Genomic DNA, 288,358 nt, shown 5'->3' with positions numbered 1-288,358 from the left:
AGCCTTCTCTTGCTTTGGACCCTTGTACTTTTAATCTGGAAAATTTTCTGGGTCACTCAAAAATGGTTTGGAACAGGATATCCCTCATGGTTCCTGCTGCCTCCAAAATGGAAAGAGACCAAATTTTGCTGTGCTTCATTCTCAATGTTAGGAATGCAGAGTTCAGTAACTGAGTATATCCATCCTAGTTATGCACTCAGGTATTGGGACAGTGACCACAAGATGACCTGCAGGCCCACTGGAGATGCCTTGTAGCAGGACTCCATATATCCCCTGGCTTCCTCAAACTCCCACTTTACTGATGGGGCCATGATGGCATTTAGGTTCCCTGTTATCGGTGTCACCCTAGATTCTGTATCTAACAGCCTTTGAAAGATCTGAGTGAATGGTCATAGGTTTTTCGGGGAGAAGAATTGAAGAGTTAATATGTACATAGATACAATGGAATCACAGGGACTTTCCTCAAGAGGGATGAGGCTTTCCCCTCAGGCAGTGGGCTCAAGGTCTGAGAGCTCTTTCAGATATGGAAACTTAACAAAGGATTATGATTTTCTACTATGCCTGCTGATCCCAGCTTGCTGCTCACCTGCTTTTTTTTTTTTTCTGAATATGAAAGTCAAGTCAAACTTTTGCAGACTGCCTATCTATCTTATCCCTAGGAACACAAAGAGCATCCAGCAATTATTCCAAATCCCTGGGTCCAGGCACCCTGGTTACCCATCTAATCTTATTGCCTATTACAATAATTATGCCTTTGATGTTTAAGTAAGCTACTTGGCCTCTGATATCAAGGAATTTTTTCATTCTCATTGACTCTAGAGAATCCGTTTCTGTGGCAGCATTTTATTCTAGGAACCCTGGTTCATAGACAACAATGACACTGAGCTTTAAAAAATTCTAGTGCATTTCCTTTTGTCCTAGTGAAGGGAGTATTCTGAGAAACATAGTCAAATAGTGGTCTCACGCAAAAATCTTATTCTAATATGCCTATCTTGTTCTAATATGCCTATCTCCTTGAGCCTTCTGATCTTTTCCTTTATGCTCTGATGGCGGTTCTGGCATCTCTGCATTGTCTTATCCAGGCTTCAAGCTACCATCTTGGCAGTGTTGGGACAAGCTCCAGGTACAACAAAAAGGATGTTAAGCCTTGTGTCATGCTGTATATTCCAATACACTCTCCCCTATTCATCCTTCTATCCCACTCACTATTCAGTTTAACACACTTTTAAAAATTCTTTTTATTCATTTAATTTATGTGGCTGTACCAGGTCTTAGTTGCGGTATGCGGGATCTAGTACCCTGATCAGGGATTGAACCCGGGCCCCCTGCATTGGAAGCGTGGCGTCTTAGCCCCTGGACCACCAGGGGAGTCCCACTTTAACATTTTCTAATCTGTTCCCACAGACCTTTCCCTCATTCCCATGAGTACCTACTAACCAGACACTGTAACACTTAGTTATTTCTTCCCATAGTAGATACTGTACTTCCCTCTTGCGGTATTCTAGCTCCTGACTCACATTATCCGTCTGAAAGCAACTGGAGGAGTCAGAGGAGGGTACCCCAAGGAGGGTAGCATCATCTGGCAAGGCCTTTATCTCGGGGAGGTGTCTATCCTCTCAAGGCAAGACGAAGCCTGCTGTTCTAGCGAGGAGGAAGAGACTGGCTTCCACAGCCTCCATGACTCAAGAGCATCCAGGGTTCAAAGTGCACACACATTTTCTTACAATTGCTTTCCTTCCAAGTGTTGAGGTCCTGGTCTTTCTCTGTCAAAACTGTCACTTAAGCAGGGACCTGTAACCTAGGAGAACCTCACGCGCAGACAGAAACCCCCACTCTGTCACTCTGAAGATTAAACTCTGAACCTGGCTTTTACTGCTGTCTGCCCTTTTGCCACAGGGTCTCTTAACTGTCTGTCATGGGGGACTCTGATTTTCATGAAATGCCATGAGTCCATGGTTGGCTGAAATGAACTTCCCTCTCTTCCTGTAAAGCTTTCTTTACGGCTTCTAAAGCAGTTTGGGTTTCCCAGGTGGCGCCAGTGGTAAAAAAAATCCGCCTGCCAATGCAGGAGACTTAAGAGAGCCGGGTTTGATCCTTGGGTCAGGAAGACCCTGGGGAGGAGGAAATGGCAAGGCATTCCAGTATTCTTGCCTGGAGAATCCCATGGACAGAGGATCCTGGCGGGCTACAGTCCGCAGGATCACAAAGAGTAGGACACAACTGAAGTGAATTGGCACGCACAAGGCAATTTGGGCTTCCCAGGTGGCACTAGTCGTAAAGAATCTACCCACCAACACCGGAGACTTAAGAGACACAGGTTCAGTCCCAGGGTCAGGAAGATCCCCTGGAAGAGGAAATGGCAATCCACTCCAGTATTCTTTCCTAGAAAATCCCAAGGACAGAGGAGCCTGGTGGGCTATGGTTCATAGGGCCGCAGAGTTGGACATGACTGAAGAGATTTAGCAAGGCAGTTTATGAAAGCCAGCCAATTTCACTCCATGTTTGATTACCATTGCCCCTTTTCGTTCCAGTATTAGAGATACTGGATGAGCAAAGCTCCCTATTCTGTATCCTATCCACCACACTTGAGAGTTTGGTACTTATGCCAGAGGTATGGTGAGGTGATTTAGTCGCTAAGTTGTGTCCAACTCTTGCGACCCCATGGACTGTAGCCTGCCAGGCTCCTCTGTCCTTGGGATCCTCCAGGCAAGAATACTGGAGTGGGTTGTCATTTCCTTCTCCAGGGGATGTTCCCAACCCAGGGATCGGACCTGGGTCTCCTGCATTGCAGGCAGACTCTACCGACTAAGCTACAAGGGAAGATGATGCCAGAGGTATGGACATTACAATTACCACCAGCATGGAGTTTTTGTTTCCATTTAACTGGTGAATAAATCATTTTCAGAATACTATCTTGAGGCTTGCTTTCTAGGGTTTCATCTGGTGTTAATGTCAGCTTGGGGTCCCCCAAGAGCAGAGCCTGAAGTAAGGACTTGAGTTTAGGTAATTAATTTTCTGGATGACTCCAGAAAATAGGAGTGTGAACATATTGAGAGAAGGAAAATGAAGAAATCAGTGAATGAGAGAAAATATTTACAAACCATCTGTCTGATAAGAAGTTAATATCCAAAATACATAAAAACTCTTATGACTAATTTTTTTTAAAAAAAGCAAAAACAAACCAATTCAATTTTAAACATGGCTGAGGTTGTGAATAGACATGTTTACAGATAAGACATATAGGTGGACAACAGGCACATGAAGAATTACTCAACATCACTAATCATCAGGGAAATATAAATCAAAACCACAATGAGGTATCACCCGACACCTCTTAGGTTCATTATTTTCAGAAAAACAAGAGATAATAGATGGTCCAGGATGTGGAGAAAAGGGAACCCCTCCTGCTGCAACCACTGTGGAAAACAGTACAGAGTTCCCTCAAGAAATTTTATATATATATATATATATAAATTAAATATGGAACTACCATGTTGTTGCTGTTTAGTCACTCAGTTGTGTCCGACTCTTGTGACCTCATGGACTGCAGCCCACCAGGCTCCTCTGTCCATGGGATTCTCCAGGCAAGAATACTGGAGTGGGTTGCCATCTCCTTCTCCCAAACTTTTTTTGGGTGTTAGTACTAAAAGGTCTTGTAGGTCTTCATAGAACCATTCAACTTCAGCTTCTTCAGTGTTACTGGTTGGGGCATAGACTTGGATTACTGTGATACTGAATGGTTTGCCTTGGAAATGAACAGAGATCATTCTGTCATTTTTGAGATTGCAACCAAGTACTGCATTTCGGACACTTTTGTTGACCATGATGGCTACTCCATTTCTTCTAAGGGATTCCTGCCCGCAGTAGTAGATATAATGATCATCTGAGTTGAATTCACCCATTCCAGTTCATTTTAGTTCGCTGATTCCTAGAATGTCGACGTTCACCCTTGCCATCTCCTGTTTGACCACTTCCAATTTGCCCTGATTCATGGACCTGACATTTCAGGTTCCTATACAATATTGCTCTTTACAGCATTGGACCTTGCTTCTCTCACCAGTCATATCCACAACTGGGTATTGTTTTTGCTTTGGCTCCATCCCTTCATTCTTTCTGGAGTTATTTCTCCACTGATCTCCAGTAGCATATTGGGCACCTACTGACCTGGGGAGTTCCTCTTTCAGTATCCTATCATTTTGCCTTTTCATACTGTTCATGGGGTTCTCAAGACAAGAATACTGAAGTGGTTTGCCATTCCCTTCTCCGGTGGACCGCATTCTGTCAGACCTCTCCACCATTACCCCCCCATCTTGGGTTGCCCCGTGGGCATGGCTTAGTTTCATTGAGTTAGACAAGGCCGTGGTCCTAGTGTGATTAGATTGACTAGTTTTCTGTGAGAATGGTTTCAGTGTCTCTGCCCTCTGATCCTTCTTGCAACACCTAACATCTTACTTGGGTTTCTCTTACCTTGGGCGTGGGGTATCTCTTCACGGCTGCTCCAGCAAAGCACAGCCGCTGCTCCTTACCTTGGATGAGGGGTATCTCCTCCTGCCACCCTTCCTGACCTTCAACGTGGGATGGCTCCTTTTAGAACTAAAACCCAAAAAAGATGTCATTTTTATTATAGCGGACTGGAATGCAAAAGCAGGAAGTCAAGAAACACCTAGAGTAAGAGGCAAATTTAGCCTTGGAATGGGGAATGAAGCAGGGCAAAGACTAATAGAGTTCTGCCAAGAAAATGCACTGGTCATAGCAAACACCCTCTTCCAACAACACAAGAGAAGACTCTACACATGGACATCACCAGATGGTCAACACCAAAATCAGATTGATTATATTCTTTGCAGCAAAAGATGGAGAAGCTCTATACAGTCAGCAAAAACAAGACCGGGAGCTGACTGTGGCTCAGATCATGAACTCCTGATTACCAAATTCAGACTTAAATTGAAGAAAGTAGGGAAAACCGCTAGACCATTCAGGTATGACCTAAATCAAATCCCTTATGATTATACAGTGGAAGTGAGAAATAGATTTAAGGGCCTAGATCTGATAGATAGAGTGCCTGATGAACTATGGACAGATGTTCGTGACATTGTACAGGAGACAGGGATCAAGATCATCCCCATGGAAAAGAAATGCAAAAAAGCAAAATGGCTGTCTGGGGAGGCCTTACAAATAGCTGTGAAAAGAAGAGAAGCGAAAAGCCAAGGAGAAAAGGAAAGATATAAGCATCTGAATGCAGAGTTCCAAAGAATAGCAAGAAGAGATAAGAAAGCCTTCTTCAGCAATCAATGCAAAGAAATAGAGGAAAAGAACAGAATGGGAAAGACTCGAGATCTCTTCAAGAAAATTAGAGATACCAAGGGAATATTTCATGCAAAGATGGGCTCAATAAAGTACAGTAATGGTATGGACCTAACAGAAGCTGAATATATTAAGAAGTGGCAAGAATACACAGAAGAACTGTACAAAAAAGATATTCACGACCCAGATAATCACGATGGTGTGATCACTCATCTAAAGCCAGATATCCTGGAATGTGAAGTCAAGTGGGCCTTAGAAAGCATCACTACAAACAAAGCTAGTGAAGGTGATGGAATTCCAGTAGAGCTATTTCAAATCCTGAAAGATGATGCTGTGAAAGTGCTGCACTCAATATGCCAGCAAATTTGGAAAACTCAGCAGTGGCCACAGGACTGGAAAAGGTCAGTTTTCATTCCAATCCCAAAGAAAGGCAATGCCAAAGAATGGTCAAACTACTGCACAATTGCACTCATCTCACATGCTAGTAAAGTAATGCTCAAAATTCTCCAAGCCAGGCTTCAACAATACATGAACCGTGAACTTCCTGATGTTCAAGCTGGTTTTAGAAAAGGCAGAGGAACCAGAGATCAAATTGCCAACATCCACTGGATCATGGAAAAAGCAGGAGAGTTCCATATAAACATCTATTTCTGCTTTATTGGCTATGCCAAAGCCTTTGACTGTGTGGATCACAAGAAACTGTGGAAAATCCTGAAAGAAATGGGAATACCAGACCACCTGATCTGCCTCTTGAGAAACTTGTATGCAGGTCAGGAAGCAACTGTTAGAACTAGACATGGAACAACAGACTGGTTCCAAATAGGAAAAGGAGTACGTCAAGGCTGCATATTGTCATCCTGCTATTTAACTTATATGCAGAGTACATCATGAGAAACACTGGACTGGAAGAAACACAAGCTGGAATCAAGATTGCCAGGAGAAATATCAATAACCTCAGATATGCAGATGACACCATCCTTATGGCAGAAAGTGAAGAGGAACTAAAAAGCCTCTTGATGAAAGTGAAAGAGGAGAGTGAAAAAGTTGGCTTAAAGCTCAATGTTCAGAAAACGAAGATCGTGGCATCTGGTCCCATCACTTCATGGGAAATAGACGGGGAAACAGTGGACAGTGTCAGACTTTATTTTTTAGGGCTCCAAAATCACTGCAGATGGTGACTGCAGCCATGAAATTAAAAGATGCTTACTCCTTGGAAGAAAAGTTATGACTAACCTAGACAGTATATTGAAAAGCAGAGACATTTCTTTGCCGACTAAGGTCCGTCTAGTCAAGGCTATGGTTTTTCCAGTGGTCAGGTATGGATGTGAGAGTTGGACTGTGAGGAAGGCTGAGCAATGAAGAATTGATGCTTTTGAACTGTGGTGTTGGAGAAGACTCTTGAGAGTCCCTTGGACTGCAAGGAGATCCAACCAGTCTATTCTAAATGAGATCAGCCCTGGGATTTCTTTGGAAGGAATGATGCTAAAGCTGAAACTCCAGTACTTTGGCCCCCTCATGCGAACAGTTGACTCATTGGAAAAGACTTTGATGCTGGGAGGGATTCGGGGCAGGAGGAGAAGGGGACGACCGAGGATGAGATGGCTGGATGGTATCACTGACCCAATGGTCACGAGTCTGAGTGAACTCCAGGAGTTGGTGATGGACAGGGAGGCCTGGCGTGCTGCGATTCATGCGTTAGCAGAGTCGGACAGAACTGAGCGACTGAACTGAACTGAACTCTGATCCAACAATTCTACTTCTGGGAATTTATCCAAAGAAAACAAAAACACAAACTTTAAAAGCTATTTTCACCCCCACATTCACTGCAGGATTATTTACAATAGCCAAGACATGGAAACAATCTAAGCGTGCATTAAAGGAGAAACAGATAAAGAAAATGTGACATAATACTATTTCATCTTAAAAAAGAAATGAAATCTTGCCATTTGTAACAACATGGATGGACCTTGCTGCTGCTGTTGCTGCTGCTGTTGCTGCTGCTAAGTTGCTTCAATTGTGTCTGACTCTGTGGAACCCCAGCTCCCCTGTCCCTGGGATCCTCCAGGCAAGAGTACTGGAGTGGAGTGCCATTCCCTTCTCTGGGATGGACCTTCAGCACATTATATTAAGTAAAATAAGTGAGGCATAGGAAGCCAAATGTATGATCTCACATACACTTAAATTCAAACAACCAAGCCAAAAAATCCAGAAAACAGACTGGTGATTTCCAGAGGTGCGGGATGGAGGCGGGCAAAATGGGTGAAGGGGATGAAAAGTACAAGCTTCCAGTTATAAAATAAATAAGTCGTGAAAATGTAATGTGCAACTTAGTGACTACAGTTATTAATATTATTTGTATTACATTTTTGAAAGTTGCTGAGAGAAATAAAATGGAATAAATTATTGATCCATGATACAACATGGGTGAAATCACAAAATAATTATGCTGAGTGAAAGAAGCCAAACAGTGTGTTTTTTATGACTCCATTTACATAAAATTATGGCAGATGCCCAGCAACAGAGACAGAAAATAGATCAATGGCAGCCTTTGCAGGGGGTAGGGGATGTGATACAGAGAAGCCGAAGGAGGGAGGGTATTATAAAGGAGCGAGAGGTAACTTTTGTGGGTAATGGATATGTTCATTATCTTGACTGAGGGGATGGTTTCGTACAAGGTTGGCCAAAAAGTTCGTTTGTATTTTTCTGTACCATCAGCGTGTATGCACCTTCTGATTAAGTGTTCTTAGCAAATACAATTGGCTTCTTAAGTCCATATTTCTCTAAGACCTCTGACACGCTATTAGGTGAGAGAATTTTTTTAGGTCTTGTTACCAAACAAAAAACCTCTAAGAATCTTAACATACTAGTAGCACTTAGGTGTTAAAAGGCACATAGAATAACTCAATTTTATATATTACATTAATTCTCAGCAGAAAAAGCTAAAGTTATATATCAAATGTTATATCCCCTAGTAACTTTTATTGTAATATACTTGGAATAAGTTAATATAGTTTTAAAAAGCACAGCATGTTCTTTATCTCAAAGTCTTTTTTTATAATTTTCCTGTACTCTAAAATCAAGTCAGTAAAATAAGCCAAATCTGTAATTTCATACTCAGCTTTAACTATTAATAACCCCAGTGAGTACTTTGTCATAGACAAGGGTTCTATAAAAGCAATAATGTGAATAATGTGAATGTGAATTGGAGGACTATAGAAAACATCAAAAGGTCAATCTCCCATTCTGTAAGCATACAAGACATGTCATAAGTTTTCTTGAATCATCTTAAGATACCCCATTCCATAATCATCAGTAATGTATATACACTTGGTCAGTTGAGTTGCTCAGTCATGTTCAACTATTTGCCACCCCATGAATCGCAGCATGCCAGGCCTCCCTGTCCATCACCAGCCCTTGGAGTTCACCCAAACTCATGCGCATCAAGTCAGTGATGCCATCCAGTCATCTCATCCTCTGTCGTCCCCTTCTCCTCCTGCCCCCAATCCCTCCCAGCATCAGAGTCCTTTCCAATGAGTCAACTCTTTGCATGAGGTGGCCAAAGTATTGGAGTTTCAGCCTCAACATCAGTCCTTCCAAAGAACACCCACGACTGGTCTGTTTAGGATAGACTGGTTGGATCTCCTTGCAGTCCAAGGGACTCTCAAGAGTCTTCTCTGACACCACAGTTCAAAAGCATCAATTTTTCGGTGCTCAGCTTTCTTCACAGTCCAACTCTCACATCCATATATGACCACTGGAAAAACCATAGCCTTGACTAGACGGACCTTTGTTGGCAAAGTAATATCTCTGCCTTTGAATATGTTATCTAGGTTGATCATAACTTTTCTTCCAAGGAGTAAGCGTCTTTTAATTTCATGGCTGCAGTCACCATCTGCAGTGATTTTGGAGCCCAACAAAATAAAGTCTGACACTGTTTCCACTGTTACCCCTTCTATTTGCCATAAAGTGATGGGACTGGATGCCATAATCTTCGTTTTCTGAATGTTGAGCTTTAAGCCAACATTTTCACTCTCCACTTTCACTTTCATCAAGAGGCTTTAGTTCCTCTTCACTTTCTGCCATAAGGATGGTGTCATCTGCATATCTGAGCTTATTGATATTTCTCCCGGCAATCTTGATTCTAGCCTGTGCTTCCTCCAGCCCAGAGTTTCTCATGATGTATTCTGCATATAAGTTAAATAAGTAGGGTGACATTATACAGCCTTGATGTACTCCTTTTCCTATTTGGAACCAGTCTGTTGTTTCATGTCCAGTTCCCAATGTTGCTTCCTGACCTGTATACATGTTTCTGAGGAGACAGGTCAGGTGGCCTGGTATTCCCATCTCTTAAAGAATTCTCCACAGTTTCTTGTGATCCACACAGTCAAAGGCTTTGGCATAGTCAATAAAGTATGTTTTTCTGGAACTCTCTTGCCTTTTCGATGATCCAGCAGATGTTGGCAATTTGATCTCTGGTTCCTCTGCCTTTTCTAAAACCAGCTTGAACATCTGGAAGTTCACGGTTCACGGATTGCTGAAGCTTGGCTTGGAGAATTTTGAGCATTACTTTACTCTCATATGAGATGAGTGCAATTGTGTGGTAGTTTGAGCATTCTTTGGCATTGCCTTTCTTTGGGACTGGAATGAAAACTGACCTTTTCCAGTCCTGTGGCCACTGCTGAGTTTTCCAAATTTGCTGGCATATTGAGTACAGCACTTTCACAGCATCATCTTTCAGGATTTGAAATAGCTCTACTGGAATTCCATCACCTCCTCTAGCTTTGTCATAGTGATGGTTTCTAAGCCCCCCTTGACTTCACATTCCAGGAAGTCTGGCTCTAGGTGAGTGATCACACCATCATAATTATCTACATTGTGAAGACCTTTTTCGTACACTTCTTCTGTGTATTCTTGCCATCTCTTCTTAATATCTTCTGCTTCTGTTAGGTCCAGACCATTTCTGTCCTTTATCGAGCCTATCTTTGCATGAAATGTTCCCTTGGTATCTCTAACTTTCTTGAAGAGATCTCGAGTCTTTCCCATTCTGTTGTTTTCCTCTATTTCTTTGCATTGATCGCTGAGGAAGGCTTTCTTATCTCTCCTTGCTATTCTTTGGAACTCTGTATTCAGATGCTTATATCTTTCTTTTTCTCCTTGGCTTTTCGCTTCTCTTCTTTTCACAGCTATTTTTACGGCCTCCTTAGACAGCCATTTTGCTTTTTTGCCTTTCTTTTTCATGGGGATGGTCTTGATCCCTGTCTCCTGTACAGTGTCATGAACCTCATTCCATAGTTCATCAGGCACTCTGTCTATCAGATCTAGTCCCTTAAATCTATTTCTCACTTCCACTGTATAATCATAAGGGATTTGAGTTAGGCTATACCTGAATGGTCTAGCGGTTTTCCCTACTTTCTTCAATTTAAGTCTGAATTTGGCAATAAGGAGTTCCTGATCTGAGGCACAGTCAGCTCCCAGTCTTGTTTATGCTGACTGTATAGAGCTTCTCCATCTTTTGCTGCAAAGAATATAATCAATCTGATTTCGGTGTTGACCATCTGGTAATGTCCATGTGTAGAGTCTTCTCTTGTGTTGTTGGAAGAGGGTGTTTGCTATGACCAGTGTGTTCTCTTGGCAAAACTCTATCAGTCTTTGCCCTGCTTCATTCCGCATTCCAAGGCCAAATTTGCCTGTTACTCCAGGTGTTTCTTGACTTCCTACTTTTGCATTCCAGTCCCCTATAATGAAAAGGACATCTTTTTTGGGTGTTAGTTCTAAAAGGTCTTGTAGGTCTTCATAGAACCGTTCAACTTCAGCTTCTTCAGCTTTACTGGTTGGGGCATAGACTTGGATTACTGTGATATTGAATGGTTTGCCTTGGAAATGAACAGAGATCATTCTGTCATTTTTGAGATTGCATCCAAGTACTGTATTTTAGACTCTTTTGTTGACCATGATGGTTACTCCATTTCTTCTAAGGGATTCCTGCCCGCAGTAGTAGATATAATGGTCATCTGAGTTAAATTCACCCATTCCAGTCCATTTTAGTCCTCTGATTCCTAGAATGTCGATGTTCACTCTTGCCACCTCCTGTTTGACCACTTCCAATTTGTGTTGATTCATGGACCTAACATTCCAGGTTCCTACACAATATTGCTCTTTACAGCATTGGACTTTACTTCCATCACCAGTCACACCCGCAACTGGGTATTGTTTTTGCTTTGGCTCCATCTCTTCATTCTTTCTGGAGTTACTTCTCCACTGATCTCCTGTAGCATATTGGACACCTACCGGCCTGGGGAGTTCCTCTTTCAGTATCCTATCATTTTGCCTTTTCATACTGTTCATGGGGTTCTCAAGGCAAGAATACACCTGGCATATCTCAGCAAATATTACATTGGTGAATTAACTGCTACTGGGCTTAAAGAGAGACTAGGTAGAATTCAGTAACTCTTCATAAAGGTAAGTTTGATGGATCATATCACCTGACATTGTGTATACTAAAAGACTTGTCAACTATTAATGTCTATAAGGTGGAACAAGTGTAAAAAGTTCTCATTGTGAAAGGTCAGTAAGTTAAGCAGTGAAAGGCCTGGGTATCATCCAGAAACCTACAGTGTGTTATTGTTTCCTAGTGGTGTTAAGAGCCTAATTCAACTATCAGGACAACATGGTTTTACTCAGGAACATATGGTGAAATAAATGATGTTTACTCTGAAATAGTAATTCTTAATGAAATAAATTATGCTTATTACACTGTTGCCCAGGTGGTACTAGTGATAAAGAATCTGTCTGCCTGTGCTGGAGGTGTAAGAGACATAGGTTCTATCCATGGGTCAGAAAGATGCCCTGGAAGAGGGCATGGCAACGCCCAGAATACTCCAGTATTCTTGCCTAGACAATCCCATGGACAGAGGAGCCTGGTGGGCTATGGTCCACAGGGTCGCAAAGAGTCAGACATGACTGAGTGACTTAGCACAAGCACAACACTGTTTATAAAAAGAAAGTTGCTAAGAGAGTAATTCTTAGCAGTTTCAAGATAAATAAATAAATAACATCTGAGAACAAGTGTTAACCAGACTTACTATGTTGATAATGTTACAGTATATACAAACAGGGAATGATTTTACACACCTGAAACTAACATAGCTTATGTCAACTATACCTCAGTAGAAAGAAAGAAAGAAAGAGAGAGAGGGAGGGAGAAAGGAAGAAAGGATAAGGGGCTGGGTAAAGTCAGTGAAAGGTGTATTATTGAGCTAATCACCACTGAGCAAAACAGAGCTCTAGTCTCTGCGGAGCCTCTAGTCAATGAGAGGTTGAAACACTTACCCCCCCTCCCCTGCCCCGGCTTCCAGGCCCCTTTGGTTGAAGTATGCCTGAGGCGCATTCCTTCCTTACATCTTGAGCTTATCCTGCTCACAGCTATATAAGCTCTTACTGCTTCAGAGAAAGACTTGAAAAAGGAAGTCAGAGAGATAAAGCGCGCACTTGGGATGGGGCTCTGTCAGCGCGCTTGAAAACATCCACTACTCCTGTTATGAAAATCAAAGGTGGGCTGAGCGGGGGTGGCGCAGTTTCCTAAAAGCTTCTACTTCGGCACCAAAGCCAGCCCCATACACCAATAGGTGGTCTCCTTGAATTAATATTTCCATTTTATGGCCCTATTTAATCTTACCAGAGTAACCCTTGTCTCCTCAAGGGCACTGAGTGAGAGAAGAAACGATCTATGTACATTTTATAAAGTTAGTGCTGAAGTTAGGAAAGATCCTTGCTCCTAGGAGTTGAGTGATTGTGTGACTTCCTGTCAAGTGTGTGTGTGTGTGTGTGTGTGTGTGTGTGTGTTAGCCTGTGTTAAGATGTCCCTCCTCCCCACTTGCTCCTCTCGGGTCGTGGCCTGTCCTTGGCATTGGTCGATGTGGGCTGGTCTCCAGGCAGTGCATTGAAGTTCAGAACTTAGAGACAAAGCTGTACCTATTGGCACATACTGCTTGAAGCTCTCCCCACCCCCCCACCCCCACCCCATCTCATTTGAAGATTGAATGTGTCACCCTGAGGGGATGAGGAATGGGGTTAAGAAGAAGGAATGAGGGGGCTACAAAGAGTAGGGGCCAGAAGAGGCCATAATGAGAAGAGTCCAGATTTAGAAATTGTATATTTAAAGGAATATTTGGGTCAGAACAGCGACATTATCTTCCATCCTTTCCAGCCAGTGGTTCACGCTGCTCTGTCTCACCTCTGCCCCATGACGGATTTTATTCACAACTTGAAACGTGCTACTTCCTTTTTCAAAAATGCTTCCTAAGGAAAGGAGCTTAGTTTTCAGTTCTCCACCTCTTTTCTTCTTTCTTTTTCCTGTCCTACTCTCCAGTGTCTCAGACCAGCTTTATAAAAAGAGCAGTTAAAAGCAAGGACAGAACAAAACGAGAGGCATCACCAAGGAACGCCTGTAAAACAAGTTTCACTCGTCTACACCAAACTTAGAAAATGGAAAACCGAGAGGTCTTCCTTTTAGTTTCACCCCGAAGCAGATTCTGCAATAAGGATTTGGGGACAAGGAGTTTGGAGAAGGCAATGGCACCCCACTCCAGTACTCTTGCCTGGAAAATTCCATGGATGATGGAGCCGGGTGGGCTGCCGTCCATGGGGTCACACAGAGTTGGACATGACTGAAGTAACTTAGCTAGCTAGCTAGCTACAAGGAGTTTATTTGAGGGGTGATCGCAGGCAGCAGGGTGACGGAGGCAGGCAGTGAAACAGCAAATGGAAGGAGGTAGGGCAGAACGGTGGATGCTTCCGCAAAGGCTACTGGGGTGAGCAAATGGCCTTCACTGCCACTGTGGCCTCTCTGGGGGATTCTGTAAAACACAGCTGAAATAGTCCCACAAAGGACAAGGAAGTAGAAGTATTTTCTCCTCAAGATCCACTCAGTAATGGTTGAAGACCTGGGAGCCCTCAGGAATCGCTGGAGGTAAGCAAATTGTCTGCCTGAACACAGCTGGCCTCCTGGTGGGCTGAGGGGATGTGAGCAGGGCACTGATGTCAGAGTTGTATATTTTTATTTTTTGACTGAGTCTTTAGGGTTTTCTATACATAAGACTGTGTCATGTGCAGAAAGAAACAATTTTATATATTCTTTATCTCTGATTTGGATAATTTCATTTCTTTTCTCACCTGATTGCTCTGGTTAGAACATTCAGTATTATGTTGAATAGGAGTCATGAGAATAGGCAAAGTAAAGTGAAAGTGAATTCACTCAGTCGTGTCCGACTCTTTGCAACCCCATGGATTGTAGCCTACGATGTTCCTCCATCCATGGAATTTTCCAGGCAAGAGAACTGGAGTGGGTTGCCATTTCCTTCTCCAGGGCATCTTCCTGACCCAGGGATTGAACCCGGGTCTCCAGCATTGCAAGCAGACTACTTTACCATCTGAGCCCCCAGGGAAGCTTGAGAATAGGTAAACCTCTGAATTTTAGAGGTAGCTTTCAAGCTTTCACCACTTGGTGTGTTAGCTGTGGGTGTAAGTATCGTTAGTTTTAAAAGATTAATTTGAGTTAGCAAATATTCTAGATGCCATAGAAAGAGAAATGAGGAAAGGATTGGCTCTCAGGATGTGGAATCTTTATGATAAGACTTAAACCTCTTGAGGGCAAGGATGATGTCTTAGATTTGTATTCCCATAGTTCAGCATAGTTCCTGATAAACAAAAGGTTTTCAAGTAAATGATCTAAAAAACTGGAAACATTTAATAACACACAGTAAGTATCCAAATGGTATCTCACAGAGAGTATTCCTACAAAGATTCCAAGAATGGGATCTAAACTTTTCAAAGTTTCAAGATGCTAAAATTCACCAGGACTTTCATTATTTTGTTATTTAAATTGTCCATACTTTCAAAATTGTGAACTCCATTTTATTCACATGTAAAAAGTATATAGCTCTCCACTCAATTGTGAAGTGCACACTTCTTCCAAAAGAGCACTATGGAAAAAAGGGAAAAGAATAACTTCAGGGTGCAGAAACTGACAAACACTGCCTTAGCCAGACGATCAAAATGAATGTCAATGGTAATAAATCATTTTAATAGCACACACCCTTGATTATAGGGCTTCCCTGGTGGCTTAGACAGTAAAGAATTTGCCTGCAATGCAGGAGACTCAGGTTCAATCCTTGGGTCTAGAAGATCCCCTGGAGAAGGGAATGGCAACCCACTCCAGTATTCTTGCCTGGAGAATTCCATGGACAGAGGAGTCCATGGGGTCACAAAGAGTCAGACACTACTGAGCAACTAACACACACCCTTGACATAATGTGATGAAGTGGCACTTTAGTTCTGTGATATTTCTCCTTAAAATTTATAAGCCCAGGCTGATTGTAAGAAAAGCATAAGGTGAATCTCAATAGAGAGATGTTCTTCAAAATATTTACAAGCATACCTCAAAACTGTCAAGGTCATAAAAAACAAGGGAAGTCTGAGAAATTGTCACAGCCAAGAAGAGCCTAAGGAGACACAGCTATTAAATGTAACTTGGTATCCTGAATGAAATCCTGGAATGGAATACTGACAGTGGGTAAAAAAAAACAAGGAAAACTGAATAAAGAATAGACTTTAGTTGATTATGGATGTGCATGTTCAGTCATGTCCGACTCTTTGCAACCCTATGGACTGTAGCCCACCAGGCTCCTCTGTCCATGGGATTGTCCAGGCAAGAATACTGGAGTGGGTTGCCATTTCCTTCTCCAGGGGATCTTCCCAACCAAGGGATCGACCTCTTGTCTCCTATACATTAATTTAAAATGTTAATAACAGAGGAAACTGGGCGGGGAATATTGGGGACTCTCTGTACTGTCTTCAAATTTTTCAGGTATATCTGAAATAGTTCAAAAAATAAAATTAATTTTAAAAATATATGGACTACATTTAAAATAGATAACCAATAAGGACCTATTGTATATCACAGGGAACTCTAATCAATGTTATGTGCCAGCCTGGATGGGAGGGAAGCCTGGGGGAGAATGGATACATATGTATGTGTGGCTGTGTCACTCTGCTGTCAACCTAAAACTACAAAAACATTGTTAATTGGCTATACTCCAATATACACTAAAAACTTTAAAAATAAATGATCTTTTAAATATATATATATATGCTACAAATAGTCGAAACAGAAATATTAACTTTCTAGTTTCCTGTTTTTTACATCTCATACAAAACTGTTGTTGCCCTTCCAAAAATAGAAATACGCATAGAAGCATATTCACATCACAGAAATTCATAATAATCTGTACTTTGACAGTAAGTAGCAAATATATTTACTGCCAAGATGTAAAGTAAGTTAGTCAGCAAACATTAGTTTTAATTAACTATGTGTAAGGAGATCCGGGTTCAATTCCTGGGTCTGGAAGATCCCCTGGAGAAGAAAATGTAACCCACTCCAGTATTCTTGCCTGGAGAATCCCCTGCACAGAGGAGCCTGGAAGGCTACAATCTATGGGGTCGCACGAGTTGGATACGACTTAACGACTTAACTACTGCTAACTAACCTAAAGACATCATGAACAGCCAAGTGTTAGTAAGTTACCAGTTTTATGTTTAAAGAAATTGTATCACCATCCATGGTTAGAGAATTGTCTTGGCATGCTTTTTATAAACTGTCATTTGTGAACTGGATATTACCATGAAGACAGATGCTATTAAAAAATCAAACTGATTTATTTTATAAAAGAATATGTTATACAATAATTTGTATAGCAATTACCCAGAATGTTACCTTTTTCTTCTCATCTGTTTCAGTCTTATGGTTTTTAAAGTAGGAAGCCAAGTACTGACAATGCTATTAGGTTATTTTCTTATTTCAACTTTTATAATTAGAGGCCATATGAACTATTCAGAGTAAAGTCAGTATATCTACTTAATTGCTTGGCTCCCACCTTAGCTTTAAAACTAATTAACTGGATGAACTTTGGCAAATTATTTACACTTTTTGTGTCTCAGTTTCCTCATCTCTAAAATTGTTGGCTAGTATAATTTCATATGACACAAAGTTGTCATGATAATAAGTAAAGTAATAGGCATGAAAACTATATGGTATGTAAGTTATCTTTCAGAGTACTAAAAGTTCTTTGTAAATAGAAACACTCAGTGAAAAAAAATTCTCTGAAGTTATGGGAATGGGAAAGATTCTGTAAGGAGAAAGATTGGTAACTGGGAGTAACTTGTTTCAAAAATGGGGGGAAAGCCTCATATATATTTGTTATACTAATTTATTCAGGTTACTCACTTATATTCCTCTCACAGCTCTCAAGGGAATATCAAACTTTGGGGCTAAATCCATTATCTTAAACTTGTAATAAAAGATAATTAATAAAAATAATTAATTGAAAGTGCTACTTAATGTATAATAAACATTAAATGTATAAACTGCATATGAAAAAGAATTTCTGCATGATCTCAACTTGCTAAAGCCCTTAACTTCTCTCACGGATACTCATGTTCAAACTACTTTCCTAGGTTGTCATGGTTTATTAATATTAACCTGAATATGAACTCAAGGTTTCTGAAGCAGAACAGACTAATATTTGCTTACAGCAAAAAACTGTACCAGTTCCCTTTTGTCCCAGTTCTTAGCCATACAACAATGTGATGAGAGATGGACCTGGTATCATCACACACATATCAGAGTTTGTAATATGGTTAAGAACTCAGAGAATACAAATCTGGGTGTTTACCTAGAGAGGGACAGCTCTTTCCCCTCCTCTTCTGAAAGGTAAGGACAAAAACCTTTTTTCCCTTGAGAAGGATCCTAGGTTGCTGCTCTTACCCTTTGAAATAGAAATAAATCTCACCAGGAGAAGATAAGACTAGCATCTCTGTGGAGGGTTTTATAGCAGTTTTATAGCTTCCCCAAAAGGGTTGTCCTGAAATATGAAATGATAAGTATCCCATTCGTGCAGGCTATAAGGATAAAGTTGATGGGCATATTTTTAAAAAGAAAACCAGAGGTGGAATTTCTGTAGTAAGAAGGATGATTGACTAGAGAATCTTCAAGTTTTTCTTGTTTTTGAGTTTATGGTAAAAGTAAAAAAGGCATTGATTCTTTCCTGCCATTCATAGTCTGAGGAAATTGAAGATGTTCAGTAAGTAGCAATATTCTTCATAAATATCAACTGAACTGGGAGAAAAACGTCAGTCAGGTTAGGGTCTCCAGAGAGCAGAATCAGGAGAGAGTGAGGTCCAGAATCTGTTTCAATGAGCTCTTCATATCATTCTATATTCTAAAGTTTGAGAAGCACTAGCAATAATGATACGACAGTCACGATGATTTTTCATGCAGAATTTTGCATGATTACCATAATATTCCTTTTCTTATTTGTGGTTAATATAGGTGACGGACTTCAATTTATTGGGCTCCCAAATCACTGCAGACGGTGACTGCAGCGTTGCATTTAAAAGATGCTTGCTCCTTGAAAGAAAATCTATGACCAACCTAGACAGTGTATTAAAAAGCAGAGACACTACTTTGCCAACAAAGATCTATCCAGTCAAAGCTATGGTTTTTCCAGTAGTCATGTATGGATGTGAGAGTTGGACCATAAAGAAAGCTGAGCGCTGAAGAATTGATGCTTTTGAACTGTGGTGTTGGAAAAGACTCTTGAGAGTCCCTTGGACTGCAAGGAGACCAAATCAGTCAATCTTAAAGGAAATCAGTCCTGAATATTCATTGGAAGGGCTGATACTGAAGCTCCAATATTTTGAGTCAGTTCTTGGCCTGATGCGAAGAACTGACTCATTTGAAAAGAACCTGATGCTGGGAAAGATTGAGGGCAGGAGGAGGAGGGGACTGCAGAGGATGAGATGGTTGGATGGCATCTCCCACTCAATGGACATGATTTTGAGCACGCTCTGGGAGTTGGTGATGGACAGGGAAGTCTGGTGTGCTGCAGTCCATGGGATCACACAGAGTCAGACTCGAATGAGCAACTGAACTGAACTGATAGGTAGCTCATCCAGATCTTTTGATGCCTTGGTATAGGATGGGTGAATTTGCCTTGATACCCTTACTAGTTACTTTTGTGTCAAATAAGGATGTGGAAGTGGGAGGAACTGAAGGACTTGCCTAGAGCAGAGTAGAACCATTTATAGCCAGGGACCGAAGGTCTCTACTGTCTACTGAAATGCTGTACTCTTGAGATTGTTTCCTTGGATTTTTGTTAGGACTCTATTTGCCTTTTCAAATGGTATGAAAGAAAGGCTCTCAGTCGTGCCTGACTCTTTTCGACCCCATGGTTTGTAGCCTGCCAGACTCCTCTATCCATGGAATTCTCCAGACAAGATTCGCCAGGCAAGAACTCTGGAGTGGGTTGCCATGCACTCCTCCAGGGGATCTTCCTGACCCAGGGACTGAACCCAGGTCTCCTACATTGCAGGCAGATTCTTTATTGTCTGAGCCACTGCTTCTCTTCAAATTGCAAAAACTAGCTAGTTTTCCAGCCCCTCACCATGGATTGGAAAGGACAATGTCCTCTGTTGGTTAGGTTGGCTTCTATTTTGGAAGGAATCAACCAGGACTTCATGGATGGTTTGATGGAGAATGAAGAGAGCTGCTGGTCCATGAGCTGAGGTTCAGCACAAACTTGGGCACCTTGGGATGCTGCTAGGTTATCCAGTGATCAAGGGTTTGAATGGAGCTGGGAATGATAGAACCGATAATCTCTGCTTTTCAGGAAATAGGATTGCATCCTCCTAGTCCCCTTCAAAGCTTTTGAGGGCACCCATGAATTGATGCAACACTACAAATCTAAATCTATTTTCACCAGTTTTCCTCTCCATCCCACAGAGAAGTTGACTGTGTTCATACCACTTTGCCTTTCCTTCCCTTTTATTTGGGAAGTTCTTTTTTTTTTTTTCCCTAACCGCTCCTTTCACAGTTTCTCCCCCTTTCCCAACCCTTCCATAAAACCTTGAATATTGTTGGTCTTATATTCTCAATTTCGGTAGCACTTATCCCCTGAACCATGTAATTTAACCATTAATTACATGTTGCACCAGATTGTTTGCTCTCGCATTAACATGTCTCAGATTTCTTTTTCTCCAACTAAATTATAAGTATCATGAGACTTTTCACATCTCTCACTTTACAAGTGCAAAACCCTGCTCTTAGCATAGAAAAGAAATTCAGGTCCCAGATTTAGATCTGGTTTTAGCACGTGAGCCTCCACCAGTTCTCCTATTTAATTCTACCACATGCTCTGATTCTGGAATATTTTCTCTAAACTCTCTTATCTTGCTTTGTAAATGACTCCTTCTCTTTCTCTCTCTTGGATGTTGATAAATGTTCATTTCACAGGATGGATGTGTTAGCTACATACATAGACCACCACATGTTCTTATAAAATGGAATAGAATATTGATGGGAACAACATTATCTTGGCCTTATGGCATTTCACAAATGAGTTGTTATAGCATGTGGTAAAATCCGGTAAGTTGAACTCTTTAATGAATAGGGACTCCCACATTCATGAGGATTTTTACGAGAAATATTAAGAAACTCAACTCTACATTTATTGTTTAAAAATGTCATTCTCTTCTGCTATTTCCACAGCTAAATGCCACTCCTTCATTTATCTACAGTTCTCCTAACTTGTTACTTTTAATGCTGCACAATGTTGGCCTTAGCCAATTATTTCTAGAGGTGTATCTGCTAAGTCACTTCAGTCGTGTCCGACTCTGTGTGACCCCATAGACGGCAGCCCACCAGGCTCCTCCGTCCCTGGGATTCTCTAGGCAAGAACACTGGAGTGGGTTGCCATTTCCTTCTCCAGTGCATGAAAGTGAAAAGTGAAAGTGAAGTCACTCAGTCGTGTCTGATCCTCAGTGACCCCATGGACTGCAGCCTTCCAGGCTCCTTCATCCATGGGATTTTCCAGGCAAGAGTACTGGAGTGGGGTGCCATTAACTCATCTACCCATCTCAGAATGTCTATCCATCTGACTAAGAGGTTGGGTCTGCTTCACTGGCATAAACTTGACGATGATGATCAAAACAAATAGGGAAATATTTTTCTCACATAACAGGAAGTAGGAAGTCCTCCTGGAAAGCAAGAATCCAGCTAGGGTAGCCCAGGGATGGTTACCACCTCACTTGGGTCATCATCTCCAGGCGCCTTTTCCTACTTTGAAATATCGAGCATGTGCCTTTTGTTTCCCTAACAGTCTCATGGTTACAGTACACCTGCCCCACATTTTGTTCCCATCCAACTCTGAGGTAGGAAGCCAACAAATCAAGCAAAAATAAAACAATAAAGGAAACAAGGAAAACAATCAGAAAGGAGGAAGAGCCTGTATCAAGAAAATAAAACTTTTGATCTGCAGTAGATCTGAGGCTACATGTCAAGGATAGAACTATGTCATGTGGCCTCCTCTGGCTGTGGTGGAGATAAGGAATTATAGGTTTTTTTAGTTGGGTACACTGTCAGCTGGGGTTTTTATTATTAGGGAAGAAGGTGAGAAGGATATTGGATAAGCAACAAGCACTGTTTATCACAGAAAAGCCAGAGGCAATCACTCATGAACGATTTAACCTACTTTCAAAGTTCCAAGACACTGTGGCAAGGAGATTATCATGTGTGTGTGGTTGGCTGAGACATTTCAGGCAAGATTGTTGAAAGCTCTGAGCAGAATCTCAGCCCTTCAGATACTGCTTGCACTGATTCATTAGTCTTCGACATTTCTCAGTTAAAGGATGCCTTATTAGTTAAACCCAAATAAATGCCTCAAGAGTTCCTTATATTGAATGCAGGAGACTAGAGAAAAATATTCATTCTACTCTGAAGGGTCAAAAATAAACAGGAAAAAACCAGCTATCCTTTTGGCAAGCATTGTGCTTAGTTTATTGATGTTTGCTGCCACCTGCAGTTTAAACTTGATATTCACGCTGCAGCATATTGACCCAGGAAGTAAAAAGAAAGAATTAGACTAAGAGTATCTGCCACTGCGGCAGGGGTGTGTGTGTGTGTGTGTGTGTGTGGGTGTGTGTTTTGATTCGACTGTTTGCCTTTAGTTGAGTGATTATTTGATATTTAACTGTAAATTAATTCATCAGCTTTATCACTTACACCTGGCTTCATGCTCAACAGATTAGAAGCCTAAATGGATTAAGTGAAGTCGCTCAGCCATGTCCGACTCTTTGCAACCCCATGGACTGTAGCCTACCAGGCTCCTCCATCCATGGGATTTTCCAGGCAAGAATACTGGAGTGGGTTGTCATTTCCTTCTCCAGGAGATCTTCCCAACCCAGGGGCTGAACTCGGGTCTCCCACATTGTAGGCAGGCGTTACCATCTGAGCCACCGGGGAAGTCAAGTGGATTAAGGCAAAGTGATTTCTCAAAAAGGCACAAAGATCTGAAATGTCAATGAAGCTGAATGGTGGTATACTCTGCTTTGCTAAGAAAATGATGCAGTCCCTAACAGAATTTAGCTCTATTTATTATCCTTTCTAAGTAGACTGTCACTTTTTACTGTGACTTTTTTTCTTTGACAGTTAATTGACCATTCTCTAGTAGGACTATTGTTTTTCTGTATTGGGTTGTGGATCATTAAAGAAACACCAGATGGGCAGCCCTCCTATATGGAAACACCCAGGCTCAGTGGTCAGAGAAGCGGGGGAAGTCTCCTAAGGGCACGTCCTGCATAAAGAGGGCTTCCGGGGGAATTCAGGTATTGCTGGAAGATATAGTTCCTTTGTTAAACCTATGCTATTTACATTGATAAGTTGATTACTGTTCACCCTGTTTGCCAGATGCATAGCTGTTTTGGCCACATAATCTTTGGTAAGACAGACTGGTATTTAGGAAATAAATCTAGGCAGTTATTTTTTTAAACTGTAGAGAAATATATCTGGAAACATTGTTCCTCCCTATTCTAGTTTTAATTCTGAGTCACCCATTTTTTGTGGGTTTTCACTATAGTTGTAATATGCAGGTGTAGATGTTCTGAAAAACATTTACAAAGCACACCCCAAAGCATGAGGTTGAGGTGAAGTGAAGATTGCTCAGTCGTGTCTGACTCTTTGCAACCCCATGGACTATAGCCTGCCAGGCTCTTCTGTCCACGGAATTCTCCAGGCCAGAGTACTGGAATGGGTTGCCATTTCCTTCTCCAGGGCTTCTTCCCAAACCAGGTATCGAACCCAAGTCTCCGGCACTGCAGGCAGGTTCTTTACCATCTCAGCCACCAGGGAACCCCAAGGCATGTTCACTATCAATTGCTGTTTATGGAACCCCATGTCACTGACAAGTAAAATTGGTCTTGAAATTTTTCGTTTTATTTCTTTTATAAATTGAAAATGTTCTTGGCTATTCATAGCCTTAGCTATTCAGTGTTTATGGAATTAAAGATGACAGTCAAAGAAAATTTTAATTAAAAAGATTCTTGCCTTTTCATTCGTTTGGTTTAATTGCCTGGCCAATGAACAAGTTAGCAGTCATGTACAGAAGTGAGAGCTGGACTGTAAAGAAGGCTGAGTGCTGAAGAATTGATGCTTTTGAACTGTGGTGCTGGAGAAGACTCATGAGAATCCCTTGGACAGCAAAGAGATCAAATCAGTCAATCCTAAAAGAAATCAACCCTGAATATTCATTGGAAGGACTGATGCTGAAGCTCCAATATTTGACCATCTGATGCAAGGAGCCAATTCATTGAAAAAGCCCCTGATGCTGGTAAAGATTGAGGGCAGGAGGAGAAGAGGGTGACAGAGGATAAGATGGTTGGATAGCATTACTGACTCAATGGACATGAGTTTGAGCAAACTCTGGGAGATAGTGAAGAATAGGGAAGCCTGCTGTGCTGCAGTCCATGGGGTCGCAAAGAGTTGGACACGACTTAGCAACTGAACAACAATAAAAATGGACGAGTTAAATTCTGGCAGAGTTTCTATTACTCCCGTGCTTAGCCACTTCCTTAAAGACTTTTTAATCTATGTGTATTAATGATGCAAAGAACTTTACAGTATCAAAATTCATAAGTTCAACAACTTTTATTGACTGGCAAAATTTTATGAAATTTTTGGATTAAGTTATGCTGGAACTTATGATAACAACTCTTGAATTTTAAAAGCAAGACAAAAATGGTTATAACTAGCCGATTGGCTTCAACTTTGTGCTAGTGATTGCAATTATAATAAAAAACCCTACATTTACTTATGAAATTTTACCTGGGGGTGTAAAAACACCTCATAGTCTATTAGAAAGACGATAGTTTTATATGCTATTAAAATGAGTCATGCTGAAATTATTGCTTACAAGGGGTCCATCTAAATGATAATGGGTACAAAATGTAGGTTACGCTCTGACAGTAGAGGTCTTATTTCCATCTGGCAAATCTAATGATACTTGAAAGATGTTAAGTCATGAACAAACTAATAGCCCAATTAGAACATCAAATAATCCATGACCCTAATGGTTTATTTTATCTTACACCTTTAAAGTACTTTCGGTAACAATTACTAATCTCTATGTTCCAAAAAGATATAACCTCAGAACCTCTATAATACTGAAGTTGTTTTTAGCTCTCTTGGTGTTATGTATCTGAGGAATATTCATACCTAATTTTGCATAAAAATTCCTGGGATTCATAGCTCTCTAGAAATCCTATTCTGTTAGGCATAGAAAAGAGTATTAAATGAAATGGAGTTAATTTTACTAATGCTTTGAAAGGTATGATTTATAAATGATTCTTTATAAACATTGCTGTAACTTGATATTCAGAAATTTTAATTCATACCCAGGCCATAACATTTATTAATATTTTCTTAGGATAAACCTTCAGAAAATTTGCATACATACCTGGTCTAAGACTTGAGCCAGCTTTATCCTATCATTCATTCAGTCAGAAAATGTATGGTTAACAATTACTGTTGTGGCCATCTATAAGGAAGTCACAATACAGGAAATATTTCCTTCAGGTTTATTCTCTTACATTCATTGAAGAGCTAGTTATAATCTTAGATGGACACACCAATTTGCTCATCAGTGTTGGGGATTTTTGTGTTTTCCGGCATGACAAATACATGTCTACAACTTTGCACCCACAATTGGCAAGCTACTTTTGAATTCTCAGAGTTGGGTCTAATTCTACAGGGTGTCCATTAGTCAATATTCTGTGATGAGGAATTTTCAGTCTTGTTCATAGCACGTGCCACAGGGAAAAAGCAAACATCAAGCCAACAAGTGGGAGATTTTCCCCAGGAGCATGTAGCCAGTGGGAAGTTTGACAGTGGAAGTCAGGATGCTATCTTGAAGAGTTTCTGAGTGGTGAGAGAACCATTCAGGGTCCCAACAAGAAATGGATGGCACACTCAAATTAGGGTAATTTGAGAGAGGTCCACTTACAAAGAGATGGTTCCAGAAATAGAGGTGGAGTAGGGAAATTATTACAATAGTGCGGGAACCTGGGACTGCTAACTGGGACTGTCCCCAGCCCTAGGTCTGAGGGCCCATGATGAGGAAGAGGTTACTAGGAGCTGGAAGGGAAAGCGTGATGGAGTTCAGGTCACCTCTATCTGGGGATACATCAGCCCAGAGTGGCCTCCTGGGATGGAGACAGGGAAGGAACTATCTCTGTGTCACTCTCCTCCCACCTCTGATCTCTTGTTGGGCTCTCTTTTAGCAAGAACCAATAAAACCCCCTGGGTTTCCCAGGTGGCTCAATGGTAAAGAACCTGCCTGCTAAGCAGGAGACACCGGTTTGATCCCTGGGTCGGGAAGATCGCTTGGAGAAGGAAATGGCAACCCACTCCAGTATTCTTGCCTGGGAAATCCCATGGACAGAGCATCCTAGGGGACTACTATCCATGGGGTCACCAAAGAGTCGGACAAGACTCAGTGACTAAATGACAACAATAAAAATCCCTATTGGTCCGCCTCCTGGGGCAGAGAGTGATAACAGATAACAGGGGGAGAGTGACTTTTTGGGCAAAGTGAATGTTCTTCCACCCAGAAGCAAGACGTCTGAAAGCCCTCCTTTTTCAATCACTGATGGTATATAAAAACTTATGAAAATACCATAGGGGTAGAAAATTTTTCTGTTCTGACCTTTCTCTCTGAACCTCAACCTGCTTTTTCCTCTCCTGAACAGAGTAAAACCAGTTGCTTTAAAATCAGACCCTCTGAGGATACAAAGCATAAACCCCTCATTTTCTATGCTCCCCAGACTGAACCTGAACTATTAGCCATATTCAAACATTTTCCCAAAGTCACTGAGGATCCCCACGGATTTGCTGAGGAATCTAGTATAGTCATTTAAACTTATCAACCTGGTTTCTCTGACTTTTATCAGCTAGTTCGTGTGCTTCTCTGTGAAGGCCAGGCCCAGTGGTGGATGAAAGCTGCTAACTGGGATGATCTTGAGAAGTCTTTAGAATTACATCTTGGATACAAAGGAATCCCTGCTGTTCACTGTTTGATGTAATCATATTATCTATGATCAGGTATGGAGAACAGCAGGTGACTGCATCTGACAGTTTCTAAGGCTTTCCCAAATCCAGTTGATTGGAATAATATTCAGGCTTTTATTAAAAGCCCCAGTGAGCTCATGCATGATCATTAAAGCCAGCTCCAAACTGTCTTTAAAGAAAACTCTTTTTTGTATGTTGAATCCACTTGAGATCATTAGCAGGCTGAACCGAGATCTTTTTCTTCTAGTTAAAAAGGCCAGGATGGAATAGAAAACTATGTCCTGTCCAGATTTAATTTAGCAGACCAGCTCACCTACACCCTAGAAGATTAGACCAAAAGGAAGATCACTAAAGTCTTTAATTTTCAACTGCAAAAAATGGAGGTCCCTAAACCAAACCAAAACTCTCTTAGTCTCTGCCATTATTGCAGAAATCCAGGGCACTGGAGGAAAGATGGTTATAGGCTTAAGTGCTCCAGATGCCTTCAGACTTTTCAATGTCCTCCTGACTCCCCAGTGAGGAGACTCTGAAGAACTATAGGGGTTTTTCCCAATCCTTCCCCTTAAACAACTTGGAGAAACCACTCTCCAGATTGGGAATGAATCTTTCTCTGCCTTTATTGGCACTGGAGCTATACCTTTGGTGCTCAACCCCACTGTTATGAAAGTCCCTGCCTCCGAGTGCTAAATAAAATGGTTCAAATAGTACGGGGTCTCAAACTTGGACAAGTTATTGTTTCTAAACCCATCCCCTTTGGTTTAGGCCCTTTAAGACGTTCTTACCCCTTTCTCTTTAGTTCTTCCACCTCTTATTTATGTATTGGGGAGAAATTTCTTAGAAAAACGTCATGCTGAGATATCTTTCTCCCAAAATGGGGAAATAATTCTAGGATTTGATAGTAGCAACCAAAACAGCCAAACAGGCAAAGCAAATAACCCTTCAACATCCCCTGTTTCCTCTGCCTCTGAGCACACTAGAGCTAATTTTAGGAACACTAATCATTTGTCCCCATTGGATCAGCTACCACATTCCTTATCAACAAAATCTGTAACTGATATTGATAGAGTGTACCTTCTTCTGAAGTCCAAATCGATCCCTCAAAGCCTCTCCCCAGAATTAATCAATACCTTATTAATAAAGGCTTCCCTGGTGGCTCGGATGGTTAAGAATCTGCCTGCAGTGCAGGAGATCTGGGTTCAATACCTGGGTTGGGAAGATTCCCTGGAGAAGGAAATGGCAACCCACTCCAGTATTCTTGCCTGAAGAATCCCATGGACAGAGGAGCCTGGCAGGCTACAGTCCATGGGGTCCTAAAGAGTCAACTAACACTTTTGCTTTCACTTCACTATAAATAAAGAAGTCCTGCAAGGCATTAATCTGATAATGAAAGACTCTAAGACCCAGGACTTCCTTATCCTCTTCACTAGTCCCTCCCATAACTCTATTTTACCAGTAAAGAAACCTAACATCTAAGGATGGATATTTGTCCAGGACCTCTGAACCATAAACAATATTGCTATCCCTCATCAACCTTTTGTTCTCAGTCTCAGTTTATTAGCCTTCATCACACTGAAAGCAAATTGTTCACTGTGACTGATTTATGTAGCTCTTTCTTTAGTATCCCTGTGATAAAGCTGGTCAGTATCTCCTCGCCTTTACTTGGGAAAGAAAATAGACCTGGAAGTGATATCCCAGAGTTTTACCAAAGGCTGTTCTTAACTCTCACCTTGAAAGCAGATTTAGATAATATCATCCGTGTGACCTGTTGCCATTTCAGTGTAGAGAGTAGACTAGTTTTCTGTTGCCGTGTAACAAGTTGCTGTTAACTTAAAGGCTTACAAGAACAATCTCTGATAGGCTCACAGTTCTACAGATCAGAAATTGGCATGCCATGGTTATGTTCTCTGCTCAGCGTCTTCCTAGACTGAAATTAATGTGTCAGCCAGGGCTGTGATGCTTATCTAAGGCTTGGAGTCATCTTCCAAACTTGTTCAGGTTATTGGCAGAATACAGTGGCTTGTGGTTGTCTGTCTGAGGTTGCCACCTTTTGCTGGTGGCATTGCTCAGCTGCCAGGGACTGCCTATTTGAAAGTCACTTATTTGGGACCCTTGGAGATTATCCTTAGTGAGCTTGACCTAGTCAGAGAAGTTACTAAAGGTATTTGACTTTTTCTGGAAAGAGATCCAAAGCGTGAGGGAGATGTGATGGAAGGGAGAGTCTCCGCTGCTGAGTGTGTCAATAGGAGGAGCCACGTGGCGTCTCCACTGCTGAGTGTGTCAATAGGAGGAGTCACGTGGTGTCTCCGCTGCTGAGTGTGTCAATAGGAGGAGTCACGTGGCAGGGAACAGTGGGCAGATGTAGTCGCAGTTCTGAGAGGTGGAAGGGAAAGGCTGACGAGGAGGGGAGATGAGCATGCAGTGTGGAATTTTTCCTTACCTCATCCATCCATCCATCCATTCCACAGAGAGTCATGTAAGACCACCTACTTTGTGCCAAACACACAGAAGGGCAGCTGGAGAGAATCAAGTGGACAGTCTCTCTGCTTCCTGTCCAGCCAGAGAGACAGAGGTAAGTGGATGCAGGACGGTGAATGTTACTGAGCGGGGACCACAAGATGCCAAGAGGGGGAGAGCAGGAGTCCTCTTTCGGAACTAATGCTTGAGGAGTCGGTATTAGCTAAGAGAAGAGGGTGGAAGAGCAACAGAGTGGGAAAGGTGGGGGCCTTCCTTCCTTCAGGAAAGGAAAAGAGCGCCGATGAAAGGTGGAAGCTTTAATGACGAAAGGCGCATTTAAGGAACTATACTTAGCCCACTATGATCTGAATTGTCTCAGCCCACCATACAAATCATGCTAATGAGTTTGAATTTTTTCTCCTAAGCACAATGGGAAGACACTGCAAGGACTTAAGCAAGAGTAACTTGAAGAGAGTGGCACTTAAGTGATATTAATATCAGCCAGGCTGTAGTGTGAAAGATTTATTGAAGAGGGTGGCCGTAGCAGAGTCATTGAGATGACTGCAGATGGGTGGGACCAGGAGAGGGAGGAGAGAAGAAGGCAGATTTGAAAGAGATGCATAGTGCTTGGTTGGACTTGTGTGATGATTTGTATGTTATCAAGTAGAGGAGTTGTAGGATTAAATGTGACTGCATGAACTTGAATTCACAGTTGCCCCTTTATACTACTCAAGATGTGTCTTTTCTGTTATCAAGATCTTTAGGTTGCAACAAGACAGCATGTCTTCCATCCACGTTTGGAATACTTGTTCCATCGGTTTGGAATGTTGCACTGGGAATACGTTTTTAAGCAGGACAGAGAAGATCTGGATTCCTGTGCCTTTTATTTCCTTGTCTGCTCAATGAGAGGACTGAATTGTAAACCTCAAAGGCTGACTCTAGGACGGACACCCCTGAACTGGGCTCACTCTCATTTCCACCTAGGCTAGCCAGAGTTTCTGGCTGTAGTAATAGCAGAATTGGCAGTACCCCGAGAACAGTGCATATTTGGATCAAAGGCTGCTTTTGAACTTTTGTACTCCTCCAGTCCCAGGAGTAACGTAAAGAGAGTAGCCAGAAACAGTCAGGTCTACAGATTTAGCTTCATAGCCTGATACCTCTGAAAGTTGCCCAATGTGTCACACAGCAGGGTCATCCATCTGAGCACATGGGAGTATTTAATCACTGTCAATTTCCCTTTAATTTCTCCTCTCTCAGTAGGAGAAGATGCATTGAGTACAGTGAATGACATAAATTCCGCATAAAATTTATATTTTATGCCTATATATATGTAGAATTCCATACTGCATTTATAAACTTCACTTTGCTCTGTCCTCAGAGATTCCAATCAGCAGTGGAGTTCTATGCCTGGGCAGAAATGCCTGAATACACACTGCTGAAGATGGCAAGGGGAAAATTCTGTCTGCAGCTAAAACTACCAGTGCCAACCTGGGCTCTCCCAGCAAAACCTGCTGTGAGGCAGAGATGATGGAGATTTCCACTCTTTTAAGACCCAGACTCATTTCACTGGATACACATTGCCTTTTTGTGAATGTATCTCATACTTTGTCTTTCTGTGTATTTTAATCTAATTTAACTCTCCTAATGGCTTAGATGGAGAAGGAAATGGCAACCCACTCCATTATTCTTGCCTGGAGAATCCCAGGGACGGAGGGGCCTGGTGGGCTGCTGTCTATGGGGTCTCACAGAGTCAGACAGGACTGAAGCGACTTAGCAGCAAGGGCTTAGATGAATTGTAGAAAGTGCATTTTATTTTAATCCACTAGAGGGAGCCAGAGGGATTTAGACAATGGCACAAAGGAGACAATCAAGCTGCTTAAGGTCTAAGAAATTTAGACGTTTAAACATCTAGAGAAATACCCAGGATGCTTTACGTTTTTGCTTCTTAACTTGTTTGCATTAAAAAATAGACTAAGAATTTTAGATTTACAGCAAAGCTGAGCTAAAGGGGAGTTTTAAAAATATGTAGATTTCCAGACCCAGTCTGAGATCTATAACATCAGAAGCTTTGGGGTGAGGAATCGCTACTGTAAGGGTTGGTAGAATGTCTGGCTTATAAAAAAAATGTATGCAAACTTAAAACCAAGCACAGGGGCAGAAGCACACTGAACTGTATGTAGCATACACAGCAGGATATAGGAACAAAGACTCACAAAGATTTAAATATCAAAAAAATAGAGAGAGATTGAAAACTTAGACGCTCTCAATATTTAAACTATGGGTTGTATATTTTTCTAATTTCAACTGTTATTAATAAATATAATCTATGTGATTTCATAGAATCAAAGGAAAATCTGAGAACTACCATTAGGATAAGTTTTCCAAGCTCCAAGATGAGATTTTTAGGGACCCCCAAATCAGTAAAGAGTATACTGTTTCGAAAATAAGCATTTCATGAAAGACTGCCCGATTCCTGAGGCTCTTACCCAGGGAGTAGAAATAACTGCTCTAGATCCGATTGCTACCAGACCCAGATGTCCCCACAGTGTCCAGCGCAATCTGTCACACTGGCCCCGACACAAGCAGCTTAAAAAATTAAAGAAAGAAAAGAGGGCACGTGGATTAACAGAGAGAAGTTAACAGATTCTGTCCCTATAAAAAGAAATTTAAAATAAAATGAAAGTAATTGGATTGATGTATAGAAAAGTGTGTTAGAAAACCCAAGCGGTATGATGAAAATTAGCAATCCAGCCCCTTTGGATGCTGCTGGCCCTGTGGATATTTATAGATTCGTTTAAATCAACATCAAATAGCCAGAATCCTTGTGATAAGAATTGGTCTTTATAACCGGTGTCTGAAACCTAACTTGAATATCAAATAAAAACTCAGAGCAATGCTTTAACCAACCCCACCAAGGTCCAGCTAACTAGGTTTTCTTTCTTCTTATCTCAATTTATTTATTTGGCCACACCACCTGGCATACGGGATCTTAGTTCCCAAACCAGAGATTGAATCCGCACCCCCTGCAGGGGAAGGGCAGTCTTCACCGCTGGACCTCCAGGTCATCCCCCTAACTGGGTGTCTACTACAATCTCAGGGTCAGAAGCGTCCTCCTGATGATGAAGCCTTTCCAATGTCAAGAAGTAAAAGGGCACACCTCTTTTTGCCTCTATGTAAAAACAGAGATTCTGAGCACAGTCAAACTTGAAATATTTTTCCTCAAAGATTAAATATAACAGTAATTTTAAAAGGAAAAATGGCAAGGCTCAGTTGGCCCAACAGACCCTGATAAGTGTGGAAACAAGATTCTTCCCGAGAAACCTGGGCAGGTTGGCTACTATCTTAAGAGGGCTTCGTTATTTTTTCTTCAAAGGTTTCTTTCCTCTGTAAGGAGGGCCCTCATACTTTTATAACCGAATCTACTCAATCATAAAGTGTAACAGAATTGTATTTTATGTTATTGATGCATTTCAACACAGAAATAAAGGGAAGTTATGTGATGGAGAAGGAGGTTATGTGTTGGAGAACAATTTAGTAATGTACAGTCAACTCTGAGTAAATCATGCAAATGAATAAAACTCTTTTTAGCTAACTTGAATGTATATCCTTCCTCTATATAATCATGTTCCATTTTGAAAATAAAATTTTAAAGGAATATTTTTGTGGATAAAAAAATTTTTTTGGAAAAATCTTTTGTTTTAAAATAGTGAATAACAGGGAATTCAGGGAACTATGATCCTGCATGCTCCGAGGTATGACTAAAAAACAAGAACAAAAAATGAATGAAAAGTTCCTTCTGGATTTTAATGATATTGAATATAAGACTATGTGCCATTTTCCTCATAATAAAATATAAATACATTTATACTGTTATTCACTCCCTTGATTGCTGAATCATTTTCAGTCCCCAGTCTGCCCTTACCAGCTAAATATTGTTCTCCTATCAGCCTTTGGTTAAAAATGAAATATATCTTACAATAAGTTAGTTGGCTGCAAAACTTGGCAATTCCTACTAGGCTGGCTTGGCTAGAGAACGAGCTCTTGTTTGAGGTTCTGATATAGAGTCTGGCCTTCAAGATCATTAAAATTGTCAGCTGGTCTGTAACAGCTGCCTAGGTCCCAGGTTCAACACCCACACACCAAATCCACATTGTTGAAGAGACAGGTAATTTTAATAGTAAATACCATTATTCTTTTCATTTGCAAATTTCTTATTCAATCTCTGATTTTTTAAAAAATGTCAACCACTTTCCATTCCTACCTTAGTTATGCCGCCCCTGAGAGGCATATTTAATGGATCACAGTTGTTTTTCCCTCAGAATGGGGATGTAGACTTGTAACCCATCTAGCACAGTGATCCATAGTTTCCTTTACTGGAAGTTGGCACTTGCGGTGAAATCTATTTACTACCCTGGCTTTAAGTTACATCTTTCAGAAACATTAGGTTCCAATTAGCTTTTCCCTTGGTGGTAAGGATCTTAGAGGAGGAGTTCAACTGGGACGCAGATGCTCATACAATGTTCCTTTCATTTTAATCAACACAGTGTTGAAAATATCAGGGGACCAAAAGTCAAACCTGGCAAGACAGACTTTGTTCATAAGTATTACTGGCCTGGAACTTCTCACTGGGTTGAGAAACTGGGTGACATGTATCTTGTTTGATTATGCTTGTTTCTGCTCAATTGTGGATATTTTTGATCCACAATTATCTTGAATGAGTGGAGATCAGAAGATCAGAAACTCATCAGAAGTTTGCAAATTAATAAAGTCTCAGGAGGGAACCTGTATTCAAGGGAGAAATCTTGGCAAGTATTTGGCACAAAAGTCAACTCTGATTGGTTGTTGCCAACTGCATTCTAAAACTCAGTTCCTATACAGGCTTTTTCACATGAGTTTTAACTGATTCCAAATTGTTTTAGTAATTTATTCTGAATTATCTTAATTGATTAAAAGTGTTAGATAATGCTGTAAATGTTAGATAATGTGGTAGATTAGCTATAACTTTCATATATGAAACAGTCAAATCTTAGTTTTTCAAAGTCTCTCTTCCTTCCTACCTGCATTGGTAAACTGACATTAAAGAAAGAAAACCCCAAACCTCCCAAACAGAAGAGAAAAGAAGAATTCTGAAAGCTAAGGAAGTTCAAAACAATCTTCACTCTGAGACTGCCAGACCTTTGAGACTTTGAGATCTGTTTGATCAGGGCAGAGAGTAGAGGGCAGTAAATGAAACCTAGCATCTGCTCCAAGTGGAAAACTTGATATGAGGCACTCACATACAGCTGAGTCCCCAGAGAGCTTCACCCTCAGTCTCAGAGTGAATGAGTGAAACTCCTTGCATCGAAGGGGGAGGTGAGAAAATACATGCCTCTTGACTTTGGCACCAAGGGAAGGGCAAGGAATAACTGGAGAATTCATAACCCTACACTGTTCTTGAGTGGCTGTGTGTTTTTAATTCATTCTGCTCATGTGGCCACAGAAAGCCTTATGTGTAGGATGTAATCTAATGTGGTTTCAGGCTGGTGGTGCCCCTGGATAACTGGCAGAAACAAATGGCCTCTGGAGAGACTCAGGCTACGAACAAATACAAATGGAAAGTTGCCATGAAATGATCCTCATTAGAGCCCCAACAAATTGATGCTTTCAAACTGTGCTGCTAGAGAAGACTCTTGAGAGTCCTTTATATAGTAAGGAGATCAAACCAGTCAATCCTAAAGGAAATCAGTCCTGAATATTCATCGGAAGGCTAACGCTGAAGCTGAAGCTTCATATGGCCACCTGATGCAAAGAGCTTACTTATTGGAAAATACTCTGATGCTGGGAAAGGTTGAAGGCAGGAGGAAAGGGGACGACAGAGGATGAGATGGTTGGATGGGATCACTGACTCAATGGACATAAGTCTGGGTAAACTCCAGGGGTTGGCGATGGACAGGGAGGCCTGGAGTGCTGTGGTTCATGGGGTCGAAAAGAGTCAGACACGGCTGAGCGACTGAACTGAACTGTATAAAACAATGTTTTTTCCCACAAATAAAACATTAAGATTAACTAAAAGACTAGATAAACAGCAATAAACTTATAAGGTTGGGTCAGGATAGAAGGGTAGGAGAGTTAAAAGTTTTTTAAGGTTCTTTTGTCTTTCAGGAAGGGAATAAGGATATTAACTATAATTTTTAGGTATGTGAATTAAAATAGCTTGAATTGCTTTTAAAAGGCTAGAAATAATATAACTCTTAAAGAAACAGAGAAGGAAAAATGGGATGGTAAAGATAGAGCAATTTTAATCAGTTTAAAAGAAGGCAAGAAAGCTAGGAAGGAAAAAAGAAACAGAAATTTAAGACAAAGAGAAAGTACATGATTCAGCGCTAGAAATAAATGCAAATATGTAAAAGTCCCTGATGCTGGGAAAGAGAAGGCAAAAGAAGAAGGGCGTAGCAGAGAATGAGATGGTTAGATATCACCATTACCCAATGGACATGAATTTGAGCAAACTCTGTGGTACAGTGAAGGACAGGGAGCCTGGAGTGCTGCACCTCATAGGGTCACAAAGAGTCAGACATTACTTAGTGACTGAACAACAACAACACTGTAAATAATTACAACCACTCTCTAGTGAAAGGCAAGGTTTTTCAAAATAAATAAAATTCTGCTGTATGGTCTCTATAAGAGCTATACATAAACATAAAAAAACACAGAAAGATTGGAAGTCAAAGGATTGAAAAGATACTCAGGAAACAGCTAAATGAAAACTGGCATAGCAAAATTATTACTAGACGAAGTATAATTAAGGGTTAAAGTCACTTTATGATGGGAAAAGTTAAATTGCTCAGGATGATGCAAGTCAAAACTTGTATGTACTTAATGAAGTCTCAAATTATATAAACCAAATATAGAACTGTGAAGATAAATTGGTAAGTCCACAAGCATACTTGGAAATATTAAATCTCTCTCATAGTAATAAATCTCTCTCGTGTGTATATACTCAGTCATGTCCAACTCTTTGTGACCCCATGGGCTGTAACCCACCAGGCTCCTCTGTCCATGGAATTTTCCATGCAAAAATACTGGAGTGGGTTGCCATTTCCTACTCCAAGGAATCTTCACGACCTAGAGATCGAACACAGGTTTCCTGCATTGCAGGTGGATTCTTTACCACTGGGCGACAGGGAATCTCCAATATCTCTCATGGTAAATAATAAGGCTGACAATATCTGTGAAGATAAAAGATGATTCGAAGAGAAAAATAAAACTTAACCCCCAAATTGGAGTATGCACATCTTTTTGAAGCACAGATGAAACATTATGAAAACTGACACTTTGAAAACTGGTATTAAGTTTCCACACCCATCAATGTAAAACCTCAAGTCAAAGGACTGGTGTCATACCGATCACTTCTCTAACACAAGGCAACTAAATTAGTGATAAGAAAATCCTACATATTTAGCTCTTCAAAAAACCACTCATGTCTAAGGGTCGAAGAAAAGATCATAGAAATTAGAAAATGTTAAGCTCTGAACAATGATAAAAGTACTCCCCATCAAATTTGGGGGGATTCAAATAAAGTGGTACTTAGGGGAAATTTATATTAAGAAGAATCTGGGTTCAAAATTAGTAAGTTAAATATCTATCTTAGGAAGTTAAAAAAAGAACAAGAGAATAAAGTGAAAGAAAAAAGTAATGCAATTTGAGAAGAAAACGATGAAATAGAAAAATAAACAAACATACAACAGAGAAATCGACATAGTCTCAAAATTGATTTTTTGAAAAAGAATACAAAAACAAACCTCGGGGAAATTAAGGAAAAAAGGGAGAGTAGTCTCAAAATAAATGTCATGAACAAAAAAAATGCTATGACTAAAGATGTCAAAGTTATGAGAAGAGTAAATTATTTTACAAACTGGATGAAAATATTTCTTATAGAAATACAAATTGTAAAATCTATTTCAAGAAGAATTAGAGAACCTGAACAGTCTTATAACCATTAAAGAAACGAAATAGTTAAAAACCTTTGCAAAGAGCAATTTTGATCTTCAGATAATTCCAGTCTTCTCCAACCCTTTGAGAGACCAGAAACGGAGGGAAATACTCCCCAACTTATTTTATGAAGCCAACATTATCTTGATGTCAAATCTAGACAAAAACATTACAAGCAAAATGGAAACCCAGAAAACCCTGAAATGAGCCAATCTCAATCACGACCACAAATAAAAATTCTGAACAAAATGTATATTAGCAAATTGGATCTGAAAATGCACAAAGATAGCACATTATGATCAATTTGCCTTCATCCCACAAATGTAATAATCAGCTTACTTTTAAATTGTCTATGGCCTTATAAACAATAGAGAAAAATCAGATGATTACTCCAATTGATGCAGAAGAAACGTTAGAAAAACTTGATATTCACTTAGATTAGAAAAATTGGAAAACTGAAAATAGTCACTGTCATAGCTTGAGTTTCTCAGGAAGAAGTGTCTGAGATGGAGGTTAACATGGAGGAAACTGATTTGGGAGTGTTCCCAAGGTTAGGATCTTTGGAAGAGAAAGCAGGAAGTAAGACGGGGCAGAGAAGGGAGAAGTCAGGCTGCAGTATAGACTCAGGGAAAGCTTCACCCAACCCTAAAGAGAGTGCTGAAATGAGGGTAGCCCTTTGGAGTTGGTTTGACTTGGGGTGATAGGTGGGCCTGTCAACCAGCCACCTGAGGTGAGCTACCCCAGGAAGTGGGTGTGATGTGGGCAGGTTGACTCTCTTTAGCCGAAGAAGGCTGACAGTCAAGGGCTATTTGCCAGTAGCACCGCCAGCTGCTGGAAGAATTACTTCCGCTCAGAAAAGAGGGACCACAGGGGCACATCACAGAGTCTGTATCAGGCATGTACAAAAAGCCTATATCAGATGCCACAGTTAATGTTAAAATGTGGAAAGCATTCCCTTCAAGATGAGAAACAAGACAAGGAAGTCTATTATTACCACTTCTGTTTAGCACTGTGTGGTGAGACAGGATAAACAGAAGGTTTAAGGATTAAAATGGAAATAAAATGAATATTGTTGTAGCCACATATTCCGGGAAACAAACTCACTCAGAAGGACAATGCAGATGGAGTGCAGTTTATTACACTGGCGGGCCCAAGACAGAGTCTCCTCTTAGCCAAGGACCCTGACCAGTTTTTGTGAAAACCTTATGTACCCTAAGTGTAGTTGCTCAAACCCACCTCCCCAGATTCCTTGAAACTAGTCTGGACAAGGTAAAAGAGAGATATGATCAAAGTTAGCCCGTGGTTCATGGGTCACAAGACTAGACAAACAGTGGACATTTATCAACAGGCCTGTGGTCATATCCCGATAAACAAAATGGAATTTACCACTTTGTTTGGTTAGAGAGATAATTAGCATATTCTTTTAGGTGAGTCCAAGTCCTGAGGCTCTTTTATCGGAGGGTCTGGTTTTCCATTGGTATGCCACTTCTATAGACACCGGGAGCAAAGTTCAGAGTCCATTGGGAGGGTGACCCTGCACGTAGCCTGATGTTCACAGCCTGGCCTAAGACGGAGTCCAGCTCTGTCTGTTTCCTCCTTCAATATGATTTGCAGGTGATATGATTGTCTATGAAGAAAACAACCTACAAATGAATTATAACAATAAAAAGCTCGTCAGCACTGCTGGATGCAAAGCAAATGATATAAATGTGTATACATATGTGTGTTGATGCCATTTTTATAGATAATTATTTAGAAAACCTTATTCATAAATGGCATTTATAATGGCATAGAAATAGAGTAACTTGAAATAAATCTAACAAAAATGTGTGATACTGAAGAATATGTTAAATAAATATATGATGTTTATGGCTAGTACTCTATTCTATAAAGATTTCAAATCTTCCCCAATTGATCTATAGATATGAAACTCCAATAAGCAAAAATACTACCATGTTGTTTGTGGAATTTGACAAGCTGATTTGAAAATTTACCGGGAAGCATAAAAGACCAAGGAAAATGAAAAGTGAAAAGACTTGCATTACTAGATAAAGTGACTTGTTATCAGATTACATTATTAAGAATAGGATGTTGATGCAGGGATAAATTGACAAGTGAAACCGAGTAGAACAGAGACCAGAAGGAAACCCCCATATATGCACAAATAGAAAAGGGATTTTCACAGATCATTGGGAAAGAGTAGACCATTTTGTTAATGGCTTAAGGATGATTTGGTTCCCATATACTTTTAAAAACCTGAAAATTGATTCTAATCTTATATCATAAGGTCAACTTAGGTGTTAAAGACAATGTAAAAGGCACAACCATACAGTTTTAGAAATAGTGTATAGGGATTATCTTAAAAATCTTTAGTAAGTAAAGTTTCTTAAAGAAGACGCAAAAGTACAAATTATGCAGGAAAAGATGAATACACTCAAGTACATTAAAAATGAGAGTTCAGATAGTCAAAAGATACAATAAACAACCCCAAAATTAGAAAATTAAAAAAACCCAAAACTAGGACATGATATTTGCAACCTTTATTATTAACAAAAAATTAGTATCTGAAACATACATATAAACTTTGAAAAAAATAAGGAAAGACAAACCAACACAAAAATGGAGAAAACACATGAGCCAGATACTTAAACAGAAAAGGAATACAAAAAGTTCAGAACCATAGAAAATGTGTTAAACTCATTAGTAACAGCATATTGAAAAGCAGAGACATTAGTTTGTCAACAAAGGTCAATCTAGTCAAGGCTATGGTTTTTCCAGTAGTCATGTATGGATGTGAGAGTTGGACTATAAGGTAAACTGAGTGCTGAAGAATTGATGCTTTTGAACTGTGGTGTCAGAGAAGACTCTTGAGAGTCCCTTGGACTGCAAGAAGATCCAACCAGTCCATCCTAAAGGAGATTAGTCCTGGATGTTCATTGGTAGGACTGATGTTGAAGCTGAAACTACAATACTTTGGCCACTGATGCGAAGAGCTGACTCATTTGAAAAGACCCTGATGCTGGGAAAGATTGAGGGCAGGAGGAGAAGGGGATGGCAGAGGATGAGATGGCTGGATGGCATCACTAACTCAATGGACGTGAGTTTGGAGGGACTCTGGGAGTTGGTGATGGACAGGGAGGCCTGGCATGCTGCAGTTCATGGGGTTGCAAAGAGTCGGATGTGACTGAGTGAATGAACTGAGCTGAATAGGGAAATACAAATCAAAACCAAAATAAGCCATGTGAGTTACATTTTCCTTTGCCTCTAAACTTAGTAAACACTTATTATCTCAAAGTTTCTGTGGGTGAGGAATTTGAGAGTGGCTTAGCTAGGTGATACTTGCTTAGGATGTGTCATGAGGTCAGACTCAAGAAGTTAATGAGACAAGGATATCATACAGCCAGGGAATATAGCCAATATTTTATTATAACTATGAATGGAGTACAACCTTAAAAAGTTATGAATCACTGTGTTGTACATCCAAAACTTACATAACATTGTAGATTAACCATATGTCAATTTTAAAAAAAGAGGATCATTTAAAAAAGATTTAAATGATCCTCATAAAATTGCCAAACATGACTGTTTGTTGGCAAAAAAAAAAAAAAAAGAGTAACTTTTAGATGGATTGATATCTACCTAGGACTTGTTCATTAAACCCACCTGTCTGAGTATTGTGACTTGACTGGGGTTTTCTTTAAGTCACTCCTGAAGCATTGTGATGGCTTTGTCTAACATTAATAGGTTTTTAAAAATGATATGTCTTGAGGTATGGCTATGAATAAAGGGGAGAATCTGTTGCTATTGCAAACCAATTACGGAAGTAACTTGAAAATCTGAATTGTAACTATGTTTCTATTTATGTAAAATACTGTCCTTGCCTTTCAGTCTGTAGTTGATGTGCACAGACACAACAGTGGCTCTCGGGCTGCTGTTCTGCTATCTTCCTGTCTCCTTTAGTCCCTCCATGTGTATATGAACTTCAATGATATAATGGGGCATTTAACAGAGATTGCTATGTGCAATGCTGTATTTAGTGTTTCTATTTTAGTTTTTCTAGGATGTTAATTTATATGAAAATAAAATGCATAATAAAAGAAAAAAAAAAGAAAGTAGCTGAGCTGTAGTCTTCTAAAGGCTCGACTGGGACTAGAAGGTCTACTTCCAAGATGGCTCACACACATGGCTAGCAACCTCATGTTGGCTGTTGCCGTGGGTAGAAACTGCTTGAGCATCCTTACAATATGGCAGCTGGCTTCTCTCAGAGAAAATGATCTAAAAGAAAGGAAAGCCAAACTGTGATTTCCTTTGTGATCTTTCCTCAGAAATCATAATCCCCCATTTTTTTGCAATATCTTAGTGTTTACAGAGATCAGCTGTATTTATTGTGGGAGTACAGTGTATCAGGAGGAGAATATTGAGAGTCAAGATTCATTGAGAACCATCTTAGGTACAAGTAACTATGGTTACCATTGCACATTTAACAGACTGACAAAATTTTAAGTCTACCACTCCCTGTCATGAAAAAGGCACAGTTATGCTCACTAGGATCACATGGGGAAAATTCAAGACTGAAAAGTTAATCATGTCCTGTGTGTCCCCCATCCTCTTATCCTACGGGTGAGAGAGAAGAACTAGGGCCATAGAGCCATGCTGTCTCTCTCAGTCCAAGGGTTTAGAGCATCAAAGACTGTCACCTGCTCGCACATGGGAATATAAACTGGCACAAACATGTCAAAAATATTTGGATTTCCTAGGAGAGTTGAACTTTTGTGCAACCTGTGATCTAGCAATTCCATTCCCAGTATGTACTTTAAAGACAGTTTTGCACATATGCAATAGAAAAACGTGTTCACAGAAGTCTACTTTTAAGACCAGAGATTTATAAATAATCCATAAAAGGATAAACAAATTATGGTTACTTATCAAGCAGAAAATGATATAGTAATAAGTGAAGAGGAACTAAAGACCCTCTTGATGAAAGTGAAAGAGGAGAGTGAAAAAGTTGGCCTAGAGCTCAACATTCAGAAAACTAAGATCATGGCATCACTTCATGGGAAATAGATGGGGAAACAGTGGAAACAGTGTCAGACTTTATTTTTGGGGGCTCCAAAATCACTGCAGATGGTGATTGCAGCCATGAAATTAAAAGATGCTTACTCCTTGGACTCAAAGTTATGACCAACCTAGATAGCATACTCAAAAGTAATGACAATACTTTGTCAACAAAGTTCCGTCTAGTCAAGGCTATGGTTTTTCCAGTGGTCATGTATGGATGTGAGAGTTGGACTGTGAAGAAAGATGAGCACTGAAGAATTGATGCTTTTGAACTGTGGTGTTGGAGAAGACTCTTGAGAGTCTCTTGGACTGCAAGAAGATCCAACCAGTCCATTCTAACGGAGATCAGTCCTGGGTGTTCATTGGAAGGACTGATGCTAAAGCTGAAACTCCAATACTTTGGCCACCTCATGTGAAGAGTTGACTCATTGGAAAAGACCCTGATGCAGGGAGGGATTGAGGGCAGGAGGAGAAGAGGATGACAGAGGATGAGATGGCTGGATGGCATCACCGACTTGTTGGACATGAGTCTGAGTGAACTCCGGGAGTTGGTGATGGACAGGGAGGCCTGGCGTGCTGTGATTCATGGGGTTGCAAAGAGTCAGACACGACTGAGCGACTGAACTGAACTGAATTTAAAATGAATGAACTAAGGTACATGCTTCAACTTTAAGTAATCTAAAAACAATATTGAACAAAAGATGCAAGTCACAAGGAATATGCTCAATATATTCTTTGGAGACCGTACATATGAGATGAAACTATCAAGAGAACAAGAGAATGAATGAACAATATGAAATATAGACTGGTGGCTACTTCTGTGGGAAGGGGATCAGGAGTAATTCAAAAGGGGGTTTTGGTATTGTCCCATCTCTCAAAGGCCATGGTTCTTTAAATTCTACTGATACATTTTATACAGTCCTTTTGTAAAAAGGACATGTTTCACAATAAAAATGCAAATTAAAGTGTTCTTAAAAAATAATTTTAAATGTCAGGGCTATTTCAGTGAGCAAACAAATTGTTCTTAAATATTCATCATTACACATCAAGCATCTCCCCATCCTCCATGCCTCTTTATCAGAAGAGAAAAGTATAAATGCATCAAGCCCTTCAAGGAGGACCAAGTTTCCTCAATTCGCAAATGTTACCACGAAAGTCATGGTAATTTGCCCCCAGAGCTCCCTCTGATTCATTGTCTGGCTCCACATCTTTGATGTGGGTTTTCAGGAGAACACTAAAATAGACTGAGAATAATAAGCCCAAATTCAACTTCATGCAAAAGAAAAATTAGAATTTGACTAAAATTGATGTCCTAGGTGGATTCTTTTATTCCTCAGGTCTGTGACATCATGGCATTTTAATTTTAAAATGTACATACATATGTGACTTGGACTTCCCTGGTGGCATAGTGGGTAAGAATCTGCCTACCAGTGCAGGGGATGAGTTCAGTCCTTGGTCTGAGAAGATTCCACGTGCCTCGGAGCAACTAAGTCCACGTGCGACACCTACTGAGCCGAAGTGCTGCAGCTACTGAAATCCAAGTGCCTAGATCCTGTACTCTGCAACAAGAGAACCCACCACAGTGAGAAGCCCAAGCAGAGCAACGAAGAGTAGCCCCCACTCACTGCAACTAGAGAAAGCCCACGCACAGCAGCGAAGACCCAGCACAGCCAGAGATAAGAGGAAAAAAAGAAAAAAAAAAAAAACCCAAGCATATATGACCCTCTTTATTCTCACTGTTTTGTAAATACTTCAGAATAGACATTTCATCAACTCCAGCTGAGTTACCCAGATGGCCCTAAATATTAGGGTGCTCTTGTTGATTAAAAAAAAATCAGAAGAATATTTCCAGAAACATAGTACATTTTCCTATAGTATGTTAATCACTAAACTCTTTTTTCAAATAACATTCTTTCCAAACCATGAGTAGCTTTCAAAGTGTATGCATTTTAGTTGCATAATTATACAAAAATAATTCACTGGCATTAAGATAAGATCAACAGCACAGATTTGACAGACCCACATATCTGTCAGAGTTTCATGGTTGCAAGCAACCAAAACCAATGCTGACTGGTTAAAACTAGAAAGTAATTTATTGTGAGGATATGGGGTGTCACCAAAGTGAAGGCATAATTGACCAAGCAGACTTTGGAAATGGCAGGATTTAGTGTAGCTCCAAGAATCTAGACAGTAGAAACTATTAGGCAGCATTTTTCCCTAGGTACTGTCATCAAAATAAATTAGCTCCAGGTCTTCTCTGGTGGTTCAGTGGTGAAGAATCTGCCTGTCAATGCAGGAGACACAGGTTCAATTCCTGATCTGGGAAGATCTCACATGCAGCGGGGCAACGAAGCCCGTGCACCACAACTCTGAAGCTGTGCTCTAGAGCCCACCTGCCTCAGCTACTGAAGCCCACGCACCCTGCAGCCTGTGCTCTGCAACGAGAAGGCACCACAGTGAGAAGCTCGTGCATGGCAGTTAGAGAGTAGCCCAGGGAGCAACGAAGACCCAGCACCGCCAAAAATAAATAAGATAATACAATTTTAAAAAATTTAGCTCCAATATATTTCAGTCCTTATGTCACTGTGCTCAATTTTCCCATTTCTGTGATAATCTGGTCTGGGCCACGTCTTGGCAGTAGAAAGTATGGCATAATTGACAATTCCACTCAGGCTGCTGCAGTCAAAAGGTAGTGGGAAAAGATTCAGTAGTTCCCAAAGTAAAATCAGGTGCTGTTACTAAAAGAACGGGGTGGGGGGTACTGATGCTGAGCTGGCAAACAGCAGATATCCACTATAACCCTCTTAACAGAAATTAATTTTGCTGTAATCTTCTTATCCGGAACCACTGCACAATTTAAATTAATGCTATAAACATTTGTGCGTTGTCTTAGTCTGCTTGGACTGCCACAAAAAATAAATAAATAAGTCCAATAGATAGGGTGGCTCACACAACAGAATTACATTTTCTCACAGTTTTGGAGGTGAGAAGTCTGAGATCAGGGTGCCAGCATGGTTGGCTTCTGCGGAGAGAGCTCTTCCTGCTTGCAGATGGCCACCTGTCCTCACATGGTCCTTCCTGTCTCTTTATCTTAAGGCCACCAATCCTATCAGGTTAGAACCCCACCCTGATGACTTCATGCAACCTTGTCTTTTTTTTTCCATTGACCTGGAAAGTTTCAGTTCATTTTAGCAGTTACTATTTAGGAGTGTTTGCGAAATGATTCTGTTATTAAAAAGTTGTGAACCTACGATATGATGGGTACCATGGGGTTGTGCAAATAAGTAGAAAGTAGATAATTATGTCTTAATAGTCCTATCTCCAAATACAGTCATACTGAGGGTTGGGGCTTCAACATATAAATTTAATGGAGACACAGTAGTTTTTTTTTGGCAGATACCACTATGGGATTCACGGTTTGCTAACTCACTTTGATAGTCTTCTTGTCCTCATGCACAAATTTGATTGTAAATTCTGGTGAACTCGTGCTGTTTTCTAAGTAATCTGTCAGAGGTTTGTGGGAAACCCTGCTTCTGCTCTTCCTAGACCAGGAAACACTGTGCTCAAAGCCAGAGGCTCGTGTCTACCGTCCATATGCCAGACTGACTTGTCTGAGTCCTTTTCCGCACTTCCGCTCGGGAGCACTCTCTGCTCTGGTCTGGGTATCGCTTTCCTGTTTTTTTTTTGCGAGGCCATGTGGAGTCGTGGAAAGGTGTGGAAGTCGGAACACCTGTGTCTGTTCCTAGCTCCAGCACTTCAAGCTGTGTGACTTTAGGGAAATCACTTACCTTCAGGAAATTCATCTGTGCCACAAATATGCCTTGCTTTCCTGCTTGCAAATCTGCAGCTAGGTGTTGAGAAGTCAGAGATACATGCTATGAAGGAAATGTGGGATGCTGTGAGAGCGTGTGGGCGGGGTGAGGCGCGAACAACGAATCTGGTGGTGTAGGTTGCAGAAGGTTTCCTGGAAATGATAACGAAAATGCAGGATGAAAAGGAGTTACCTAGGAGCAGGCTGGGGGCAGTGTCAGGGAGGGAACACTCAAGACCCAGGGACCAGCATGGGTACAGCCCCTGAGGCCGGAGGGACTGGGCACGCTGAACTTCTGACTGGCCAGAGAGAGACTCGGCAAGGAGTGATGTCTGGTGAGCCTGGGCAGGCATGCAGGGGCAAGAGTAGGGGGCTGCCAGGCTGCTGGAGATTCTGTTCTCTATTCCAGGGCCTGGTGGGAAGTGGGGAGAGTAAAGGACACTCCAGCGTGTGTTTTCAAAAGATCCCTTAGTCTAGAATATGGCCAAGTATTGAGAGAGGAGCATGGACGTCCCTGGTGGATCAGACGGTAAAGAATCCGCCTGCAAAGCAAGAGACCAGGCTCTATCCCTGAGTTGGGAAGATCCCTTGGAGAAGGGAATGGCAACCCACTCCAGTACTCTTGCTTGGAGAATCCCATAGACAGAGGAGCTTGGCAGGCTTCAGTCCATGCAGTCGCAAAGAGCTGGATGTGACTGGGTGGCTAACGCTAAGAGGTGGCTGAGGCAAGATTAGTGAAGCAGCTGGGGAGGATGGTGGTTTGGAAAAGAATGGGGAGAGTAGAGATAAACATACTAGTCAATTCTTTCCATGTTCAATATATACATGTTTAGCTGCACCGGGTCTTAGCTGAAGCATGTGGGATCTAGTTCCCTGACTAGGGATTGAACTGTGACCCCCTGCATTGGAAGCTTGGAATCTTGACCACTGGGAAGTCTCAACCTGTGAAGTCATTTCTAAACAAGGTCACTGTTTAAGTTACCTGCGGATTACATAATTCTACCTGATTGGCCTAGAGTGATGTTTACTGAGTAATACATTCAGCATATATTGAACTAGACACTTCTCTAGGTGCTGAGGACATAGCAGTGAACAAAACACAGAATTTGACCTCTTACCGCTTTTTTGCTAGTAAAATGGCTTGCATTCTACTGAGGTTGTTATAGAGTCCAAACAAGATATGTAAACTACCCAAATGTGAATGGTTACCTTGGGATCTCCAGTTCACAGATTTCTAGAGAATACTGGTTTTCAGCTTTTTCCCAGTATTAGTTTACTATGGTTGCTGTAACAAATTACCACAAACTCAGAGGCTTAAACCACCATGCATTCGTTACCTTCAGTTCTGGAGGTCAGAAACCTGAAATGCATCTCAGTGGCTCCATCTGAAGATCCTTCACTTAATTACACTTGAGAAGTCCCTTCTATCACATAAGGTGCTGGGGGTCAGCACGTGGACACCTTTGGCAGTGATCATTATTCTGCTGACCCCACTCCCCAGTGTAGTTACAGTCTGCCCAAGTCATGACATGGAATCACATTTTCTCATCTCTCTTTTTGGTGACGTCCCCAGGGTGTTATGGAACAGTAAAAGGAATCACAGGGACAACCACGTTGGTTCAGTCCCTTTTTCCTGTGTCTGAGAGGTTTAGAGAATCGTGGAGGTTCCCTCTTTACAAGAGGATCTAGTGTCAAAACCCCCGGCCTCGCCCGTGCAGCTGGGGAGGAGGGCTGAGCGGATGGTTCCTAGTTATCTCAGCTGCCTTGCTGCTCTCAGACTATTCCTGACAGTATCTGGAAATCTTTAACTGTGAGTGGTCTCTCAAGCACAATGTCCTTCCTACAGGGTTACTAGTGGGGGAAAAAACAACACTCTCGAGAATGTACCCTGATGGTGGCTCAGGTGGTAAAGAATCTGCGTGCAAGGCAGAAGACCCAGGTTCAATCCCTAGGTTGGGAAGATCCCCTGGAGAAGGAAATGGCAATTCTAGTATTCTTGCCTGGAGAATCCCATGGACAGAGGAGCCTGGAGGGCTACAGTCCATAGGGTCACAAAGAGTCAGACCCAACTGAGCGACTAACACACACAAAAAATATGCCCTGACACATTTTACAGCACAGAGGTAGGAAAAGATTCAGTTGATTAAGAAAAGTTCTGGAACTTGTTTCCTTAAGGGGGAAGCAATTCTAACCAATTCCTTAAAGAATTACACTTTCCCACAATGCTGCTATTAAGGGATGAGAAAAACACCCCGGGAGATTTATTGGCATTTCTTCATCAGGGACCAGGCTGTAATTTTATAAATCTTTCCCATGGCTGTGTTAGAAGAGCAGCTCTGAAAAAGAAGTAGAAGGTTAAGTTAAAAAAAGGTTAAGTTCAAGTTCTCTTTTTTTCTCCCTTCAAGAAAATGACTAGGGTTTCCTGATTCCAAGTAAGAAACTGCCAACTCAGTAACAGCAAGTGAAAAGTTACCCGCTTCAAATGCACACGTTGTAAGTGGTGGGAGTGAGGTCTGGGTCTGCCGCAGTGCCCGGCAGGGTCCTTGGCTGCACTTTGCAGGCAAGTTTGATTTGGATCCTCAGCTCCTGTGAGTGAGAGGGTATAAGGGCCAGCAGTAGAGAGTGGTTTCAAGTATGTGGATGAAAAGGGCTTGAGATGGAGGATGGGTACTAGAGTGGTGCCAGAAGTCAAGGCTGTTATCCAATGGAAAACAGGTCCATTTGCCCTCATGAGTTGTTCCCGGTGTGACAAGGGATGGGAGCTGACAGTGGAAAGGTACACTGAGATAGAGGGCAGGAAAATAAACTTTCTGGGCCCGTGTCTATTTTTTTTTTTGGCCGTCATGGGTCTTAGTTGTGGCATGTGGGATCTAGTTCCCTGACCAGGGATTGAACCCAGGTTTCCTGCATCAGGAGGGTGGAGTCTTAGCCACTGGACCACCAGGGAAGTCCCCCAGCCCCATGTCTTTATTGCTTGCCATACACCACACTCATGGGTCCTCTGGTCAGATTTGCTTCTCCAGTAAACAAGATTCTTCATTTTCCCCGGCCTCTGGGAAGGCCCCTGGGAGAAGCAGACAAATGAATTTCAGGAGGGACGTCTTTGAAAGACAAAACCACGAGAGGCCCGCAATCCGCACTGTCCACTCTCCTGGACTCACAGTGCACATCTTTCTTCCTTTCTCAGCCCCTGTCTGAACCCTACTCTCTGCTTTCTTTCAGTCCTTGTAATTGCATCATCTTGTCTGCGCCTTTCAGCGGCTGGCTGGCCTCTGTTCCCTGAGCGGGTGATATCGGTTCTCAGGGGCACCAGCCGGAGAACAGACGCTGCCTCTGCTGGGAGCTGAGTCTCCTTTCCCACACTCCAAGCAGGGAAATGGGTGAAAGGGAGGTGAGGAAGGGCCTCTCTTTCTTTTTCAAAACCCTGGCATCAAACCCTGCTAGGATTTCCATGCGGTACTTCCTTGCGCATTGCGGACTGCAGCCCATGTTCTTTCTATTAAAGCTAGAATTGATTCACTAGGTAATGAATGGAAAACTCCTCCCCAGGCTTCCCAGAGAAATTACATATGCTATTAGTAGCATTCAGCAAGCTTTTACAACTGGAGATAAGCTACCCCGAAGTTCTGTCTGTCTCAATGTGCAAAAGCCAGGGCTTCACCTGACTTCAGGTGGGTGACAGGGTCAGAGGAAAATGTGGCTGTTTGTGGCTCTGATTCCCAGCATGGTTTGTTCCTGTGGGGTATTGCTCTCATTCTTTCACTAGAAAGCATGGCATGTTAAAGCCAACTAGACCCAGAGAGCATGAAAAACACACTTTAAAATTCTGACTTTGCTTTAGGGCTTCCCATGTGACGCTAGTGGAAAGAACTTGTCTGCCAATACAGGAGACGTAAGAGATGTGGGTTTGATTCCTGGTTTGGGAAGGTCCTCTGGAGGAAGGCATGGCAACCCACTCCAGTATTCTTCCCTGAGAATCCCATGGACAGAGAAACCTGGCGGGCTACAGCCCATAGGGTTGCAAAGAGTCGGACATGACTGAAGTGACTCAGTATGCTTGTTGCCTTAGGATTTAGCAACCTGCCTAGTCAGATTGCACTGGTGTTGATCTTAAAGCAAAACTGCCTCTGTAAGTAAATTGCCAGGTGGACCTGTCCAGGCAGCTGAGGAGTTTGTGTCACCGTGTCGGTCGAAATTGCTCTCTGCTGCAGTTTCGACAGTCAGGTGTGGGGTGGGCCCTGATTGTAGGGCAGCTGAGCTGTTGAATGAGGGAGATCAGCTGAACTCCTTTAGAAGTCTGGCTCAGGACCCCAGACTTGCATATCTGGAAGAGTCTATGTGATAGATATATCAGTAGCCCCTTTTTTCAGTAGATGAGCTCAGAAAAATTTTAAGTGAAATCTTTTATTATTATTATGGCTGGTTGTTCAGTTGCTCAGTCGTGTCTGACTCTTTGCGAGCCCATGGACTGCACAACACGCCAGGCTCTTTGCCCTTTACCATCTCCCAGAGTTTGCTCAAACTCATGTCCATTGAGTCGTTGAGGCCATCCAACCATCTCATCCTCTGTCACCCTCTTCTCCTGCCCTCAGTCTTTCCCAGCATCAGGGTTTTTTCCAATGATTTGGCTCTTCACATCAGGTGGCCAAAGTACTGGAGCTTCAGCTTCAGTGTCAGTCCTTCCAGTGAATATTCAGGGTTGATTTCCTTTAGAGTTACCTGGTTTGATCTCTTTGCCATCCAAGGGATTCTCAAGAGTCTTCTTCAGTTTGAAAGCATCAATTCTTTGGCGCTTGGCCGTTATTATGGCTAGTATAGTTTCATTTAAGGAATTACTTTCATAGTCTCATTTGAGGAATCACATAACAAATCCTTTATAAACACAAATAATCATCCCTTAATTGTACTTCTAGAATTGCTGATTTTCATATGTTGGAAAATGGTTATTCCTCTAGAGAACAAGTTTCAGGGGTAAGTAAGCTGTTTAGCAGCAATATAGTTATTTAAAGTACCGAGAGTGAATAATTTCTGTTCCCTCTCTCAGTAAATCTGTTTTGTGTGTCTCAGCTTGAAGAACATTGCAGAGGACACAGACAAACATCTGAAGATAATATTTCAGCTAGGCAGCCTAAGCTCCTCTGGTGTGCAGTATTTAAGGAGGTGGTGACAATTAGATAAGCCAGGGAAGGACATGATGACCTTGCAGTCCCTATAGTCTTGCTTCCCAAGAGCGCCCAGGCACAACATTTTTGCCTGTCCTTTGGGACAAGGTGGGTAATGCAAAGCAGCAGAGAATGTATTCTTCAGAGATCCAAAGATACAAAAAATACAAAGTGTGAAGACAAGATTTGATCTCCTGAAGTCCACCCTTAATGTTCTTCCTTCTCCTAGGGATGAAAATGACATTGAACATTTAACAACACATAGCGAAGGCAGTCCCAGTTAGAACCAGAGGGGCACTCAATAAGCAAGAATGAACTCAGCAGTCCAGACCAAGAGGCAAAGGGAGAAGGAGCTCCTTACAGTCAGAAGGCACACAAGCTAAATCTCAGCTTAGACATGATACTCCCACCCAGTATGATTCTTCAGCATTTGCAAAATGTACTGAATGCTCACAGAGATCCTGGAGGCTAGCTGTTGAGGGTTGAATTGTCTTCCTGAAGGTAATGTTGAAGTCCTGGCCCTAGTACCTGTGTATGTGTGTATGTGTATATGTATGTGAAAGTCGCTCAGTTGTGTTCAGCTCTTTGCAATCCCATGGACTGTACCCTGCCAGGCAACTCCATCCATGGGATTTTCTAGGCAAGAATATTTGAGTGGGTTGCCATTTTCCTTCCCAGGGGATCTTCCTGCCCAGGGATCAGACCCAGGTCTCCCACATTGCAGGCAGACTCTTTACTGTCTGACCCACCAGGGAAGTCCTAGTATCTGTGAAGTGAAGTCGCTCAGTCGTGTCTGACTCTTTGTGACCCCATGGACTGTAGCCTACTAGGCTCCTCTGTCCATGGGATTTTCCAGGCAAGAGTACTGGAGTGGGTTGCCATTTCCTTCTCCAGAGGATCTTCCTGACCCAGGGATCGAACCCAGGTCTCCCGCACTGTAGGCAGATGCTTTACCGTCTGAGCCACCAGGGAAGTAGGGTCTTTGCAGATATAATCAATTTAAGATGATGTCATACTGGATTAGAATGGGCTCTAATCCAGTGACTGGTATCCTTGTAAAATGGGGGAAATTTAGACACACAGAGAGGAGAAAATGTCGTGTAAAGACACAGACACACGAGGCAAGACAGCCATGTGATAAAGGAGCCATGTGACAATGGACGCAGCCAGAAGTCAGGGAGGCCAGGACTTCGAGCAACCACAGGAGCTAGGGGACAGACATGGAACACACTCTCCCTCTGAGCTACCAGGAAGGAACCAGCTTTGCTGACACCTTGCTTTGGACTTTATAGCATCCAGAATGAAGAAAGAATACATGCTTATGGTTTTAAGGCATCTAGTTTACAGTACTTGGTTATGGTATCCATGAGAAACTAATACTGTGGGTGATATATTTCCAGTTGTATGAAAAAAAAAAAACCCACAGGTTTCAGAGATGTTAAGAAACATACCCAAGATTATATAGTCAGTAGGAGGTTAGTATGGGCTTTCCTGGCGGCTCATTTGGTAAAGAATCCACCCACAATGCGGGAGACCTGGGTTCGATCCCTGGGTTGGGAAGATCCCCTGGAGGAGGGCATAGCAACTCACTCCAGTATTCTCACCTGAAGAATCCCATGGACAGAGGGACCTAGTAGGCCACAGTCCATGTGGTCCCAGAGTCTGACATGACTGAGCAACTAAGCACAGCATAGTACACGGAGTTAGAATGGAAACTGAAAACCCAGATTTATGACTTTCAATCCTCAGCCCGTCCCTCAACACAGCCTCTGAAACAATTGACATGAAGGTGAATAAAAAAGAGATGTGTAGATAGCTCATTTCTGGCTATATACTCAAAAGTATTGAAAGCAAAGTCTCAAAGTGATATTCATACACCTGTACTTATAGCCGCATTACAATGGCTAAAAGGTGAAAGCAGCCATAATGTTCACTGATGGATGAATAGATAAGTAAAATGTGGACTGTATATATATAAACAATGGGCTGTTATTCAGCCTTAGAACACAAGGAAATTCTGACTTACAGTACAACACAGATGAGGCTTCCCAGGTGGCTCAGTGGTCAAGAATCTACCTTCCAATGCAGGAGATGTAGATGTGGATTTGACCCCTGGGTAGGGAAGATCCCCTGGAGAATGGAATGGTACCCCACTCTAGTATTCTTGCCTGGAAAATCCCATGGACAGTGGAGCCTAGCAGGCTATAGTCCATGGGATCTCAAAAGAATCAGACACGATTTTGCATGCACGCACATACTATAACATGGATGAACCTGGGGACATTTTGCTAACAGAAATACGTGGATCACATAAGGACAAACACTGTATGATCCCACTTATATGAGGGATCTAGAGCAGTCAAATCCCTCGAGACAGGAAGTAGAAGCCTGGCTGCCAGAGGCTGAGGGAAGGGGGCAGAGGGGAGTTGTTTAATGGGTATAGAGTTCAGTTTTACAAGATAGATGGAGTTCTGGAGATTATTACAACAAGTAAAGGTACTTAACACTCATGCACTATACACTTAAAATGATTATATGATAAATTTTATGTGCATTTTACCACAATTTAAAAAGAGGGAGGGAGCATATTTTGATAACAGGATTGTTCGATTGGATTTGCCGTGAGCAGACAGCTGGATTGAAAGGGCTGGTTTCTTCCCTCAAGAAAATATTGCTTCCACCTAGGTAGCTCAGCTGGTAAAGAATCTGCCTGCAATGCAGGAGACTTTGGTTCGATTTCTGGGTTGGGCAGATCCCCTGAAGAAGGGATAGGCTACTCACTCCAATATTCTTGGGCTTCCCTGGTGGCTCAGAGGGTAAAGAATCCACCTGCAATGCAGGAGACCTGGGTTCGATTCCTGGGTTGGGAAGATCCCTTGGAGGAGGGCTTGGCAACCCACTCCAGTATTCTTGCCTGGAGGATCTCCATGCACAGAAGAGCCTGGTGGGCTACAGTCCATTGGGTTGCAAAGAGTCGGACACTACTGAGCAACTAAGCATGCACTGCCTAGGCCGTCCACCTTAAGAGAGGCTTCAAATAAGGGGGAGTCACCTGCCTCCCTCCAGGGGGCCTGGAAGCCCACCCTCTGAGGGTGCCAGCCTCGCCCTGCAGGTCTGTGCAGGTGCTGGTTATCCGCTCCCAAGACTTCCAGGGTTACGTTCTTCTCTCAGAAGACTTGCACATCCTCAATTTGTTAGTAGGATGGGGATTTTCATTGCTCTGCTTCCTGATTTTGCTGGTTTGTGGTGTAGAAGGGAGGCGTGGGGGTCCTTTGCATGGTTTGTTTCCTTTGTGGTCCTCGCTAACAGAGCTGTGGCCAGGGCTGGGAGATGGCCTCCGTTCCGATTCCTGGATGGGAGCCAAGGGCTGAGCTGCTGAGTTCCTGGGTGGTGGCCCTTGGCCTGTCGGGGGCGCTCTAGATGGGTAGTACATGCCTCTATTTTGTCTGTGCCTTCTCTTGTGTTTGTGTCGTTGACATACACATTTACAGTCTGATTCACTTAGCATTTCTTCTGAGAATTTAAGGGGCAGGATTTAAGGACTATCACATGCAGACAGATAAGCATCACAATATTAGTAAACGTGTTGGTCCCTCTGCATCCAGTCCTCAGCATATTTTTTCCACACCCCTCTGCTGACGTCTAAGGATGACCTGTCCAGTTCTCCCCTTGCCCTCTGGCTTCCAGTTGGGTTTAGCCTCCAGGAAGCACTGGCAGGGGATGACAGGCAGGAGGAGAGTCCATGCACGCTAGGTATTTATTCTGTCTGCGTCCTCACTGCTGGCCCATGGCTGAATTCCTCCACTAAGGCCACAGCTCCCACTGGGGGCAGAGTGGGGTGACCCTTCTTGGCTTTGGAGTGCCCAGAGATCCAGGAACAGCCTCCTCCTAACAACAAAACTAAAACATTCTAGTCGTGAGTTTGATGTCCTGTATTCAAGAGAAAGCAGTCCGTGGGCTAGGGGGAATGCAATGCCTCCAAAACAGTGGCACACTCTTCTTGAGGGAATTTAAACAAGAGCCAGTTTTACAGAGTGTTAGAAAAAGCAACTTGGAAACAGGGCATGATTGGCTGGAATTACATATCTGACCTTATTCAGAAAGGTCAAGGGAATAGGACATAAGGGAAAAGGCAATGGCATCCCACTCCAGTACTTTTGCCTGGAAAATCCCATGGACGGAGGAGCCTGATAGGCTGCAGTCCGTGGGGTCACTAGGAGTCGGACACGACTGAGCGACTTCACTTTCACTTTTCACTTTCATGCACTGGAGAAGGAAGTGGCAACTCACTCCAGTGTTCTTGTCTGGAGAATCTCAGGGACGGGGGAGCCTGGTAGGCTGCCGTCTCTGGGGTCACACAGAGTCGGACACGACTGAAGTGACTTAGCAGCAGCAGCAGCAGTAGAGTCCAGATTGGCTTGGTGTTTGGGGATTGGATGACGGCTACACTGCGTTATGGGTACATGGAAGTCCAGGCACATCTCCATCAACAGCTCTATTACTGGTCTCTTACATGACTCCTTTGGGTACCATCTAATTCCTGCTGAGACTCTGCCTGATACAGTGAGTGTCAGGAGAAAACAAGAATATTATCACTGAGAACCAAGGGGCTGGGAAAGGGCAGGTAATATAAAAAGCTCAAATCAAAAGTTGATTGATCTACTTCGGTTCTCTGACTCACCCACTGGAATTTTTAACATGAAAGGCCCAGCAGCTGCATTGACGAGGTCAACTGCATTTCTAGGAAATCAAATATAGTTTCTCACCAAGATAGAGCAAGGACCCCAAACTCTCATAGAGGAACCAAGTTACCCTATGAAACCGTGGCAGGCTCTGTTTCACGTCTCTTGCCTCCCTCAGCTGCCCACAGGATGGGCCGCCCTACCGCTATCAGCCCCACTGCCATCAACACCACCGCCACTTCCTCCTCTTGAAGCTTAAGTTTCTTTCAAGTTCCTCATCCGATCCTGACTAAGACAGCAAGTATCCTGACTCTGGGTACATTTCCTCTCTGCTGCTGCCTGCCTACGTGGCCGTCCAGCAGCCCACCCCTGCTCTGCCTCCAGGGATCTTCTCCGTCCTGACTTTCCCTTCCCCAGCACACACGCTCTTGCTGCATCTATCAGACAGAGGACCAGCCAGCCCTGCTCTCACAAGCCCCCCAACGCGACTATAAGTCAGTCTCCCTGCCCGGCTTGGCTCTCGCCGAATTCTGGAAGACACTCAGTGGCCACATGATGGCACTAGAAAGTTGCCAATGCTCTTACAGAGTTGGCGACTGCAAAGCTCCAGGGAGTCGGGATCTGGGCTTTTCTGTTTTTGTGAAAGTCACAAAACTGAAAACTGGTCATGGTCAACAGCCTCCGGAAAATCTTAATATTGTTTCGTCAAGCACTCTTCCTAATCAATGGTTATTGGTGTTTGACACTTGCCAAACGTCAACTCTCCTTCCTCAGCATGCAGCCACACTGCCCAGGGCTCTCTTCTCTTTGCACTCAATACATTTCCGTCCTAAATAGTCTCCCAGTTGCCATGAACCCAAAATTACACACACAGAGATGTAAGAAAGATTAAAATGTCTCACCCAAGCATGACTGAACTGTTCTCTCCTTTTGTTTTGGTCATGATTATGCTACATAGTTAGATGTCTTTTCCCTTTACACAAACGGAGCTGGGCAAACATGCGCAAATGAAGACTGCCCACATTGAGAAAAATCCCTCGGCTGCCCCTGGCTGATTAGTCATTACATATTTACATAACACAGGCAAGGTTACCGGAGTAATCATACAAACATTTGCTATTTTCCTGTACCTTCCCTGGCTGATTCAGATTCTTAGGAATCGAGATTTGCTTTGTGCATGCTTTTAAAAACAGCAATGGTGAGATTTACTTGGATGGCTTCCGTTTTAATGCGACTGACTGACAGCCTAACGTTCTCTGAGCTCTGTATCAAAGACAGCGAAACAGAGTGGGGTGGGGGGAGCGGAGTACATCTCCAGGATCTAGAAGGGGGAAGGGAACCTGCTGAATCCTGGCTCAGTTCTTTGCCACCTTTGCCAAATATTCTCAGTTTCTTTGACCTTTAATTTGCTTATCTGCGAACTGGGGTAAAGAATATTTGACTTCTGGAGTTGTTTGGGGGATTAAATCAGATAAGGCAAATATGCACAGAAGGTACTCGGTCATTTGGAGCTATTAATAGCATTCCTGTGATTAGGCTGGATGATCACAGATCCTAACCCACGGTCAAGCGGCTGAAAGGTCAGGAGACGGCCTTGTGCTTCTCCTGAAACGCCACATGGTGAGGAAGAGCATGATCTTTTGAGTCAAAAGGTCTGGATTTAAACCGTGGTTCTGCCATTTGTACAGCAGATGAGTTCGGCAAAGGTAAAATAAAAACTTTCCAAGCCTCAGTGTCACAGTTTGTAATCATAACATTCATAGCTGTTATAGCACTGAACAAGATAATCCCTGTATTGTGGATTGAGTTGTGTTCCCCAAAAAGATGCTGAAGTCCTAACTCTCAGGACCTGCCACAGTAACCTCATTTAGTGATAGTGTCTTTGCAGACGGTCAGCTTAAGATGAGGTCATTCAGTTCATTTCACTTCAGTTCAGTCGCTCAGTTGTGTCTGACTCTTCGTGACCCCATGGACTGCAGCACACCAGGCCTCCCTGTCCATCACCAACTCCCAGAGCTTACTCAAACTCATGTCCATTGAGTTGGTGATGCCATCCAACCATCTCGTCCTCTGTCGTCCCCTTCTCCTCCCGCCTTCAATATTTCCCAGCATCAGGTCTTTTCCAATGAGTCAGTTCTTCTAATCAGGTGGCCAAAGTATTGGAGTTTCAGCTTCAGCATCAGTCCTTCCAATGAATATTCAGGACTGATTTCCTTTAGGATGGACTAGTTGGATCTCCTTGCAGTCCAAGGGACTCTCAAGAGTCTTCTTTAACACCATGGTTCAAAAGCATCAGTTCTTCTGTGCTCAGCTTTCTCTATAACCCAGCTCTCACATCCATACATGACTCCTGGAAAAACCATAGTTTTGACTACACGTTAGGGTCATTAGGACGGGCCGTAATCCAATACAACTGGTGTTCTTACAGAAAGCGGACATTGGAATCCAGAAAAAAGCTCACCCGGGGAGAGCACCATGTGAGCATGAAGGAAGAGATCAGGATGATGTGCCTACAAGTCAAGGAGCACCAAAGGTTGCCAGCAAACACCGGAGCTAGGAGAGAGGCGTGGACAGAGTCTCCTTCACAGCCCTGGGAAGGAACCAACGCTGCTGAAACCTTCATTTCACACTTCCAGCCTCCAGGGCTGTGAGATGCTAAATTTCTGTTAAGCCAGCCTGTTTGTGGCACTTCGTTACAAGAGCCTCTCCCCCCTACAGACTAACACAGTGCGTATGCACTAACCCAGTGGTTGGTACCTTGTAAGCATTCAATAAATCTTAGATATGATTGCTGTGGTTGTTGGCTAATGACATGTCTTACCTTTTCTAACATTAGTTCCTTTGCACACAAATATTCCCAGCTGCTCTCCCCTGCTTGGTTTCTAGAACATGCATTTTATTGTGATGTTTAAACACGTACAGAAAGGGATATACAAATGCAGATTTCAATCAAGCTGTTGTTTGGATTTTTAAAACATGCAAGCACCATGAACAGAGCTTCATTAAATAGAAAGCCCAGGGTATAAAGAATGATTTTATACAGGGTGAGGGTGGAACCAGAAAACATCCCTGATTAAATCGTGAGGCATTTTGGCAGGTGTCAGGCCCACGGCCAGCAGGGGACAAATCAGTGGCTCAGAGAGTGAGGATGAGACATCTCGACTTGCAATTCACACGTTTCCAGGGAGTGGAAGTTCATCTCATGAAAAATACAAGACTCCTAGCGGGGCTCCTCAGTGGCTGTTTTATTTTACACTTGTCCTGTGACGGCACAATAGAAGCAGTTTTATTCTCTCAGCTCTTGGTATGACCTGTCTTGCTGATGACAACTACTCAGGAGTCTTGACCGATCTGACCTGTGACTTGGTTTTGTATCTTGGCATTTAAACTGTATCGAAAACCACGTAAATAGCACAGAAGCTCACACAGTTTCTTACTCTCTGTTCAACAATATGTGTGTGCTGGAAAGAATATGAACTGCAAAAATAAATATGTATTTTACTAATACTTGATCCTTGACCTTAAAGATCATTAGGATGGTCTCACTGGAAACACACTATTAGAGTTTCAGGTGGAAAGCATCGATGGTCTGTCTTTCCAGAGAAATTAAAATTACAAGTGTTCTCTTCCTCTCATACATACAATATACAAACAATCCCTAGAAATGAACTGTCTGGAGTATTTTATTTCTTAATTAATCCAGTTTTGCTATTTGGTATAAATAGGATGATGTTCAGGCTGAATGAAAGAATAGGAAAGTTTAGGGAATACAATCCAAGGAGGAGTTCTAACTCCCTCCACATCTGCTGCTGTATTTTGCTTTAAATTAGATTTTAAAATTAATTTAATTTTTCATTTGAAATGGCTCAGCTTTCCCTCACCCCTTTCTTTTTCAATTCTATAGCTGGTCCTCCTGTCTGTGTCCCCTTGGAAGACAAATACTACTTTCTCCAACACCTGATAGTTCTTTTCCCATCTATTTTTTTTTTTATCATTTAGCTATATTTCTGGAGAAGGCGATAGCACCCCACTCCAGTACTCTTGCCTGGAAAATCTCATGGACGGAAGAGCCTGGTAGGCTGCAGTCCATGGGGTCGCTAAGAGTTAGAGATGACTGAGCGACTTCACTTTTGCTTTTCACTTTCATGCACTGGAGAAGGAAATGGCAACCCACTCCAGTGTTCTTGCCTGGAGAATCCCAGTGACGGGGGAGCCTGGTGGGCTGCCGTCTATGGGGTAGCACAGAGTTGGACACGACTGAAGTGACTTAGCTGCAGCAGCAGTAGCAGCTATATTTCAGTAAGAAGAGCATGACATCAGAAATAGGCTTATTGGCATATAAAAAGATAAAATTCTCCCCCATGATGTTAGAAATTCCACTTCATAACTCACCTGTTTCTGAAAGCACTGCCCTCTTTCCACATGCAAATACTCAAGGTAACACAATATTATACAACTTGACACACCTTCACCTTAGTTTGCTCATGTGGGAAACTGAGACTCACCATGAGGATAACTATGTCCCAGAACTATTGCTGAAGATCGTATTTTCATGCATCTATTGATACAGACTCAGTTTTCCAGCAAGCAAGATTTTATCTGCTGACCACACATATAATACAAGAAAATAATGGTAAAATAAAATTAAGGAACCAGAAACAAGGATGAAATAAGGATATTACATGTGATAGTAGAAAGTCAAGATTGAGTCAGGAAAAATATGTTGGGGGGGGTGGGCTGGGCCACCTAGTTTCTGTAATTAAGCTTTATTTATTTAATTAATTAATTATATATATATTTTTGCTGTACAGCATGTAAGACCTTAATTTCCCTACCAAAGATGAAACCCCTGTGCCCAGCAGTGGAAGCACACAGTCTAAACTGCTGGACTGCTAGGGAAATCCCTGAAATTAAGCTTTAAATGCAACTTAGATTCTTGAGAATTCATGGGTTAAGGGTCAGTTATATGATCTTTATGATCACAGAGAAGATTAGGGTTTTAAGAGAGGACATGTGGAACTTGAATGTCCTTACCCCAACAGCATGTGATGCAATGAGGTCGTGTTTTCATGAATAATTCACAACCCATAACTTCTGGTTGTTGATATTAGCCCCTTATCTTCTACCTACTGCTCTCCTCTACTTCCTGCATCTCTATGCTTCCTCCAGTCACCCTTGCAAACAGTAACAACAGCACAAAAAATAGGAACCACAAAACACAGCTCGTCACATGGTGGAAGGGATGAGGGACCTCTCTGGGGTCTCTTTCATAAGGGATGCTAATCTCATTATTTTATAAAGGATGCTAATTTCAGCTCATTCAGTTGGATGTGGATGTGACTGGTGATAGAAGCAAGGTCCGATGCTGTAAAGAGCAATATTGCATAGGAACCTGGAATGTTAGGTCCATCAGTTCAGTGGCTCAGTCGTGTCTGACTCTGCGACCCCATGAATCGCAGCACGCCAGGCCTCCCTGTCCATCACCAACTCCCGGAGTTCACTCAGACTCACGTCCATCGAGTTGGTGATGCCATCCAGCCATCTCATCCTCTGTTGTCCCCTTCTCCTCCTGCCCCTAATCCCTCCCAGCATCAGAGTCTTTTCCAATGAGTCAACACTTCGCATGAGGTGGCCAAGTTTCAGCTTCAGCATCAGTCCAATGAACACCCCAGGGACCTGATCTCCCGTTAGGATGGACGGGTTGGCTTTTGGCTAACTTCCCTAACTGGTCCAGCTCCCATAGTAGGACCAGATATCTGCCTGCCATCACATGAGTTGGCAAGATGTCTTCTTCTGAATTGCTACACTTTCATCACTTTCCTTCATAAGAGTAGTTCTTTACTTTCTGCAATCATCGCATATCTGAGGTATTGATTTTTCCTGCAATCTTGATTCAGTTGTGCTTCTTCAGATTTCTCAGGATGTAAAGCAGAAATAGATGTTTTTCTGGAACTCTCTTTTTTTTTTGATCAGGCAATTTGATCTCTGGTTCCTCTGCTTTCTAAAACCCTGCTTGAACATCTGGAAGTTCACAGTTCACGTATTGTTGAAGCCTGGCTTGGAAATTTTGAGACATTACTTTACTAGCGTGTGAGATGAGTGCAATTGTGTGGTACTTTGGACATTCTCTGGCACTGGAATGAAAACTGACTTTTTCCAGTCCTGTGGCCTCTGCTGAGTTTTCCAAATTTGCTGGCATATTGAGTGCAGCACTTTCATAGCATCATCTTGCAGGATTTGAAATAGCTCTACTGGAATTCCATCACCTCCACTAGCTTTGTTCGTAGTGATGCTTTCTAAGGCCAACTTAACTTCACATTCCAGGAGGTCTGGCTCTAGGTGAATGATCACACCATCGTGATTATCTTGGCCATGAAGATCTTTTTTGTACAGTTCTTCTGTGTATTCTTGCCACTCCTTAATATCTTCTGCTTCTGTTAGGTCCATACCATTTCTGTCCTTTATTGAGCCCATCTTTACATGAAATGTTCGCTTGGTGTCTCTAATTTTCTTGAAGAGATCTCTAGTCTTTCCATTCTGTTGTTTTCCTCTATTTCTTTGCATTGATTGCCGAGGAAGGCTTTCTTATCTCTCCTTGCTATTCTTTGGAACTCTGCAATCAGATCTTTTCTTTTCTTTCCTATCTTTCCTTTTCTCCTTTGCTTTTCGCCTCTCTTCTTTTCACAGCTATTTGTAAGGCCTCCTCAGACAGCCATTTTGCTTTTCTGCATTTCTTTTCCCTGGGGATGGTCTTGATCCCTGTCTCATGTACAATGTCACGAACCTCTGTCCATAGTTCATCAGGCACTCTATCAGATCTAGTCCCATAAATCTACTTCTCACTTCCACTGTATAATCATAAGGAATTTGATTTAGGTCATACCTGAATGGTCTAGTGGTTTTCCCTACTTTCTTCAATTTAAGTCTGAATTTGGTAATAAGGAGTTCATGATCTGAGCCACAGTCAGCTCCCAGTCTTGTTTTTGCTGACTGTATAGACCTTCTCCATCTTTGCCTGAAAAGAATATATCAATCTGATTTCAGCACTGACCATCTGGTGACGTCCATGTGTAGAGTCTTCTCCTGTGTTGTTGGAAGAGGGTGTTTGCTATGACTAGTATGTTCTCTTGGCAAAACTCTTTTAGCCTTTGCCCTGCTTCATTCTGTATTCCAAGGCCAAATTTCCCTGTTACCCCACGCGTTTCTTGACTTCCTACTTTTGCATTCCATTCCCCTATAATGAAAAGGACATCTTTTGGGTGTTCGTTCTAAAAGGTCTTGTAAGTTTTCATAGAACCGTTCAACTTCAGCTACTTCAGCATTACTGATTGGGGCATATACTTGGATTACTGTGATATTGAATGGTTTGCCTTGGAAACAAACAGAGATCACTCTGTCATTTTTGAGATTGCATCTAAGTACTGCATTGCAGACTCTTTTGTTGACCATAATGGCTACTCCATTTCTTCTAAGGGATTCCTGCCCGCAGTAGTAGATATAAAGGTCATCTGAGTTAAATTCACCCATTCCAGTCCATTTTAGTTCGCTGATTCCTGGAATGTCGACGTTCACTCTTGCCATCTCCTGTTTGACCACTTCCAATTTGTGTTGATTCATGGACCTAACATTCCCGGTTCCTATACAATATTGCTCTTTACAGCATCAGACCTTGCTTCTCTCACCAGTCATATCTACAACTGGGTATTGTTTTTGCTTTGGCTCCATCCCTTCATTCTTTCTGGAGTTATTTCTCCACTGATCTCCAGTAGCAATATGGGCACCTACTGACTTGGGGAGTTCCTCTTTCAGTATCCTATCATTTTGCCTTTTCATACTGTTCATGGGGTTAGGTCCATGAATCAACACAAATTGGAAGTGATCAAACAGGAGATGGCAAGAATGAACGTCGACTGGAATCAGACTGGAATGGGTGAATTTAACTCAGATGACCATTATATCTACTACTGTGGGCAAGAATCCCTTAGAAGAAACAGAATGGCTGTCATGGTCAACAAAGGAGTCTGAAATGCAGTACTTGGATGCAGTCTCAAAAACGACAGAATGATCTCTGTTCATCTCCAAGGCAAACCATTCAATATCATGGTAACACAAGTCTATGCCCCGATGAGTAATGCTGAAGAAGCTGAAGTTGATTGGTTCTGTGAAGACCTACAAACCTTCTAAAATGAACACCCCAAAAAGATGTCCTGTTCACTATACGGGACTGGAATGCAAAAGTAGGAAGGCAAGAAATACCTGGGGTAACAGGCAAATTTGGCCTTGGAGTACAGAATGAAGCAGGGCAAAGGCTAATAGACTTCTGCCAAGAGAATGCACTGGTCATAGCAAACACCCTTTTCCAACAACACAAGAGCAGACTCTACAAGTGGACATCACCAGATGGTCAACACTGAAATCAGGTTGATTATATTCTTTGCAGGCAAAGATGGAGAAGGTCTATACAGTCAGCAAAAACAAGACTGGGAGCTGACTGTGGCTCAGATCAGGAACTCCTTATTGCCAAATTCAGACTTAAATTGAAGAAAGTAGGGAAAACCACTAGACCATTCAGGTCTAGATCAAATGACCTAGATCAAATCCCTAATGATAATACAGTGGAAGTGAGAAATAGATTCAAGGGACTAGATCTGTTAGAGTATCTGATGAACTATGGATGGAGGTTTGTGCCATTGTACAGGAGACAGGGAGCAAGACCACCCCCCAAAAAAGAAATGCAATAAAAGCAAAATGGCTGTGTGAGGAGGCCTTACAAATAGCTGTGAAAAGAAGAGAAGCCAAAAGCAAAGGAGAAAAGGAAAGATATACCCATTTGAATGCAGAGTTCCAAACAATAGCAGCGAGAGATAAGAAAGCCTTCCTCAGCAATCAGTGCAAAGAAATAGAGGAAAACAATAAAATGGGAAAGAGTAGAGATCTCTTCAAGAAAAGTAGAGATATGAAGGGAAGATTTCATGCAAAGATGGGCTCAATAAAGGACAGAAATCATAGGGACATAACAGAAGCAGAAGGTATTAAGAAGAGGTGGCAAGAATACACAGAAAATTTCTTCATGACCCAGATAATCGCAATAGTGTGATCACTCACCTAGAGCCAGACCTCCTGGAATGTGAAGTCAAGCGGGCCTTAGGAAGCATCACTATGAACAAAGCTAGTGGAGGTGATGGAATGCCAGTTGAGCTATTTCAAATCCTGAAAGATGATGCTGGGAAAGTGCTGCACTCAATATGCCAGCAAATTTGGAAAACTCGGCACTGGCCACAGGACTGGAAAAGGTCAGTTTTCATTCCAGTCCCAAAGAATGTCCAAAGTACCACACAATTGCACTCATCTCACACGCTAGTAAAGTAATGCTCAAAATTTTCCAAGCCAGGCTTCAGCAATACGTGAACCGTGAACTTCCAGATGTTCAAGCAGGTTTTAGAAAAGGCAGAGGAACCAGAGATCAAATTGGCAACGCCTGCTGGATCATGAAAAAAGCAAGAGAGTTCCAGAAAAACATCTATTTCTGCTTTATTGACTATGCCAAAGCCTTTGACTGTGTGGACCACAAGAAACTGTGGAAAATTCTGGAAGAGATGGGAATACCAGACCACCTGACCTGCCTCTTGAGAAATCTGTATGCAGGTCAGGAAGCAACAGCTAGAACTGGACATGGAACAACAGACTGGTTCCAAATAGGAAAAGGAGTACGTCAAGGCTGTATAGTGTCACCCTGCTTATTTAACTTCTATGCAGAGTACATCATGAGAAATGCTGGGCTGGAAGAAGCACAAGCTGGAATCAAGATTGCCGGGAGGAATATCAATCACCTCAGATATGCAGATGCCACCACCCTTATGGCAGAAAGTGAAGAGGAACTAAAAAGCCTCTTGATGAAAGTGAAAGAGGAGAGTGAAAAAGTTGGCTTAAAGCTCAGCATTCAGAAAATGAAGATCATGGCATCTGATCCCATCACTTCATGGCAAATAGATGGAGAAACAGTGGAAACAGTGGCAGATTTCATTTTTGGGTGCTCCCAAATCACTGCAGATGGTGACTGCAACCATGAAATAAAAAGACGCTTATTCTTTGGAAGAAAAGTTATGACCAACCTAGACATCATATTAAAAACACATTACTCTGCCAAGAAAGTCCGTCTAGTCAAGGCTATGTTTTTTCCAGTAATCATGTATGGATGTGAGAGTTGGACTATAAAGAAAGCTGCGTGCCCTAGAATTGATGCTTTTGAACTGTGGTGTTTGAGAAGACTCTTGAGAGTCCCTTGGACTGCAAGGAGATCCAACCAGTCCATCCTAAAGGAAATCAGTCTTGGCTATTCATTGGAAGGACTGACGTTGAAGCTGAAACTCCAATACTTTGGCCACCTGATGCGAAGAGCTGACACATTTGAAAAGACCTTGATGCTGGGAAAGATTGAAGGCGAGAGGAGAAGGGTACAACAGAGGATGAGATTGCTGGATGGCATCACCACTCAATGGACATGAGTTTGAGTAAACTCTGGGAGTTTTGATGGACAGAGAGGCCTGGCTTACTGCAGTCCATGGGGTCGCTAAGAGTCAGACACAACTGAGCGACTGAACTGAAACTGAATCTCATTGATGAATGCTCCATCCTCATGATTCAAGCACCTCTCAGAGACCCTACCTACTAATACCATGACAGGATTTCAACACTTGAATTTTGGGGGAACAAAAATATTCCATCCATGGCAGTGGCAGACTCCTCCATTGGCAGTGAGGTGGGTACAGACATGGAGACCTCAGATCTCTTTTTTCGTTTTGTTTTCAATTAAAAATGGACTCTAAGTTGCCTTTTGAACACAGTTGAAACCGCTAGCATAGGAGGGATAACAAGACAGTGAGGGAAGTAACATAAGCCAAAATGGGGTGCGTGGGGGGAACCATCAGGAGTTAACCTGCTTTTGGGCTGAAGACTGGGTTCCTGACCAAGAGTCAGTTAGGCTTTCTTTCCTTTTTCCTTGGGAGATCTCACACTGCACCCTCTGCATCCTCAGAAGAGCATTAGTCCTATGCTAGTATCTTCATCTTCTATTGACCTGTCTCTCTCTGGATTCTGGCGTTGCCTGAGAGGAGACTTTTGTTTTTGTATTGTCTTTACCTGAGTATTGCTAATTCCTAGTAGATTCTTAGCTACAAGAGGGCAGGGAATATATTTTGCTATCTTCTCTATCCCCTGCTCAGTCTCTAATAAATATTTATTGCATGAATAAATAAATTACTCAGCAAATTTTAGGGATTAAGAAATATTTATTCAGTTAATGAATCGTAGATGGAAATTAAATCATGCTCTGCTGTGCTAAGTCACTTCAGTCATGTCTGACTTTTTGCGATCCTTTGGACTGTAGCCTCCCAGGCTTCTCTGTCTATGAGGTTCTCCAAGCAAGAATACTGGAGTGGGTTGCCATGCCCTCCTTCAGGGGATCTTCCTGGCCCAGGTATTGAACCCACGTCTCCTGCGACTCCTGCATTTACCACTGAGCCACTGGGGAACCCCAATTAAATCATATTTTCATGCAATAAGGGAGTTAACTGCTTTGAGACACATTAAATATATCGTGTGTTAATTGATTCTTTTGTCCACTTAAAATCTCTAGTCTTGTCTTTAGGTTTTCCTGATTGTACAAGCAATATGTATCCTGGACTGAAAACCTAGGAAACACAGAAAATATAAATGACACAGAATCCTCCCACATAAAATTAAGAACTGTTAATATAGCCTTATTCATACAGCACACAGATTTTTATTCTGCTCTTTACTTAATATTTTCCTTCACTGTCAAGTCTTTTGGGTTAACATCCTTTTTAATGGCTATGCGATATTCTGACTAATTGATGTGCCTTATTTTATTTAGCTATTTCTCTTATTCTAATGTAGGTCAGTTTTGATTTTTCACTATTATAAATAACATTGCAAAGAAGACTGAATATAAATTCCAGTCTGCATTTCTGATTGTGTGCTTAGAATTGATTTCTAAAAATCTTTTTTTCTCCCAAGCTGTTCAGGGCAGTATATCTGAGTAAACACTAGGACTTTCTGCCTTTTATTAGTGACCTTGGGTAAGCGGAAACATTGTTACCAGCTATTAGTCTGCAGATGGTTCTTTCTTCAGGATAGAGACCCAATAATTCCTACTCCTCTAGCCTGTGACTACCTACTGAATTGTATCATTATCTCAGCCATGTTTACAATGCTCTGGCACCCCACCTCTGCCCCTTCCAGGGCTGTCTGAATGCCCTGGACATTTCCTTAACATCCACAAAAGGGTTTTGAAAACCCTGAGATTGATGGGGTCATTCAGGAGTATCCTCTTCAGGACAGAAAGGATGAAGGTAAGGACATTTTTATGACAGTGTTCAGTCACCCTGAGTACCTACTAACCTCACCAATCCCCTGCATTCATGCCCCTTGTCACCCTCTGAAGACTACTTTGGACTCTAGCGCAAACTCAAGGACATGGTGATTCTGTCAACAGTGTGTGGCAGTAGCTCTCATTAGAAGAACAGATGGGTTCCCCTTAGCCCCAAACATTACATAAAGAATGCCAGTCTCCATAGTCGCAGAGGCAGCTACCTGGACTGTCCCTAGGTAGCCTTGTTGTGGCTAAAACCTGAGTAGCTACAGTAGATTTTTAAACTGGACTGAACAGAAATTGCCATGAGGCTGAAGACACGGAGCTGGTTCTGGTCCTCAGCTCCACACTGGGGCAGCTCCTGTGTAAATCCCTAGGACTGGCCTGTGATCTCCAGCTGCCACGGGGCTAGAGGCTTAGTGGACTGCATAAGAGGCCTCAGCTATTGGCACATGATAGTCCTCAAGATGGTCATGGGTCAGGAGAGGGTCAAGAAGGTTAGAAGGCTGAGTGCCCACCTCTGCTTTTAGACATTTTCTGGGTTACCATTCCCTGGTGGCTCAGTGAGAAAAGACTCTGCCTGCAATGCTGGAGACCTAGGTTTGATCCCTGAGTCAGGAAGATTCCCCTGGAGAAGGAAATGGCAACTCACTCTGGTATTCTTGCCCAGAGAACCCCATGGACAGAGGAGTCTGGTGGGCTATGGTCCATAGAGTTACAGAGAGTCAGATATAACTTAGCCACTAAACCACCATCACCGATACCTGAGAGACTGGCTGGTCCAGAAGAAAGGAAATCCTTAGAAAGTCAGGCAGGGGATCTGTGGTCATGTGTTGGAAAGCTGCATGTCCCAGGCATGAGAGAGGCAGAGAGGCAAGGACAGCGTAGGAAGCATGGTCAAGGGAGGGTGCAGGTAAGTGTCAGCACGCCCAAGTCCATAGCCAATTTCTGGTTTTAGAACAAAAGAAACATTCGATCTGGAAATAGATGACAGGCAGGATTAAAGCAGACACTTATGAATTAACAGTATGAACTTTTAAACCGATGATACACACACTTAACTGGTAGCCCAAACACTGTGGTTTAAAAAAAATATCACGTGGCCAACAACCCCTGCCAATATATTTTTACAAGGTGGTTAATACTGCCAACACTCTGTGATGCTGAGCCAAGTTACTCTGGGGTATTGTGGTGCAGAGCATGATGCTGTGTTTTTGTGACAGACTGGATAGCTGGGGAGCAATCCCTATAACTCAGGAATGTGTACATGGGGCCAGAAGGCACTGGTGGGATCCAGGCCCTCGTGTAGAGCATCTCAGCTCCCTACCTTTGATGGTGGGGCGGGTGGAGAGTTAGGCTGAGTGAGACATCTTCCTCGGAGACAGGGAAACTAAGACCTGGTGTTGGTTTATTAAAACCCCAAGCATGTATCTCATAACTAGAATTGGGAACTTCTCCCGGCCTAATGTTTGCCTTAGCGTGTGATACCCGGTAAGGAGCCAGTGATGTTTTCCAATAATCAGCATGAGCGCTGGCTGGAGCTCCACTTGCAGGAGCCTGGAGCAGGTCTCCTCGAGGTCATCGACCTGCAAACAGGCCCAGCATCCACCAAATGCTCACCGCATCCATGGCCAGGCCAGGCCTGCTGCTGCCTTAATGGGTACCTTCCTCACCAGTGCCGCTTCCCCCACCTCCAACAGGACCGACTTCCTGCCTGTCTGACCAGAGCTCCTCTGGATTCTCTGACGTTCAGTCCAGCTGCCTAATGAAGAAGCCACGGTTCAGTCTGTATTTCAGTACAGGAGATGCCAAGGCCTGCGAGTTTGGCTAAGATTCTCCTGGTAACCAAACCAGATAAGAGCTGAGAGGCTGCTAAGTGGGCAGGTGGATTGTTTACACCTGGCTCTTTTCAGAGGTTCTCTGCAGAGCTGACTGTTGCCTTATTGTGCAGTACACGGTCTCCCAGGGCTGGCGGCGATGGGCAGACCAGAGCTGGGTGAAGGCAACGAGAGTTCTTGGGGTTTAGCAACCACACAGACCATTAACACAAGCATCTAGCACTTGCCTTGGAGCATGGAGGATGTGCACTCTAGCTATTCATTGCAAGAAGACAGCAATGTTCTCAACAGCGGGTGACATTGAGGGAGAGGGAGAGGGGATGTATTTTTCATACAAACAGTAGTTCTTTTCCCTGCAGCAACCACTCTCCCTACCCAGACCTTCACCCTCTGCAAGAAGAATAATATGGAATATGTAATGGGAAAACATGTCCCTTTCCTTTCTTCTCCAGTAGTTTTTCTAGACTAAGCTGTGATAGGGACTTCCCTGGTGGTCCACTGGTTAAGACTCTGCACTCCCAGTGCAGGGGGCTGGGGTGCGATCCCTGGTCAGGGAGCTAGATCCTACTTGCTGGGACTGAGAGCAGGAGTGCTGCGACTAAAGGTGCTGTGTGCAGCAACGAAAACCTGGTGCAGCCAAACGAATGAATGAAAAAAAAATTTGGAAAATAAAGATAGACTGAGCTGGGATGCAAAATGGCTGTCTGGGGAGGCCTTACAGATAGCTGTGAAAAGAAGAGAAGCCAAAAGCAAAGGAGAAAAGGAAAGATATAAGCATCTGAATGCAGAGCTCCAATAATAGCAAGGAGAGATAAGAAAGCCTTCCTCAGCAATCAATGCAAAGAAATAGAGGAAAACAACAGAATGGGAAAGACTAGAGATCTCTTCAAGAAAATTAGAGATACCAAGGGAACATTTCATGCAAAGATGGGCTCGATAAAGACAGAAATGGTCTGGACCTAACAGAAGCAGAAGATATTAAGAAGAGGTGGCAAGAATACACAGAAAAACTGTACAAAGAAGATCTTCAAGACCCAGATAATCACAATGGTGTGATCACTCACCTAGAGCCAGACTTCCTGGAATGTGAAGTCAAGTAGGCCTTAGGAAGCATCACTATGAACAAAGCTAGTGGAGGTGATGGAATTCCAGTTGAGCTATTTCAAATCGTGGAAGATGATGCTGTGAAAGTGCTGCACTCAATATGCCAGCAAATTTGGAAAACTCGGCACTGGCCACAGGACTGGAAAAGGTCCGTTTTCATTCCAATCCCAAAGAAAGGCAATGCCAAAGAATGCTCAAACTACGGCACAATTGCACTCATCTCACACGCTAGTAAAGAAAAGCTCAAAATTCTCCAAACCAGGCTTCAACAATACATGAACCGTGAACTTCCAGCTGTTCAAGCTGGTTTTAGAAAAGGCAGAGGAACCAGAGATCAAATGGTCAACATCTGCTGGATCATCGAAAAAGCAAGAGAGTTCCAGAAAAACATCTATTTTGCTTTATTGACTATGCCAAAGCCTTTGACTGTGTGGATCACAAGAAACTGTGGAAAATTCTGAGAGAGATGGGAATACCAGACCACCTGACCTGCCTCTTGAGAAATCTGTATGCAGGTCAGGAAGCAACAGTTAGAACTGGACATGGAATAACAGACTGGTTCCAAATAGGAAAAGGAGTACGTCAAGGCTGTATATTGTCACCCTGCTTGTTTAACTTCTATGCAGAGTACATCATGAGAAACGCTGGGCTGGAAGAAACACAAGCTGCAACCAAGATTGCTGGGAGAGATATCAATAACCTCAGATATGCAGATGCCACCACCCTTATGGCAGAAAGTGAAGAGGAACTAAAAAGTCTCTTGATGAAAGTGAAAGAGGAGAGTGAAAAGTTGGCTTAAAGCTCAACATTCAGAAAACAAAGATCATGGCATCTGGTCCCATCGCTTCATGGCAGATAGATGGGGAAACAGTGGAAACAGTGGCTGACTTCACTTTTTTGGGCTCCAAATTCACTGCAGATGGTGATTGCAGCCATGAAATTAAAAGACGCTTACTCCTTGGAAGAAAAGTTATGACCAACCTAGATAGCATATTGAAAAGCAGAGACATTACTTTGCCAACAAAAGTCCGTCTAGTCAAGGCTATGGTTTTTCTAGTGGTCATGTATGGATGTGAGAGTTGGACTGTGAAGAAGGCTGAGCGCTGAAATATTGATGCTTTTGAACTGCGGTGTTGAAGAAGACTCTTGAGAATCCCTTGGACTGCAAGGAAATCCAACCAGTCCATTCTGAAGGAGATCAGCCCTGGGATTTCTTTGGAGGGAATGATGCTGAAGCTGAAATTCCAGTACTTTGGCCACCTCATGTGAAGAGTTGACTCACTGGAAAAGACTCTGATGCTGGGAGGGATTGGGGGCAGGAGGAGAAGGGGACGACAGAGGATGAGATGGCTGGATGGCATCACCGACCTGATGAACATGAGTTTGGGTGAACTCCGGGAGTTGGTGATAGACAGGAAGGCTTGGCATGCTGCAATTCATAGGGTTGCAGAGCGGACACAACTGAGCGACTGAAATGAACTGAACTGAAGCTGGGATGATCTAACTGAGGAAAAAGCCCTGACCTGGAGGAAGTCATTGCCAGATGGAAATAGGAGAGGAGAGAGCTCCTTCCTCTGTGGGTGGGTTTGGAAGTGACAGAGGACATGATGGGGAGGGCGAAGGTCAGCTACGACTGTCTGGCCACCATCTGCTGCTGGTGGGTGAGGCTTTGGCAGCATTTCTCAAGTAGTAACAGACCCAGAACCTGCCTCAGTGTCCCCCCAACCCCGCCCAGCTCTCTGTGATGAAATGTTCCCCCGGCCACTCTGGTTGGAAGCTGGAAACGCAAAATAAAAGAACAAAAATGGAGGGTGCCAGAGCCCTGAGGCCTGTGCTTGCCATCTGTGAATTTTCTGAGTGATTCTGCTTCCAGCCTCCCCTCCAGAGGCAACTGATATTATTTTCATAGGCATAGCTTCTCATATCCTGGCAGCCTTCTTTGGCTGCCAGAAATAAGTCTCAGGGTCGAGAAGCTTCCCCAGATATCTGATCCACTCAAGAAGGACGTTGTCTGTGGCTGCCTACTCACGGGTGCTGGGGCAGAAATTGTTCCCAGTGAGGAGCTGAGCATGTGATGTGCTGTCTGGTGGGTGGGGTGCAGTGGGGCGGGGGCAGGGGGCGGCCTTATGTGTGATGTGGAGCTGGTCTTTTTCCTTGGCCACATCAGCCCAACACATGAAACCTTCAGTGACCCCGCAGTTCTCAATGGGGAATGTTAGACTCTTTCTCTCACTTTCATCATCCTGCTTAGTCTGGCCCCACCCTGCTTACGCAACTTGTTTTGTACTCATTCACCCTTAACACCTCATCCTCTGTCCAGTCGCCCTGTTGGCCCTGTTCTTAGATGCCTCATCTTCTGTAGACTCTACCAGGTCTCCTCCTTTCTGATCACTGCTTGGCACACACTTACTGTACACTCTTCCAAAGCTCACTCTGGTCTCTGGTGTCAGTTTTGTCTCCCTCAGTTCATTCAAAAATGCATCGAGGCCAGTTCAGTTCAGTTCAGTTGCTTAGTCGTGTCTGACTCTGCGACCCTATGAATCGCAGCATGCCAAGCCTCCCTGTCCATCACCAACTCCCGGCGTTCACTCAGACTCACGTCCATTGAGTCAGTGATGCCATCCAGCCATCTCATCCTCTGTCGTCCCCTTCTCCTCCTGCCCCCAATCCTTCCCAGCATCAGAGTCTTTTCCAATGAGTCAACTCTTCACATGAGGTGGCCAAAGTACTGGAGTTTCAGCTTTAGCATCATTCCTTCCAAAGAACACCCAGGACTGATATCCTTTAGGATGGACTGGTTGGATCTCCTTGCAGTCCAAGGGACTCTCAAGAGTCTTCTCCAACACCACAGTTCAAAAGCATCAATTCTAGGGCACTCAGCTTTCTTCACAGTCCAACTCTCACATCCATACATGACCACTGGAAAAACCATAGCCTTGACTAGATGGACCTTTGTTGACAAAGTAATGTCTCTACTTTTGAATATGCTATCTAGGTTGGTCATAACTTTTCTTCCAAGGAGTAAGCGTCTTTTAATTTCATGGCTACAGTCACCATCTGCAGTGAATTTGGAGCCCAAAAAAGTAAAGTCAGCCACTGTTTCCACTGTTTCCCCATCTATTTCCCATGAAGTGATGGGACCAGATGCCATGATCTTTGTTTTCTGAATGTTGAGCTTTAAGCCAACTTTTCACTCTCCTCTTTCACTTTCATCAAGAGACTTTTTAGTTCCTCTTCACTTTCTGCCATAAGGGTGGTGTCATCTGCATATCTGAGGTTATTGATATTTCTCCCAGCAATCTTGATTCCAGCCTGTGCTTCCTCCAGCCCAGCATTTCTCATGATGTACCCTGCATAGAAGTTAAATAAGCAGGGTGACACTATACAGCCTTGACGTACTCCTTTTCCTATTTGGAAGCAGTCTGTTGTTCCATGTCCAGTTCTAACTGTTGTTTCCTGACCTGCATACAGATTTCTCAAGAGGCAGGTCAGGTGGTCTGGTATTCCCATCTCTTTCAGAATTTTCCACAGTTTCTTGTGATCCACACAGTCAAAGGCTTTGGCATAGTCAATAAAGCAGAAATAGATGTTTTTCTGGAACTCTCTTGCTTTTTCAATGATCCAGCAGATGTTGGCCATTTTAATCTCTGGTTCCTCTGCCTTTTCTAAAACCAGCTTGAACATCTGGAAGTTCATGGTTCACGTATTGCTGAAGCCTGGTTTGGAGAATTTTGAGCATTACTTACTAGAGTCCCTGCCTAATTGCTCTCTCTGAAGCCCCATATTAGTCAAAACAGACAAGGGCGAGCTTTCGCTGGGGTTCAGGTCTTGTGTCTCTGAGCTAAGACCCAACTCTTAAGAGTTGTGACCTGCGTGGGGCAGGGAGCACAGCGCGTTCTGGGAAGAGGAAGAGGAACAAGGCTGTGCTGGCCGCTCAGTGGGATGAACAATTCCTGGAAGTCAGTAACATGCCCGTGGAACAGGACCTGGGGTGGCCACTCCTGCCCCTCCGGTCGTTGGTAGTCTCTTCTCCCTCCAGGCGGTAAAGTGGGGCTGGAGAGGAAATCCAGGCCTTCGGTCCTGCTGGGAAGGAATCCCCAGCACTTCACTGTGTTGGCTCCTCCCTGAAGGCGGAGGTCCGTGTGAAGGGGGCACTTACTGCAAGAGACGGTGCTGTTGGAACCTGGCTTCGGTGGACTCCCATCCAAGCAGTGCACCTCCGTGGTGGGAAGCGGGTGTTGCTCTCTCTTCACATCAGCATCTCACCTCCTCTCATTGGCAGCGAGACGTCAGCCAGAGGAATGACGACTAGTTCTCCCTCCCCCAGGAAGCGCCAGGGAGGGGCAGCCAAGCATGTCCTTCTGGGGAAGGCCCCCACCTACCTGCTTGCTGCCCCTTCTTCAGTCTGCCCCCTCCTTCTCAGGGACCTGCTGGTCCACACCTACCTCACTCTTCAGTGTACCCAGTGACACCCAATCGAGGATCAGGCCCCCTGACCCTGAGCTGCAGGATAGAACCCCATGTCCCAGTTCAGGGCCTGGTCAGGCATGCGAGTGGACCGCGGAGGGAGACCCGGCCAGGGAAGGGGACCCTCCCTGTGAACAAAAGTGCCTGCATTTCTGACCCTCTCCCTCCACCCTGGGCCTCCAGGGGGCCTGTGGTGGGCCTGAGCTTGGACTGCTGGCTGCAGGGTGGGTATGGGGGGTGGTGATGGTGAAAATGTTCAAATTTGTTGCAAAAAAGACACCTTGTTTTAAGAAGTTTGCCCTCTGCTACTCTGCTCTGGGGCACAGCTTCCATTTCCCAGCCCAGCTTTTGGGCTCATTTGCACAAGCTTTGCACCTGAGGTGAAAGAGGTGGAAGGGAATTCTTCTGATCTTAATGGAGCTCCACTTTGTGCTCTGCGGAGCCCTTCAGCCTTATCGCGTTCTCACAGCCCTTCACAGAAGGCGTTTCATATCCATCACACTCAGGAGGAGAAGAGCGCTGCGGGGAGGGGCTTGCTCCCACAGTGGTCTCCAAGCCCCGCCTGCAGCCTCTCCTCTCGCTCGTGCCCTCACCCACTCCCCTCCTGGCCTGTCCCCTCACTGTTCCTTGACCTTCATGCCCTGTTGTATCTTTTTTTTTCATTGTATATTTTTTTAAAAATAATTTTTATTGTAGTAAAAGTCACATAAATAAAACATACTATTTTCACCGTATTTCACTGTACAGTTCAGTGGCGCTAAGTACATTCACATCGTGTAGCTCTCACCGCTTCCATCCTCCTAAACTGAAACTCTGTCCCCTTTAAACACTAATCCCCATTCCCCCATCCTCTCCCCCTCAGCCCCTGGCACTTACCAGTGTACTTTCTGACTATGAACTGGACTATTCTATTCTAGGTACCTCGTATAATGGAGTCCAGTAGTATTTATCTGCACCTACTGTATGCTGGGAATGCATTTTTAAGGTTAACTTGTCCTACAAACAGATTGCTTTTTCCTCCTTTCCTTGTTATACAGTGGATTCTCATTGGTTATCTGTTTTGTACATACTAGTGTATATGTGTCAATCCCAGTCTCCCAAGTTATCTCCTCCCTCCTCCATTGTATCTTAAATCCTTTGCTCTAGCCAGTTGCTCTTCCTGGAACACTCTTCTCCAGGATGACCCAAAAAACTCCCTGCCTAATTCTTCGTATCCTTCACGCTTTTCCACCAGTCTCCCATTCTCCATGGTGGTCCACCCTGACCACCCGATCTTCATACTGCAACATGTACAGAAGGTATCATCCCCGGCTCTTGTGATGTCTTAATCTTGTCCCATTTCCTATCCTCATCTTCTTTATGTTTTCCTATCCTCCCATCCATCAGTTGCTAACTAGTGTCTGACTCTTTGTGACCCCATGAACTTCAGCACACTAGGCTTCCCTGTGTCCTTCACTATCTCCTGGAGTTCGCTCAAATTCATCATTGAGTCAATGATGCCAACCAACCACCTCATCCTGTGTTGTCTCCTTCTCCTCCTGCCCTCAGTCTTTCCCAGCAGCAGGGTTTTTTTTCAGAGTCAGCTCTTTGCCTCAGGTAGCCAAAGTATTCGAGCTTCAACTTTAGCATCAGTCCTTCCATTGAATATTCACAGATGATTTCTTTTAGGACCGACTGCTTTGATCTCCTTGTTGTCCAAGGAACTCTCAAGAGTCTTCTCCAGCACCACAGTTTAAAAGCGTCAATTCTTCAGCATTCAACCTTCTTTATGGTCCAACTCTCACATCTGTACATGACCACTGGAAAAATCATAGCTTTGACTAGACGGACCTCTGTTGGCAAAATGATATCTCTGCTTTTTAATATGCTGTCTAGGTTTATCATAATTTCTGTATTTATGAAATTTATCATTTTCTGCTAGTGGCCTGTTTGTCCACTGCTGTCTCTGAAGTGCCTGGCATTGTGACTGGCAGGTGGCAGGCATTCAGTCCATGGCTGAGGAATCAGTTTAATGAAAGGTCACCCTCGCCTGGATCTAGACAGAGACAGAGCTGGATTTGAACTCTAAAGGTGTCATCTTGCTCTTCCATCTCAGAACCCAAAGCCTGTCCAGGTGGAAAGCAGGCTATTGGCTGCTCAAGAGATGCCTGTTAACTGGATTTTCCCATCAGACTGCTACTCCTCCACAGCAGGGATATCAGAGGCTGTGAACACAAGGCCTGGCCTTGTTTTTCCTGGTTGACAGGTTTGCTGGCATCCAGAGATGGTGGCACACTCCTGGTCACAGGGCACCAAGCTCTGTGGTCCTCAGGAATGTGCTGAATGAGCTCTTCCAAACAACACTAGCCGCTGGGCCCGCGCTGCGTGCTCAAGACACAAGCTTGCAATCTCTCCAAGTCAGACACCTGTCAAATCCAGAATTGGCTCCCGGCCTTGCTCGAAGGATTTGCTCTTTAGGAAATGATGGAGGGAAACAGCTGGGGCTTGCAAGGCATGAGCTGGAGGTATCAGGGCAGCACAGAGCTAGAGAGGATGCGAGGAGAAGCCGGTGGAGCAGGGGCACCAGGTATCTCCCGAGAGGCTGCTCTCTGGGCAGAAAGGCAGCTGAGCCTAGAGGGCTGAGATGAGACAGTGGTTTTGTCGTTTTTGTTTTTAATGAGGGTCTGGGGATGGAGACCATGAAGAAACTCTATAACATGAGGGTAGACTTGGGTCAGTCGGGGTCCACTGGCTTAAAGGATGAAGACATCTTCCTGCTCATTTCATAATCAGTTTCCTCAGAACAGATTCTCCCCTGAACTCCATTTACCTGGTCCTTTTACTTGTTATGCTGTGGTTCTGGCTTCTATTTTCTTTTTTCTTGTTTTTGTTCCTGTTATTAGCTGACCTTGTTTATGTTGGCATTAAGGACAGTTTTCTTCCTAATCTCAGTGGCTTGGTAATAGAAAGTTACACATGGTTTGGATTCTGGGTGAAAGGGAACATTTGTATTTATTCTCATACTTATTGGCTATGTTAGTGTTTCTAGGATAGCCCCAGAATTAATGTTTTAATGAACACTCTAACTGCTAGGAACACCATTCTGGAACATATTAACCCAGTTAGAGAACTGCCAGTTAGGCTGGTATTTGGTCAACAACAAACATTTTCTTCCCCACAAAAGAGAGTAATGGAATTAATTTACCATTTCCTCGCTTATGGCATCTATCTCAACATAAATCTCTATATAGAGATCGATTGCACATATAACTATAAAACAGAGTATTGGGAGAAATATTATGATGAGGAAAATCAGAACAGAAGCACAAATCAGGCCTGGCTGATGACATACAGGCAACTAATACATGTTCTCAGGAACAGCATTTAGAAAATGGACTTAGGAACTTCCCTGGCGGTCTAGTGGTTAAGACTTTGCCTTTCAATGCAGGGGATGTAGGTTCAATCCCTGGTCAGGGAGCTAAAATCCCGTATGCCTGCAGCCAAAGGACCAAAACACAGAACAGAAGCAATATTGTAACAAATCAACAGATTTTAAAAATGGCCCACATAAAAAAAATCTTAAAAAAAAAAAAGAAAATGGACTATAATGAAAATAAATCACCTCTCTATGATTTTTCATTGCAGATAATCTCAGTATTTGGAATGAGTGTGTCATTGTTTCAGTCAGTTCTGGGTAATTCTGGGTGATTTAGTCTTGCTCCCAGTGGATATACATTTTCTGTTCACGAGTTACTTTGTAACAGAAGTGCATCTTCGGATTGAGACTGTCACTTTTTGATGACTTAACAAGAAAGTAGTTTTTAAAAATAGCATCTTGGTGACCTGAGAAAATCTGCTTGGCTTCCTAAAGTGTATAGCTCACCTGGATGCAGTTTGCCCCTGGCCCCAGACTGCCTGGTCTAGCAGAAAGCACCCAGGGTGTCGACATGGTAGCAATATCCTTCTTCATTTGAGCATCTCTTCCTTGGTATTCTCACAAAAGCTCCCAGATGAATAAAAAAGAGACTCAACTTCTTCACCATATGTTAACTGGGATCACAGATGAAAACTGAATAATTTTAGCAGAATTCTCCAGATCCAAATAGTGCAATGAACCTACAATTGAGAGTGCCTCGGTTAACCGAACTGCTTGTTTTTAACTTAACTATAGCATCTATCTGCAATGGTGGTTTCTAGTCTTTTTCAGTTCACAGACTCTCTTTCTGCCACTTTGGGAATCTGGTTAAAGTTTTAGATTCTCATTTCTGAAAAATGCACATAGAGGTATACCCTCATGTTTGAAAGTTCACTTTAGGCCATTTTAACGAAGACTTACATCAGTTCTTGTTTTCACTAACCAGAAGAAATCCACAGAGGATTTCTGATTTTACAAAAAAGACAGAAAGTGAAAATAGCATTCAGCACGTGTCTTGCAGTGTGCTGTTACAGATGCAGCTTACACCTTGAGCAGCAACAATGTCACCCCCAAGCTCCTTTCCATGCTCAGCATCTCAGCATCCAGGCACCATAGCTTTGAACTGTGTCTGTGAGCATCTGGGCTTTATCTCAGTTTGTGTATCCATTAGCAAGATGCCTCCTAAGGTAATTGCTTCTTTGCTTACACCATTTTGGCATACAGAAGGTTTTTCAGATAACAGGAAATCCTATACACTAACAGGCCCCATTCATAGACTCCTAGGCCAACAATTGCCCATCTGACACCATGCCAAAAATCTCTTGTGTTTATGTTCTTTGGTGTGCTCTCTAGAAATGTGCAAAAATTTGCTGTTTATATTGAAACATGTACACATACTAAATGTATATATACATGAAGACACTTGAGAGTCCCTTGGATAGCAAGGAAATCAAACCAATCAATCCTAAAGGATATCAATCCTGAATATTCATTGGAAGCACTGATAGTGAAGCTGAAGCTCCAATGCTTTGGCCACCTGATGCAAAGAGCCAACTCATTGGAAAAGACCCTGATGCTGGGAAAGAGGGAAGGCAGGAAAAGAAGGGGGCAACAGAGGATGAGATGGTTGTATGGCCTCAGCGACTCAAAGGACATGAGTTTGAGCAAATTCTGGGAGATAGTGAAGGACAGGGAAGCCTAGTGTGTTGCAGTCCATGAGGTCACAAAGAGTTGGATATGACTTAGTGACTGAACTAAGTGACTGTAAATATAATTTTGTTTTTTTTCCTTCTAAATTCAATCCATATCTACAGATGGCGCCCACTCTTTCATGTATTCAACAAATATGTATATTGAGAGGTCTTTCTTTAACAAACTTTTCATGAGTCCATTAGTTCAAATTTGATTCTACTGATTCTATAATTTGATTCTATATATATATCTGACATTTTCTCTATTAGAATGAATAAATGAAATAATATATGAAAAGATATATCATAAAAAGCCAAATTGAGAATGTTGATATTATTGTTATTATTATTTGAATTGGCCATTTAAAATTCAGCATCAAAACTTTAGCTTCATATTGCAGCAGGTAGTATCTTTTATGGAAACTGCTCTAACATATGACCTTTTACATTCTAATAATTCAGACTGCCTCTTTATTTTTATTTCACTCTAATCAATTATTTAAAAAGTCATGACACACCTGCTCACCAATCTTGGTGGAACAGGTACTTTTGGGGGTGTGTACTGTATATGAAGTCTTTTTCATTTTGTGAAAAAAAAAAAAAAACAAAAAACAAAAACCACTTCTCCACATTACTCTGATTGGAGTTACTGTAACTCCAATACAGGTCCTGACAAAAGCAATTACATTCTGACCTGAGTTAGAAATCTTATTAATTACACGTAATCGATCAATTGCTTGTTTGTTTCACTGATTTCTTGTTATAAACTGATTATAGACCATTAGTGTTCATTAATATACCAAATTAGATTTCACATCTTCTTCATTATACACTGGAAATAACACCAGTTCACACTTTGACAAGGTCTGTTAAAAAGAATGCCTGTTGTAACCATACTCTCCTATGTGATTCTGGAAGTAGATAAACCACTCAAGAACAATTTATGAGCTTGCTAATTTTTTTTTCTGCTCCTTGCCTTTAGCAGTAATATATAGCTTTGATATGGAGAGCCCTCAAGAGTGCTGTCTCAATGAAATTCTTAGAGCAGGGAGGAAAATAACTTACGAGAAGGATAACTTTATTCCAGCATATGTTTTATGGAGAGTGAGACTTTTCTTAATATTTGGGGAGGAGGGATACTGAATAGGGGGAGCTGGTAGTTGGAGAAATACACAGAGAAGAGTAGGGAGAGAAACAATATTTCCTATTTTGAAAAATAGCATCACAGTTCAGTAGAATCAAATTTGAACTAACGGACTCATGAAAAGTTTTTGTTAAAGAAAGACCTCTCAATATACATATTTGTCGAATACATGAAAGAGTGGGCGCCATCTGTAGATATGGATTGAATTTAGAAGGAAAAAACACAAAATTATATTTACAGTTAGTCCATTGGGGCTGCTATAATACAATACCATGGACATTCGTTTCTCACAGTTCTGGGCTGTTCGAGATTCTGAAGATTCGATGTCTTAGGAAGGCCCTCGTCCTGGTTCACAGATGACCTTACTGCTGTGTCTTCCATTGGTAGGAGAGATGAGAAAGCTCTCTGAGGCTTGGGATCTCTTCTTATAAGGACACTTGCCCTTATAAGAGGTCATGAGGGGCTCTACCCTTATGACCTCATAACTTCTCAAAGCCCCACCTCCAAGTACTATTGTATTGGGAATTAGGTTTCAACATATGAATTTGAGGGACACATATTCAGTCTATAGCACATACTCATTTATTAGGTACTTATTATATACTATGAGCTAGAGTCAAGGATGAATATGCATCATTATAGTATTTTCTATAAAAAGGAAAACATGTCTCAAATATTGTTTTCTAGAAATCAATTTTGGACTTCAAAGTTGTTTCAATTTGTTGCCTAGTGCCAGATACTTGTCTTACTCAATCTCCTAAACTGGTATTTTGGTTGTTTCAATTTTTATAAATAACACAGAATAGCAACTAACAGAGAAAATAATTTAGCAAAATGAGAAAAACTCCACTCCCAATTCTGGGAGGAAAAAAAAAAAAGAACAAAAGAACCTCCCAAAAAACCAAAACACTGTTCTACAAGAAAATGATCAAACTTGGCAACAGTGACTGAGGATATTATTTTTTTGACCAAATTATAATGCAGACTGGCCTTAATTGCTTTTGATAAATTGTTTTGGTCTAAATCACTAGTAGAGAGAGAGAGACTGGCACAAATAACTGCAGTATAATGTAATAAGTACACCCCTTTAGGCTTATCCAGGATGCTAATACATCAAAAAGAAAGAAGACAGGGTTAGAGAGGGTCACAGGTAACATTTGAACTGGACTTAGCAAAGTAGGCATTTCCATCTAAACCCAGCCAAGAATGCAGAGAAAAATACTCCAAAATGTCTCTAAATAATTTTTTTAATCACAGGATTCTATGATGCTAAGTATTATTAATTTCTGTCCTTTATCTCTAATTTCTTGAAGAGATCTCTAGACTTTCCCATTCTGTTGCTGGTTTTAGAAAAGGCAGGGGAACCAGAGATCAAATTGCCAACATCCGCTGGATCATGGAAAAAGCAAGAGTTCCAGAAAAGCATCTATTTCTGCTTTATTGACTATGCCAAAGGCTTTGACTGTGTGGATCACAAGAAACTGGAAAATTCTGAAAGAGACGGGAATACCAGACCACCTGACCTGCCTCTTGAGAAACTTAGATACAGGTCAGGAAGCAACAGTTAGAACTGGACATGGAACAACAGACTGGTTCCAAATAGGAAAAGTGGTTCCAAATAGGAAAAGGAGTACGTCAAGGCTGTATAGTGTCACCCTGCTTATTTAACTTCTATGCAGAGTACATCATGAGAAACGCTGGGCTGGAAGAAACACAAGCTGGAATCAAGATTGCCAGGAGAAATATCAATAACCTCAGTTATGCAGATGCCACCACCCTTATGGCAGAAAGTGAAGAGGAACTAAAAAGTCTCTTGATGAAAGTGAAAGAGGAGAGTGAAAATGTTGGCTTAAAGCTCAACATTCAGAAAACGAAGATCATGGCATCTGGTCCCATCACTTCATGGGAAATAGATGGGGAAACAGTAGAAACAGTGTCAGACTTTATTTTTTTGGGCTCCAAAATCACTGCAGATGGTGACTGTAGCCATGAAATTAAAAGACACTTACTCCTTGGAAGGAAAGTTATGACCAACCTAGATAGCATATTAAAAAGCAGAGACATTACTTTGTCAACAAAGGTCCATCTAGTCAAGGCTATGGTTTTTCCAGTGGTCATGTATGTATGTGGGAGTTGGACTGTGAAGAAGGCTTGAGGACCAAAGAATTGATGCTTTTGAACTGTGGTGCTGAAGAAGACTATTGCGAGTCCCTTGGACTGCAAGGAGATCCAACCAGTCCATCCTAAAGGAGACCAGTCCTGGGTGTTCATTGGAAGGACTGATGCTAAGGCTGAAACTCCAATACTTTGGCCACCTCATGCGAAGATTTGACTCATTGGAAAAGACCCTGATGTGGGAGGGACTGGGGGCAGAGGCAAAGGGGATGACAGAGAATGAGATGGCTAGATGGCATCACTGACTTGATGGACATTAGTTTGGGTGAACTCCAGGAGTTGGTGATGGACAGGGAGGCCTGGCATGCTGCGATTCATGGGGGGTCACAAAGAGTTGGACATGACTGAGCAACTGAACTGAAGTATTATTAAACTAATAGAGTCAGTGTTGTGAAAAAAATCTAAGTTCTCTCTCTTGGAAGATCATTTAGCTTTCATCATTTTTATGTTCCACTAAGTAGGATATAAAACTAAGCTGATATATATGGGTTGGCATATAAAGGCTTAGAAAAGTGCTACTATTAGTCATGTGAAAATCTGGAGTTAAGATCAATTGTGATCCAAAGCAGGGTAGCCAAAGTTTAATCACTGACATCTGAAACAATCATTTTGATGGCCAAGCTTTTTTCAGGTTTTATTTCAGGTTCATCTGTCCCTCTGTTCTCTGAGAACAGGTGCTTCATGGACTCACATATTTCCTTCTCTGAAGCCTAGTCTCTGACTGAAAGCACATGCTAAACTTTTTGGATCTTTCATGGATGGGTAAATGTGACTTCTCACCAGCAAGTTCATCACTGAGATATGAAGGCTCAAAAATACATTCAATGTTTTTGCTCTGCAGCTCAGGGAGGACTCATGGATTGTTGCAATCAAGGCTCTCAATCTATTAGTTTCTAGCAGCTGGTAGTCTTCAGGCTTATTTTTTTTCAGTGAGGATCTCTCAAGCTAAGCGGAGGTTCCAAATGGTGAGTCTAGCTATAGCTAATTTGGTGACATTTACCTGTTTCCTCTCCTATCTCTTCCTTGAGCTTCTTAAGGTTAACTCTGCATTTCAGGGAACTACAGTTCTGACTCCCTTGTTCTGTTTTCCTGGTAGTCTTGGCCGTCTTGGCCAATGGGAAGCATTGGTAATAGACTGTGAGGTAGGAGAAAGGAAGAAGCTGGGGCATTTTCCTGCTCATTGTGCTTCCAGCGCTGCCTAGCCATTGCTGTGCCACCTTCATGATTCCAGCCTGTCCTGGACCATTCCTTCCCGCTGTGGTCTCGGCCTCCGCTGAGTCCCCCATTGTTGATCTAGCTCACGCTCTGGCCCTTTCTGCTCTCTTGCAGCAATGCCTTCACCTTGTGTCTTTCCTCCTCCTGCCCAGAGAGTGCCATATTGCAGCTGCTAATTTCTGAACTGCCATCAGAGTTCACCATCCACCGTTTGATGGCTCAGCTCTTCCATCAGCAATGTAACGCATTCTTCATGTTAAATTTCTTCTTGTTGAGACTGAGTGGTTTCTGGTTCCCTGGCTGACCCCACTTGTAATAATTACAAAGATAATGACCATAGAAGAATCTGGAGGATTTCTCACTTTAAAGAAATCTCTTCACAACGTGATGCCTGCTTCTGAGAATCTAGGGATCTTGTATTATAACCATGAGAATCACAGAAAAAAGAAGGTTTTGCCAACTTCCTTTGAGATGTGGGGCATATCAGCAGTTTCACCAAAGGTCTCAGGGAAGCTCCTGAAATGTACTGAGGAACCACCAAGTAACCTCTGTACAGTGGAGCAATAATTGACACTTGGTCTTGGATTTTTATCTCACGAGGTAAAATACAATCTCATTGCCAAATAGATTTTTTTTTCTTGCTTCCAGCTTTTTATAAAAATATCATGGGCAAAAATGTAATACAGCGTATATTTGTAGGGTAAGGGAGGAGTATGTACGTCTCATTTTTCCCTTCACACCTTTTATTCCAAAATAGAATAAAACGATTTATTTTACAGCGTATTCAAGACTCATTTTAAACAGAATAGCTTCTACAGTTAATCAATAGATAAAGACTCTGGAGAAGTCTTTGCTCTTGCTCAGACGTGCTGAATCTCCTATTTAAAGAATGAGCTGTGTATATGAGCCAAGAATGCTTTTTGGTTTGGCAGTCTTTATCTGATCTTTGGGAGAGGTTAAAAGCCCAGATACACAATGTGGAAATTTTGAAACTTCTCCTTAATGCACTCATCATTGTATGAGGAGACAGAAAGAAAACTAAATCTATTCTATACTGTTTTTACAACAGAAAAATAAATCCAAGATCTTGTGAACATTCATTATATTTATTTACCTTTTAATCATGTTTTTGATGTATTAGATGCTTTTATCTAGTGTTTAAAAGAAATTGTGTCTATTGATTGATAATAACGACAAAAGTCGCTTTCAGATTTTCAGGGACTGATTAATCTCTCTGAGATCTCTTGTTTATTCTCCCTCTCGATATTTGCTCATTTATATTAGCACTTCCACCAGAAATAAAGAAGACAAGAAGATAAGGTTGATGACACTGAAAATTCTAGCTAGCCATTTTGCCACCTGTTATTGTCGCTGAAGAAAGGCCAGCTTGGGAAAAGGAAGATGAACTTATTAGGAAGAATATAACAGTATAATTATTAAGGGATTTGCTTGACTCCTAAAATCCTTGATCCTATTTCTAGAGAGGATTACAAAAAGGCTGCAGTAGCTAAGAGGTGTTCTTTACCTCACGGACAGTGTCTCCCATGTGTTTCACTGACCAAAAGAAGCCAGTTTCAGATGTGTGAGCAGCCTTTAACGATGATGGCTCAAACGAAAAACCCCCCATCCCCTCTAAAACAAAATCAGCAAGCCTAATCCTAATGATGAGAACGTATCTGGTATGTCTGCTGATCTTACCAGCAGTGTGCAGTCCAGATCAATTAAAATGGAGGAATACAGCTCAGGCTCCTGTGGGTTTTCCCTGAGACAACGGATATATTTTGAACATGCTGCTGCTGCTGCTAAGTCGCTTCAGTCGTGTCCAACTCTGTGTGACCCCATAGACGGCAGCCCGCCAGGCTCCGCCATCCCTGGGATTCTCCAGGCAAGAACACTGGAGTGGGTTGCCATTTCCTTCTCCAATGTGTGAAAGTGAAGTCGCTCAGTCGTGTCCGACTCTTAGCGACCGCATGGACCGCAGCCTACCAGGCTCCTCCATCCATGGGATTTCTTGCCTGGAAACAGGCAAGAGTACTGGAGTGGGTTGCCATTGCCTTCTCCGTTTGAACATGCTAAGAGATGAGAAAACTGTTCTATCTTTGGTGAGTTTACTGTTGCAAGTACAGTGATGAGAATTTTCTAATGACAGCTTATAATTAAGTATCTCACAGTTAAGGTAAACATGAGATAACCCACTAAAAATAGAATCCTCATTCAATCTTGCAGATAGAAGTACCACTTTGCGTTAGTAGGGCCTAGCAGAGGCTGTGTTCTGTTGCAGGCAAACTTAAGATGAAAATTCTGTTTTTATTTTTTCAACAAGAGTTTGAGACTTTTCTTTCATAATATTTTGTATGTGCTAAGTTACTTCAGTTGTGCCTGACTCTTCGCTACCCTTTGGACTGTAGTTCTCCAGGCTTCTCTGTCCGTGGGATTCTCCAAGCAAGAATATTGGAGTGGGTTGCTGTGCCCTCCTCCAGGGGATCTTCCCAACCCAGGGATCGAACCCCGGTCTCTATGTCTCCTGCCCTGGCAGGCGGGCTCTTTACCACTAGCGCCACCAGGGAAGCCCTTAACACTTGGTTCAGTCTTTACTGTATGTTCTCTGAGTGCCTTCTAGTGCAGGATGGAAGGACGTAACCAGATTGAAGACAAATACATGCCAGAGGCCACATTAAGCCTTGTATTTTTATTCACTAATAAGCCATGGCAATTTCCTTTTAAAATTTTATATATTTTTGCATATTTGCCCCATTTTCTAGCTCTGTTCAAGCAAGAAGCAAGTCTAACTTGCTCTCTGCTGAATCCCTAGGAACCTGGGACAGTGCCTGAAACACTCTGGGAGCTTAATAAATGTCTGTGGAATGAATGAGTAAAAACTAATGACCCAAGAATGTGATGCATGTGAATAGGAGTTTGTATAAAGTCCTTTGGCGACTCATAAGAAGCAAGAACAAATTGGGGGAAGAGAGAGGCAGATAGGTCACAAACATGTAAATTGAGACTTAAAAGGTGAATAGACATTTTTCTAAGAAGAGTAGAATACAGACAGGAAGGGCCATTTCAGGTGGAGTGCAGAAGAGTAAAAGTCAGCAGGGGTGTGGCAGGGGAGGAGAGGGGAACTGTGTATACTTTGTTAGGCAGAATCTAGGGCAGAAATGCAAGCCCCTCTTTAGAAGTGAACAGTCTGCTTCACTGGCGGGGATTACTAGATGAAAAGGCAAGTGTCACTCTGACATAATTCATGTTCTCAATGCTACAGAAACTCTCAGTTTTTTTTTTTTTTTTTTGAAGGCGGGGGACAGGTAACTGGACTCTCAATAAAAATCACTTTATGCATGTGTCTTTGAAAGGATGTGACTAGTTTTAAATCGCTGTAAGTACATTTCAAACATTTAAGCTGAGGGGCTTCCAGTTCAAGATGGGAGAGTAGAAGGGTGCGTGCTCATCTCTTTCTGCCAGAGCAACAAAATCACAACTAGCTGTTGAACCACCATTGACAGGAGGGTGCTAGAGTCCACGAAGAAAAGATACCCCAGTCCAAAGACAAGAAGATGCGACGAGATGGTTGGAGGGGCACAATCACGATAAAATGAAATCCCATAGTCACCGAGTGGGTGACCCACAGGCTGGAGAACACCACCACCAAAGAAGTTCTCCCACTGTGAAGGTTCTAGGCCCCAAGTCAGGCTTCCCAGCCTGGGGATCTGGCAAAGGGACTGGGAATCCCCAGGGAATCTGACCTTGAAGGCCAGCAGGGTTTGATGACTTCCACGGGACTGGGGGAAACAGATTTGACTTTTGGAGGGCACAAACATGTAAGCTGATCTTGGAAGCAATACTGGCTCTTTCAGAAATTATTTCAGCAATCCTTCCTAGTTCATAAAATTGATTTTGTTGGTTTCCAAAGCTACTTTTGGATGAAAACAAAACTATACTTCAATTTAAAAGCAGTTCTTAACTTGCAGTCACTGGTTTATTTTCACGGCAATATTTGAATACATCAATGACGCAGCTGATAATGGTGCTCTTACTAGTGCAGCAGTCAGGCAGGTTGGTCCCTATTTCTTTTCTTCTATAAATGCTCAGAGAAAACCGCCTGTTCTTCAATAGAAAGTATGTGGAAAAGTCAATTAGTGCAGCACACTGGTGTGAAGAAAGAGCTGGATATTTCTGTTCTCATCTCAGAAAATAAGAGCTACACTCTGACCTTGGAAGATGAGCAATAACATGTGTTTGAAGCAGTCTGATTGAAGGACGGCATCCAAAACAGCCTAGGGTAGTTGGAAACCGCAAGCAAAATAATAGCAAATGTGTTGTCATAACAAAACAAGCTGGAGGTTTCCCAAGGTAGAGGAGAGATGATTCTTTTGCAGGAGATGATTCTTTTTAGCTCTTTATAAAGCAAGAAACAGGGACTGGGATTCAGGGATTGAAGCATAATCCTACCAGGTACAGAGATAAGAACATGTACATATATGAGCTGTATTAGTCCTCATGATGTAGGTGTTATTATTCCCATTTTACAGATGAGAAAAGTAAGGTTTTGATGTCTTATAATTTGGGTGTGGTGGTCTCAAGTCCATGCATGGAACATTCCTTGTTTGTGTATTGTGTTTCCTGCTCCACCATCCACAATAGACTTTACTGAAGGTACAGCCTAGCTGCTCCACCTGGGCTGATCCACTCCTCTCATTTTACAGATGAGGAAACTGAGATGTAAAGACTTGTTTCACATCATACAGGAAGTTAATGCTATGGCCAAGTCTGGAACTCAGTTGTCTTGATTCTTTTTGGAATCTGCTTGCCACTAGCCCAACTATACCTATGTTCTTCTTCTTTACTGCATTATATAAAGAAAAGAGACTAGATGTTTTTAGTGGTGGTATTTAAAATATATAAAATTTTGCAGCTCCTGGCCAAGAGTACATTAAGTCACAAAGTTATCCATCTGGAAATAGATAGCAAGGTGAACACTACTTAAAATGTACTTCGGGTTTACTTCACTAGTGAGGCTAAAGTGTTGTATGGACTGGCAGGGTAGTGGTGAGGTTTTGCACAAAGAAGGAAGAGACAGCTTGCTAGTCCTTCTGTCACTTACTAAATAGATGCCTTGGGTCCCAAGAGTCAAAGCTGTTATGCCCATGATACGGGGCCAACAGCACTGTGCCTGCCTTAAGAAGTTGGTATGGTGACTTCTCAGCTTAGTTCTAAGGGGCGATTTGATGCTATGTGTTTCTACTTTCTAGCAACAACTACAAAAATTAAAAGTCAGGAACAAAGTTCCTAAAAATTCGGCAAATAAGAATCATCATTTCTCCTAGGAGAGTCAAAAACCAAAACAGAATAGAACAAACAAAACAAAAAACTCTTAGGTGCCAGTCATTTTTTGGGAAAATGTTCTTGAAAATCAGTACATTTTATGGCCCTTTGTGCAGAATTATGAATTAATGTGTGTTCCTAGCCTAAGGCCAAAATAAGCCAGGATGTGGGAAAGTTGTTCTGCATCCACCGCTGTTCTTCTCTAGGCTTTCATGCTCATTTGCATTCACTGGGGAATGAAATGAATCTGGAACACAAGTTTCATTCAAAGTGATCGTAACAATGACAAGTCAAAAAAAATCTTTGGTGATTAGCATTACAATGAACATAAAAATAGGGCGGGTGGGAGGGGCAAAGGTGGGTGTGGATGGAAATGAAGGTGCTTTTCAGAGGTCATTTCCAAGAACATCTTATACATTTACATCACACATGGCCCACTAGGAATTCCGTGTACTCTGCACAAGTGACAGCCATGTTAAATCTCAAGAAAAACAGAAGAAACAATTTAAGAATTGACTTTAAAAGCAGCTATTGGGAGAAGAAAGCAAATGGAACAGTCACTGAATTAAAAATTGGGGTGATTGAAGTTAATACTTTTAAGATTCCTTCAATAAGAAAGAGTTGTTTAAAAATCCAATGTAAATCTATTTCTCAACGATTTAGGTGTATGGCTTACTACTTAGAAATGTTTTTGTAAAAGGACGAAGCTATGTTTCCAAAGTGATACAAATTTTGTCTCAGGCTGTTGTTGTTGTGCTTAAACCTTGAAGTAGCAATAAAAATTCAGAAGGTACATATGCTTGTCATGACTTGCTACTTAATTCATTATTTCTTCTGCTGTTTTAGGACTTCCACCTACTTATAACTTAAAATTGTGGCTCTTGAATTTAGAATGGATGGGAATTACAGAAAGAGCTCACTAAACATGGATATTCCAGGCCACCCTCTAATTTTGATTTGCTTAGTTTAGACCAATGCTCTGGAATCTGCAGTTTAACAAGACTTACAAGAGATTCTGGCACAGGTGAACAGCAGCCGACACCTTGAGAAATACAGCCTTAGACCAGTTTCCAACAGTGAACTCTGAATTTACACCTTTATTTTGGAGTGGGCTGGTTGGATATAATGTACGCTCTCATATATTGTTCTTTCTTATAAGCATAAATCTTACTAAATCTCTGTGTCTGGTAGCACAGAGCCAGGATAGAAAACAGTTCCTGACCTTGGGAGAATTTCCCAGTTTCGTCATATTTAAAATAAAAGAATTGGACTAAATGCTGTCTAGACTCCTATGTAGTTCTAATACTTTATGTGCATATCTGATGCCTGGCAAATACTTCGTAAAGATTATGACTCATGTATTGGCCAATGTAGATGGAATGAACCAGAAGAAACAGAAACCAGTCTTTGGGCCATTAAATCAGTTAAAAAGATTAAAAAAAAATTCTCTTCATCCCCTTCTGAGACCCCCCCGATATCAGGCACAACCTAAGGAGCTAGAATAACAATTAGATATATGAACTCTAGGCTTCAATAAATTAAAAGATCTATATTATTTTCTTAAAAATTTAAGCAACAGTCTACTTATAATTGGACTTCCCTGGTAGCTTGGTTGGTAAAGAATCTGCCTGCAATGAAGGAGACCTGGTTTTGATCCTTGGGTCAGGAAGATCCCCGGGAGAAGGAAATGGCAACCCATTTCAGTATTCTTGCCTGGGAAATCCCTTGGGAAGAAGAGCCTGTTGGGCTACAGTCCATAGGGTCACAGAGTCAGACACGACTTAGTGACTAAACCACCACCACCACCTACACATAATTATCAGAAATTAGATGTATTGATTGCCGAGTTGTCCTCTCTGTATGGATGGTTGATGTTAGTGTAAAAAAAAATCATGCTTAGAATCTTTTTAAGTAATCCTGTCACCAACAGAGTAAACAGAACCAACATCATTTGTGTTACAAATAATTGAATTCAGAAGGTTCCCTTTTGATTAACTCTATGTTAAGTAAAAAAAAAACCAAAAAACAATTTATTTGCTTGATGCTATTGAAATAGGTTCTTTTTATGATATAGTGACTGGGAGAGTAAGTTACAGAAAACAATAGTAGGCTATTCAAATAGAAACACTGAAGAAAACTCAATATTGGAGAAATCGTGACTTACAATTTTTTGGGTATGTATTTTACACAAGACTATATATACACAGTACCTTAATGATATAAATGGTGTAAAAAAACATCTGTTGGTTGAAGGTCATTTCAATCATAAATACTAATTTACTCTATATTTCCCTAAAACTACTGTGCGTGCTAAGTTGCTTCAGTTCTGTCCAGCTCTTTGCGACCCCATGGGCTGTAGCCCGCCAGGCCCCTCTGTCCATGGGATTCTCCAGGCAAGAGTACTGGAGTGAGTTGCCATGCCCTCCTCCAGTGGACCTTCCCAACCCACGGATCAAACCCATGTCTCTTACATCTCCTGCATTGGCAGACGGATTCATTACCACAGCAGTTTTAAAAGCTGCCCATTCTTGTGATAAGTTATTTAAAACAATAGCAGGTAATACTGGTAGTAGTATTTTTTTTTTAATGTACTACTTATTAAGACATTTGTAAATAGCTGTAGCAAAGCCTATGAATACAAGGTAGAATTTCATTCATTTATTCACCCGTTAACCAAACATTCACTGTGTACACCAGGTATGAGATGCCACTCCAGCACTGAAAACGGCAGCGGGAGAAAGACCCAATAAAGTACCTTTCTGTTCATATGGAGCTTAAATTCTAAGAGGTCAGGTAGACAACAGACACATAAGGAAAACAAATGTTACATAACAAATCTAAATAGGAAATAAAACAGAGTAAGGGGCAAAGGGTGATTGAGAATTTTATACTGATTTGTCAAGGAATCCACTCTGATACGGTGCTAATTAAGCAGAGGCCTGAATGAAGTGAGGATGAGCCAGAAAAACATCTAGGAGAGATCTGGGCAGAGAGAACAGCAGCCCACATGTTAGAAACATTTTGAAAAGTACAACCTGAATCTGAAGAACCTAGCCTTTTAAAAAATATTGGACGTTCTCCTGTAGCTTAAGTTGTTCTTTTCAATTAAGCCTCTTTGACCACTAAAACCTAGTGACCTCCTTCTCCTCTGAACATCTATAGCAGAATTTAACTTGTCATTTAACACAATGAAATGTTTCGTTTCACTGGTGGTGGTGGTGGTGGTGGGGTTTGATCTCAACTGGCCTGTCAACTGAAGAACAAGGACCACCGATGTCTCCCCGGTGATCTGGTGGTTGACAGTCTGCCTGCTCAGGCTGGGGACACAGGTTTGATCCCTAGTTTGGGAACTGGGATCCTACATGTCTCGGGGCAGCTGAGTCCCCATGCAACAGCTCCTGATCCTGTCGGCCACAGTTACTGAAACCTGTGCACCTAGCGCCCATGCTCTGCAGCAAGGGAGGCCACTGCAGTGAGAAGCCAGCGCACTGCAGCTAGTTCTTTTGCTTTTGCTCGCTGCAGCTAGAGAAAGCCCATGTGAGCAACGACCGCCTCATGCAGCCAAAAATACATACATACTAATTTAAAAAAAAAAGAAGAGAAATACACTTCATGTTATTTCTGATGCCAACTCCCTGTCTTTGCTCCATGTGCCCTGGTGTTCAACATATGTCAGATTCTGACCAAAAGTATCTGATTAACCAAAGGGGGTTAGGCAACATTATCTGCAATCTCAAGTTTTTAATGCGGAAACTGTCCTTGGCCCAGTTCTCTGGGTATGGTACGGAATCACTGTTAGGTTTTAATACGTCCATTTGCCATGGTACACACTCATCCCCAAACACCCAAAAGCTTACTTAGATGGAGAAAAACATAACAAATGAGGAGATATATCAAAAGACTTTATTTACAATAGAGAAATTTTACAAATATAGTCTTTAAAAATTATGTGTCAATCTATTATGTTTCCCATTACATTAGAGATTTATATAAAGTTGAAAATGACACAGTGGATTTAAGCACAAACAAAAAGCAATGGGAAGAACTACTAGTACACATGAAGATGTCATGACGAACATCACTGAAGCTCTGTAAACTGCCAGGTAACTTATATGTGTATCACACAATGTATACCAAACATATGCAGAAACAAAATTAAGTGCTATTTTAATTATTCACCTTTTGGGATGCGAAAACATATGTAAACATAATTGCACAGTTTTTGCTGAAAATGAATGAAAGACAGCCTCTACCTAAGGACTTCAGTTGTTTAAAATAATTAACACAAAATATAACTTTAATTAAATTACATCACCATAATAGTAATCTCTTATTTTGCTTACATGATTGGTATTTTGGGTCCTAGGCTAAAAATATCCAAGTTCTAGAATTGAAATAACTTTGTTCTTGCTATTGGCTGGGCAACATGTAGTACAATCTTCTTGCCTATTTATATCAGAAAGCAAAAAGTTCATCATAGTACAGTTCTATGTGTTCATACAACCTGACTTTAATATCCTATCTGCTGCAGAAATACCTATCAGCTTGTGCTCTTTCAAATCAGATTGAAAAGCAAAGAAAATAAATTATTTTAAATTGCTAGTTCAAAGACATTCATATGAAAGTTATAATCTAAATACATATGGCCCAATTTTGATGAGAATCTTCTATACTTTGCCTTTAAGTTTTGGAAATAGCAATCATGATGTCCTAAAGGATCTTTTCCACTTACTAACTTTACTGATTTATTTTTTGACATATACCAATGAATAATATTGAAAAAAGGGGCAGGTCATATGCCTTTCAGACAGTGGAAATCTTCTGAAAAGCTTTCAAAAGCTGAAATAGCTAAAACAACTAAGTCTATTGAGATCTAAGAAAATAACGGTCTTAAAAACTATTAGGCTGAAGCATATGAAATTGCTGATATTGAGCAATTTTTAAACTACAAATGCCTTAATTTCATATGCTTCAACCTAATCTATGGGGTTGCACTGATCTATGTGACCGCTGTAGTGGAAAAGTACAGATGGTCAAAATCTCTGTACCTCAGTACATGCATCATATTAGCCCTTTCATAGGAATATATATAAAATATGAACCAATAGGATAACCTAATCTATTTCTGGGAAAACAATTCAAATCTCAAAAAATGTTTTGAAGAATCATTTAATTATAATTATTTTGATCTGCTACAGGACTGAGGAGGACTGGGAGTGTCCATTCCTATGCATTACTTCTAAGTGGAGATTGCTACGTTGAACTTAACCAGACAAAGTATACTATAACCTAATTTGGCCTAAAAGTTTATTAGATTTTTCCTCAATTGACCATGAATAGACACATTGCCAAAGATTCTTTGAGTTAAATTCTGCTTTCATAAACTGAAATGAATGATTTACTGTTTGAGAAAAGACCCTTTTCAAACCTGAAAAACCTAAACAAATGTAACAGTTTTTTTCAAGAAAAATTAAAGATGAAATGTAAACAAAAAACCATATGAAATACCCTCTCTCCAGAGAGTGAGCCCCGATTTCTTTACATATTCAGATAAAAGCAAATGCTAACCCACTAAAAGTTATACAGTTTCCCTTTAAAAAATATAATTCGGTAATAGCAGAGCTCTGCAAAACCGAAAAGCTCACTTTGTTGTGTGGTGGAGAATGGAAGAAATGAACCAGTACATGATCCAGAGATGACACAGGGCGTTTAAAATAAAATCTGAAAACTATTTCCCAAATTAGGGAACACTAATAAAATTAACTGACAAAAATATACCGTGGATCTGATGAAATGAGGTCGACAGGAGATGATCCTTTGGGGATGATATTCTAATTTGAATTACAATGTGAGTAAAGTATTCTAGAAGATATTCTATCAAATAATGATAGACCCGCATAAGGACACTGTCACAGTTATAAGATCTGTCTCTGGTGGATAGACAAACCCGATTAACATGAAATTGGAAAGGAAAAAAGCTTTTTTATTATTTAATTCATTATTATGGCTTTTTGCAACATGGCAAAACATTACAGCTTAAAGCAGACATCATCTCCTCATAGAGGAGGAAAAAGTTTTGCAGTCAAATCAAAATTGTAATTAAGAGATCATAGGTATACCGTTCTATTCAGTTTACTAAAAATAATACTACATCTTCATAAACTCTAGAGATAACAGATTACTTAAAAACAACAACAAAAAAACCCTGTGATTCACTGGCTGAATAATAAAGGATACAGTAAGGAATTTAGGTCCATCTATATGTATGATAATAAATATATAAGACTGCAAAACAATTTTAAAACTTAGAATAATCACAGATCTATTAATAAAAATTCATCATGTGCCTGATCACCAGAAAAAGAACTATTAAGGTATGCAGTGAAAGGGGTGGAGGAGAGTAAAATACAAAATGTCTTTTTATTTCCCATCGTCTTCAACTTTCTTTAAATTCCTAGAGAGTACAGGGAGAAGATGTGCCTCGGTGTTGAAGATCCAATGTTCCAGAGGAAGTAGATCGTCATCAGAAAATATTAAGTACAAATATCTGGAGAGAGAAACATGGGTATGTGAGGCCTGAGGGACCCAGTTAGTCAGTGAAACCACAAAGACACAGAAAAAAACCACATCAGCGTCTCCATTCCCCTTATGGAGAAGTGTGGACATCAGTCAAGCATAGGAAAACCTTAAGAAGTGCACTCGTTAATGCTGAGGAAAAGCAGCTGCTGTGTGCTTTGATCCCCTGGACAAGAACCCTACACAGCAGTCCCAAGGGGCTTCCCTGGTGGCTCAGGAGGAAAGAATCCACCTGCCAGCACAGAAGAGATGGTCCAATCCCTGATCCGGGAAGACCCCACACTTGGAACAGCTGAGCCTGTGCACCACAGCTATTGGGCCTGTGCTCTAGAGCCCTGAGCCCGTGTGCTGCAAGGACTGAAGCCCAGGTGCCTGAGAGCTCGTGCTCTGCAACAAGAGAGGCCACTGCGATGAGAAGCCTGCTCACTGCAACCAGAGTGCAGCCCCCCTTACCACAACTAGAGAAAAGCCTGGGCAGCAACGAAGACCCAGGACAGCCAAAAAGAAATAAATACAACTAAAAATTAAAGAGGTGGAACATGTGAAAATATTAACTTAAAAAAAAAAAAAAAAAAAAAGGCAGTCCCCAGCCACCAAACTTACACAAGGATGAAAACACGCCCACAGCTACTGCCATGCGCAGAATGGATTTCGGCAGCAGTCATGCTCGATCGTATTTGAATGCGCTCATGATAAAGACAACTGGGAAGATGTGCTCAGGTATCTGGGGCACACGCACTGAGAATAACTTTACTCACTTTAGTGTCTCTGCCAGGAAGAAGCTCTGTTGCACATCATCGTAGCTCTCCTTGTTGAAGTAAACATCCCTGAGGCCGGAATAGCCCCCTTTCACTCTGCAGTGTTTCTCCAGGGCCTAAACCGCAAAGAGGAGGGGAAACATGGTCACATTTCAGGAAACTGGCTGTCACAGAGTTTTACTACTAGACTTTCACGTTTACATAAAATAAGGACTTAAGCTGACCGATTGTGCCACCCATGGACTGAGGCCCACCAGGCTCCTCTGCCCATGGGAGTCTCCAGGCAAGAATACCGGAGTGGGTTGCCATGGCCTCCTCCAGGGGATCTTCCCGACCCAGGGACAGAACCCAGGTAGGTCTCTTCTGTCTACCTGCATTGGCAGGAGGCTTTTTTTTTCCACCAGCGCCGCCTGGGAAGCCCATGGACAGTATATCTCATCTAACTGGAAACACTTTTACATTTAATTTTGGAGTAATTTTTCAGTTTTTTTTTTTTTTTTAAACCATTTCGTCTTATGGTCTAGAGAAAGATTCGTCAAACTACAGACCACAAGGTACATCCAGCCTGCTTTTGGTTTTTGTAAATATAGTATTATGGAACCACAGACACACTCATTTATATATTGTGTATGGCTATTTTTTCACTACAGTGGCAGAGCTGAGTAAATGCTTATGGCCCCCAAGCCTAATTCTCTTTGGCTCTTCCAGAAAGTTTGTTGACAGCTGGTCTGGAAAGACTTGATGTCAACCAGGATTCTAAACCACTGGTTGAGAGAGTGTGCGGGACTGCCGCGGTCCTCAGAACATCTTATCTTTAAAAAATTGATAGAGTACTAATGAGTGATATTGGTGACTGACAGATATAAAAGGAGAAAATGAAAACCAGTGGAAAAAACATGGCTGACATCTATTTCTGAAATATTTTTCTTTTCTTTAGACTGAGATGGAAGAAGATGGGATTAAACCACTGGTTAACTACCCAGAGAGAAAGGATCCTACATTCTTACCGCTGACTGACTACAAGTGCGTATTATAGTCAGAGATGGGAAAAGGCAAGGGATGGGCAGTGTGGGAGTGAAAATTTAGGTAACAAAATTTTAAAATGACTTGCTTTCATGTGTCAGTTACTGCTAACCTGACTGCTCTTTGTAGTGGTTATCTGGATATTACACTGGTTTGCTTTACTGGTTACCAGGCACAATCATCTCCAGAAAGTTATTTTCTACTCACTACATCCTATTGATTTTAATAACTATATGGTCAAATAAAGATTCCCCCTGTATACAAACTCTTACTGGAAACCTGGTTCTAATTCATAGAATGTGGACAAAAATAATGAAGTGTAAGACTAAGTCCCTTATAATGTTTAATGAGATAAAGGAAACATGAATAAGATAAAGTTATTCTTCAGGTTATTTTTCAGTTTGCTTCTACAGATCACTACCATGTTCCTTTAAAAAAAAATTGTATAATTATATTGCATTTTTCTCCTATTCCGCTCAACTACCAAGAGGATATGGCATAGCTCTTGCCATATTACTTGAGAAAAATCTTCATCAGCGAGAGAAGGGTTTAGGAGGAAAGTATGGCTCTAAGAATGTGGAGCCTGGAAAAGGTGAGGTGGAAGGCAAAGGCAGGGAGCAGGAATGTGGTGCTGAGCGATCCACTTCCATCTGCAGACACTGATAATGAGGATATTGATTCCACACCCTAGGGCTGGAGGGCAGAAGGGAGACAGCATTGGTCGGCAGAAAAAGCATTTAATTACCAGGTGAAAGAAAATCTAAGTGGCAGGCTACGTGAACATGTCTCCCAGTATAGAACTTCTTAAAAGCCCTAGGGAACATACGAACAATCAACTTAAAAAAAGGCAGCTTCGATTATACTCTCAGTTTCAGACAAAGAACTAAATGGAAGGAAAGCCTGAAGAAAGGGACTTTCAGGTTCTATTATATTTTTCCTTCCTTCCTTTTTTGATAACTGTTCTGTTTGATAAAAAGTCAAATGCCAGATACATGGAGTAGGCCAAAAATTATTTGTAAAAAAGGGTAAAAAAATAAAGATTCAGAAGAAGTGGGTAAATTTGTTGTCATTGAACGTAATGAAATCCTGTTTCCAGACATTTCCTTAAAAGAAGAATTTATCCACAAAAATTTTTCTTGATTTTTTTCCCTTGAAGTTCTTTGGTACTGTGATAAACTAAAGAGAGGGCCAGGTATAATAAACAGCTAACCCTCCTTCCTATAGAAATTTCTATGTGATAATGTATTGGTTGCTTAGTTGTGTCCAACTCTTTGCGACCCCATGGACTGTTCTGTCCATGGGATTTTCCAGGCAAGAATACTGGAGTGGGTTGCCATTTCCTTCTCCAGGGGATCTTCCCGACCCAGGGATCCAAAATTTCTATAAGCTCCTTCTTTTGTTGTAGAAAAAAAGAGTTGTTTTGGGGCAGGTGCTGCCCAAACATTTTTCATCTTTTCAGTTCACTTCCACTCATTCTTTTTTCTCTCCCATGCCTACTGTGGTGAACCAGAGTGGTCAAGAACACAATCTGACATTTCAGAGGTGGAGGCTAAGTCCCATCTCTAGACTTCCTCATTGTGGCCTCAGTTTTCTGGATCCAGGGAGCATCCTTTTCCTCAACATGAGGCTGTCCTGAGAATAGAACAAGACGATACACTTACTATTACTAGCACAGCGCGGGCCTTTCAGAAGTTTAGAGAGGCCTGCCTGCGTGCTAGGTCACTTTAGTAGTGTCTGCCTCCTTGTGGCCCTATGGACTGTATCAGGCTCCTCTGTCCATGGGGATTCTCCTGGCAAGAATACTGGAGTGGGTTGTCATGTCCTCCTCCAGGGATCTTTCCAACCCGGGGATCAAACCCACGCCTCTCATGTCTCAGGCATTGGCAGGTGGGCTCTTCACCACTAGGGCCACCGGGGAAGCTTAGAGAGGCCTAGCTACTTTAATATTTTGAGGTTTTTGGTAAATTAAAAAGAAAAACAAGGCAGGGAGAAATGCCAAACAAATATTTTTAACTTTCAAAAAATAAAAAAGCCTTCATGTCAAGTCTAAATTTTAAGACTTCAGAGATGTGAAGCTGGGGACAAGCAGCTCTCCCGGGTCCCCATGACAGTCCCTGGCTTTACTGTTTCTCGACAGTGGAAGAGGCCACATACCCAGGACGCTTAGTCTGATCAGAACATCATTTCACTACCATCTTTGGGACTCTCAGCCTCTGGACATGGGTTCCTCCAAAAACAGAGCATGAGACATGGGCTGGATGCAGGGAGCTTTGATTTTTACAGAGATGACATCAGGAAGTGATCGAGCTGGTGGGAAAAGTGAAGGAAGGGAGGAGGGCCAGTGAAATACACATGGGGCAGGTCACAGCTGTGTGCATGGGGGCTCACTCCTGCCTGAAACCCTCTAAAGAGCCAAACAGAATGCCTCTCAGAATGATTCTTCAGAATAACTCTTCTGGGATAGTGATGTATCGGTGGCCGAGGGCGGCCCTTGGGGCTGCAGCCTCCCACACGTCCCAGACCTCCGCCAGCTGCCTCGGAAGAGCCTCTGAGTCAGAACAGCTGAGAAGCACTGGCGTTGGACATGACAGGGCCAGCAGGCTAGGGTGTTGTCCCGTGGAGCTGAAGCCAGGACACAGGGAGGGCTGATGGGACGGGACACAGCAGAAGAGGAACTAAAGGTGCTGCCGTAGCTTCTGAGTCTATGATCTTCGTGGTTTTTCACAGAAGGCAAGAGGCCCCAGCACTACCACCCTCCACTACATTTCAAGTTCTAACAGAAGGTACCACAGGCAAAAACAGGGGAATTCCTGTGTTGCGACATAAGCAAACAATCTGACATCATATGCTACAGTAAAAGGAGTCAGCAGATAAAAACCCCAACACATCAAACCAACCTTCATACCCTGCAGACAACCCCCTCCCCAAGAACCAAGTAAATCAAAGCTTTCTGCCCACGCGACAAACTACCGTCATACAGTTTTTTTTCACACTTTAACATCTCCAAAATTGGCATGTCATAATTTAATTGGTATTGTTGTATTTTCTTAACAGTATATAAAATAATGGTTTCTTATCAATTATGGTGTTTCATATTTGATGAAATGTTATTACTGAAATTTTTAATTTAAACTGATACTTGCAAGGGAGTGTTAACCTTAATTTCCTTGCTGGCCTATTGAAGACTAAAATAATTCCCAATTACCAAAGCTTAGCTGAATCTCAATTTTAATATACTTTTTATTCAGAGGAAAAAACATAAAGAAACTGGAATTACAACTGACTAACCATAATTAGAAAATTTTGCAAAAAAAAAAAGGCATAAAGAATCGCTATTACTTAAAATAACTGACAACTGGTGATAAGATACATACCAAATGAAAAGAGTAATAAACAAGATTCATCAACAGCGTCCTAAGATATTAGTCAAATTTTACACAAAGGCAATGCTCATTTTAGATTTCCTAAGAGAAGTTATTCCTAATGGTTTTAAAAGACAGCTAACTTTCTAACAAAGAGTGCTAGACAATAAGAGAATGTATTGGTAATTAAAGTGTTTGCCTGTTCTTATCCCCTGAACTTCCTCCCACTCCTTTTGAAATAATAGCTCTTAAAATTAGACATTGTTTGATGCATATCCTAAAGTGCACCTCCTCTGGCATTCAGCACACAAAGTGTTAACAGATTCGTTTAGGAAGATGATACATCATATTCAGCAGGAAGAGATCCATGAAATGCCAAGATAATCCAAATAACACACTGGACAGATAGAAAGCTTACAGCTATTCTGAGGATTCTGAGACCCGTGTTGGAATATTCGTGTACAAAGTAGTTTTTCTATAGGTACTGTCTAAAAGTTATATGTAAGTAGCTCATTTGCTCTAATTAAAAGCATATATTACGATTATGATGCTCAAAGACTAAAAGAAACATCATACAGTGGTTTCTTGAAACACACAACAGGTAAGGGTGACTATTCCCAAGTTGCCAGATACCCTTTGTGGGATTAACTGGTCAATGTTTTTATAAACGTGAGAACTTAATTTTATAATAGGTCTTTCTAGATTCTCCTTCAGTACCAGAGGAGGTATATTTATATACAAAAAACAGAGCTGAAGGCAGGGATGTGGGATGACTTAACTGAAAACAGTCTTGAATGGAAAGATGGCTGGTCAAAGCTTTAAGCATCATAGGAGAGTTAATATACTAGATTGATAGGGATCACTGAGTATTTTCCCCACACACATATTCCCATAAGAAACATAAGCAAACTAAAACGTCACCTCCACAGCTTCCCAGGCCCATTTCCTGTACTTTGGATCATGAGTCAGTCGCCACATGTACATGTAAGTCTCAACAACTTCTGGCCGTAAGATGTAGTATTTCTCATTTTGCCTCGTAGCAATGGCTTCAACACCACCATCGAATCTGAAAGCTTCTGGTCCCAGTTTCACAACTGAAAGACATGCAGTGGGGGACAAGGGTTATTGTCTCTGACAATGCTTAGTGTCTAGAATGTAAATGAAATTAAAAGATACTTTAAAACATTCAAGAGGGGTGCCAAAATGCCCTTTTAAGGAATAGCTATACACATTGTATAATAAGCAATAGTCAATCTACATTTTAAATTTATCTACTGAAAAGAGTACAGTTAAGAAAGTGGTAATAATCCTTTATTTTCTTTCATTTTACCACCATTTACTGAGTACTCACTGGGTCAGTGCAAAGCATCACCTTATTAGTGAGCTAAAAAATTAGTGTTTGAGAATTCTAAGTCATTATGGCATGAAGGTTACACAGTATTTGTGCGTCAAACTTTCATAAGAAGGCAACTAGACTCATCACATGGGGCTTCCCAGGTGGTGCTAGCGGTAAAGAACCTGCCTGTCAATGTGGGAGACCTAAGAGACGTGGGTTTGATCCGAGTCTGAAAGGTTCCCTGGAGGAGGGCACGGCAACCCGCTCCAGTATTCTTGCCTGGAGAATCTCACGGACAGGGGAGCCTGGTGGGTTACAGCCCATAGGGTTGCAGAGTCAGATACAAACGAAGAATTTAGCACGCATGTAGATTCATTGTATATTTCATGAAGATTCTGGGAAGATTAATAATGGTTTATAACACCAAATTTCTTCTGTATTAGGACAGGGACTCTCGCCCAATGTTATTTACGTAAAGCAGGGTCAATAAGTTAGACTTGACCTTTTATGGCCTGGATTTTTGTTTATTGGTAAACTAAAGGTAAATATTTTTATGTAGAAAAGCAATGCCTTTTAAATTAAAAATGTAAATTCCTTTAAGATATTAATCATAATCATCAAATATTCATCAGGCACAGTAGATGTTCTTTTGATGGCAACAAATGGACAAAGTTACTTACTGAATGACATAAAAAGCACAAAGATTATATATGAAGAGTAACAGGGACTCACAGGTGCGATTGTAAGATTCGTGACAGGTCCGGGCAATTTCAGCCCCAAGTTGAAGGTAGTGTTGGGTCATTCCTTCAGGAGCGTCATCTGCCCCGAGTGCAAACATGCCTCCAGCAAAGCAGGTCAGGTGGCCCATCTTGTGTTCCAGGAGGCCCCCTTTCCACTCTGCGATGTAAGTCAGTCCATTACGGGACTTCCGGATCAAGTGAGTCTCAATAGCCTGAAAATAATACTTATTTTCAACATTTTGTAATCTTTTCTCAGATTTATACTAAAAACACATTGTGGCTCAGATGGTAAAGAGTCTGCAATGCAGGAGACCAGGGATCGATCCCTGGTTCGGGAATGGCAACCTACTCCAGTATTCTTGCCTGGAAAATCCCATGGACACTGGAGCCTGGTGGGCTACCGTCTATGGGGTCACAAACAGTTGGATACGACTGAGCAACTAACATATTCACTTTCACCACAACAGTATATATATATATATATATATATATATATATATATATATATAAAAGAATAAAACATCACTCACAATTTGAATTTGGTTCCATAAATACAATTCAACTTGAGATTTCATTTATTGCTCTTGTATATCTCCTCTAATCTATGCTTTGTTAGTTTGGCTCGTTGGAATTAATGCTGTTGGGCCAGCCCCATAGGTTTTTCTTGGTTCCATGATCAAACAGTTGTAGTCCTCAGACCAGAAAAGCTGTCTCCTTTTCAAAGACAGGCCACTGGTATAGTGTTGAGAGCTGCTTAAATGCATTTCCATTTTCAAAAATAACACAAAGCACAGGCTCAGCTCTGAACAATGAACAGAGCATATTTGTGTATGAACCCCAGGCCAGTGCTATTAGTCTTCCTTTCCCTCCCTTAGGCTTGAAAGGGTGGCAAAACAGAGTGGAGAAAAAGGAGCTGTTCTTCAGGCAGTCAGATCTTGGGTATGTATGCGCTTCGTTGCTCAGTCGTGTCTGACTCTTGGCGACGCCATGGACTGTAGCACGCCAGGCTCTTCTATTCATGGAATTTTCCAGGCAAGAATACTATAGTGGGTTGTCATTTCCTACTCCAGGGGATCTTCCTGACCCAGGTATCAAACCAGTGTCTCTCGCATCTCCTGCGCTGGCAGGTAGATCCTTACCACCGCTCGGTCTGGGAAGCCCCAATTGCTTGGCTTCAAATTCCAGCACTGACATTTACTATCTGTAAACTTTGTGGGTAATTTGCTTACTGCATCTTTAAATCTCAGTATCCTTATCCATGAAATAGGAATAGTAGTATCCACTGAGAAAACTGCAACATTTTGTGTATAAAGCAGTCAGTACAGTGATTAGCAGTTGATAAAAACCATTTATTACCATCACATCACCACTGTGGTAACACATGAATTAAATTCCTCCCAAATAATTCTATTAAAAAGGATATTAATATATGATGAATAAGTTTTTTTTTTTTTAAAGAAAAAAGGTCTTTAAATTTGGGAGAAATGATTTTACAAAAATGACTAAACATCTTTGGTTATTTCTGCCCCAGAACAGTTGATATTCTTCTGAGTATATAAACAAAATAAGCCTTATTAGAAAAAAACAAAGTTGTGGTGTAAGGGCTTGACATTACTATTTTTATTACTTATATAGGAAATACCCCCCATACCCTCAATTATTAATACTTCTTGGAAGGAGAAGGGCTATGACTGTGTCTATAACTGTCATAGTATCATCAAAAAAGAGATTTTAGGAAGCACGGAATACAGGCATACCTTTTTTTATTGTGCTTTGCTTTATTACACTTTGCAGATACTGTATTTTCCACAAACTGAAATTTTGCTGTGACCCTGTGTTAAGAAAGTCTATCAGCATTGTTTTTCCAACAGCCTTTGCTCTTTTCATGTCTCTGGGTCACATTTTGATAATTTGCAACACTTCAAACTTCTTCAATATTATATTCATTATGGTGATTTGTATCCGTGATCTTTAATGTTACTATTATGACTCACTGAAGACTCAGATGATGGTTAATATTTTTAACCAGAGTATATACATTGTTTGCTTTATACATACTGTTATTGTACACTTAATAGCCTAGAGTATAGTGTAAATATAACTTTATATGCATGGGACATCCAAAAATTTCATGTGAGTTGCTTTACTATGTTACTTGCTTTATTGCAGTGGTTCTGGAACTGAACCCACAATATCTCTGAGGTGTGCCTGTAGTAGATACAGACAAAATTGTGATAGAGAAGAATGAATGAAAATGAATGCATAGGTAGATAAAACCTCTTTTACCTTTATTGGAAATAAACAAATGAAACCAAGATGGCAGGAAATAAATGAACACGCTACTGTGCTCATTAACTGTGGTTAAGCTAATTTTATTGATGGTCTAGTTATTACATTAATATTTAATTCTTATTTAATGCAACTGAACATCTTAGTTATTTACACTTCTCATAGCACAAATTGCAATAAAGTCCTTCAAGCAGATACTTGTTCATCACCCAAGAAATTATTCTTTCTACATGGCAAGAGTAATAGCTTTGAGCATGCATTAGAGAAACATTATTACCCTGTTATGGATCCTGAATAAAGTACTGTATTATTTTTGGCATGATTCTGACCAAGTCACTATCTCTCAAAACAAACTACAGTGAAGTTCTAAGACTTTTGAAACAATGTTTGTGTGGCAATGGGAAAATGTAAATAAATATAAAGGAGGAAAAATTAGTCTTCAGTGGTTTTAAGATATGTTGTGTCACGCCTATAGAGAATTGATTAGGAAAAAAAAAACTTGTCTATTTTGTGATTTCATCCTTCTATATCTGAAAAAAATTAGCTGGATGTGCCTCTAGAATCCTAAATGTCTAATCCATCACCTGTCCAGATCACTCCAAAGGACTTTCTGGCTGCATGAGAACCTACCACCGTGGATTCTTAGTATGGCTTCCAGATGAGGCCACGTAACAGCCAGGTAAAAACCCAAAAGTATCTGTTATTAACACAATCAAAAAAAAAAACAAAAAACCCACGCCACTCTGGGATTAAATGATTTTCAAAAGGCACTAGAAGCCAAAGCTGATGGACTACACATCCAATAAATTAACTCTCCAGAACAACATTGCAAGGGATCCTCTACTTCACAACAAAGATCTTTTACAGTACAACCAGGTGGTGATAGTGCTAAAGAACTCGCTTGCCAATGCAGGAGGTGTGAGACACGGGTTTGATCCCTGGATCGGGAAGATCCCCTGGAGGAGGGCATAGCCAGCCACTCCAGTATTCTTGCCTGGAGAATCCCATGGCCAGAGGAGCCTGGCGGGCTACAGTCCCTAGTGGCAAAGAGTCAGACACGACTGAAGCAACTTAGCATGCATGCAAGCAGCCAGATATAACCAGCACAAAGAAGCTTTAATATGTAAGACATGACTACTTCTTCAAATCAAAAGTGCAATTGTTCTAACTTTGCTCTCTAGGTTGAAAAACACAACATGGATTGAAAGTGTTTTTACTATTAAGAGAAAGAGGAAACACTTTGACTTCATTTGTTCTTAATGGATTTTCCTGTCAATGGTTAGTCTAAACACAATATGTTAAAAGCTGGGTGGGTATAGTTCTAGAAACCAAGGGAAAAGTATTTGAAAGTTGTCTTTCCTAGAACATCAAGATCTAAGGGGGCCATTTTAAGATTAGAATAATTAAAATGTCTGCCAGGACAGTAATTAAAAATGATATAATGGAAACCATACTGTATGGAGAACTCCCTGAGTTAAAACCTGAAACCTCACAGGAATGAAGAAAAAATAAATCTGGAAGAGGGCACATGGATCATATCCTAGTCTGCTTTTAATGTTTACCATGTATCTTAAAGGTTGTGCGAAGTGAAGGCCACGGTTCTAACTAAGGTGTCTGGTTCCAATATCTGAAATCTGAAAGAGCTGTATCTGCTCTGTGTAGTAAAGCTCACTATTGACCTTGGAGGGAACCAATGTAATATTAAATCTAGAGAGAGGGGATATATGTACGCATATGGCGGATTCACTTCATTGTACAGCAGAAACTGACACAGCACAGTAAAACAATTATATTCCAGTTAAAAAGTGGTGATGGGAAAACTGGACAGCTACATGCAAGAGACTCAAACTGGACCACTTTTTCACACCATATATAGACATAAATTCAAGTGGATTAAAGACTTAAGAGGTATGATCTGAAACTGTAAAGCTCCTAGAAGAAAATATTGGCAGTGCATTCTTTGACACTGGTCCTAGAACCATATATATATTTATATGACTTCCTTGATGGCGCAAATGGTAAAGAATTTGCCTGTGATGCAGGAAACCTGGGTTCAGTCTGTGGGCGGGGAATATCCCCTGAGAAGGGAACGGCTATCCACTCCAGTATTCTTGCCTGGAGAATTCCATATATCGGTTTTGATCTGCCACTTTAGGGAAGGAAAATAAAAGCAAACAAGGGAGACTACATCAAACTAAAGAGCTTCTGCACAGTGAAGGGAACTAGCAACAACAACAACAGAAGAAATGGGCGCACAACAAAAAACCTACTAAATGGGCGAAGATATTCGAAAATGCATCTGATCAAGGATTAAGCAAAATCCACAAGGAACTCATACAACTCAACAAACAACCCAATTAAAATGGACAGAAAGCCTGAACAGACATTTTTCCAGAGAAGAGAGAATACAGAGAGATGGCCAACAATCACATGAAAAGATGCTCAACATCACTAATTATCAGGGAAATGCAAGGTAAAACCACAGTGAGCTATCACCTCACACCTGTCAGAACGGCAATCATCAAAAAGACAACAAACAGCAAATGCTGATGAGGATACGAAGAGAATATGGTTGATAATACTGCAATAACTTTGTATGGGGACAGATGGTTACTAGACTCACTGTGGGTGATAATTTCGTAACATACACAAATGTCGAATCACTATATACTACATTTGAGACTAATATAATATCATACATCAACTACATTTCACTTAAAAAAAAAACTAAACACAACATTGTTAATCAGCTATACTCCAATAGAAAACAAAAACAAAAACTATTTATGGAAGCAAACATATTATATATTTATCTAACACACTACATATTGCACAGTAAATCAACAAATATTTGTTCCCCCTTATTCCTCTTCTATCACAAGGACCTTTGAAAACTATTAATAATCGTCCCTTACAGATTAGTTTGGATAGTTCAGGTTTTTATTTCAAAGTACTGTCCATAATTAAATGGAAGTAGCCATTAGGACTGTCTGTAATCGTGGGTAATTTTAACTTACTTAATTTTTAGAATATAAATTCAGGATTTACAATAATTTCAACTGTGATTTTAACAGGGAACTCACACATGTTTAAGAAAAATACCTCGTTTTCAGATGTGTGAATCTTAGCTGAGGTTTGAACCATGAAAAAACTTCTAACTGCCCTATTAGAACTAAACCATATCAAGTATGATTATTATTGTTATAATTATACTAGCACATATTGAATTCTACCTAACTGAAAATATTTTGTAACCCACTCATGGAGAATTTCATTTTTTCATTAAAGCTTGATTAATATGCAAGTTATAAGTTAGTTGACTGCCAATAATGATTTAAATTTGTGTTTACCTTAATAGCATCAAAATACATTTTCTTAGCCTGGAGATCTGTCTTGTCAGACATTAACCATGCCTTTAGCAAATATTCATAAAAACTGTCTCCAAGTCCTCCAACTGATACATGATCTGCAAAGAGAAGGAAATGAATTTTAGACTGATTCAGACTTTAATTCAGATAATGCAGTAAAATCACATCAGTAAGTAGGATGCAAAACCCCAAGTCAACAGCAAGTCAATGTTACATTTAAATTCCAACAAATCTCCTATTTGCAGAAAGATATTCTGAAATGAGCAGATGTGCTGTTAATTAATGTGATATACTTTAAATAATAACCAGTGTAGTTTTATAAATATGCAGATAAAAATAATCAACCCTAATTCTAAAATTCTATTTCATTAGGAAAAAACTAAATTAAAATGTTTCACTATATATATACAGAAATTTTAATTGCTTTATCTCTCAGTAAGATAATAAACCATGTCAAACCTATGAGTATCATATCTTACAAAAAACAAAAACAAAAAAAAAACCCTGGCCTGAAATATAACCAGAAACTCCTCAGTTTCTTCTAATTATTATTTGATAGCTTTTGTAGTATTATCAATCTGAAGACTCAAAATTCTTTTCAGGGGAGGCCAGTAAGAAAGAAGACAGGGCAGAAGTTTTTCTTCCTAATACAGTCACTCCTCTGTATCTGTGGGCTCCCTGTAAGTAGATCCAATCAACTGTGGATTGAATATGTGGAAAAAACATTCGAGGAAGTTCCAAAGAGCAAAACTTGAACTTGCCATGCACAGCCAAATATTATTTTAATAGCATTTATACTGTATTTACATAGCATTTACATGGTGTTACGTATTAAAGGTAGCGCAGTGGTAAAAATTCTTCCTGCCAGCGCAGGAGACACGGATTTGATCCCTGGGTTGGGATGATCTCCTGCAGGAGGAAATGACAAACCACTCCAGTATTCCGGCTGGAAAACTCTTGTGGAGAGAGGAGCCTCGTGGGCTAGAGTCCATGGGATCACAAAGAGGCCGACATGACTGAGCAACGAAGCACGCACACGCTCACAGGTAGTAAACGTACTCTAGAGATGATTTAAAGTATCTGGAGGATACGCATAGGTTACTTGCATATACTATGCCATTTTATATAAGGGGATGAGCACCCATAAATTTTGGTATTGTGGAGTCCTGGAAGCTATACCCTACAGATAGGAAGGATGGAATGCACTTCATTCCTACAATCCCCCTCCACGGTCATTTATTATGCTAGATCCACTATGTATGTTGCAAGCAATCTTGTAACTTGCAGGTAGGTAATCCTCTTTAAAAGTGAGATAAGAAGCTTAGAGGAGCTAAATGAGATTTTAACACTGATAGGTGCCAGGTGACTCTCCAGCCCCCATAGGGTCTCAAATTTGTAATCACTTGCTCTCCAACATATACACCAACCGTACGTATTCTTTTGCCTACTACTTGAATACATACATTTTTCAAGCATATTTACCTATAAAAACAGAGACACTCTCTTTGAAAGATCATTCCTAGAGTTCACAGACAATTTGAGCATTAATAAGATGGTCTTATTTGGGAAATTCACATTTGAAGTTTCAAACCTTAAAACTAATTTTATGTATCTATTAAAAAAATCTTTATTTGTTGAATTAGTTACAAAAAAGTAAACTGATTTTTATAACACTATCCAAACAATTTTCTCCTGAGTCCCACCCAACAATGAAACTTGGACACTGGGACCTAAAATTGAAGAGGTGATAAGAATGAACATATTATCTTTCCCTCCTCAACCTTATCTTAGCCTTGATCCCTATCTCACTAAGTGGCACCTTCATACTGCCAGGTCAGCATAAGTCAGACATCAGATGGTCATTCTTTACTTCTCTCCCTCACTCCCATATTCACTGAGTTACTGAACTCAGTACTAATTTTACCCCCGATGTATCTCTCGAGTCCATCCACTCCTTCCTGTCTTCACTAATACAATTTTGGTCTGAGCTACCACTATGCCTGAGTCTGCAATGGCAAATTATCTTGTCTCCTGCACTGTGACAGCATTTTGCTATTTAAACTAATTAAAAAATCAGTTCCTCAGCCATACTAGTGCTCAAGAGCTACAAGAGGCCTTGGTCACAGCACTGGAAGGAAGATGCAGAACATTTCCACCACCACACAAAGTTCCAGCGCCAGCGCCACTCCAATCTATCCTCCACGTTAATGCCAGAGCAACCCTTGTAACATGTGAATTGAATCATCCCTTTCTGACGCCTTTAATGTTGAAGACTCAAATCCTGGGTGTCTGGAGACTAGGGAGGCCCTGCAGGATCTCAGCCTTCCCTATGTCATCAATCCTGCTCTCTACCCTCTAGATATACTGACCTTCTTTTGGGTTTTCAAAACAATCAGACTCCTTCCCACCTCAGGGTCTCTCAGGGTATTGTTCTCTCTGCCTGAAGTGTGCCCCCAACTCCTCTCCCCCTCCTTTGGTAACCCTTACTCACAGTTCATGTATCAGACTGCCCACCAGGCTCTCCATGCACTTTCTCACAGCACACATTTGCCACATCTACACTTTCATGAAATGGGGACATTTATTGTGTGTGTGTCTTCTCCATGAGATTATGGTTCAGGAAGGCAGGGACTAGACCTGTTATGTTTTCCAGCCCACGTCAATCCCTAAGGAGTATCTTGCACATAGTAGGTACTCAGTAAATAACTGACAGACAAAGCCAAATTCTTTTAAGTTAATTTTATTAAGGACTACATCTATGAAACCTAGAAGGGATTTATTTTTAATGTGTGATTTTCTTTTGCAGAAAGCCCAGAATTACAGTTTGTTTTATTGTAAGATTAGTATTTTTATAATTCTGAGGCTGATTCTTAAAATAGCGGTTTGACATGACCTTTACAGCTTCCTAAATAGACAGCCACAGAAACCTCTGACATTTACAAACTAAACGGACTAAGTACTATCTCATCAATAAGAAGCCTGTTGTCATAAACACGATCACAGGAGACACATGCAAGTGAGGCATGGTAAAGCAAATCTCTGTTCAGTTACTTTCAAAATAACAGGGACTAAATGAAGTAACAGGAAATGATGGCCATGATTCAGACATGTCCTTTAGAGTTAAAGCAATGAGAGTTGAAAATGAACAGCCAGAAGCAGCTTCATTTTCTTCCCCCTTGGGTTATGATTCTATAATGGAGGAAGACGCAAGCTTGGACATTTAGTGATTTTTTTAAAAAGGAAAAGGGTTTACATATTTGCTTTAATGCCAGTTAGTTTTCTATTTTTTTCACCTATAAAATTTTTATATTTGGAAAGAATCAAAATAAAGGAACATAAAGGAGTATGGAAGAGAAACAAGAAAAATTCTTTTTTAATAATTTAGTATTTCACTCACTAAGCTCCCCCCGACCATGTCTGGATGACTATTTGTGTTGGCAACAAAGTCCTGTGTAAACATCTTAGTGGCTGTAAGAGAGAACATGCCTCATTTTATCAGCAGGAAAGGACTGTCTACTAGAAGGAACATATATGGTATTCTTATTCCCAAATGCTCTAAACATAATGTGTATGACAGCCACTCAAATATTATGCTCTTCTATAACAGGGGTAATTTATTCTTTTCAATAGGAATAGGTCCCAGAAAAGGATGTCTTCTACTTTAAAAGAGAAAAAAAAAATCAAAAGAATCAAGACAAAAAGGATTATATACTCAATATCTTAACCCTTTAGTTTTATAGACTTCATCTGAATGTGAACTTCTCTCTTCAAAGCAATCCCCCAACGATGCTCATTACACCACATTTTATACATATATATAATACTGTGTCACTATATGTATATATAATATGGTGTTACTAAACACACACAATGTTGTCTCTATTAATTGGAGAAGAGTGACAGTTGTTCTGTTTATAGACATGGAACCCATCTTTGGCCTCAACAGTCATGACATATTATTAATGATCAGGACTAGATGCTGCCTCTCAACCACAGTTGAGGAGCAGGAGCCAAATGGTTCAGAGAGAAAAACAGAGCCATTACTAACAGGAGAGGCAGGAGTTAGACTGGATACACACTGCATGAGTATTCACAAAATTCAAGCAAACTTCTACTAGCTGTAAGACACCATGTGCTGGGTTAACAAATATGACGAAGTCACTGTCCTCAACAGTTCTGGATCCCTAGGAAGATGGATATATATATGAACCATTAGGAAAAGGACTGTGATAGGAAAGTACCGAAAGTGTTGGGATGGGGGAGGAAGATGGGGGCAAGCAGAGGAGGAGTGGGTGAACAATTTCCAAACAGTGTCTTGAAGAAGGCCACGAAGAAGAAAGGGTAATTGAGTTGGCTCGTGGTAGAGTTAGAAAAACAGGAAAAGGGCTTGAGGGAAAAGGCACAAAAGCCAAGACCCAGATATGGCCAAGCAGAACTTGATTAATGAAAAAAAAGTGCATCTTCCTCGTGGCTGGAACATTGGATGGGGATGGAGGAAGACAGGCAGGAGACGCATGAACTCTATTTATTTTTCCATCAGGAAACTGGCCCATAAGCAATTCAATTACAAAGGGCCCTTTGTACCAGGAAGCATGGACAAATACATAGTACACTGGTGACCCAGGAGGTGAAACTGACATGTTCCAGAACAACTGACTCTTTTTGTCCTTCTTCATAGTGACCTCTAAATCCTATAACACAGGAAGGAGAGAGCAACTCACAGAGACTTTTCTTTAAATTTTGAAATCTTTCATGAGGATAACTTTAAAAATACTTTTCCTTTCAGAGAATCATATCTAGTTATCTTGAATTGAGAAAGTTACTCAAGTTCTATTTTTCCCAAATATTATGGTGGCCTTCACAATTTTAACCTCAGTATGCTTTAACAATCTTAAAAATGAATACACATGCTGAAGAATCCATTTATGTAATATCTATCAATATTTGGGCTTCCCAGGTGGTGCTAGTGGTAAAGAATCCACCTGCCAATGCAGGAGACACAAGAGGCATAGGTTCGATCCCTGGGTTGGGAAGATCCCCTGCAGGGCAACCCACTTCAGTATTCTTGCCTGCAGAATCCCATGGAGAGAAGAGCGTGGCAGGCTACAGTCCACACAGCAGTCGGACATGACTGAAGCAACTTAGCATGCATGCATATCAATATTTACCGTATTGGAAATTAAAACAGAACTGAAAATATCTTAGTAAAGTAATAATATACCCATTATGTTAACATATAGGCTTTTCAGAAGAATCTGCTATATTTTACCAAAAAAAAAAAAAAAAAAACAAAACTTAGTGGGAAGACAGACACCGTTTAACATTTTTGCAAATCTCTTTAATGTTTGCTGTACTAGAAGACAATTGGATTTCCATATCTGCTGTACATTCAATCTGTTGCTACGTGTTGTTCTGGCTGAAACATATGAAGAAAATGCAGCCTCGCACACTTATGTAGTGGGAAAGCAAAGAGTATTTTGATATTTTTTTGATACTACAACAAAACTGACAAGTGGTTAAAGTTTTTAACAGTTACAATGTGGAGTTAGAAATCACATCAATGAATTTTTGCACTATTACATTAAAATGCACTGGGCCATCTTGCACTTTGAATGCACTTTTTCTCACACATGATTTTGCAACATCATGCATGGTCATTTGGGACATACTGGTTCCCTGAATTATGCACAGCTTCCAGATGATGATACATTTGATTACATAGCATCAAAAAAACCATATTTGTTATATCATCACCAATCTTAGCAGAACAATCTTTTAGTGTTGGTGAAAGGCATTAAGCTTATGGTGGCACGTGGAAAAATTTCAAAATTCTAATTATAAGCTCAAGTTTTATCTTTGGTAGAGACACTCTTCATTTTCCTTGAAGAAACATGCTCATTTTTGTGACATTTACCAATTACCCAAGTCTGAATAATCAGTTTGTCTTCAGCACTTCTTTCAAGTAAAAATGATGACTCATGAAACAGCATGGCAGCTAGTTCAGCTTGCAACTCAAATCACAACACAAGTGCTTTTCTATGAGGTTTTTCATCATGCAGAAGCGTTTTGTGTCTTTTTCATTTAATCATACAGAATATTACATGGATGTGATCTACTCAGTGACTGAGATGTACTAGAATCAGTAAATGTTTTGCTTCATTAACAGCATTCATGAGCGAAAGTGGCATCTTTTTATTTGTTGTGGTTATCTGTAGTGAAGGACATAACCACAGGCAAATCTCAAGTTACTGCCCTTCATTTTATTGCCTGAGTTTGTTAGAAGTTGGAAGTTTGTGAAAACCCTGCATTCAGCAAGTCTGGCATCATTATTCCAACACCACTTGCTCACTTCTTGTCTCTGGATCATAGTTTGGTAATTTTCCAATATTTCTAAGTCTTTCACTACTATTATATTTTTTATGGTCAACTGTGATCAGTGATCTTTGATGCTACTGTGACTTGCTAAAGACTCAGAAAATGGCTAGCACTTTTTACCAATAAAGCGTTTTTACATTAAGGAATGTATATTGCTTTTTAGATATAATATTGTACTACTGTATGCTTAATGGACTGCAGTATAAACATGACTTTTATATGTACTGGGAAATTAAAAATTTGTGTCACTTGCTTTATTGTGCTATTTGATTTACTGCAGTGGCCTGAAACGGAGCCAGCAATGTTTCTGAGGTTTGCCTGTTAGTATCTGCTGTCTCTGGCATGATTCTCACCATGGGTTTAGCAGTTTCACCCACTACTGCTTTTGCAACATAACTGCAAATGTCAACATGGTGAAAAGTGTTATTATAAAAATAGCTTTGATTGTGGAGATCCCCTGAGAGGTCCAAAGAACCTCTAATGACCTAGCAGACCATGCTTAGGGTAAGTGGCAACCTTGACTGTGGACTTATGATGTCAATGCCAAGCCTTCCACAGACAATACTAACGCAGACACAGATTTTAGCGCATTTTTTCCTACTAAATTACTTTTTAAGAAAAATACTTGTGAAGTAACAGTGAAGCATACTCATCTAATACCCTATTTAAATATAAAGAAAAAACTCTTGAGTAAAATCTCAAGGTGTCGCTAACATCCTTGTCACTGCCAGGCATCTCATTTAGGAGTCTTCATTTGCTCTCAGGTGCTGCTTAATCTACCACTGTTTTTCCCAATCAGCCTGAGAGCATTTCTTTCAGCTACTCTGAGTCTTTATAGCCTTGGTCAAAGTCCCTGAGGATCTTAAGTGAGGGCTTCCAGCACAATACTTTCTCCTATGGTAAAGGTAGCTCTCCTGGTGAGAAGCCTTTATCTGTCGCCTTAACACTGACTAAAGAAAAGTACCCTGTTTGCTCCTTCAATTTCTCAGCCCTTAAAGATTCAGGCTCCGCTTTCATCCTGTAGCCAAGCAGAAAGAGAAAATGTTATGAAATAGAATGCTCTAACTACTCTGGGAAAATCCTGCTAGTCATTAGCACAAAGGAACAATTTTCTTGTCTGCATAATCACTTTGTTAGAGGCTATCATCCCCACACTACCCTGACCAGATCTGCCTTTCTGATTAACACCTTTAAATGTGCTTACAGATAATAAGGCTCACAGTTATGCATGAAAAATAAAACAATAAAGCTCCCCTGGTTAACAGTTATAGTCTGCCTTATGACAGAAGCTTATTTATGAAGGGAACTTTCCTCTTTTCTAAGGATTCTCCAACAAGATTTGGGCTATTTTGGTGTTCCTTCTCTCTGTTACTAGAACAGTGCTGGGTACTATAAAGAGCTAAAACAAAGCTTAACTCTTGACTTACATTGAGCCCACTGTCCACTATTGGGATTCAGATAGTTAGGGTAAAGGCCTTCTGGTTTTTCCAGGTTGTTCAGTACTGTTCGAATATTCATTACCTACAATAGAAAATGAAATGTTACTATGAAAAATCTAAAGAAAAAAGTTTGGTGCCATTCTTCTCTTTCTTGATTACCTTTTTTCCATGTTAGAATAAAAGTTGATTTAAATGATGCAGTATTAGAACAAAGATAGTTGCCACCAGCTTACAAATAATTACAGTAAGTGAATATAGTCACACTGATTACCATACGTGAGATACCATATAAAGAAGTAGACTATATCAGTGGATACACTGGATAAACAAAGTCATTACTCTTTTGGAGTTTGCATCCAGTGGAGTGAGACAGCTAAGAAACAAATACGTCAAGTGGTAATAAAATCTATAAAAAATACAAAAGGGTAATGGGACAGAGTGATAGGAGGTGGTGAGGCTGCATTCGGTTAGGGTGCTCTGGGGAGGGCACTGGGAGAGTGTTTAAGCACAAATTTAAAGGATAAAAGAGGAAGCAGTGCAGAGCAATGCAGGAGCAAGTACACAAAAGTCCTGAGAAGAGAGTGGGTTTGGCAAGACCACCTAGGCTGAAGGTGAGGAAGCAAAGGAAGCCAGGACCCATACTGTGCAGGCCTCTCCAATCATATCTTAATCTGAGGAAGATGCAAAGCCATTGAAAACTTGTATTTTTACAGGATCAGTGTGACTGAGGGTATGAGAGGAAGTGGTAGTCAGACAGCTACTGCACAGTCCAGGTGAGAGATGATGGGTCCCTGAGCCAGGGTAATGCACAGGGGATGGGATGCAAAAGATTTCCTGATGGTTTGGACCTGAGGTTTAGAGAAAGAGGAGAACCATGATAACTTCAAGAGTCTTGGTCTGAGCCCTTGGGTAAACTGAGGCGTCTTTTCCCAGACAGTAAAGACTAGAGTAGAAGCAGGTGTGAGGCGTTTTAAGTGGGACTTGTCTGAGCGACCTCACAGTGCAGATGCTGAACAGGTACTTGGCTATAGAGCTTGGAGTTCAGGCGCCAGGTTGGGACTGGACTTACAAACGTGGAGGCAGTCACCATACAGATAATACGTCAAGTCATGAGACTGGGGAGAATAATGGAAAGAGTGAAAGTGAAGAGAAGAGCCCCCAGTTTGAGTTCTGGGCTTTTCCAGTGTTTAGAGGGTGGGGTGATAAGGAGGCTCCAACAGAAGAGAGTGAGAAGGAAGCAACCTAGGGGAGTACTGCGTGTCTGCATCCAGGGCCAGAGAAAGCCTCCTGGAGAAGGAAGTGATCCAGCGCATCAACGCTGAGAGGGCGAGGAAGACGGAGAGAGACGAGAAAAGTCCCTGGATGTGGCAACAGTGTGGCTTGGAGAAAAGCCCGGCAGGAAAGCGCTCCAGGGAGTGGGAGTCAGGCAGAGAAGACAACAGACACAGACAATGCGCCCAAGGGACGCTGCTGTGAAGGGGAGCCGACAAAGCGGGGTGAAAGCTAGATAAGGGCAGAGTGGTGGCGTGGTGGGTGTGTTTCTTGAAAATTAAAAATCAATTCAACTGCTACCTCGCATTTGTAAAACTGAGCTTAAAAAAATTCTTTCCCATGTGTGGTTCACATAGTCCACAAAACACTGTTTTTGAGAAAAGGGAAAAAATTCAGAGAGGTAAAGTTACTTACTGGAGGTGCAGAGAATCAGACATGTAACTCAGGCCCTCTTGCACTGTTAGAATAATGCCGTGAAATAGTGCTTTTTAGTTTGGTTACAAGCAATGCTGCATGTAACAAAAATTCACGAAGGGCTCCATTAGACTTGGTTGTTCTTTTCCACATTCCATATGCCGAAATCTCCCCAGAGAGGATATTTTCCTATAGGTACTCTTTTGCAATGCAGGGTCGACTGGAGAATCTCACCTTATCAGCAAAGATGGGGTTTCCTGATAAGTAGCTCAAGTGCATAAACTCCAAGTGCAGAGTTCCAAATTCTGCCAAAATACTGCTTCCTCCTGAGGCCCAGGGCCAGTTCCTTCCAATCCCACTACAGAAGAGAAGAGAGTGAAGAGTTATGGGTCAGACTAATTCCATGTTTTTGCAGCTCTAAGTAGTAGAAGCTAAAGAGTTTTTGAATAACGACATTTCAGCTAACAAATCACTTTATATATTTTAAAATATTCACTGCTGTTTTCCTTGGCTACTGGTTTCAAGCTTTGACCCTTATCTCCAGATGGAAAATTACTTTTGATGTAAGTCAGAAAGAAGTTGTTATGTGCTTGCTGTTGATGAACAAATATTTTAGAAGGTATAGGTGCCATATAGAGATACACACCCATTCCAATTAGAATATAAAACAAAATCAGATCAAAATACCCCCACCATGTTCCATAACCCACATAAAGACTTTGAACATTTTATTTAATAAAAGTCCAGGGGTTTTATAGATTTTACATATAACATTTTCTATAAAACATTATTCTTGGATATAAGATCCAACACTCATTCCAACTCGCTTCAAACTTCCTCCCCATTTACTTGATGTCCTTTCTTATGTTTCCCTTCATACAATATTACCTGTTCTCTAAGGCACTCCTGTATTATTCCATGATCTAGTTAATTTATGCTCAAAAGTTTCAACAAAATTATGTAGTTCAAATCTGAAAGGGGTCAAACGGATACACTTAAAAAATGATTGCCTTGTGGCTTATCTTAGTGAGATGCTTTTTAGAAAGAGTTAGTCCCAAATGTACACTGACACAGAAACGCATAAGCGACTCTTGAGACATGGCCATACCCTTGGGTATAGTTTATTTTGGGAAGGCTATTTAAAATGTCAAACACAGGTGACAATTCAAATAAAGAATAACGCTAATGATTCTCCTGACCAATAAATTCCCTTGCAGAAGCTGAAAATCCATATTTTGGTTTTCATTCAGGTTCACATTTATTGTATGCCTAATATGCAGATGACACCACCCTTATGGCAGAAAGTGAAGAAGAACTAAAGAGCCTCTTGATGACGGTGAAAGAGGAGAGTGAAAAAGTTGGCTTAAAGCTCAACATTCAGAAAACGAAGATCATGGCATCTGGTCCCATCACTTCATGGCAAATAGATGGGGAAACAGTGGAAACAGTGGCTGACTTTATTTTTCTGGGCTGCAAAATCACTGCAGATGGTGATTGCAGCCATGAAATTAAAAGGCGCTTACTCCTTGGAAGGAAAGTTATGACCAACTTAGACAGAATATTGAAAAGCAGAGACATTACTTTGTCAACAAAGGTCCGTCTAGTCAAGGCTATGGTTTTTCCAATGATCATGTATGGATGTGAGAGTTGGACTATAAAGAAAGCTGAGTGCCAAAGAATCGATGCTTTTAAACTGTGGTGTTGGAGAAGACTCTTGTGAGTCCCTTGAACTGCAAGGAGATCCAACCAGTCCATCCTAAAGGAAATCAGTCCTGAATATTCATTGGAAGGACTGATGCTGAGGCTGAAACTCTAATACTTTGGCCACCTGATGCGAAGAGCTGACTCATTTGAAAAGACCCTGATGCTGGGAAAGATTAAAGGCAGGAGGAGAAGGGGTGACAGAGGATGAGATGGTTGGATGGCATCACTGACTCAATGGGTTTGGGTGAACTCCAGGAGTTGGTGATGGACAGGGAGGCCTGGTGTGCTGCAGTTCACAGGGTCGCAAAGAGTCGGATATGACTGAGCGACTGAACTGAACTGAACTGAACTCTTTGCCAGTGACTACAGTAGGACACTGGGTTCAAAGGATTTTTATAGTGAACAAATCACTCTTAACTGCCTTCTAGTATAATGGGAGAGAAAGACCCAAGCATAAATAATTCTAATCACTTACAATAAGAGCTAAGTTAAATGTGTGAAGTGTTCTGAGCGCCTAGAGCCAGGACATGCAATCCAGCATGGTAGTGATCAAGATGGCTTCTTCAAGAAGGGTCTTGAGTTGATTCTTGGAGGGTAAGTAAGAAATAGTGAGGGAAGAATGGACAGAGAATCCAGACAGTGAGAGACTCATAACAGAAGGGCTAGCCAGGAACTGGAGGTAGCTCCAGAGACTGGTAAGTGGAGGGAGGGGAAGGCGGGAAGGAGAGAAGGCTACAAGGTTAAGTTGAAGCCAAATCTTGGAGGCTAGAGAGCCTCTTGATGAGGATGAAAGAGGACAGTGAAAAAGCTGGCTTAACACTCAACATTCAAAAAACTAAGATCATGGCATCTGGTCCCACCACCTATGACAAATAGATGGGGAAAAAGTGGAAGCAGCAACAGATTTTACTTTTTTGGGCTCCAAAATCACTGTGGATGGTGACTGCAAGTATGAAATTAAAAGACAGTTACTCCTTGGAAGGAAAGCTACGACAAGCATATTAAAAAGCAAAGAAATCCCTTCCCTGACAAAGGTCTGTCTAGTCAAAGCTGTGGTTTTTCCAGTAATCACGTATGAATGTTAAGAGTTAGACCATAAAGAAGGCTGAGTACTGAAGAACTGATGCTTTCAAACTGTGGTGCTGGAGAAGACTCTTGAGAGTCTCTTGGACTGCAAGGAGATCAAACCAGTCAGTCCTAAAGGAAATCAGTCCTGAATACTCATTGGAAGGACTGATGCTGAAGCTGAAGCTCCAATACTTTGGCCACCAGATGCAAAGAGCCGACTCACTGGAAAAAACCCTGATGCTGGGAAAGACTGAGGGTAGGAGGAGAAGGGGGTGACAGAGGATGAGATGGTTGGATGGCATCACCGACTCAATGGACATGGCTTTCAGCAAACTCCAGGATATAGTGAGGGACAGGGAAGCCTGGTGTGCTGCAGTCCACAGGGTCACAAAGAGTCAGACACAACTCAGCAGCTGATCAAAAACAACACCTGGAGGCTTGTGGATTTGTCCCTTTCCTCTCTTTCCAAGTTGGCGCCACTGACACACTGCTCCTGGTGGACCCTAGGTTTCCCACCTGCTTTGTTTTTCATCTGAGGCATTCACAGCCCTGGGTAAACCCTTCTGTTCTGTCACTGCTTCTGCCGCGGGGCTTCTAAGGACACTCAGGAAAAGGAAAATAATGACGACAAACTGGTACCTGACATGGCATGCCTTCTTCTTACTCCCTGTTTCTTTTTAGAAAAATCTAGGTTTTGTTTCTAAAACACAGATTTATAATAAGCCTAATAAAAAGAAATAAAAGACAGAGATCTGAAAATATTTATTTTAGAAAATGCCTTACACTTCCTAACTTCTGGGACTGAGAGTCAGTTTTTATTTTCATGGTTGGCTTAGGTAAAAGGAATGGCCAGTCATCCAAATAGGATGAACAGCTACTTCAACTTTTATTAAAATATGGCAAATGCATAGAGTAATTGGTCATTAATTTGCTGTCATGACATATTATTTTTTTATTCTAACCGTTCCATCACTGACCAAAGTCAATAAGCCTATTTAGCAAAACTACAAATTTCCATGTTCCAGAGAATCTATAAAAAACAAAGCTACAAAACCAAGCAAGGGGGAACAATGACTCCATGCTAGAGAAGGAAGAGGACGGCACGTTTCCAGATCTTCAGGGACTAGTTCAAATTCAGGGTATCAGAGGGTGTGGGAGGGCACTCAGATGCAAAACAAGCAGTGCAGGTTCTAAATAAAATTCAACTTACTTTTGTATGCTGGTATTTGCTCTCTGCTATTAATGTGGTTAATCAAGAGAATATCAGATACACACTGAAAATTTTTCAATATGTGAAAAAATAAAGATTTTTAAAAGGGTTGTATATATATATATACACACACACATATATATATGTTCTGTCTTTCTCTGTCTTTGCACTCATTCATATCAGAAGGAAAACAGTACTGTATCACTAATTATTCAGGAAGCAAAACATTAAAAGCACTAGCAAAGGATGTGTCATATGAACAGAAAGGAAGCTGGGCTCCAAATGCATGTATTATGCTTATATGAAAGTATAGTTTCGGTTGCCATTCTTTCAACCTACAAAATTAATATATTTCAGTAAAATTATAAAATCAATGGTTACACTGGCTCTTAAATGTAAGTCCTGAAAGGGTTTCAAGAAATCAGATAAGGAATCATTACATCTTTATATTAAATAAGGTCAAAATGAATTTCATTTGAGAGCGTAAGGGATTTTAAATATCTTTACCTTTAGTTCTGTTGTCACAGTATCTTAAAGGAAATCATCTTCTTTATTTTTATTTTACAAGCACTAATATTTTAGAAGAGTGTTTTAAAGATAAAATAACAGTTTGTGCTCAGAAACTATAAATCCCATAAGGCAAGCATGAAAGGAAAGAATACTTAAATACTGCCAATCTTGTTATAGTGACTGCATATTAAGCCAAAATGATGACTCAGCATATGGAAATACATACAGAAAGGCAATTAACATGATGTGAAGAGCTGCTAAGTGTTTGGTTCAAAGAATCCTAGAATAGAACTTCAAACTTTGGTATCATCCTAATTTCATTTATCTCTGTTTCCTCCAATCTTCAGTTCTTCCATTTTAAAGTGGAGTATTATTTAATACATGCATCTCAACTTTTAATTTAAAACATCACAATTCTACAAAGGTAATAATTCCTTGAAAATAAAACATCACATCAGAAAATAACTGACTTTGGCAACTGCAATTAGAAACATGTCTTTTAAAAAACTGAGCTGCTATGATTCTTTTGAAAATATGGATTACCGTTTTGTTGCTTTAGAGACTGTAATTTGAATGTGGTTTATTAGCAGCTGTAATATACTTCCTCATTCGACCGCACTCAAAAGAAGGAAGGTATAATTATTTACTGAACTTATAACTCTGATAAGCAATGGGCGTTGTGTGTTTCCCTTCCTTCTCTTGGGAATAGTTAACAGCACCAAAGAAAGGAAGTACAGTAGTAATGATGCTATTCCACTCCCGTTTGAATCCTGTGAGATTCAACTCAAAAGAGATGCAAACTCTTCTGCCAGAGCTTATAATGAATCAAGTAGCTGGAGGATTGTTCAGGATTGATGGTATACCCCCTCAAATTAATCTTAAATCCAGGTACCTGAAGTTATATGTTATAGTTACTTCCCAGATACAATTTAGAACATTAACAAATACACCTGTTTTCTTAATATCGTCAAATGTAACAAAGAATTTATAGACCTGAACAATTCTAAAAAACTGCCAGATGAATATATACAAGCAAAACATTGAACGGTTATAAAGCCCTGTTACAGACTTTAAAGTTACTCTTCCTTGCTGCCTGCTCTTCTTTATAAAATGGGAAATGGGCCAATAAAGACATTTCTTGAGGATTCTTGCCTGAATAATTTCTGATTAGCCGATTAGTAAACAAACTCTTTCAAGTTCACAGTCCAAAATACAGCTTATTCCTTGGGGCTATAGAGTTAACCAGTTTTGGAAGAAAAAAAACTTCCCATGTTCTATATATCATTGTAAAGCTTTACTTCTGTTTGCAAATGAAGGGGCACACGAGGATATTTAATTCAGAACAGCAGATAATCCAATATTATTCCTTTTGGATTTTAGCACAAATTAGGAAAAAATAATTAGAAAGTTCATGATGATTGTTTCATTTAAACGAATTCCCAAAGCTAATTGATTTCCAGACTAAGCAATTTCAGCTTCACTTATTACAAATGCTTCCTTCCTGCAAAGGTTCGCACAGTGCCAGTCTTTCAAGTTTCTAGCCTAAGACCTCATTAAGACTTGGACTACAATTCCAGGGACTAAGACTAGACATGATTCCACTGTAGCTCATGCACAGAAATTCTGACTGGGGAGCACTGATCTCCTGAGGGCTATCCTTCCAGGGAAAGCTGTTTTAATAAAGGGCAGTCACTTGACTGAATTAATTCATAATTCAGTACTTAACTGTTTCTGAATACTAGCATGTGGATTATACCTCTAAAGAATTTTCATACTTAAAATTTTTTAACCAAGGGCCCACATAACTTTTTAAAAATTATCCAGATCTTGTTCCACTTTGCAGGTATTTACTTTAGACAGAATTGGAACTGAATAGTTATTATTTTAGTTTATTCTCACCCTCAATACTGCTGTCCTTGTACTTGACCATCTTGGATTGGAGGATAAGCTCAGGGCTACAAAGACTGAGATGTTAAGTTCTCTCTAATTCCATCACGGATTTGCTCCCGAGATTCAAAGATGCTAAAACTCTGTTTTCCAGCTGCTCTTCAGGTAAGGCCCCCCTCCTAACCACTTTCAACAGACTGAAAATAAGCTGAATGTACTTTCTTCCCCGTTATGGGGCACATGGAATATCCTACCATTAGGTCAGGGAACCCCACCAAAAGGCAGTACTAACGAGAAAATATTCCAGTGACTTTAGGATGTGTGAGCATGCTCATATATTTACTTTATCATACTTAAAAAAATTCATATTCTACTTGTTTGCTTTAAATATACATTTTTTTTTTCACAGACATTTTCCATGCCAATCAATGTACATCATTGTTGTTGTGGAGTACTGAAATCATAGTATCTGACTGAATGGATATATTCTAATTTACTTAAATATACACCTACTGACTCAGTGACATGAGTTTGAGCAAATTCCGGGAGATAGTGAAGGACAGGAAAGCCTGGTGTACTGCAGTCCATGGGGTTGCAAAGAGTTGGACATGACTGAGCAACTGAACAACAACAACCCCTTACTGATGGACACTGAAGCTAATTTATTTTTTATTTATGATTTTACCACTATAAATAATTTGCTGATAAGTACAGACCTTTGATAAGGCTAACTTACTTTTACATAAAAAATGTTGACATCAATTCCAGCTGGAAGCTGTTAGCTTGTCTGAACTGATAATGAGGATGGGCTTGGGAATGTATACTGGAGGCATATATGTCCACTGTTTACAGAGATCTCTCTCCTTACAAAGTGGGCTCGTTACATCCCATCACATTTGGTAGCTTCTAGAACTCTTGGGGTAGCTCAAATCCATTTGTTATAAATCATCACATTAAGTCCTTTAGAACTGGAGGAGCAGAAGTTACAGACAAGGACTTCACATCCAGACACTTTTCTAATAAACCTCGGGGTGGAACAGAAGCACAGGATGTTCCATCTTCCAAATGGAAATTCACTAATAAAATTAATAGTTTGTCAGCATTCCCTTCCTTTGATTTTAGATATAATTATTCCACTACTGTAAGAGTTTAACATATAACATCATTCCAAGACATGACCTAAGGTCCAAGCCTACAGTCAGATTTGATGACGTTTGTTATAGTCGCCAAATTGTGTCTGACTCTTTGAGACCCCGTGAACCGCTGCATGCCACGCTTCCCTGTCTTTCACTATCTCGTGGAGTTTGCTCAAACTTATGTCTACTGAGTTGGTGATGCCATCCAACTGTCCCATCCTCTGCCACTTCGTCCTCCTCCTGCCCTCAATGTTTCTCAGTATCAGGGTCTTTTCTAATAAGACAGCTCTTCGCAACAGGTGGTTGGAGCTTCAGCTTAAGCATCAGTCTTTCCAATGAATATTCAGGGTTGAAGTCCTTTAGGATTGACTGGTTTGATCTCTTTGCAGTCCAAGGGACTCTCAAGAGTCCTCTCCAGCACCACAGTTTGAAAGCATCAATTCTTTGGTGCTCATTCTTCTTTATGGTCCAACTCTCACATCTGGTACATGACTACTGGGAAAACCATAGCTTTGACTAGACGGACCTTAGTTGGCAAAATAATGTCTCTGCTTTTTAATATGCTGTCTAGGTTTGTCATAGCTTTTCTTCCAAGGAGCAAGTGTCTGTTAATTTCATGGCTGCAGTCATCATCTGCAGTGATTTTGGAGCCCAAGAAAATAAAGTCTGTCACTGTTTCCACTTTTTCCCCATCTGTTTGCCATGAGGAGATGGGACCAGATGCCATGATCTTAATTTTTTGAATGCTGAGTTTTAAGCCAGGGTTTTACTCTCCTCTTTCACCCTCATCCAGAAGTTCTTTAGTTCTTCTTCACTTTCTGCCATTAGAGTGGTATCATCTGCATATCTGAGGTTGTTGATATTTCACCCGGCAATCTTGATTCCAGCTTGTGAGTCATCCAGTCTGGCATTTCACATGATGTACTCTGCACAGAAGTTAAATCAGCAGGGTGACAGTATATGGCCTTCACATACTCCTTTTCCAATTTTGAACCAGTCTGTTGTTTCATGGCTGGTTCTACCTGTTGCTTCTTGTTCTATACACAGGTTTCTCAGGAGACAGGTAAGATGGTTTAGTATTCCCATCTCTCTAAGAATTCTCCACAGTTTGCTGTGACCTAGACAAAGGCTTTAGCATAGTCAGTGAAGCAGATGTTGCATTGCAATTCCCTTGCTTTTCTATGATCCAGTGAATATTGGCAATTTGATCTCTGGTTCCCCTGCATTTTCTAAATCTAGCTTGTACCTCCAGAAGTTCCTGGTTCACATACTGTTGAAGCTGAGCTTGAAGGATTTTGGACATTACCTTGAGAGCATGTGAAATGAGTGCAAATGTATGGTAGTTGGAACATTCTTTGGCACTGCCCTCTTTTTCTGCCTTGCATTGTATGGGTCTATGGCTCATCTTGGGGCTTCCCTTGTAGCTCAGTTGGTAAAGAATCTGCCTGCAGTGCAGGAAACCTGGGTTCGATCCCTGGGTTGGGAAGATCTCTTGGAGAAGGAAATGGCAACCCACTCCAGTATCCTTGCCTGGAGAATCTCATGGACAGAGGAGCCTGGTGGGCTGCAGTCCATGGGGTTGCAAAGAGTCGGGCACGACTGAGTGACTAACACTTACTTATGGCTCATCTACAGATCAAGACCAATGAAATCAGTACAGACCCCAAGTCTTTGATTCTCTGTATGCTATACAATAGTCTCTTTCCATAGCCAGAATGGCCAGGATTTCTCCCTTCTACCCGATTCTAAATCCTTAGGGAGACAGATTCTGCTTTATGCACCTGTGCAACCTCAAAGTCTAAGGCACTGCCAAGAAAGAGAGGTGCTCAGTTCAAGCTTCATGTAATAAAATTGAAAAAAAAATTAACAAAAGGGTGTTTTTATTGCCTCCTCCCCCTAATTTATATAATCCTACATTAATGTCACCATACACCTGCCTGCTCAAAGCCAAGTTAAGAAAAAACATAGTCACTGGATTAATCATATAGTTTTCTACCATATACTTGAGGTAGCCTGAGGTTGTGATTTCTAAGAACTTAGAGGTGAAATGAGGAAAGTATGCAAAGAATGGTAAATTTTATGAAGGCTAAATTTTATTCAATTTAATGACTTTTTAATTCTGAATCTATGTCTTTCCTATTTTTGGGATGTTAAGCTTATCTTTTTCTTCCCAAATGGAATAATGATGATAGGAGGTAGTTTTCCTTTTTGTTTTCTTGAGCATCTTTTTTTTTTTTTTAATGGAAAAAAAATGCTGACAATGTAAGGCTGGTCTCTCAATAACTGGGGAAATTTTACCAGGTCCATGAAAGCTAAAAATCTGGCACCACTAATTGTAAGATACAGTCAAAGCTACACAGCAATTACTACTGGAAAGCTCACTATCAGTTACACCAAAAAATGGATGATATCAAGGTAATCAGGTCTAATAACCAATGCATTCTTTTAAGTAACATTAGCTAAATTTAGATATTTTTCTTACCATCTAATGGAAATCTAACCAGCCCAAAGAAACTAGATGGTTAGTTAAACTACTTTATCATTGGAAATGGTAGTTTTCTTAGTTTTGAATTTTTACATAAGAAGTATCACACAAACAAAAATGTGTGTATAGCTTGTGGGAAGAACAAACAGACTATGGGATTACTCTGAACAGATGCTGGAGAATAAAGCTACCAGCTATTGCATTCTCATTTTCCTGCCTTCTGCCTACAACGTATGCTTCCAAGACTGTGGAAAACGGTGTTATGAAATAGTGTGGCAACTACAGGTTTGAAAACATAAAGATAAGGGAAAATTAAGACAAAAGAATAAAGAGGACAATACAAATAAAGAGGAAGCATGAATTGTTGAGGAAAATTCAGCAATAAAGACAGGTGTCCTCAACGGAACATTACCTACTACAATAAAATCAACGTCTGTTCTGTTCTGACTCTCACTGACATCCTTATATAAAATAGAATTGTGCTAAAGAATCATCTGTGTATAATTAGCTATATGCTGCCTGGTGACATCTTCTTTGTTATTTATTTTTCCACATGCTGAAATTCATCTCTCTAACCAGAGAATAAGATCTACAGGGGGAGAGAAAAACCTTTTTTTTTTTTTTTTAACCACCACTCCTTCAAAGAGATACTCACATAGTATAGGCCATAATTTGATGTTTGATGCATTTATATATTAGGGTAACAAATTTGCTTCTAATATTACTGCAATTAAAATTCTGAGTAAGGTTTATTATAATTAAAATATTTTATATGTATTAATACTTTCAGTTTATGTTTACCTTTAATTTACAAGTGTGAATATTTTCAGTAATTGAGATTCTTTTTATTATAGGAAAAAAATACTAAAAAAATGCAATCTCCTAAAAACTTTCACAAAGTAAAAATAATCAAAATGGGTAAACTACATGGTCTGAACCTTTGGTAGTCTCCTAATTCTGATACGAACATTCACAAAATATTTCAAAATACTAAGCAAATAGTTGGTGGAACTTTGATAGTAAAACTGCCTGTTTCCCAGTAGAATATTCAAAATATGAGCACTGACAAACACAACTAACTTTTAAAATCTATAATGTGTGTTAGTTCTGTAAAATGCCACAATGAATACATGAGTATAATATTTTGAGACCATTCAGTCATATTTATTTTACCATTAAGGAAATAATCAGATAAATGAGTGCCATCACAAAAATGTAGCTTTTGATAACTTTAACGGTAGAAAACATTATAAAATGCTAAAATGAAAATGTCAAAATAGCATTTCAAAGTTAGAAATAATAGCCACTCTCATTTTATCTATTTCTGTAGTTGCTAAGTCATGTCCAACTCTTTGCAACCCCATGAACTTTAGCCTGCCAGGCTCCCCTGTTCAAGGGATTCTTCAGGCAAGAATACTGGTTGCCATGCCCTCTTCCAGGGGATCTTCCCAACCCAGGTCTCCCACATTTCAGGCAGATTCTTTAACATCTGAACCACCAGGGAAGCCCAAGAATACTGGAGTGGTTAGCCTATCCCTTCTCCAGGGGATCTTCCTGACCCAGGAATGGTTAGGCTTTATATTTCATATAAGGTTCAGTGCAAATATGATGGCTCAGAGAATTTTATGTAATTAATAGGCCCCAAACACTGCTTTTTGGATCTTCCCCTGTAGCTCAGTTGGTAAACAATCTGCCTGCAACACAGGAGACCCAGGTCAGGAAGATCCCCTGGAGAAGGAACTGGCAACCCACTCCAGTATTATTGCTTGGAGAATCCCAAGGACAGAGGAGCCTGGCAGGCTATATAGTCCATGGGGTTGCAAGAGTCGGACTTAGTGACTAAATCACAACCAAATACTGCTGTTCTTAACCCACTGAGGATAGGGTTTGGTGATGTTATGAAAAGAATATATAAGAAACAGAGGAATCTGGAATGAAAGGGGAAAGACAAGACTTAGGACAATCAATAGTAGACTAAGGTTAAGACCACACTTTCCAGGTAGATCTGGTCTGAAATGAGCTATTGTGAAATAAAGCAATGAACTAGTAGGGGGATTCCAGGTTTTATGGATTGGGGTTACTCTTGGTATAAAATAAGTCTTAGAGCTCTGATGAGTGTCGTCTTGTTCCATGAATGCCAATTTAAAAACAATCACAATGTTTTTGCTCTCTTCCCTGCCTCCCTCATTCAAAATGAACATGCTCTCCTAAGGTCCTTGGGGAAAATGTACTTTCTTGGAATTTAAGATGACCGACTCCAGTTAAGGGTAGGATTCCAATGTGGAAAATGGCACAATTATCATGTAATGTTAAGTACCAAGAAGAGAATAAAACAAGCTGATGGGACAGAGTCTGATGGGGAGCCGTTTTAGGTGGGTTTTTTGGGAAGAGCACGTTAAAGAGGAGATTTTCAAGTGCAGATGAGCAAGATAAAAATCAATCTGTCAGTGAGGACCTGGGAATGGTTTCTGCAAGTGCTGTAAATGGGGACATGACTCTACAAAGCGTGAAAACAGGTTGTGCGGCTGTAGTGGCAGATGACCCAGGACTGGCAGGACAGAGCAAGCAGGGTCTTATTCTAAGTGCAATGGGAACTCACTTAGGGTTTTAAATAGGAAGTGACTTGCATTATTAAAGTTCACGCTGGCCACTATGTGAAACCAAGACTGGAAGTAAGCAAGCAAGTGCAGGTGTTCAGGCAAGATCAAGCTGGTGGCCTGCACGGGTGCTGGCAGTGGGCATGGACAGACGAGGGATTCTGGCTATGTCTGGAGGAGGAAATGGATTTGGGGATGAGTGAAGACCAGAATTAACGCAGATTTTTAATTTTTTGGATTTAGCAGCTGAGGGAGTATTGATGCCACCTAAGAAGATGCAAAAGACTGACGTAGGAGAAGCCATGATAAAGCATGAGTTCTCTTTTTCAGAGTTTGCTATAATAATCATCATTTATAATTAGAAGGACAAAGCCAAATTTGATCATTTTAACTTTCCTTTTTTAGTTTTTTTATAAGGATCAATTTATGCAATTTAAGGAACTTTTACAATGCTTTTTCTGAACTCTAAAAATTGTGAAAATAACAAGAATATGGCAAAAAATTGAAAACATAGAAAAGAATATGTAATCAAAACAAAATCTGCATCATATTCTAAGTCATAATTCTAACGGATGGAGCAGCCTGGCAGGCTGCAGTCCATGGGGTCACAGAGTCAGACACAGCTGAGCAATAACACCTTCATTTTCACTAATTATTTTTCAGAGAAAACACCATCAAGAATTTACTGAAATCTCTCCCCAAATTTCCTAATGCATGGTCGCTAGACAAACTTTTTAAAAGTATAAGTGGAAGTATGCTATCTGCTACTGCTACTGCTAAGTCACGTCAGTCATGTCTGACTCTGTGCGACCCCACAGACGGCAGCCCACTAGGCTCCCCCTTCCCTGGGATTCTCCAGGCAAGAACACTGGAGTGGGTTGCCATTTCCTTCTCCAATGCATGAAAGTGAAAAGTGAAAGTGAAGTTGCTCAGTCGTGTCCGACTCTTAGCGACCCCATGGACTGAAGCCCACCAGGCTCCTCCATCCATGGGATTTTCCAGGCAAGAGTACTGGAGTGGGGTGCCATTGCCTTCTCTGGGAAGTATGCTATACATATTACTATACACTGTGCTTCATGGAAGATTTAAGTATCTCGGTGTTCTACCATGTTACAGCTGCATAGTATTCCAGGGTGTGGGTATACAGTTACTTATTCAATCATTTGTCTTTGGTCTCAAGTTTTGCTATTCTAAACAATGTTGCACATTCATCAGTAGGTCTAAAGAATAAAATCTTACAAATGGAATACCCAGGTCATAAAGAGTATGTTTAAAATTTAATGAACACTACCCAATTACCTTCTAACAAATTCGTCCCAACACATAGTCTCTTTAAGTGTGCATGAGAACATTCTAGCTACTAACTCTGGGCATTTATCAAAATTTTGAAACTTGGTAAATTTGCTAGGTGAAAAGTAACATCTTAATGCTATTTTAATTTGCATTTCTTTATTTATGAGCTTCTGATGTTCAATGGACAATTGCATCTTTCTCTGAGAAACACATGCTTATGAAATTGTTTCATGTACGGATTGGACAAAATGTTCTCCATTATCATTTAAATGCAGCTTTTTTTCTCCTGTATTAATGGGGAAATATTGATGAAACTACTAAATAGTTTAATAGTTTAGTTGCTGCCTCTATTTCTGTTACTTTTTATAAATTAAAAATATATACAAGTATTATATAAGAAACAATGTAAAAATTAATTGAGAAACAGTTAAACATTGAATCCCTATGCTTAGTTGCTCAGTCCTATCTGACTCTTTGTGACCCCATGGACTGTAGCCACCAGTCTCCTCTGTCCAGGAGATTCTCCAGACAAGAATACTGGAATGGGTTGCCATGCTCTCCTCCAGAGGATCTTCCCAACCCAGGGATCAAACCCAGGTCTCCCACATTGCAGGCGGATTCTTTACCATCTGAGCCACCAGGGAAGCCCAAGAACACTGGAGTGGGTAGCCTATACCTTCTCCAGGGATCTTCCTGGTGCAGGAATCAAACCGGGGTCTCCTGCATTAAAGGTAGATTCTTGACTAGCTGAGCTACCAGGGAAGCCCACTGAATCTCTACCCCCTTGTAATGTTTCCCACCTGTGAATCCTAGTTAACCAGTGTCTTCCAACCACATGTATACAAACATAGATATATATCTACATAGATATATGTCTCTCAAGGATTTGTTCTTTTCAATAAAAGAGATTACTTTTACATAAACTACTTTGTGAGGTACCTGTCTTAATTAACAGCTTATCACAGACACTTTCTGGGATAATCATTTTTAACAGCTGCATAATAATATTCCATAGAATGGATAATCACATTTCATTAAGCCAGTCTTCTACTGATAAACAGGTAGAGCTCTTCAAATTTTTAAATACTGCAGTTATGTCATGTTAACCATCCATATTCATACTCATGCTTGTAGGAATAGCTTTTTACACATTAAGAAAACTTGCTTTTTATCTAGCATGTGTTTTGCTAATTTTTCCCCAAGTTACTGTTTGTCATTTGATTTGGCCTTTTTTTTTTGCTATATTATTTTTATTTGGTAACATTTTCAATTTTTTCCCTATATATTCAATAAGTTCTGGCTTCTGTGCCCTATTTATAAAGTCTTCTCCCTCCAAAATTATGCTTTAAAAATCCTGAAAATCTGGGCAATAAATCCTTTTTTAAAAAGTTAGATTCAACAGTGAAAACCAAAGTATTATTGTATATAAGTAAACATAAAATTTACATTTTAAAACTATAAATATTTTTGCTTCTTAGGTCATGTAATACTTTAGAAAAACTGTATTAGGGTCACCTGTTCAATGGCTTAGCTAATTATAGCTGCTGAATATTTAAGTTTCTAAAGTTAATTTTCTTCAGTATTTTTTTGGATCCTACTGCAAATTTAGTGATTTATTTCCTCCCTATAGAGATTTAGTAGTTTCATCAATATTTCCTCATTAGTAAAGAGAAAAAAGCTGCATTTAAATGTAATGGAAAACATTTTATCCAGGAAAACAACAGAGAGGCTATAGGTAAATCAGAGAATGGGCCACAAAATCTTTAAACCTTATGTACTTAGAGAATTTGCAGGTGTAACCATAGCCAAGGCCCTTAAACTCTCTAAGGCAGCCATCTTTTGTTTTTTAAAACAAAGTAACACCTGTACAACCCACCTCCTATGATTTCAGTGGGATCACATGGGATAATACACATGAAAGTACATAGAAAACATAGGGTTTAGCCCAGAAAAGTATTTTTATCTTTTGCATTAAGCAACTGACATTTAGCTAACCAAAAGAAATCTGTTTGGTTTTTTTTCTCTTCAATTTCAGAGATATGTACTCAATAAAAATAAATTAACCAAATGTTCACTTGGAGATAGAAACTATAACACAAGTAATAAGGAAACAAAATAAGGCATTCCCAAAACTTAAAAATGTACAAATTATAACCATTAACACCCAACTTCCTTAAAGCAACTTAATTGCTGTAAAGCTACCAAATAAGCAGCACTTTAAGAAAGCTCTTATATGTTGCAAGTCCTCTAGAAAAAGGGAATTCCAAAAATATTTCCAGGAGCAAGAGACAACTGCACAGACTGACATATATATAAGAAAACATGAAAATCCCTGAGTGATTCCTCCACCCCTACTCCAGCCCCAGCCAAAGGTGAGAAATCTTCATTTGTTCTGGACAGGCACAGTATATCTCTTCTGCAAGCTGGATAAATAATCAATTATGAGTCTGTAAGGAATCATCATTTTATTTTTTTTTTATTTTATTTTATTTTTTTTTGTTTTTGTTTTTTTTTGTTTTTTTTTTTTTTTGTTGTGGCTATTTTATTTTATTTTTTTATTTTAATTTTTTATTTTTTTTTAAATTTTAAAAAATTCACATATTTATAGATATCCATATACACAGCAAATTATTAAAGATTATTCTCATAAATTATCCCCTGCCAAAACAGAACTTATATAACAATATCCATTTTAGAATGATTTCCAAAAGCTTACAGGAAAAATCTTTCTTAGGCCCAAACTTGCTCATTATGCTAACTACTTTACTATAGTAATGTGTAATGTCTGTAAACAGTATTATGATTTCCAGATCTGCTGATCTAATCAACTGTCAATCAGTGGGTTAAACCCATTAGAAAGTTTAAAGCTTAATTTTAAAGGGTAAAGATTTGATAACTCAAAAATTTATTTTACTTGGCAAGCTTGAAGAGTCATTGGTATAAATAATTTTTTGAAGTTAACATCAATTTTTAATTTAATTAAACTTACTTTCATTAAACTTAACTTTGTAAGCAAAACAGTTTAAATTTCATTCTTGTTAGAAGTATCTGTAAATAATGAAGCACTGCAATCAATGTCAAAAACAACAGCCTTTCACAGACTTCTATTTTTGACATTGGTTATACTGCTTCACAGACATATCGGTAATTCACAGTAAAAAGAAAAACAAAAGCAAACGTATCAGACTAGAGGTAAATTCAGAGAAGAGAGGATGGCAAAAAGGAAGTGGTAATCAACTTCGCCTGTGGAAAGAAGACGAGACTCTGGTAATGCTCAGTCCAGTCGCTCAGCCGTGTCTGACTCTTTGCGACCCCATGAATCGCAGCACGCCAGGCCTCCCTGTCCATCACCAGCTCCCGGAGTTCACTCAGACTCAAGTCCATTGAGTCGGTCATGCCATTCAGCCATCTCATCCTCGGTCGCCCCCTTCTCCTCCTGCCCCCAATCCCTCCCAGCATCAGAGTCTTTTCCAATGAGTCAACTCTTCGCACGAGGTGGCCAAAGTACTGGAGATTCAGCTTTAGCATCAGTCCTTCCAAAGAAATCCCAGGGCTGATCTCCTTCAGAATGGACTGCTTGGATCTCCTGGCAGTCCAAGGGACTCTCAAGAGTCTTCTCCAACACCACAGTTCAAAAGCATTAATTCTTCGGCGCTCAGCTTTCTTCACAGTCCAACTTTCACATCCATACATGACCGCTGGAAAAACCACAGCCTTGACTAGATGGACCTTTGTTGACAAACTAATGTCTCTGCTTTTGAATATGCTATCTAGGTTGGTCATAACTTTCCTTCCAAGGAGTAAGCGTCTTTTAATTTCATGGCTGCAGTCACCATCTTTTTCAGAGCCCCCCAAAATAAAGTCGGACACCGTTTCCACTGTTTCCCCAACTATTTGCCATGAAGCGATGGGACCAGATGACATGATCTTTGTTTTCTGAATGTTGAGCTTGAAGCCAACATTTTCACTCTCCTCTTTCACTTTCATCAAGAGGCTTTTTAGTTCCTCTTCACTTTCTGCCATAAGCATGGTGTCATCTGCATGTCTGAGGTTATTGATCTTTCTCCCGGAAATCTTGATTCCAGCCTGTTCTTCCTCCAGCCCAGCGTTTCTCATGATGTACTCTGCATAGAAGTTAAATAAGCAGGGTGACAATATACGGCCTTGACGTACTCCTTTTCCTATTTGGAACCAGTCTGTTGTTCCATGTCCTGTTCTAACTGTTGCTTCCTGACCTGCATATAGGTTTCTCAAGAGGCAGGTTAGGTGGTCTGGTATTCCCATCTCTTTCAGAATTTTCCACAGTTTATTGTGATCTACACAGTCAAAGGCTTTGGCATAGTCAATAAAGCAGAAATAGATGTTTTTCTGGAACTCTCTTGCTTTTTCCATGATCCAGCGGATGTTGGCAATTTGATCTCTGGTTCCTCTGCCTTTTCTAAAACCAGCTTGAACATCTGGAAGTTCATGGTTCACGTATTGCTGAAGCCTGGTTTGGAGAACTTTGAGCATTACTTTACTAGCGTGTGAGATGAGAGCAATTTGTGTGGTAGTTTGAGCATTCTTTGGCATTGCGTTTCTTTGGGATTGGAATGAAAACTGACCTTTTCCAGTCCTGTGACCACTGCTGAGTTTTCCAAAGTAGCTTGCATATTGTGTGTAGCACTTTCACAGCATCATCTTTTAGGATTTGAAATAGTTCAACTGGAATTCCATCACCTCCACTAGCTTTGTTCATAGTGAAGCTTTCTAATGTCCACTGGACTTCACATTCTAGGATGTCTGGCTCTAGGTGAGTGATCACACCATCGTGATTATCTTGGTCTTGAAGATTTTTTTGCCCAGTTCTTCTGTGTATTCTTGCCACCTCTTCTTAATATCTTCTGCTTCTGTTAGGTCCATACCATTTCTGTCCTTTATCAAGCCCATCCTTGTGTGAAATGGTCCTTTGGTATCTCTAATTTTCTTGAAGAGATCTCTAGTCTTTCCCATTCTGTTGTTTTTCTCTATTTCTTTGCATTGATCGCTGAGGAAGGTTTTCTTATCTCTTCTTGCTATTCTTTGGAACTCTGCATTCAGATGCTTATATCTTTCCTTTTCTCCTTTGCTTTTGGCTTCTCTTCTTTTCACAGCTATTTGTAAGGCCTCCCCAGACAGCCATTTTGCTTTTTTTGCATTTCTTTTCCATGGGGATGGTCTTGATCCCTGTCTCCTGTACAATGTCACGAACCTCTGTCCAGAGTTCATCAGGCACTCTATCAGATCTAGGCCCTTAAATTTATTTCTCACTTCCACTGTATAATCATAAGGGATTTGATTTAGGTCATACCTGAATGGTCTAGTGGTTTCCCCTACTTTCTTCAATTTCAGTCTGAATTTGGCAATAAGGAGTTCATGATCTGAGCCACAGTCAGCTCCCGGTCTTGTTTCTGTTGACTGTATAGAGCTTCTCCATCTTTGGCTGCAAAGAATATAATCAGTCTGATTTTGGTGTTGACCATCTGGTGATGTCCATGTGTAGAGTCTTCTCTTGTGTTGTTGGAAGAGGGTATTTGCTATGACCAGTGCGTTTTCTTGGCAAAACTCTATTAGTCTTTGCCCTGCTTCATTCCGCATTCCAAGGCCAAATTTGCCTGTTACTCCAGGTGTTTCTTGACTTCCTACTTTTGCATTCTAGTTCCATATAATGAAAAGGACATCTTTTTTGGGTGTTAGTTCTAAAAGGTCTTGTAGGTCTTCATAGAACTGTTCAACTTCAGCTTCTTCAGCATTACTGGTTGGGGCATAGACTTGGATTACTGTGATATTGAATGGTTTGCCTTGGAAATGAACAGAGATCATTCTGTCTTTTTTGAGACTGCATCCAAATACTGCATTTTGGACTCTTTTGTTGTCCAAAAGAGTAATGTTAATATGTTAATTAAATTTTTATTCACAGAAAAATGAAATAATATGAGGATCCTAACTCATATCCTAAAAAGCTAAATGAGGTGCTGGCTGTAAAAATTCCTTGAAAGCTTCATGTTATCAAATTGTAATTCTGTTTATTTGAATTTTTAAAAAGTGGTCCTTACTTGTTTGTTTAAAAAAAAATAAAAATAGGCAATGGGCGCTACCTTTAAATGAGGGCGGACTGGTAGGAGGTTGTTTATATAATTGAGTTAATCTTCACTACGACCACATAGGTAATGTTAGCCTACTGTTTACCAAAGGAAACTGGTAAGATTAAGAGACTTCTCTAAGGCTTTCAGTTAAGTGGCAGGAATGGCTGGGTTTCTAAGCCAGGTCTATTTCTACAGCCTGTATTTCTACTCATTTCACATAATACATCATGTCATTTTTCATGCTGCTAAAAATGGTAGGGCCATGAAAATAAGCAAATTACCTGCGTCTAGGACAGCAAAAGGAATTTATTAAGTGAAAACTGAGGAATGACCAATCAGTATTCATTTATCTGAAACAAGACGGTGTTTTAAAAAAGAAAATAATACATACAAGGCGACTCATAATATACTTTTTCTTTAAAATAAGACTCCCCAGTACAAATATACTATAGAGATACAGAGAAAAATGATGTTGATATCTTGCAACAAAATAAAACAAGTTCAGTTTTTTAATGACTCCAAAGTAAACTAAATGTCCAGGTCAATGACAGTTACTAGATCTATAAGCCTAATGCTTTGCCAAAATCTAAAAAGTCTTTTGGGCATGAAAAAATGTTTAAATTATTTTTAGGATCCAATTCTTAATGGCAATTTAGGACATAATCTCTCTCTTTTAATGTATATTTTTGTTAGATATAAAATGTTTCAAAATACTGAAAAGCATTAAAAATGAAAAGTTTGATTTTCAATTTGCGCCTCATCTTCTCTTTCCCTACTCTCTCTCCTCCACAGAGAATCACTCCTGTCTGCTGAATCACTTTTACAGAAATTTTTTGCATATGCCAGCAAATATGAATAAATATTCATTCCTTTTAACAGAAATAGAGCTTCCCCAGTAGCTCAGCTGGTAAATAATCTGCCTGCAATTCAGGAGACCCTGGTTTGATTCCTGGGTCAGGAAGATTCTCTGGAGAAGGGATAGGCTACCCACTCCAGTATTCCTGGACTTCCCTGGTGGCTCAGCTGGTAAAGAATCCGCCTGCAATGTGGGAGACCTGCGTTTGATCTCTGGGTTGGGAAGATCCCCTGAAGAAGGGAACGGCTACTCCAGTATTCTGGCCTGGGGGACATGACTGAGTGACTTTCACTTTTACAAGACCATACTCTTGTTTCATATTTAGAATACTCACTGCTCTACTTTTAAAACTTAATTTTTAACAAAAAATGTTGAATACAAAGACACGGTAAAGCAAAGTTCAATAAGCACATAGATTTATCTGTATGCCCACCACCTAGATATAATACTATTAATATTCATATTGCTATATTTGCTTGTCTACCTATATGTAAGCATATTAGTGTTCTTTCGGGGAATTATTTTAATAAAATTATAGATATCTAGTCACAAAATAGTTCAATATTCATCTCCAAAGAGAAGGGACATTTTTCTTCAAATCATGTAATGCCTAGTCATTATCCAATCTCATCAACAAACTGACCTCAACGTGTAAAGAACCATTACTTTTTAAAGAGCTCTTTTTGCCTGCAGTACTGCTGGCATAAGAGAAATATTACAGTCTTCATCTAATACCAAAAGTTTACAGTGTTTATTTTTCATTTTGGTTGTTGTTGTCAATTTATTTTTATTAGCACTTTTCATCTCTATTAAAAAAGTACTGTCTAAACTTCACTTTGACATTGACATAGGAAGCTGTCCTCACCATATTTAGTCTTCTGCAGTTTGACACGCACAAAATTGCCTTAAAAATGTTTTTTATATAATCATAGCTAACATCCTGAGCAGCGATAGGAAGTGCAAAGGAGAAAGCCCAGTTGCTCTTGTGGCAGAATCTTCCTTCTCTGTCTTCCACAAATTCTCTACTCATTGACCTTGCAGGGAATTTATCTTACATTCTCAACTTATTAATCAACAGGAAGAGTGATTAGTGGTGGTGAAATCTGCACAGCTCTGTGTATATACACTAAAAAACTCTGTATACTTTATATGGGTGAATTGTATGGTACGTAAATTGTATGTTCATTAAAGCAGTTTTAAAAAGAGAGGGAATACATGTACAATTTATTCTAAAGTATGTGCTAAACAGAATTAGTTCCCTAAAGTGAAATTCAGGATTTTTCTATGTATATTCTTAGTACTAAAAAGAAGCCTAATAATTAAACTAAATGAACTGAAGTTCCTATTTATTCTACTATTTTGATTATGTAACCATATTACAACTGTGATTCTTACAAATGTAGGCATAGTATGCGGAGACAGTTTATAAAAGTATTGTTGTTTAGCTGCTAAGTTGTGTCTGACTGTTTGGGACCCCATGGACTATAGCCCGCCAGGCTCCTCTGTTCATGGGATTTCCCAGGCAAGGATACTGGAGTGGGTTGCCATTTCCTTCTCCAGGGATCTTCCCGACCCAGGGATGTAACCTGAGTCTCTTGCATTGGCAGGCAGATTCTTCTAGCCACAAAGGAAGTCCATAAAAAAGTACAGTTAGAAACAATCTTTAAAGCTGTGTGACTTGAAGGGAAGTACGTAACCTTACTTTCACAGGTAACACTGACAATTGGTACAATCATTCTGAACGGGTGTTTGTCAAAATATATAACAAATATTTATAATAGTCATATTCCCTAATAATTCCATTTCCAGAAACTTATCCTGAAGAAATAATTTTATTGTCAAATATAAACACTTATATCCCCAAATATAAATAAATGACTTGTATATTCAGGTACTATTTATACTAATGTAAGACTGAAATGAGCTTGGCTATCTAACAACAAGGAAAAGTTTAAAAACCATAGAAGATCTTATAGTATGCAGCCATGTTGTTAAGAAAATGTCTAATAACACGGAGGACCCTTTTTTTAATTTATTTATTTTTTTTATTTTTAAATTTTAAAATCTTTAATTCTTACATGCGTTCCCAAACATGAACCCCTCTCCCACCTCCCTCCCCACAACATCTCTCTGGGTCATCCCCATGCACCAGCCCCAAGCATGCATGTAAGAATTGAATCGCCAGTCCATGTCTGACGCAGGGTGCAGGACCCTTTTTAATATATTTTTTTTAAGTGAAAGGACTTCTGACTTTCAGCAATGGTGAAGGGAGCTGATTGGCAAATCCTCCAGTAAGTAACAATTATAAAATCATGTTACCTATCTGTCTATTAAAGGCACCAGAAAGTCACCAAAAGCAGGCTTAATATAAAGGAAAAGCTGACCACTGCAGGACACCACTGCAATGAGCTAGGGTTCAGGTCAGCGGCTTTCCCCCAGATCGCATGGCGCTTCCCAGGGGGCGCAGTGGTAAAGAATCCACCTCCCAGTGCAGGAGATTTGATTCCTGGGTCAGGAAGATCCTCTGGAGGAGGAAATAGCAACCCACTCCAGTATTCTTGCCTGGAAAATTCCATGGACAGAGGAGCCTGGTGGGCCGAGTTAAAGGTTGGTAGAGCAGCTGAAAATTTGTGTGTCTGTGTCTCCGTGGGTGTGGGGGCCTAGTCCACAGACGCCATAGAGGATGTGGGACTAAAAATCGGAGTATACTGTCTGCCCAAATCCCTGCTGGACCACTAAATAAGATGGCACTGGGTCACCAGGAACACAGCTAACAGAAACCAGAGGGACATTTACCACTGAAAGGCAGAACTGCACTAGATCTGTGAGATCTCTCTGCATGAGATCTGTGAGTTCCTGGCTTTGTCTGACTCCTGAATCTATGCCTGACTTGGGAGGCAGAAAGCTAAAGCCTCACTGATTTCAAGTGTCAGCGGACAGAGATTACTGATGGCCTACCACAAACTTTGCCCCAAACCTGACTGAATGCTAAATTGCACAGGTACAAGAAAGTTCCCCAGGAGGCCAGATTGAAAACAACATCTGGAAACTAAAAGAACTGAGCAGAAATCTCAGCTGTTGTACACTGCAGGGCAGATAGTTTACGGTTTGAATGCAAAGGAGCTAGCTGCTTACTAAACAACAAAACCATTCTCAGAAGACATAAAATGTCAAAGGTCATATCCACAATATCTAGTTCTCAACCCAAATTCACTAGATATGCAAAAGAAATAGGAAAATATGATTCATACTCAAAAGAAGGATCTAGATGCTGGATTTAGCAATGACTCCAAAGCGACCATTTAAATATATTCAAAGAACTAGAGAGAAACTTGCCAAATAAATGGTCAGAAGAAACAGAAAACTTGAAATTATTAATAAAAATTCATCTGTCGAACAGAAAGAAGACATCTAAACATAAATTTCGGAGTCCAGAGGAGAACATTTAGAGGTCAAACAAGCGTAAAAGAGAGAAGAGTGGAAAAAATATCTGAAGAAATAATGGTTGAAAACGTCCCAACTTTTTTTGAAAAGCATGATTTGTGAATCTAAAAAATGCATTGAACACAAGCAGGATAAATACAAAGAAATCTATACCTAGCTAGGTACATTAGGGTCAAACTTATAATAGCCAAAGATAACGAGAAAAAATTAAAAGCAGTCAGAAAATAAACAGCAAATTACATAACGGGCAACAGTGACAAGGTAATAGCTGACTTATTATCAGAACCGGTGGAGGCCACAAGCTGAACGAATGATATTCAAAATGTCAGTAAGATCTGAAAAGTAAAAATTCTGTATCTGATGAAGCCTTTCTCCAAAGGTAAAAGAGAAATAGGTGTTTTCAGATAAGAAACAGATTGTTTGTGGCCAGTAGCAAAAACAAACAAAAAAAACCCTAATACTAACACTCAGCGATTATGAAGGGCCAACTACACTATGCCATTTTACGTAAAGTACCTGAGCATGAAAAGGACCTCAGATTTTGGGATCTGAGGAGGATGCCGTTGGATACCAAGAGCTGACTATATACTGTTGGAAAGTTCCTATATTTTACCTGAAATAGAATATTAACTCTAAGTAGATTGTAATTCTTAGAGCAATATACATGATATCTAGATACACAGATTATATACCAACATATAAAAATATATGTTCACATATAATAATACAGGAAAGGGGAACAGGAGGGACAGTGGACAGCATGCACTTCAATAGGGACATCAGTTCCTCTGTCTTCACATTCCACAGGGGTGACATGCAGAAGCCTGAGTGGATGCTACACATGTGGTTGGCTTGTATTCCTGTCAAGGAGCTTTAACCTAATAAGCTTGCTCAACGTTTGCTCCAGAACAAGACATTATCTTTGCTATCCTGAACAGCAAAAACCACGACAAAACCGGACAAACAGAACTGCCCACTACCCTAGAAGACATGTCAGATACTTTACCTTCTAAGGTTGTTGAAAACATCTTTGAAAACAGAGCCAGGAACAAAAACTGGTATGATTCAACAATTCCATTCCTAGGTATTTACCCTAAGAAAACTAAATAACATGTTCATGTAAAGACTTCAACTTTCATAAACAGCTTTATCCATGATAACCAAACATTGGAAATATCACAAATGTCCATAAACTACAGAATGGATAAAACCATAGTACATCCATAAGACACTATTCAGCAATCAAAAGGAACTATTATACACAGAATAATATTAATGAACCTCAAATACTATGCTATATGAAAGAAATGAGAAAAGAGCATTTATTGTATGATTCCCTTTGTATAAAATTCTAGAAAGGGCAAAAGTCATCTATGGTGACAGCAATGTATCAGTGGTTGTTGATGGTCAGATGAAGGGGAGTGATGACAGCAAAGGTCACAAGGAGAGTTTTATGAGTGATGAAATGCTGTATGCCTTGATTGTGGTAGTTACAAAGTATATATATTTGTTCAAATTCATTGAAATTTATAGTTAAAGTGGGTACATTTTTGCCTATAAATTATATCTCAAAAAAGTACATGAACAGGAAAAAGAATAAGAGAAAAAAGTACATGATTTCAGTGTTGCTGCTGCTAAGTTGCTTCAGTCGTGTCTGACTCTGTGCGACCCCACAGATGGCAGGCCATCAGGCTTCACCATTCCTGGGATTCTTGAGGCAAGAACACTGGAGTGGGTTGCCATTTCCTTCTCCAGTGCATGCAAGTGAAAAGTGAAAGTGAAGTCGCTCAGTCGTGTCCAACTCTTAGCGACCCCATGGACTGCAGCCTACCAGGCTCCTCCACCCATGGGATTTTCCAGGCAAGAGTACTGGAGTGGGGTGCCATTGCCTTCTCACTGCTGAGCAACTGAGCACGTGACATGAATCTAATATTTAGAAAAAATTTTTCTAAATATGCAAAAATACCTATTGGACTAAAAAAGGAGACAAGAAAAACGGCTTGATTTTCTCACTCTTAGGTTAACATATTCAACTGAATGTTAGACAATGCTGGAATACTAAACTTACTAGACTTGTATAAGTGACATGGTTCAGAGAGACCCTTGTAATATAGCTCTGGGGTAATTACTTATTGATTGTTTGCCAGCATATTTATCCCTTGATAACTTAATTGAAGAAAGTTTTATCTTTAGTTCAGAAGCAAAGAATCTGATTAACTTCATTCTAACACTACTGGTATTTCATGTGTTTACAATGAATCCAAAGCTCTGGTCAATAAAAATGATTACACTTTGAAAATATCATGATATTGTGGTATTGACTTAGGATTTTCTTTAATATATATTGATAATTCCCAAACAATTTTTAATGACACTTTTAATACCTTTTTTTTTTTGCTGAGAAACTCAACCATCTTAACTGACCATTCAAAAATGCATCATGGAATAAATTATTAGCACACAAAAAGTAACTGTAATTCAGAAGAAGAGTTTCTAGAACAATACACCTTAAATTCTTCTTATAAAATAAGTCAGATTTTTTTTTGGAAGCTCAAGACTCTTAGAAAACTAATTGTTAAACTAATATCTTAGTCACAGGATTACTGGAAACAGAGAATAAATCTAAAGAGTTTTAAAAAACAAACATGGAGGCAATACTAAATTTTTTCTAAATAAAAATACAGATGCTTTACCTACTCATAGACGAAAATGAAATATAGTTTGCATCAATCTTATACCTTTTAACCTCCACGGTTCAAACCTCTCACTGAGGGCAAACATATGAGTCTGTTCCTTTTTAATTAGAAAGCATCATAAATATAAGCAATAAGGCTAATTTTCTACAGTGGGTACTTTTTGAGATTAAGATTTTATATTGCTAAACATATGTTACTTTCATTAGTAGTTAACATAAATGAATAGTACATGATATTTCAATTCATTTCCAAATATATTCTGGGCAATAAGTTTATTATACTAGAGTAATGATATATTTATCAAGATGACCATGTGAGGAACATGTAACAACATTCATCTGAATCGCTAATTTATGAAAGTGCATTCTAGAGACAGGAAATGTAGATCAGAAATGGCAATAGTTGTTCTGGATAAAAGAGGTTCCAAGTGAAAGAAGTCTGGGAAACAAAGTTATAAAAAGCCTGAACCCTAGTTAACGGCTCTGAGAAGTTTACAGTGAGGAAGGCTGTGTAACAGACTGCTTACATTCACCTACAGAGCTGTTTTCTCTTCACAGATCACCTATTAATATCTCACGACATTATATTCTGTGAAACAGAGTTTGATATTACTATCAACACAACTTATCAATAAATTCTGCTGTGCTGATATAAAGATATAAATTTCACAAATGTGGTTGAGTTGCAAGCAGTTTTGATTGATAATCAACAGCACACACGTTCTCTGAGGAAAAGTGCTTTACCAATACCAGAAAAGAATGCTACATCTTTTATGAACTTTTCACTCATTTTTCTGCAGTCCTACTTCTCTGCCACATTCTCACTAATGTAATTCCCTCTTCTTTATCTATTTTAAACATATGTAAGGTGAGCTGATAAAGATATGCATATAGACCTGCACCTTCTGAGTTTAGGCTTTTGGTAGCAGGACTCATCCTAAGCTACAGCAGTTTTGAATCTGAACCCACTATGGTGGTTTCTTCTACAAATAAATGGAACAGGTTCCTTTTTTCAGTCTTCATTTTTGACTAACCGAAACAAGTAAACAGAATTGAAAAATACAAATTCGCTAGTGGTGTCAAACACAGGCTTTTTCTCTCAAGTCAAGTCATTTTTGGTAGCAGTCCCTTGTAAACAACCTGATTTCACAGATTATTTCAACTGAATGGAAATCTTGGAGACTGCTGCTTGATGGCTAAACTAATGACAAAAGATCAAGTTTAAAATTGTTCCCAGCATTTTAAGGACTGGCAACCTACTCCAGTATCCTTGCCTGGAGAATTCCATGGACAGAGGAGCCTGGCAGGCTACAGTCCACGGGGTTGCAAAGTCGGACACGACTGAGTGACTAACACGTGACTGACTGTGAACTTCCACATGCAGGACTTACTTCATAGGTTTGTGTTCTGGGGAAAAGTTAAATACGAAAGAGGGAAAATATAGAGATCCCAAACTATCAGCTCCTGTAAGTGGGCATGATTTGGTCCTATGTTTTATGGCTTTCAAGACAAGGAGAGCAGTAAATCTAATTCAGCTAAGCTCAAGCCCCATTATGTAGCTCATCCTGCTTAAAATCTTCCACGGCTTCCCACTGACATCAAGAGAAACATGAAACTCCCACGAAGAGCCTGCTGTTGCTCCTTTCCAGATGTTGCTCTGGGTTCCAGGCAGCCTTGCCTTTGTTCTGCATCTCAGCCTTACCCTGCTCCTTTCTGACATGGAGATTCTCCATCATGGGCCCCACTACCTGGATGGTCCACTCTTTCCTCTTCCCCTAGATTTCATCTACACATCCCCTCGATCTCACCGTGAAAATCACTTCTTCAGGATAACTGTCTCCGATCTCCCTGAAATTTAATTGTTTGTGATTAATTAATGCTTATTGGTCCCATAGACTGTAAATTCTGTTAAGAGTCACCAGGAATGTGTTTGTGTTTACCAATCCATCACTCACACCTGGCCCAGGATCTATAATGAAGAGGATGGTCACTTGATGATTGCTGAGCAAGTGAGCAGGTTCCTTTAACTCACCGCAATGGAAGCACAGGTCTAGTTCTCAGACCACTTTCCTGGAGCAGGTTCTCTGCACCAGTGCTGCCCTGGTTTAATATGACTATAGTGACTATGACAAATATATAACTGGACCTCAGATAACAAGCACAAGGATATTTCTTGGACCACATGGTCCTTCTGCTGATTCTACAATTCTGTGCTTGCTCAGCACCAGCCTGCTTACTTTCTTGTCTTGCCAAAGCATTACCGAACTTATTTCACCTGATCATGAACCCTTGAAACAGCCTATCAAAATGCTCATGAAAAGTAGAGTCTTACTGGATAAAGAAATAAGATGGTATTTTTGAGTCTTAATTTTTCATATGAAAGGCAAAGGCAAGAGAAATGTTGTGCTGGACCACAGTCTGGGCACAGTGATTAACAGTGAGTATTGCCACACTGCACTGTGATATTCCACTTTGATCATTTCAGATGCACTGGGCCAAAGATTCATGCCTATACATATTCTTAACAGAACTTACTTTCTACCTCATCTTCTAATTAAAAATGCTTTCCCACTAAAAAATTATGAAGAATATTTTTGCAAGGCGGTCTCTCTACTTTTTTCCACAGATTTTATTATTTTCTTAGAAATGGACTATAATTGCTTTTGCTTTACAATGTTGTGTTAGTTTGTGTTGTACAACATCATGAATCAGGCATATGTATACACATATCCCCTCTCTTTTGAGCTTTTAAAATCAGCCTAACTGAACCAAACATCTTCCATCCCATTCTTCTTATATCCTTGAAGTATGCAGATATAATTTAAATCCTTCCTATGAGTCCTGTTTTCTGATCATGCCAGAATAAGAGAATCTAAACGTTATTTAGATAAATCACTGAACTTGGTATACCAGTTTTTAAGGTTTAGATGATGGGATGGCCTCAATCTCTTCTCTAGCTATGTAAAACAGGAAAAAAAGTACACAGTGAAACACTATTTTGTAAAAAGCTGCCTACACTATTTTTCACTACATAATTAATGTCATATTTACACAATAGAGATTGACCAAAAAGACACTTTTGGTAATTATACCTCTATGTACCATTTTTTGTTTTAGGGGAGGAAAATGATCATATTACTTCTTAGTTCACTGAGGAGCCTTCATCTCTATGCATTCAGCACACAGGCAGAACTATTAGAAATCTCACAACTAAGTGGTATAGCTTGTATTTGTAGAAAGAAACAAAATGTTAGGAGAACAAAGAAAGGAATGTGATTAAACTTGTCCAGGGTGGGGAAGGGACAAGGTAGAAAGGAACCAAAAAAAAAGAATCTTCCCCAGAACAAGTAATGTAACTGGCCCTTTAAAAACTGCAGACACATGATCCATCAATCCCACTCCTGGGCACATACCTAGGCAAAAGTATAATTCAAAAAGATACATGCACCTCTCTGCTTATGACAGCACTGTTTACAATAGCCAAGACTTGGAAACAACCTAAATGTCCATCAACAGACGACTGAACAAAGAAGACACAGTATACATATAAACGGGGTACTACTCAGCCATAAAAAGAATGAAATAATGCCATTTGCAGCAACATGGATGGACCTAGGGATTATTATACTAAGTGAAGTAAGTCAGAAAGAGGAACATAAATTCTGTATGACAGCATTTATATGTGGAATATAAAATACAACACAAATAAACATATCTATTGAACAGAAACAGACTTACAGACATAGAGAATAGATGTGTGGTTGCCAAGGGGCAGGAAAAGTGGGAGGAAGGACGGATTGGGAGTGTGGAGATTAGCAGATGCAAGCTAGTATATGTAGGATGGATAAACAACAAGATCCTACTGCATAACACAAGGAACTATATTCAGCATTCTGTGATAGAAGTCACAATGGAAAAGAATAAGGAAAATACACATATGTATAACTGAGTCACTTTGTTGTACAGCAAAAATTAACACAATATTGCTAATCAACAATATTTCAGTAAAATTTTTTAAATGTCAACAGTTTTGTTGAGGGTAAGAGGGCCCTTTCGGGCAAAGGGGAAATATACATAAACATGGGGGTCTGAAAGCACGATACCTATTTGAAGAAAAGCTCTACAGCTCTTGAAATTAAAAGATGCTTGCTCCTTGGAAGAAAGCTATGACAAACCTCAACAGCATATTATAAAGCAGATACATTACTTTGCCGACAAAGGTCTGTATAGCCAAAGCTATGGTTTTTCTAGTAGTCATGTATGGATGTGAGAGTTGAACCATAAAGAAAGCTGAACACCGAGGAATTGATGCTTTTGAACTGTGGTATTGGAGAAGACTCTTGAGAGTCCCTTGGACAGCAAGAAAATCCACCCAGTCAATCCTAAAGGAAATCAGTCCTGAATATTCATTGGAAAGACTGATGCTGAAGCTGCAGCTCCAATACTTTGGCCACCTGATGAGAAGAACTGATTCACTGGGAAAGATCCTGATGCTGGGAAAGACTGAAGGAAGGAGGAAAAGGGGATGACAGAGGATGAGATGGTTGGATGGCATCACTGACTTGATGGACATGAGTTTGAGCAACCTCCAGGAGTTGGTGATGGACAGGGAAAACTAGCGTGCTGCAGTGCATGGGGTTGCAATGAGTCAGACACGACTGAGTGACTGAACTGAACTGAACTGAACGGTTCTTGGGAAGCTGTTAAAGATTCTTGAGTAAGGGGAGAAAGTGTGGAGAGCAGACGGATGACAGTTTGGGAAGATTACTCTAGCTATGATAGATAACATGCATGTACTCTAATTGGAGGGAAGAGAAACTGGCAGCCAGGAGAGTATTTCCAAACCTATTGCTCCAGACCAGAACTGAACTGACCGAGGGTTGGTGAGAGTGGGCAGGGGGGCGGGGATGAAATAAGAATGGGAAAGGAACCTGGCTGTGAGAGGGTCAGAAATATTACAGAAATAGAGTACATAGGATCTGATGACAGACTAACCATCAGAATAAGTATTTCAAGATGTCCTCGGGATGAACTGAGGTTACTGGTGTAACAAAAGGTCAGTCTGGAAGGAACACTGGTTTAGGGAAATAATGCAGATGACTTTCAACATTTAAGTTTAGGAGCTATCTGGCACTCAGCAGGATACAGGGATTACATTCTATAGGGAGGACTGGGTTAGAGATGTGGATCAAAGGATGGCTACTGCCATAAATCTAGGGCTTAACAATAGAATATCCAGATGTTTCTATCTAGAGAAGGCTCATAGGCAAGTATCATAACATCTCAACGGAGTGGGGAGGATGAGGTGTAAATAAATAGCTGGTGTGAAAGATGAAGAGGAAAAAGACTGTTGCCTTGAAGAGACAATGTAAGAGAGGACGCAAAGACCTCCTTCACTGCACAGAGGGCCTGGACATTGTACTAAGAGAGGCAGGGAGAGACTGAGCCACAGAAAAATGCTTCCACCCTTTCTACACCTCTAAGACTTTCAATGAATGCAGTTCCAAATTCTGATTATTTTGACATTATCACAAAGATGAGGAGGACATACAGGAGAAGAGTAACTAAGATGGTAGAAGAGAAGAAAGTGTATTTGTAACAAAAAGGGTTGAAAAGAATTCAGGTTCTACATAAGACTTAAAAATATATTCCTGTAATTTATCAAAGTATGTCTTTCAGTTGATTCTACTTGCAACATAATTTCTTTTCTTTGGGAAAAAAAGAATACAGATTCTTTAAAAGAGGATTAAGGGAAGATTTACATAATCCTAGCTCTTTCATCCAGGTGAGAAAGATGCTATGCATATAATTTTCCATTTTAACTCTTTAGAAAGGAGATTATATTTATTTACATTTACTTTTATCTTTAAATAGTGAAAGTGAGTTTAACAAAAGATCTAGTTCTAATAGTAGGGTACTGGTGAAATTTCATTCTGGGAGGTATGTGGAATTCTATCAGACCCAATGAATACACTTTTAATAGCCAGGAAGTGCTCAATGATCAATACAGCACAAACAGACAAACACGGTGAGAGCCTATAATGGCAGTAAAATATCAGGACAGTTTCCTATTCCCTGTCTTTCTGAAAGCGTGAAATTATTTCTTTTTTCCTGAAAAAAACATTTCCTTTTATTCCAATTGTTAACTATTTCAAAAAGAAATCTGAATTATAGGATTGGATATTTATGTCTGTGCCAGACTAGATTAAATCACATCAGTGAAAAAATTTAAAACATACATCTGTTTGGGACTCCTCTGTAGACTACTTAGAACTGCAGAAGCATAAGGCATTAATATTAGCCTGTCTGGTGGCCCGTAGCGTATACACTCATAATGCCTCTTGCTTCCCATCTCCTCCCCTTTACATCTTTTCCTTTAGGATCAACATAATAATAAATGAATTTTGTTGCACCTTTAGTTTGAAAAGAGACCCTAGGCTTTACTGTCTTTGGAAAAACTTGAAAAAGCAAATGTATTATTCTTAATAGATCTATAAATTCCAATGTTAAAAATTTCTTTAAAAAATATAAACATGAAATCATTTCTCCTTATAATCCTCAGAAACTCACATGAGTGAAATCTATAATTTGAAGTCCTTTGACTCTTGTAAAAATTTTGGATACTAGCACTATATATGTTTTTCATTTAAAAATACCACTCTGTCAGTACAGACTTACACCTTCAGCCATTTTGTTGCATAGCTAATCAATATTAAAGATTAATGTCTTTAAGCACTTTCTGACCTATTTCATCTTAAAACCAATAACTCACCTAAGAAAAGCTCTTGATCTAATTAACAACTTTTTCAGGCGCACTTCCATGGTTGGCCCACTTTAAAGTGGAGAAAATTAATACCACAAGATTATATAGTCTTATAATATTTAGATCTAGTTAAAGCAATTTAGAACTTCTCTTGAAGCCAATTTTTAAAATATTCTCAAGAGTAATCTAAACAGGATCAAAGTCCACTTAATATATTAAGACAATATGCCCATTATAAACTGCCAAATGATAAGACATTGGTCCAGGCTTGATAAAGGCAAATGACATTTAGATATTTATTGTTTATGGCAGCGGCGTTTGAAGCAGAATGCAAAACTCTTAATTAGAGTGCAGGAAGAAACTATCAAAGCTGCTGTTTCTAAATTTTTTATCTAAAAGAAAAAAGCTTTATTAAATTAAATATTCAGATATACACTATTCCCCTCCCTTGCTGCATATGTAAAAGGTTTCATATAAAAGATATTCAGAGGTTTCCATAGAGACTCCAAAATGAGGAGAGGTCGGCAGTGGGTCCTTTGCTTGTCCTACAGCTTTCAGGAACTGTGGGTGTAGTGGGATTTATGAGCACAGAACGACATTGATGCAGTTAATTTTAAAATTCAAGATCTCTACACAGTAGAAAAATGATAATATCATAACAGTTTGTAAAAGGATGGAAAGCGACCACACAAATATTCCGCACTAAACAAGAGATTTTTTTGATTGTCTTGAGGCAAAGTATTTAATTAAGAGTCGACATTTCACAAAAGAAATGTGTCCCTATTTGCTGATGTTTTCTAGTATAAGTAGCTGCTTGCAGTTTGCTACCTACCAGATAATTAAAAAACAGAAAGAAAGAAAATGGAAGAAAAGAAATAGAAAACATGCTTAACCCATCATTTGAAGATAAAAGTAACATTTGACGTGAATTTTAAAAAATCTGAATTTGAAAGAAAGTTTTTCTAAGAAAAGATCATCTTGAAATTGGAAATTTATGAAAATGTGTGACTGTGACTCACCTTTAAAATTCATAAAAAATATAGCAAATTTATACAAATTGATCAAAATTTGTGTCAAACTTGAGAATGGAATTTGCTATCCTGCTTTAGAATCTTCCAAAGGAAGAGTTCCAGAGGTTTTTCTTATTTTCTATTAGTTTGCAAGAAAAGATAACAAGAAATACTGAAATTTTCCAGCAGAGTTACAAGAATATTCTTTGCATAATTAAAGAATAGGATTTAAAACAAGCATCATGTTTTTAGATCAGCCAATACCACATTTCTCTCATCAACACAACTTTAAATCTTTTCCATCTGGACAAAATTAAAACCAAGTTGAAATAAACACAGAACAAGAACTTTGAATCACTTACTGTATCACAAGCATTAAACTGAATTAAAAAAATCATATGACTCACTAAAAATAACTAAAAATTTATTTCCTCATCTGTATCTTTTTACAATTTTATTTTTTGGAGTGTTTTAAAGTGATCAGGACATTAATATGCTGGTATTTGCAAATAAAACTTATAAGTAAAAATACATGCTCTGGGGTAAGTGCTCAAAAATATATTACTGATAAGAGAGCAGAAAAGCTTAAAAACCATGGACTTATGGTACAGACATAATTGTGCAGTACAAAATTACACGTAAATAAATGGCTAAAAGTGATATATTTATATATCATTCACATTAATTTTTCTCATTAAGGAACCATAATTTTTATACCTCATGATGAATGAAACTGCCACAATTTTAGCCCTAATTTTAGCCCTTATTTTATAGTATCCCATAACTTAAAAATAACCTTTCTTCAGCTGGGCAGTTCCACTGTGTACTTCCCTTTGTGGTCCCTGCTGCTGCTGCTGCTGCTGCTAAAGCCGCTTCAGTTGTGTCCGACTCTGTGCGACCCCTTAGACGGCAGCCCATCAGGCTCCCTGTCCCTGGGATTCTCCAGGCAAGAACACTGGAGTGGGTTGCCATTTCCTTTTCCAATGCATGAAAGTGAAAACTGAAAGTGAAGTTGCTCAGTCATGCCCGACTCTTAGCAACCCCATGGACTGCAGCCTCCCAGGCTCCTCTGTCCTTGGGATTTTCCAGACAAGATTACTGGAGTGGGTTGCTATTGCCTTCTCCGCTTTGTGGTCCCAGATGATGACAATTATTATGAAGCCTTGTTAATATTTCCCTTGTTTGAGGAATGGCAGAAAGTGAAGAGGAACTAGAAAGCCTCTTGATGAAAGTGAAAGAGAAGAGTGAAAAAGTTGGCTTAAAGCCCAACATTCAGAAAACGAAGATCATGGCATCACTTCATGGGAAATAGATGGGGAAACAGTGTCAGACTTTATTCTTTTGGGCTCCAAAATCACTGCAGATGGTGATTGCAGCCATCAAATTAAAAGACGCTTACTCCTTGGAAGGAAAGTTATGACCAACCTAGATAGCATATTAAAAAGCAGAGACAATACTTTGCCAACAAAGGTCCGTCTAGTCAAGGCTATGGTTTTTCCAGTGGTCATGTATGGATGTGAGAGTTGGACTATGGAGAAAGCTGAGCGCTGAAGAATTGATGTTTTTGAACTGTTGGAGAGTGTTGGAGAAGACTCTTGAGAGTCCCTTGGACTGCAAGGAGATCCAACCAGTCCATTCTAAAGAAGATTAGTCCTGGGTGTTCATTGGAAGGACTGATGCTAAAGCTGAAACTCCAATCTTTGGCCACCTCATGAGAAGAGTTGACTCATTGGAAAAGACTCTGATGCTGGGAGGGATTGGGGACAGGAGGAGAAGGGGACGACAGAGGATGAGATGGCTGGATGGCATCACTGACTCGATGGACATGGGTTTGAGTAAACTCCAGGAGTTGGTGATGGACAGGGAGGCCTGGTGTGCTGCAATTCGTGGGGTCGCAAAGAGTCGGACATGACTGAGCGTCTGAACTGAACTGAACTGAACTGATGAATTTTAAGGGATTCCCAGGGGACACTAATGGTAAAGAACCTACTTGCCAGTTTAGGAGATATAAGAGACGTGGGCTAGATCCCTGGGTCAGCAAGATCCCCTGGAGGAGGGTGTGGCAACCCATTCTAGTATTCTTGCCTGGGAAACTCCATGGACAGAAGAGCCTGGAAGGCTACAGTCCACGGGGTTACACAGAGTCAGACATGACTAAAGCAGCTTAGCACATATGCATGCATGGGTTCTGTGGGGAGAAGTCTCACCCAGGGAGCGGATGAGCTGCCTGGGAACCGTCTTCCCAATCAGAACTCCAGATGCGCTTTGACACTGGAGATCCCCGTGCTGATTAAGTCTGGATGTTGGTCAAAACCCAATCTGGTGATGCATCCTCTATCCTCTGTTTGATCCCTAGGTTGGGAAGATCCTCTGGAGAAGGGAAAAGGCTGCCCACTCCAGTATTCTGGCCTGGAGAATTCCATGGACTCTATAGTCCATGGGGTTGCAAAGAGTCAGACATGACCTAGCAACTACACACACACAGATATACACATATCATACTCACACACATAAAAAGACATACACTCGTTTACTTGAAAATCCATTCTTCTCTCCTAACTTAAACACAAGTGACATGGACAGCTACCATAAAGATGTCAGGGTTCTGAAATTCCATAATGATCCCCTCTTTTGTATCTAAAAGACCCCCAACTTCTCAAAAGTCTAAGGGCCTGTCATAAACATTATCCTTGTAAAATTGAAACTATTTATTAACTGCATTTAAGAAATGAGAAAGCCAAGGCTGAGAGAAAGAAGAGATGTGATCCCATTATTTTGTAATAAAAATATACTCAGTAAACACAGCATCTTAAACATATAGTTTGATGTATTTTTGAGAAATAAATCATACTGTTAATGTAGCAGAATTGGGACTTAGGTTCCTATTCCTTCTGCTGCCATTTTCTTACACACAATCAGCCAAGTTCTAGAAACGCAGTGTCAGATACTAAGAAATTATGGCACATATGTAATTCATAATTCATTTATTTTCAGAGTCCATTTGCAGAGTGCTAGCCAAAAAAAAATCACCACTCTGACAGCAGTTTGGGACAGAGAGAGTGGGACAGGACATTCCCTAGCTCTCTAAGGAGAGAAAGTACCAACCCCAGGGTCTAGGCACAGAAAATAGAAGTGAGAGAACACAAGAATGTGTAATAGGTTTGTCCAAAGCATATAGAAGATCATTTATAAAATCATATGCTTTAAGGGTTTGGCAAGTAGATTCACTGACCTTTGAAATAAATGCAATCATATTTTAAAAGAAAGAAATACAAAAAATCCAAGCTCTTTGTACAGTGTACTCACACACAGCTATATGAATGATACCCACCTTAAGATAGCTTATGTAACTTTTATTGTACTTCCAGGGGGATGGAATAGATTTATGCTTAAATTTTTGGAAAAACTGCTCACTGATAAAGCCATTATAGTAATTGCACTGGGTCTGTTTATTAATTTGTCACAATTAAGTCAATAAGAGCTTTACTAATGTCCTATTACTTGATTAGTTTTGAAAGTGATTATCTTAAGAACTAGACTTAATTGGAAGCCTCTCAATTTACAAGGTACATTAAACTCTCAGTAGCATCTTAAGATTATTCAACATATGCAGGTCAATTACCAGTAATCACTGTTTTGTACAAATGTTCCATAAAAACTATAGCATGACATGACAAAGAGGGAGAGTGAGATTTAATTAATAATGCCAGACTCCAATTGACATTTCCAGGATAAAAGGGCAACATGAGCATTCATATAAAGTCTTCCTGAAACTGGGTCTGTTATTAAAAATCAAATAATGGAAAGCTAGCAACTCTACACCTTATGGATGAAGATAATTTGTCATGATTGCTAAATCACCAAATTGCACTGCCTCTACTCAGGCCCAGCTGCATATTAATTTCTAGATTAGTAAATTACAATTAATTCTTACTATTGCTCCATCACTTTTCCATTTAAAAAAAGAGACTTCAATTATTGTTCATCCCTGTTTTCAGAACAGATCAACCTACAGCTATTACTGCATAAGCAAGAAACCTGGAGTGGTTAATGTATCCACCAAGATTGTGAGTTCTTTAAAAATTATTGGCTGTAGCATAAATATTTTATATTGATCTTCCAATTTCGACTCAAAGATTCAATGTGGTCAGTTGAATATCTACAGTGACTAACAATCATAAGGTCTAAGAAAGTACCTTGAGACCTAGGCTGATTTTCAAATACCTATTCAAACAATTTCATAACTTTTAAGTTAAACTTTGTTAGATATTTGAAAGGTCTGCCCCACACTAACAACATGAGCCTGGTCTTGAGATTCATCACAAGAAAATTGATTGCTGCTTCATTAAAAACCTGGGATTGTAACTCCTCGAGAAAACTATTCCACTGCTGACTTGTAAAGGCACCCTATGAATTATGTGTTCTGACTTGTTCCTAATCTAAGTTCTGTACACAGAATACATTTCAAATTGCCAAAGCTGATTTGCCACCAATTGTGTGAACACAGTGAACAAAGCTGAATCTGCAAAACACTAGTTCTGTGCATTTGAAAATCTTGAGATGAAAGGCGCTTTGAGTTTGTTGCATTCAAATAACTATAATTGCCCTTAAACAAAAATTTCCTGGTGTGTTAACCACTTAAATGGTGGGGATGCTATGGGGAAAGTCATGGTCATATTTAACCATCCAATTCCATGGATTTTGTACCAATAATCTATCTGCCTAAAATAGAAGAGTGAGGAAGGTCTCTTAACAGACTTCCTACACACCACAAGTCATTTTTTTAAGGGTTTTAAGCAATCCTCGTAGGATAGATTGTCTCTAAATTGCCTACACATCACCTCTGATACATTTCTGGACTTTACGCATTTGCTGTAATTGAGCTTTAGAGGCAGGACATTATGAAAATAGACAAAAAATAATTTTTCAATATCTGATCCATGCGTGCGTGCATGCGAAGTCACTTCTGCTATGTCCAACTCTTTGCAACTGTATGGACTCATAGCCCGCCAGCCTCCTCTGTCCATGGAATTCTCGGGCAAGAATATCAGAATGGGTTGCCATGTCCTTCTCCAGGGGATCTTCCCGACCGACCCAGGGGCTGAACCTGTGTCTCTTACTGTGGTTGGGTAAAATAGCCAGTTTATTCCATTCACAGGTCATTTTTCTGTTCCTGTCCTACCAGAAGCACACAGAGGCGGTCTATAGCAGATGCAGATTCATGGAGAAAGAGGGTGGTTGATGTGGAGAGCTTAGGAGGACTGTTAGCGCCTGTGTTTAGAGACAGATTACACCTGCTTCTTCCTCCAGGGAACAAAAGACACTGAAAACCCCATTTACCTGGGCATTAACTTCAATTATGACCAGAGGAATGGGATAAAAGGGAACAGTCTGCCTTCCTTTAGGCTCTTCAAATTCCGTCTGCCTCACAATGAATGTGTGACTAAGAAACAGCAAAGCATCTTTTGCTCAGGATTGCTTGTCCCTTAAGTCCCAATAAAAGAGGCTATACACAAAGTGCATTTAAATTAAGTGCTGCCACCCTTATTGTCCACTTGCAATAAATAAATGCCTTGAGCTTGGTCAAGCCACTGAGTACCTGGCATGGACTTAGTGATCTGAAGCTTGCTGAGAGGATTAAATGATTCAGAAAAAGCCTAGACTCCCTCTTCCTCTGGTGGAAGCATAACCTTAGCCTCTTTTCATGGGTGTGGAATGTCCTCAGGTACAAGAACTGGTTGCCAGCTGCTGTTAATAAAGTTGCTTTGCCTTGAAGCAACAAGAAGGTTCTTCTTTTTACAGTTACCCTGAGTTCCTTTATTAAAAATGCCTTTCTTTCCTCCTTCTATGCTAAAATGGCCCAAATCTTGCTTTCTAGTCTTACAGGATTAAAAAATATATATTGCAAGGGGACAAAGGCGATGCAAACTCTTTTTTGGTAATTAATGTTTGGAATTAGCTGTTTTCCAGAAGAAGCAACAAACTGCTTGGGGATAAGTGAAAATACTGGGCAATTATTAACAAGAGTTAATTAATCATAGAACTCCTCGCCCCTGCCCTCCCGGCCCAATCCCTCACTTTCACCCTATGGAAATTTGGAATTGGCTGCCCCTCTGAGCAGCTCTGAGAAGCTCTAAGAATCTAAACAGCTTGGATGTCTCAGTCAATTCTTCTATTACAGTGGTTCTCAAAGTGTGGTCCCTGACCAGAAGCATCAGTCAACCTCTGCATCAGCTGAGACCTGGTTGTTGTTCAGTTGCCAAGTTGTGGCAACCCCATGGATTGCAGCATGCCACGCTTCCCTGTCCCTCACCACCTCCTGGAGTCTGCCCAAGTTCATGTCCACTGCATCAGTGATGCCAATGTAAATTATCATACCTGACCAAAAACCTGCCCAATCAGAATCTCTGTGGGTGAGGCCCAGCAACAAGAGTTTTAACAAGCCTTCTAAGCAATTCTTGAGGCTTCCCAGGTGGCTCAGTGATAAAGAATCTCCCTGTGAATGCAGGAGACACAGGAGATGTGGGTTTGTTTCCTGGGTCAGGAAAATCCCCTGGAGGAGGAAATGGCAACCCATTCCAGTACTCTTGCCTGGAGAATCCCATGGATAGAGGAGCCTGGTGTGCTACAGTCTGCAGGACTGCAAAGAACTGGATAAGACTGAACATGTATGCATGCTAAGCAATTCATACAGACTCTAAATGTTGAGAATCATTGCTCTATTACAGCTGGGTGTTTTCAAATCAATTGTCTATTTATTTCAATAGTTGAATTGGCTATCAATGGGGAAGGAAAGGTTTCCAAAGGTAACTGAAAACACAAATGAATCTATACTTAGGATAAAAATATTAGACTTCCAGCAGTGATTCTCAAACCTAGATTAATAATGGAATGGCTGAAGAGCCTTAAAAAATGCCAGGATCTTACTCTAAGCCAGCTGAAACAGAATGGAGGGTAGAGAGGTAGTGATGATATTCAAAAAATGCACAGGTTAGTCTACGGCACAGGGAAGGCTGAGAATCACTGAGAGAACATAACCACAGTAGTCAGACCCTTACTAGAAGTAGGACAGCCTAAGAACTAGAAAATAGGGCTATGTGGATGTTTCTAGCAGAAATATATGTACATTCTCATAGACTCATGTCATATTAATTAAGCACTAACTGGCATGTGGGACGTGGGAAAATAACATTACATTTTATTGGCTCACATGCTTCTTAAACCTCATAGGTTGAACAGTTCCTCTTTCTAGAAGAGAAAATTCACCAATAAATATAATTTGAGAGAGGTATCTGGGTTTTGACCCTATAGACTGATTCTAAAATAATTTTCAAAATAATATATGTTGGAGCACAAAGCCCCCACAATTCTACGTGGACTATGGGGACACATTCTCTCCACACTTCTAGCTGGTTCTACTAATACCAATTCCATTTCTGACCTAGAAAATGGGACTCGAGTTTGAGAATGGATTAGAAGCACTGAATGACTTAAAAACAGAAGATTATCATAAAAAGGCATCAAAACCAAGTCAGTTTTAGTTATGTATTATTGTATTGCTCTATACACACATTATAATGAACATTTAAAACAAGGCCATAAATTAATAATTTCAATTTATATTTATTTCACAGCACTCTGCAATGACTAATCTTTTACATATTAATTCACTAGATTTTCACAAAAAATGCCTTATGAGGTCATCAGGACAGATACTATTATTGTGGCTATTTTAGTTTTACTTATGAGAAGAGAAACTCAAATAAATGAATTATCCAAGGCCAACCTGGTGCAAAGAACTGACTCATTTGAAAAGACCCTGATGCTGGAAAAGATTGAAGGCAGGAGGAGAAGGGGACCATAAAGGATGAGATAGTTGGATGGCATCACCGACTTGATGGACATGAGTTTGAATAAGCTCCTGGAGTTGGTGATGGACAGGGAGGCTTGGTGTGCTCCAGTCCATGGGGTTGCAAAGAGTCAGACACGACTGAGCAACTGAATTGGACTGAACTGAGCTGAAGAGCTATACTGACAATCTTAACAAGTAGCAACTTTAACTTTGATATTTTGATGTCTGATATTAGTAACTTCATGCATGTAAGTTTCAAACCTCAAAATATGGTTATTTTTATTTCCAGAAGAGTTCAGTTCAGTCGCTCAGTCGTGTCTGATTCCTTGTGACCCCATGAACCGCAGCATGCCAGGCCTCCCTGTCCATCACCAACTACCGGAGTTCACCCAAACCCATGTCCATTGAGTCGGTGATGCCATCCAACCATCTCATCCTGTCATCCCCTTCTCCTCCTGTCCCCAATCCCTCCCAGCATCAGGGCCTTTTCCAATGAGTCAGCTCTTCACATAACGTGGCCAAAGTACTGGAGTTTCAGCTTCAACATCAGTCCTTCCAATGAACACCCAGAGCTGATCTCCTTTAGGATGGACTGGTTGGATCTCCTTGCAGTCCAGGGGACTCTCAAGAGTCTTCTCCAATACCACAGTTCAAAAGCAAAAGAGTATAAATGGCCAAATGAATTAAAACAGATAAAAGAGGGAAACCCAATAAAATATTCAATCAGAAAAAATAAAAACCTAGTTTAGCATAAATACCTGGAAAGACTAACTTCATTTTTACTTTTCTAGAGTTGGTAGAACTTATTTTCGAATTCTTAACAGATCCATAAAACATATAAAAGATAAACTATAAGATATTGCTCTAATTTTATACTTAGGCTATATAACTGCTACAAAACACATCTAGGATAACTAAGTACTATTTTGCTTCTTAGAATATTAGCAAATCATTAAATAAGTTTGATCTCTTCAGGGCAGAAAATTTGTTTCTTGATATTTTTTAATTTTTTTTTTAATGATGTTAAACTATAGAATTGAATTCTGCTTCATTTTGAAACAATATACCTATTTCAAATCTAAAACCAGATACTTTAAAAAATGGTTAGCAAATTTAAAATGTAGATGTTTATATATTAATGTCAGGTAAAAATGCAGGGAGATATATGGAAAATACTTTTTAAAATATTTAACCTGATTAGTCTGTCTTTCATAGTTTGTGTCTATTAAAACTAATTATGATTTAATATTCAAGCATTTTATACCACCAAAGTATTAAGAAACCCCAAATGGGGGTTTATTACCCTACACAAACTACCTACTTCATAAAGGATAATGTTTCACTATTAGAAAACACTAAGCTATGTACTATTCTTAATTAAGCCCCCAGTTCTGTTAAAGTAAAGCAATTTGCAATTTAATTATTATAATACAAGCTAAAATGTAACTAATGACATAGTATACATTTGTGCTGGATAATTAGAGTAGTCAGTAAATAAAGCTTTATAAAGCAGGAAATAAAAACAGGTGAGGGAGTTGCGGCTCATTCATGGCCTTGCTTGGGCTTCCCTGGTGGCTCAGACAGTGAAGAATCTGCCTGCTATGCAGGACACCTGGGTTCAATCCCTGGATGGGGAAGCTCCCCTGGAGAAGGGAATGGCAATCCATTCCAGTATTCTTGCCTGGAAAATTCCATGGACAGAGGAGCCTGGCAGGCTACAGTCCATGGGGTCACAAAGAGCTGGACATGACCGAGTGACTAACACATGTGGCCTCGCTTACTAATGAGAACTGGAGTAGAGATCAGTCACTCGCCAGCACGTTTCCCTGATGTGTGCAATAAAAGCGCATGCTGTAGACTGACCTGCTAACCTAATATAACCACCAGGTAAGTGTCTGTTCGGGAAAATCCACAAAGAGAAACAACTGAGGGAACAGCATAAACTAAAACTAACTCGCAGGAAAGACAGAATAATCACTAGGAACACCCAGACTATATGCTCTGTGATATAAATGAGTAACGGGAATATTAACCATACTTTTTAAAATTAAGAACACTCTTTAGAAAACTTCAAACTACTACATTTATCCTATTTAGGCTTAAATTATAACGAAATATGGAAATGGTGAAACATTTGACTTTACAAACCACAGAAGTGGTTTTTCTTCTTTAGGTTGGGAAAAAAAAATGCATAGAGTCTCTTACTAGTAGTACTAACAAGATCAGACATCAAATTTTGACATTTTCACAGTAGTGAAATTGAGTTCTACCAAAATCTAATCTGTGAAAAAGGCAATGTTTTCCTTTTACCAGAGGTGTTACATAATGTACGCATTCTCATTCTACTATTGTACTGGTGAAGCAAGCATGTTATTCTAATCAAGTACTCTGTGTAACACCCAGGTGTTTGCTCAATCAAATTACCACTTACTATCAATTCATAGTTTCAATTAACTCACAACTTCATATAGCAACTCTTGAATTAGGAATTTATTATAGATGTAGCAGAAGAAATAATTTAAAACTTTTTTTTTGTGAACAGATTTTTTGGGACAGACTTTCTAATGTAGGATATGCGTAAATTATTTAGATTCTCTGGTATTCTCAGTTTGCAGAAATACTGAAATCTAATTTGGTTTATTGGTGTTTTGGCTCCAAATACATAAACCTCCCCAATTCAAAATACTGCTTGCCTTAAGTTCACACTGGTAAAACCTAAATACTAGAGGAATGTGAACAGATAATGCCAGTAAGTTCACATTTCTGTTAACTTATAGGTTCTGGCAAACAGCAGCCTCCATAACTACTTTCAAAACTGAGATGGAAGAGCAGAATTATGTTACAGACAGCACATTGTGCCTCTCCCATCATAATTATTGCCGAGAGTTTCAAAGCCAGTCAGTAGTGAATATTGTGAATATTAGAATAGCTATTCTGAACAGCATTCTTGAAAACTTTATTTCCTCTTGCGCGTCCTTCCATTGATACTCCCTAAGTTTAAGAAGGTAATTAAGAAAACATTATTTTGCCAGATATATTTTCCCCCACCTCTTTTGAAACTTCACTAGTGACAGGCTTCAAAAAACTAGAAAATAAGCCCCAAACCTGCTGTCCCTTGTTCTCTGGCCCATACTGTGAAAATACAGAGATTCAGAGAAAACAGCAGATATGCACTGGGTGACATCAGTAACACATCCTGAAATGTAATTATTGCAGATAAATATCAAATGCTGTTTTTGTTCCATAGAGAGAAAATTCTTCAAGACGATAAATGAAGCTGATTGGGCAAAGGGTAGGATGAATTTCAGTGGGTTGGTATTACTATTAATTTTGCCAAGTCTTATTGTGTAAATTTGGGTAAGTCACTGCTATTTAGTAAATGAGATTGAGAGTGGATAAAATAATAAAAAATTCATACAGGTTGCCAGGAAGAAGTTAAGAGTGTTCCTGTCAGTTGTAAAATGGTTACCTAATTTCCTCTAGTTCAACATGAAAACATCACAGAATACATAAATGAAATGGCACATTATTTCTGAATCAAAATAATTTTCCTGTAATACTTAAAAATCAAACATAAGTTCTAAAGTACAATACTGTAAAATAATGTACAATACTGTAAATTTGAAATAAGTTCTGATAAAAAAAGGTAAAGCCCGAGTTAATGAATTTTCAGGAGATATAAAGATAACAAAGGATTCAGTACTGAAGAGGTTTTAGAAATATTCCTTTATGCATTGAAAAATATCTCCACCGTACACAAAAGATAGATTTAACTAAGGAAAAAAATCCTCTTGGCTGTAAAAAGAAACACTAAGTTAAATATGTTTTAAAATAATCTAATTTCTTATAAGTATTTCAAGAGAGGCTAGAACTAATTAAATGCTATCAGCACCTTATAATAATTGACTTAACTTTTGCAAAGATGTAGGCCCACACCTCAATTAGTTTTAAGAGCCTTTATCTAAGTCCATTATCTTCCACAAAGCAATAAGAACTACCCTTATAGCATCCCGGGCTTCCCGACAGCTCAACGGGTCAAGAACCTCCCTGCAACGCAGGAGACACAAGAGATGCAGGTTTCATCCCTGGGTCAGGAAGAGGCCCTGGAGAAGGAAACAGCAACCCACTCCAGTATTCTTGCCTAGGAAATCCCACGGACAGAGGAGCCTGGTGGGATACAGTCCATGGAGTCGCAGAGTCAGATACAACTGGAGCGACTTAGTATCCATGTACATACTTAGAACCAGGTCTCTTGGTAACCAGTTAAGTTAGTGGGTTATTATGCCCATATCATTCCTCTCAGAGGGTGCAGAAAACATGTGTTAAATGTGCACCAAGTTTTCATAACTAGATCTTATTTTCAAGTATCAGAGAAGTTTCTAGGTCTGAATCCTATCTGTATACTATCTGAATACAAAGTCTGAGGATATGGACAGTATTATAGGTGATCTACATGAGCCAAATAAAAAGCTCACAGATCTCTAATACCATGCTGCTCAAGCCAAGGATATATACCCACTTCCACCTTAAGACACTGGAACATGTGCCATGATCCCCAAGCTAACAGAGAAAGCCAGAGGAACCCAATGGGAAGAATGAATCCTGAGATACCACGTTATACAACAGAAAGCAACTTCAACTTAACATGGCCCAGGGGCGTGAACTCTGCCTGTCTCATCACCTCGACACCTTTGCCTCTGCCCCAAACACATGCACTTACACATACAGAGACACACACACATACATAAAATTATAGACAGGTACAGGGTGATTTCAAGGTATAGATAAAACATACAGACAGAGCATGACATTTAACTGATACATTAGCCAATTAATTTCATGATTTTCCATGATTAATTTTAGGAAGGAATGTCACTAAAATAAATAATTAAGGAAAAAGGTGCATTAATCTTGCCAAGTCGCCCTGTGCATCCTCTTGGCTTTCCTAACATAAGAAAGCCATTTAACTTTTGCCTGTGAATCCATGCATCTGAGTACTCTGGCTCTACCATTTACACACGGCATGATGTTAGGCAAATAACTGTCTCTGTGACTCAAGTTCCTGATTAGTGAAATGGAGATAACAGTAGCACTGACCTTATTGGGTTGCTGCGAGGATTAAATGTGGTAAAGTGTCTACACAAAACTTCATATTTTATGATGACCAAACAGCTGTCATTATCATCATCACAAAGAGACACATGCAATTAATTACTTATGGGGAAGAAGGAGTTAGAAGGGAGCTTAAGATAAAACTATTTACAAAATGCTCAGGCTATCATGAAAATTCAAACTATTAATACTTCCTGGGAGAATATGAGAAATTCGGTTTAGCCCATGTTTTTCTTGGGGCCACATTCCTATGAACTTGGCATGCCAGGGTTCTCCACGCACATGGGATGAGGAGGATGGATTGATCTGGGTCAGTGGAGCCGTTCCCTTCCCTCCTTACAACTGTGGGTGAGCAGCCTCAGACGCATCCAGTCTCAGTCACACTTAGCTCGTTGCGTGGTTGTTCCACTTGTATGTGCTGATCTACACCTTGTATTATGCTGACTGATCTACATGTTATATCTTACCAATGCCTCTGACCAGCAGCTTAACTGATGGAAGTGATCTAGGAACTGGCTTCTTTTGAGAGTGAAGTGCTTTGATGATAAAGGGATGTTTTTGGAATTTATGGAGAGACAGTATCATTGATACAATGTCACCATGAAACAGTGAAAACCTTGAATCATGTCTCATGTGGATGACTTTCTTGAGGTCATTTGATCCCATGATGGGAACCCATGGAACACTGAAAAACACTAATAACTTCCAACACAAGGACATATGCCAAGACTTGCAATGGTATTAGTCACCAACACCATTCAAGTAAATATCCATCTGATGTATGTTTGTTAGACCACAATCTTGACTATTTCAACTTAAAACATGTTGTTGAAAATGAAGAGTTTTACCTTTTTATATTCAGCAGTGCCCAAGGTATTCCAGAGGGTGTTTGAAATGCAGGTAGCAATTTTACCCCAAGTTCCACTGCTTTCTTTCGAAATATCTGCAAAGTTAAACAGTTAAGTAAGCTACTGTTCTAAGAAAAACAAAATGTGCTATTCTACTTCCCCACATTGAGTATATTTCTACTTAACATTAAAAAAAAAATGTTTCTGAACTTAATGGAATTACCCAGGAAAGTAAGAATGGTCCAGGGGCCACTGTGCTGTGGAGTATTTATTACCAATGCTGGTTGCACATTAGACTCATGTGAGGAGATCTGAATAATACTGATGTCTTGGTAGTACTCCAGATATTCTAATTTCTATGGCTTGGGGGCTCCCAGATCAGAACTTTTTAAAGCACCACCTGTGACGTCAAGTGATTCCAATGTGCATACCCAGGGGAGAACCATCAGAAGTTCTGGTCCTGTTCTGGTTTCACTTATTTACTAGGGCACAGAGAAGGGAGAAGCTGTAAAAAGATATATTATCCTACAAATAATCTGTAAGTCCTCTTAGTCCTCTGAGGTTTTAACTTCCTCTTATGGTTAAGTGCAGGTGACACGGAAAATACAAAGTTAAAATAGATGCAAATTCTGCCCAGAATTCAGTGAAGAAGGCAATGTATGAACAGATATCTGACACACAGACCCTGACATAAAGTCGTCTAAGAGTTCCGATGAGTTCAGCAAGGCTGCATGCCATTTAGATGAGGATTGTATGCAGCATGTAATGGGGGGTTCATAATTCTAGAGACAGGCTGAGAAGGAGAGGGAGCATTGTGAAGGCATCAGTATTAAGCACTGATGCAGGCAAGGGGGGGGCCTGCAGAAGAAATGGACCAGGTCAGCTTCCCTGTCCAGAGCCAAGAGGGAATACTGGTAAATGAGGTCTGGTATGCACAGCATGGGCCCAAATCACAAAGGGTCATAAATACAAGGCTAAGAAACTTATTCCATTAAAATGGAAAAATATTGAAAGTTTTGAGCAGCCAGTTCACTTAATCAGAACTGTGCTTTAGGAAGATTAAGTAAATGACAGCCAGTCACAGTTTTAGGTCCAAAGAAAAGCACCGAGTTAATTTATTCACTGAAGGAAAGACTGCTACGGCGTTCCCTGCTCGAGCTGTGGCCGCTAGCAGATGCCCTGTCCCTTCTCCCTGCCACACTGTATGAATGAGTGCGGTGGGCTGGGAACTTACTATTTCCTTCTGTCTCTCCCTCAAACAAGAGAGATGTGAGAAAAGCTACAGGAACCCTGAAAAGCATGCAGGATGAGCCAAGTCCTCTCCCAGCCTGGGAAGGGGTTTGTTAAAGCCATGGTCAAGGAAGCATTTTGTGGCTTCTCCAGAGGCAAGGGTTCTAGTCCTTGGAACTCCTGCTGCAAGACCTAAGCCCCCCACAGAGAAGTCTAGGCACTGGGGCTTCCGGACGGAGAAGAATCCAGTGATATCAATATTGATGCTGCTTCTGAAACCCTACTCTTTTGGAAACTAACTCCTACTCTGTAATGAAAGTTGAGAAAATAATGAGTTTTAATGTAAGAATTTGGCTGACAGTCAATTTAGGTAAACTAGCATTCTTGGAATACAAATGAGGACAAAGACATTTGTAGTACATAAGGCACTAAAGAAATAGAGATATCATTTTCCCCATAAAATATTGTAACTCTTTGAAGTGGACAATTTCCTGTTTCAACAGCTGACAGTGAATGGGAGAGGAAGAGAAAGAGAAAGAAAATAAGCCAAAAGGTATATTCTTTATTTCCAGTCTCTTAGTCTAGAGAATTCCAAGTTCTCTTCTGCTGTAAGGAATTATCCAATCACTGCCCAGCCATCTGCCAACTTTCTAGTTTCCACCCAACTTTTAAAACTGTTAATTAATTAACTCCTTCACAAGAAACTTACATAAGACTGGAAGTCAGACTTGTAATTAAAACACCATCACGGATATTATAGCCATATGGCTTGGGAGTTAAGGGCTCGGGCTTTGAAAACACAATGCCTGTGCAGGAATCTCAGTTCTACTTCTTCAAATGGGGTAATCTTGGGCAAACTGCTTAATCTGCCTATGCCTAAACTTTTCCATCTATAAAATGGGGATAGCCATGTGCAAGGCCAGCTTCCCTAGTTCCATCACTGACACTACCGTTCGGCCAGTCCCTGGGGTATGAGAGAGCACACATTCTGACTTTCATCACCTTTCGGTTATTAAACATCAACATCGAAGTTCCCAGGAACATCTCATTTATGGCTCATTTCCTTTCCGTGATGTGAACACAGTCCATATTTTCATCACCAGGCACAATGCAGGGGCATGGCAGCAAAGAAGGTCTTCCTACCTAGGTCCCCATTCTCTAGGATTTCATCCTATTGCCATTAGCCTCTATCTATTTTACCATGTTTTTCTTTTTACCATGTGATTTTCTTATTCAAGAAACCATCATGATTCCCTCTGTTGTTAAAACGTCAAGTCAAAAACTAATGTACTGGCTAATCTACTGACCTCTATGAATCCGACCATCTATTATCTTCCGTTTTTACAAAGGCCATCCTGGCTCCAGCTTGAGTCTTCAGGGTCTCAAGTACTCATTCAAGTTCAGTCTACCTTAGTATCTTAAAAAAAATTTTTTTTTTCCTTCAGATCTAGTGAGATATAATTGACATACAACGTTGTGTAAGTTTAAGATGTAACACATGATTATTTGATACATGTAGATATTGTGAGATGATTACCATAATGAAGTCAGTTACCACTCTCATCCTCTTGCATAACTATCTTCCATATGCATGTATCAAGCCAGCTTAATATATTTATTTACACGGTTTTCTCATCCTAAAACATGCAGTGCTGCCTCCAGTTGGCTAATCCAAACTCACCCAATTCTCCAGGCCAAGATATTTATTAACACCTTCAGTGAACTTCTGCTTGACAATTGGCATCAGCCAGTGCAGCAGTTGATTACAGAAGCCAAGATGCAGATCTCTGTTTTCCTGTGTTACTCTCTTATATCCTCAAGCACTTTTCTTCTTCAAAAGTAGAGAAAAAAAATCTCCGTTTCTCCTTCACTTCCTATTATACATATCCAACCCAACTTTGCTCACTTTGTATTAAAGTTATTGATATCACTACAGTATTCCTATGAGTAGTAGGTGGGAAGACATTTATAATCTTAGTTAACATACAGGAAGGAAACAGCAACCTTCCCCATCCCAAGGTTTTTGCCTTTGCTGTTTCCTCTGGCAGCAATGCCCGTTTCCTAGCTCTTTGCATACCTGTTTCACCCTTAACTTCAGGAAACTGCTTGAAAGTCCCCTTCTAAGAGAAGTCTTTCTGAAAAACCCCAAATAAAGCTGGCCATTCTCATCGTTTATCATATCACCTTATTTTGATCCCACTATCCCACTCTAATTATCTTATTTGCTTGCTGATTGGTTGACTGACAACCCCACTAGATGTAAATGTCATGAGGGCAGGACTTCTGTCTTGTTCCTCCTCGCTGTATGTATACACCTAGCAAAGTGTCTGGTCCTCAATGAATGTTCATTTAATAAAGGAAAGAATCAATCAAATATTAAATATATCTGGAGCACTCTAATGAGAAACCACTAAATTACAGTGTCTGCAAAGTGTCTGTCCTATTCCATGAATTTCTATCATCTTCAGTGTCTACAAGTAATTATATCAAGTACCCTGCAGTCTCTATGTTGGGCACAATTACAAAATAGTTTTTGGATGAAAACATTAATTAACCTATTGATACTTTAAATGAAATCATATGTGAGCCTAAATTAATTCCAATTCTTAACGTTTGATTTGTTACCTCCTCTTGAGACGTGAAGAGAGGTTACTTGGAGGAGGAATCCAGATTCTCAAAGAGAATATCTTTCTACCCAAAATGGTGACTAATAAAATTCCAATTTAGCTTACAAAGTTAACACTGTTAAAAGAATGAAGGAGCAATGTCACAAATCATCCTGAAGGGCAGTTAAGTTTTAACTAGCACGTCTTAGTTAATGTGCTCAAGAGTAAACGACCACAGAAAGCACTAAATGGTACTTCAGTGCCTCTTCCCAGGCGGCAGGCACGATGGAGGGTGCGCTGGACCCAGGCCCGCACTAGGTCCCAGGACGGGTTTTACTATGGCTCAGTAGCAGGCCTGGGCCTGCCACTTAACCATTTTGATCTCAGTTTCCCGAAACAGGAGAGCGGGGTTGGTAACTTCTAGTTTGGACTTATTCCTGAAAAAACTAGCATCAGAAGTCACAAAGCTAGTATTAAAATGAGACTGGCAAAAAAGCAAAACTATCATAATTTTTTTATAAAGATAGAAAGTATTAATGTGCCACCCAATTCTTAGTCAATCTTGGTTTGTTGGTACTTACACTGGGTAGGGTGGATTTTATAAAGTTAAGAGGGAAAGATGAAAAATGACAGGTAATAAAATGTAATCTGTGCTGATAATAGAAGACATACTCTTAAAAAAAAGACCATTAAAACTAAATATGGCCTTGGGTAACTTGCAGCAATCAGCTTGAAACGGGCAGATATCTAATGACCCAAAAGGAATCTTCAAAAAGATTCTGCATTATAGAGACTCTGATTACATTCACATCAAAAAAATTCAAAACTAATAAAATTTACTAGAAGGGTGGTAAAATATTATGAAATAGCTTCTGAAATAATCTTTCAAGCATGTAACTAAAAAATAGATTTAAATAAAAACATTTATGGTCTAAAGTTAAGAATTTCAAAATAACTACATCCAAATTGTATATTTTCATTATACTTAAATAACATCATCACAGTCTTATTGCTAGAAAATTTCAGATTTTAGAATTTATCAAATAAAAACATTTATCTTTTTACTTTACCCTTACAGATAGGATTAGACAGGCTGTAAACAAGATGTATGGCTTTCTTTGCCTTTCTAGTTTGCAGATCCCTGAAGAACCGCACAAGAATATTTACACACCAGAGCAAAGAATAAGGAAAGAAGAAATGAATAACAACAGACGGCTCTAGAAAGAACCAGTTTCAGTTCAGACATGCTTCGATTTGAAATGTACAATTAATATAAAAGCCTTTCTTTAAAAGCTCCTGCTGCAAACTTCACTGTTAAAAGATCAAACACTAATTCCCCATTAGTACAAGCAGAGTTTACCTATTACTCATTTCTGCTACATAAAGCTTTCAGCACAAGATGCCGTTGATCTCATAAATATTTTTGGCTTAAAATAACTGAAATAACCCACATATCATTAGCTGAGTTGATTAACACATATAATATGGGCCAAATTTAATCACTCAACCAATAAGCTACTGTATTGAGCTACTCTGGCTTTTGAATTTAGAGTGGAACATGGAAAGGTTTAAATATTTGAATAAAGATATAAAAATAGTTAATCCAGGAGAAATTTAGAGCTAAGAGGGACATCAAAGGTTATCTAGTTATATAATCTTGGCTTATAGATGTGGAAACTGAGGTTCAGAGAGGCCCCATTCCCCTAATTAAATGTTCCAAAGTGGGATGGTTTGGTGAGAACTACAGGCAAGTGAATGCCAGTTTCATGCCATCCCAGATACATGTAATTCTTCTGATCTGGGGGGATCGCCCCTGTGAGTCCCTTATGTATAAGTGTGTACACATCTTTCATTGCCTCTTTCTAATCTTTGCATTCTCTCTACAATTAAGCAGAACACTAAACTGAAGTTTTTCTAAATTAAACAAATTATTTGTTGTATTTGTCAAACTGTACTTTGAACTTCATTGTTAAAATTTATAAATTTAATTAGATTAAAATTGTTATCAACTGTTCTTTCTTCCCTGTGATTCAGTACAATTGAATTTTTAGCCTCTAGGCCATTAGATGAAAAAAGTATTCTTCACTTCTTCATTCTTCTGAAGAATTAAAGCACTAACATCTTCCCAACTTGTGTACTGAATATAACAAGGATATGCATACTAACCTACCAATAATCGCAGGTTATAACAAAGAAGAACCACAGGTTTTAACAGGTTATAATCACAGGTTAAAACAAAAAAGAATAACTCTATCTTAGACTTGACTTTCTAAAGCACAAAGTTTGAGTGAAAAAAAAATTTTCTGATAAATTAAAAAAAATCTAGCCATAGAATGCTCTTACTGAACAGGCATTTTAGACTTGCAAGTGAAGTCGCTTAATCATGTCCGACTCTCTGCGACTGTACAGTCCAGGGAATTCTCCAGGCCAGAATACTGGAGTGGGTAGCCATTCTCTTCTCCAAGGGATCTTCCCAACCCAGGGATAGAATGCAGGTCTCCCACACTGCAGGCGTATTCTTTACCAGCGGAGCCAGCTTTTAAAAGATCATTATTATGAAATAGTAACAGCTAGTGAAACTTTTGAAAGTTTGCTTTTATACTATCCCCTTGTCAAAATGAAATAAATGTTGATAAATGAATTAACAAAATTGCATCCTGATACTGATTTTTTTCTGAAGGTTCAATCTCACTCTCTAGCACAGAAGGTGTTACAAAGTTGAGAGAGCAAGATGAAAAATGGGGAGACATACTGGGAAGAACTTCAGGCTATTGTTCAAGGTAGACGTCACTAGCATCCATGCTGGCAGAAACCAATGCCACCTACTCATAGAAGTGGTCCTGTATTTTTCTTGACCGTAAGCCATAGTCAGGGTGGCCTGGTAGCAGACACACTGAACAGGGCCTGAGTTCTAGCTCAGGGCCTACTACTTACCTGCTCTGTCACAGTAAGGATGCATTATTTCAGTTCTCTAGTTTTTTTTTTTTTTTTTGTAAAATGCGGGCACTAGATAAGGCACTTTCTAAGCTACTTTTCTGCTCCACAGGAAGTGGGTTTAAAACTTAAGAACTTACTACATGCTTCTCAGTGTGGTAAGGGCGATAAGGGAGATACACAAGAAAAAATAAGATCCCTGATTCCAAGAAGCTTAAATCCAGAAAGGCAAGTCAGTTATATGAAACTAGATAAACATAAAATATACACCAGAAAACAACCGTACGAACCAACATAGAAGTAGAGAATAAACTCCGTGATATAGGCTGTAACTTGGGGAATAAAACAGACTGAGTTAGGTCATGGGGAGAGAAGACTGAAGATGGTGCTTCTGTGGGTGCAGATGTGTATTCATTCGGGGGCTGGTATGCACATATCTGTGCACACTCTGGGTTAATATCGTGGAGGACGGGAGATACAACAAAGGGGAGAGGAAGGAGCCTGACTAGAGGCGAAGATTAACAGGGTCTAGAAAAGGAGAAGACAGAAACGGATGAAAGCAGGCAGGCTAATGCCCTTAACTGTCAGGGACAGAAGTTAAAGGGTTGGTTAAAAGGGCACATCAGTTGGGTCAAGAAAGTCCCAACACTTCTGATCTTGGTTCCTCCCATTTACAAGTGGAAGGACTTCTCAGTCATCAGGGTTCTGAGAGGCGGGGCAGGGAGAAAGGCGGTAGTTCTCACCGGGAGCTTTTCTTAGTTGTAAGGGCAAAGATACATAAATGACAACATCGAGAAACATTACATTGTCTGTGTGAAGGAAAGACCTTGAGAAGTAATTAGGGTCCTTTTAAAATAATGTTTTCTCAAGAAGAAAGTATACATGTGTTGTACAGATAAATGTGGCAGGGACTGGGAAAGAGGAAATAGTGTGATAACCAAAAGGTATATGTTCTAACATACACTCAGTATGAAAGTTAAAAATGCACAGTAAAGGAGAAGAAAATCAATGGCTAGATAGTTCTCACACTTAGAATTATTGTGAGGTGTACGACAGATTGTGTTATCTAGATGTTCTAACTCCTAAAGCACTGGCCCAGGAACTGTTATAAATAACAGTATAACAGTCCGAGCCATTACACAGGGCTTAAAGATAGATTTCTGAGCTGATCTTTCCAACTCAATTTAAGTTTAAAAAATGGGCAAGCTGCCAACATAATGTTTTGAAAATACACAGTTTATTGTGTATTTAATATTAGGTAAGCATGTCAAGGAGAAGCATGTCAAATAGTTCCTGAACTATTTTGCATCAAGAAGAAAAAATTTTTTTAAAGAAAACAGAGAGACAGGAAATTATGAAAACATGAACCCTATCTGGTTATTATTTCTAAAAGAATTTGTGTGAACCATCACACAAAGGTTGTTAACATGTGAAATCATAGTGTTAAAATAGGAACTGTTTGGTTTACTATTATGTTTATAGGTAAACCTCACAAATCACTTGAAATATACAAAATCCAGGCTTAGAAACCTTTGTTCCAAAGAAAGAAAAGAGAAAAAATGAGAGCCTCATCCAAGTAAATACATTGTGATTTTCTGGCATTTTTGAGTTATGAGGCATTCTCTGCTAGTGAGTTTTTCCAGATACTGAATCTTACTTCTAAAGAGCATTGAAATATTTATAGTTTAACCTTTTTGTCTCAGTTTTATAAACATGTTTATCTGCTCTTTTGATTTAGTGCAATTACACAAATCCTGTCTTGGTGACTCAGCATCAGCATCACATGAGTTGAAGCTAGAAGATCTAATTCTTGGTCATCAGCTGACTGAGCTGTATGATCTCGAGCAGCAGTCCCTAACCTTTTTGGCACCAGGGACTGGTTTCACGGAAGAAAATTTTTCCACAGACTGGGGGAGGGGAGAGGAGGAGGATGGTTTCAGGATAATTCAAGCCACATTACATTTATCATGCACTTTATTTCTATTATTAATACATCAGCTCCACTTCAAATCATCAGGCATTAGATCCCAGAGGTTGCGGACCTCTGATCTGGAGAACTCACTTAACCCCCTCTTTGCCTTAGTTTCTAAGTATGTGAGTAAGGATCATTCTTGCAGATCACAAGATGATTAAATATGATTAAATGCATAAGTGCTTTTTAAAGGGCATAATAGTTACCATTATCATTGTTCTTCACTATAGACACTGGTTCCTTCAGGAAAATGGAAGCATATTAGACTTTTTGTCCACACACTAAATGGTCCAAAAAACTGCTGAGCTTTTATGTCTGCTTTCTATAACTCTACTGTTTCTTTTGTTATTAGATATCCATTAATTACAATGAAGACTTCTTACTACAACAGCCTGCAACAGTAACTGTCTGCTTTCCCCTAAGTTGCAGACTAATTTTTATAAACAGCTCTCTGTACCAGGGCTTAAGGATAAGTCAAACGTCTCTTCTTATGGTGCAGGGTGTGAATTTCAGGAAACATGCCCTCTTCTTTGTCAGATGACTACATTTGAACTACTAACTCTACAGGTATGAAAAAGCAATTAATTAGTATATTATTTAGGAGTAATAGTTTGCAAGTTTGCAAAGTAAACTAAACACCCATATCTCCATATATTTTGTTTTGCTTTTGGTTAAAAAAAAAAAGTGCAAAATGGAAGCCACTCCTCTTTCATTTTATCTAAGCAAATGTAAACCTATCTGGTTGTGCATCTATTCTCATTAATCTAGTGTTTTTTGATTTCTGCATGACCTGCCTTTATTTATTATACATGGATACCTCCACAGTACCTGTGGGCACAGAGTGCATAATTTCATGTCAGTTGATCGATGAACATTTTAACTTATCAAAAGGTACAAGATTTGGAAGCAGTGCTATTTTTGTCTTATGCTTGTGTCCCTCAAAGCAAGGTGATTAATCTCTTTTAACCTCAGTTTCCTTGTCTACAAAATAGAGAAATATACAATTGCATTCTAGAACTCAAGAGAATTTTTTATATTCTTTTTCCCATGCCAAAATCTAAAATTTTAATTTTCTTATCATGCAATAAAACTATCTTTATTATTGAAAAAATCATAAAATTAGACAAACAAACAAAAAATAGAGCCCCATTAATCCTATCTGCAAAGAGCTGGACATGACTTAGTGACTGAATAACCACATTCCTATCCACCCAAACACAATTATTGTTAACATCTTAACTATCTCTCTTCTAAATTGATTGCATTTCTTTTGAGAAATGGCATCTTTCCATATACACTATTTTGCAATGTTTTAAATTCATCCCCAGTAACTTAATCAACATTAAATACATCATTCAACATCAGAGGTCAGCAAACATTTTCTGTAGAGGGTCAGACAGTAAGTATTTCAGGCTTTGCCAGGCACATATCTCATGTCGTGATTTTTTAAAATAATCTTTAAAAATATAAAACCATTCTTAACTCTGGTAGTACAAAACAAGTCTCAGAGTGAATTTGTGCTGTAGGTTGTTGACTTTTGTTCTATATCAATGGATAGATTGCTGTATACAGGTGTATGGATATGTCAGAACTTAGATACAAGTCCCATACCATTTGACACTTAGGTTTCCACTGTCTAGATGTTGCAAACAGTAGTGAATAAACATCCCTGTACATACTTATCTGTATGCACGATTATTTCCTCAGGTTAAATATTTGAACGTGGAGTTTCTGGTCAGAGGGCATGTGCTCCTTACATTTACTCATTAACTCTAGTTGTAGGGTCAAAGCAGCCATGGACAAAATGTAAATGAATGAACATGTCTATAGTTTGCCAATCCCCGGATTATACTAACTTGATTGAAAGCATCAAGCATTAAATAATTTTCATTTAACTGAAGAGATTTAAAAATATATTCATAAATCCTACTTCAGGACAACACTACTGTGTTTTTAATAGATCAGTGTTATATTCTTACAGTACCATAAATAATTCAATGAAACGTCTTGTATTAACAATAGTCAGATCAGAATACAAAGTGCCACATAACTCAACAGTTTTCTTATTAGAAGACTTTTGAATATATCAACTGAAATAATTTGGGAGGCATTTCCTCTTTAAAATATGAGCGTAAATAATAACACTACAAACCATAATTCATCTTGTGAATTGTGGTCACTCTTGTACTATGTGAATGTTTTAAAAATGATTATACACATAGACACACACACAGATACACACTTCAACATAGTTTAAACTTTCTAAATTATGAGCATTCTAAAAGGAACCTGTACTATAATTCTGACCTTTTAGAGATGTCAAGTCATTTATTCAACAAATAGCTATTAAACGCCTATGAACTACATGTCAAGTTTCACAAGGTATGGAATACAAAACTAAACAAGAAAGCTGTGGTCAGTGACTCGGACACTTGCTTTTGAAGAGCGACAGTCGAAAAACATTCAGAGTAGTATTTTCTGACACACAGGGGAGGCTAAAGTAATAACTTCTATTTCTTCTTCAAACAGAAAATGGATACATATTTTAAAGGTATTAATGGCAGAAGCTGTGCTTCAAGAATGTGAAGCAGAGCAGAAGGCTATGGTCCTGCCTCAGCATGTCCTCCACCTGTCTTTAGGGGAAAAACATTAGCCGAAGAATAAGCTTTACCAGAGAATTATGAAAATGCAGAAACAAAGGAAAACAGTCAAAGGAGGCCAAATAAGAATAGCTTAGTCATTAAGCATAGTCAGGGACTTTTAGTATCTTCACAAAGGCTAATAATATTCCGAGCCATATCCTGTGAGTTGTCTTGTAAAGATACTGAAACCCCCAACAGGTGGAGGAGGTTAACTACAACATGTTCAGACTGTGGCCACGATGGAAGGCGCCACCATTACGAGAACTGGCCTCGAAGATAAGGGAACAACCTGACACTGGAACTGAAGATTAATTACACTTAAAACAATCAGGACGGCACTGGTCAGACCAGCACCTGCATGGCCAATTTCTCAAGATTGCTGTTAGAGCTGACGGTACTGTTTCCACATGTAGCCCCCTCCCCTCCATCTGTGAGAGTGCTTGCCCATGATTTTTTGTTTTGCTGGTGGTGGGTTGAGGCAGGGCAGTTGGCTTTTGGGCAGGAGTCTGCCCTCCTCCCCAGTTGCTGGCATCCAAAATAAACTTTCCTTTCCAAATAAAAAAGACAATGAAGACAAGCACAATACTGTTGCATTACTTCACAAAGTAATCAGACAAATCCTTGCCATTAGTCTGACCATGCAAAATTGGCAAAGGTATCAGATATGTGGAAAAACTACTGTACAAAACTGTCGAGAAAGCTACCATTTAGGTGTTTTTGAAGACCTCAAATTCAGCTTTAGACTAAACTGAACACATACGTTTGTGTGTGTGTGTGACTAGTCAACAACTTGAAGGTTATCATTTAGACGGGAATCACCTACAGGAGTTAAGAATTGACCTATTAGATCTATAAAAAGAACTAGCTCCAACAGAAACATTGAAATAGTCTTTTAGAGAGACTCATGCACAGGGAAAGACTATATATCATTTATATGTGGAATGTTACAGAGCTGAACTCAGAGCAACAGAGGAAGGGGGCAGGTGGGATGATGGGAAAGTGGGAAAATGCTGATCAAAGGGCATACAAGATGAGTAAGTTCTGGAGGTCTAGTGTATGCTATGGTGATTATGGTTAACAACACAATGTTATTAATATATACTTGAAACATGCTAAGAAACATGCTAAATATCCTCACCACAAAAAAGACATGATAATTATGTGATGGAATGTAGGTGTTACCTAATCCTACTGTAGTAATCATTTTGCAATATATAAATGATCAAATCAACACTTTGTACATCTTAAATTTACACAATGTTATATGTCAGTTATATCTCAAAGAAGCTGGAAAACAAGTGAGACTCAGAGTTCTGAGAAAGCACTGTGGAGAAAACACGGCAATCAGAAGATAAAAGAGGAATAAAGCAGTCCAGTTGAAGGGCCATGCAGCAGACCCACAGAATCAAGATGCAAAGGAAATGGGGTCAAGTTCATTTAACATTAAACAGAAGCAATCCCAAAAAGAGTCAGACGTGACTCAGTGACTAAACAACAAAGAACAATGCAGTGGGTTGAAACTTGACATGAGAACAGTAGTTTAGTTGCTAAGCCGTGTCCGACTCCTGCAACCCCATGGACCGTAGCCTACCAAGCTCCTCTGTCCATGGGATTCTCCAGGTAAGAATACTGGAGTGGGTTGCCATTTCCTTCTCCAGGGGATCTTCCTGAACCAGGGATCGAACCCAGGTCTCCTGCATTGTAGGCAGATTCTTTACCAACTGAGCTATGAGAGAAACCCAACATGAGAATGGATACATGTGTATGCGTGGCTGAGTTCCTTCACTGTTCACCTGAAGTTATCACAACATTGTTAACTGGCTACACCCCAACACAAAATAAAAAGTTTAAAAGAAAAAAAAAAAAAACTTGACATCTATGTCGAAAATTTCATCTGTAACAAAACAGTAAGAGTGGGACATTCCTGAGTCACTTACGAGGCAGTACTGTTGAAGACAAAAGACTGAGAATCCTAGGAAAAAACAAATGTCTCTTTTAAAGGGTTAGAAAACAGAAACTATTTCTTTCTTAGAGATAGATGAAGAAAAACAAAAATTCTGGCCAGGTCCAACACAGATCTTGGACTTTGAAGAAATAAGATTTCAAAAGGCTCTTAAAAGATCTTCATTATAAATTAGAGTAATGATAGAAATTAGTGTCACATATTCCACGGGGATTATAACAGGGTTCTCTGCTTGCTTTATTCAAGTAGAGTTGTCCTTAATATAAATGAAAACCCAAATAGCTTATGCTTCCTTTGATATGACGTTTATCAGATTTCAGGGAAAAAAATCTTTATTATAATTCTTCATCTTTACCAATTCTTTATCTAGCAAATTAGGACATGGTTTCCTTACCAATGGTGAAGGCCAAATTTGGATGTCTATTTTCTTAGTTGATTTTTTTGAAAAAGTGGAATCCTGTTAATTGCAAGGGGTCAGAGGTTCTCAAACCAGCAGCATTAGCATCACCTGGGAAAGGCAAATTAGCAGCCCTGCACTGAGATCTACAGAATCGGAAACTCTGATAGTAGTGTTGTGGGAAGGGGGGACCCTACAGGGTCTCAAGAGGGGGCTCTTGTCTAACACTTGGAAAAGAACTGTCCAAGGAGACACTGCTGACCAAGCAAGAGATTTTAGTGGAAAAGGGCACCCGGGTGGAGAGCAGTAGGGTAAGGGAACCCAGGAGAACTGCTCTGCCGCATGGCTCGCACTGTCGGGTTTTATGGTGATGGGATTAGTTTCCAGGTGGTCTTTGGCCAATCATTTTAATTCAGAGTCTTTCCTGGTGGCACACGCATCGTTCAGCCACGATGGATGCTAGCAAGAGGGATTCTGGGAAGCAGACGGACACGAGGTGTCTCCTTTAGACCTTTCCTGAACTCTTCCAGTTGGTGGTGGCTTATTAGTTCCGTATTACTTATCAGGATCTCCTGTCATAAAACAACTCATGCAAATAGTTACTATGGTGCCTGGCCAGGGTGGGTGGTTTCAATCAGTGTGCTTCCCCTAACAGTGGGGCCCACAAATCTGCATTTTATTAAGGTTTCCTGGGAAATCTGATACATAGCACAGTTTAAGAAGCACTGAACTAGATGAACTCAGGTAATTCAATAAGAATGGGAAATAAATTGATTGGAATGAATAATAATATTTATTGCCATGGGTATGATGTACACTGTTTCTGTAGTGAACTAAGCAAAAAAATCTTTAATAATCTTCAAGTTTAGCAAACAGAAGAGGTATTAAGCCACGTGATGCTGAATCTGCAGTTTAATAGCCAATTCTCCATTTGCTGCTTGCCTGATATTTAAGAGCAAATGGGACAGCCAACTCCTAAACGAATAGCAGTCATCACGGCATAATTTCAGTCTTATGTGCTTGCCACTGTGGTTTAGGAGCTTATTTTACTGTTAAGCCATGTCTCTAAGTCACTTAATAGCATTAGAATGGAAAGATATGGTCAAATTTATGAGGCCAAGAATGAACCTCCTGTGAGTACTTTACACCACATTGAGAATCTAATTATTGGTTAACAACACAGCATTTATTAGTTTTCTCTCTCTTCATACAGACTCTGAGGCAAATCAGCACACAATAGTATTGTTTTAAAGAGTCATTTATACGTAAAATAGCTCTTGTATCTGTTTTTGGTGGTTCACAGGTTAAAAAAAAATCCCCGTTTTAGGGTAAGACTTGTCATACAAGGTCAGACACAGTAGAAAACAATAAAATAACTATTTTTCAACTGTGAGAACTATGCCAATATCATAGATTTGAAATCACATAATTGAAAAATGTTTGTAAAATGCATATGAACAACGGGAAGAAGATTTACGTTCAGCTTTCTCAAGATATATTTTGGGCTTTTTTTTTTTTTTAAAGTTCTTAATAAGGAAATCAACAAGAAATGAAAACTAGTGGAACATATGTAAATATTTCTTGATGTCTAGATTCCTTAGAAAACTTGGAAAAATTAAATATATAAGTATTTTTAGGTTTCCTAAGGCCTTTCCAAAGGCTAGGCTTTACTTATCAACGATTGGTTAGAATGTAGAATTGGGGTGGAGGGATCAAACATACTGGGTTTGCGCTGGTTGAATAATTTCTTACATTCAAAAAAATAACGATAAACATTTTTCACTAAAAAATACAAATACAGTTAAATAAAAGAATCACACAGCTAATTATGATCATGGACCCCATGCATCTCAGTAGACTGCAAATCAAGTGTTTTAAGGCCACTCCTTTTCCCCATGAGTTGTTTTATTTCCTCCCCCTCTTTTTTCCTTTTTGCCTTTTTCCTCCTTTCCTAAATATCTTCCTCTTTTATAGCTCTTGCAATAATATATACTTGCATTGTGAACTGATAACATTTCACGATAAAAAGAACATAGAGGTTTCACCCCAACTTACCTCTAACATGCTAACTGTAAGCAAATATGCAGACATAGATGATAAAATCTGAACAATGTGCTTTGTTTATATTTATGTCCTGTAAGAAGTCACTTAAGTAGGATGAGAACCTCTGAGAAAACACATTTAGTAAGAACTCTCAAGTTCAGGGATGCTAGGAATCAGAAAGTTTAAGTGGGCCTTCAGCCATATAATTTCCCAAAGACTGATCTGCATAAATGATCTTGGCCAAGTAATAAACACCTGATGCCTATGTAGAATTCACTATATTCCAGGGACTCTTCTGAATGTCTGCATTTACTAAGTTGCTCTATCCTTCTACAAGGCTTCTGAGGTGGGAAAGGTTATCATCCCTAATTATGTTCACACAATGCCAGCAAGAAGTAGAGAAACAGAGACTGGAATGTACAATCTGGTCCCAGAGTTTATGGTCTTGACCACTTCTCCACACTGCTGAAACTAAGTGTTGGTCACAATTCTGGACAAAAAGTCACATTTGTTGTAAAATGAGAAATGAATTAATTAAAAAATTGTTCAGTGTTCTCTATATATGTTATAGTGAAAGTGAAAGTCATCAGTCGTGTCTATTTGCGACCCCATGGACTATAGTCCATGGAATTCTCCAGGCCAGAATACTGGAGTGGGTAGCCTTTCCCTTTTCCAGAGGATCTTCCAAACCCAGAGATCAAACCCAGGTCTCTGGCATTGTAGGTGGATTCTTTACCAGATGAGCCACAAGGGAAGCCCAAGAATACTGGAGTGGGTAGCCTATCCCTTCTCCAATGAATCTTCCCAACCTAGAGATCAAACTGGGGTCTCCTGCATTGCAGATGGATTCTTTACCAGCTGAGATATCAGGGAAGCCCTTATATCATAGTACATCCTGTTAAGTATATAGTATGTTTATGACTAGAAAATTTACTACCAAACCTAAAAGTAGTAAATGAAAAACTGTTTCAAGTTATTTGGACAATCTGTTTCATAAAATAAAAAGATGAATGCTGTAAGTCAAAGTATCTGTTCAATCAGTACTTTAGGACAAGTATTATAGAATGAATATTTGTTGTTGTTATTTAGTAACCAAGTCATGTCCTACTCTTTGCAACCCCGCAGACTGTAGCCCACCAGGCTCCTCTGTCCATGGGATTTTCCAGGCAAGAATACTGGAGTCTGTTGCCATTTCTTTCTCCAGGGGCTCTTCCCAACCGAGGGATTGAACCCACCTACTGCATTGGCATGGAGAAGGCAATGGCACCCCACTCCAGTACTCTTGCCTGGAGAATCCCCTGGATGGAGGAGCCTGGTGGGCTGCAGTTCATGGGGTCACTGAGGGTCAGACACGACTGAGCGACTTCACTTTCACTTTTCCCTTTCATGCATTGGAGAAGGAAACGGCAACCCACTCCAGTGTTCTTGTCTGGAGAACCCCAGGGACGGGGGAGCCTGGTGGGCTGCCGTCTATGGGGTCGCACAGAGTCGGACACGACTCAAGTGACTTAGCAGCTGCAGCACTGCATTGGCAGGAGGGTTCTTTAACACTGAGCCACCAGGGAAGCCCGTATAGAACATTTACATTTACTTTACACTTGAATTATGCTTGTTTTATATGTGAAATATGCTCTCTAATATATATACATCAAGCTAATGCAAATACATTAAATATTCTTTCAAATAAATAATATTCTTTCAATTAAGAAAGAGATCCAAAATAGATCCCAAGATCCAAAATTGATTCCATCAAGCTTTGACTGTTCTTCTAGGTAATCTCTTTTATTATTGATATGTTTAAAGCATATTTAAATTCCAAAGATACACAGAGGTGTATACATATCTTCCCACTCACAACACACATGCCTACAGAATGCATAACTAAAGACACACAGCCTAGTAATTACCATCTAGGCCAAGAAACAGGGCTCTGTGAGCCCCATTAAAAGCCATCTATCTGTGTACCTTGTCCCAACCATTACTCCTTCTCTCTCTCCAAAAGTAACCACATCCTGGCATTTATTCTTAACATTTCTTTATCAACCAACAGCACATCCTTAGACCCTATAGTCAGTCTTGCCCACTTAAAAACAAAACAAAACAAAACACACAAACTACTTAAAGGTCTCTTTTAAACCATAAGCTGCCCCCTTTCCCCTTTCATTTCTTTTAGTTTATCTGGACAAATTTAAGTCATTGCAAATCTAGGAGCCTCATTCTGCACATGTATAGTGCAGTTCAATACATTCTTCTCACAGTGTTTCTGACAAATTACAAGCTGGATCCAGAGTCTTGGTTCCTTTGACAAGATTCTAGGCAATACGTTCTTTTATCAGGAGGTTTGTATGTGGTTTGCTTTCCTTTTGAGAAGTCAGCAGCTTTGATAATCATGGCCTGGATCCATTAACTCATCAGGAGTTGTAAAAATGGGTCACTTTCATTTATTAACAGAAATAATTTTATTAAGACACTTGGCTTATCTACCACTTGGTTTCCTGTGATACAGTTCACATAGGAAAGGCAAGTCAAAGGCTTGGTTATTTTTACCAATTTTCATGGTAATAAACTGCTTTCCTTTCATTCTTTGAAGGTGACCAATTGTTTCTGATTTTTAATATCATTAAGAACTTACAGACTCAAATGTATTTGGTGGGTGTTAATCTGTTATATTTCTTATTTATAGTGAAACTCAAAATGTCCGTCTTTTGAAGGAGGGAGTCTCTTTTAAGTTGGCCCCTGGGCCCTTTTGACATTGCCCTCGTAGTCTTTGTCCGTGTCTTTGTCATGGACAAAGTTCGACACGGTTCGATGTTTCAGAATGATACTGTACATTTTTTATTTCAGCCATTTCTCAGAAGCCCTGGTTAGCAAGGAATCAGAATTCAACACCCAGTCTGGGCATACTTCACTGTTTCCAGGCCTTTTAAGGGGATACACACACATATTTATATATTTTAAGCTATAGTATCTCCTAAGTTCTTACTAATATTTTCAATTAAATTTCAGAGCTATGGTGTTTTTCTTAACATTTTCATCATATAATTTACCCATTAAAGTATACATTTCAGTGGTTTTAGTATAGTCATACTAAATTGATTCCCACAACAAATTTTAGAACATTTTTTATCACCCATCCCAAAGAAGCACCATGTTCATTAGCAGTCACTCCTCATTTCCTCCAACCACTTCAGTCCCATGCAACCTCTAATCTACTTCCTGTCTCTACAGATTTGCCGACTTTTGACATTTCACAAAAATGGACTCATGATGCATGCTCTTTGGCTGTCTGAAGCTTGTTGCTTGGTATATTTCATCAGGAAGGGCTCTTTGAAACAATACTCCCCAAGTTTCTGCATGAAGATAATACTTTGTCAGTGCCCTTTACACCTGAAAAGTCAGTTTTGCTGGGTATAAATCCTTGTTTCTCATTCTTGCTACAGCTGCCAGAACTGCCTTTGAGTTTGTCATTAAAACGGGAGCTCTGTTTATAATCAAAAGCAATCTGCATTCAAATTTTGCATAAGGGAGGAGTTAAGACTGTGGGTGTTCATAAGAACCAGTGCGTATTCCTCACTGTCTCTGTGTCTAGAGAAGTTTCTTGTTTTCCTTGCAGAGCTTCTCTAATTCTTAGCATCTCCCTTCCACTATCAACCAGCCAATTCATCTTCCGTAGGACACAAGCTTCTTCCAGAGCGTAAAGAGCCCCAACTTTCCTATTTCTATTACACCCCCAGGTATTTACATATCTGGATAACCTAAGAAGCACAAATCTGTATTTCACCAGAAGGAGTTACTGAATTTACACCCAAAAACAAGTTAAGAAGTTGTGAGTTATGAGGAGGAAACTTCTCCCACACACCCACTCCTCCAATTTACAACTTCTCCCACACACCCACTCCTCCAATTTACAACTTGAAAAATCCATGTTTCACAGTTCCAGAACACTGCATTTAGAAGATACTTAAAAGACATTTATTTCCCATTCCATAACAGCAAATTTATGAAAAAAAAATCTGAAAGTGATAAAATGGCTTGTTCAAGGTAATGCAGTGAGGCAACCACTAATTAGGGTCTGAGAAGCCAGGATTCCAGATTCTAAGAGCAACGTTCCTTCTACTCCATATGAGCTACTTAAGCTCACTTGGTAGATGCCTCCCAAACAATGAATATTTCAAGTAGCCTCCTGTTTACAGATGGTTTACCTGTAGGCCCCAAATGTAGCAACTTTCCTGAGAAATACAATTTTAACTAATGAGAGCCTCAGATCATTACGTCTACTCCTATTACAGGGTCACAGGGAGCAGCTAATCCTCATAAATGGAAGGAGAGGCAGAGTTTTAGGGTGAGGAGACAGTGAATGAAAGAAGACAGCTGGCTTTTCATCACATCTATAAACTCCTCCAAACATTTTTTAAAAGTATTTTAAAAATATAGAAACTGCCAGTATCTGTGTACCCATAAGCAAGTTCTATCAATTCATATAGTCACATTTGCTTTAGATTTTGAAAAACAAAGGAAAATGTTACAAATCTGAAATAGTTTCTAATTACCTTGGGTTTCCGTCATAAAGTGAGTCTAGGTTTTGATTTGAGAAGTCTCACGAGTGTCTGGTAGTCTATACGCTCCCCTTTATATAGTCACTTTCTTTATCTCACAGACAAGGTTTTCCTTTTTCCCTGGCTCATTACTGAACAGCTTTTCTCTTACTCTCTCCTTCAAGCAAGCATGCATGTTTTTGAAGTTTCTTAAGGATATTTACTGCTGTAACAACAGGAAAAAGGCTCTCTGCTATGTCTTCCCTAATACCTTCTTTCAATTAGATCCTGTAGAGAAAGACAAAGTCACAGATTGAGCCAAATGCCTCAGGAGTTCCAGATTTCCTTCTTTGCTAGTAATGAACACAAACTTTATTACTGAATCTATAATAATAATCACAAGCAATTCCACTCTTTGGACTTTTAAATGGTTGAGGATGGAAAATGCAGAGATTTCCCATGAATGCATTTTTTTAAGAGTATGAAATACTGTACATACTATTTTGTATCACTTTAGATAGGCGTGTGTAACAAAAGAGTCTTGTTACTATAATCAGCTTTTGTCTTTTTAAACTGCTTTTGAAAATATAAAGATTAAGGGTTGATGACCAATCTGTTTACTTAAACTTTGTGTTACCTCCATTTCCATGTGAACTGAGGATGATACTAGCATCTAATAGATGTTGCTGTAAATAAATCCACCATCTGAAATGGAAATCTATAAATTGACTATAAAGAAGGAAATTCAATTATCACTGAGTAAAGTCATTTTCTTTATGAAACAGATGTCAGAAAGGGAGAAAGGTGACTTTCAAGACTTCACAGGCTGGATTCTTATAAGAAAAGTTAAAAATAGTCAAATTTAAAAAAAGGCTAGAACAACTGAATCCTGAGGAACTTTAGGGGGAAAAGTTTGGTAAGGGTTTTTTTCAAGTTTATTGCAATTTTCTTTTAATATTTTTCTGATCCTAAGATTACTACTAGGTCACTCTGAAAAATCTGATTAGCAACACAAAAAGACATGGGAAAGATCGTAACAATCATAAGCAAATATTGTTTACGTTTAAGAATAATGCCCTATGTAGTTATTCTATCTTTTTGTAGCTGAAAACAAAGAAACAAACAAAAACACTAAGTTCACAAATATAGAGATCAGAATAGTAGCTGCCAGAAATGGGTGATGGGAATTAAAAACAATCGTATACACATTAAATTTTGTCTCTTGTTTATCAATATCTATGTCATCAAATAAATTAACAAGCATAAATTTTAATGGTTGTGCAACATGACATTATGTGAGCATTCCATGAGCTGCTCCACCATTTTTTTACTGTTGGAAATTGCAGAGTCTCTTCCTATTTTACTGTTTATATAAAATGCATTCATTAACTGCTTTGGCATAGTAAGATTACATTTTGGATTACTTCCTTTGGTAGATTCCCCAACGCTGAATAACTGGAACCAAATAAATACCTTTAGAGTAAGGATCTTCCTCTACGCATAGTACTTAATTGCTTTTTGGAGCAACTAAATCTAGTTACATTTCCTTCAGCAATGTTGAGCCAATTTTTATCCTATTCTCACCAAATTGGGTATTAACATGTTTTTAGTCTTTGCTAATTTGATAGGGAAGAAAGAGGGGGAGAAAGAAGTTGGAAGTGTTGCTACTTTATTGTGACTTTGTATAAGGAGAAGTCAGTGATCATTCTGCATCTGTCTAGATATGTGAGTGGGGAGAATGCATTGAACAGGTAAGCAATACTGGAGGGAAGTGCATGCCAGGCAGTGGTGACAGGAGGCTGGCAATCTTTGAAAGTGTGGCAACTACCCATTTATCTGAGCACTAGCTAAACCCCATTATTTGAAGTAGCATCCTGAAATTCCATAATGGAATGAACTCCTAGGAAAAACTGGAGAAATGTCAGGTCCCTGGATCTAATCTTAGTTTAACTCAAGGGCCCTGGTTTTCAGTCTTCTCTTGTGACAACAATTAACTTAATGGAAGGAAAACCTACTAGAAAACGGTTCACTGCACATCTTTAATGACTGTGAGAAGTAGATATTTTAATCATTTTTTGCAGTTACTTTTATGATATATGACAATAAATATGAGCTTTCCTTCTTCTCTTTGTCTAATATAAAAAGCAAGTAGGCAACTGTATTCCAAATTTTTATTCTCAGTCAGGAGAAATTTATTAAAGTGTTGTCAACGTATGGTAGATTTATGAGCTATTTCTAAGTTCTTTTTGGAATTCTCTAATTATATAAAAGCATTTCAATTGTATTGGTAAACCTTCACAATTTATGTGTTAATAAAGCCAAACTATTTTAATTTCATTTGAAATGACAACGTACTACCTTTTCCCTTCATATTTCTTTATCAAAAAATATGATTCAAAACTTGAAAGTAATTATTCTTTTTTCTAAATTGTATATATGCACATCATTCAGTGCTCTCAATTACTATGGTTCTCAAAATATATTTTATTCTGAGGAAGAGGGTGAGAGAGTGAAGAATAAAATCACAGAGAAGGAAATGAGAACACTTGCAACTCGAAGAACTATTTGGAAAAATTCAAGGAAAAGTTTGTTTTGGAAAAAGACATGAATATGATGAATACATACTTTCAAATGTGATTGGAATAATAAAAATATGTTATAAACTCTTAAGTGTTACCATGTCATAGCTTAGTTTTCATACATCAATTATTCCTTGTTGCTCAGAAAAGTGGAAGATTTCATGGGTTTCAGAAGATTGCAGCTGGCTCATTACATGTTGAACTGATAAGCAAGTAAATAAAGGAAGATTATGGTAACTCTGGATTTGGGAATATGTGGATAGGGTCATTGTACAGACAGAGCAGGGTCTAATTCCAGTTTTCTCATTTACTATATGACTCAGGAATCAGCCAGTCAGACCTTCAGTGTAGCTACAATACGGAGTTCATGAAATCTCTCCAGTATTGATACTGTATACCTGGCATACAATAACCCGAAGATAATGGTCTTACTACCACCATTATCATCACTACCACTGTCCTCCTCCTCTTCTCTGTTCCAAAGAAAAGAGAGAAATCTACTATAAACTCTGAATTCTTAGGTTCTTCTGTTTAGATTGTTATTTTCTCCCAATCTTCAATGGTGTCATTCCAATCTGAGATCCATTTTATGCTAAAGTAGTCCTTGTCCCATCCATCTCTGTCACTCTTTATCCCATGATTGAATTGTATTTTCTTCATAGCACTTACTTTTATCTGACGTTATACTGTGAACTTATTTAATATTTTACCTCACTAGAATGCACATTTCACGAGAGCGGGGACTTCATCTAATTTGTGCATCACTGAATCCTCCAGATATAAGAACACACTTTGGCACATAATAGATGCTCAAAATTATCAGAGCTGGCACATAGTATTTGCTGAATAAAGATGTGAACCATAAGCAACTAAACATGTTAATAACTGCAAGCCTGACAAGATGAAAGAGCTTTAAAGTTCACTATATCTCATTTTTGAGAGTTAAACTCCAGGTTAATATTATTCTGGGTTTCCCTGGTAGCTCAGATGGTAACGAAAAGTCTAGTTATATAGCACTATATAGCATTCTATAGCTATAAAGGCTAGATAGCAGAAACTCAAAACACATACTACGGTTGTTATTTGAATTAATAGTTAAATCTAAATTGAATAATATGTATACTTTCTACCTGACCAGAGGAAGTTCATGAGACACAGTGGGTTAAAAAAAAAAAATTAATAATTTTAATACCAAGTGAGCTGTAAGAATTGAAACACAGAAGTTAGCAGCAATTTATACATTAGAGTAATTGCGGTTATTATTATATCAAGAACTTAAATATGTTAAAATAATATTAAACAAATAAATTAACCAAACAGAATTTAGAAGAAAAGGTGACAATCTCTTTTACTTATCTGTTCTAACCCTAACTGTCTACCTAATGGCATGAATGAAAAACAAAAGTGTTTATAACTAAGAGCTGTGAGGAAATTCTTGAGTTCTCTGCCCTATTATTAAATCTCTTGGATTTCCTTATTTTGCAGGACCCTGGAATTAGTCATTATTTGTATTGCTTCAGGAGAATTGGATAACTCAAATTAAAATAAAGATCAATTATTAAGTTAAAAACAAACATTACCCTCAAGGCTTAGGTTCTCTTTATTATCAACGGAAAAGAATTTTCAGCTAAATTATAAGACGAACTTCCAAATGCAAAATTAATGGTTGTATATCCAGAGAAGGGCTTCTCAAGTGGCCCTAGTGGTAAAGAACCCACCTGCCAAAGCAGGAGACATAAGAGATGTGGGTTTGATCCCTGGATTGGGATACATAAACAGATCTCTCTAGAAGAAACACTTCATGATGTAGCAGAAACGGCTGCAGTTACTAGGATAGTTAACCCTAAAATTTGTCAATGAACTATCTTCTAAAATGTTTTAAAGGAAAAACTTTAAAGAAATACATAAAACTATACATCTGCATCATAAAGTGGTAACACAGAAAGCTTTTTAAATGAAATCTTCAACGACTTACTTTAGAAGGCACTTGCTATACAAAATTCATACGTGCAATACTAATCCCTGATGCAATGATAATTTGGAGACAGGTGGAGGCTTTTGGAGGTTGTTTTGGATGAGATTAGTGCCTTTATAAAAGATACCCTAAAGACCTCTCTCAACCCTTCTGCCACATGAGGACGCATAAAGAAGATGGCCATCTATGAAACAAGAAGCTGACCATCAGGAGACACCAAAATCTTCTGGTACCTTGATCCTGGATTTCTCAGCCACCATAACTATAAGAAATAAATGTTTCTTGTTTATAAGCCACCTAGTTTATGATATTCTACCACACCATTATAGCACTGTGAATGGACTAAAGGAAATTGAAAACAAATTCACATCACTACAATTAAATTTACTACAGTTATCATAGACAAAATTTCATCTAGTTATAGCTGAAAAGAAATAGCTTTGCACAGGTACATAGTTACATTAAATCTGACTAGTTAATATGCATTTGTTTACATTTCTACTGCCAACTCCAATCATCTGTACTAACTTAAGGCTCTACAGTCATGAATGTTTACCCAACAATCATATATTTAAATTTCATACTGCACGAATATTCTTCTCCTTTTTGTTTAAGTAGTGACCTTTGTTCAGTACATATTTCCATATGGATTTATAAATATTATGTAAAGTGTTTATATCTTAGGAAATTTAAAAATAAGTTCACTGATGCTTGGAAGGTTTTTTTCTTTTTAAGACCAGTTATGTTTTTAAATTAAAATACATTGCACAGGAAGCCATGCAGAGTTTCTGGCAAAATCTCCTTAGTCACTCATCCTTGTGATGTCATCCTGGATTATGACATCACTCAAAACTGCCCTATTTTTTAGATCTCTTATTTATACATTCCACTGTACAGCCTTAACTTCCAGAATGTCTAGTTATTTGCTAAATTACTGCTACTACTGCTATCCTACTTCAACTAAATAGGCAATTTAACCAGTCGATTTTCTATCAATCACCTGATTTTTTTCATACTGTCAAACTTGTTCTTGGACTTCATGGTCTATAATTTTAATACTTTTTTTTTTTTTTGACAATACCATATAAAGTCCATGCCTTTTTTTGATGTCTCTGTCTCATCTGTCTAGCAAAACTCAACAAAAACAAACCAGCTACCTTCTCCATGCTTGTATCTGAACTGCTGAGCACTGCTGGAGAAACAAGTATCATACTCCTGAGGACTGATGCCACCATGAATTCATGGTCTCCCACCAAGATGCTGTCCAGAAACGCTACCATGTTTCTCTAGTCAGCCCTCTCTAGGATGACAATCTCAAAGTACACAAAGTCATCTGAAATACCTACTCTCTTCTCGCAACACCCTGTCTGGTAATTCTTCTTCACACAGTTAACAAGGACCATTGGATAATAAATATCTCATATGTTTGCCCCCAGATCTGCCGAGGCACTCACATGTATGCCTATCTTCTCCTCTGTTCTCTCATACTGCAAAGGAGATGGAAACACTCTATCAAGTTGTCCTCTGAATCCTCCCCTCCATTACCTTAAGGATCTCCTCTTCAATCAAAATCAATCTGGATTATATGCTATTACTCTACCAAAAGTACTTTCAGTAGAGTTATCCATGACCTCTATATAGCTATGTCCAAAGATACTTTTCAGTCCTGAGACATCCTGCCCTAGCAGCAACCTTTGACACAACTGAGTATTTCCTCATTTTTTAAATATCACTTTCCCTTTGCTTCTGTGATAATCACATTTTGTCGGTTTCCCTCTTACTTCTGGGATTACAACTTCCAGCTTCTTAGTCTCCTTTTCTAGCTCCTTTCTCTCACTAATGCCTACATGTTTAGGCTATCTCTTTTCAATCTATATATATTCTTAGCAGCTCCATTCCCTTCTATCCACTCAATTATCATTTAGCTGTTGATGACTCCTAAGTCTGGGCTTCCCAGGTGGCACAGTGGTAAAGAACCCGCATGCTGATGCAGGAGCTGCAGGAGAAGTGGGTTTGTTCCCTGGGTCGGGAAGATCCCCTGGAGTAGGAAATGGCAACCCACTCCAGTATTCTTGCCTGGAAAATTCCATCCACGATCAGAGGAGCCTGGAGGGATACAGTCCTAGGGTGCGCAGACACGACTGGGCACCCATGCATGACTCATAAGTTCAAGCCTAGAGCCTACTTCTAGCGCCTATGTTTGAGATCCCTAATGTCTGGCTGCTGCTTGGTATCCTAAAGCTAGACTGTCCAGCTCTGAAAGCCAGCTCTGCTACTTTATATGCCCTTGGGTAAGTTACTTAACTCTCAGTGCTCTGTTTCTTCCTATATAAAATGAGGATAAAAACAATATCCACTCTTACTTTATAGGGCCGTTGTAACATCTGGATTAATGTTTGTCAACGGAGACTACTTCCCTTGTTCACTGTTTCTGCAGCACCAAGCGCAGTGCCTCAAAGTAGGTATTCAATAGCATATGCTGATTCACTCAATACCTGAACTCAACAGATGGTAAATTATCTCAATTCTCAGGAATTTTCTACCAGTCCCATTAAATTTAAAATTCCTTGCTATAGCTACCTCATGATACCTTTCTAAAGGACATCATAATAATTTCAAAGAAAAAACATATAAGGAAATATTCCTGGAAAAATATAGCATTTGTTTAAATCACACACATATATATACACATAATCTGAGGTTTCCCTGGTGTCTCAGACGGTAAAGCATCTGCTTTCAATGTGGGAGACCTGGGTTCGATCCTTGGGTGGGAAAGATCCCTTGGAGAAGGAAATGGCAACCCACTCCAGTACTCTTGGCTGGAAAATTCCATGGACAGAGGAGCCTTGTAGTCCATGGGGTCGCAAAGAGTCGGACACGACTGAGCGACTTCACTTCACTTATATACACATACAAATTTAGTATTAGAAATCCATGTCAATGTAATTCAGGCAATGAAACTGATTTGAAGCACTGGTTTTAACAGGTATTGTAAATTATGAAATATTTCAACATAAATCTAAATGTAAACATATTACCTCATTTTTTACATTAGGTTTTTATAAAACAAGAAATACCTGGCCTAATGAAACATTTTAACGGAAGAGAACAGTGGCTGGACGAAAACCACCAGGTCCACAGGAGGGCTCAACACAGCAGGGTGATGCCAAAGAGCAACGATCCGCTCGCCCACCAGACGACTCAGGGCTGCTGACAGGTGCTTCTGTTCCATAAAGTACTTTACCTCTGTTTCTCAACTTTGCTGTTTGAAATTTGGAAAGTTAGAGGAGAAGTCTAGAATGAAGATGTTTCTTAGAGAAACAGAATTTTTGCAGACATGTGCTAGAAGAGTAGCTTTTTACTTGAAAAGTTAGTGAAGATATGTATTCCTATCCTATGATGATTCCTATTCCTATCCCTATCTCTACTTATTACCCGAGGGCCACAGGATGGAAGTCTTTTCCTTGTGGTGCAGGCTAATTCCAGTTTGGGAACCCTTGAAACAGGTCTCCTTCTCACAAATTCCTATCTTCTGCTTCTCCTGGCAGTTGGGAAGGCTACACAGTTTAACCCAAGTCAGTGGCCACTGGGGCAGTCATTAACACTATTTACTCCCAGGCAGGCAGAGGAACCAGAGATCAAATTGCCAACATCCACAGGATCATTGAAAAAGCAAGACAGTTTCAGAAAAAACATCTATTTCTGCTTTTTTGACTACGTCAAAGGCTTTGACTATGTGGATCACAAGAAACTGTGGAAAATTCTGAAAGAGATGGGAATAGCAGACCACCTGACCTGCCTCTTGAGAAACCTATATGCAGGTCAGGAAGCAACAGTTAGAACTGGACATGAAACAACAGACTGGTTCCAAACAGGAAAAGGAGTATGTCAAGGCTGTATATTGTCACTCTGCTTATTTAACTTCTATGCAGAGTACATCATGAGAAACGCTGGACTGGAGGAAGCACAGGCTGGAATCAAGATTTCCGGGAGAAATATCAATAACCTCAGATATGCAGATGACACCACCCTTATGGCAGAAAGTGAAGAGGAACTAAAAAGCCTCTTGATGAAAGTGAAAGAGGAGAGTGAAAAAGTTGGCTTAAAGCTCAACATCCAGAAAACTAAGATCATGGCATCTGGACCCATCACTTCATGGGAAATAGATGGGGAAACAGTGGAAACAGTGTCAGACTATTTTTTTGGGCTCCAAAATCACTGCAGATGGTGACTGCAGCCATGAAATTAAAAGATGCTTATTCCTTGGAAAGAAAGTTATGACCAACCTAGATAGCATATTCAAAAGCAGAGATATTACTTTGCCAACAAAGATCGGTCTAGTGAAGGCTATGGTTTTTCCAGTGGTCATGTATAGGATGTGAGAGTTGGACTGTGAAGAAAGCTGAGTGCTGAAGAATTGATGCTTTTGAACTATGCTGTTGGAGAAGACTCTTGAAAGTCCCTTGGACTACAAGGAGATCCAACCAGTCCATCCTAAAGGAGACCAGTCCCAGGTGTTCACTGGAAGGACTGATGCTAAAGCTGAAACTCCAGTACTTTGGCCACCTCATGCGAAGAGTTGACTCATTGGAAAAGACCCTGATGCTGGGAGGGATTGGGGACAGGAGAAGGGGACAACAGAGGATGAGATGGCTGGATGGCATCACTGACTTGATGCACGTGAGTTTGGGTGAACTCCGGGAGTTGGGAGGCCTGGCGTGCTGCAATTCATGGGTTCGCAGAGTCGGACACAACTGAGGGACTGAATGACTGAACTGAACTGATGTGGTGGTAACACTGCATTCCCTCCCCCAACCCTTTAAGTTACAGGGACCAAGTGACTTGCTTTGGCCAATGAGAAGAGACACTGAAGTAACAGGTGTTTTTCCAACAGCTGCATCAAAAGACACTGCGTGGTTTTCTAGGTTTTCTTTTGCTACCTCCCCACTCTCCAACACCCTGACTCCTGTCTTGGCAAATGCAAATGACTCAGATGGCAGCTGGTCCATCTGTGTCTGGGCCCCAGAGGGAGGTTGATGAGAAGCAGAGTCGTGGGCAGACCATGTGGCGTGCACCGGACCGAAAGTGGGTAGAGCATATTCTTTTAAACCACTAGGATTTTTGAGGCTGTTACTGTATCATTCTAGTCTCTTCTCACTGATGTGAATTTGCAGTCCTATTTCATAAAGAAACAAGTTAATTTTCTGAGTTTCCCTCTCCTTTACGTGCCAAGCCTATCATCTTGTTTGGTCTATCATCTTTATCAATCAGATGCAAATCTATACCAGCTTTGGGCATTTATATATTAGCCATGAATAAGTTTTAGAGCTGAAATTATTGGCACACTGTGGAATTGCTTTCATGAATTACTGAGATAAAGTTCTCACAGCTAACAAAATTTCTGTGCTTTCGAAAACAATCATAAATACAGGATAGAGCTCTGTACAGAGTGAGACATATAGCAAACCTGAGTTAAACAGCAGGGATGATTTCTATAACTCAATGTAGGACAAAAAAAGTAGTATTTTCATTTGACTAAAGTGTACATTATTTTAGAATCAATTCCACCTACTCCTAGATCCCTTTTAAAGTATAAAATAAACTTCCAATCTTAATAAAATATTCCACATGAAACAATTTAACTCATTAACCATGGAAACAATGACACATTTAAGCAAAATTACTGTCATCTAGTATCATTTTGCTAACTTAAACATTTTTAAATGAAAATATTACTTATTCAGTTTATCATACTCCTTTATAAAAGTTTCAATAGTAAATTAATGTCAAAGTATATGTAAGGAACATCACCAAATAAACTCTACAAAATTGATGTCTAGCCCCAGTAAGCATCCCAAATGCCTGAGTCCTATTATGAGATTAAAAAAAACCCAGATTTTTCTACCACTATATTCACATTCTCAGTCTAATTTCCCTCCTCCCCACTCCACAATCCTTCCCCCTTCCTTTAGGTTTACCCCCTTGATATTCTTAAAATTAGTGATTTTAGCTACTTCTCTTTTTCAGGAAGCTCTTTAGCAATCTTTCCTACTGGTATGTCTGGAGCAGTGGATTTCTTTTGGTTAATTTGGGAAAACATTCTTTTGCAGCCTTCAAAATGAAGGTTATCTGAGTAAATTGATCTAATGTAAAAATCCATTATACATGTTTCCCCAGTCTTGGAGCAGATGCCCTTCTTTCTTTTATTCACTGGAAGCTCATTCAATCTTTTTAGCTTTGATGAGTTGACTTTTTTTCTACTTCACACACTTAAACCATATTAACTGAATGTTTCCTCTGAGAATGATATACCTGGTCAGTACTAAATGTTCTCTCTCAATTTATAGTTTTTCAAATCAGGAAAAGCCTTCCTAAGTATTTTATTAAATTATCAGTGTCCATGGAGCTTGTCTATTTCCTCTGATCCTCTTATCCACCATAGTGAAATTATGCCCTTTTTTTTTTTAAACTCCCAAACATTTTTTGTTCATACCCTTCCAACAGAGCCTCAATTTCCTGTTGAGAAATTATCTATATTTGGTCTTCATGGGATACAGAATTCAAGCTGCATGGAAGACTCCTATCATATCTTCTCTTTCATTTCCCAAGACCCTCATGGGGCCACATTAACTAAAACAGACAACTGACCTTTCTGATAGGGCTTTGCGTCTTGACAACGGTAGAAAAAAATCAGTGATTTATTATTTCTAGGATGTCCCAGAGTGATTGTTCAACTATAAAGATCCTCTCTGGCACCTTGAGAGTGTTAGGTTCAATTTGTTCTTCAGCCTTTTTTCACATGTCTGTGACACGACTGTATCCCATTAAATTAACTTTCTGCTCAACACAACCATCGACTTCTGTGGTACAACTAACAATAATATTTGATACAGGCACACATGTTATTTTCTACATGTATCTTGTCTCTTGAAATGCCTTGTTTTGCATTTGCCGATCTTCAATGTCACTTTTGCTTTGGCGACTCTTAATCAACATTTCCCAAAATTTGTTCTGGGAAACAATGTTTGTAACTCAGTGTTAGCAGATGTTACATTAAAAAAAAAAAAAGAGTTTGTAGTTAAGTAAGTATGGGAAACACAAAGATAAATAAAATTAGTTTCTTTTTCTGTGACTTTGAATTTCTAAGAAAAAATATAGGATGTAGTTTTTCCTATTTTTTAGAATGTATACAGATACAGATTTATCCTGCCATATCTAAGGTGATCTGCAGAATATAATTTGGGGAATGCTATTCTAGAGGCTGCTATTTACTATCTTCAATAAAGACTTTAGTTACCCTCGAACTTGTAATAATACAGCAATGCTCTCTCTTTTATTTTTAATACTATTTAGTGTTTGGTATTCATCTTATTCTTATCCCATTGGTTTATACTTTTTGTGGTTATCTGTATCCCTTATATAGACTCTGGAAATCCTGTGACTTGGTTTTAAAAAAAATGCTACAACATATTTTAACTGAGCTAGGGCATTTTAAGTTTTGAAAATGTATTTCATGTGTCTATCGTTCTTTTGGTAGGTTTAGAAATTCATTGACATTCTCCATTATTGCTCAGTGTTTCTAACTGTAATTTTCCTGAGGCATGTAACCCAAAGCAGTGGTTTCTCTTCTGTTTTTGCAGCATAAATTTAAGAATCTTGAGCTTATATCAATGTAGGCCTATATACTTCTGAAAGTGATTTATAAGATGTTCTCAGAATACGCCTGAACCTCAGCGACGAAAGGAGAATGTTAAATTATGGTGATTTAGCAGTCCCTCTATGAGATAATTTAGGAAGATGAATTTTCCTAGACTATCTTAGTAATACCTTGATCTACATAAAAGTGTGTAGCATAGAACTTTATCAACAATCAAAAACCAACTAATTCATAATGTGGCCATGTTGATGTTCTTTTTATTAAATGAATGCCTAGTTTTTCATTTTGATATGGAAACAAATAGATCAAGCTCAGACTTAGGGTAAATAATTTTTCCTTGATCCTGTTCCTGACAGCCAATTCTCCTGAGTGCACTGGTCAAATGAAAGGTAACTATCAGTGATGAGGTAACTGGTAGGAAAAAAACAGGAGATGATGGTAAAACAGTCTAATACTAATTGTTTCTCATCTGGCAATCCCACTTTAAAGAATAAATGTATTTACTGGTTGATTATAGCTACATTATTCAAACTATATGAATACTGAAAACAACCCAACTGTCCAACATTTAGGGAACAGTGAAAACTGTGGTGAGAAGATGAATCTTTAAGAACTAAAATTAAAAATATATTCTATATAAACACACAGAAGTATATAAGAAAGGAAGTTAAGCTAAGTTAATTTTTACCATAAAATTAAAATACAGAAAATATAGATAAAATTAACACAATGTTTTTTGCACATGAATAAGGACAAAGCAAATATACTAAAAGAATAATTATTTTCAATGGAAGTGTTCTTTAAGGTCTTTTGCTTACTACAGTTAGCTAAGCATAGAATTTTAAAATACTCTTACAAGGTCCTAGGCAAATGATTTTATCCAGGCAAACTATCTGTGGGTATTATATTTTCATCAGTAAATAAATATATGTCTCTAATAAGAATACTCATACATAGAAACAAACACATAAGCTTAAGACACTATTATGAGTGAAAAAGTATCCAATTTACATGATAAATATTTAGAAGAAGTACATAACTGCTTCTCTTTGCATGCTTTATTACCCTATCTGAGTCCAGATACAATGAAGTAGTCCTATTTCCTCCAAATTCTCTCACCCCCACAGAAATGATGACGAGAGTTAAAACCAAGTATGCCACATCAAAAGGAAGGGAATATGCAGACACTTGGTATGCAAAGACACAAATGCTAAAAGCAGAAATTTGTTCAGTAAAAAACCAGTAGCTAATTTTAAGTAGGAGTTTCAAAAATTATGGATTCCCTTGCTTAGTGTTTAGAACATCCTAAACCAAAATGAACAAACTGAAGTTATTGGGGACTAGAAAAAGGGAAGAAAAGGGATAACGAAGAACAGGATTTAACACAAAGAGGACAGGTTAAGAGGAGTGTAGAAGCCTTCTCTATACTTTGAAGACCTCTATGGCAGAATAAAATCTAAAGCGAATGACAAGCTGTTTTGCTATTACTAGGAAAGTGCCTGAGAGACAGAACAAAGGAACGCAGCCTTTCTCATTAAGCGTTTACTGCTCTGCTTCTGCTTGTGTGAAGGAGCACAGAACCACATGGACTAGTATACTAGGTCAGATCCACTCCTGCCCCAGCCAGACTGCTGAGACTAACACAAAGCTGATTGATATGCAAATGAAATATGTGACTGTTTTTCTTTGATGTCAGCTTCTAACACTGTTGACATTGAAAGTGAGGTCCACTAATGACTCTTAGTGGACACTTAGGTTGTTATTCATAAAGTTGCCCAAAGCCTCTTGAGGAAATAGCATCTATGCTTTTCATTAGCATGATATAAAAATCTTCTTAATCTACTGATAAAAAGCAGCTAAAAATGAAAAATTTCTTCTTTGCTCTGAGTAGCAGATAATTAATGAAGCTTAACCTAGGAAGAGCTGCGAAACACTTTACAAGGACTTACTGGCCTACAGGACTTCTAACTGGGAAGCAGAATATCTCACTCATTTTCTTAAATACTAGTTTTTATATCTCACTTGCCAAGCTTTCTTTATTTCAGATTTTTTTTTAATTAAGCTAACATTATACTAACATGTCTGATGGCTCAGTGGGTAAAGAATTTGCCTGAAATGCAGGAAACATAGGAGACAGGGGTTCGATCCCTAGGCTGGGAAGATCCCCTGGAGAAGGAAATGGCAATCCACTCCAGCATTCTTGCCTGGAGGATCCCATGGACAGAGGAGCCTGGCAGGCTACAGTCCATGGGGTCACAAAGAGTCAGACATGACTCAGTGACAGGGATATATACTAAAATTAAAATAATTTTTAAAGAAAGAAATCCACAAGCTTGCCACTCTACTAAACCTGATGACTTTGTCCACAGGCATATATAATTTGTAGTTTTAATCACATGGTACGTAACCTAATGGAGCCAGGCTTTTTTAAAGGCATTGTTTAACATTTTTTGACATGCATGTTCTGCTGAACTTTCTCAGTGTGGTCACTTAATTAGTACATAATAAAAGAAATTCAGTATATGCTAGAGGCCAATCAAAATGTGAAAATTTAATGGACACCACAAAAGCCATGTAGAAAATATGATTTTAAGACACTTCAAAATTCCCATTTATAAGCCACTTTCCATCTTACCTCTGCTCCAGACAGATAGTAGGCTGAGATTAGTCCACCAACAAAGCGTATATTTACTTCAAAAACAGAAACTTCAGCATTCTGTGGGAAACAGAATAAAGGATGTTCATATGTAAATGGTATGATACAATTGAGAAAAATATCACCATGAAAAGTGCATGAAACATTTAAATTTTGTTCAATCCTATATGCTTGCTCAGAGAAATTTATACACAAGAGGAAAAAGCTTTGTCTTTTAACTGTCAAATATATGTAAATATTATAGGTAATTTTGACTCTTAAATACCAATTATAAAAATATTTATAAAATGAAGTTATTTCCTCCTTCTATTCAGTAGAGGTTCAGTTTAGTTCAGTCGCTCAGTCGTGTCCAGCTCTTTGTGACCCCCATGGACTGTAGCACACCAGGCCTCCCTGTCCATCAACAACTCCCGGAGTTCACTCAAACCCATGCTCATTGAGTCGGTGATGCCATCCATGTCATCCTCTGTCGTCCCCTTCTCCTCCCGCCTTCAATCTTTCCCAGCATCAGGGTCTTTTCCAATGAGTCAGCTCTTCGCATCAGGTGACAAAGTATTGGAGTTTCAGCTTCAACATCAGTCCTTTCAATGAACACACAGGACTGATCTCCTTTAGGATGGACTGGTTGGATTTCCTTGCAGTCCAAGGGACTCTCAAGAGTCTTCTCCAACACCACAGTTCAAAAGCATCAATTCTCTGGTGCTCAGCTTTCTTTATAGTCCAACTCTCACATCCATACATGACCACTGGAAAACCATAGCCTTGACCAGACAGACTTTTGTTGACAAAGTAATGTCTCTGCTGTCTAGGTTGGTCATAACTTTCCTTCCAAGGAGCAAGCGTCTTTTAATTTCATGGCTGCAGTAACCATCTGCAGTGATTTGGGAGCCCCCCAAAATAAAGTCAGCCACTGTTTCCCCATCTATTTGCCATGAAGTGATGGGAGCAGATGTCATGATCTTAGTTTTCTGAATGCTGAGCTTTAAGCCAACTTTTTCACTCTCCTCTTTTACCTTCACCACAAGAGGCTCTTTAGCAGATGTGACAGGCTCAGGGTATTCTAGTATTCTGTTCTGTGTTCTTTTATTTTATTCATTTTCCTGTTTGGCCATAAAGGCTCTTTATACATTGGCTGGTAGTTCAACATTATTCTATAACTCTTCCTGCATCATTTTAGGTATTAATAGCACAGCTAGAATGTTAAATAGGATCTGAAGTTGGAGTGGCTTGGGTTCTAGTGCTGGATCTCAAATATACTGCTTTTGATCTGGGATGGTCATATTTCTTTGAGAGTAAGTTTCATCTCTAAGTAGAGGATTATATGTTGGACTTCCCAGGTGACTCAGTGGAAAAGAATCCTCCTGCCAGTGCAGGAGACGCAGGAGATGTGGGTTTGATCCCTGGATTGGGACGATGCCCTCGAGTAGGAAACGGCAACCCACTCCAGTATTCTTGCATGAAAAATGCCATGGACAGAGGAGCCTGGTGGGCTATATAGTCCATGAGGTTGCAAAGAGTCAGACACAACTGAGTGACTGAGCACTGAGCAATAATATATGTTGAACCTTGCACCAATAATAGCTTGCTTTTATTATTATTTATGAAGTACTATATCCTGCATTATAGAGTCATATAGTCTCTTTATATGACTAAGTCTTTTAATCCTCACATCAACTGTATGAAATAACTGCTATTCTTTTGTCCATTTTACAAATGGAGAAACAAAATTATAGTGGTTACTGTGACTATTTTAAGGTCAGACAAGTAGTAAGTGGTTGAATCAGGATTTAAACTTGAGTACTCTGCTTCGTGGTCTCTGTTATCCTGACTCCTGTCACCTCACATGATAATGCATCAGGTATCTTTATTAATGGTCATATAATTCTGGCATATAATTAGTAATTATTGCCAACAACTGTTGCATAATATTTGACTATTACATTCTATTATAGATAATTTGGCCCAGCTAACCTACAATAGAAGTTAGATACACTTTGTTATCCAACCAAACTTTGGGTCTGCTTGCCCACACAACAAAGCCAGTCCACTGACACTGGGTTGCAGTGAAGGGAAGTACAGTGTTTACTGCACGATGCTACTGAGAACAAGGGCAGCTCATGCTCAAAAGACCTGAACTCTCGATGGCTCTGAGGGGAGGGGTTTTAAAGGCAGTGTGAGGGCGGGACTGCAGGGTGCATGATCAGCTCATGCACCATTCTCAGGATTGGATGGCATCAAGGTAAAATTTCAAGCATCATCAATATTCTGGTTTCAACTAGACTAGGTTGTATGTGCTTACAGTCAGCAGTTTTCATCTGTGGTGGGTCTGTTTCCTGTAAAAATAACGTGAGAATGTGTGCCAGGCCTTTATCTGTATCTTTCAGGGATACTGGGAGTTCAGTGATTATGCTATGTGGAAGATTTATAATCTAAATAGCTACCATGTTCCAGGCCCAATAGCTATTTTTTGCTTCTACCTTTTCACATTTCCTAATCATTAACTCTTGAGCCAGCCTTTTGAGACTCAAGAGAGGCCTAGAAGACTAAAGCAAAAGTCTTTTGCTTCAAAGGATAGGGACACAGGGGCTTGTATACTGCTTTAACTCCAAGCTTTTGTTAGCTTCTTTACATGGTCATTGGGCCTACGTGATAATGGTTCACTTTTGCCTAACATCAAATCAGTCACCGAAATCACAAAGGCTAATAGCAAACTAATATATGGAGTCAATATCTAGCAGATGAGCTTAGTCACAATTTTTGGAGAAATTATTTCCCTTAACAAACATTTATTAAGCAACTACTATGTGCCAGGAACTGTCCTAGGTTCTAGGGACACAGCAATGAAACCTCAGGTCCTCAAATTATGGAGTCTACATTTCAGTGGGAGTCTACATTTTCAGGAAAAAAAGGATATGTGATTTCGTTTAATTTCCACATGTTCTCTCTAAAAAGGTGTAAGGGTCTCACAAATTAAAGCTAAGTAATTGCTTAAGCTACAACTTTGTTTTCCAAAAAATTTCTTGCAAAAGGAAGATCATGAAAATTACTTAGACAATAACTAGGTTAGAGTTAGGGAAGACCACCATAATACATGACTCTCTGGTGAGTTCGTTTAGTTGTATTCCCTAATTTGTAATATGTACCTAAAACCTAATATAATTTGATTAGAGAACTTTACATAGTAATAATTTATCTGTGATGTGTATCACTCTAAATGAGTATCATACAAATATTGGTAGAAGCTTTAATATTAAACAAGATTCCTGATAAGGAAAAAGGAAGGAAATTATTATTTTTGCTCACACAGCCACACTTATGTCTAAAGGTAATAATGTCTAATAATAAAATCTAATAAATAAAACCCTCAAATCTTATCACTCTCAATTTGTACTTGTGGATTTTAGCTTTTAAACCTAAGAACAGTCATCTACATTTCTGCCTATTGAAGCATGTTGATTTTATATTCTTATTCTAGCTTTGGGTTCATTTGCTATACATTTTCTTTTCCTCCTTTGAAAACTTTTGGATAACTGGGACTTTCATATAAATATCTGATATAACTTATTGCAAAGTAGAGGACTGAGCCATGTCAAACACCATCATAAATATATCTTCAGCAAGACATCCGTCACTTAAAGGGTACAGCTGTTCAACCAATTATTGATCCAGCAATGTGTTCTAGAACCTAAATTCTATTTTATCTTCCTCTGTCCGAAGATATTGAGAGATGGTTTTGCAAAGTGCCCTGCTCAAGGTCAGTGCTTTGTCTTTTGAATTTCTCAGATCTAATAGTTTGGTGAGCCCGTCCAAGAAGCAAATCTGGCTTGTTAGTGAATCCATGCAGGTTCCTAGTTCCTTGTGTTCCTGTCTTTAAAGTTCTCATTCAGGAATGTCAAATCACCATTAGTCATACACAACAGTCATATTTACCTTCTCTTGGGGGCCAAAACTACATTTGAATTCCCAATATATAATTTTTCATCCTTTTTTTCCCCCCAAAGTTAAATCCAACTTATTTGAAACCTAAGTTTGAGAGCTTTTAACATTTGGGGTTTTACTATGTTTTAGGTAAGAAGAATGAAATTTACATACTTTAGGTCACTCTTTACAGATCTGTAGATGAAAAGGACTAAGAAGATAAAAACATAACATCTTGCTTGGCTATAGTGGGGGCAAAGACTATAAAAACACTGCTCTAGAGGCAGAAAGACCTGGTATCAAAGGTTGGTTCAGGAGACAGCTAAATGTGAGATCCCAGGCAAACCACATATTCTGAGTCTTGGTTTTCTCATTTGTAAAAAGGGACCATGCACTTCTTACATTGCACACACTGCCTGGCACAGGTGAAAGTACCCAGTAAAGAGTTGATGCCTTTACACCGGACAAACCTCAGCTGAAGTAAACCAATAAGGCCTCGCTTCTTCAGGGATGAATAGCAAATCAGAAACTGCAGAATCATAATCTTCTAAATACTAGAATGCAAACTGATCCTTTTGGGAGTCATGTCCCATACCCATATAAGTGAGTTATGTTTCAAATCCTCTTTTTGAAATATAGTATCCTGACCAAACTTCCTTTTGTGCTTAAAGTACTTTATACAATATCTGGATTTTCCAAAGTGAGCTTCTACAACCTGTGGGTTTAAGGCTAATTTTATAAATGTCTTGATTCTAATTTACATGAAAATAAACATTAAATTTGAATGAAGATACGCATCCTATTAATATTAATACAGCATCTTTTCAGATGCTCTAAAACTTCTCTAGTGAGTCACTCTAATGACTGAAGAGGGGTCTGGGCAGGGAGAGAGCAGTATGTGAAGGATGGGAGCCCCAAACAGCCTATAACACTAGAATTTTGTGTGATTTATCTTAATAATGTAGATTTTGTAATCTCTTTTAATCTGTTTGTTTTTTTTTACATATATAATCTTTAAAAAAATCTTAAAAATGGGAGTATAAGTGCTTTAAATGTTGTGCTAGTTTTTTCTGTACAACACCACGAATCAGCTACATGTATCCGTATATCCCCTCCTGCCGGGAGCCAGTGTGAGGAATCCCGCCCGTGACAAGGTCATGAGGCAGGAAGCTGACATACGCAAGGCGTGCTCAGACTTCAGGGACCCCTCTGGAAATTCCTAAGCATGTACCCCAACAAAAATCTGCCGGCTTTTGTGCTCTGCTTTTCCACTCTTCTGACATTTTCTGGAAAAAGTCAATTCAGGGCTTTAGTCTTCTGCATTTGAAAGAGTGTTTCAATCCAAAAACCCCTCCGATGGCTTTCTAGCCTGCCTGCAGGACTCGTACAGCTGCGCATGTGATTGTTTGAGGCCTCCTGACCGCAGGAGGCACAGGAAGCTTAAAACATCCTAGGAATGTAGGGGCTTCCGAGGAGTCAAAATCTTTAGAATAGGACTGATTAAAGGTTTCATTTTTTGGGTCAATGCTTGCTGCCAAATTTTCATATCCTTTATTTTTAGATATAGTTGGTATATAGAAAAACAAGTAGTAGACCTGGTATTAGCAACATTAGATCTTTGAGTTAAGTACCTTCTTTGTTGTATCCCACTGCACCTTTGTTTTATGGAGATGTAGCTTTAATGCTTTAAGGAGATGCAGATTAAAGAAAAACACTTCAGGGGAAACAAAATTAACATTCATTAAGGAAGAGAGCTAAAAAGTGTTAACAAGCCTCTTGGCCAGAAGATAATGTAAATCACCTGAGACCTTTTGTATACAAAATGATGTATAGAAAGAGTCTGGGCTGCGAACGCTACATAATTCTGTGTTACCCATTGATCTCCATGTTTTATCAAAAGTATAAAAGGCCTTCTGAACAATAAAGGATGGGGGCCAGGGGCCGGGGGCTAGTTTCTCGGACCAGTTTCTCGAACTAGTCTCTCGGCCTGGTTTCTTGGGACTCTGGCTCCCCCCATGTCTCTCTCTCTCTCTTCTTCTCTCCCCTTCCCTCTCTCTGCTCTTTACTTTAACATCAGGCTGAATCTCCATCTGGGGCGCGGAGGCTCGCCAGGTCTACTTACTTGCCCTGGCTGTTAAGACCCGCACGAAAGGGAGCTTAAGGCGAGGCACCCTTAGATATTCAAGTGGGCGCCGGTGGCCCAACGTAGATGGTGCAAATTCCTTGTCTGGAATTTTATTGGCCTTCCGCGTAAACCAAGCTATTCAGCCCTCTTCCTCCACTTAACCTTCTTACTACACTATAGTTTCTTAATCTAATCTTACATTAATAAACAAACAAGTCTTTCCACGCCAACGCCGTCCACCCTTCGAGTTCCCTGGATCCACCGGGGCTGGACCCCGGCACCCTCCCTCTTGAGCCTCCTCCCACCTCCCGACCCCATCCCACCCCTCCACATCATCACAGAGCATCAAGCTGAGCTCCCTGCGCTATACAGAAGCTTGTGTTTATTTTAAATGAGACTAAATTCCCTAAATCTTTAAGTAAGGTCACATTTCAGGAACATGCCCTGTGTATTCTATGGTGTCCAGTACACAGTGAGTGTACACAGGTGAGTGCCAGTTTGAGAAGTAGATCCAGTCTTTGTTAACTGCATGCACAATGGATGAGCAAGGGGAAGCTGGACATTTAAAGCCTACCCACAAAACTATGTGGGCTGGAAAACTGCTCCTTCACTTTGACTTTCCTCTACCAATAGCTGTTGAATCAAAGAACACACTTAACCAGAATCACACATAAATTAAATAAAATATGTAGTATAATTAAGTTTGCAACTAAAATCAAGAGGTAAAATCATGCAAAAACTAGGCTTCCCTACTAAAGTCTCATATTGCCCAGGGTGTCTTAGACTGGTAATTTCCACATTAAGTTAACCCCTTTCCTTAGTACTGCTGTCCTCTGGCATACTAAGTATGTGTATATGTGCTTGCTATATACAAATATAAATACAGTGAAAGTCAGTCGTGTCCGACTCTAGGCGACCCCATGGACTATATAGTCCACGTAATTCTCTAGGCCAAAATACTGAAATGGGTAGCCTTTCCCTTCTTCAGGGGGTCTTCCCAACCCAGGGATCGAACTTAGGTCTCCCGCATTGCAGGCGGATTCTTTACCAGCTGAGCTACAAGGGAAGCCCTGCAGCTTAACAGAAAGATAAAAAACGTCTGACACTTGCAGCCTATTTTCTCCGTTTGGGGGCCCCTAGCCTTCCTGCCTGTTATCCTCTCATTCTCCCCTTTTCTTTTACGAGAATTATGTTGCCAAGGGAAAGGGGTGTTGTTCTCGTTCCGTAACTGCTTCTGCGCTGATAAGGGGCATTGTACCTAAATTGGTGAGGCAACATATTCTCCTAACCCTCATATTGAGGGTCTCTGATCCACACATATATATTTCAACCTCCTCCTATAAGACAGGATGGTATCTTAAATAACTCAAAGAAACTTATTAGGTTGCATTTTTTATAAGCAACTTATTCACTTTTATAAGCAAATTATAAGATGATGTATGGATGTGAGAGTTGGACTGTGAAGAAAGCTGAGCGCTGAAGAATTGATGCTTTTGAACTGTGGTGTTGGAGAAGACTCTTGAGAGTCCCTTGGACTGCAAGGAGATCCAACCAGTCCATTCTGAAGGAGATCAACCCTGGGATTTCTTTGGAAGGAACGATGCTGAAGCTGAAACTCCAGTACTTTGGCCACCTCATGCGAAGAGTTGACTCATTGGAAAAGACTCTCATGCTGGGAGGGATTGGGGGCAGGAGGAGAAGGGGACAATAGAGGATGAGATGGCTGGATGGCATCACTGACTCGATGGACGTGAGTCTGAGTGAACTCCGGGAGTTGGTGATGGACAGGGAGGCCTGGTGTGCTGCAATTCATTGGGTCGCAAAGAGTCGGATATGACTGAGTGACTGAACTAAACTGAAGATGATAGATTTTAGTAAATAAAATAACAGCCTTGCCCATTTGAATAACAAATTAAGGTTGTAGAACAGATTCAGCAATGGATTTTGATTGAGGAATTATAGAGGCACAAACGTTCCTTGATAGATACATTGCTCTTTTGCACCTTCAGGCTTTAAGATAATTATTTAGAATCAAACCTGCATCAAGTTTAAGGAATTCTCCTTAATTCTTAACTTATGTTCCATACAGCAGGACAGACTGGATTGCTTTAAACTGAAAAAGACTTCTTAGAAAAGAATTTTTATTTCCAGAAATATCTTAATTTTAAATATCTTAATCCTATTCTCGATTTCAATTATTAGGTTTTTTTTTAGACTAATACTCTGAGCCTTAATATCAGAGAATACTTCTCTCCTAGCTATTCCTCTAAACTTCCTGTCAGTTTTCTATTCAATGAACTATAAGCAAGGAACAAGCAAGTATTAATTAATAACAGCTGCCCCACTACAAACCAATGCCATAACTCTGTTTAATAACAACTGCTCCACTACTAACATGTGCTAACCTAGACAGCGTATTAAAAAGCAGAGACGTCATTTTGCTGACACATTTCCATATAATTGTGGGCTTCCTTGGTGGCTCAGAGGGTAAAGCGTCTGCCTGCAATGCAGAAGACTTGGGTTCGATTGCTGGGTCAGGAAGACCCCCTGGAGAAGGAAATGGCAACCCACTCCAGTACTCTTGCCTGGAAAATCCCATGGACAGAGAAGCCTGGTAGACTACAGTCCATGGGATCGCAAAGTCGGACACGACTGAGTGACTTCACTTTCACTTTCCATATAATCAAAACCATGTTTTTTCCAGTAGTCATGTATGGATGTGCGAGCTGAGAAGGCTCTCAGAGCCCAAGAAGGCTGAGCGCCAAGGAATTGATGCTTTTGAACTGTGGTGTTGGAGAAGACTCTTGAGAGTCCTCTGGACAGCAAGGAGATTAAACCAGTCAATCCTAAAGGAAATCAACCCTGAATATTCATTGGAAGGACAGATGCTAAAGCTGAAGCTGAAGCTCCAGTACTTTGGCCACCTGATGCTAACTCACTGGAAAAGTCGCTGATGCCAGAAAATATTGAGGAGAGGAGGAGAAGGGGGCAACAGAGGATGAGATGGTTGGATGGCATCACTGACTCAATGGGCATGAGTTTGAACAAACTCACAAAGATAGTGAAGGACAGAGAAGCTTGGCATGCTGCAGTCCATGGGGTCGCAAAGAGTGGGACAGGCTGAGCAACTGAACAACTATGCTTTATCTTACTGAGAACCAGTGGAAACAGCATTAGACTTTTCAAGACAGGTAACTACCTATAAACTTTGTCTATGTTTAGGCTTAGCATACACATTCACTTGTATGTGGTACTTCAAAGTGTGTGTTGTAGTAACATCTTAAAGATTACATCTCCTCTTAATAGATTAAATTACAATATTAAACAGTATAGCTTAGTATAATATGTGTCCAAGCAGCTTTTAACTTCATGTTTAAGTAACATGATAGACCTCTTAAGATGAACAAAGTACAAATTCTTCGGGCAACAAAGATAGGCAAATCACCTTCTTCTCTCTGTTAATAGGTTAGTTTTACCAAGCAGGTCCAGAAAGGCCCTCAAGTAGCAGTCCACTCTATCACTGATTACTGTCAGAGGGATCATAGCTCAGTATCCTTATAGCCAAAACCGAAATCATCTCCTTTGGCAGACAGTGATTAGCATTCAGAGAGAAAACACTGAACAGCTCCATTTGACAGGATAATTAACTCAGTCATCTACACCATTGGCTGTAAAGGCTGCTGGAAAACAGAGCTTTTATAAAAGCAATACTAAGGCAAAGGTCACTTCTCTTATACTCCATGGTATGGAGCTCTGGACCTAAGCCCAAGGACTCATTCAGGCACTTGAAGAGATCCCAATTTGCTTCTTGAGGTCAATTTACAACCTTCAGATAGAGAGCCCTACAGCTTATTCTCTAAAAAGTAGGATGGCATTCCAATTGTGTAAGAGAATAATCTGGGTCTTTAAGAAATGCAGGCACTGTTGCTACCGATACCTCTGTTATCTAAAACATATGGTGTTCATTACAATTAAAAAGCACAATTCAAGTGTTTGCCAAAGATCAGTCTCACTGTGTTGCTAGTTAGAGTCTGGAACAAGCTAATCATTAGCTTTGTCATTCTCAAAGCTCATCCTCTCATACAGAGGTATCACTTTACCTCAATGCAGGAAAAGGCTTTTTAATAATAATTTTAATTTTTACTGAGGGTTTATATAAGAAATTGTTATATGGAGAAAATGTCTATGACATAAAATTCATTATAGAAGTCAGTTTTCAATATTCCTCACAGAAGGATCTAGGTGATCAATACTTCTTTAAAGTCACAGTAGAGAGGAGGAAGGAGAAGGCAATGGCAACCCACTCCAGTACTCTTGCCTGGAAAATCCCATGGACGAGGAGCCTGGTAGGCTGCAGTCCATGGCGTCGCTAAGAGTCAGACATGACTGAGCGACTTCACTTTCACTTTTCCCTTTCATGCACTGGAGAAGGAAATGGCAACCCACTCCAGTGTTCTTGCCTGGAGAATCCCAGGGACGGGGGAGCCTGGTGGGCTGCCGTCTATGGGGTCGCACAGAGTCAGACACGACTGAAGCGACTTAGCAGCAGCAGAGAGGAGGAAGTTCAGAACTGAATTTGCAAAGGCCTAAATATGAAACTCCTGATCATTTGTTCTTAGGCTAATGATCTTTCTGTATCAGGAGCCACCAAAAACCTGTTCTGGAAGTAGGTTAGGGAAAAACAAGCACATCACTTGCACCTGAACTGCGGATCATTTCTAACTATTTAAAAATATGACACAGCACAGTGTCATATTCCATGTTCTACCCATGTTCCACGTCAGATTCTCTCCTAGCTGAGTCTAGCACAGTTTGTCAGCAAGTAGGACAAGGTAACAACATCTCATCATTTCATTAATCTTTAGTGAATACCTATGGAATGATACATCCTAATGAGTACTGAGATATCAAGATTACATGCCTACTTTTGAGGGACTCAAATTCTTTGGCTGCCTATGTTTCTCAACTCTTGGCAGTTCCTTTCCACTAAAACAGGGTACTGAGTTAGGCAGATCTTATTAAAAAGCACAGGTCTTATCTAATGCATGATTTGCAGCAGATTAATTAGTTACCTCTTCGTCTATAAAAATAGGGGAAACACCACTTACCCCCTGTAATGTGTCACAAAGATTAAATCAGGTAATCTATGAAAAAAATCACCTCGCATTAATACTCTGTATGTCTCAGGACTCTTTAAATAGTAATTTCCTTTGTCCTTTCTTCATTTCCTAAAAAACCTGGCCTGAGCTAGGTAATTTGACTATTATTCCTGCTAGACTATAAGCTTCATTAGGGTAAGAACTTGACAATTAAAAGGTAATTACTATAGCTATATTTAAAATGGATAACTAAAAAGAACCTACTGTATAGCACATGGAACTCTGTTCAATGTTACGTGGCAGCATGGATGGGAGGGGAGTTTCGGGAAAAATGTATACATGTATATATAAGGCTGGATGCCTTTGGGGGTTCACCTGAAAATACCACAACATTGTTAATGAGCTATTCTCCAACACAAACTAAAAGGTTTTTTAAAAGGTAATTCGTATATAATTAATACATACATGAATTAATGAATGAGTAATGAGTAGCCGAGGATCTGCTTCCGATTCCTTGTTTTAGGATTACTTTGAATTAAAACCAGAAAACTCAGCCACCAGAGTCTACCCTTACAGTTTTCTTCCCAGACCTTTGTGCCTTTAGACAACTGGAATAAATAGAAAGCTCTACCTGAAGCCCCCGATCCTATAGATTATCTCAGTGATTTAAATCAGTTGTTACAGCCATTTGAACTTTGTACTACCAAGTATGCAGATTCATCAACTTGCTATGCCTTAATTAAAAGAAAATGAGTTTTGGTTAATGACAGTATAAACCAATAAAAAACATGTACTTTATACCTGTAAGTGATGCAAATTGAATATTTCACATATAAACAAATTTATTCTTGACTGTAAGATTTGTTTATACTCAGGAGCATCACAAGATAAAACAACTCTCAACAACAGTGGCTCTATTTCAGTTTCGTTCTTATTTTTCCCTTGCAATAAATTTGGATGCATTAACTTTTTTTTTGCATTACCTTTATACTGTCAATTAAAATACCTTATCAGGAAAAAGCGTTAATTTGAAAACAAGCAATAATTCATCCAGGCTGGAATGATACTATATGTTATCCATAAAAATAAGTTTTCTGTCTAACTTTTCCAATTTCTCCTTCCTTTACATAAATGGAACAATGTTTTCAGCATTTTCAGAAAGAAAACTATAATTGCTGACACAATTGCCAGAATCTCCGGGTAGAATGACTGAATACAGGAAAGATTCTTTTATGGGACATAATAAAACCAACTAGAAGACTGTAGCTGGAGCACTTTAAATCAATATAGTTGCCCTGAATTTATATGTGTTATTAGTTTTAATATGGGAAGTATTATCATTTGGATGTTACTGATAAACTTTTATATTTTTAAAGAAAAATATAGCAATACCCAAAGTTGTTGTTCAGTCGCCCAGTTGTGTCCAACTCTTTGCAAAGCCATAGATTGAATACTCAAAGAGAGAACTGCAAAAAATACATTTCAAGACCTCTCACATTAGGAACAGTAAAATAAAGTGAAATTTGAGACCTGTGACTATGGTTTTTAAAGTATATTTTGAAGGGTATAGCCCAAGATTATCAATAACAGTTTTAAATTATATTTTATATAAAAGTATGTGAAGTCATTGAAGAAAATCTTACAGAAATACAAAAATACAATTTTAAAGAAACAAAGCACAGTATCTTAGGCATCATTCAACTGATAGTCTAATTCCTTTATCTGACAAGCAAGAAGTCAAAGAATTTGCTCTTCGTAAGTTCTAAATAGCCTGATAGCCCCTATTAGATTCCCTTTGCCTCCTCACAGGCTCCTACGGTCCATGGAGCACATTCATGTCACCTGGTCATGGTCTGAGGCCAGCCAACTGCCTTCTGTTACCTTGACTATTACTGTGTGAGGCTTTTGTGCTTCATCCTTTTAAATAAATGATTTCAGAGTTTCTCAGACTACCACTGGACAGGAAAAGCAAAGAACTGCTGCAGTGTTCGGGGAAACTTTTGGGCAGCAAAGGCATAAGTGCCAAACAAGGAACCTGGACACTCTTTAGCCTATGTCACTAAGGTCTACTCTCCTGGAAGAATCGAGGTCTCATTCTCCTCCTTTTCCAGAAGAGAGGATGGGGAGGGAATACATTCTCCATTCTCTCCTCCATATATAGCTGAAGACAGTCCATAGTTCTTTACCAGAAGGTAGCTGAGTTTACGCAAAAATAACGTGGCAGGGCAAAAATACTATTAAGAAAGAACTGCTGTTGTTGTTCAGTTGCTAAGTTGTATCTGACTCTTTGCAGCCCCATGAACTGAAGCACAACAGGCCTCCCTGTCCTTCACCATCTCCTGGAGTTTGCTCCAACTCACGTCCATTGAGTCGGTGATGCCATCGAACCATCTCATCCTCTGTCGTCCCCTTCTCCTCCTGCCTTCAGTCTTTCCCAGCATCAGGGTCTTTTCCAATCAGTCAGCTCTTAGCATCAGGTGGGCAAAGTACTGGAGCTTTAACATCAGTCCTTCCAATGATTATTCAGGGTTGATCTCCTTTAGAATTGATTGATTTAATCTCCTTGCTGTCCAAGGGACTTTCAAAAGTCTTCTCTAGCACCACAGTTTGAAAGCATCAATTCTTTGATGCTCAGCCTTCTTTGTGGTCCAACTCTCACATTCATATAGGACTACTGGAAAAATCCTCAGAAAGAAACCTTTTGGTTCATTGCCTTAATTTTTCACACTCAGGTCTATTGGTTATATCTGAGCTACCACAGGTCATATCCAACCAAAAAGCCATAGAATCTTACAAAATCACTCAATCCTTGAGCGTGTTTTTTCATATTTAAAATAAAAAGACAGAACACGTCAATTTCCAAGGTCCCTTTATGTTGGAATACTGTGTCTTTTATATTCTAAATTCAGTTATAGGCAGACTAAACACAGACTCATCTGATTCTTTAACTCAGTGATTTCCAAAGTGGGTTATTTATGGCAATTAATTAGAGGAACAGGAATATGTTTTTAATTCAAAGAGGCAGGAAAAGGACTCAGTGTTATGCTGCCTTTAATACTCTGGACGGTGCTGGTGAGAAGAGCTCCACAATGCAGAGGGGTCAGCAGGGAGACACCCTTTCTCTGTCCATTCTCAACATACAGCATGGTACTCGTGCCTGGTTATGGGGATTTACAGATATTAGCAAATGCTTAGCAGATAGAAAGAGGCTTATAAGAATTTCTGCAAAGTAATCTCAGATTGAAAATGATACAGTGAAATAAGTCAAATACCACATGATATCATTTATATGTAGAATCTAAAAAAATGATACAAATGCACTTATGAATCAGAAACAGACTCACAGACACAGAAAACAAACTTCTAGTTATCAAAGGAGAAAGGGGGAGGGATAAACTAGGAATTTGGGATTAAGAGACACATACTGCTGTATATAAAATAAACAACAAGGGCTTACTGTATAGCCCAGGGAACTCTATTTAGTATTTTGCAATAAACTATAATGGAAAAGAATCTGGAAAAAAGTATGTGTGTGGGTATGTGTATGTAACTCAACTTAAAAAAATACCGATGATGCAAACGTAAGTGAATGACTAAAAATCACCAGGGCCAACTTTTCCTGTTCTGAAAACAAGTTCTTTGTTAATCTCATTACTAGGGTAAAGGAGGGACTGTGGAATTAGATTTGCTCTGACAAGATGTAGTCCCAAACTATCATGAAATGTTCACTACCCATAATTATGAACCTTTTCCTTGATGTACAGTGGGTACTGAGATTTATTAAAAATGATAGCATGTGTACAAAATTTTAAAAATATTTCATATAGAAACTGGTAAAAGTTTATTTGGGGAATTCCCTGGCCATCCAGTGACTAGGACTCCGTGCATCCACGGCAGCGGGCACAGGTTAGATCCCTGGTCTGGGTACTAAGATCCTGCAAGCCCCGTGACACGGCCAGAAAAACGGGTCTACAATCAACAAAGTTTAAAGCCTTATTTATGGGAAACTGGATGCAGCTGCTGCTGGATGCATATGGTGTGGTCAGATAAGCTACTTCCTGGTATTACTGACTCGGCATCCATTTTGTTCGGCCAAGTGGCTGGCAGGGGCTTTAAATGAACACTGGCCCCTCAGGAGAATCCCAGGGATGGGGGAGCCTGGTGGGCTGCCGTCTATGGGGTTGCACAGAGTCAGACACGACTGAAGTGACTTAGCAGCAGCAGCAGTCCCTCAGGCAAGAGTGTGCCCTTGATAAGCCCCAGGGTCACAAGTAAATGTCAGTTCCTGGTAGGGCTCCCTCTTGTGATCATGTTTCCCCCACCCCCAGGGCCCGCCCTCTGTGTGCCCTTCAGAAAAGACCTTGCTGGAGCCTACTAAGTTGGTTTGAATTGACCAATTCGGCCTTACCTTCGGAACCCTGAAGCACTCGATCTACCGTCATAAAGGCATGTGCCCCAGGTCCTCTCTGTCCACACTCTGCCTTGACCTCTCTGTGTGGCCCCTGGAGGTGAGTCATGTACCTTTTCAGGACCTGTTAAGTAATAAACCTCTCTATTTCAATTTCTCTTGTGGTCTTTCATTGAACTGCAGCTTACCATATAACACCCTGGGTTCTAGCTAACAAAGGTTCATCTAACAAAGTCGCAATATTGCACCATGGTGCAGCGCAGAAGCACAAGGCTTTTGTGGGGCTCACAGCTCTGATGTACAACTATCTGTGTGGTCTAGATAAGCCCTGAGGCTCTGATTTCTAATCTGTGAAGGTGTGAAAATAATACTCATTTCTTGGGGTTACTGTGGGACTTGAACAAGAATACTTGGCACGTGTAGGTCTTAATAAATATTAATTTCTTCATTTTTACTCTTAATTTGCCAAGAAAAAAAAGATGTATTTGTGTACTAAGGAAGGGAAAGTTAAGAATATAGTAAGGTACTATTTAAAATTGCATTATTTGTTTCTACTAGGGTACAACACAATAATTTGCCCCACAGGAGAATTTATCCATGTTAACTGAGATTTAAGAACTGAATAGGCAGCTTTTGTTTAACTTACCACATTAAAATTTAGATTTTCTTCAACCCATGCTTGAGCCTCTTCAAATTCATCTTTCATATTCATAATAAAAAGTGTATCCAGGGCATCTACTATTGTTGCTCCTTGGATATTACCTGAAAATATCAGAAAAATATTTACTCAATAAAACACCTTTGACAGATCCATACATCCACACTGAGCATACCTTGGACAGGAAGTGAGTAATACTAAATTTATTAGTAAACAAGAATATTGAACACAGTCTAAAGTTCTTTCAGTGAAAGACAATTTAAAAGTTGTATCAAACCAAACTAAAAATTATCACAGGCTATAGACTGGTACACTAATCTTTAAAGTCTTTTCTGAGTTGCAGAAAATAAATCTCTTAGAAATTTCATTTGTGATCACATTCTCTAGCAAAAAAAAAAAAAAAAAAAAAAGACCTGAAACCAAGGAGTAATACACATATTAATTTTAGTGTAATTACATCAAAGTGCACCTGCACAAAACTGTTTTAATTATAATTAGATCTAAAATTGTTTAGTGATAGCTCTAAGAAACCATTACTCAAAAATGGAATTCAACCCCCTCTCTGCAGCTCTGACTGATCCTAACCTCTCTTCCCATGTCCTAACCAGGCCTGACTCTCATTTATTTCCTCTCAACTCCCTCAGCAGGAAGACTTTACATTGCTCTTTCACTCATCACTTTCTATCTCCCACCTGTTCCTACATATATGCATCTCCTTTCAGTCTGTGAAGTTCCTCAAAATGGAGAAGTCACGTCTTATTCACCTCCGCATTCCATGCTGAAAGACTCGGAATGTTTTTAAGGCTTAACAATAAATTTAAAAATCACCACTGTATTAACACAGAACTACGGAATCTCTTTGATAAAGATCATGGCAAATTTACGACTAAAAGACTTAATGGTATGAACAACTTTCATAGAGATAAAAGCAAAACTGGAATTTTTTTTTTAAGTTATAGTAAGCAATAAAAAAAATTAAGAACTCTGAGTCTGCATAAAGTGTCTGGTTTCTCTCTTTATTTACCATCACCCATGTTAACTGGTCACCACGTCCTCAAACATACTTTAGAATTATCTGAAGCCACATGTACTGCTACCACTCCAGGTTTGATTCTTTTCACGTCTAAAGTGAGTTGCTGTGATGAACCAACCAGCCTTTCCCCCTAACTCATCCAGTGCTCCCTAACTGTTCCTGCAATGTCCTTCTCCCTACCAGAGAGTCTACTGTTTTTCACAACTTCCAATGATTATCTACTGAATCTACCCAGTCCAGTTCAGTTGCTCAGTCGTGTCTGAATCTTTGCAACCCCAGGGACTGCAGCATGCCAGGCCTCCCTGTCCATCACTAACTCCTGGAGTTTACTCAAACTTGTGTCCATTGAGTCAGTGATGCCATCCAACCATCTCATCCTCTGTCGTCCCCTTCTCCCCTGTCTTCAATCTTTCCTAGCATCAGAGCTTTTTCAAAATGAGTCAGTTCTTCGCCTCAGGTGGCCAAAGTATTGGAGTTTCAGCTTTAGCATCAGTCCTTCCAATGAATATTCAGGACTGATTTCCTTTAGAATGGTCTGGATGTATCTCCTTGTAGTCCAAGGGACTCTGAAGAGTCTTCTCCAATACCACAATTCAAAGAATCCACCCAGTCCTTTGGTAATTCACTATCTGTACATACGTCTTCTGCACTAGGTCATAAACTTTGCAAAGATTTGTGTTTATTAATAACAGTGCTGGAAAGGGAGCCAAACAAATGGAAAGTCCTAAATAAATGGAAAAGTATAGTGGGGTGATTAGGAGCAGACTCTGACCTTAGCCAGTCACACGTGGGTTCAAGTACCAGTTCAGCCAGTTAGTAGGTGGCTCTCTCAGTTTCATATTTCTCATCTATAAAATGCACGTAATAACAGGGATTAAATGAGAAGGTGCACAAGTGGCACTGTGGCGCATAGGGTCAGCTGATGCTGTTATTTGTCACAGAATGTGATCTATTTAACAGGGGGCTTCCCGGGTGGCGCGAGTGGTAAAGAACCTGCCTGCCAGTGCAGGAGATGTGAGAGATGCAGGTCTGACCCCTGGGTCAGGAAGATCCCCTGGAGGAGGGCATGGCAGCCCACTCCAGTATTCTTGCCTGCAGAATCCCATAGACAGAGGGGCCTGGTGGGCTACAAGTCCACAGGGTGGCAAAGAGTCAGACACAACTGAAGTGACTCAGCACACACGATATAACAGCTTCAGTTAAAAGACAGAACATCACCTTTTCCATGGTGATTTCAGAAGTATCAGACCAAGATTCACATCCTCCCCCCGCCTTTCATCCTGTTACTTACAGACGAAACTGTGAGAACTGAAGAGGAATGGAGTTCAGGGAGAAGGGCGCTGGGGAGCTCTGTGACCCAAGGAATCCATCTAACACTTCTGTTACTTAGCTTCTGCACCTCCACAATGTGAATGTTATTAATACGTGGAGAAGGTATTAATCACAGAAGCAGGCTGTGAGGACCCAAAGCAATAAAATGATGCCAAAGTGGATGAATGGAAGTTCATATAACAGATGACTCCATCCTCCCTTTCTCTCGCAAACAAGAGAAATTCAGAGCCAAAGCTGAGAGTCACTGAGACACAGTGAAGGTCACCACGGCTGGCTGCCTTGGCCAGCTTATTGATAAAGACACAGCTTTTATCTGACAGGAAGCAGTTAATGCAGCCAACAAATACTCCTCTGCTATGTACCACATGGGAGCTAAAAATCAGGATACTGTGCCCATGCCCATTAAATAAGGATCTTTGGAAGTGTGCCCCAGGCATCAGTATTTTTTAAGGGATGCAGGTGGTTCCAAAGTGCAGTCAGTGCTATGTCTGAAGGACACACTACGCACAACCCCTGCAGACAACTCCATCAGGTGTACAAGTCTCCTAGCAACACAATCTGGAGGGTCACACAGACTTTCTCCACCACCCACAAGTGCAGTCGATTGGAGAGAAGTTACTGCCAGGAATGAGCCAAAGCACATACTACTTACCAAACAAACTGCTTGAATGGCCTCCTTTTGATACAGGCTTCAGTTCATTTTTACCCCAGGCATAACGTTTATAATTTTTCCAAGCATGTTTCATCATCTGAGAAAAGAAATAAAAATGGGATTATAATTTGAATTTGAGACATTTTTGCTGCAAGATAGATCATACATCGAAGATCTAAAGGTTAAAACACTAAAACTCACTGCTCAGTTAAAAGGATGATGATAATTAAAAGGGGGACAATGGTATGAATAAGCTGGAACACACACATAACATACAAATACACATCATCCCTGTATGTCTACAAAAGGAGACTTTTTAAATCCATTTAATCTTATTTCACATATTAATACATATCATTTTCAAAAGTCAGTTCCCAGCAACAGATAGTTTATCATAAAAGGGTGAATCATTCTTAATAGATAAGTCTAAGTAGATAAATCATTCATTTATCTATTTCATCCTCATAATGCATAAAATCTATAAGGACTGTATACTTAAAATTCCCCCTTTTCTTGCAAAAAGTTCTCTGTACTTAGTGTACAGACATCCAAAGTTATTACTTTAAACACTGATGTATCTTGACCAAGACTATATGGAGAAGTATTTTTAAATAAATATAGGAAATGAAAAAAAGAAGCTAATTCTATATATTCCCAACCTAGATGTCTTATACTAGAAATGTTTTTAAAGTCCAAAACTCTCTGCCATAAATTAGTTGTATACATTTTTCATCTTCAAATTTTATTAATTTTAACAAAATTAGTTTACTTACATATAATGAAAATCAATCACTTTTTCCTGGCTTAGAAACTAAGCTCTGACCTATTATGCTAGATATGAACTATAGTAGAAAATGAGTAATAGTCAAGGAAAGAAATTATTCTCTAAGAGCTTATCAAAACAGTTGTGTAACTATTATAGAATAGTTGTACAGATGTTTTTAATGACTCCAAGAATACACTGCACCTATTTTTGTATACATTTTTTTAAAAGGGTTGAGGACTCCTCACCTGTCCAAAATTTATTCATGCCACTATCCCCAATCCATTAGCAACAGTAACCAAAATATGAACATAATGGGGAAATATTCTAATCTGGCTCCGTATTTTAAAATATCTTAAAAAGCATCACTAAAGTCATACATATTATATACAGGCTGTTTATCACTAAAAATCTTCAGTGAGATCAGTATGATTTTATTAATAAGAAAGTCTTCCTATGTCCCCCCAAATAATAAAGCACACTATCTTCAATCACTCTATATCAGTAAAGTATCTTCCTAACTCACCACTACTGTTAGTAATATCAGCTGCCAAAACATCTGTACTGTCTGCTGGGTACTCCACTAAATGCTCTATGTTCAGTATTGTATTCAATTCTTGTTACCACTCTATGAATGATGTTGTATTGTCACTGTTTGCTAGATGAAAAAATTGAGACTTTGAGAAGTTACAACACAAACATGTTTGCTCAGAGTCATGCCATTTCTCCACAGCTGTGGAGCTAGGGTTCATCCCTGTGTTGGCCTGACTTCAAAGCCAGTGGCATTAATCATACACTGTATAAACTTCCTTTGATGAGTCAGCAACAGACCCTTCCTATGATGAACCAGATTGTTGATCTTCTAACCATCAACAGAATGTGTATACGATGGTGTTTTAGAGATTTTCCTCCTTATAAATTAATTTTGTTGAAAAGTATACTAGGTTTGAAGGGAAAATAACTTGACTTAAAATGACTACCAATTACTCACACAATCATGGATGAGTCAGGCTTTCTTTATGGGAAAATCTGGGATAATTCCTCACAGGATGCATGTAAGGATTACATGAGCATGACCTGTGTGGTGGCACCCTGTGCACAGGGTGAATAATCGCACACCTACTGAATTTAAGTCTATATTGAGCCCAATTAAACTCAAGTCAAACAAACAGAAACCAATGAGCCTTTGAAAAGACAGGGTACATGAACACTAGGTACAGAAACACCTTGAGATTACATCTCAGTTCGATTTGGTCTTCCCATTAAATGCACTGTATTTGGTAAACTCTTTATTCCTGTTTCAAAGATACTTTATAAATCCAAAAGCTTTTGGAATACACCTAATACAAGAACAGAAAAAAAAAAAATTGTTACGATGATTTGTTTCCACTCCAGGTCTGAATGGAAATCTGTGCCATGTACTACTAATGACTCAAAGACAGCATAAAGCTTTCCTATAGAAGACTGTTGTTTAGCCAAACATGACCATTTATACAATGTACCACTGGCATAGAACCTCACTGAGTCACTACTGTAATATATATGAACTTTCCTTATCTTTTTTTCCCTAAGGGAAAATCAGACACTAATTGCTTATCTGCCTGTATTTCAAAAGCTGCTGTGACCCATTTCTCAAAATGGGTTCCTCATCCCATGGGATTTTCTATGCGTTAAAGTTAGAAAAGAAAAAGAAAACAGTGTGGTCAAAGTGCCCTGTATGGAGCTCTAATATTGGTTTCTCCAGGAATCTGTGAAATAAAGAGGAAGAGCCATCCCGTTAAAGGATTCCAGTGGTTGGTCACCTGGGGTGAAACCATGAGGGAGGTGGAAGGCAAGGAGAGAGAGAGACTGGGAAGCAGACGGCGGGGGCGGGGGTGGGGGAGTGGGGGGGGGTGGTCAGTTATTTGCATGGTGCCCAGGGGAATTATGTCAAGCTTGTAGAGCTGCTGCTGCTAAGTCACTTCAGTCGTGTCCGACTCTGTGCGACCCCAGAGACGGCAGCCCACCAGGCTCCTCCGTCCCTGGGATTCCCCAGGCAAGAACACTGGAGTGGGTTGCCATTTCCTTCTCCAATGCATGAAAATGAAAAGTGAAAGTGAAGTCGCTCAGTCATGTCTGACTCTTAGCGACGCCATGGACTGCAGCCTACCAGGCTCCTCCGCCCATGGGATTACAGAACTGCAGACAATGCTGCTGAATGCTCAATGTTGATGAATTATCTTCCTCTCCTCCATGAGGTTCTTTTCCTGCTGAGACTGTTTACTTACTGCCCAGTGGTATGTCCTCATAGAAAAATCCTCTTGTTTACTGTGGAGGAATGTATAAGAGCAGGTCACAGGCACAAGCATTTTAAAAAATGGGTTCATATCTGAGCTCTGCCATCACTGGTGTGACTCCAAGTGAGGCAATTAATCTGAGTCCACTTTCCACACCCATTAAGTGTAAACAAACAAACGTACCAGTCCAGTAGACAGCAAGGAGATCAAACCCGTCAACCTTAAAGGAAGTCAACCCTGAGCACTCTTTGGAAGGACTGATGCTGAAGCTGAAGTTCCAGGATTTTGGCCCCCTGATATGAACAGCTGACTTATTGGAAAAGTCCCTGATGCTGGGAACAATTGAGGGCAGAAGGAGAAGAGGGTGTCAGAGGATGAGATGGCTGGACGGCATCACTGATGCAATGGACATGAACTTGGGCAAACTCGGGGAGATGGTGAGGGACAGGGAGACCTGACGTGCTGCAGTCCATGGGGTTTCAAAGACTTGGATACGACTGAGCGACTGAACAACAACAACCAGTTCAGAGACACTCACATTCCAGCTATTTCAAAGGACATGGAGGGCTACACTTGGTTCAGCTGAGGACTAGCGGAGAAAGGGGGAGGGTGTTGAATCTACCGCCCTGATAAGGTAGAAATTGATGGCCTTCGCTCTTAAATTTACATTTACAATCGATGCTTTGAACAAACTGGTTTTAAAAGCCTGTCAGTAATTTCCACCAAACTTTGACATTACTTGTCACATGAAAGTAACTTCTGAAACATCCAGATCAAAATCTCAACTGAAAACGTTTTTAGGATCACTCTCTCAGTCTTTAATCTTTGGTGGAACAGGGACATGGCAGCAGGGAAACAAGATAAAAAGTAAACTTCAAGAAATCAAGTCACAGCTTGGCCAAACCCTGCTCACCCACTGGAAAACAACGTCTAGATTTGTGAACATGAGACAACAATCTAGCCGGCCCTGCCTCTCACCTGGTGCAGCCCGGCTCCCTACATTCCCATGGGAAGAAGGCTGAGGACCAGAAGGAGCGCTGAGCCCCCAGGAGACTCTGTGCTGTGGATGCCGTCACAGGGAGCAAGGCAGGCGGGCTTCAGCTGGGGGAGCTGGAGCCCTGTTGTCTAACGGTCGAATCTCTCAGACCCTCAGTTTCTCATCTTTAAAAACAACAATCAAAGGAAACAAACATCCCACTGCAGTGCAGGATGTTAACTATGCGGGAGGATTGGGTTGTGCTAGGGCAGGGATCTATGGGAATATGCCATACTTTCCACTCAATTTTGCTGTGAACCTAAAGCTGCTCTAAAAATTACCGTCTACATGAAAAAATAAATGAATAGCATTATCTTCCTCACATCATGGTCAGGAGATCAGATCTGATAACGTCTGGCTACAGGGAGACATCTGAAGAGTGTTCCTGGCTTTCAGGCCGACCTCCACCTCACTGCCCCACCTGGTGCAGGAGTTTAAACAGAGATAAGCAAGAACAGCGCAAAGCGGACACAGAGCTACGCACACAGTGGACAGGGCAATTCAGCGGGAGGGAAATTCACAGGGGAGGGAAGAGGTCAGTGTCACTGAGAGGTCACAGAACGCAGAGCACGGTATGACTCGGCACTCACAGACACTGCAGGCCTGGAGTCTACCACAATGACTGCATTTGGCACCCTGTTACGCTAAATGGAACCAGGATGCCACCTAAGACAGTCCTGGGAAGATTCTCCCCTTAAGACGGTATACTGGGCAAGGTCCGAGTCCACCCACCTTCTATCTGTCCTCGCTCTGCACAAAGAACCCTCCCAGCCATGAGAGCTTCCAAATTCACCCCGTATCAAATTAAAACACTCATTCAGCACTTTGCTCAATTTATCTCTTTCCAAAACTGAAATACGTCAGTTCTCTCTCCCTTTCCATTGGACAGTAAAGAATCCACCTGCAATGCAGGAGACCTGGGTTTGATCTCTGGATCAGGAAGATCCCCTGGAGAAGGAAATGGCAACCCACTCCAGTATTCTTGCCTCAAGAATCCCCATGGACAGAAGAACCTGGCAGGCTCCAGTCCATGGGGTAGCAAAGAGCTGGACATGACTGAGCGACTAACACTTGCTTTCTCCCTTTCCACAAGGCTGTTTGTGTGGCTGTGCTCAGCTGTATCCATCTGACTCTTTGTGACCCCGTGGACTGTAGCCCACTCCAAATTCAACACAGTCCTGTACTTCACCCAGCAGCCCCTGGACAGAGGGATAGAATACATTCAGTTGTTGGTTCTGGGTCCAGGGCCAGCTCCCTGGCTTGTGCCCTGCTTTGCTTTGGGCTCCGAAGAAGGATTGAAAATTCAAGGGCCAGAGAGAAATAGAATGGCCAGGTTTAGGGCAACTGAAAATGATGGGGGAATTTAGCCAAACAAGAGTGAAGGCCCTGGCTAAAGCCATTTAAAGAAATACTCTTTAAAAAAAATACTAAGCTTGCTTTCAAGGTTTGAGCTAGGTTTTCCAGGGGTCTAGAATAAAAACAGTATACTAGTGAAAGGGAAAAAATATCTGTGAGCCACAGATGGCCCACAGACCAGCGGTCTGCACTGCAACCCCTGGTTTAAGGGCACATGTCTAGACCTGACTACTCTGTTCTCAGGCCTGTGGGCATGACGCTTCCCTCCAGGCTGCCCCCCCAGCTCAGGGAGCAGTGCCTGGCCCACTTCCAGCCCAAGTTGCCTCAGTGCCTGCTCTTGACCGTTCAGGGCCTGTCAGGACATCGGTGTTGACTCTGCCCAGAATTAGTGAGTCCTCAAGACCTGAGATGTATAAAGCACTATGCACATGCCTCTCAGCAATTCTCTTCTTGCTGAATGAGAGGTAAGCTGCCATTTCAGAAAGCATTTGTAATTCTAAATCCTACACCATTCTACACATACAAGTGCAGAAGCTGTAAAGAAGAAAGTGACTTAACTTTGTCCCACACCTACCGGCACTGGGGGAGGAACCTGGTAATGCTTTGCCACACACTTAATCCTCCTTAATGCCTCTGGGGTCAGAGAAGGCAATGGCACCCCACTCCAGTACTCTTGCCTGGAAAATCCCATGGGTGGAGGAGCCTGGTAGGCTGCAGTCCATGGGGTCGCTAAGAGTCAGACACGACTGAGAGACTTCACTTTCACTTTTCCCTTTCATGCATTGGAGAAGGAAATGGCAACCCACTCCAGTGTTCTTGCCTGGAGAATCCCAGGGACGGAGGAGCCTGGTGGGCTGCCGTCTATGGGGTCGCACAGAGTCGGACATGACTGAAGCGACTTAGCAGCAGCAGCAGCAATGCCTCTGGGGTACTATTAACCCCATTTTACAGAGTAGGAAGCAGAAGCCCAGCATAGCACAGAGAAAGAGCAAGGTTGTGAACTCTCCCATTCTGATTCTTTCTTTTGCATCACTTAGAATGCCGTGACTTTTTGCTGCTTGCAAACCTGAAGACTGAGCTCCCCTGCTGCTCCAGGCACAGGAGACAGCCCTACCTGGGGTCCAAAGGGACACGGCCGGGTCTCGCAGCAGAAGGGCACACACCAAACTGGACTTGTAAGCTGGCTCCAGGACGGGTCCTAGCAGCGCCAGCTTTTCTCATCTGCATTGTATCCTTCAACCCTCAGGACCTTCGTTCCCTCTGCTTCAGCTCTCTCTCCAGCTCTGAAGCCCAACTCTTCTCCTCCCACTGTGTAGGCTACTAGGGCGGACAAGATGGCTCTGCCCTCCTCCGACCCTTCCTGTCCCTGGATTTATGGAGAACCGTGAACTCTTCTTCATCACACTGAGCTGCCAACTGCGCTGACCCCTGATCTTTTCAGCTGCAGGATTTCGTGAGCTTTATCACCACCTCTAGGGCTAAAGGTGGCCACTCTTCTTTCCTCCTCTTCATGAGCTGACTTCTTCTTCCTTGTCCCAGTGTGTGCAATTAGTCACCAGGCACCCCAGGCTGCCTTATAACCAAGGAGTGGATAGATGTGTGACCACATTTTCTTCAGATTCAGATGTCCTGAATTCTCCCACAGCCGATTTAGTGTTTTTTTTTTTTTTTAAGAAAGCAGGAGATACATAAAGGAGGAGTAATTATTAATGCTATTATTGTATGAATCCTAATGGGCTACTAAACATTAATTCCTCGAATTGAAACAGCAGTTAGAGCAGCAATCTCTTCTGAAAAAGACTCGGAATGCCTGATAAAGTCAGTTTTAAAAAATGAGAAGTCCAGTTAATCACCACTTATAGAGGACAGATTGTCCTGTTTCTAAGAAGTATCTCATATCCTAAGAAAAACCCAGTTTTTCTATGTCTAGCCCAGAGAACTGGGTTATAAGCTATTTAATGGTTCTTTCTCTGTGACCAAATTCTGACACTCTTATATAAAATGTCTGTGCTATTACCAAATGAAAGAGGGTAGAGGACACCCCTTTCAAGCCCCCTCCAAACTTGACTACAATATAAATATTCTAAGAAATTGTAATTTCGCATCTGAAAAGTTGATGTTAGAAAAAGATTTGTTCATATATGACTATCTAGTACACTCCTTTTTTTGGAAAAAAGTATTTATTAGTGAGAATATTTGCTTTATACAGACAAGCTCTGGATCAGCTGAGGGTCTATGACTTGCAGTTATTCCCTTCTCAAAAGTATCTGTCTTGTGGTCAGTGACTGTGGTCTCTTCCCACAGAGTTCAAACATGCAGCATCAGAGTTCTTGGGTTTTCTTTGGTTGATTTTAAATTGATCTAAGTCTGCTTCCATTAATTATTCTTGCTAAGTAAGACCTCTGTGGTCAATGGGAGGCTAGCAAGTGGTCCTTTGCAGGCCAGATGCCAACTGATATTCCCTGCGTAGTTCCCAGGCAAAGGCCTAGTAGTGAGTGCTTTTCCAAACCTGGGAATCATCAGTGACTACAAGGCAATGGCACCCCACTCCAGTATTCTTGCCTGGAAAATCCTACAGATGGAGGAGCCTGGTAGGCTGCAGTCCATGGGGTCGCTAAGAGACGGAGCGACTTCACTTTCACTTTTCCCTTTCATGCATTGAAGGAAATGGCAACGCACTCCAGTGTTCTTGCCTGGAGAATCCCAGGGATGGGGGAGCCTGGTGGGCTGCCGTCTATGGGGTCGCACAGAGTCAGACACGACTGAAGCGACTTAGCAGCAGGAGCAGCAGGAGCAGCAGCAGCACAGAGCTTTTAGCAGGCAAGAGAAAACGATACCCCCTGCTGGGATACCACGGACCTTCGTTTTATTCTAAGAAGGTCTCAAAAACGTTTCTTCATAGGAAACAAACCTATTTTCAGTGAATCTCTTCTCTCAAAAGATATATTTTTTAAAATTTTAGTTTTAATATTTGTAATAAAATAAGCTTCCCTGGTGGCTCAGTAGTAAAGAACCCACCTGCCAATGCAGGAAATGTGAGTTCAATCCCTGGATTGGGAAGATCCCCTGGAGGAGGAAATGGCAACCAACTCCAGTACTCTTGCCTGGGAAATCCCATGGACAGAGGAGCCTGGAGAGCTGCAGTCCGCGGTGTTGCAAAAGAGTCAGACACGACTTAGCAAGTGACTAACTAAACAACAACAACAAAGCAAGTCCAAACATCCTTTTAACTCATGCGTGTCACTCTATAGCTTCAAATTTTCACTCCATTTATCTTTCTGCAGGTGTGACACAATGTTTTAGAATAAGTATGCTCTTTAAGGGATCTGTTTATAAGATTTGTCAAGTTCATGAAGACTAATAAACTTTTTATTGGTTCTTTTAATACTCCTTTTTTTAAATGTTACAAATACTATGAAGTTAGAATATAATTAATGAGAAAGAATATATAAATAATAAAAAAATTAGTAAAATTTTTCTAAAAATGAGCAAAAGTTAGAGATAGCTGCCTTTTAAAATGTACACTCTTTTCTTCTTATTTTCTTAAGCAAGCAGAGTTGCCTGAGAGAGTCCTGTTCTGCTTCAGTTATCAAGAGGAGAGTTGCAGGACACAGCATTTCTTTTTTTTCTTTTATATGTATGTGTTTTTAATAGACAATTTTTTAGAGCAGTTTTCGGTTCACAGCAAAATTAAAAGGACAGTATAGATTTTCCATATACTCCCTATGCACACACGTGTAGTAATACTAATAATATTATGTTTCTGAATGATACATTTGTTACATTAGTGAGCCTAAACTGACACGTCCCATCACCAGAAGTCCATAGTTTACATTAAGGTTCACTCTGGTTATCGCACATTCTATGAGTTTTGGCAAATGTATAGTGACTTTGTATCCATCATTATATCATCACACAGAATAGTTTCGTTGACCCAAAATCCTCTGGCCTCCACTATTTTTCCTTCTCCTCCACCCCACCCTACAACCACTGATCTTTCTACTATCGCCATAGTTTTTCACTGTCCAGAATATCATATACTTGGAATCATATAGTACATAGTCTTTCCGAATGACTTCTTTCACTTGGTAAATATATACTTAAGGTTCCTCTATGTCTCAATTATTATGACTTAGTACCTCATTTCTTTTTTTGATTTAAATATACTTTAAAATTTTTACAATGTTGTGTTATTTCAGCCATACAACAACACAAATCAGCCATAATTATACATGCATCCCTTCCCCCTCCAGCCTCCCTCCCCTCCCCCCCAAGCCCCATCCCTCCCAGTGAATAGTACTCCAGTGTCTGCATGTATCGCTCTATCTATTCACCTTCTGAAAGACATCTTGGTTGCTTCCAAGTTTTGGCAATTATGAATAAAGCTGTTATCAGTAGGAGAATTGCAGGGCACAACTGTTCCCTTTTCAAATTAAAACTAGAAATCACTATCTTAACTAAAGGATTACAAATTATTGGTATAATTTTGTAAGTTATTACTTCTTGAAGGTAGAATTCACACTGTATTGCTTATAAAAATGTCACATATTATAGGGAATTTTTTTTTTAATTTCTGAAACAATTACCCTTAAGACTGTCCATTGTTAATAAATAGCTGGGATACTCCTTGTCATTTGAGAGTCTACAATATAATATTATGAAAGTAATTTTTGTATACTGCAGATAACCATTTTAAACATTAGTATCTAGTATACCAACAAAAATGTTCTATTTTAAAAATTACCTATGAAACATCAGCTATATATATTAAATATCAAAAATGCTGGTTCCTAAGTATAATCTTGAAGTAGCAGCTAATCTTGTCTTGCAGCTTCTGCAAGACGTAAAATTCATAATTGATGTGTCACAAAAAGGTATTTTCTTATCATCCTTAATAACAGAAAGGGCCAGCATTCATTGAACACTTATATGTCAAGAAATATGTGAAACATTTGCATATTCTCCCAGTCCTTCACAACAATCCTACAAGGAAAGTAGTCTCTCCACTGAGAGTCCCAACCACACAGATGAAGAAATCAAGAGGTTAAGTAATTTTTCCAAGGTCAGCCCTCCATCAGGGTGGAGGCTCTGAATTCAGGCTGACTCTGAAGCCTGTACAGTGTCCTGAGTTAAACATGTGACCCATGAAATCTGGGGAATATGCCTTACAAATAAGTTTCCAAACAAACTGTTAACTCATGTGTTGTTGATACATATAATGCATGCTTTCTATTAGTTAATTATCCTGGATAAATTCAACTTCCAGTAGTGAGACTTCAGAAACAGGCTATGCAAAACCATCTTCCAATTTTTCCATTCTTAAAAACCTTGCTGACACAGGAGAGCAGCATTAAATATATTGGTAGATTGAGAAACTAGAATAAAAATGAGAATATCTCTTGCTTCTGATGGCCTGTGGGAAAAGATATCTTACATACACGGAAAAAGACTTTTGCTTCACATATTATTTTAATATCTAAAATTTCCTTCCAGTGACAATATTAGTTTATTTCCTTCTGCACATCCTACAGTGTTAGGTCATAATCTTTATTCTTGGTTTCATAGTATACGACATTTTGTCACCAACAAAACCCTAGTAATTTTGTTTATTGAGAACTGAAAAAACATATTTTGCTCAGAATGAGTTTAAATGTCAATACCATTCTATAAATTTCCCCTAAATTGGAAACATCAGGTTTTTGCCCAAACACCTACCAAAAAAGTACAGCAATACTGATTATTTTCCAATGCTCGATTACAGGTTTATTTAGACTTCTGCTATGTTTCTAATACTGAATATGGCAAACAATGACTTTGGACTATATGTGGTACCACTGTTAAGGCAAGCATTAACATATAATACGGTTGTATCCTTACCATCCGATAAGCCATATTTTCTATGGGTTGAAGATCATCTGTGATGTTTTGCAAGTGATGGCAGTATTTCCCTGGGCTTGAAAATGCATTACTCTAACCATTCGGTTAGAACTCTAAATTCTGGCAAGGCTATATTTTTTTTTGGAAGGAGATAATCATCATTCATTCTACAGTTGCTGGATGGCAAGTGCCCAGAATTAAACGTACACCAGATTCAGTGACCTGTTAAAGTAGATGGTATTACTTAGTATTAGCTTTGGGTACAATGACTTCCAATTTTGTTCAGCTATTTCATGGCTTAAAACATTGGGCAAAGACCTTCATAGATTTAAGAAGGAAAAAGAAAAAACAGTGCCAAGTTTATCAGCAGAGGTCAACTTATTTCATTGTTCATAAAACTACAAAACAATAATAAAACAGGAAAATGATGAATATATATTCTATCTATTGCAGACTGACTCACCCCACACCCCAATCTCCTTCTCCCTGCTTGTCCAGAAGCTACAGAAGCTGAATGTGTGTTTCCCTAATCTCTCTACAGCTAGAGATGGCCATGGGACAAAGCTCAGGCCAATGAGACGTGAGTCAAGGCTGACCAACAGCCCTGCTGCTCCCCCTCTTTCTGTCTTGAATGGAGGTGTGAGGCAGGCAGACGTGTTGTCACTGTGGCTGTTCTGCTACCATAAATGAGTGTAAATCCCGTACTACAGGGCATCGTCCTGAAAAGGAGATGGCGATAGCCTGCCTCATTATGTTTTATTTATTTTTAAAATTAATTTTATTTTTGGCTGTGCTGGGTCTTCATGGCTGCACACAGGCTCTCTCTAGTTGTGGCGAGCAGGGGCTACTCTCTAGTTGGGGTGGGTGGGTTTCTCATTGTGGTAGGTCTTTGTGTTGTGGAGCACAGACTCTAGGGTGCGTAGGATCAGAAGCTGCAGCTTGAGGGCTCCACAGTACAGACTCAGAAGTTGTGATACACGGGCTGAGCTGTTTTGCAGCATATGGAATCCTCCCAAACTAGGGATCAAACCTGTGTCCCATGAATTGGCAAGTGGATTCTTCACCAGTGGGCCACTAGGGAAGTCCCCCGTTATGTTTCAAATTCAAACTAAGGTTATTTTGTCACTTACCTCACTGATTACCAATCACTGATGAATTTAACATGTGAGTAACTACCGTTTTAAAAACCTGAGTGATCAGATCAAAATTGGACTTATACCATACCCCCAATCTGGGGAAATAGGAAGTTTTTCTCTGCATTATTTCTTTTCATAATATTGTTTCCTAGCTGAAACTATTCTGAAGGTTTGTTCAGAAAAGTTGCACAATAGTAAATAGCATGATTTGTCAAAGAAATTATGGGAGCTTGAGTCCTTTGTTCAAGGTTTAAAATACCAGTAGGGGGACATGCATAAATAATTTAAAAAAGAAAAATTATGTAGTCAGGGTTCCGGGATTTACCCAGAAGACAATAACTTCAAGGGGCAATCTGAGTTGTTTTCATCCACCTTCCTTGAAAAAAATAAAATATCTGTTCAGAATGGGATAAACTGTTCAAGTAAATACTGTTATCAAAGAAGAAGATTATATTTTTGGATGAAAATCCCAAATATTAGTTCAGGCATCTTCTATAATAGAATTTATCCACAGTGGTAAAAACTGAATTACCTTAATAGTTGCATCACACTCTTATCTTGAAAAGGGCTCTGATTAATACATAATATAGTATTTTCACTAAATATTGTGCTTTTGTGAGTAAAACTAACAATACTAGTTGGAATGTTTAATTTTTATCTACTTTATGGAGTATCATAGCTGAGTTACAATTTCTTTCTCTCAAATATAAAATTTATCTCATCGCCCTCAAATATATGTGTGTATATGAAAGAATACAGCCTTTTCCTATTATAACTACACCAAATCTTATTTAAAATAGGTCAGTGTATTTGTGATCTTCAACTATCAATTTCCATATAAACCAACTGTTTTATACTGTGTATTTTCTTCTCATTGTTTGAACAATATTAGAATTCCATATCCTTCATTTCTGGAAACAAGACTGTTGTTCCAAATAGAGAAGTATGACCTTCTACTGTCGACAGAAAATACCTTCCTAGCACTGAATATAAAACACTGTCCTTGGCTTAGGACTCTGTACTATGATTTAGAATATCCTTGTTTAAAATGCATCTCAGAACCAGGAGAATATTCTACGTTCTCCCAGGATGCACTGTCAAGTCTTGTGAGGGATGTGTCCCTCCTGCCTGTTCCCTCAGCCCTGTCTTAGAAGGATACCTTCCTAGGAACTAACTACTCACTTTAAAATTTTACTGGGAAAGATCTGAGGTCTTGGAATGTAGTAAGAGGTCAAACACATAACCGGTAAACAGGTACCCTGGGCAATAGTGAGGGCGGTGCAGTAGTCTTAGCCTCACCATGCTAGCCGCTAGCCGGCTCCTGTAGGACGTACTCACAGAGAAAGAAGCACACCCAACCCCTGTCAGCCAGGCAGAGAGCAAACTCCAGAACAGATACAGTGGGGCAGCGGGGTGCAACCGCTCCCATACAAGACTCTCTGGACGCCAAGTCCCAACTTCATTCCCACCTGTTTCCTTAGAGACAGGCTGAACTGCTCATTTCTTTCACGAGCATCTGTGTGCCTACAGCTACACGACCAATGCTGCGTTCACCTCCTGTCCACAAGGGGCTAACCAGTACACAGCTGTCTGTCATGTTCTAAGTCTTATCAGTGTTAGTAATTGCTGGAATTCTGGTCCTGCTGTTTTCTCCTCTGACTTGGACTTCTGGGTCCCAGGCTCTGCTTAGCTTAGACCCAGGACTACTATCATATGCCTCGATGCTGGCATTCTTCTTGAAACCTGGATTCACAGCTTAGCTCCACCCTTGGGACTAATGGTAGACAGTTCTTGAACTGCCTTCCTAGCATGATCTCTATCTTCAGCCCAGATAGAGATCTTCATCTCTGTCTCTACCCCTCAAGCCACTGGCCTGGTCCATCACAAAAAAATGCCATTCTCCACACTACACGAGCAAGAGGCATGGTCCTGTGACATCTGCTGTGGAGCTAAGCCTGTTTACCAGTCCTTTCCGTAGAAGAATACGTGTAAATGCTGATTCATTGCAATCCAAGGTCTCCCTCCCCCAGATCAACTAATTCTCCAGGGAGAAACTTAAGCATTTCCCTATTACCAGTTTCACTGGTAAAGCTGTTAAAGAGTTTTTCCACAATGTCTTCATCACAAGGCTCTAAATTATGAAGTGGCCAAATAAGATTCAGGTAACAGTCATTTCAAAACTGAATGAAGGAAGGCCTTAATTCATTTTCAACTGTTGTGTAGTTTGATCTTTTAAGGTTCAAAGATGCAGCTAAGTCCATAGCGAGGTGGCCACCGACGGATAAAGTTCTCCGTTCTAACAGTCTGAGGTCACAGAGATGATCCAAAGCCTTGAAGGATGCCAGTTACTCCTAAAACTAATCCCTCTTCATCATGAAGTCTGTGAAGAATTAGTTATCACAGTTCTACCACTTCTAAAGAGTGTTATAGAAACGAAGTTTTGAAGTTTAACAGAAGACCACATTAAAAAGTGTAATTCTGCTGTAAACTGCTTTTCCCAGTTTCTAGCCCTGAAGACAAAATATGGCTGATATGGTGTATATTCAAAAACATTTTGTTTGTTCCTTTTAAATGAAGTGTCTGGGTGTTTCTCTTTGAACCTCTACAGGTACATAATACGTAATATGTGAAAGCATTAGTCACACAGTTGTGTCCAATTCTTTGTGACCCCATGGACTGTAGCCTGCCATGGAATTCTCCAGCCAAGAATACTGGAATGGGTAACCATTTCCTCTCCAGGGGAATCTTCTTGACCCAGGGATTGAACTGAGGTCTCCTGCACTGCAGGCAGACTCTTTACTGTTTGAGCCACCAGGGAAGCCTAATACATAACATAATGACCCAAAAAGGACAGAGTGGATGTCATCCTCACTGCAAGGAACACTCCTTTTGCTGACACTTATGAGCCAAGAATTTGTTAACTGCAACAAGAAAAATCTATTTCTATTACATACAATCACAAGTTTTACCAATACTTAGCATGTATATCACATCATGTAATCAAGTATTTCTGAGCACCTACTAGTACCTACTTGGTGCCCAGCATGACCATAATGATTTACAGCTGCAGGCTGTTGTGTTTCTGTCCTGTGGTTCTCAATTTCGTCAGGCAGACAACAGAGAGGAAGCTAAGGGAACGCGCCCAGATTCTTTGCTTTCCCTCCTGGAGGTCAGTTTCCGTAGTTCCCTGCACCCTAGTTGCAGCGCAGGTGTTGAAGACTAACCGACCCAGTCATCAAAAGGACAAATTCCGTGAAAAGGGAGAATGGGTAAATATAGTCCTGGATAGTGAGAAAGATGGCTTAAGTAGCCAAACTTGGGGTAAAGGTAACAAGGTTGGGGGTAACGGAGACGAAGGACTAGCTGAAGCATATTCTAAGTCATCCGATATATGTAAGAGGGAGGTGGGGAGTGAAGACAGCACACAAGCTTTATGTCACAGTCAGAAATAAAAATGACACTGCCGCAACTGTTTCTGGCCTTTCTAGACCATACACTACAATGTAGGTAAATTCTACACTGGCAGCTATAATGGGTATTTATCTTGTCTGTACTCTGTTTCAACATACATGCTGCTGCTGCTGAGTCGCTTCAGTCGTGTCCCTCTCTGTGAGACCCCATGGACTGCAGCCCACCAGGCTCCTCCATCCATGGGATTTTCCAGGCAAGAGTACTGGAGTGGGGTGCCATTGCCTTCTCCGTTCAACATACATAGTAACAGCTAATATCCAAATTCAAGTCAAATTCAAGTAATTTCTTTCCTATAATCTCCAGAAAAAAGCTCACTGGAAAGTTTGTAAATTAGGCAAATTAGAAATTCTGTAAATTTCTTCACAAGAACAAAGTATATCTTATACCTAATTGTGTATTCAGAGGTTAAGCACATTCTTGTAAACTTTGTGTTACATATAAAAATAGACAAGTAGATTAAGATCTTTTTTAAACCCACTATTATTATTTTACTGTAGAACTCAGAGCTCCATGGCTGTCAAGGATGAAGATATTCAGTGTTAAAAGTCACTAATGAAACATGAGTATCTCATTTGCAAATGAAGGTGTTACTAAAACCATATAAGGTCACTGGTTTAAAACAGGGTTTCAGCCTCTGTTTTACTGACATTTTGGGAAGACAGAGTTCTATGTTGCAGGGGGGCTTTTCTGTGCATTGCAGGATGTTTCTAGCAGGATCCCTGGCCTCTATCCACTAGATGCCTGGAGCACATAATCCCACTGTGACAGCCACTGTCTGGGGGGAGAGGAAAAAACATCCCTGGTTGAGAAGCAATGATTAAAACAAACTGTTTGATTAGAACAATAACCCTAATAGTTACACAGCACATGTACTAGGCTCAACTCCATCTGACCATCAATGACAACTCTATGAAGTAGGGCTTATGTTACAGATGAGGAAACCAAGAGGTTAAGTTAGTTTCAGAGTTAAGTTAGTTTACAGAGAGGTTAAGTTAGTTTCCCAAGGTCACTGGACACATAAGGGGCAAACAAGGAAGTCAAGCCCAAGGAGTCTGGCTCCAGAGTCTGTGCTCCTAACTTGTATGCTACACTTGCTATGACATATGGAGAACAGACACAAATCAGAAATACTTTTCACTCAAGATTTTTAAGTCTTTAACATTGGGTACTACACATATCCGAGTTCAGAATACTCATTTGTAAAATAACGATAATGAAATTAAAATAAGGTACTTTTTATCAAAGGCTTCAAGAAAAGCTCTAAGAATAAAGAGTAGAATATTTTTCTTATTTACCAATACTCTTTTACATGTGGATACATCTCTGGTTTCTTTTTCCTGTTTACCTGCATTTAGAGGTGGGTATACCTGGTGGCTCAGCAGTAAAGAATCTGCCTGCAATGCAGGAGACACGGGCTGGAGATGTGGATTTGACCCCTGGGTCAGGAAGATCTGTTGGAGAAGGAAATGGCAACCCACTCCAGTATTCTTGCCTAGAGAATCCCATGGACAGAGGAGCCTGGCAGGCTTTACAGTCCATGGGGTTGCAAAGAACTGGACATGACTTAGTGACTAAACAATAGCAACATACACAAAACGACTATAAACCTGGTTTCTTTTGGTTTGCTTTCCTCTACCCGTAACCTGAGGCACAAAATATCTCCGAGGTAACAGCTTGGTTGATCACAAACCATAGCAACAGGCAATTCACCAATGGCTGTGAGTAACTTTTGTATGTAAGGGGCTGCATGCAGTTAGTACCACATACAGGATCACACATAATACCCATGGGTGGTTAGAAGAAACCCCCCAAAGAGGCTCATTCCCTTGGCCTGTAAATATGTTGTTTCACATGGCAAAAAGAAAGTCTGCAGACGTAATGATAGTTACTCAAGGACAATTAAGACAACCTTAAAATACAGAGATGAGCAACCTTAAAATACACAGTATTTGGGCACACCTAATCTAGTCACCTGAGCCCTTAGAAGCCAAAAACATTTTTCAGCTGGAGACTGAGGAGATACAGCAAAGGGACAAGTCAGAGGTTCAGTGAGAGATTCGTCACACTCAATGTGACATCGCCAGTTTGAAGATGGAGGGGTTATCTCAATGTGAAGGCAGGCAGCCTCTAGGAGCTGAGAGGCTCCTGGCTGACAGCCAAGCAAGAAAGTGGGGACCTCAGCTCTACAGTTACAAGGAACTGAATTTTGCAACAAATTTGAATGAAACTCTGAGAGGATCCTCCTCTAAAGTCTGCAGATAAGACCCTGGCGCCTTGATTTTGGCCTTATGAGACCCAGTGCAGAGAAACCCAAAAACAAGCCCACTCAGGCTCTGTGAGATAGTGACTCGTATTGTTCTAAGTTGCTATGTTTGTGATAATTTGTTGCAGAGCTGCAAGAAACCTAACTGCACAGGATACGCTGGAGACAAGAAAGAACAGCAATCCACCCACTTCTATGCCACAAATTACCAAGCGGTAGATAGGGGTTTTAGAAACCTGGTTCTTCAACCTCCAAACTATTTCCTTAAATAATCAATATCTGCATCATAGTGGAGGCAAACAGGTTTGCATCCACTCATCACTGGGTCCTAACATCCAAGGAAGGCAGGCATTATCCTCCCTTTTACAGATGAGAAAGGCTCAACGAGTTGTGTACTTAACATAGGGTAAGGCTGTCCGTAAGTGACACAGCCACGAGCTCCTTCATCTCACTCTCCTGCATGTGCTGCCTTTAACAGCAAAAGTGTAATAAACATAGTATAGAGAATTAAACAAAGCATGCCATCAGAGCACAGTAACGCAAATGATTTTCGGCTGAAGGGGGATAGGAACAGGTTAGAATTGGAACACTTAAGTTGTATTTTGATGGGCAGGTGGGATTTCAAAAGAAGATGACTGTTAGGACTTTTTGTTGTTACTGTAAACTTGGAATCGAGGCAGCAGTATGGTAGGCTATTAAAGAATGAACATCTCAGGGAAGGTTTGGCTCATGAACTGGTATTTTTCAGGCAGGTTTATATCGCAGTTACTGGAACAATATGAAGATACTAATACTTGTGTGTGTGCTCAGTTTCTAAGTCCTGTCTGACTCTTTGTGACCCTATAAACTGTAGCCTGGCCAGGCTTCTCTGTCCATGGTATTTCCTGGGCAAGAATACTGGGAGTGGGTTGCCATTTGCTCCTCCAGGGTATCTTCCTGATCCAGGGATTGAACCCGTGTCTCTTGTGTCTCCAGCCCTGCTGGTGGATTCTTTACTGCTGAACCACTGGGGAAGCTGGGGAAGTCCCGGTGATACTAATACTGGTGAACTGTAATTTCATGACAGTAGAACTTTCTGTAGTGAATACACAGCAGAAATCCAATCTGCCTCTAACAAGCAGTCCCACAACAGAGAAACTTCCAATAAGAAAAATGCAGCTGGGTGCAGCAGAGATGATGGAGATCTCCGTGTAGCCAGGCAACCCTCTTCTCCCCAACGCTCAAGAGGCTCTGCACCCTGGCTGTGCTGGGGCTAAAAACCAATTCTCTGCCCCCTGGCCACAGCTGATTATAGCTAGATCTGATTCTCTGTTCTGGAAATTTGGAACTGAATCTCTGAGATGCTTTTTAGAACCTCTATCAGTCCTTTAACCCACTGGCCATGTAAATTTGTTTGCAGAGGAAAGAATAAAGCAGGTATGTCTGCAAACAATCAAGCAGCCCAGAAGGAATAACAGACTTGGTTTCAAGTGTTCTGCAGATTCATAATTTCAGTCCCTCTGAGGTTTTGGTGCACCACCTGACCTGGATCCATGAGATTATTCCTCTTATCTTTATAATATATCTCTCTCCTTATTTTCTCTAACCTAAGTTGACTGAATTTATATCCTTATAAACATGAGACTCTTAACAGATTCTCCAAAAAAGCACTTGGGACCATGCATCTTCTGTTTCAAACACTTAGGGAAACCCCAAGACTAGGTCAATCTGTTTTGTCCACCTTCCCCAAATATGGCAGAGTGGCTGAATCCTGCTAAAGGACAAAAAAAAAAAAAAAAAACCAACAAGTGAGCAGATGGGGCCATAACAAATCCACGGCCGCTAGCCCCACATGTGTGCTCGGCAGGGCCCAGCAGGCTACTTCGTTTCTCTCCTCAGCCTTCCCATTGCCCCTTGTCATCTCGCAGCTGCCATCCCATCTCTCTGTCCTGCTCACGGCAGCCTTCCTGTCTCTGTCCTTCTTTACCTCCATTACAACAAGGCTCCCACCCCAAACAGGCCACTGCAGATGCTCCAGCCTTCTACCTGCTTGTTACCAAACCCAAATTCTCAGCCCTCTTGCTTTTCAGCAACATTTGACACTGCTGAGACTCACCACTTAAAACAGAAAATATCCAAAAACGTTCGAGGGTGTCATACTCTAGTTTATGGCTAAGGTTTTCTGTTGCCTCTTTCTCTCTGCATCCCTTACATGTTGGTGTTCTTCAGACTTTAGGCCCTGAACTCTAACAGGACTCTCTACCCTCAACGGAACTTATTTACTTCCACAGATTGATGATCTTAAGATTGATAACTCTAGTTTACCCCTCTCTTTGCAGGGCTTACTGTGTGCTTCCAACTGCCTGTGAGACCTTCTCCACATGGATACCTTTCCCATTTAATGCAGAACACCCGAAATCAAATCCACCACATCTCCCCACTTCTCTGCTTCACTTGGGTCCCCACTGTCACCAAAACTCTTGTGCAAGCCAGGAACCTGAGAACCATTTTGACTCTGTTCCCCACCCCCACCCCCAACATAAATACAATGTTCTGTAAATATTAAAAAAAAATATCTCAAGGACCTGTTCACTCTATCCTCACTACTTTTGCACATTTAGGCCATTGTTACCTCTCACCTAGATTGCCGCAGAGTCTTCTAACACTTGCCCCTGACTCCAGTCTTATCCAAAAATGCAAATTTGATATTATTTCCCCAACTTAAAACTTCCCATGGCTCCCAGTGATCTCAGGATAAAGTCTGAACACCTTTCAAGATCCATTCTCTGTTTTACTTCTCTGGACCACTTCTTAGCATTCTCTTCTCAACTGCCATGTCCCAGATTCAGCTCCTTGGCCGGACCTAATAGCTATTTTCTACAAGGAAACACCCCTTCAGCGGGCTAGGTCCTACTCATGATCAGGTTTCTCTAATCCTTTCCTACTTTTAGAAAGAATTCCTGAACCCCCCAAACCTGAGCTTACTGTCCGTATCAGATCCCCCACCACACTCTGCAATCCACCCCGCCCCCCAAAGCATTTATCCTTGCTTTTTATCCCTCTGGATTCCAGACACACAGTGGTTCCATCTGTCCTGCTTACTGCTGTTTCTCCAATGCCTTGCACAGCATGGTACTCCTAAATAGTTCTATGAGGACATTGTTGGCTAACATTTCTTAGTTTATTAAAGGAAAATGATATTAAGGTTATTTGTTAAAAAAAAATTCACATGTGTATGATTACTGCATTGACCCACTTGCATATACTTTTAGAAAGAGTTCTAGGACCTGGTGTATCATCACAGGATCAATTAAATAAGTCTTTGTGATCATTCCTATATAAAACCTGAGTGTCAAGTCAGTAATGATGTGTTGTGTTACTCTGACTCACAGATCTGTTTTGGCAATAAACCTCATTGTGAATTTAAAATTCACATCTCATTTAATATAGTCACAATGGAAAGTCTCTCTTGAAAAGTAAGTTATTGCAAGATTATTCATTCTAAAATTTAAGATTTGTCTGGTGGTTCAGCGGTTAAGAATATGCCTTGCAATGCAGGGGACACAGGTTTGATCCCTGGTCTGGGAAGGTCCCACATGCCGTGGTACAACTAAACCTGTGTGCCACAACCACCAAGACTGAGCTCTAAAGCCCACGAGCCCCAGCTACCCAGCCCACAGAGCAACTAAGTCCGAGAGCCGCAACAACTAAGTTCAAGCACCACAACTACTGAAGCCCATGATCCTACAGGCCATGCTCTGCGACGAGAGAAGCCACTGAAATGAGAAACCCTCCCACCCCAACCAGAGAGTAGCCCCCACTCACCGCAACTAGAGAAAGCCTGTGTGCTACAATGAAGATCCAGGGCAGCCAAAATAAATATAAAGAAACGATCACATCATCACCACATCCAAAAAAACTTAAAAGAAATAAACTATTGGAGTCATAGTTGCCCCAAGATGAGAGTGAGGAAGGAAGCAAGTTCAGACTTTCTTTCAGGAACCACTTTTCCTCTCCACTTTGATTTAAACAACTTTCCAGAACTCCCAATTTCTTCCATTAGTGCGTCAAGTATTATTTAGATAATTATATACATACACATACATCATCATGTATTTATATATATTATGTATATACATATTATTAATATCTACACACATACATTAATACACACTAATTAACTTATGCTTAATGTCAGATATAATATTACTCTTAAGAAAAGCATTTCCAAATGAACTGATCATGGGTTTTACTTTGAGAATTAAATATAAAAAACCCAAACAAAAACAAAAATCCCCTGAACCCCAGCATGCTTTTTGCCACAAGCTGAGATGGAAACAGTGTCAAGCTTCACACTCCTGCTTCCCCCTCCATACTTCTCAGGCAGAGGAGTGACTCTGTCACAGGTGTTCCAGGGCTTTAGTCCTGGGTAAGATCCTCAAGGCATGGGGGTCGGGGTGGGGAGGCTGAGGGCCACTGACTGTGGCGAGCACAGTGAGAGTGGGACGTGTGCCCGGGTAGCCAGATGAGCCACGTCCAATGCCAGGTAAGGACCCAAGAGCTCTGTAACCCTGGGCAACCTGCTTGACCTTGTCTCCCTCAACTTCCTGTATCTAAAACTGGGAAAATAATACTGAACTCACAGGGCTGTTCTGAGAATTAAATGAGTTTATGCATGGAAAGTGGTTAGCACTGTGCCTAACAAGAAGTAAATACTCCACAAATGGTATCATGCAATTTACTTTCATATATCTCACCACTCTAGAATTAAAATAGCAGATAAAGGAGAGACAATCTACACAAAGATGAAGACTATAAAAATCTAGTTACTGGTTGTTTTAATTATATATAGATCAAGCTACACAGAAAATCACTTAAGGAGAGACTGTTCTCAGAACAAGGAAAGTTAACACATGCATTCTATTGGGAGAAAGAAGGGAGCATCTTTTAGAATATAACTGAGAAGCTGTATTTTTTATTAAATATTTAGTCTTGACTGCCATTACAATTTTAAATCTAGAGAAAAAGTGAAAATTATCAGCTATGTTACAGTTGTTATTGCTATTCATAAGGAAAACATACCTTTTCACACTGTTCAGTTTTATACATCAGGGTCTTACTTAGAAAAGACCCTGATGCTGGGAAAGACTGAGGCAGGAGGAAAAGGGGATGACAGAGGACGAGATGGTTGGATGGCATCACTGACTCAATGGACGTGAGTTTGAGCCAGCTCTGGGAGATGGTGAAGGACAGGGAAGCCTGGCGTACTTGCAGTCCATGGGGTCACAAAGAGTCGGACACAACTGAGTGACCCAACAATAACAACAACAAAAACATACCTGCAAACTAATAGCTAAGGTTTGAGTCAACTAAGCAATTAAAAAAAGAAAACCTCATTGTAAATACTAAGGCAAAGTGTTCGTCACTCTGTCGTGTCCGACTCTTTTGCGGCTGCATGGACTTTTTGTAGCCTTTCAGGCTCCTCTGTCCGTGGAATTTTCCAGGCAAGAATACTGGAGTGGGTTGCCATTTCCTCCTCCAGGATTAAGGCAAAATTTGGTTTAATAAAGAAATAGCTAACTTGGGGTCTTATTGAGGATAGAAAACCAGAGTGCATTATATACAGACACTCTCTTTTAGGATCACTAATGTGTGCTGTGCCCCTGGGCTTTGGGAAGGCAGGATACTCCAGGTGAGGTACAGGTGCTGTAATCTACCTGGAAGTAGAGGAAGAACCTTCCCTCCATGCCAGTTTAGTTTACCGCCTTCACATCAGCTCCTGAAAGTGCTGTCTGCAAAAATCCTCCAGTGTTTTGGAAAATTCGAGCAACACTATGATGATGCCTGAGATTTCAAATCAATCAAAGGCATTGCTTCTTGAGATAGCTTCCAAGCAATTCCATTGAGAGCCAAAGACCCACAAACATGTTAACCAATCATATAACTGGACAGCTTTCTCCCTCAGGAATTCTAAAACCTAGCAGCGAGTGCCGGCCGGTCAGGGAAAAGGTGATCTGTCTGTGTGCAGTGCTAATGTCTGGAATCCACTTCTTAAGGTTCCAAGAAGCCAGAGTGCTCCTTGGACCTGGCTGATAAGCACAGTCCCCTCCGGATTAGTAAGGGCACTAGTAATGTGACATGTACTATGTGTAATCCTATTTGTGCTACCCTCTGCTTCCGCGTCATTGGCATCACCTCTCCAAGAGAAAACAATAAAGGATGGACGACGATGAACAGCACGGGTTAAAAGAATGACAGAAAAACACAGCTATGTTAGGCTCAGTTAAGACAGCTAAAACGAATACCTGAGTACTTGTATGGTGTACTTAGCCCTAAAATCCTAAAACTCTATTACCATATCAAAGTCAAAGTAGGGGATTTAGGTCAAAACCTTCGCTTATCAAAAACACATACATGCAGAGAGTAGTTTTCCTGATCAGGAATCTGCAACTAGTTAACTCACCCTGGTATTACAGTTTATCAAACTTCTTCCTAGTCCCCACAGAAGTCCCTTCTAAATGTCCAAATTCTAGTGCCTGTCCCTTACAAAAACCTAGAGTGTAATTCTCCAGATCACAGGTGGGTGGAGAGCTACAACCACAGAAACACATACACAGAAACCCCGATTTTCAGGCATATTCTAGAGAAACTGCATTAAAAAAGCATTAAGAAAGAAAGAGATGAATAGCGTCCCTCTTCCCTACTCCACTAAGGGCAGCTGTTCCTAAACTTCTGTATTTAAGCTTACCACACCATGTTATATATTGGAATAGGACTCTTTCCTATTTATAAAATTAGGATTATCTATTGGTTTTCAGTTTTAGAAGCATTTGACAAGGCATGGGCAATGCAAATGCCTCTTGATTTTAACTTTTCCTATTTTCCTTTCTACCAATGGCAAACAGGTTTAAATTCTAAGATAGGGGAAAACAGATGGCCTGGGAGGTGGGGGTGGCATGAAAAAAGGAAAGCTAGAAAAAAAAGTAGAGTAAATAGACTCATGGCAAACAAGCATGCATTTACTTCTCAATTGTTTTTATTAAACAGATTCTGCTTTGAAAATCTAACATAAAAAAAACCTTATAGATATCATAGATCAAAAGTTTTCTATTGTTGTAGGTTGAATCATTAGAACTTAGATATCACTGCTTATGTTAAAACTAAATTCAGCCAAAACACTCTTCAGAAAGTCTTTAATATAATGTTCCAATAAAAAAAAGTAAAATGTAAGAACACTAGTTGGTATTCTGTTTCCAAATCTAATCCTCCAGGCATAAACTACAAAGTTAATAAAGAGCAGATTAAAACTAACCAGGAATAAGTTATTAATTCCGTTTTCCATTTCACTCTTCAATTCTTGTCTTAAATGCTCTAGGAATCTCTGCTGCTGATGTAGTTAAAGCTGCAGCAGCTCTAATAATCAACGAATCTTATCACACAGGGTGTAGATACTTTCTAAATGAAAGCACCATATGCCTAATTATTGAGCTAAATTTATACCCGTAGCTATCTCTGAATGAAACATTTTCAGCTTCTTCAACTCACAAAACATTTCTTTCTATGCCCTTAAGGCATTTTAGATTTCATTCTTCTCCTCCACCTTTTTTCCTCCCCGCAAATCTGAGTGTTTGTGTGACACCAGACCAGGAACCAGAGGTAACTGGCCACTGATGAATGGATGTCCTCTCCCTGGTTTTCCTAAGCATGAGTATCACTTCTGCGAGATAACAATTGAAAAGAGGAAAAGAATGCTTTCTTCCCCACGACAGGAAGCAAGGATTTTGGCAATAACATCTAAGAAGGGAGGTAACAACAGAAAAGACAAGCTATGGGTTAACACGGCAATACTGCAGTTCAAGCTTCCTTTTCTTTCCTGGAAGGGGCTTCTCAAAACCAGTTCTCACCAACAACCTCTTTTCTCAACCCATTCCTTGAATCAATCCCTACTTGCCAATAAATACTATTAATGACTAATGCTACGTACCAGGAATCATGTAGATTCATCTTCTACTTTAATTCTTAGAAGAAATCTGCAAAAGGCAACGACCCGCCATTTCCATTTCACAGCTGGAAAGGGAAGCTCAGAAGGGTTTCTGCTCTGCCATCGTGCCTCACCATCTGAGTAGATTGTAAACAATTTTGGTGATATACTTGTTTCTCACTTTGGTTATAGTTAAGACACACTGTCTTCCACTGTTAAATTCTGGGCCATGAACCTATGCAATAAAAAAAGGTGTCTCCATACAGAGGAGAAGTTTAGACTCTAGTTGGAAGCTAACCAAGCCCATGAAATTAGCAACACACAGGTCAATGACAGAAACTATCAAAGCCACGTGATTCTGGAGATAGCAGAGACAGTAAAAGTTGGGAATGTGAGAGAGCTCCATGGTGGCATAGAATTTGAGAAAATGAAAAGACATTCCATTCGAGAAGGATAAAATAGAGTGTGGTTTGGAGACAGTAACTATGCAAGTTTTGCTTTTCAGCAGACACAGAATCCTTCCTAATTTAAGGGATGTGACTCCAGCAAACGGAGCTAGATTTGTAGAAGATAATGAATGCCAGCTAGAACAATGTTTTTTAAACTTTAGTTAGTTAAGGAACCAGAAGTATCAGCATCACCCACAGGAATATGTTAAAAATGCAAATTCTGTGTGGCCCACCCAGATCTAGTGAATTAAAAATTTTGGAAGCACCAACTTGCAATCTGAGTGCTAATGTGCTTTCCAGGTGACTTTAAGCTGTCTAAAGTCTGAATCAGTGCTTCCTAGGAAATGAAGCCCACTAAAACCTCTGACTTGGGCAACAGGAGGGAAGGGATATTTTTGGAAGATGAATCTAATATGCAGAATGAATTGGAAAAGCGACCATGTACAAATTCATGAAATTCACAAAGCCTCTACCATGCAATTATTTATATGAGATAAACTTTTCAGGAGATATAACATGAAACTGGGAAACAGAAGAGTAAGGTTCTTTCTCAAAATACTACACCTCTTACAGAGAAAGTTTTATTAAATTCTAACTTCTCTAGAGGAAACGATATTTAACCCATGACTTTTCATTTCAATGTGATATTGTAGGCACTATTTATAAAAACACCATTGTCTCTCAAAATTTTTTGCAGAGATAGGAAAAAAAAAATCCACAACAACTTTATTTGGGTGTAACGTATAAAATTGAAATGTAAGAAAAATGACAACTCTTATTAAATGTAGTCCACAACTTTAGATAATAAAGAACACAAATGAACAAGGATTACCTAATTTAAAAATCACAGACCTGAAAAACAAAATGCTGGGTTGTAAATGTAAAGTAGATTAACTTTTAAGCAAAAGAGAACTTTTTATATTCAAGTGTTGACCTTCAAAAAATCTTACAAATATCTACATTTATTTCAGTGATGTTACATCTGCTTAAAAGATTTTTTTATGAACCTCCTTCACAGCCAGTTACAAGTCACATAAGAAAATGAATACAGCTTTTCATTTTATAAATCATTCTAAAAACTTTAAAACTAGAAAAGCTGTTTCCCATTTTTAGACCTGCTTCTGTATGACTTTTGACTGTTATTAAAATATCACATCTCCCCTCCAGACAAGAGCCTGTAGCCCCTAAGAACAGGTAGCAAAGGTTCCAAAGATGCAAGGACACCACTTTTGGAATACATGATTAAACAGGGGCGGGTGTCACACTTAACCTAAGTAACCCCTCTTGGTTGTCATTTAGTCACTAAGTCGTGTCCGACTCTCTGGGACCCCGTCAGCCCACCAGGCTCCTCTGTTCATGGGATTCCCCAGCATGAATACTGGAGTGAGTTGCCATTTCCTACTCCAAGGGATCTTCCTGACCCAGGGATCAAACCTGCATCTCCTTCACTGGCAGATGGATTCTTTACAAGCGAGCCACTAGGGAAGCAACTCCTCCTGGTACGCTTGTTTAAAAAGGTGCATTCATTCAACACATATTTACTGGTTCTATTACGGGTGAGGCCCAGGGTTAGCTGCTCAGGTGGATGAATTCGGGGAAGCACTTTGTCCTGCTCTCAACAGGACAGTCCTGCTGCAGGTTCATGACTATGAAAGGCCAACATCACAAAGACTCTGCACTCTCAGAGTAAGTGAAAACAGGAGTATTTCCAGCCTCTGTGGTATCTTATTACTAATAGAACACTTAATAAATCACAATTTTTATTCACCCTAACTGCTAGAGCAGCTTTTCAACAGTAGTTAATAAACCATCTTCATTTCTTTATGCTCCTCCAATTGCACCCCTCCCACCCCACCTGCTTTTTTCTCATCACCCATTCTAAGTTAAGCGAGCCCTGTGTGTGTGCGTGCTCAGCTGCCCAGTCATATCCAACTCTTTGTGACCCTGTGGACTGTAGCCCGCCAGGCTCCTCTGTCCATGGGATTTTTCATGCAAGAATACTGGAGTAGGTTACAATTTCCTACTGCAAAGGAACTTTTCGACCCAGGGATAGAACCTGTGTTTCCTGCATTGGCAGGAGGAGTCTTTACCACTGGGCCACCTTGGAAGCCTAACTAAGCCCCTAGGAGGATTAAATAATGAAAAATAGCCAAATACTTAATATGAGTGAACATATACCATGTATTAAATGCACATCAATTATAAAGTACATTTTTTACTACATAAACTTACTAAGAATGCCTTATAGAATTGCTGACTCAGGCTAACTCTTGAAATCACAACATGGACTGCTGAAGCACTTCTAATCATGAGATGAAAACCTGTAGTTCTAATCATGGGATGAAAACTTGCAGTTGACTAGACACATTATAACACTCCACACTGCTAGTTGACTACAAAAATAACATGTCTCAGAGAACAGCATCCTAAACAGTCTAAAATTACTATCATCTCAAACCACAATTTATAAAAATAATATAGTATGTTTATGTCCATCGTTATTCACCATGTTAACTCAAAGCGAAATTTAAACAGTTCTGGCATTTGGAAGACTTTTATGAACTAATCAAGGTTAGAGTACAAATACATTTTGAGATGTGCAGCTCCTCACTATATCAAAAAAGCATGGCTAAAAACACATTTATTTAAAGAAATTGGCCAAAAATAAGAAAGAAAAAACCCAAACTAAACTTCATAATCATGCTTTGCTTTTATACTATAAATAAAATACCTTAGACAAAATGTGGATTTATCCTACTTAAGTCACCAAAGGCCTCTAATATACAAAAGATCAGCCTGCTCCTTCAAACATAAAAATGTATGTTGCTTTGAAATTTTATCAACAATTTCCCTTTGGTTAATTTTTCTTCTGTAAGAATTCAGCTTTGTAAGACTTGCCATCTTCTGGAACCACTAGGGGGAAAAGGTCACTTCTGAAGTTCTATCTGGATTATTTTTGAGCTTCAATTATGACCTTAAAAATATTAGGAAGCCATCCTGGTGAATTCTAAAATAGAAGATTCCCTCTCTCTTTCCCCAGCATCTTCCTCAAATATCTGATGCAAAAACCCAATGATAACAGTGAAGATGAGCCAATGGGAGTTGGCTGGCTGGGTCTTGGCTGACTGAAAGTGGGCTGTTCTAGTGTGCTTGGCAGATACTCATATCAGTAAAGACTACTTATAATTCTAGGGATCTAGCCCAGGAAAGAAGCAAATTTTGTTGTTGTTTTTTTAAATAAAATGCTGTCTACTGCCTTTCAGGACTTTGCCTCCTTCAGGAGCCCATGTGTCTCTAGCCAGCTTGTTGGATCCATCTTCTCTGATGTCCCACTTCTTAGGTCTCCAAGCTCTGTCTTCATTCCCAAGCCTGCTCCTTTAAAAACTTCCTTGTCCTGTACATTTCACAATGAGGAAATCCAACTAGTCAACCAACACAGGGAAAAGTGCTGCTCAAACAAGGGTAAACTAAATACACGTGATACTGTTTCATCACCCATGAAAATCAAAAAGAGTCAAGACTAGGTTCATTACATTACAGGTGGAAGTATAAGAAAAATCACCCCTCAAAATGTACTATGATTCTTTGACCTATTCATTTCCCCTATAAGAAATTTAAGACTAAAAATCCTACTTATGGGGTAAGGGCAATGAAAAACCAGCTGGAATCTTCACGGACAAAGATGTTTATCCCAACCTAAGATAAAAACAAAAAACTGGAAATAATCTAAATGTTCAGGTCCCAGGGTAGGGTTAAATAAACTATGATGATTCTATTTCATATATTATGCTATCATAAAATAATACTTTAAAAGAAAAATTAAAAAAAAAAGTATCCATAGTGCAGTTTTAATTGTAAGAAAAAATAACCAATATGCTGGGGTGGGAAGTGTTGACATTGCTTGGGACTGGGTGATTGAACTATGAAGAATTTCCCCCCCCTTTTTTTCTACTCCTGTGTACTTTCAAAATGTTCTTTCCTAAGCTGGTATTACTTTAAAATGAAATAACACAATGGAAGATACTTGCTTGTTTTACAAACTCATTCTCACCCTTGCTAAGATAAACCTCAAAGAATAATAATTTCTGCTGGGCAAATTTAGTGATATCGTTTTAACAGGAGCCTTTAAGAAGTAATACATGATTGAAAGGGAGGCAGTGATGGTGAAATTTCAGGCAGCTGGGAATGAGATTTTTGAGACCAGGTATACACCCTATGCTGCCTTCATCATTCCACAGATCTGTCCTTTTGTCTTGTGGCCCAACAGACAGACAGACAGTGAGGAAATGCAATCTTTTAGCAGTTGCAGCACATATTCTTGTGAAAGAGGAACTAGAGTTAATCTTGCCCCGAACATCAGCTCAGAGAAGGTGGACGTGGCCATCCCGAGTGTGAGCCACGAGTCCTGGACTCCTATGTCTGAATCCTCTCATCCCTTAGAAGAAACAAGTGCTCTTCACAGGACTTTACAAAGACCTTTCCATGAAGAAGGATTTGACAGGTACGAAGATCCCAGCAACAGCTCATGGTCTCTGGATGGCCCAAGTTCATGTCTCAACCAGTTATTCACAGGTCCATCATTATTACTGTTGCGCCTTCTCTCATAAACTCCTGGCCTAGGCAAACAGATATCCCCACCAGCGTTGCAACAAACGTTGTTTCAGGGTGTGGTGTGCTGTATTATTGAGCTTCCCTGGTGGCTCAGCTGGTAAAGAATCTGCCTGCAATGCAGGAGATCAGGTTTGATACCTTGGTTGGGAAGATCCCCTGGAGAAGGGAATGGCAACCCACTCCAGTATCTTTGCCTGAAGAATTTCATGGACAGAGGACCCCTGCAGAGCTTGGCGCTCTTGACCATGTTTTTATCCCCTCCCTTCACAGGCCCACTCTCATACTAAGCCCCTTCATACTAGACACTGGAGATAGGACAATCGAATGGGAGACTGACTAATAATTACATTAAAAAATGCAAATAAAAATTAATACAGTATGCCTGCGTATCATTGTATGGAAGGATGCAGAACAAGGGGAACCAGAGTGCATCAGAGCAAATGAGGGACCAGGTTGCTGCTAAGCTTAAGAGGGAGGGAGACTAAGAGGCTAACAATTTTTAAAAAGGAAGTGACGGCGGCATTTTACTGATAGTTACAAAAGTCAAGCAAATACAAAGGCTACATGGGCTTTTTAATTTCATTATCTCTAGTCTGGATTATCTGCAGGTCTGCTAGGCTCTAATGTGCCTAAAGCAACTGCCAGAGTATACATGACAGAAATGAGGGCTGTGACTTCTAAATGCTCTTAAGCCTTAATCTCATTTGGTTTTCTTTCAAGTATGTAATAATCACAGAAGTCTTTACAGGACTCAGTGGGGGTGGGGCAGCACCTCTGCATTCTGCAGAGCAAAGAAACTAGCCAGGATTGCTTTCTTAGGCAATGCCTCACCAAGCAAAGATCTTCCATCTCCTTCTAGGATACTCTCAGTGGGGTTTCTAGCTGCCGGCCTGCTATTCAGGGCTGAAGAGGAGGGAGGGCCAGGCCAGCCAGCCTCCAAAGCATATGTTCTCATTAGAGTCAAGACATCGTAGGCGGAGCCGGCCTGAGAACTAAAGAGGCAGTTCCCAGCTCTATAGTAAACGCACTTGGGGAATCTCAGGAGCTCAGGGCTCACAGAGCCCTATTTTTTATATGTAAAGTGAGTATGGGCTTCAGTATCTCCGAGGTCCTTCTGGGCCGGATACCTTAATAAATCTAAATTCAAAGCTCTCAAAAAGGCCACGATCTAGTTACAAACTAGACCTGATTTATGTGAATTTTGACTACCAGGTAACACACTGAGCTCTGATTATAGAATTGATCATAATTACATACATTTTTGCTAAATCTAAAATAATTTTCTTCACACTTCTTAAAAATATTCCTCCAAAGACAAAATGGGTTAAAATGCATTTTACTTCATCCCTCTTCTTCTCTACCTTGGAGAACAATTTCAAGGCTTAAGGAGGCAACTCGAGAACTGCGCTCATTCTGAGAAGATGGTACTTCAGGAACAAGCACATGAGACTGTGAGAAAGAGACAAATGAATTCTTTCACACATATTCTGAAGTACAGAAGCTGAAAAAGAATGCAATTTTTAAGGATACCGAAAGTTTTTTGGACTTGGCAGGAACATGAGAAAATCAGAGTTGACAGTAACACAGTAAAATCATAGCTGTCTGAAAGATCATCCTGAACTGGAAATGTACCCTTTAAGCAAACCTACTTTGAACTTTGTTTTTGAAAACTTTTTGAAACACCATTACCCACTTTCCTGATGCATTAAACAGTGTCTGAAACAATGTAATCTTGGCTTGATGGCTTCAGGTAGTGACTACTAACAGTAACAACAGCAAGCAACATGTATTATACACTCCCTGTGCTTTATAATAATGTGTGCTAAGTCACTTCAGTCATGTCTGACTCTTTGTAACCCCATGGACCGTAGCTTTCCAGGCTCCTCTGTCCATGGGGCTTCCCAGTCAAGAATACTAGAGTGGGTTGCCATTTCCTATTCCAGGGAATCTTCCTGACCCAGGGATCGAACCCGAGTGTCTAATGGATCCTGCACTGGCAGGCGAGTTCTTTACCACTGGTGCCACCTGGGAAACCCATGTATAATACTAATACCATTTTAAGTGTTTGTATGGATGCTCACATTTAAGCTTTCTGATCCAAGAAAGTGAGTACTTGATTATCACTGCCATTTTACAAATGAGAAAACTGAAGCTCTGACAGATTAAGCAACTTGCTTAAGGTCACAACAACTAATATACGGTAAAAGCTAGATTCAGGCCCAACTTCTCTGACTCCAAAACTAGCCCTTCTCACCATACCATGTTGCTACAAAAGAATGTAGCAGGGGCAGGTAAAAGCATCCGGAGAATCTCCAGAACCTTCTTGGGTGAAGAGATCCCAGATTGGTGCTTTTTAAACGTATGTCTACTTTTTGTTTTTTTAAGGTAAGTATAGTTAACATGCAAAATTATATAAGTTACAAGTGAACAATACAGTGATTCACAATTTTTAAAAGTTATACTCCATGTATTGTTATTATAAAATATTGGTTATATTCCTCATGTTGCACAGTATCTCCTTGCAGCTTATTTCATACCTAACAGTTTGCATCTCTTAATTCCCTGTCCCTAGATTTCCCCCTCCCCCTTCCCTCTCATCACTGGTAACCACTAGTTTGTTCTCTATACCTGTGAGTCTGCTTCATTTTTGTCATACTTCATGAATCCCACAGATAAGTGCTATTATTAAATATGTCTACTTTAAAAAATATATACTCCGTCAGGGAATGGCATGATATATTGAAAGCAATGAAAGGGAAGAACCTACAACCAAGAATACTCTACCCAGCAAGACTCTGATTCACATCTGATGGAGAAATCAAAAGCTTTACACACAAGCGAAAGCTAAGAGAATTCAGCACCACCAAACCAGCTTTACAATGAATGCTAAAGGAACTTCTCTAGGCAGGAAACACATAGAAGGAAAGGACCCACAAAAAATAAACCCCAAACAATTAATAAAATGCTAACAGGATCACACATATCGATAATTACCTTAAATGTAAGGTAAATGTAAACGTAAAAAATGTACCAACCAAGAGACATAGACTGCGGGGTAGATGAATCCCACAAATTGTATGTGATTATTTTATATTGTTAGGTTAATCATGTTTCCATCATGGCTTGCAGCTGTAATTATCTGGTTTTTTTTTCTTTGGTCTGGCTACTATTGATTGTGAAAACTGATAAACATCTTTTACTATTGTGATTCAGTTCAGTTGAGTTCAGTCGCTCAGTCATGTCTGACTCTTTGTGACCCCATGAATTGCAGCACGCCAGGCCTTCCTGTCCATCACCAACCCCCGAAGTTCACCCAAACTCATGTCCATCGAGTCGGTGACGGCATCCAGCCATCTCATCCTCGGTCGTCCTCTTCTCCTCCTGCCCCCAATCCCTCCCAGCATGAGAGTCTTTTCCAATGAGTCAACTCTTCCCATGAGGTGGCCAAAGTACTGGAGTTTCAGCTTTAGCATCAGTCCTTCCAAAGAACACCCAGGACTGATCTCCTTTAGAATGGACTGCAAAGATGGGCTCGATAAAGGACAGAAATGGTATGGACCTAACAGAAGCAGAAGATATTAAGAAGAGGTGGCAAGAATACACAGAAGAACTGTACAAAAAAGATCTTCAAGACCAAGATAATCACGATGGTGTGATCACTCACCTGGAGCCAGACATCCTGGAATGTGAAGTCAAGTGGGCCTTAGAAAGCATCACTACGAACAAAGCTAGTGGAGGTGATGGAATTCCGGTTGAGCTATTTCAAATCCTGAAAGATGATGCTGTGAAAGTGTTGCACTCAATCTGCCAGCAAATTTGGAAAACTCAGCAGTGGCCACAGGACTGGAAAGGTCAGTTTTCACTCCAATACCAAAGAAAGGCAATGCCAAAGAATGCTCAAACTACCCCACCATTGCACTCATCTCACACGCTAGTAAAGGAATGCTCAAAATTCTCCAAGCCAGGCTTCAGCAATACATGAACCGTGAACTTCCAACTTCAAGGTGGTTTTAGAAAAGGCAGACGAACCAGAGGTCAAATTGCCAACATCCACTGGATCATGGAAAAAGCAAGAGAGCTCCAGAAAAACATCTATTTCTGCTTTACTGACTATGCCAAAGCCTTTGACTGTGTGGATCACAAGAAACTGTGGAAAATTCTGAAAGAGATGGGAATACCAGACCACCTGACCTGCCTCTTGAGAAACCTGTATGCAGGTCAGGAAGCAACAGTTAGAACTGGACATGGAACAACAGACTGGTTCCAAATAGGAAAAGGAGTACGTCAAGGCTGTATATTGTCACTCTGCTTATTTAACTTCTATGCAGAGTACATCATGAGAAACGCTGGACTGGAAGAAGCACAAGCTGGAATCAAGATTGCTGGGAGAAATATCAATAACCTCAGATATGCAGATGACACCACCCTTATGGCAGAAAGTGAGGAGGAACTAAAAAGCCTCTTGATGAAAGCAAAAGAGGAGAGTGAAAAAGGTGGCTTAAAGCTCAACATTCAGAAAACTAAGATCATGGCTTCTGGTCCTATCACACTATTGTGATTCAGTTCAGTTCAGTTCCTCAGTCATGTCAGACTCTTTGCGACCCTATGAATCGCAGCACACCAGGCCTCCCATCCATCACCAACTCCCGGAGTTCACTCAGACTCACGTCCATCGAGTCATTATTATTCATTTAATACCACTGTATCATGACTGTGTGCTCAGTTGCTCACTCATGTCCCATTTTCTGTGACTCTATAAACTACAGCCTGCCAGCCTCCTCTGTCCATGGAATTTTCCAGGCAAGAATACTGGAGCAGGTTGCCATTTCCTCCTCCAGGAGATCTTCCTGAATCAGGGATCGAACCCACGTCTCTTGCATCTCCTGCATTGGCAGGCAGATTCTTTATGCCACCCGGGAAGACCATATCAACAGAAATCAGTAAAATTCTATATCCCCAAAACTACCATTTAAGAGAAAAACCTGTACTTGTTTTTTTAAATCCAGATGCACACTAGAATTATCTTGGAATATTTTGAAAAATACAAATGCACAGGTGTTGTTTTTTTCTTCAAAGCTCCAGACCTGATTCTAATGAGCAGCAATGTTTAAAACTACTGGACTACAGATTATGTTTTAGTACTATGTAGTTTGTTTCATTTTTTTCTATTTCACATTCAGTGCTCCTATTTTGTTTATGTTTTCCAATTTCTCCATCTCTCTTTTTTGTTGTTCTTTCTCAAGCCTTCATGAAGTGTAACAGAAAGCTTTTGTACACATGCTGCTGCTGCTACTGCTGCTAAGTCACTTCAGTAGTGTCCGGACTCTGTGTGACCCCATAGATGGCAGCCCACCAGGCTCCCCCGTCCCTGGGATTCTCCAGGCAAGAACACTGGAGTGGGTTGCCATTTCCTTCTCCAATGCATGATAGTGAAAAGTGACAGTGAAGTCGCTCAGTCGTGTCCGACGCTACATATATGTATACATACATATACATATATACATACATATATGTATACATGCATATACATACAAAAGTATACACATATGTACAAAAATAGCATGCACAATATATTTAATTTAGAAAATTATGAATTTTTGCCTTGCTAAAAAATTTACATTTTGATTCTGCTTGTTTGACTATGAACAGAGTGCTAGATTTCTAATTTATATTCACTCAAAACTTTGATATAGTTCCATTTATTCTGGCACCTAGTATCACTGCTAATAGTCTAGAAAGCTTATTATCTTGGTGATTTTAAAAAAAACATTTTTTTTGAATGAGGCTTGAAACTTCTAATCTAATTCTGAGAATATAAATACATACTATGCTGCAAAAAGAAAAAACCAGGAAAGTAACATGTGATACAGTATTATTGTATCACATTGTATTATAAAGTGAAGATTTTGTTCAAATATCAAAAACTTTATATTAGTATCCATTATTTGTTTTCATACCTTATACAAGATTCCACATTGCATTTAGTTGCATTGAGCAGCTTCAGCCTCATGCAACAAATTCTGATAACTTCTCTTTTCATTTTTATTCTGTCACAAATACTTTCTAATTTCCCTTGTTATGGTTTCTTTGATACACTTATTTAAAAATAGACATTTTATTTCCAAACACATGGGGTTAAGTATTTTTTATGTTAATTTCTCATTTTGATATTCATTTCTCATTTAAATCCTTTTTTCTCTGCAATCACCCCCTTCATTTTTTCAATCTTATGACTTTATTGAAGCTTTTTACTTGGCTAAGTAAAGATGCTCTTGGTAACTGTCACATTGCACATAAAAATATGTGGGTTATTTTCAAGTATCTTTCGATATTGATTTCTAACATAATTCCATAGTGATAAGAGAACAGACTATATGATTTCAAGATCTTTAGACCATGAAATTTTTGCATCTTGTTTTATGTCCCTGGATATGTCCCAGTGTCTCCAAGTTTATAGTCTATGGGAACTAGAATAGAATTTGTACTCTGTTGTTGTGTGAAAATTATATAAATCTTAATTACGTTGAATTGATTCATAGCGCTTTTTCAGGTCTACTCTATCCTTCTAATTTTCCGTCTATCCATTCTATTAATTTTTGAGAGTTTGATATTGAAACACCAACTAAAAATCTTAATTTATCTACTTTTAGAAATAATTATAATACATAGTGGAACTATATATAATTGCTCTTTATTTTCCAAGTCTCTGTAAATGTGTTAACATATTCACAATTTAGAAAAAATATATACTTCTTCAGGTTAGCTTTCAATTCTTCTGTTATGCATTGTGCAATGTCAAAAGAGCACCTACATTTATGGTTTGAAAGAACTCTTCCACGCTGGTACACCCCTTTCCTCTTTTTTTTTTTTAATTTCTCCCCTAGCTCTCTTTGAAAAGAATGCCCAATTGAGTAATTACTAATTCCTCTGTTTCCCTGCAGGTATCTTCATAGGAGAAAAAGATATCATCAAATTTCCCAGGATGGCTTTAAAAGGAAGAGGCCTTCTTAACCATGACCCTAGTAAGATCTTTTTTAAAATTACAATAGTTAACGTAATTCATATGAGACCAAAGTTATAATACTACAGGATTGTACATGTTTTGCAGTTACTTGACATTAGTGTCTGCAAATAATGAATCTGAGAGTCAATTTATACACCTCCTTGACATTTTACTTAGGAGGCAAGTCATGTCCGGATAATGAGCAACATTCACCCAGAACTGGACTTCCATGCTCAACTCTACCACTAACTGACTAGTAAAATGATTTTCAGGGCAATCTTTGTGTCTCAGCTGCCTTTATGGTAGCTATCTCTAACGTCTCATTCAGATACAATGTTTTATGGCTTCGAGTACATTGGAAAGATTGACGCCAGGAGGAGAAGAGGATGACAAAAGATGAGATGGTTGGATGGCATCACTGACTCGATGGACATGAGTTTGAGCAAGTCTCCGGGAGTTGATGATGGACAGGGAAGCCTGGCATGCTGCAGTCCGTGGGGTCACAAAGAGCCTGACACAACTGAGTGACTGAACTAAACTGCACATTTACTTTCAAAAATCAGAGTTATTTTTATAGCATTTTTCGATAATAGGAAAAAATTTGGCAGACTTGTTTAAAGGACCTTTAAACGTATTTAATAGTAAAGGGTGGGGGACTAGAGGTAGCTCAATTATTTAATACTGCACAAGACATTAGACAAAGAACACTGAGGGAAAAGTCAAGGCTTAGTTTCCCCAAAGAATCTCTTTCTTAAAATACCAAACACTGGCTTGTCCTTTATCATTTCTGCCTCCTTAGGGGAAAGGCATCTCATGGTATCCACAGAGCCCAGCAGGGGAGCTACTCCTATAGTGACCAACCAAAACTCACCTTTGACAAACACATTTTAGTGGTTTTTGTAGGTTATAAAGGACTTAAAAGGCCACAAGTTCTCTACTGGGTTATGATATATAAGGGTCCTATGCAGTGCTGATCTACCCATGTATATACAGCCCTCATCACTCATACTGACCTGTTGGGTTTCCTCCTGTCTGACCTTTAGACCCATGCTTTAAACTTGTTCTGATAATGAATTTGTATTACCATAGCTTATTATATAATTTAATACAAATAAGTTAACTAAGCTGCTGAAGTCCAACAAATTCACTCATTCAATTGACACTTTTTACAAATGTGAATCATCAGCATAAATTTCTCAGAGTGGTTTATTAGCTCACTTAAGAAATAAAGATGCATTTACTTGAAAATACATTTTTTAACCTCTTTTCCACTGAATTAACTAGGTTCTAGATCCTATATAGAGCTCCTTTATATGAATGTTAAGTTACCCAGTAAGAGAAAAATACTCCTCCCGAAGAAATTATCAGTAGCTTACAGAAAATTGAGCTGAGCATAACTGATTATCCATTAACAACCTTTTCCTGCATCTGTACATATATTAATGTTCAACACTCAGCATCTACTCTAATACTTACACTGCTGAAATCTTAAATTTATTCATTTACTTGTTAAAGAGAGAAATTTTTACAAATGCTCCGTGACCTACTTGCTCTGAGGAAGGTCCTAAGAGTGGGAAAATCTTGCATTTGCTCCTGCTCAATGTCTGGTGTGTTTCAGAACTTGGTGAGCTGAACAGGCAAGGTAACCCAAGGCCTTCCAAGCTCCTTCAGAGTCAGGTCTTCAAATGGTGGCCTTTATTATTTTGCAAATATTATTTTCCATACTACTACTCATACAAATAAGTTTCAAAATAAAAATGTCTTGTTTTAATGTCAAGGTAGATTATTCCTATGTCTGATTTTTAATAAAAGTTAATTGTCAGTAGTTAACATAAATTATAGACTCATGAACAACCTAAGGCTAGTGTGTCAGGCATAAAAATATATCTTCACCATTAGCTATCAATATGAAAATTTTCTTTCAACTTTTAATTACGTAACAGTTCTGGAATTAAAAACTAAGGCCTATTTTGAGAAACCTAGAGAAGAAAACTGTGACCCAACAGTTAACTGGTCCTAAAACCATACTTGATAGGCCCAAACCTGGCTGTCAGCCTCCCCACTCCCATCCCATTTAGACTGGTGGGGGTTCCAGTCTAAGAAGGGAGGGATCACATTGATAGTTTGACTGTCTTCAGGCCCTATTACTCAGAGACCCTCCCCATAATTACACAAAAATGGGGGGGAAAGTTTATACTCTAAATTAGGATTAAGGTTCTAATTCTAAAGGATAGTGTGGATGCTTTGCGTAGACTCCCCCTAAAAGCTTCCTGATTTTTTAAAAAATGTTGGGGTAGAAAAAGAAATTACTATTTTTCTAAAAATTCCATGGTGCTCTTTCTCTTCTGTGCTTCATTTGCTTTTTAAAGTTAAGGGCAACTTAAAGATCAGCCTCCTGGGAATACGTACTATGTATGTATTATAAATTTCATGGAAGTCCCATAGTTTATTTATTTATGAAGTTTTCATGGGGTGGGGGATGTCCTAATTTCAGTTTTAAGTTTTATGACAAATATTTACCATCCATCCAGTCAGTACTAGAAAGCATGTAGCTAGCACCTTTTGTGAAGAGTGCTAGGCAATAAACATCCTATTTGAAATTAAAGACTGTTTCCCCTTAACACAAATTTTAAAAAAAATTTACCACAATACCAGTAACACAACTGCGTTGGCAAAACAAAAAAGCACTGGCTGTTTTTAAACCAAATTTACAAAATGAAAGTTTGGCTCAGAAATTATAGTCCAAGCTCCCAATATGTTAGAAGACTTGCTTATATCAATACTTTCTAAATTTTACCTATAACACTGTTAGTACCTCCAGGTGTGATAGAGAACCTAAGTAAATAAAAAGAACTAGAAAAAACAGGAACAATACAAATCAAGATCAAGGCAAAGATCCATTGGTTCCTGACAAGGCATACATAGTATCTGAAACTGAATCTATATGTATCAAGTTGAAGTCCATTCATAATGGGCAACCACTCTTCCCTCTCTAAAACTGAATGTTTACAGCACAGTTTTATAATAGCATGAGTTAACCTTTTTTTTGGTTTACCAAGGAACACATCTGCCTGAACTAATCTGATGGAAAACCATAATCCATTTCTTCCCATTAGTCTTTGACTAAATACTAAAGCTAATCATGTTGGCTTTCTATGCCCACCTACACACCCCCCTTGGATCTCAGGGCAACATGAAATTTTAAAGAATCCATTTAGTTCCACCACTTTATGCAAGACTGGGCAGTTTCAAAACATCCAGGTACAAAGATGTTAGCATCACACTGATACAGAAGGCTACATAAATTTCCTTTACATGGTTAATTAAGATCTTTTGATCTACAGACAAAGATAATGCTGGATCTAATAGCAACAGATACGTGAGGAACACGTACTGTTAATATTCTGTCCTGAATTGACTGCTACCACCCCAGTGCTTCTGATCTAAATGCACTTTTACTCTGTACTAATCGGTACCAATAGCTTTTTCACATCCACAGATCTATAATATTTAAAATAATATCCTGGGACAATTTGATCTGCACTGTCAATTCATAGGAATTCAGAGGCATGAAATGTGAATTACACTGCTTCAAACTTAAGGAAAACATTAGCAGATACAGATTTGGGGCTAATTTATCTATGGGTTTTGGTGGGATATTTTCAAGGAGGCTGAGAGATGAAAAGGAGAGGGAGATGACTGGTGAAAGCAGAGCTTTTTTCCATCTTCCTGGAGAGTGGGAGAAGAGTTTCATGGAGAAGGAGAACTGCTAGAAAGAAGTTGTCACAGGGAGTACAATCCACTTCCCCAAGTCTGGGAAGGTTTTATGCCTGAGGAAGGGTCCCATAGTTAAAAGGCTGATGGGCTATGGTACAGGAGGGATGACTGCAGGCAGTCTGCCTAGGATAAACTGAAAGGGACCCAAATCCACCTTAACTTGCTCAATTACAGCTTAACCCAATTCATCTGGTCGTACAACGATCAAGCTACCTCCAATCTGCAGCCACTTGCTAAGTACCTCTTCACAACCTCAAAACTCTTTTTATGCTCTGAAAATGGGGGAGGGGGGAACCAGGAAGCTTCCTTTCCTGAGTACCTGGTCCAATGTCAAAACACAGCATTTATTTTCAAACCCTGTGAAACTTAAAAAAAAATGAAAATTCATAGTGTATTTCAGAAATTGGAATCAAAATTTGGGGTAACATGCTTTTAACATGGTTTCTACAGTTGTTGGATTGTGCAAAAATCCAGAATGGTATAGTTTCACAGGGAAGAGTAGCTGAGAAAGGAGGCTTGTCCACAGACAGCCTGGTGACAAGAAGTCTGGGCTTCAAGTCCTGACTCAGTCACTAGCTGGTTCTGGGGCTCTGGGCCTTTCAACGTTCATTTTTCAAATGATAGTCTGAAACGATTTTTAAGGTCCTCTTCAGCTTCAAGCTAAGCACAAACTGACCATATGTTTCAAGTTCCAACCGAAAATTACAGGAAAGAAATTATGAAAGACTTAAAGTCCATGTTTGCCCGAGATTAAGTCTGTCGTCATTGCGCTGCTGGGGAGGAAAACCTGTTGCATCACATGGAATACTCTTTCCAGCTACACTAGAAACGCAAGAAGCAGCAGGCTGGCTTTTTACATCTTTTTTTTTTTTTTTTCTTTTTGTGAAAAGTAAACAACAGTGTGCCCTCTATGATAACAAGTTCTCAAGTTTCACCTTTATAGTCTGTAAGTACACACAGGATGCCACCTGGCGAAATGGGGCCACGTGACTGAACGCGGGCTGGGCTGGCCTGCTGTTGGAACATTTCTGTGATGCGTGATTGATGCTTTGCGTTTACATTCAAGCTTCATTCCAAACCCACGTCCAAACTTTATTAGAAGGCTGTTTGGGACCTTCACTGTTGCTGTTTTCAGGGACGTTTAACCACCTATTGGCCAGTGGAAGAGGAAGTCTGCACAGGATCTGCCCATGTATTTAATACCTACTTCGTGTGGTTTATGCTCACTGGAGCATGCAAGTTAAAAACAACGGGATTCAACCTCAGATCCTAATTGGTCACATCTACTTTGACAATAAAAGGGAAGTGAAAGAGCCTTTGACACTGCATCTGGTGGAAGTGGAAAACCTCCCTGTCTTCCCCACACTGATGTTACAGACCTGCCCTCCGCCCCCCTCCCCACCCCCAGCACTGTAATATCACACAGTTAAGAGTTTCAAAGGTCTGTCATTTCTCCCAGAAAAACACCGCGGGTCTGGAGGGATTTCTAGCTGGGCGCACTCACCTCTTTGATCTTTTCCCTTTTCTCGCGGATGGCGGCGTCGGCGGGTTCCCGGTCGATCGCCCCGATTGTATTCAGGGGTGCTAAGTACACGGGGGGCAGCCTTCTGAACCCCGCCCTGTTACTCAGCTGGTCCTGGGCCACCTTCTCCTTCTCCATCAGGATGTCTCTCTGGATCTCCTCGGGCAGCTTCTGCAAGGTCTCCTTGGCTTCCCTCAGAGCCCGCTCGTGGTTTTCGCGGATCCTGGCCAAGTTGTCCTCTAGGGAGGCCGCGGGGTCTCCCGGAGCGCCCTCCTCGCCGCGCCGGGCGCGCCCCTCCGCCGCGTCCTCGGCGCGCGCCCCGGGTCCGGGCTTGTGGTCGGCGGCCGGCTGCAGGGCGGGGCTGGAGTGGAACAGGACCCCGCTGAGCAGCTTGGAAGAGTCGGGCAGGAAGAAGATTGCCCCGAAGCAGAGCGTGATGAAGGCGCTGAACACCAACAGCAGCACGAACTTCTCCGTCAGGCGGAAGGCGGCGGGGCCCGACCCCTTCCTGCCGCTGCTGCCGCCGCCGCCGCCGCCGCCGCCGCCAAGCCCCCCGCCCAGGCCGCCGCCCGCCGAACTACTGAAGAGCGGCAACAGGCCCCCCACGGGCATCGCGCCCGCCGCCCCGGCCGCCGGGTCGCCCGCTGTCCAGTGGCCTCGCGCCGCGCCGCTCAGCAGCCAAACTTCGCCGCTGCCGGGCGTCAGCGGCCGCGGGGCTGCGTCCTGGGCATCCAGGCCGCCCAAACCCCCCGCCCGGGCTGCAGGTATCCCCTGGGGAGACAACTCCCCTCAGGGTCTTCTCCCCGAGGCGGCTCCTTTGGAAAACGACGCGCGCGCGACAGACCTCTCGCTGCAGCCCCTGCGGGGAGAGAAACAGTAAAAACACAGTAATTAACCAGGATGGTGATAAAGTTTCCACCGGTCTCCACCCTCCGACGGCCGCGAGAGCCGCCAGGACAGCTCCCCCGGCAAGGAGTCCGGAGTCCAGCTGCCGGCACCGCCCTCGGAGCCCACTCTTTGGACTTAGGGGTGAAGTTAGCGGGTCTCGGGGGCGGGGTGTCCCGCGCACACCTGGAGCAGGGCCGCGCGCGGTCACCTCCTTGCAGAGGGCAGCGCGGGAGAGGCGCAGCAGGGGTAACGGTGGGGGACTCGTCAACTTCGCCTGCTCCTCATCCCGAAGATGGGACCAGCTGTCTCTCCGCTTCCCAGGTGGCGTCTGAGCGTGCCTCCCCGCAGCCCCGAGCACCGCGCTGCTGGGCTAGCGCGCCGACCCGCGGGCGAGTCGGAGCGAACAGGGCAGCGCGACACCCTCCGCCGCGGCCCCGCGAGCACTAACACCACTGCCGGTCTCGGGGCGGTCGGAAACGAGGGCGGTGACGCGGCCGGAGAGTGACGGCGCGGCCGGGCCAATCACGCGCCGCTCAGGGCCCCCCGGGGGCGGGGCCGAGGCGGGGAGGGGGGCCGCGCCGAGAGGGGAGTTTACGGGAAGCGCAGCCTCGCGGGGGCCCGGCCGGGGGCGGGGAGGTAGCCGGGGCCCCTGAGGCACGAGGCGGGCGGGAGAGGCGGCGGGAAGCCGGGCAGCCTGACCCTCCACTGAGGCCATGGGCCGGAGGCGACGGGCAGGACCCGGGGTCCGGGAGTTTATCCCGCTCTGGCCTCGGGCCCGGGTCCCAGAGGGTGGCTGGTCTCGAGTTGCGGAGGAGGCGCCTGGGCTGATGCAGGACCTCCTTGCTGCCCCCTCGGACCTGCGCCTGGCCGTGCGGGGCCCGCTCCAGGAGGGCCGAGAAGGATGGGGTCTTGCCAAGAATTGCCAGATCTCTATGAAGCATGGTTTCTCTTCTTTACCCAAAGCAGGGATTCCGCCAGTGCTCGGTAGCAGTTAACCCAAAAGTCCCTTGATGAGAGGCTGTGATTTGGAGAGCTCTTGAGCTCAGCTTTTGAGCTCTTTGGTCGAACATCCTATCACCTAAGAGCCTTAGTGGTTCTGTGGTTGCTCCGAAATCTTCGGCTGAATCCTCTCCCCCTTAAAAAAAAAAGTGTAGCTCCCCCACCCACCCCCACTTTCAAAAGTCACCTACCTCATACAAGTTGGTCATATTTTCCACTTAAAGAAGTTTTATGCTGCCATAGCTTCAAGTAATAAATTTCAACATTGTTGAAATTGACTTGAATTTGACTACTTCCAGGGAAATAAGGAGTTGGTCCAACAGAGATTGTCTTCTAGACAGCATTATTTTGCAAAACGTGTTTGTAATTCCCCTGTTGCTCTGCAAATAAAGGGTTATCAAAGAGAAGAAAGTTAACTACCTTCCCATTTCCTACTTCTGAAAGCTAGTTGATAGCAGGCTTATCTTCTATCCCGCATGCTTCTCTAGAAAGGTGATTTTAGATGTTTCCGCTTGTTGTCTTTAGAAGAAAGGAAACAGCTGACACCTTTTAGGAAGGTGCCCACAGCATAGTTGTTCTCAGGATTTAGGCTGTGTGAGAAAATCTAAAATAAAATTTTAAAATCCTTATTACAGATTTCATTTTAGTATTCATTTTAACCAGCATTACAGTATTTGTTTTGTGTAAAACGAAAGTTTTTGTTAATGGGAAATTATTGTTCGATAAAGCCAACTGTTTGGCTCTTTTTTTGGATAACTGCTGTGAAATTCTATGCCCAGAAGAGTGCAGCATATCCAAACAGGGTAACAAAGTTTAGAAGGACTGAAAAAGAAAACAGTAATTTTCATTTTTAATGATGGAAGGGTAATTTTTGTTTCAAACTACAACTTGTAGATAGGTTGGAAAGCTAAATCATTGGGAATTAAGGTCTCTTTATCATCATCTTTTGTGGAATGCTTCATTATTTCAACTATTGAATTATTTCTTGTAACCACAAAATATTTAGAAACATTAAGATTAATGTTACTAAGTATTTTAGAGAAGCAATAAAATCTTTTAAGTGCATGTTAAAGTGATGAAGAAAGGAAGTTATAAATCTAACGCCATTTTTTTAATTTTGATATCAAACCAGTTTGAGTTTAACCCATATCCTGTAGTGGAAACATTTAACATTTAGTGTATGGACTTAAAGATGATTTTTTTCCCTTAAACACCTTAAATTTTATTTATCTATATTGCAGCTCATGGGGTCCCAAAGAGTTGGACACGACTGAGCGACTGAACTGAACTGAACTGATACTGTGTTTAGGGTTTCCCCAGTGGCTCAGTGGTAAAGAATTTGCCTGCAGTGCAGGAGATGCAGGAGAGGTGGGTTCAGTCCTTGGGTGGGGAAGATTCCCCTGGAGGAGAAAATGACAACCTACTCCAGTATTCTTGCCTGGAGAATCCCATGGACAGAGAAGCTTGGTGGGTTATAATCCATAGGGTCGCAAAAAGTCAGACATGACTGAGCAATATTGTGTTTAAATCTTTTACAGTGGCTATTATATTCATTTGTGTTTACCTTTATGTAGCTTATTTTAAGACTGCTTTCTTGCTATATATTGTTCTTATGAAACAGATTTATTAAGAGTGAAGCCTGCTTTTAATGACTGGTTAAACCAAGAAATTAGCATGGGTGCTTGATTATGGGATACATATTAAAGGGTGCCAGTCCGTGTTAGGTAGGAGAAAAACATGCGGGAATGCTCACATTTGGGCTAAAGCAAGTTTTAAAAAAATTCACAGAGAAGGTATTTGAAGAGACATACCAACTAAATCAACAACATTAAAACCCTGAAAACCAACCATGTGTATTCATGGTAAGGAAGGAGGACAGAATGTTCAATAAGTAAAAATGTACATGTTGTAGAAGTGAAATATAAGACCTTGCCCTGATTTCAAAACCATACACACTCTACAGTTGGAATCACAATACTTTGTATCCTCGTATATAGCAAAAATAAAGGAGACTGTTCTGGTCTCCAAATAATAAAACTTCCTGTAAATCCAGACTCCCTGCCTTGCCTACCTGAAGACAGATGATCTTTGTGAATGCAGTGATTGTGATAAAGTTGCTGTTTTCTCATTATGAATAGTCTAATGTAAACTTAGCATCCTTAGGAATTTTGTGCAGTTTTTCTGTTCAGATGTTTGCTGTGTTTTCTTACATGGCCAGCTAGTCCTGAAGCAACTCCCTTGTACTTCTTGCAAGTTTGCTTGCAAACTTAATTCTTAATTTTTCCTTTTCTAGAGCTTATATCTCTGTATCTTTGACAATTTGTAAAATGTTTCAAGATAAAATCTTTAGCATCAAGTAATTTTTTAAAACTTGATTTTGGTTGGAGACATCCTCCAAAGTACAAAAAACCTCCAATTTATTTGACTGCTTGAATTTCTCTGTTTCTAAAATAACATTTTTAGCAAAGAGTAGATTTAATTTTTACATAGATGTGCTAAAAGTAAATATAATGATAATTATAAACAGGATTACAAAGGAAAATAGACAATATTTTTATGAAAACGGTGGTAAATAAATGTTTTTGTAAAGCTATAAGTTCTCAAAAATTAAATTGCAAAAATCTTTTCTGACTAGGAAGCTTCTAGAAGGTGCTTCTTGTTTTATGGAAAAATCTTTTTGACATTCTTTGTTCTCTAATTTAAAAATATAATGTAATCTAATGAAAGAATTTAACATATATATATAATAACTAATACTAAGATGTTCCAACAAGTTAGATTTTTGATAAAAATAAATCTTCCTATAGCTGATTTTCTAATTGTCTTCAAATTCCAGTTCAGAATAAGTTTTTACTTTTATTTTTAAAAAACCAAAACATAAATATGAAAAAATTGTTCATTTGTGAACATTAATCTTGAAATTTCAATAATTCAGTTGGCAATGCTGAATTTTACATGAAATGTATTATGATGAGAATAAACCAAAGTATAAAATAAGCTATCAATAATATTCTTAATTATTTGAGGAGTTACAGTCATATATCTGGCCCTTTTTTATTCTCCTCCTCAGATTACTTTGGAACAGCTTGAGTAGTAGATTATTTTTATAGAACTTCAATCACCTTTGTGTGTGTTTGGGGCCAAGGTTGGGTGAGGGGTAGGCAGGAATAAGAGGCTGAATCAAGGAGCCCCCTCTGTCCCTATATGCTCCTGTTAAAAAATGTTTTTGTTTTCAAAACTCATTTCATCAATATTAGCAGTTTCCAACTGAAAAACATTGTGTTCTACAAAGTATTTGGGCATAGCTCTTGGAAATTTTAGAGCATTTCTCTCCATAGAAATAAAGTTGTAAATGGTGCTTTGGTGCTAGTCTTTGAAGATCTAAAACCCTAGGGAAGAATAAAACATTGGAAAAAATAATGTTGCAGTGCTAGTAATCAAAGTAGCATTAAATTAGAAACTGTTTTATTTATCGAGACTGTTGGAGCCTCAGGACAGATTTGTCTGGAAGAAGCAGCAATATAATGATTGTTTCAGGAAGATTCTAAACTAACTTGCAAGGTTGTAAGGTTTGTGGAAGTTCTTAGGTATAGTTTTCCTCCAAGTAGATTCCTTTCCATTTCAAGTGTATCACTAGTGCTACCCTTAGGGTGTTTTGTTTCTGTTTTCTTTTGATTTGATTAACAAAGGAACTAAAAGAGATAAATAAGTTCCTGGAGAGGTTTTCCTGAAGTAATTGAGCACCAGTTTGAGAAGAGATAAGAAAGCCTTCCCCAGGAATCAATGCAAAGAAATAGAGGAAAACAACAGAATGGGAAAGACTAGAGATCTCTTCAAGGAAATTAGAGATACCAAAGGAACATTTCAGGCAAAGATGGGCTCGCTAAAGGACAGAAATGGTACGGACCTAACAGAAGCAGAAGATATTAAGAAGAGGTGGCAGGAATACACAGAAGAATTGTATAAAAAAGATCTTCAAGACCAAGATAATCATGATGGTGTGATCACTCACCTAGAGCCAGACATCCTGGAATGTGAAGTGAAGTGGGCCTTAGAAAGCATCACTATGAACAAAGCTAATGGAGGTGATGGAATTCCATTTGAGCTGTTTCAAATCCTGAAAGATAATGCTGTGAAAGTGCTACACTCAATATGCCAGCCAATTTGGAAAACTCAGCAGTGGCCACAGGACTGAAAAGGTCAGTTTTCATTCCAACCCCAAAGAAAGGCAATGCCAAAGAATGCTCAAACTACCCCACCATTGCACTCATCTCACACGCTAGTAAAGGAATGCTCAAAATTCTCCAAGCCAGGCCTCAAGAGTATGTGAACCGTGAACTTCCAGATGTTCAAGCTGGTTTTCGAAAAGGCAGAGGAACCAGAGATCAAATTGCCAACATCCGCTGGATCATGGAAAAAGCAGGAGAGTTCCAGAAAAACATCTATTTCTGCTTTATTGACTATGACAAAGTCTTTGACTGTGTAGATCACAAGAAACTGTGGAAAATTCTGAAAGAGATGGGAATACCAGACCACCTAACCTGCCTCTTGAGAAACCTGTATGCAGGTCAGGAAGCAACAGTTAGAACTGGACATGGAACAACAGACTGTTTCCAAATAGGAAAAGGAATACGTCAAGGCTGTATAGTGTCACCCTGCTTATTTAACTTCTATGCAGAGTACATCATGAGAAACGCTGGACTGGAAGAAACACAAACTGCAATCAAGATTGCTGGGAGAAATATCAATCACCTCAGATATGCAGATGACACCACCCTTATGGCAGAAAGTGAAGAGGAACTAAAAAGCCTCTTGATGAAAGTGAAAGTGGAGAGTGAAAAAGGTGGCTTAAAGCTCAACATTCAGAAAACTAAGATCATGGCGTCTGGTCCCATCACTTCATGGCAAATAGATAGGGAAACAGTAGAAACAATGTCAGACTTTATTTTGGGGGGCTCCAAAATCACTGCAGATGGTGACTACAGCCATGAAATTAAAAGACGCTTACTCCTTGGAAGAAAAGTTATGACCAACCTAGATAGCATATTCAAAAACAGAGACATTACTTTGCCAACTAAGGTCCGTCTAGTCAAGGCTATGGTTTTTCCTGTGGTCATGTATAGGATCTGAGAGTTGAACTGTGAAGAAAGCTAAGCACCGAAGAATTGATGCTTTTGAACTGTGGTATTGGAGAAGACTCTTGAGAGTCCCTTGGACTGCAAGGAGATCCAACCAGTCCATTCTGAAGGAGATCAACCCTGGGATTTCTTTGGAGGGAATGATGCTGAAGCTGAAACTCCAGTACTTTGGACACCTCATGTGAAGAGTTGACTCATTGGAAAAGACTCTGATGCTGGGAGGGATTGGGGGCAGGAGGAGAAGGGGACGACAGAGGATGAGATGGCTGGATGGCATCACTGACTCAATGGACGTGAGTCTGAGTGAACTCCGGGAGATGGTGATGGACAGGGAGGCCTGGTGTGCTGCAGTCCATGGGGTTACAAAGAGTCAGACATGACTGAGCGACTGAACTGAACTGAACTGACCTGAACTGACACTACCATGTGTAAAATGTGAAAACTAGTGGGAATCTTCTGCATAGCACAGGATGCTCAATTCAGTGTTCTGTGATGACCCGTAGGTGCGGAACGGGAGAGTCAGGGAGAGAGGAAGGCTTAAGCGGGAGGACTATGTGTATACACATAGCTGATTCACGTTGTTGTGCAGCAGAAACACAATGTTGTAGATCAACTATATTCCAATTTAAAAAAATAAAATGGGAAAAAAACTTTCATTTCTACCAATAATAATAATATCCACGAGAGGAAAAGTGGGGGAAAGAGCCCCAGGTTCTGGGGAGAGAGTCCTACAGTGTTTCCTCACTCTATAAAAATAGGACCAAAAGGGTTATGAAAGAATCAACTTTATATTTCTTAAACTTGAGAAAATATGAATGATGGCAGAGTCTGAATGTGAGGAGAGTGTTATTACTGCTCAGTGCTTGAAGAATCAGGAAAAGAACAATTCAGGCAGAAAGCCTGGCTAGAGAAGGCCAACAATGGCCTTTCAGAACTCGGGTATATATATATTTGAATTTTATGACTTGAAGAGATAGCTTTTTTTTTTTTTTTAGAAGATATACTCTTGACTGAGTGAAACTGAAGGAAAAAAGTTTTCTTCCTATGACTAGAGAAAGAGTTTTCCTTAATTTTAAATTCAGTTCAGTTCAGTCCCTCAGTTGTGTCCAACTCTTTGTGAGCCCATGAATTACAGCACGCCAAGCCTCCCTGTCCATCACCAACTCACGGAGTTCACTCAGACTCATGTCCATCGAGTCAGTGATGCCGTCCAGCCATCTCATCCTCCGCTGTCCCCTTCTTCTCATGCCCCCAATCCCTCCCAGCATCAGAGTCTTTTCCAATGAGTCAACTCTTCACATGAGGTGGCCAAAGTATTGGAGCTTCAGTCTCAGCATCAGTCCTTCCAATGAACACCCAGGATTGATCTCATTTAGAATGGACTGGTTGGATCTCTTTGCAGTCCAAAGGACTCTCAAGAGTCTTCTCCAACACCACATTTCAAAAGCATCAATTCTTTGTGGCTCATCTTTCTTCACAGTCCAACGCTCACATCCATACATGACCACTGGAAAAACCATAGCCTTGACTAGACAGACCTTTGTTGGCAAAGTAATATCTCTGCTTTTCCATATGCCATCTAGGTTGGTCATAATTTTCCTTCCAAGGAGTAAGCATCTTTTAATTTAATGGTTGCAGTCACCATCTGCAGTGATTTTGGAGCCCAAAAATCTAAAGTCTGACACTGTTTCTACTGTTTCCCCATCTATTTCCCATGAAGTGATGGGACCAGATGCCATGATAGTTTTCTGAATGTTGAGCTTTAAGCCAACTTTTCACTCTCCTCTTTCACTTTCATCAAGAGGCTTTTTAGTTCCTCTTCACTTTCTGCCATAAGGGTGGTGTCATCTGCATATCTGAGGTGATTGATATTTCTCCTGGCAATCTTGATTCCAGCCTGTGCTTCCTCCAGCCCAGCGTTTCTCATGATGTACTCTGCACAGAAGTTAAATAAGCAGGGTGAACTATACAGCCTTGACGTATTCCTTTTCCTATTTGGAACCAGTCTGTTCCATGTCCAGTTCTAACTGTTGCTTCCTGACCTGCATACAGATTTCTCAAGAGGCAGGTCAGGTGGTCTGGTATTCCCATCTCTTTCAGAATTTTCCACAGTTTCTTGTGATCCACACAGTCAAAGGCTTTGGCATAGTCAATAAAGCAGAAATAGATGTTTTTCTGGAACTCTCCTGCTTTTTTCCATGATCCAGCGGATGTTGGCAATTTGATCTCTGGTTCCTCTGCCTTTTCTAAAACCAGCTTGAACATCTGAAAGTTCACGGTTCACGTATTGCTGAAGCCTGGCTTGGAGAATTTTGAGCATTCCTTTACTAGCATGTGAGATAAGTGCAATTGTGCGGTAGTTTGAGCATTTTTTGGCACTGCCTTTCTTTGGGATTCGAGTGAAACTGACCTTTTCAGTCCTGTGGCCACTGCTAAGTTTTCCAAATTTGCTGGCAGATTGAGTGCAGCAATTTCACAGCATCATCTTTCAGGAAATTTATTTTTAAAAATAGCTTTATTTTTTTTTGAAAAATAGTTTTTTTCTCTCCATTCCATATTCCATAAAGATCACAATTTTTTTCCCAGACAAATCAAACTCAGAAAATGAGAAAAATTATGATACGTTACTCTGCCCATGTGAAAACTTTTTCATGAAATAAAGCGAAATGAAACCGCATGTGCTTGTTCCTATTCCTATTTTGGAGAAACTCTCTGCAGCTATGACACAACAGCACTTGTCTTCCCAGTTTTATTGCATTATAAATGTGCTCTTTGCACTACATATTTGGTCTTTCATATTGCCCTTCAGGGCAGAACTTTTTCTTAGCTCTTGGTCTCTATAAATGAATAGGAGTTCACTTGTGGTTCTTTGTCCATAGAACAAAATTCACTTGAAGCACTCTCTTGCAACACATAGTTTCATTTAGGGGCTAAAGTTGAAGCAGGTTTGTTGCAGAGAGGACCTGAACAAATTATATCTATTGAGTGTGTGACTGGTAGTCTGATTGCTTGGTATAATTAATAGTGGTCTGAGGTTTGTCTAGTCAAGGCTATGGTTTTTCCTGTGGTCATGTATGGATGTGAGAGTTGGGCTGTGAAGAAAGCTGAGCGCCGAAGAATTGATGCTTTTGAATTGTGGTGTTGGAGAAGACTCTTGAGAGTCCCTTGGACTGCAAGGAGATGAAACCAGTCCATTCTGAAGGAGATCAGCCCTGGGATTTCTTTGGAAGGAATGATGCTGAAGCTGAAACTCCAGTACTTTGGCCACCTCATGGGAAGAGTTGACTCATTGGAAAAGACTCTGATGCTGGGAGGGATTGGGGGCAGGAGAAGAAGGGGACAACAGAGGATGAGATGGCGGGATGGCATCACTGACTCAATGGACATGAGTCTGAGTGAACTCTGGGAGTTGATGATGGACAGGGAGGCCTGGCGTGCTGCGATTCATGGGGTCACAAAGAGTCGGACACGACTGAGCGACTGAACTGAACTGAACCGAGACCGTGGGAATGGGAGGGACATACTCAAATTAACATAGGAAAAGAGAAGGGAAGATTTCCAAACCACTGACCCATATATGGATTAGACTTAATGGTCTGAAACTGACTGGGTCTCATATAGGGTTTCTACAAATTACTGGGCTTAAAATTATTGAGCTTGAGATACGCAATCTGGCTGTTAGATTATAAACAGCTTTTGAGCGTCCACTGAGATCATTTGATTCTCCAGTTTCTCCCAAATATTAAATGGGCATGATGTATTTGACTATTATGATGTATTATAACCTGAACAGCAACCAACAAACAATGAAAATATCAAGTGCCTTAACATGCCATTCCTTTAAAAAAAATTCTTAGTATTAAAGCCCATCTCTCTCTCTCTATTATATATATACCAAGAAATTAATTTCAGTGTTTTTAAAAGTAAGAATTTAGTTTACTTAAGACGTAATTGATTGCCTTAGTCTGGGGTCCTGAGATAGTGAAAGGTCACTGCTGAAGGATATGAGGTTTCTTTTGAGGGCATGACTGTGGTGATAGTTGCATGACTCTGAATATACTACAATTGTACACACTAAATGGGTGGCTTTTATAGTATGTGAACTATATTTGAATAAATTTATTATAAAAAAAAGTTTTCCTTTCAGAACTCATTTATAAGAATCTTGAGAACTTGGAATACCTTAAGCAAAAAAAAAAAAAAAAAGGTAAAAATAAAAGGATGAAGCTGACATTGTACAAAATGGTATTAAATATTTGAAAAGTAGTAAGTGGAGAGTATAAAGTCAAAAAAGATTTTCAAGTACCTAGAGGAAAATGCTATAAATTCTCAGCTTGAGAAGTATATATTTTTACTGAGTAGTCAAACCAAAGTAAGATTTTAAAATTCTGAATCACTTCTACACTCTACACTTTTTCCTATTAAATAAAACATGGATAAGTAATATTATTCATATTTTTTGTATACATGGAAAATTGCTATTAAATTAACTGTACTTCACAGCACTGTAGTGACCAAAATGTTTCCAGAAGTCAACTGCTTAGAGGAGCACTTTATGCTAAGCAAAATGATGCAGGGGCAAGAGAGCTGGATTAGGAATCAGAAGACCTATCTTTAAAACTAGCTCTGATTTCTGTGGATTTTTAAACACTTAGCTTCCATTTTTTTTTTCTGTAAAATAATGGGGACTCCTAATTGAAAGAGTTGTTATGATGATTAAATTAGATACTGTTTGTCTATCAGAGAATGTTCTATGAGTATAAGGTATTATAACAGCTATTAATAATATTAATTATTAACATAATAACATACAATTATATTAGTAGCACAATAACATACATTAATATTAGATAATTATTATTGTTAATCACTTACCAATAACCTCAGATATGCAGCTGGCACCACCCTTATGGCAGAAAGTGAAGAGGAACTAAAAAGCCTCTTCATGAAAGTGAAAGTGGAGAGTGAAAAAGTTGGCTTAAAGCTCAACATTCAGAAAACTAAGATCATGGCATCTGGGCCCATCACTTCATGGCAAATAGATGGGGAAACAGTGGAAACAGTGTCAGACTGTATTTTGGGGGCTCCAAAATCACTGCAGATGATGACTACAGCCATGAAATTAAAAGACGCTTACTCCTAGGAAGAAAAGTTATGACCAACCTAGATAGCATATTCAAAAGCAGAGACATTACTTTGCCAACAAAGGTCCATCTAGTCAAGGCTATGGTTTTTCTAGTAGTCATGTATGGATGTGAGAGTTAGACTGTGAAGAAAGCTGAGCACCAGAGAATTGATGCTTTTGAACTGTGGTGTTGGAGAAGACCCTTGAGAGTCCCTTGGACTGCAAGGAGATCCAACCAGTCCATTCTGAAGGAGATCAGCCCTGGGATTTCTTTGGAGGGAATGATGCTGAGACTGAAACTCCAGTACTTTGGCCACCTCATGCAAAGAGTTGACTCCTTGGAAAAGACTCTGATGCTGGGAGGGATTGGGGGCAGGAGGACAAGGGGATGACCAAGGATGAGATGGTTGGATGGCATCACCGACTCAATGGACCTGAGTCTGAATGAACTCTGGGAATTGGTGATGGACAGGGAGGCCTGGCGTGCTGCGATTCATGGAGTTGCAAAGAGTCGAACACGACTGAGCGACTGAACTGAACTGAACTGGAGAATCATCTAGCATCAGATTCTAACACAATGTCATTGAGAAGACTAACAGGGTAAAATTTGTATCTATTATATAATTTCTTTCTTTCTCCCTTTCTTTCTTTCCCCTATCATCTATCTTCAAGATCTTTAACTCAAAAAGCTGAAATATTTTAAAGAATTGACTACTATTATAATTTTTTAAAGAACTCAGAAGTATTTAATAGGATGTATTATAAAATGTGTAGCAGAATCTGTATCTGATTCTTCTATGTTCCGTTAATTCTACCAAAACAGAAAACAGTATTTCTTCAAAAAAAAACACCCAGACATTCTGAAAAATTTTCTGTTTTTCTGCTTTCATATACTATTCATACACCTATTAACTATATATTTTCTACTCAAATTGTTTTTACCTTTTGCATTTTTATAGTTTTATAAGCTTATCACAAATATAATACATGTGTTATAGAAAATTTAGGATATATGGTCAACAAAAAGAAAAAAAATTAAAATTTTTACCACAATGACACTTTTGTACATATCTTATGTAGAGAAGGAAAACTGTTCCCTTTTCCTTTCTAGCTTCTTTGGCAGGTTTAATAATTAAATTGACGTGAGATAAGATTAACAGGAGAAAAGCAAATTTAATTTCATATTTATAGGAGCTCGTAAAAATATGAGACTAACCAGTGCAAGCAACTTTTATACTTTTTAGATAAACTATTATTTGTGAAGATTTGACAGAATGAAGGGGTTTAGGCTTGGGGTAGCAATTTAATAAAGAAGTAATAAGCTTTCTTTATATAGCCTTCTCAGCCTTGAATTTCCTATCTCTGGTGATAAAAATGCCTTCTACCTTCCTGGTATAAGAGGACACTTTCACATGGGACATTTATTTCTGGCATTCAGGGAGACAAAGAGAGTCAGAGTGTTCTTCTTGCACTGGCTATTTCTTGAATAATTTTAATTAAGAATAATCAACATGCCAAAGTGGCATATTTTGATGTAGCCTATTTTGTTCACCTTCAATCCTGCCTTTGAAACTTTCTCAAGAAGTTTCACTCTCATAAGTTGTGCTGGTAGATTGTTCCATCTCATTGAACCAGTCTTCTATTCCTAAGAATAGGTTGGTTCAGATAAATTCATTTCAGGAACTGGTGATGCAACACGTGTATGCATGCTCACTAGTGTCTGACTCTTTGTGATCCCCTGGACTGTAGCTCGCCAGGCTCCACCGTCCATGGAATTTTCTAGGCAAGGATACTGGAGTGGGTTGCCCTTTCCTACTCCAGGGAATTTTCCCAACCCAGGACTCGAACCTGCATCTCTGCATCTCTTTCATCTCCTGCAGTGGGAGCCCCAAATTAGACCTATATTGTGCTAGCTCTCAGGCATTTAATAGAAGGCATGTCTATGGAAACAAAAGAAAAACAATGATTAATGACTGAAGTAGATCATACATCTAGTTTCTGAGTTCTGCAGAAAACCAATAAAGATTTCTAGATATCAAACTCGAAGCATTTTCAGATAGATGAGGGCAAGCAGTGGCAATTTGATAAATTTTCCTGGTTTGGGGATTGAATGAATATCTGTGATGATCTGAATGGTTCACAAAGCAGCAGGTGCAAAGACTGTCCATACATGAGCTGTTGCGGTGATTTCTCTGAAGTTTATATCAAGTTGTCCTACATTAGCTTGCATGGCTTTAGGAAAAAGGGCAGTTTTAGTTTTCAATGATTTCAAGTCAGAAAGGTGGGGGGACAATTTGGAAATAATAGTTTGGAGAGTTGTAGTCAAATATTGGAGAAAACGAAAATTCAGGTTTCAGTCCAGTTTACAGGTAGAAAACAAAACCTCAAAGACAATTAATAGCACTGATCTTTGATATCCACAAAGATGTAGTACTGAAACATAATTTTTCTCCCTCTCATCACTCCATTTCTATCAAAGAGAACCACAATAAGACTAATTCGCTTGCAAATAATTCTAGTTTAATAAACTTGACCTGCTTGTTTACATACGTGTAGCAAGAATGGTGAATGACCATATCTTGGAATATGCTGAAACTTTTAATAAAAAGACTCATATTGAACTCTAAAAAGCCTCTTGAGGCTAAGAGCCAAACTGGACTTTGCGTGCAGTACCTATAGATTTGGGTACATTCCTCTCTTCTTAAGGTCCCCCAGATCCTGAGCTTCCTGAAACTGTCAGGAAGTGACCTTCCTTCCTCACCTGATAAGGCTCTAGGAACCCTGTAGGCAAGATATCAGATTGTTTTTCCAAGTGACTTTATTGACTTCATTAATTCTATCTTAGTTTCTTAAAGCTGTGTGGTCAAATTTTAAGTCTATGCATATCTCTCTTAAATGTGACATTCTGGTCAAAGCCTTGATAATATGACTAATGTTTTCAATTGTGTCCTGTTGCAAAGAGAAGAGATTCATAATTGAGCTTATGCAAATAACTATATTGCCATGAAAATAGGAATGCTCATTGAGAGCTTTCAAATTCTAGAGTGATCAGGTAGAGAGAAAAAGTAATTGTTTTCTTTGTTCACAGGAGTATACTTTACCAAACTGCTTTAAGTTAGCCATAGCCTGAGAGAAAACAGAGAAATGTTTTCTTAAATCAGAAAATAAATAAATAAATAAAGGAACCAACAACTTTTCAAACAAAAATTCATGAAAATTATAATCATCCTCATCAGTTCATTCAGTCCCATGTAATTATTCCTTGTTGATCTTGATCTTTTGTTAGCAGCTTTATGAAGCCATTAGTTTCTCCATTAGAGTTTTGTAAATTCTTACCCAATTCGGTGGTATGATCTGTAAGTTATCAGTATTCTACAGTACTTGTCAGAGTCCTTTCCATGAATCTCTCTGAAGATGAAACATTTTTGCAAAATCATCAGGGTAAAATACTAAATGCAGAAGACTTTAAAATGCCCACGATTAAAGATCTGATGAAAGTTCATGACAAGGTTCTTGTCAAGGAAATTTTAGTTATTTCTGTGACATACATTTTAAGATAGTAATTAAGAGTTATAAGTGATAACATCATGCTAGAACATATTGGATTTGAAAGTATGTTGTACTATTTCTGGAGCACTTATGACATATGCCTATACAAATACAACGTGAAGAAAGCCTAGTACTATTCTCTTCTTTGACAAAATAAAATTGTATGTCTGCATTATGCTTAATAACTCTGAAGACATGTCTATTTTAATCAAATCAACTTAAATTAGTTTCTATTTACCAAAGATTATCCCAAATCATATAAACTTGAAACACATTTTATTTTCTCTATTTCTGAGTTTTAGGTATGTTTAGTTTCAGTTCAGTTCAGTCGCTTAGTTGTGTCCGACTCTTTGCAACCTCATGAACTGCAGCACACCAGGCCTCCCTGTCCATCACCAACTCTCGGAGTCCACTCAAACCCATGTCCATTGAGTTGGTGATGTCATCCAACCATCTCATCCTCTGTCTTCCCCTTCTCCTCTTGCCCTCAATCTTTCCCAGCATCAGGGTCTTTTCCAAAGAGTCAGCTCTTTGCATCAGGGGGCCAAAGTATTGGAGTTTCAGTTTCAACATCAGTCCTTCCAATGAACACCCAGGACTGATCTCCTTTAGAATGGGCTGGTTGGGTCTCCTTGTAGTCCAAGGGACTCTCAAGAGTCTTCTCCGACACCACAGTTCAAAAGCATCAATTTTTTGGTGCTCAGCTTTCTTTATAGTCCCTCTCACATCCATGCATGACCACTGGAAATACCAGAGCCTTGACTAGACAGACCATTGTTGGCAAAGTAATGTCTCTGCTTTTGAATATGCTATCTAGGTTGGTCATAACTTTTCTTCTAAGGAGCAAGTGTCTTTTAATTTCATGGCTGCAATCACCATCTGCAGTGATTTTGGAGCCCAAAAAAATAGTCTGAAACTGTTTCCACTGTTTCCCCATCTATTTCCCATGAAGTGATGGGACCAGATGCCATGATCTTCGTTTTCTGAATGTTGAGCTTTAAGCCAACTTTTTCACTCTCTTCTTTCACTTTCATCAAGAGGCTCTTTAGTTCTTCTTCACTTTCTGCCATAAGGGTGGTGTCATCTGCATATCTGAGGTGATTGATATTTCTCCCGGCAATCTTGATTCCAGCTTGTGCTTCCTCCAGTCCAGCGTTTCTCATGATGTACTCTGCACAGAAGTTAAATAAGCAGAGTGACAATATACAGCCTTGACGTACTCCTTTTCCTATTTGGAACCAGTCTGTTGTTCCATGTCCAGTTCTAACTGTTGCTTCCTGACCTGCATATAGGTTTCTCAAGAGGCAGGTCAGGTGGTCTGGTATTCCCATTTCTTTCAGAATTTTCCACAGTTTCTTGTGATCCACACAGTCAAAGGCTTTGGCATAGTCAATAAAGCAGAAATACATGTTTTTCTAGAATTCTCTTGCCTTTTCCAGGATCCAACAGATGTCGGCAATTTGATCTCTGGTTCCTCTGCCTTTTCTAAAACCAGCTTGAACATCTGAAAGTTCATGGTTCATGTATTGCTGAAGTCTGGCTTGGAGAATTTTATACATTTAGTTCATAAACAATTTAAGCCAATTAAAAAGAGTTCTTTTACAAATTAATTGGTAATATCATCTGGAAAATAGAGAAAAATGCATATCTGTAATGTACATACGTAAACATATGGGCACAGAGATCTAAGTTTTTATTCTAGGAGTTCCCTGGTGGTCCAGTGGTTAAGAATCCATCTGCTAATGCCGGGGACAAATGTTCGATCCCTGGCCTGGGAAGATTCCACAGAACATGGGGCAACTAAGCCTGCACACCACAGCTATTGAACCTGAGCTCTGCAGCCTATCAGCCACAATTCTTGAGCCCACCAGCCACAACTCCTGAGATCTCCTACCACAATCCTGAGCCCTTGGTGCCCAAGAGCCCATGCTTTGCAAGAAGAAAAGTCACTGAGATGAGAAGCCTACACACTGTAACTAGAGAGAAAGGCTGCTCACAGCAATGAAGACTCAACACAGCCAAGCAAATAAATAACAAATAAACTTTATAAAAAGAAAGAAAATGTTTTAAAAAATAACTTTTATTCTAAAAAGTTAGTCATGAATCAAATATAACAATATAAAACTTGCTAGTTTATAAATAGCAGTTGAATTCAAGTTATATCTCTGCCGGACAGAATAAGTTAAGATTACCTTGCTGAGATGGCTAAAGCTTTTTATTAACATTTATGGAGAAGGTATTTAAGATTTATATTTGCCCTTGACAAGTGATCTTATGGAGGCTCCGTGGGCTAGATTTTGGGCAAGGGAGTTTCTATAGCAGTCTGTATTTTAAAAAGCCTCCCCTCTTTGTTTTTAGTCCCTATTAAGTGGGGGCTGTGTGGTATTTATTTCCTGAGGTGTTACTATTTCAAAGACTTGGTAAGATTTATAACTTCATAGGATAGGGAAAGAATGTAAGCTTTTTCTTAGGAGTTTTGGAGTCTATTCATCTATTATCAAAAGTCTAGGGCAATTGCTATTTCCATTTTTTCTTATTTTTTCTTCTGTGCAGGACAATTGCACAGTCATTGTCTGGATTTTTTAGACCTGCAAATGTCTGAAGGCAAATAAGAAGTGGTATGAGTGGATTTTGAGGTGCTCTCAGAGTTGTACTTTTGTTTCTCTAAAGATTCAAGTTGCAAATCAAGAATTACTGACTTTAATTCTTCTCTTTTCTATAATCTATCTTCAAAGAATTGGGGAGCTGCTTTTATCATAATGCTCAGAGGTGGGTTAACCCACTGAACCACACTATTTGAATTTGTCATTTTATATCAGGGAGAAAATTTTCTACCAAGGTGGAAATTAGAGAATTTTTATGTTCTAGAGCTTTAGGGTTTAGTGCAGTGTGGCTTTGAAAAGTTTGTACAAAGCATTCAACAAAGGTGTTTGTATGTGCTTCTGTTTGAGTGCACAGTTTAACCTCAAACCAATTCACCTTCGAGGAGAAAACCTCTTCTTGTATTTCTATTTGTCCCTGAATATCAGCTTCCAGTTAAGCCATTTCCTGATCATTTGCAGAAGGGCCTGGGAGAATTTTTGGCCATCTGTTTCCTCTGAGAGGAGGGTTTTTTCCAGGGGGCCATCTGGCTTGTCTGATAACTACAGTATAATCATGGGTGGGAAGAACACCCCTTAGCAGCCAAACAAGGTTCTTGTGAGTAGGGTTGCAAATGGCCATTAATCTTTTTAATTCCTCTTTAAATTTGGTAGGATCTTCTGAAAGTGGAGGTAAAAGGGTCTTATAATTCAAAAGACTTGTTGTGGTTTAGGCAACATGAACTCTTCGGTGCTGGTGCTGGTGGTGGGGGTGTGGTCTAGGTCATATCTGCAAAGGACATTGCTTAAGAAAACCTGAAGCTGGCAGAGCCTAAAAGCAGGAGGAGCCCTGGAAAGCAGGAGGTGTTTTTAAGGGACAGCAAAGCAAGCTTTACTGTCTGTCTTGGGTGCTTCTGCTAAATTCACTTACTGGCTTTTAACATTTACCTGAGTAACTTGTATGCCCTGGGCTTTGGGACTAGAGGCGCTAGAGTGACTTGAGTGCTCCCTGTAAATCTTGTAGGAGAAGGAAAGTTAAAATAAGCAGCTGGATGTTTAAGGAATTTTCTGAGAAAGCTGGAGGATTTGAGCTGTTAAGGGATTCATTGAGGAAATGGAATTCACATTGTATGTGGACTTTAATTTTGTTTTAATTTCTATTATTTCATCTTGTTGGGGAATCCCTCAGGCTAGTGTTCTATTCCTTTGTATTCACTTTTCAACTTTGTCTTTCTACAGGTATCTTCAAGACAACTGTTTAGGACAGAGAGCCCTATTTTTTTTTTTTTTCTCCTTTAAGTATAATCACTTAAAAAAATCCATCATTTGGGCACTGACAATAGGATCTTATGTTAATCTTAATACTATGCTGTGCTTAATTGCTCAGTTATGTGGACTATTTGCGACTCCATGGACCATCCCCTGCCAGGTTCCTCTGTCCATGGAATTCTCCAGGCCAGAATACTGGAATGAATAGCCCTTCCCTTCTCCAGATGATCTTCCCACCCCAGGAATCGAACCCAGGTCTCCTGCATTGCAGGCAGATTATTTACCATCTGAGAATGAGGGAACTCCCAATCTCAATAGCAACTCAAACTAATAAGCCTATGTATAGCTTTACCAAGGATGCAAGAGGTACCCCCAAAGAGGGTGCAAAACACCCTTATAACATCCAGAAAATTAAGCAGTAGGACTTGTGCAGTGAAAACAGTGACTCCAGTCTGTCATGGGATGGGAAACACCTCTAGTTACACACTGGCTAGTCTTTGACACTGGGCAGGTGCTAGTAGGATGAGACTTTCCCAGTACTAACAAAGTCACAAAGGTTGAGATGACAAAGGCCTCTTATGGACAAGGATCCCTTATGACTAACTCCCCTGAGAGCTAGCACAACCAGACAAAGAAAATGCTGCTTGTGACTTTGAGTCTATTCAACCGGCCACCAGACACACACTGGTAAACGACCTTCTGAATTCTGGAGACCAGAGAAAAATATTCTCACTGGTCACAGAGCCACACTCTCAGCACTTAGAACAAGATGAAAGGAGAACCTCCACTGGTTTTTATATAGGGGACCCATAGCAAAGTCCACACTAGTCTGCTGAGAATCATGAACTCACAAGTCTTTGAGCCCTGCTCAAACAATTTATAGACCTATTGCCTTAGATGGCAATACTGGTATTCTGCAGCAGTGGTTTTCATGTTCTGACCAGATCATTCCTTCTGTTTATGGTCCTTTGTGGTTCTAAGAGCTGAAGGGTGACCTCAGTTCTTATTTATTTTCCAATCCTGAATAGTCAGAGAAATAAGGATTGCTTCTGAGAACAAAGGTGCATTTAGGGGAGGTCCCCCAACAGGATCCAAACTCTTTTGGTACCACTTGCAAACAAGCAACTCTTATTTTCATGTGAGAACTGGATAGATGGACATTGAAAAGTAGCAACACCCAAAGAATTCACCCTGGGAATGGTGGAAGTCTGATTTTGGCTTAGGTTTCGCCAGAGATGAGAGATTCTGTTAGTCAGACTGGAACAGTCACTTCTGGAATAGTCACTGGAATTTCCTAGGTTTTAATTCATACTGTGACCAAAGCTTTAGGTATTTGTATTTAATCATCTCTTTCTTTAAGATTTCTAATGCTGTCAAAAGCCCTAACTTCCGCTGGCAGTCACTGAATTTGTTGAATAAGTCACTGGTACTGGCAACATTGTCCCCCAGAGCTTTACCCCTACTGGATATACTTGATGCAGGTGACCAAAGATGATAGTTAACTACTTTTTGGTCACTGATTACCATAGATTTCTGGGTTATCTTCCTATAACTTGATAAAGGCGTTCATGGCTTTTCTCGTTTCTAATTCCTGGTTCCAAATTTTGACTGCAGATAACAGAAAGCAATACTGGCTTCCTTCAGCCAACAATAAATTAAAGTGAAGGGATTTATCAGAGGATGCAGAGGATTCATGCGATGAACACGTGATTGTTGTTGTTTAGTCGCTAAGTCGTGTCTGACTCTTTGCAACCCGATGGACTGTAGCCCGCTTGGCTCCTCTGTCCATGGGATTTCCCAGGCAAGAATACTGGAGTGGGTTGCCATTTCCTTCTCCACTTCTCCAGGGGATCTTCTGGATCCAAGGATTGAACCTGGGATCAAACTCCTGCATTGCAGGCAGATTCTTTACCATTAAGCCACCAGGGAAACCCCAGTGTGTGACTACTAAGCCCTTAAATGAGGCAGTTATGCTGCTAGTGGGAACCAGAATTATTTGCAGACTTGTATCCAGAGTTAAAGCCCAGAAAGCCCCAGGGCACCAGTTATAAAAGTGAAATCTGGGAGAAGAAGGCTTAGATATCAAAAGGCTGTGGGACTTGATCAATTTACTTCAGCAGTCATTTGCAAAACGTATGGAAGAATAGAAATTTAAGGTATAGAACCAAAGATGGAGAACCATAATTTTATATTAGACTGAATTTATTGATATGAGTTCACTTGTCAGAGATTCCTGATGGCATGTGAAGGTAAAGAACTGGGCTGGTGAGCACTACCCTAGACTTACAAATGAACAGAGGTGTCAGACATGACTTAGAATAAGGTAAAGAAAATAATTCAAAGAATTGGGAGATTGGAATACTGGATTTGATTTATTATAGATGTCTTGTCCACTCATCCAATAAATATGTTCCTCCAGCAGGCCCTGAAGACATTCTATTCACTAGGACTTCGAGACATACATTGTGATTGGATCTCTGGCTTATTACAAAAGTGGTGTAGCAGTTCTCTGGAGTGTGTGAGAGAAGCTGAAATAGAAATGAATTTCCTGATTTCAGTAGGAACAGTGAGTCCTTAAGGCAGCAGAACCCATATAGGTCACTTACCACTGGAGGCCTGGTGGGCCTGGTTACTGTAATGACAGCAGGGAATGAAATGGGCTGACTGCAATGGGATTATTGCCAGTGGTCATGGAATCCTTGGGGTTGAAATAGAAAAACAATCCTTTAAGGTCACA

General features: G+C 40.1%; 1 protein-coding gene across 1 annotated transcript; it reads right to left on the bottom strand.

Annotated features, from left to right (window-relative positions):
* On the bottom strand, positions 94,516–267,421 carry MAN1A1 (mannosidase alpha class 1A member 1). The gene is made up of 13 exons (XM_018053007.1): positions 267,146–267,421; positions 266,057–266,933; positions 222,575–222,671; positions 219,546–219,661; positions 203,329–203,409; positions 168,161–168,255; positions 119,821–119,944; positions 117,889–117,982; positions 110,069–110,184; positions 104,422–104,641; positions 103,275–103,447; positions 97,969–98,084; positions 94,516–97,181 (listed from the first exon to the last, which is right to left on the bottom strand). The coding sequence occupies exons 2-13, from the start codon at positions 266,684–266,686 to the stop codon at positions 97,055–97,057; spliced, it is 1,989 nt and encodes a 662-aa protein (XP_017908496.1). The 5' UTR covers positions 266,687–266,933; positions 267,146–267,421; the 3' UTR covers positions 94,516–97,054.

Source organism: Capra hircus, chromosome 9, assembly GCF_001704415.2.
Source record: "Capra hircus breed San Clemente chromosome 9, ASM170441v1, whole genome shotgun sequence".
Taxonomy (NCBI): Eukaryota; Metazoa; Chordata; class Mammalia; order Artiodactyla; family Bovidae; genus Capra; species Capra hircus.
The sequence above is the reverse complement of the archived record's forward strand: the minus strand, read 5'-3'. Positions and strand labels throughout refer to the sequence as shown.

Bases quoted from the DNA above. Each gene is read 5' to 3' on its own strand.
- MAN1A1 (XM_018053007.1), bottom strand. From the start codon at position 266,686: ATGCCCGTGGGGGGCCTGTTGCCGCTCTTCAGTAGTTCGGCGGGCGGC. The intron at 222,672-266,056 runs GTGAGTGCGCCC...TTCTTTTCTCAG, and splicing joins AAAGGGAAAAGATCAAAGAG to ATGATGAAACATGCTTGGAA. The intron at 203,410-219,545 runs GTAAGTTAAACA...TGTTTCCCACAG, and splicing joins AAAATCTAAATTTTAATGTG to AATGCTGAAGTTTCTGTTTT.